Here is a 288,358-nt window from a genome sequence, read left to right as displayed (position 1 = left end):
GAGTAGGCCCAGTGGGGCTGCACGGGGGGCGGCTGGGGGTCCTGCCGGGGGGGATGTCTCGGAGGAGGCAGGGGGGTCCTCCGGGGACGACCTGGCCCTCTCTTCGGGGCCCTCGGCCCGCTTACCTCCTCAGGGTGGGGGGATGGTGGCGTCTTCCAGGCTGTACGGCTCCTCTGATGAGGAGGCTTTTGCTACCCCCCTTCCCCCTTTCCTTACGGCGCCTGCTGGTGGCTTGCCAAGTTTCGGCCCCCTGGTGGCGGTTTCTGGTACTGCAGGCACTGTTCCAGGACCTCTTATCTCACCCCCTTCCTCTACACAGGCTGTGTCTGGTGTGCTGCTGCAGGATGCTTCGCCGCTGCTGGGACCAGGACTTCAGGGACCTTCTCGCAACACGGCTTCAGCTACGGCGCCGCAGGAGGTCTGCCGGTCGCTTGGTGGTGAGTTGTCTTCTCATTCTGTGGGCCTCTTGGGTGCCGGGGTGGAGGGTCGCTCGGACTCTTCCATGGGTGTTTTTCTTTCCGGTCTGCGAGGTTTTTTGGATGCGTGGGAGCGCGGCGGGGGTGCTGGTCCGTCGGGGCTGGATAGTCAGGTTCGGTCCGTGTGGGAGCAGCCTGGGGGTGGCGCGGGGTCTTTAGGTTCGGTTTCCCTTTCTGCGCCTGCTGTGGCGGGGTCTGTTGGTGCCGGGACGTCTGGCCCGGTGGCCCCCGGGACTCCAGTGGCGGTGGCCCCGCCGGCGGGCGGGGCTGCTGCGGTAATTGGCTCGGCGCCGGTGGTGGATGCAGCGTTGGGGGTGGCGGACGTGGCTCGTGGGGCGGCCTACATGTGTTGGTCGGGCCCGCTTGGGCTGCATTTGAAACAGGAGACTAAAGAAAAGATTTGGAAAGGGGAATTTTTGGAGATTTTCTCCCTTCTGCCGCTGGAGGAGGCACCTCCCCCTGCGGTGGAGGAGAAGGATAAGGAAAAGGAGAAGGAAAAGGAGAAGTATCGGTATCGGCGGATTCCAAAGACCTTTGGGAATTGGATCCGCGCCTTTTCTATTTTGGCTAGTGTGATAGGCGAAAAGTGCCCTGAGAAATGTTCGGCACTTTTTGCGTATCAGGATCTCATGTGGAGTGCGTGTCGGACTTATGGGGGTCTGGGCTGGTGGCGGTACGATGAGCAGTTCCGCCAGCGCTTGGCGGTCCGGCCGTCTATCGGTTGGGATCAGATGGATATTGGTCTGTGGCTGGCCATTATGACTCGGCCGGCCACGCACCAGGGTGGTTTCTCGTCGTTTCTTGGGGGGGCCGGGGGGGTATCTGGTGCCACGCCCTCTCCGGCCGGTCAGCGGCGGCCGGGGTGCTGTTACCAGTTTAATGACGGGCAGTGTAAGTTTGGAGCGTCCTGTAAGTTCAAGCATGAGTGCTCCGGCTGTGGCGGAGCCCATCCCCATTCCCGCTGCTTCAAGCGGGCTAAGGGGGGCGAGCGCGCCGATGTGGGATCGAAGGGCGACGACGCCAGTGGACGTCGCCGCGATGCGCCCGTGGCTAAGCCGTTATAGGGACCGGCGGGCTGCTGACATTTTGTTGCGGGGGTTTTCGGAGGGGTTTTGGATTCCCTTTGTGGATGCCCCTGGTTCGGTTAATTTTCGGAATTTGCGCTCTGTTGCGGAGTTTCCTGATGTTGTTAGGGACAAGTTGCGTAAGGAGGTTGAGTTAGGGCGCATGGCGGGCCCTTTCGCCGTGCGGCCTTTGGCGAATTTGCGGGTGTCCCCGCTCGGGGTGGTTCCTAAGAAGGATCCTGGTAAGTTTCGTTTGATTCATCACTTGTCGTACCCCCGTGGTAGTTCGGTTAATGATGGCATTTCGGCTGAAATGGTTCGGGTTGTTTACGCGTCGTTTGATAAGGCGGTTGACATGGTACGGGCGGCGGGTCGTGGCGCCCTGTTGGCGAAGACGGATATTGAGGCGGCGTTTCGCCTTCTCCCGGTTCACCCGGCGTGCCATCATTTGTTGGGTTGTCAGTTCGAGGGTTGTTTTTACGTTGATATGTGCCTCCCAATGGGTTGTTCTATCTCCTGCTCCTATTTCGAATGTTTTAGCACGTTTTTGGAGTGGGTTGTTCGGGAGGAGGCGGGTTTGGCTTCCATCCTGCATTATCTGGATGATTTCTTGTGTATCGGGTCGGGGGATTCCGGGGATTGTCTTCGTCTCCTTCGCACTGTGCAGTCCGTGATGTGTCGCTTTGGAGTCCCCCTTGCGGCCGACAAGACGGAGGGTCCTTCGACCTGTCTGAGTTTCCTTGGAATCGAGATCGATTCTGTGGCGATGGAGTGCCGCTTGCCTGTTGATAAGCTGGTCGACTTGAAGGGGTTTGTTGCCAGGGTGCGGGGGATGAGTAAGGTTCAGCTTTGTCAGTTGCAATCGCTGTTGGGGAAGTTGAACTTCGCTTGTCGCATTTTGCCGATGGGTCGGGTTTTTAGCCGGCGGCTGGCCGCGGCGACGGCGGGTGTTGTTCGGCCCCGCCATTTTATTCGGCTCACTCGTCCGCTGCGGGACGACTTGGCTGTCTGGGGGTCCTTTTTGGATACCTACAATGGTCGGTCGTATTGGCAGGCACCCCAGGTTTCTAATTCCCAGTTGCATCTTTACACGGATGCGGCTGGGTCGGTGGGTTTCGGGGCTATCCTGGGTGTGCACTGGTGTGCTGAGGAATGGCCGGTCTCTTGGAGGGAGTCGGGGCTCACCCGGAACTTGGCGTTCCTGGAGCTTTTTCCCATTTTGGTGGCGGTGGAGGTATGGGGTGATGTTCTCCGTGATCGGCGGGTTCTGTTTCATTGTGACAACTTGGGGGTTGTTCAGGCTATCAATACTTTGACGGCTTCCTCTCCTCCGGTAGTTCGCCTTTTGCGTCGGCTGGTGTTGCGGTGTTTGGGTCTGAATGTGACCTGTAGGGCAGTGCATATACCCGGTGTCAAAAACGTGACGGCTGATGCTCTTTCTCGCTTTCAGTGGGCGGAGTTTCGAGCTACGGCACCGTTCGCAGACGAAGAGGGGGTCCCGTGTCCAGTGGACCTGTGGTCCCTTGGGTTGGACGAGTGACGGAGTGGATTCGAAATTCGGTTTCCCGGTCCACCTGGGGGAGGTATGGTAAGGTGTGGGACGAGTGGGCGGCCTTTGAGGATGGCTGTGGGGGTTTTCCGACTCACGCTGCTCGGGTTCGTGGCTTGCTTTCCCTCCTGTGTCAGTGGGACTCGACCGGGGTGTCCCCGTCTGCGGCTTCTGCTCGCCTGTCGGGTCTTGGTTTTTTGTGTAGGTTGATGGGCATCGCCGATTTTACTAAGGATTTCCTTGTTCGCCAGGCCTTACGGGGATGGCGAAAGGGGGTTGTTGCGAGGGATACTCGGAGGCCGGTTTCGGCTGAGTTGCTGGTTCGGTTGTGTGGGGTGTTGGGTTCTGTTTGCGTTTCGGACTACGAGGTTCGGTTGTTCAGGGCGGCTTTTAGCTTAGCCTTTTTCGGGGCTATGCGGATAGGGGAGTTGGTTAGCCCTAGTAAGCGTGTGCCTGGCGGTGTTTTGGCAGAGGATGTGGAATTGGGGGTTGGTGGTCTGAGCTTTCGCATTCGCCGCTCAAAGACGGATGTCCTGGGTAGGGGGTCTTGGGTTCGTTTGGGTGCCATTGCGGGCTCCCCTATTTGCCCGGTGTCGTCAGTTCGTGAGTTTCTCTTGGTACGCCCGGCGGTGGGGGGTCCGCTGTTGTTGCATCAGGACGGGTCTTTTTTGTCCCATTTCCAGTTTGTCAGCGTTTTTCGGAAGTCTCTGTCGGTCTTGGGTGTTCCTGCCGCGTCTTTTGGGGGTCATTCCTTTCGGATTGGTGCAGCCACGGAGGCTACCCGGGTTGGTTTGCCTGATTCCTCTGTGCAACGTATTGGGCGCTGGCGATCGGGTCGTTTTAGGTCGTATGTTCGTTTGGATATGCCTGTTTAATGTTCTCTGTTTTTTGTAGGTGTGGTTCTCCCTCAAGTCTGGCTCGTTGGACATTCCTTCATCTTCTGGGCCAGGAGGCGGGCGGCAGTTCGTCCGAACGGGGAGCAGTTGGGGTTCTCTCCTCTTGCGGTTGAGGTTCGGTGGTTCGGCAAGCGGGGGATGCGGTGGGATCATCTCCTCCCTGAGCTGGTCCGGTTGTCTCGGTTGTTGGGTCCTCCCTCGGTTCTGGTGCTTCACCTCGGGGGGAATGATCTTGGGGTAGTCCCGGTCAGGTCTCTGGGGGATACGGTTCTTCGGGACCTTGCTAGGATTCTTGTTTTGTTTCCTGATGTCCGCTTGGTCTGGTCCGAGGTGGTGTCTCGGAATTTTTGGCGGGTGGCGACTAACCAGCGGGCTCTGGAGCGGTCGCGGGTTAAGTTTAATCGTTGGATTTCCCAGTTTGTGGCTAGCGTTGATGGCGTGTCGGTTCGGCATCGGGTGTTTGAGAGGGACGCGGCTAATTTGTTTCGGAGTGATGGCGTTCATTTGAATGACATCGGTTTGGATCTTTTTAATTTGGCTCTGCAGGAGGCTATCGGTCAGGCCATGGCGTGTGCTGGTGGGGGCCCCCGCTGATTTAAGGGGTTAAACAGCGGGGTTAGTGGCGGTTTGTGTGTCCTTGCCGGTCTGGTTTTGGTAAGTGATGGAGTTTGGATGCTGGTGTAATGGAAGGCTCAATCCTCCCCTAACCTCTGGTGTTTTATTGGACGTGCCCACCGAGCTTGTTGGACGGCTGGTGGTTAGCATTGGTGGTGGGACAGCGAAAGGTAGCTGTCAATTTGGTTTGGACGAGGGGGGAGGTGAGTACCTGTGGTCTGGATTGTGCAGTGTGAGAGGCCGGCAAGGACGAGGTTAATTCGGTTCCTGTGTTGGTTATGATTTGAATATGTTATGGTAATGTGTTATGTATATTTTGTATATTTGTATTTATTGGTTATTGTTTATCATTCTTATTGGTTTATGGTGTTTTGGGCCAACACAGTGTTTTATGGTTTTATAATAAAATTGTGCTGTGGCCTGCTTTATCCAATTTCGGTCTCCGTGTCGTTATTTGGTGGGTTAAACTGGTATGGGGTTACAATGCACAATACACACTACCTACATACAAGAAATGGTAGAGTGTAAAACAACGTGCGAAGTTAAACATGCATGGGAAAGTGTCTTCACAGCAGGGAAAATAGGCAGACTAGACGGGCCGAATGAAAATATGCAGATGGATGGGTGTGTGTCAAACGTTTTCAGTGCTGGAGTGCAAACATTTCATTTCACATAAGCTGATCATCTATAGAACCTTTATTACAAATAATAGATGACGTGGAGGACAACAGAACAGCTGCTGCATGTACACATTATAGTTTAGAAATATAATATTCCAAGCACATCTACTTTGTATATGTGCCCAATAGGGCCACAAAGATTTATATATAATTAATCTGACAGCGGCCAATTCGCAACATAGCTGTTGAAGTTTCCTGAGCTCAAGTTCTGGATTATAATGGACCGTTCACCACTGCCATTGAGGGCCTTCTTAAACTTGCATTAGGTATGATAGTGGTCCTACCTAATAACCTTTCTCACTATGTCATGTTTTTCTTTATCTTTCCTTTCCCTCTCTCATCTTTATTTATCCCCCTTCTCTTTGACCCCCCTTCTCATTATCTCATCTTTCTCTTTATTTTTTCCCCTTCTCTTCGATCCCTTCTCATTTTATCTCTCCCCCTTTTCTTTTGACACACACTCAACACTGACCTGCAGAGAAACATACCCATATACTCAAATTAACACAACCAGACACACACATACATAAAAACATACACAAAACACATGCTCACACACAAACATACCCAGACACACACTAACGTACCCAGGCAAACACATGTGCATACCCTATTGCCATGTTGCCCCTTCTCCAGGTCCTCCATTGTGCTGAGTGCTGTCCAGCAGAATCTCAAAAGAAGCAGTGAGACTGAGGTGTGAACAGACCCTGCTTTCCTTTTATTTATGGATCTCCCTCTGAACGGTCCTGCTTTTCCATCAAGCAGTGGACTGGACTTCCACTCCCATGAAGATCTGCGCTCTAGGCCGGCACCTACCTTGCCTATAGGTAGCACTGGGCCTGGGCTAGGGTGCAGCACAATAAAGGCACAATATAATTTGGGGCTGGCTGATTTTTATTTTCCGTCTGGTCTTAACATCAATGGTCTATTTTGTAACTCATTTAATTGTATACTCTTCCTAAAGGTCAACAGTGCAAAAATAGAACAGCACATAGAAACAAATAAATTACTTGATCAATAAAATGTAAACACTTTTTATTTACTGGATAGATCATTTGTTCTGTGGTGAATTGATGATTTACTATTCACATTTGGATGTTTTTAAAATTTGTTTAAAAAAACAACATTTTTACTACACTGTAGACTGGTTTATGAGAACACCACTTATCACAGACTTTTGCATGTGATGTCCACTTTGCCCAGTGAACATACTCCATATGCACTATCCAGCCCTGTCCAAAACATATTTAAGCAAAAGATGCAATATGCAATGTATGTGCTAAGAAAGGATCCAGTCTTCATGTAAATGTTACCTAAAATCCATGTTTCTCTGGATACTCTGTAGCTATATATTTATATTTCATTGCAGATAAAAAGGCATTAAAAAAAGATGGAACCTTCAGGTATTGTCTCAAAACCTGTAAATCAGAGGCTTACCCGACGCAACTCTTTACAGTCCCACCCCATCCTTTTTTGTGCTCTACAGGCCGACTTTGTCCTGTGCTACAGTGCTATCTAGATGCGTTAGTGTCATAACTGTAAATAGTAACTTTCAAAGTCCTACACCAACATCAGGATCTCCGCAAATACGGATTTTAACCCCTCAAAAAAAAGATTTTGTTTATTAACCAGAGAACTTAAGAGATGTTTCAGTAACTTTGCCTTAGGAGTTTGTTTCCCGCTTACGTTTTGCACAAAGTATGTAGTACCATTGATGCCCCCAAGCAATTTGTTAACATATTCATGTCAGCCAGATATTGGAAACCATGGATGAGGAAACACAATGATCTAATTTAACTGCTTCCATGCCCGCCTGTACTCCTAAAGAGAAATCGGTAATCAACATAATGTGATCTAGTTGACAGTCACCACTGGGAAAAATTTCAGGTCATATAGCTGGGTAAATCTGACCTGATTAACAGAAGTCACCGTAGGTAAAAGTTTAATATGCAATTGCTATACCTAATATGGCTTACTGGCAATCTTCAAATAATAGTAAACTGTGCTTAACAGGTGGGTTACCCCTGGGAGTCTTTCACTGAAGTATTGATTTAGTGCAGCTCTTACCTTCTATGTGTTTAACTAAGATAAATACCAAATTGTATTTGACTGTAATTGCGAACATTTTGTTAAAATCACATATTGGTTTGAGCCCTGGAGCAAATTTTCAATTAAAGTTATACCTAACTCTCTTAAGCGCAGAAAAACCTATGTTAGAAAAATTGGTTAGTTGGTATAAAACGGGTCATTTATTACAGTAATATCAGCTGCAGGTTGGATGTGTTTCTTAATGGGGAATAAAAACATTTGTGGTTATAATATTGAGCGTTTTGGGTGAAGCACACTTTGAATTCTACTGTTTTTAGCTAACTATAGTTATACATCCTCCATACTGGTTTCTTCTTCCAGTTAGAAGAAGACAATACATTGTCTCTGATGTTGACACATTTCTTCAAGCAATTTATTCTACAATGTGTGACAAAATGCCTAGCCGACCCAACATGGGGTATCCTTTTAAACAAACATTAACTTACATATTTACTAAATACACTTTAGAAACTGTCTATTAGATGTCAATTAAATGTGTTGAGACTTGAGCTGTTGTGAAGGTGGCCAAGTTGGAAAAAATAGGTGTTTCCTGAATCCTTGATACATTGTGTGATTCCCAAATCCAAAATGGATTCATAGTTCCATGGTCCAAACATCCCCTCCCTGTTGCCATGGTGCATGGTAAATTTAAAATATGTATGTTCTCTACTATACCCTACTGCAAAGTAACCAGCGAGAGGTCTAGCCGAAACAGGCATTTATTTGCCACGTCAGAGCCTGAGGCTGGACTGTGAATAACAAAGATTGTGTTCAAAATGCATTAGAAGGGTCACATAGCATTCATTGCAGAACATTGCACGCCAGGATACTGATAAATATAGAATCAACAAGTATCATTAGCCATTAAACTGACACAGGAACAAAAAAGATGACTGTAAACAAATGTAACATCAATTTATCATTCGTTACATTTTATCTTCATATACTGTATATTTTTCCTTATATTGGATGAGTTGCTGGAGGAAATACAGAAAGTCACACAAAAATCATTTTGGCATGTGCAGTAAATTATGCTTCCAGTTATTTTTGAAAAGCCTCTAAAAAAAACAGATCCTGATTACATTAGAACAAGATGTGTTTGCTGTTAATCAAAGAACTGAATCTTGTTTGATTTTAATTATTACCTCATCTACTCCCCAATTAAACAGTGCAGGTGCTCTGTTTAAGTGGAATGCTGCAGTTGTGCTTAGTATCCTGCATTGATTAATATCTCATTTCCATGAATCAAGCCTAGAGCTAATCAAACTTTAATATGATCGTTTTTTTTATGGTTTGATTAGTGACACTATCATCGCTTCAAAAAAATAGGACACAACAAAAAGTGTCTTAGGCTTTTAGTAACATGCTTTTTGCTATTATAGAGCATATAGTTATCCACGGAGATTCAATCAACTCAGCACAAATAACTAACAAAGAAAAAAACTTAATTCATACTACATTAAGATGATAGCATCATAATAAAGAAACTCCAATAGCAGTATTACATATGACTGCTATCATCTTCATACACTTTTCTTATTGGTGTTCTTCAAATACAATAGATCTATGTTAAAAAATAGCCCTTTAAAGCACTTGTTGGATACAACCTGATAAAAACATTAAGACACCAGGAGCATATTGGGGACACAGTTAAAGAGACACTTAAGCCATCGTATATGCTGTAGTGTTTATTAGAGGTCCGTTTCAAATTTTGTGGTGTCCCCCTTACAAGCTCTGTGGAATCACCCCATAGGCATTTCCCATTCCTCACACGTGATATACCTACCAACAGTTAGCAAGAAGCCAATCAATGCAGCAAAACCTCTGTCCAAGGAGGTAACAAGGAGCTTCTCCCTAAGCTAAATAGTCTTCTTCTTCTTATTATTATTATTATTATTATTTGTTTTTATAGATTAGATAAATACATACAAATGTACTTTTGTGTGCGTTCATTCTGCAAGGACAGTCACCATGACAGTTGAGTGTCCCTTTAAATGGTGAGGAAAAATGAAATGTCCATAAAGAAATTGACAGTCTGGAGAAAGAAATCAAATTAATTTTTAGGTACTAAAATAGAAAATGGTTTGCTAGATAAAGGTTATCGGGAGGCACTAAAGGATCTCGATATGTGTAGCTTGGAGAGAAGAGAGAGGGGTGATGTGATAAAAACGTGTAAAACTTAAAGGAGTTTAACAAATTACAGGAGGGAAATGGATTTCAAAGGGAATAATATTTCAGAGGTTTAGACGTGTAAGGAAGTTTTACTTTACTGAGAGAGTGGTAGATAAGTGGAAAAACCTCTCACCTAATACAGTATATTAGACTAATACAGTGAGGGAACATAAACACGCATGGGATAGGCATACAGCTATCATCAATTTACGATGAGATCAAGGACAAACAATCTCTGTATGCAGCAATGAAGCCATAAGAGTACTGAATTGTTGTTTAAAAGATGCACTTTAAACAACATTTAATACATTCCTTGTAATAGTGTGCTTTACCTCTTTCATCTGTGATTAGATTCTCATGTCCCTTTAAACATGTTCAAGTATCTTTTGTCTCTTTTTTTTTTTGTCAACCAAAGTTTTTAGATGGCAAATGAAAATCCCATTCATTTTGTGCTGCTGCCTGCTTGGCACAGTAGGAATGGCTGCGATGTACAATAACATAGCCATCTGTTGTCATTAATGAGACAGGTTTGACTACTGTTTCTATAAGCCATCACTTCGGCAATATCGCTTACTTTCTGACTGGAAATGTTGCTGGCTTGGGACCACATCGAGAATCATTACGGCATATTACAGAAAACACACAACTGTGAAAGGCCCCTAGACATGCGCTTCTACTGACTTGACTTTTAAACAGATTGTGCTGTTTCTAAAGCCATCAGTTTGTTGAACAGGCTTCTCTAATGTCCCAATAACTGTTTACAGTTATCTTCATCAACATGGGAAATGCTCATTTTTTAATACGGATACGGGGGGGATAATGTTTACTTTGCTAAAAACATTAAAGACATTTTGAAGTCATGTTTGACAATATTTTAGAAAATGTTTTTCAGTTTTAAGACGCACGTCTGCTTCCAAGATGTAGATCCATGTGTTCTGTTAACGACAGTCTATTTGTCCCTAAATGGTTATGCATGCTAATGAAAGATATCTAATTTTAGGTAGGTACAAATTTATCAGTATGCTTTGTAAACAGATTATTTAAAGTTCCAAATCTACAAAATCTATTGACCTAGGCTTCACTGAGTCCATTGTTGGTAAACTTTACTGTTGGCGTGGACCTAAACGATGTATTAGTAGCTTAATGACAAGTTTACATTAAGAATTGTGATTGCATTAATTCAAGTCATTGCTGTTATGTTAATATTTCATGAAAGATAACCTGCTCCAGTACGTCGTGGGCAGCATTCAAATTAAGAAAAAGTCCCACTGCGTCAGCCCTTACTGCTTTTACATATAAAAGGGGAAATATTAGTTGAAAAAATAGCAGTAGCATAAGATTATTTCCTTATGTGGGCCCAAACTAGTTTATTTGCAAAAAGTTTTTTTTGTGCAATTTTTATTTTTTTTATTTTAGCGCTAAAGGCTTTTTAATAGTTTCTTGAGGGTTCTTTATAATAATATAGTATAGTGTTTAAACTAGAAGTGATGTAAAGGGACTTTAAGCCCTTCCCTATGATGCTGACGCTCACGCAGTGCATTCCTTAAAGAAAAATGGCTGGAGAATGACACAAAACACAAAATCTACCCAAAGCTAATACCTTGGGAAAAATGTTTTTTCATGATATAATCGAATCAATGCCGTATCCAATGTAACTTGCATTATGGATGTTTCCACAACAGACTGTTACACAATACATCACAAAATAAAGGAATTCATTGAAACCACATTCAACCAATATATGTCAAAGTTTAAACATAATACAAATGATGTGGCTCCAGGACTACATATGTAACATATTTATTGTGGTCTGAATAAATGACAGGGTACTTTATTTTCACATAGTGTTCATTCAAATAAACATGGCAGTGTAATTCCAAGAATAGCAATCTGTACATTTTAGCATAAATGTCTGTTTTACATTTAGGAATGATCATTGTATTTTAGAATGTGGGTTAAGCCGTCATGAAGCTCATAATAAAATGTTTACGAATATTTTGGCAATCGCAGTTTCTCTTGTAACATGCAACAGTTTTACCCGATATCGGGATTCACCTGCAATACTTCTCAAATATTTATATACTTTGCTATACTTTCAGTCTTTTAAAAGTGGTAATGCACCAATTACAAGATCTATCCCAAAATATAATTAGTTAGGGGGACTGGATGTGGGGAAGAATGCTTCATAGCTCAAGATGTCTCCCCTTAACTCAATGGGTAAGAAGACGGAGAATCTTATTATGTGGGGCACATGGATCCCTGATGATAAAAGGCATGAAAATGGTACACGTTACAAAAATAAAGAAAACATTGAATGCAATGATATGAGCAAGTAATACATATACATTTTTAACATATGTAAAAAAAAATATTAGGCGAGTACATGAAAAAATTGAGGAAAAGATATGCCTCTGATTGAGGCATAATTTTATTGCAAGACAGCTTAATATGATGGGCTTAGACATAAAATATCCCATTGATGGGTATGCCACAATAATGTGCAGAGAGTAGGTGGGGGGTGGGGGGGTCAAAATGCCTAGCGCAAGCACAGGAATATGATTGGCAACTGTTAGGTCCCTCTCCCATGTCTAAAGTTATACATCTTTAAGCACATGCCTAATCTGTCTTTGTGATGAATGGCGTATGGAAAGGAGACACGATAGATGGGATAGTATTTTTTTCCGCATTCTGGTGCAATTAAAGTTACTCTTTTCATCCGAGGAAAAAAAACAGGTTTGCAGAAACATTAGCGTTTGGGATATTACTACCAAATATGTGTTATAGTAGACATCAAATATGATGACTTTCAAAACACAGTGTGTCTTACACATTTACACATTCTGTGTTACCAATCTAATCGCAGTGTATTGCTAAATGTGAAATCAATGATCACACTCAGACTAATTCGGGCAGAGTTGTGGTGCTTTTCCTCTTCTGTTCCTGCTGTTGGTAATTGTGCAGCTCAGCTTTCTATAATAATAACCCATCTGGCTACCTCTAACTTTGCCAGAAATATTATTGTTGAGCAGGAGGAAATGTTTGGGAGTTTCCATATTTATAAAGGACACAGATTAAGTAGGAGATGTAATAAATGTAAGCATAATCACACCAAATGAGTTAGCGCTATATTTAGTCCAGTGGAACTAAATCTATTTTGGGGTTATGCCTGCTAAAGTTTGTATTGCTTTTTGAATTTTACATTCGCATTCGGGTTATCTAATGTGACCTGCTATCACTGTTAACAAAACATTTGAGCATTTCTTCATCACTTATTTTTCCCAGGATATAAACTCACAGAAGTGAATTAGTTGATCAGTAACCCCATATACTTTGGGGCAGCACTGTTAGTCAACAATATGTGAAATATATATGTCCAGAAAAAAATGGCTAATGTGATTATTCTACCAGAGTTAGGGAAAATATCCTAAACACCAGTCACTGGTCTCTTTGGAGGGACCTTCCCTCTTTGGGACTCAAATCCCTCTGTCCCTTTTTCTTTCCCTGGTGTCCCTCTTTTATGGGATTTTAAAATGTTTGTTGATTATGAGTATATCTGAGCAAAAAGTCCAAACTCACATATTCTTTATTGCCAGCTTGCTTTTAATCTTATAAAATTAAATTAGACTCCTCTGGACCACCTGTTAACCAAGGAGGGGGAGACAAGCCCCCCCTCACTCTACAATGTGTGGTGGGGTAGGAGGTCATACAATAATAACCGAGGGGATAGAGGTAGCTTGTACAACCCTCACACCATTGTGTACCCTGTAGAATAATGGGTTAAATGTGATTAAATAAATCCATGGGAGGCAAGAAGCCAACCCATGGCCCTAGCTTTATCCCCTGTCATGTGGGATGGAGGGGACTGAAAGCATAAAATTAGCTTGTTTTAGTTAACATTTAGACAAAGGGGTTGGATCAGTGAGCTGTCTAAACCATAATTAGTGTTAACAGTGGTTCAAAACCACAACCCTCCTGCAAACTCTTTGTGAATAAAACAAAAGTCAGACTGAACTTTAGATATTTAGAGTACAAATAATGAGATGAAAACATAATCTTATTAAACATATAAGGATAATTCTAGGAAGGACATATTCTGTAGCACAAATATATTTGTTCCCAACCAATAATGTTTATTTTTCTTTGCAATTGTCAGGCTTTGTTATTATTTGTTATATGTAAGGGGAGGTTTGGGGTATTTAATTGTTGTTTCTGCCCTGTCTGGGGAGAAGAGAAGCTATATCCTCCTATGTTCTACCGCATGACAAGCAAGGAAAAGAGATTTAAGACCAATAGCTTTCCATTGTTTTTCCTATTACTGATTTTAAGCTGAGGGGCATACGTATGAATGGGTATAAATAATCTAATTTGAATTTTTTTTTCTAATGATGGATTGCATCATTGATATGCAGAATTTAAATTTATATAGATAATTATGTAATCAATTTCCCTAAGACAAAGTAGCACATACAGTAAAACAAATACATCTGGATTCATTCACTTCCTATAAAAGTAGCATAGAAGGAAGCGTGAATATTGGGTATTTGATGAAAAACAGCGAAGAACTGCACGAATATCGATGTGCCCCTACGTTATAATGAATGGAATGATCAATAATCAAGTAATTATTTGCAAAGGTTTGTTGGTAATATATTACAGCAAGTGTTACAGTAAGAGATAGATAAGATAAGTAAGACATAGCTGAGGTCTCCTGACACTGTGCACAATGTTTTATCAGTGTCTTTTACTACAAGGTGTTGCAATGTCAAGAATGTATAGAAATACCAGAACACAATGTATTCTCATTTATTTCAGACTTGGGATATTTTCAATCTTTCTGTTTGAGATAATAGATAAAGCTATTGTCTAGTTTAATGAAAATACATCAACAGTTATCTGCTTGTTATATAACACAAATTACACTGCATGTTATCTTCACCATAAATATATCTGTACTAAAACAAATATACATGTTTAAGGGGGGGGGGGCATTTCTAGTCTTACAATTAATGGGGATCTGTCACTTCCCCAAACCTTATATTTTACAGCTCTACAGAATAAACCATACAATGCTGTTTATAGGATAAAATAAGCAATATTTGTATATCCATTTTATGTGTATAAAGGAGAACAGCTACTTTAGCTTCCCATTTTTTGCTATTTGAATTTTATTTCATTATTTCTTCCATCGGTTAGTGTACACAGTTGTTAAGTGGATTATTGTTATCGATTGGTTTGGACCACCTGTGTACGGGGGAGGAGAGAAAAATTAAGAGAACTTCAGTACAAGAATTTTAATCAGATCACGTAGTTTTGCCATAAACAGCTAGACCTTATTAAATATATTATTTGCGTTTACCATTTCAACATCAATGAATGTCAATTTTACAGTCAAATGCTGTTTGAAGTCAAGGTAAGTTTGAGTTTGTCATTCAGAAATTCACCTGGAATTAGATATTTAGTCATGTTGACAAGCTTTTCTTTTTAAATCTTATTTTTTTTAATGTTTTGTTCTGGTAATGTCTTAGCTGTCTACCAAAAGTACCCTTACACTTACATTTCATGCTATATCCCAAGATCATCTATGAGAAGAGCTGTGAGTGTTTTCTTACAGACAGTTAAGATAATTTAATAAATGTAATTTATTTGAAATGAAACATACTTAGAATAGCATCTTAATCATGGAGATAGACCTTGTAACATTTTTTATTTGATACTACAAATCACCAGGGGCAGATCAATGATGGGCCAAAAAGAGGCAGTTGCCCCAGGGTCCTGAGGTCCAGAACCCTGGGGTCCCAACCTACAATCAGTTGCGGCAGGGTCGCAGCAGAAAATAAGGAACTGAGTTTTGGGGCTGCATTAAGTCTGTCCAGCTAAGCCTTACTCTTCTCATCCCCTCCACGCAGGGGAAAAACAATAGGGGACCCTATTTGCATAACAGAGGTCACTGAATTGCAGCAGACATGGGAGAGCTGTCAGCAAAGGTAGAGATGTGTGTAAGTATGTTAGTGCGTGTGGAACTATGTTTCGTTTCTGTTTTCTGTTTTGTTTTTGGCCCATTTATTTTCCCAGGAATTTAATTTCCTTCATTTGAAGGGCTTTTTACATTCATTGTCCCTCACCCTCATTCATTATCTCATGCTCTGTCACGCTTTCTCACAGTTTCACTCACTTTCTGTCACGCTTTCATTCATGTTCTCTTACACCCTCATTCACTCTCTTTCACGCTCCCTCTCAATGTCTCCCTACCTTCCTGGGTGACAGCTTCCGTGTCCTTGTTTCCTTGCCCTTCAGCTTCACTTCTTCTCTTGCCTTTTCTTGGTCTTGTCTCTTCTTATATTTGTATGGTGTGCTGCAGAGATAAAAATGATATATCTTTAATATATCACTTCAAAGTGAGGGATCTAAACGACACTGTTAGATGATATATACCACCTGCAACAATATATACCTAATATGTTGATCGTTTCCAAATATATGGACATGTTCAACACAATGTATATCAAAACTTGCTAACTAAAAAATCAAACGCGACCTAAGTGTTTCATGAGGCTGGCTCAATTTATGAGGGGTGTAGCGGGATTCATGGCAGTGTTCTTTTAAGGTATCCGGATTAAACAGGTTCTGTCTTCTTTCTTTGTCTGCTTCTACTTGTATCTTCTTTCTTTGTCCGCTTCTCTGTGAACCTGGCCTCCTGGTGAACTTTTGCAAAAGGGCAGAGCCCCTGTTGCCAGACTTGAGAGGCCAGAATGAAGACCTCTCGTGAACTTACGCAAAAGAGTGGAATCCAACCTTTTTTCGACACAAATATCTCAAGATTTATCTTAACTTTTCCAAGATGATGTGTGCTATTCAGTATGAAAGCAATTTTGATAATAATGAAAAGGCTCCTATGGTGCTGTAAATATTTGGATTGCCATGGCCATAAGAGCCCTTTCTAATCCTCAGCACAAACATTGTATGTTTACACTTGTAAGCCAATGTTCTTTTAAGGGAATTTTTATCATAATGAGCATCTGCATAATAATGCATGCCCCTTGAGACTAGCCGAATTTTAGGGAATTTTATCATAATTAATGAGCCAAGATCCTTACAAAAAGCTGGCAAGCTACTACAGCTCTGTTACAGAAATAATCTTTGGATGTCTTTATTTAACATGCTTAGTTGGACACATTACCAAAAGGGTGGACTTGCGGCACACCCTCTACCCTGTTCCTCCAATCTCGGGAGAACATACTACTGGAGGCTCTACTCTTTTGTGGAAGTTAATCAGTAGGTGAGAATAATGAAGACAGATTCACAGAGAAGGAAAAGTGTTTCTACACTTCTGTTCTTCCATGGATCTATTTGCATTATTCTGGCCTCTTGGTGCACTTTCCAAAAGACCAGAGTCACTGGGACAGCCTCTCCCCCGTTCTATCAATCAGGGTAGAACATGTGCCTGGAGGCTCCGCCCTTTTGTGGAGGTTCACAGTGAGGCTAGCTTCACAGAGAAGCAGACAAAGAAGACACATAGTAAAGTTGATGAAGACAGAAGAACAAGAAGAGTCAAGAGGAGAAGTTGGAAAGGAGAAAGGAGACAGGGACAAGGAAGTGTCTGGTGGGGAAGGTAGGAAGACATTGAGAGAGAATGTGAGAGAGTATGTGAGAGAGTGAGTGAGAGTAAAAAAAAACAACAATTCAAACCAAAGTTTGGAGCTCTTTGCATTTTTTTTTATTTGCTTTGTTTGGGATCCCTCATCTTTTTGCACATTTGTAATATTGAAATTGAAATTCATACAAATCTGAATGCACAAGCCTAGCGTGTGTATGTTAGTGTGTGTGCGGAAATATGTTGGTGTGTGTGCATGATGAAGTATGTTAGTGTGTGTGTAAGTATGTTATTGAGTGTGCAGAAATATGTTAGTGTGTGTGTCCAGAAGTATATTAGTTTATGTGTGTGTGCAGGGCCGGCCTTAGGGGTGTGCGACCTGTGCGACCGCACAGGGCGCCATGGTTGCAGGGGCGCCTGACCGGGACTTAGATTAAAGCATCGTTTTTTTTTTTGTTTTTTTTTTAAACTTTATTTAACATCATTGATGTTAAATAAAGTTTAAAAAAAAAAAAACGATGCTTTAATCTAAGTCCCGGTCAGGGGCGCCGAGCGGTTGCTCGTGAAGTTCTCGGCAACCGCTCGGCGCCCCTTACTCTCCGTGACTCTGTCGCGGTGCCAGCATCTCATGTTGAGCGCCGGACTATACCGGCGCTCAACATGAAATGCCAGCAGAGCGAGAAGACGGATGCCTCCCGCTCTTACCGCAGGACTCCGGCAACAAGGTAAGTGTGGGGGGGTAGTGTGAAGGGGCAGAGGGGGGGGGGGTAGTTTGAAGGGGCAGAGGGGGGGGGGTAGTTTGAAGGGGCAGAGGGGGGGTAGTTTGAAGGGGCAGAGGGGGGGGTAGTTTGAAGGGGCAGAGGGGGGGGTAGTTTGAAGGGGCAGAGGGGAGGGGTAGTTTGAGGGGGGGTAGTTTAAAGGGGCAGAGAGGGCGGGTAGTTTGAAGGGGCAGAGAGGGGGGTAGTGAGGGGGGGCGCCAGAGGAGTAGTCCGCACAGGGCGCCACAACGCCTAAGGCCGGCTCTGTGTGTGTGATTAGAAGTATGCTAATATGTAAAATAGGATAAGCGTGAAAAAAACAGAATTCAAATCTCCATGTGAACTGGATGAAAGATGTATTTATATAAATGTGTATACATAGCTAGCCCAATACACTGTGCTGCCTGGGTGCAAGGAAAATGCAGCCTCACTACAAACATTTTTTAAAATTATGCAATTAAGTTAAAATCAAACAGTATTTTTAACTCATCTCTCAATCCTTTCTCATTATTTCCCTCTTCTCAGTATGTCTTCTCTTTCTCCCAATCTCTCTCGTTTGTCATCTCTCACTATCTCTTTCATTTCCTTTTATCTCTTTTTTCTTTATCTCATCTCCTCTATCTCTAGATTGTAAACTCATTTGAGCAGGACCCTCCTCACCTGTTGTTTCTGTAAGTCAATTTGTTATGTTATATACTACTTGTTATGTCCTGTCTACCCGTTGTACAGCTCTAAGGAATTTGATGGGGCTATATAAAACAATAAATAATATTATTAATAATACCCCTCTTCTTTCTTGTTATCTGTCCTTTTGTTCATGATCTCTCCCCTTTCTTCCCTATCTCTCCCCTTATTCATTATCTTTCCCCTTTCTCGTGACCCCCCTTTTCCCCATCCCTCCTCTTTCTCATTATCTCCTCCTTTTCTCTATCTCTGCCTCTGACAAAGTGTCTCCTGGAGTATGTGTGTATGTCAGAGGCGTATCTAGGGTATGGCACCTATGGCTCGTGCCAAGGGGGTGCCAGTGAGCGGCTTTCAAACGCCGTCTTTTTTTTTTTTATGCAGAGGAGAGAGAGGGGCGCCTAGCAACCGCTCGGCACCCCTCGTTCTCCCCTGCATCAAAAAAAAAGACAGCATTTAAAAGCTGCTCGCTGGTGCCCGCTGCTTTTTTAATTTAATTCATATCTGAATCACAATGTGTGTGAACAAAAAAACACACACAAAAATTACACATTTTGACAAATGCTGGTGGTAGAATTAGTGCATGAAAAGTATTTAAAAACCACCATCTGAAATACCCTAGGATGTCTAGTTTTCAAATATATATGGCTTGATAATGGTTAATTGAATTGCCCTGCTTCAAATAAGTCCCGAATAGGACATGGTTGCAGGATGACCAAATGCCAACCTATGCATGGATGGTATTACTGTTGCTGAACACATATTTGTAACATTATTGGTATTGTTTCTTAGGAGTGATAACTACTTGGCTTGGTGATGTATTACTGTATTGACACTTGACACTATAGCATTGATTGCTGTCATATTGATTGATTGATTGCTTAACTCATTTTACACACACATATATATACACATATAAGTTAACATCCACAACTATTTTCTATCTGCTGTAGTAAGAGTTCTATATTAAAGTTTTGCTTGATCAAATTGCACTAGGAATGTTTTGACCAAGAGCCATGCACGCAAGCTGCCCTTGAACTGGTGATAAACGAGGAGTGAGTGGTCATACCTCAATGATATGGGGGTCGAGGGAAATAAGAATTATGTTTAATGTTTCATTGAATGATTTAAATGGTTACCAAACTATTGGTTGTGGATCAACATTAATTGTATATGCAATGTAATTAGTAAATACCGTATTTGCTCGATTATAAGACGACCCTGATTATAAGACGACCCCCCAAAATCTAAATATTAATTTAGGAAAAAAACAAAAAGCCTGAATATAAGACTACCCTATAGGAAAAAAAGTTTTACTAGTAAATATTAATTAATGTAAACAATATTTTCATATTTAATAAAAGCTATGATTGAGAAAAATATATATTTTTTTATTTCCTTTTATTTGCCAACCTGCCCCCCCAGTTATGCACATCTGCCCCCAGGGTTGCCACTCTGCCCCCAGAAATGCCTTATACCCCCTATTTGCCACTCTGCCCCATGATATGCCTTTTAATCCCCTATATGCCAGAGTGGCATATAGGGGGTTAAAAGGCATATCATGGGGCAGAGTGGCATATAGGGGGTTAAAAGGCATTTCTGGAGATATATATATAACTGCTAACAGCAATCACACCCCTATCAAGCCAAGGCAGCCAGTACATGCTGGAACCTAGGATGATAGGAGTGTGAGTACAGCCTCCCTATGCCATGCTACCACCACCACCCTTACACATCCATACTAACACACACTCATTCACAAACATTTAAATACTCATTCATTCCATTAATCACATATACACACACACGCTCAAACCCCCCAGCCCCCCACCCCCTTACCTGAACTGCTGATCTCTCACTCAAGACTTCTGCAGGGGCCCGCTGTGAGTGCAACTTCTCTGGCCCCGCCCCCAGAGGAAGGAGGGGGGAGGCAGAGTTTTGTGACACGCTGCTAGCTTCTTGTTCTCCTGCTGCTCGCGACCAAAGCCCGGTAAGTAGCATGGCCCCACCGGACATTTTGAGGTCTGATTAGTAGACGACCTCGATTATAAGACGAGGGGTATTTTTCAGAGCATTTGCTCTGAAAAAAACCTCGTCTTATAATCGAGCAAATACGGTAATAAACAAGTATTCGCTCAACTTAATCTGTTTAATATAAATTATCATATAGTAATTGACTATCTGTCTTTCTTTTATCCATCCATAGATCCATTCATCTGCATTTTTGCCACCACAGGCTCATTTGGAGATCAAAGCCACCAATCCTTTTAAAGAATTAGTTGCTTTATTTTGTGCCTCTTCCAGAAGAACACCAGAAGACTGTACAGTGACACAACATGTTATTATGAAATAGGAGTAATTATATACACCAAGGCTCAATAATTCTTATAATGAGCTCTGAGCAATCAGTAGGTAATTAATCAGAGATGGCACTTGAAGTGCATTAGAAGGGTGGAACTTTTAAACACGTATAAGTAATTTAGTTATATTGATAAGTGCTAATCTATGCTAGAGTATCTTACACTGTTATATTTCTATTGTTGTCACGGAACAGATAACAAAGTTATATTTTGTGGTGCATTTTCAACTGAATTTACATTATTCTTGAAACAATCCAAAAAGAAAAAGTAAACAAAGTTTTGTAACAAACGAGGGTGTTTAAGTTTTGTACTTTTTTACTGGCTACAAACAAATAGATTTATCTTTTAGCTTTATTTGGAGATAAACTGATATAGTCCAGTTGCTTGAGAAACTAATTTCCCAATCTACAGAAGTGTATTAAGGGTTAGTTAAAAGCATTTGACATCGTGGAAGAATGAAAAGCAAAATTATTATTTGAAAACAATTTTGGAACACATTGTACAAGAAGCAGAAAATTATCTCCTCTATCATATATGTATAAGTCCAATGTTTGAGATTGGAACCTTGCTGATATGGATAAGACTATTTATTAAGTCTTTGGAAAGGAATTTAGACATGTATTTGCCCTTAAATAACTTTTTAAAAAACAGATAAGAAACACTATTGAAAAGGGAAGCAGAAATGCTCTCAAAGAAGACAGTCGCAAGCAAAGTTTTCATATAGTTTCATATAGGGATTTTTTTGTACTCTTCTAAACATTCTTCAGATTCAGTAGATATAACTAGAAGTCTATAATACATAACCCGGCGCAAGGACAGCACCCAAACCAGCAAAACCACCACAAAGTAAAAAATAATGTATATATATAAACTCATAATTAAAGTAAACAGGACCAAAAAAAAATCAGAGAGTGTAAAAAGGAAGGCATGATTGACAACCAACTGTATGCCAATGAAGTGAAATGGTGTTATGATGCAGAGATCCAATGGGCAAAGCCTCTCTATACAAGACCTTAAGGTGGTCTCAAACATAAAATGGAGATTCTTCTCTGCAGAGCACATGGCAAATCAGTTAAGACATTTGGTCACCTTCCACTCCCTCCCCCAGTGCAATGTCCTTTCCCTTTTCTATCACCTTGGTCTCTAAGGATCACTGGAGAAGATGGGTTACCAGGGGAGTGTCCAGCAGAAGGAGGACTTATTGTGTTTATAAAGTCCTGCCAACTCTCTCTCTCTCTCTCTCTCTCTCTCTCTCTCTGAGTCTGCGTGGAGATGATCACATGGGAGTGGTAATTGTATCACGTGTTTACAGGCTTATCCTGCTGTTTCTTTGTTATTTCCATTCAATCAATGAATAGTTAGTTTGGTAACAGCATATACTAACTTATAGTAATTTGTATATGTATTGTTAATTTGTTTAGCCTCTCTTAATAAATATTGTTAATTGCAGAAAACAAGGAGTGTGGACTCTGACTTTACACTCGATAGTGGTTATTGATAGCATAACAGTGTAAATATATATATATTCATACAGTAAATGTTATTCAATAATTATAGTAAGATTCATAAAATACAGACACGTTTTTATATTTATAACAGAGAGGAAGATATAAACACCTTCTCAAAATTCTTCCGAGGGTAACTAGAAGTCTGCATGGCACAAGTAGAAATAAACTATGATCTGCATCCAGTGTAAGGCCTAAATTTAAACACTGCAAAATATACATAATTAGGAACAATTTTCTGTGACAGTTGTACAGTTTTTTATACCCCTCTGTTTATATTGAAAAAGAAGCATTATATAAAATTATCTTTATGCATGAGATGTTCTCTAGGGTTAGACCTTCATAATTTATAGTGAAGTGGGGTAGCTGAACCTGAAACTCTCCTACAAACTCCAAAAGTCAACTCTTTCTTTAGAGACTAGACACAAGAGTACCCAAATCACATTCCCCAATTGAGGGAGAGGGTGTGCTGTGCCAATGCTCCAAAAAGGCAGAGACACTGCACAGCCCACGACAAAAGAACAAGAAAAGGCAAGACAAGAAGCAAAGTGGTTGGTGGAGAATGTAGGGAGATACTGAGAGAAAGTGTAAGAGAGAGTCATGGTGAAAAAAACAAAACACTAAAATGCCAATAATAGGGCTGGATTAATAATTAAGTCTTGCAGATTTTGGCTTCTGCAAGAAGACCATTACGGAAAATCAAAATCATGTACTGTAAAGTCACCGAACTCCTCAAAATAGACTGCCCGTGACAGTTGGTAACATCTTGTAAAGTTCTTCATTCCACATAAATATTAGTATATGATTTTATCCCTTGCTTTTACATACAATAGACAAATAATGGCCTGGGAAGCAGAATACACATATGTTTAATAAAATAGTATTCTGTTGGATGAAGTGTAAAAAATTAGCCTATTATTCCTCATTTTCCCGGTGTCTGTTTTAAATAGTACTGTTTTGTTTTTTTATTCTTAAAAATACAGAATTCAACATCTCTAAAAATGTCAAACATTATGAAATAACAAAACAACTTTGAGGCTATCATGGCTAAAAAAGGTTCTACATTTTCAATCAACATATGAACTTGTCTCTATGTTCTCTCACTGAGCATTCCAAAGAATTATCTTGGACTTGTGTAATCATGTGGAATCATGGAGTTATGATGTGAATACAAACAAAATAAAATAAACATAAAGGGAATGCAAATACAAAGGCTCATCTTTCATCATTTTGCTCAACTCTATGTAAAGACGATGTCAATGGCCTCATTATACAGATCTTTCAAAGTAGTTTAGTCTCATGATGAGGGAGATTCAGGAGTGGTCTAGAAAGAACCAGGGATCTTCTGGTATATGCTACATGGGACCCTGGCCTTATTCCAGAGTGTTCGAAGAATTGAACAAGACCACAAGACATAAAAGACTTATGATGTCTTATGACGCGTATGATGAAACTAAGATGGGTGGTATACCATCTAAAGCAGGTTTTTATTAGACACGTGCAAGGACGTCACTGCAAGTTCAAGTGAGGTGACATCCTCTCCTTTCTTGGATGAAGATAGAAAATGAGGAGAAGAGAGAAAATAGAAAACAGAAGATGAAGAAAAAGAAAATGCGTAAGAAGATGGTCGACAGAAGTGGAAGTGATTGTCAGAGAAGGTAGCGAAACACTTCAGGGAGCGTAAAAGATAGAGAGGGAACTAGAATGAGAGAGTGAATGTGAGCCCATGAGTTTTGGATGCAAATTCAGAGCTTTTTGCTTCATATTTGTCCAATTCGTGGGGGGGGGGTCTAGTCTTGTTTTCAAGGCTTCGTTGGAATCTGCAAATTTATGAAAATTATATATATGTACTACTGTTGGGGCCATTTAGTTGTTTTCATGGAAATTTCTAGCTATGCCAACATTATTGTAAAAGGGTTTTCTAATAATCTATTTCTTTTTTGAGCTTAAACTTTGATTAGCGAACATAGCGTGTCATTGGAACACAAGAGTAATAAAGGGCCTCTGTATACTTTGAGACTATGAACCCCAGGGAGATGATTAGTTTGGCATCTGGGTACAGCTGCTATGCAGATCATACATATGGGTCCCTGGGGTGGAGCAATTGGAGAGCAGGGTGGGCCAATGCTCCGTTCCCCCATTCTGTGGAAAATCCATGCCGGCTTTTCCAAGTGGCTAGAAGTCTGCAGGATCCGGTCAGGGATTCCTATGGGGCCGGCGTCAGGCACAGGTGCTGGGCATTAAAAACCCCTGGAGCCTGATACTCAGGGAGGCTGTTGGGGGAAGAGGAAGTTTCCTTGAGCTCCCATGGGAAGGAGAGGCCCTGAAGAAGACCATCCCTGAGCCAAGTGAGGCAATACCTGTCTGGACATTTTGTGTGCTGTCTGGGGGAGGTTTCCCAGAGCCTGGCTTAGCTGGGCCTGGCTGGGAGGTTGAGATAGTGGGTAATTAGGCTGGTCAGTCTGGACCAGCACAGTTTAGTTAGAGAGAGCTAGGTTTCTCTTTTTATGATTTGATTTTAGGGTTTGATCGTTTAAAAATAACTGGTGTTCCTGACTCTGATTGCCCTAGAGGACTGTGCTTAAGACCCCTAACTGTGATGTTTATGGTCCTCATGCTACAGGGTTTGTCACAACACCTATAAAGATATTCCATTAAAAATCAGCCGTTTCCAGCTACAATAGTCATTTACAGCATTAACAGAGTCTGCACTGTATTTCTGATCAATTTGACGTTATTTTAATGGACATTTCGAACTCAACCCAGACTTTTGAATGGTAGTGTACATAGGCATTACAGTATATACTTCAAAGTTAATACATTGTTTTGTAACTTACCTGAAATCAGAGCCAATATTTTCAATTACTATTTTAATTAATAGATTAAAGCACACTTTTCATGTTAATTTCTAATTAAAAGATAAAACCATTTTCTGGATTTGAATCTCTTCATTTTCTATTATCAGGGAGTCAATTACTTTTTTTTCTAGATTTCTTTCAATTATTTCTTCTTTTGCTTTCATAGACTTGCAGCACACATTTTTATGGCTTTATGTCCTTGTTAGTTCTATATTAAATACACGGTGCCGCAATTTCCCCCCAGTAATGGACTGCTCAGTTATAACTTCTTTATAGCACTAGATAATGTACCCTGTCTTATGAAACTGAAAGGCAAAATATATTTTCAGGATCATGATGCATTTTTATTGAACTTGGAAATTATTAAATATTTTTCAGCTAATTGAATGATCAGTCCATAACAGCTGTTTGAGAATTGATTCAATTCTGTGGATCAGTCTACTCTACAAGCTATTGGAGAATCAAGCTTTGGATCCATAATAGGGTCTGATCATACCCCCACGTGGCAAGTGATGGTGGAATCTTTCCCAACATCCACCACGAGAAAATGGAGACTAAACGAAAGCCTTCTACAAAATCTAAGTTGCATTGATATTTCTACAGAACTTCTTACTTCTCGCTTAATAACACGCCAGATGTTTCTCCAGAGGCTCTTTGCCTGGCCTACAAGGCAGTAGATCAATAAATCGGCCTTGACGGAAATCCGAAATTAAATCACAAAATTCAAGTTTCAGCGCAGGCTGATGCAATTACACTATTCTAATGGTAATAAGGTGAATTACCTATTGGCTACCAGATTTGCTATTATCAAGAACTATACAATCTTAGAGATGATCCAAATATTCACCAACCTTGCCCTGCAAAGATTAATACCTTCCTGACATGACTACATACCCCTAGACTGGATCTTGATCAAACAAGCTTCCTTACAGATCCAGTGACAGAAGAAGAGCTAGCCCTGCTGATTAAATCATTAAAACCTCATAACGACCCTGGCAACTATTACAAAAAAAACGAAAAGCATCTTGTTCTTACATCTCAAAGTTCTCTTTGAACTAAATCTGAATTGTGGTTGAAGATTTTTCAGCTAATTGAATCTCTACCCCACAGAAACGTTTCAACCTTTAATGTCTGGGAACCATGGGATATATACTATTATACACCCTATAAACCAATCCCCCCATGGGTTCATGATAAGATCCTTTAGGACTCCTTGGTATTCCCAGGCCCTCAGTGACGCCGGAGTCTCCGGTGTCTTCGTTCTTTTATCCTTCTAAGATTTTTCTACATTATTTCTCTCTGTGCTTTTTCTTCTTGTTTAATTGAAGTTACTTAACATTTTTTTTCTTCACTTTTTCTTTGAATTTGCTTTTGAACACCAACTAGGTTGTAGTAGTCTGTTATTGTTTGTGATTTTGAATTTATTCTACCAACTCTAATTGTAAAGGGCTCTGGAATCTGCTGACGCTATATTAATAAATGTAATGGAACACACTCATATGCAAATGTATGTTAATGTGATATCTTGTGACAGTTTAAGATGAATTAATGTGTGATGCTTGTCTGTTTCAACAAAATCACTTTATTCAGCATTACTTGCTGTCATCTGACTATTAAAAAAATAATAAAACCGTGAAGCCTTCTTTTTTAACTTAATTTTTTATTTTTGTTGAAGATTTAAAAACAAAATGAATTGAGTCATAAATGTACACAAATATAAAAATACACTGATTGTTTTATTGTGATATTTCTACAAGATTCTATTAATCGCTATTTATAACTCACTAGTATGTTAAGAACTACCTGGGAAACATTGTAATTTTACCAAATAAAAAGTTAGACACCATTGTTTCAGCAAATATTTTTTAAAGTTTAAAACTTTTTGAAATTAGTTATTTTTTGATGATTTAATGAGTTTTGTATGGAATCTTATAGGCCTTGCTATTACATTATTAAACATATTTGTAACTTTCTAGTATAAATTTTATATTTTAGATATTCAGCAGCATATATAAATACAAATTGCTTTAAAAAAATGTAAAGCTGTTATAACCCTCATAGCAAACAATTGCAACGTTGTTACTGATTTGATTTTGTTTTATTGGTTAAGATGGTGATAGGACGCCTTTTTCAAATTCTTCACCTAAATTGCTATTAATAAATAACCCTTTAATGAATTTCCTATATCAACGTCATAAAATACATTTTAATTATCACTTTCCATTATTTGTTTAAGGAGAAAGTTAAGGACTATTTAACAAAATAATACAAAAGCAGTTAACAGAGTGTATCACAGGCCTGCGCTTCTCTGTCACTTAATTATATACACCACAAGGACGAGAACACCAGATGGGCATTAAACAATTATAACTACATCCTTCAAAGCAATAATGTGATATATTAACTTATATAACTCATATCAATAAAGGAATTAAGAAATCCATATGCTTTATTAAGATGGTGGGGCATTTACAAATAACTGAAACATTTTTAGAAAATTAATTTCATTATTTTCAGGTATGCATTGTAGTTAGAAATAAATGCGCACATAGACAGTTTTGTTATTACACATTTATGTTGCTGAAGTGGTTGTTTAACTATTTTCGGACCTTTTCATCTTAAGTAATGATAGGTAGCCAATATAATACACGTGTTCACATAAAAAGTGTCTCTGCACCATTTACAGTTTGGACATTTTGGACAGAACTGTGCATTCCCCTACAGCTGTTTACGTGCCATAAAATATTACCTGTTTTTGGCTGTAAGTCTTAAAAGCAATTGGTTTACTAAAGCAGCTCTGTATCAACATATCATGCACAATCTCCAATATTTCAGCTTTTGTTTATCCTTAAAATTAAAATGTCACAACTCATGAAGAATATGTGGTGAAATTTGGAGTATCCAGTGCTATATGTCTATGAAATAAGGGGATACATACAGACTCATGAAAAGACTAATTGCAGGAACTCTAAGGTAAACGGTACACTATATTTTTAATTTTAACTAATTGGGACACAATGAATAAATGAACAGCCCAATATACCACTTTGAGCCAGAGATGAATTGGGAAAATTGAAGTAGTCTTAAAGATTTGGTTCCAGAGATCAGGAAGCAGCAAGGACAGGAAAGGCTGGATAGGAATAACCAAAGTCAGTGGACTCTGGACAAGTTGGGACAGTGTTGTGTTTTGGATAAATAATGAATTGTTTGCACTGGAATTGGTGCAAACAATTTCCCAATAACTACTGTGTTAAAAATGGCAAGCGCAAACCGCAAATTCAAAATGTGCAAAAACATCACTTATATCTAAATGTGATCATGTGAAAAGAGAGTAAGAGATAGAACTGTGAAATTGGTGCTAAAGTTCGTTGACCATATGCTTGTTTCAAAATGGAGCTAGTGACCATGTGTTTGTTTCACGATGGAGTCATTGACCATGTGCTTGGGAGTTAAATACACAACTCAATTATACTCAAAGCACTCACCAGAAACTCTTGCAGTATGCACTTAAATTTAGAAAGATTCCCTAAAGAATTTAGGCAAAAGACACAAGTGGAGTTACTGGAACCTAATGTATTTGCAATTACCAAAAAGCAAGCAGATTTGTTTTAATGCATCTATGAGATCTGCTCCAGGAAGGCGTTTGAGCAGTGAATGACAGATGCGCACGGTATTTTGGAAGAGAGATATCTTAACAACCAATACACAAATTGACAATCTATACCTGAATACCAGCAGAGATAATAATATTTCATAAACAATAGTAAATTAACATGGTATACAATTCTAGCAGTATATGTTGGTTAATTGGGTGGTTTCCTAAAAAAATATTGTATAAAACATTGTGATACTGATATGCTTATCAGTTCCTGAGTATTCTTATGGAGACGATATAGCATGAAAAAGTTGCAGACTTGGCGTATCATCGATACACATGGCTCCATTAACGTGGTTAAAGTCAGACCCTTTAGAACGGTTCTACCTAAGTTCTACCTGGCTTTGTCTTTTATGCTATTTTCTCTATCCATAACCAGCCTACTTTCCCCAAGTAGTTTAGCCACCTATGGGTTGTCCTAGCACCCTACTGGTAGCTGCCAGTATAACAAAGCCACCACAAAGAGAAACATAAAAGGATAAGTAGAAAAGATTTTAGTGTAGATCTGTATTAACAAAGAAAAAAATGTTAAAAAACCCAACAATCCCCAAATATTGGAAATCAACAGATTTTCCAGGTTTAAGAAAGTCATATTTGTCTGCTACATGGAAAAGTTAGTCATGGCGGCGGGGTATTAATATAAACATGGATTACATGGTTACTGTGGTGGTCGTTCCTTTCCTTCCCGTCCTTCCAAGCCATTGTTGGGGCACCAAACTCTCTATCTTCCTATATATCCTCATTCCCAGTGGTTATGTCTTCCTATTTTTTTATTGATCTCCTAGGAACTAGTGGTTCCATCCACCACCCCTAACAGGGCCGGCCCTACAATGGAGCTGACTGGGGCAATTGCCCCAGGCGGCACTTTTGAAGGGGCGGCACTTTGCCGCCCCAAGCGCTTTTTTTTTGAATCGGAGGAGAGAGAGAGGGGCGCCGAGTGGTTTTCGCTTACCCGCTCGGCGCCCCTCTCTCTCTCCTCTGCGGCGAGTCTCCCTGTTCGGTCTCGGTGCCGGCTTGTAATGCTGAGTGCCGGAAGTGACTTCAAATTTCCGGCGCTCAGCATTACAAGCCGGCACCGTGGCAGAGCAGGAAGATTCGCCGCAGGACTGTTTAAAGGTAAGTACCGAGGGGGGGTAGATAATATCGTCGGCGAAGTTTAAAATGTCGCCCCCCCCCGGCGTCGGCGGGGGCGGCATTTTAAACTTCGCCCCAGGCGGCATTAAGTCTTGGGCCGGCCCTGACCCCTAAAGGCAGCACAAGACACACCTAGTTATTATTACTGTACTATTATTTTCTGTTCTCTGTTACACTGATGATACTTTAAAAAATGCTCAGGCGATATGTTACTATGTAGACAAATAGATTGTATTTGTATGTTTAATATGTTTGACCTGCAATTGAAATCTAAAACTGATATTTTCTATTGATATATTGTATCACCTCTGCCAACTGCACTTACACTCTATATTTACAAATGTACGCATTGTATTACATTTGCTGTTTTTTTTTAATGGAGAATGAGGTAAAAAAAAAGCCTGCCAACATGAGAAAATATAATACACTACAAATGAAAAACTCCATCTTAGCCCGATGGTACTCGATAGAAAAAATGGTTTCTAGCTGTATAGGAGCATGTTTAAATACTCTTGTACACCAGCTTATTCCAGTGTTCTAGATCTGAATGGCATTCTCCATTGGCTTCATTGAATGGGATACACTCGTATGAGAGTTGTTTTTCTATTTTTGTGATCCCTCATGCAAATTGTCTTTAGTGAATTTATGATTTGGGCTTTCTGCTGTTACAAACTAAAAAGTGTTGCGGACATGCAAGCACTCACAGCTTAATGAATAGACAGGTCCAACTCCCTCTAACAAAGGCATGGACCGGAGTGTTGTGGAAATGTTTAGGATTGGCTGTTGCTGGTCTGTCTGTGTGTCCAGATATCAGAAAACAAAGAAACACTTTCTATTCTATTGGTCAGTTTTTGACTAACCTTAGCAAATCTATTTTTTATTCATTTTTGTATGAATTCAAACAATGCTGTGATTAATATAACAGAAAGAAGTATGAACTGAAAAAATAATTTGCAGTTTAATGAAATGTATTTTATATAATAAAACCTGTAGCAGGAATTATAAGTATTACATAAAAAAATATCACTGTGGAGTACAGAACACAAATATTTCTAAAAACAAGTGGATTGCAGTTTTTCGGCTCTGCACATGTACTTTCAAGAGTACTATTGATCCATACTCCTTTGTGTTGTACTGCTTGGTCAGTAAATTATTTACAGTTCACTAACGTGGCCAATGACCCAGATCAGTCAAAGGACTTTGAAAGTAATACACTCCCAGTTTGCTTACAGCCTGATGAACTGTCAGAGTTGTCTAGATTCTAGATATCTGATCCAGCACTGCTCATGTGGTTCATCTTTAAAACAATTTAAGTAATCTTTTGCATTTAGACTTCTTTCTTTTACAAATGTACTTCTTTATTATTATTATTATTTTATTTTTCAAAAATATTTACGTAAAGGTTTTGTGAATTTTTATAGTAATTAACATTTCATGAGTGGATATGTCTGAAAGTGGATTTTTTCATATATTTTTGTTCATTTGGAAAAATTATTGCACAAGCATCTATGACAGCATATGTATTATATTCTTTTTTTCTTCTTGTTTTATTTTATTACACAGTCGCTGGCAGGCACGGATTGACTTAGGGGCTGATGGAGCTGCAGCTCCAGGCTCCTACCTTAAAATAGGCCCAGTCAGGACCTATGCGGCCTCATTAACGCAGGGCATAAGGGGTACCTGCCCCTTAAGCCCGCCGCAACTGCGACCGGGTCCGCCACTCTAAGGGGCCGGGAAGCCCCCACCAGGGCCGTCTTTACGGGTGTGCGGCCGCACAGGGCTTAAATTAAAACATTGGGGGTTTTTTTTTTTTACTTTTTTTAACAGCCTCCATGTTAAATAAAGTTTTTGTTAACTTTATTTAACATGGAGGATGTTAAATAAAGTTAAAAAATCCCCCCCAATGTTTTAAATTAAAATGGGCTGCTCTGGCTTAAATGCCCGGGCCTATTTTTTGTCCCAGTCCGGACCTGGTCGCTGGTAAACCAGCTTTTGCAGGGAGGAGCCTTTTTTTGCTGTTGCTGGTGTGCCTGGAAGCAGCAGAGCCTGTACAAAACAGGTTTTAACCCCTAAAATGCCACGATCATTGAAGGGGTTAACGCTGCACTGTTGCTCTTATGGAGCGATCAGGCAGTAGTGAAATGCTGCCTATAGCAGCTGGGAAAGCGATTGCGTGTTGAGCATGTAAAATTGCTCCTGTAGGAGCAATCGAAGGCTCAGAGGGGGCTCGGGGTGGCTATGCTGGTCTTCCCAAACACCTAGTGCCCCCGCGATCACCATGATTGTAGCGACATAGGGGCATTTTTTTGCATGACGTACCAGGTACATCACAGAACCAATGAGACCACTTGGCTATGACGTACCTGGTATGTCACCGGACAGAGTACTAATATTTTTTTTTCTGAGTATATTGACAGACAAAAATACATGTTTATTTGAGACCTCTAGCTTTTATCCTATAGAACATATGCAATTTACATAGGGTACACAAATGGATTTCCTGTATGGCTGGTCAGACCTTTACCTTTGTTTGCAGGAGAGTTGAAGAATTCAGCTCCTTAATATCTCAATGCATTATAAGGGACAAGACTCAGTGATGCCGTGTTAATACATAGTGATATCAGGGAGTTGAAATGTTCAGCTCAATGAACTAAATATGAAGGTGAATGAAATTTATAAAGAAACAAGTTGGAATTAGATTTAAGAACACAGTATATATCGTTATGAGATTTTTGCAAAACACAGATAATTATTTGATCAAATATTATCTTTAGAAAGCCATCTCTCTAATATGGTCAGAAGGGAAAAGCTCATACAACATTTCTAATGTTTAATGGATCATTATTACCATCATAATCTAGCAGCATTCCTTTCTACATGAGCATACAATCTGGGCTAACAACATTCTCTTATTCACAGTACAAAACATTAACTTGTTATGGTCTTCTAGCAATCAAAATTGAATTTGGGAGGATTCACAATTAAATTATAGGAAATTATCAGCTCTGCCACATTGAAACAAAAACAAGAGGACAGGTGCAGAAACTGGCAGATTGGTCTGTTACAGATATTGAAAAAATAAGAGGCACTTTTTATTGTATGATTTAGTTGCTGTCTTGAGGTTTTAGTGAATGTATTTTTAATGTTAACAAAAATTCAAATCATGCTAATACACACTTACACATACACATTTATGCTCACACACTTATACATAAATCCATACTCCCTTACCGCATTTTTTCTCTGGCTGCCTGCACACTGTGCAAGTAGCCTTGCTTTTACCTCACTGCGTTCCTGCCTCCACGGGCAAGTCCAAAATAGTTCACAAAGGATAATACGACCTTGACTCAGCCCCCCTAAGTTCTTGGTCTCATCTTAGGTTCAGGATAGCTTTATGATTATGGTATGGATGTTTGTATTTCCTCACTGTCTTAGCCTAGTAAAATAAAACTTTCTTATATTACATCTAAGCCTCTTACCTTCCAATCTCTTGTTCTAGTGCCCCCCTTAAGTAAAGTTCCCTCTTGTACTTTATTAAAGTACATCACATCTCCTCTCTCTCTCTTCTTACTCTAAGCCATACATATTGAGATCCTTTACTCTAAATCATTAATAATGGTGGAGCAACTGATACTCAGATTGACATATTCCATTCCTTTGGTAAATTTCCAGCATTTATTGTTGCATGTTTTCTATTATTTTTATAATATATAGTTTTTATAGGTTTTGTATTTCACAAAGCCTTCACTATCCAGGATTCTTTGTGGTTTTTGCGCTGTCTGATGTAAAGCTATTATCATAAATATCTAAGAGAAAAGCAGCAATTTAAAATTGAAGCACAAAAAATGTTTTACATTCAATAAAACAAAAAATATGTAAAACTTTTCTTAATATATCATTACTTACGTGAAAAGACAACATGATTAATTAGGCGTAGGAAATATGATTTGGGATAATCTGGAGTGTGACAATTCTGTTCAGACTAATAATTAGTATTGCTCATGAAATTACCTGTTTTCTGCTAGTAACCATTATATATGTTAGTATCATCACCGCTCAGCATTGTAGATTAAGATGGATCTTACCTTGTCACTTTTTACTTTTATAGCGATACATTATTCCCTTTGGTTGGTACAGTCACTGGTATCAGACCTCCATTATATATGAGGATCCTTCGAATACACAAACCTTAGTCATAATCTTTCATGTGTTCTACTTTGTCGGTTTGGCTGTCTTTATGGTTCTTCCATTTGTCACCTTAGACCTTGACCAGTCCTGCTTTTCTCAAACTCTGATGATGCTTTCCTCCCTCGCTTTGAATAAGTATGTGGTGTAGAAGAATGGGGCTTGTATTTTACCTTACAAACTTTACCCTTACAAGAAAACAACTCATTCCCTGAGCACTTGTGACTATATTTGATATTTAATTAATTCATTTTACAAGAAAGATATACCGTATTTGCTCGATTATAAGACGACCCTGATTATAAGACGACCCCCAAATCTGAATATTAATTTAGGAAAAAAAGAAAAAGCCTGAATATAAGACGACCCTATAGGTAAAAAGTTTTACCAGTAAATGTTAATTCATCTAAACTATTTTTTTTAATAAAAGCTATGATTGAGAAAAATATTTTGGTTTTATTTCCTTCTATTTTCCAACCTGCCCCCCAGTTATACACATCTGCCCCAGAAATGCCTTATACTCCCTATATGCCACTGTGCCCCATGATATGCCTTTTAACCCTCTAAATGCCACTGTGCCCCATGATATGCATTTTAACCCTATATGCCACTGTGCCCCATGATATGCCTTTTAACCCTATATGCCACTGTGCTCCATGATATGCCTTTTGAACCCCTATGTGTCACTCTGCCTCCAGAAATGCCTTATACCCCTATATGCCACTCTGGCATTAAGGGGGTTAAAAGGCATATTATGGGGCAGAGTGGCATATAGGGAGGTTTAAGGCATTTCAGGAGGCAGAGTGGCATATAGAGAGTTAAAAAGGCATTTCTGGAGGCAGAGTGGCATTAAGGGGGTTAAAAGACATTTCATATAACACTCTGCCTCCAGAAATGCCTTATGCCCCCCATTTAACACTCCCTCCCTCCTCCAAACTTACCGGTGCTTCTGACTCCCCTGTCATGTAGCCGGGGCAGCGTGTAGAGCTCTACGCGATTCGCGTAGACAACTTACGCTGCAGCCGGAAGGAGGCGTGGCTAGCAGCGGGGGTTGTCTGCGTCCATCGCGCAGACCTTTCCCTACTGTCAGAGCCGGTGCGGGGAACTCAGATGCACCGGTAAGTGGGGCGGGGGAGACAGGAGGATCCAGGTCCCCTGCAGCTGCGGGGGATCTGGATCTTAGTCGTCTCATAGTCAGACCTATTTGAGGTCTGATTATAAGACGAGGGGTATTTTTCCGAAAAATGTAATTGATTGTAATCAATTGATACAATCGTATGTGCTACAAAATGAATAAATCGACTCATTACAGACAATGTACATTTTTTTAAAAATAATAATTATAACTGATATCATGGTATACACATATGCTGTATCTAAAATACATATAAATATATATATATATATATATATATATATATATATATATATATATATATAGCGTATTGTTATGTGTAAATACTATTATAGAGATGTATTTTTTATCTTATGAAACTTAAACATATCATTTAGGAAAAAAGACATATCTGCTTTATGCTTGTATTAAAGGTCCTTTTATACTGCATTTCCTAAATGGAAGGACATCGAGCCTTAATCATAACCATATTTATGCTAGCAATTTATCATAACACACCTTTGTCGGGTGAAACCGTATCCATTATGTTTTGCTGTGTTAATGTAATTTCACATTTGCCCCGTGTAATTTCTTGTTTTTTCTTTTTTCCAACAGTTTGTAGTTTAATTGCTGCTTATGCAAGGGCTGAAGGGACACTGCAACTGCTGTGTACTTGAAAAGCTTACAAATTATGCTTGGCAAGAATAAGCATCATCTACTGGCATCTGGCCTTTTACTGGACTGGAAAATGTCATTCAAGTGATATGTCTGTTAACAGTTCTATGCTTTTAGCAGAACCTCAAGCAGAGTAGGATCAGAAATGTTAGACAGTGCCACAAGACAAATGTTGTTCATCCTGCAGAGAACAAACATCACATTTGACAGCTATTGTTTCAATGAAAGTGAATGCTCCGTAATGGTCTTTGCTTTACAAGCTAAAATGTTTTTGTTTGTTTTGGTTTCGGTAGGACTCCAGTATCTGATCCCATCATTTAAGGTCCATGATAAAAGCCCTTATAAATGTATGAATCATATATGATGTCAACCAGTAGCATTTTCAATATTCTAAAAAAAATATTCTTGGGTATAATATATAATCCTATTTTTTTATGTGAATCGGGGCTATCTATGCTTGATGATGAAATCATGTGCCCTAGTTGGATGTTTTTTTAATAAAAAAAAACCCATAAGCTACTTGAAAAAAATCACATAAAAAAACTACATTTTTTTGTTATGTAGAGGGGATCAGTTGAATGTTATTATAATTACTAGGGCTTTTAGTCAACACGGTAGGTATACTTATACCTCCCAACATTTCAAATGGCCAAACAAGGACACCTTTATTTTAGAGGTGTGGCCAGGTGCACAGTTTTACCAAGGCTTTTTTTTTACAAAAATGTGTGACCTCTATTTATATATATCATAGTTGTTGGCAAGATTTAGAATTATATAACTGCATATACATATACATAGACAGGAGCTTAAATGTTATCCAACTGCCGTTCGCATTTTGAACAAGTTTTGTGTCTTTTTGTTTATTTTATGTGTTGTTAGAAAAGAGCCATTTTACCAATTACCAATCTGGCAAAACAACCTTCATGGATCATTGGCTGCGTTATGATACTTAGCTGTCAGTACTTTGTGGCTTTTTCAGATGACATTGTTAAATTAAGTATTACAAATACTGAAAAAAAATGCTTACCATTTCAGAAATAAATATAAAGTAAATATATTATATAGCTAAGTATATAATCACAATTGTTTGTTTAAACTTGTGATTATTTTATATAACCCATATTGTACAGCACTATAATATATGTTAGTGGTATGTATATAAAATACAGCTAATAATACTGTTTGTTTAATGACTTCCATGAGAGGGCACTGCAGTACATTGATTTAATACTCAACTGCCTATTAACATAATAAAAGGAAAACATCTTTTATGAAGAAAATGTCACATTAATGAGTTATTGACCAGAATTTCTTGTACTGTATTTTGAGAAAAATGTATATTGCCTTATTAGCCTAAGAGAAAATGCAGTCCTTACTAAATGTTGATGCCTTTTATTGGGTCAACGTGGAAATTTTTTTTTTTCTAGGTATCAACTTCCGCTAAAGACTGGTATTTTGTGAAATTTTGTGACTCTTACACAGTTACAGGTATTGAATGTATATATACATAGTGTGACAGCAATAGTTTCAGTTAACAGACATTACAAATTGCACAAGATAGGTCAGTTAAAAGAACTGAATTATGTAATTGTCAAGAGGTTTTTACATTGTAATGTTGTACATCATAATGCATGACATAACAGTGTATTATTTATTCAGTATCAATCTTCCCCTATGGTGCACGAATATTAAAATTTTGTGGTTGAATAAAAATATGTCTGGAACCATGGGCATTCGCAGGATTTTTTCCAGGGGGGAAAATGTCCTCTGCACCTTTCCCCTCTCCCATTGGCTCATGAGAGAGCTTTCCTGGTGGGAGGAAAATGTTAGTTACCCATTAATAGGAAGAACTATGGTAGCTAACAGACCATCATGAACCAGCGCAGCATGAAAACTTTAGTTTACAATAGCTGGTGTGGTAAAGATTAGCAAATAACTACTCCACTCAAAATTGAAAGCTTGAAAGAGCAGGGCCCTCTTCTCCTTTTGTACCAGTTTGTTATTATGCCTGTGCCATCTTTGCCCCAAACAGCCTCCCAGTGCCATGCTTGTCCCTAGTAGCCTGTGTGTGCCATTTTTGCCCCAAACAGCCTGTGTGTGACCACCCTTTGGAAGTTGTATGAATGAGTATGCGTGAGTGAGTGAGTGAGTATTTGTGAATGAATGTGTGTGAATGAGTGAATTAATATTTGTGGATGAGTACCTGTGAATGAGTGTCTGTGAACAAATATCTGTGAATAAGGGAATGAATATGTGTGAATGAGTATATGTGAATGAGTCAATGAGTATGTGTGTGATAGCATGGATGTGTAAGTGGGAGCAAAGATGGTGTGGTATAAGTGGGCGCCATCTTTGCTCCTACTTACACGCCATGATCCTCTGCATATTCATTCACTTATTCACAGATATTAATTCACTCATTTACACACATTCATTCACAAATACTCATTCATTCACTCACTCACGCATACTCATTCACACAACTTCCATAGGGTGGTCACACCAAATATTGATTTGATTTAGAGTTTTCTTCTGTTCACTCACTTTGCATTTTGTTAAAAGCATTTTTATTAACAGCATTTTTTTTTCCATGTGCCTAAAATTTTTGTGCAGTACTGTGTCGCTGATGCCACAAAATTCACAAAAGATTAAAAAAATTTGTGTAGAGTAAGGAAATATAAGTGCGTGATATGTAAAGAAGTTCAATTGTAAGTGCAATGGATGCCATGTCTCTCTTTTGTTCCACAGATGGTAATTTATTTCAATGGATTCTTCTTACATATCTATGAGATCCCTAGAGAGGACCTCAGGCCCAGATAGTAAAATGTAAAACATATGTTTTTTCTTTTCCCAATAGCTAGCTGCTATTTAAGAAGAACTTAAAGGGGAAAGCCTCGCATTTCTTTACTACTAGTATCAGATTAAAAATATGTTTTAAAAAACTATTGTGTCATTTTCCTTTTGAAAACATCTGCATCACCTGGATTGTAAACTTGTGAGCAGGACCCCCTGTCTTGTCATATTTGCCAATTCTAGTTCTGTCATATCCTTTGAATGCATGTACTTTAAGAAGAGCTAACTAAATAAATAAAATATATTAATAATTTATGCTCAAGGAGACAAATATTTTTTCCATGGGACTTTAAAATGAACTATTGACCAAGCATGTTGTAGCATTTTTAGAATGTTAGAGGGGAAAAAATCAGGCATGTGGCGTAGATATATTTATTGTGTATCAATAAGATATATTTAAAATATTAACTCTTTGACAACAATTGACGTGCCAGGCACGTCACGGAAATACATCCCAGGCACGTCATAAGAATAAATGGGTTAAGCAAGCAATCTATGATAGATTTCTTCCTTCAAACTGTGTTGCTGTAATGCCCTGATGTCCAAAGCATTCAATAGCACAAAAACTGCAGCAGGGGCCCTGTATGATCGCTCCCCTGAGCATCAACTTGGGCCATATAAAAAAAGTTTTAAAAGAAGTTAGGAGTGATTCAGAAACGCTTCTCTTTCTCTACGAAGCTATGCGAAAATAACATGTCACAGGTTGGCAAATTGGCCCTTCTGTCAAAGTGCCGCCTGGGTCCCCTGACCCCACCGGGACCCATGTAAGGGCTCTGAGAACAGGTATTGTGTTTGCCTACATGTCGAGCTGAAATGCAAACCGCAAAAAATGACCTCCTTAAAAGTTGACCTAATGTGTGTATTATGCCACAAGCAGAAAGAAGCGGATCAGTAACCCCCTGCAGCATAAAGTAAAATCAAAACAATAAGTCAAGTAAAGAAATATTTCACTTTACCGTTAGCTGATTCTTCCCAATTGCCCCAGATAGAATAAGTTCACTGCTCTGCCCCTTCTCTCTCAGACAACAAAACTCTGGTGCCCGGATGTGAGGTTAAGACACTTCTAGGCTTGGGAGGCAGTGTATTACAAGGAAGAAAGCAGTGCACAGTGTGCATCACCGTGGGTCAGTACTTATGTTGTTTAAGTGTGCATTACTCAAGAGATTGGTAACCCCAATGCTTTCTTCAAAATGATTTTGTGATTTGTCACCAGTCAATTCTCTGTCCTGATCACTGAATTATATGACACAGTTTGTAAAAAAGAAGATTCGGCAGTCTTTTAAGCCACATTTACCTTTTTCTATGACATAAAATAATGGGTTGCCAGACTAATTTGTTAATACCATATACTTCTTAGGTGTGCTAAAAACAAGATGGTTGATACCTCCTCTGTCAATGCAATTAGAATATCGTTAAATACATCATCATGTTGCCCCAATAAATACACAAATACCTATTTAATAACGTATTTTTAAACTAAATTTCTATAACTGACCTATTTTTGTTTTACTGTGTACTTTTTTGCAATTCTTTTCCTAACCTATGTTTTTTACAGTCAGCAATTGTTAAATTGCTGATTAAGGGAGCCTCTGTCCAACCATACATTCCCATAATCACACATTTCTGTATTCTCTGCTATGTGGGGATGTGATCTTCTAGTTCACTTGGGGACATGGCAATAAAACAGAAGTTAAATTATGTAAGGCCCATTAAACTTTAATGTAGAGTTGTCAGTCTTAACTATTTTCTGACTATTGAATGTGTTGGAAACAGGATCAGCATTGCAGTTTCAAATCCTGCTGCATCGTATAGGAAACCTTTTTTCTCTTTAGATTACACAGAGAAAATATTGATTGAAGTGAGTTATAAACTGTAGGTCAACCGTTTGTACATTTCAGCTACGCCTTCATTTCAAGTGGAGAGGATGTATCACGGAGTGGAATTTAAAATCACAGCTGCCCTTGCCAACAATTAATCTTTTACTTTATTCTTTTTTCATAGTGGTCCTCTCGGATGGGGTAAATTATCTCGCAGAACACTCTATTAACATCTTTCCCTGGGGATATTCTTAGAAACAGATGTTATTTAAAGATAAACATTCTAAAACCAGTGTTACCGAGTGCAGAATAAATCTCGATATTGAGTTGGATGGTTTTCAAGCCACAAACCATTGTATTCATAAAGCTGACAAGCAAAGGTTGGCTAGTTCAGGAACATGTATATAATATATAAAGTATGTAAGGTTTTCAACGCCAGGACAGTTCAAATTAATTTTTAAATGGACACTTAAAACCAATCTCGTATAGCACACAGACATGCGTTAAATAATAAAATGGCCGTTTTAAAATTAAAGTTTTTTTTTACTGGCCTTACAGTGCAGCACTCGCAGATCCAATTCTTTTAATTACAAGAATTTGAATTTTATAAGTGATGTGGCGGTTTCTGGTGACCACCAATCATTTTATGTTGTCCATCTGCTGCATAATCTGGTAAAAGACTGAATGTTACCACATTACAGCTATCTAGATAGATTGCATGAAAATAATTTAATGTCTAACACTGCTACATAATCAAAATAAATAATCATTCAGCACTAAATGGTAGCCATGCATGAAAGTAGTTAACTTCTAATTACACTTTTAATCATTTTAAGGAGAAGGAGGGTGCTTCAGCACAAAATGAAAAAGACAGACAGAGCACAAACACTGGCTTTGCCATGTGAATGCATGATATTGTTAATATTCTTGATCACAGCAGTTTAATGCCTCTGAGAACTGTCAGGTTGTGAAGCCCATTGCAGTGGTGCATGACATGTTATTACGTCCAAGTGGGTGTTCCAGACGCCTTATTTAGGAAGTAATCCGGGTTGGACCTGCCCTTTGTGAAGAATTTTGGACCGACGTGGGGAGACGGGAACTTGCTATGTGAGCAGCCAGTAAAAAAAGCCTCAGCTGCGGGTGATCTGAGAGAGAGGGCTGAGAGAGGGTGAAGGAGGGAGTGCCAGGGTAAGGGAGAGAGTGAGTGAATATGTATATATGTAAGTAAGAATGGGAGTGTCCGTATAAGTGTGTTTCCTTGAATGTGTAAGTGTGTGTGAAGGAGTGTGTGTGTATGTATAAGTGCTTGCGAGCATGAATGTGTATGTGTAAGTGCATGTTAGCTGTGTATGTGTGTGAGAGCATGAATGTGTATGTGTAAGTGTTTATATGAGCATGAATGTGTACATGTAAGTGTGTTCGCATGAACCAGGGGTGGATCTAGAGCCTCACACTAACACACACATACACCCACACACACCCCTAGACACTCACACTAACATAGCCAGATAAAATTACACTACCACACACACTAGACATTTATACTACCACACACATAGACACACACACTACCACACACACGGACACTCACACTAACACACCTAGCTACTGACACACATCCAGGCATTCACACTAACACAACCAGGCACATTTGTAGACATGCATACACTCATGCTACCACACACGCCCAGACACTCACGCTGAAACACACGCTGACACACACACACAGAAACTCATGCTACCACACTCACGCACACATATACACTGACACTAATGCACAAAGACACTCACACTAATACACACACTAACACACCCAGACAGACACATGCACACACTAACATACCCAGACACACACACACACACTAACATACCTGGACACACACACTTACTCTCAATCACTCTCTCAGACTCTCAAACTCATTCTTGTTCACTCTCTCGTGCTCTCTGAATGTCTACCAACCTTTTCTGCCAACCGCTTCTACTTCCGTGTCTCGCAGCTCCGCTTCTGTGTCTCCTATTTTCTTGTTCTCCTCTCTTCTATCTTCTCTCTTCGCCTGCATCCTCTGATCTTCCAATCAGGAGGAGAGGACATCACAGGAAGCTATTTTGTCCGAAGTTCACGGAGGGTTATCTTAGGGCAAAATGACGGAGCTTCTGGTGATGTTCTCTACCTCGATCCTCCAATCAGGAGCATAGGATGTCACTGGAATCCTTGCCGTTTTGGTGGAAGTTAGCTGGGAGGTCATGTGTATGAGAGAGTGTGTGTTAACAAGAGTGTGTAATTGTGTATTAGTGAGTATGTGAGTAAGTGTGTGTTAGTGTAAGTCTGCATGTCTGAGTGTGTATGTGTGTTAATGTGAGCATAAGTATGTGCGCCAGTGCATATGCGAGTTACTGGGGTGGTCATAAGGGGAGATGGAGCCACCAAAAAATTGTATTTAAGGTTCTCCGGGGCATAAGAAGTGGAGGCCCTGCTAACATGAGTACAAAGTCTAAAGGAATAACTTGTGCCAATATTAACTTTCCTAATATAACGAATATGCATTTTTATTGTGTCATTAAAATCGATCACACATTTGGAAGAATTAAAGTGGACCTGTCATCTAAAGCCAAGTTAAGGTTAATCAATATGACATAAAACTATGTAGTGTATTCAGAATGTAGAAGGGCTCAGCGGTCTTTAGTGGTGCATCTAATAATACATTTACGGTACACTAACCTGTGTTAGAGTTCATTATTTCATTTTTTTAAAAAATGGATTTTCTACTCGGCCACATCCAGGACACCAAATTAGGTTTTCTGATCCTTGCATCCTAATAATTAACATAATTAATACTTCATAGAATGCTATGAAGTATGCAATAATGATTTTTGCATTATACACATATAACCTAAATGTAATTGTTCACACAATGCACAAGTTATGATTGGGCCAAGACTGGCTATAGGGCAAACTAGGCAAATGCCCTGTAGAGTGGTGCCTGATGGTGCCCTCCACAAAGCTTTATTGCCACTTGTGTGTTAGATCATGTGCTTTGGTGATTTAGTCACTGGCTTTACAGTACCCGTGCTGATTTTATGGAATAATGGAATAAGTAGGAATATTTCTTCTTAAAGGCTCATATGAACGTGAACAAAAAACTGAAAAGTACTAGGCTTTGCAAACTACTGTTATGTTTGGTGGAAGAGAGATGATGGTCTGAGACTGTTTTCTTGGCACCAGTTTGGGTAAGGTCCTTTTATATTCTAGTATGAATCTGACCCTATGCACAATGCAAGGTCCATAAATACATAGTTTGCTAAGTTTGGTGTGGAGGAACATAAGTGTGCTACATAGAGCATGTTGAACACCTTTGAGAACAATTGGAACATCAATTGCCTCAGAAATGACCTCACAAATATTTTTTTGCTGAGCAGGAACAAATTTCCACAGACACACTCTACAATCTTGCGGAAAGTCTTCCCAGAAGACTGGAGGCTGTTGTAGCCACCAAGAGGAGAAACTCATTATTAATGCATATGAGTTTGGAAAGGGATGTCCAACAAGCTTATGTAGGTGTGACGGCAAGGTGTCTTCATACTCTTGGTCATATAGAGTACAGTACGTAAAGATTTTCTATATGTACTGTCTAGTCTGATGGATTTTTGGTTATGTTGTGATATTCATAGCCATTCTAACTTTTAATCAGTTTTTTGCTTTTACGTGACTGTCTAATTTTTCTGTGATCCCTAAATATGAGTGTTACTGGCTGGGCTCAACTGTCTCACCTGGCTATGGGTGAATGAAAATGTTCCAGAATTGTAGAAAGAAAATGTAGTAATCACACAATGCAGCCTATCTATCTGTCTATCTATCTATCTATCTATCTATCTATCTATCTATCTATCTATCTATCTATCTATCCCACTTGATCTTGACCAGTCCCCTCTACAACCTTTACATGCCTCTCAGGCATTATCATATCACAGATAACATTTTAAATGCTAACTTATAGGGAGAGATTCCAGTATATAGGGCAAGATGACAAAACAAGAAGAAACAGACAAAACAAAGGCCCGCTAAATGCAAGGATGTCTAGCAACCCTAGTTAAAAGTCAACTTACTGATTTTACTTTTCATTAGGCAGGGTCAGCTCCGCTTTTCATGCTGGGGAATTGAAACTCACATGTTTAGTTGATAACCGCCACGATTATCATCAAGTGTGAATCACCAACTGTAGCAGTACATGCTGCCCCAGAGCATCTTCCTTATTTTCAGTCTGTTAACATTTGCTTTCAAGAAATAGTGCAGAATTGTAAGAGCTCAGAAGTAACAGATGTTCTGATTTAGCATGTAAGCCAATGAGCCACTCTTTCATCACTTGTTATTTGATTCTGGTCTTTAAAACAGATCAGCATTACAATCCTACATTAACAACATACTTTGAAAGCAGTAAGCTAATTACACATACGGTATGCTCCATAAATAGAATTTATTTTGTTAAATGATGTAATTAGCAAGAGTTCAACTAACCAACCAGCAAACGTTGCGTCTGCTTTTAAATTAGCACAAGCAGCAGTATGCCATGGGCAATGGATCATGGTTTTTATCAGAAAATACAAAGCAATTTATTTACTATAGGCTACATTATTGCATTCAATAAAAACTGCTCAGGTTTGCAAGATGAAAACAACATGAAGTGCTTCTTGTTAATAAAGACTATGTGAACACATGTATAATTTAATTCCTCTCCTAGCATTATTCTTTCAGACAGCAAAGGTAAGTCATTAACATTGCCTTTTTGCTTGTTTATCTAAATTTCACTGCTGCCTTCTCATAGTCGCTCCTGATACATTCTTCACTCCCTCATAATGTGAAGTCATTATTTTTTTTCAGATTTTACTAGTATTACAATACAGAGTGGTTTAAAAAATGTGTTTAAAATTCATAAAGCATATGTTGCCATTCACCTTGACTTTTGACAATAATATTCATAATGATTAAAAAACATAGGAAGAATAGGCTTGCTGCTTGGTAAGCACAGAATCAAAAGCTTTGTAAGATGTTCTGCGGCTTAGTAATGAAGATACAGTGACAAGAGCCGAGATAATGCAAGTCATTATTGAACTAACACAATAGAATTCTCTGTATTCAGCATGGAAAATAAATCATGCCATGACTTAAGAAACAGAATAAACATGGGATGGTCATAAGTTAGAACACTGGCATTTATCATTTGATTTTATTAAGTCAAAGTCTTGTTTTCGATTTGCTAAATAATCATAATAGTGAATAGAACAGTTTGCTTATGTACATATTTATTTTAAAAAAGCTCTCTTGTAGATACACAAATCATCTATCTTCTTCTGTATGTTTTTAGACAAGCGTTGACTAGCTTTTTAAAGTTCAGGGCCAGTATTATTAAAAAAAACCTAGACGAGGGCTTTGGGAAATAAAGTAATGTAACCTATGGGCTCTTCAGGATTCTTACTATAAAAAACAATTGTGGGTATAGTGATGTAGCATCTCTTAAAAGCATTCTTCAAGTGTCCCAATAGAAAAGGCTCATGTGTTTATTCTCATTTTGAACACAAGTGGCTTCCAGCAATGGATCAACCTAACCTTATCTGAATAGATCCCAAAAAAATCAGCACCACGAAGGATATCTCTACCCTAATGGTGACCACTGAATTAGAAAAAAATGTGCAAACTGTACAATCCAGACCACAGGTACTCACCTCCCCCTTGTCCAAACAAAAATGACAGCTAACTTCCGCTGTCCCACAACTAATGCTAACCACCAGCCGACCATAAGCTCGGTGGGCACGTCCAATAACATTGACAGCTAACTTCCGCTGTCCCAGAACTAATGCTAACCACCAGCCAACCATAAGCTCGGTGGGCACGTCCAATAAAAAACACCAGAGGTTAGGGGAGGATTGAGCCTTCCTTCACACCAGCATCCAAACTCCATCACTTACCAAAACGAGACCAGCAAGGACACACAAACCGCCAGCTGTGACAAAAGAAAGTTAGTACATAAAATTAGGGAGGGAGGGTGGGAAGCAGGGAAGTTTGTTGGCCGTCTCTGGAAAAGTGACAGTGACCGGGGTCACCCAGAGGGCACCCTTTATTCCCTAGTGACTCCCACCCCTACATTTACATACCCCAATCAAAAACACACATGCCCTAAGCATGCACTCACCCACACACATACATACATCCAATCCACCTCACACCAGTACATTTTCTGCACTAAACAATTGAATTAATTTGCAGTATGGCAGATGAGCAATGATTGAGCATCAATCTCCACCTCTGCTAAGTTAACTGCCAATGTTACTGACTTCCTTACAAACCAACTGTCATCCGTCTGTAACTGCTACTGACAAGTTCAAATGGTGTCAGCACACTTATATATCTACTGCTTGCCCCTTCTTGATGCTGATTGGCCAGAGTGAAAAAGGTAAGGAAAACACTCACAGGTTGTTGAAATCATCAATTACAGCCATAACCATTAATTAACCCCCCCCGTCATTGATATCTACCCTCCCACACACAGTTCTTTCTCACTTTACATCATCAGAGCAGCTTATAATGGGGCCAAAATGGTTGGCAATGGCGACGGCTAAACATGGCAAACAAATTAACCTACCATATTTAAATTGTACAATGCTATGGAATATAAAGAACAATCATAAAACCCTAACTAGAATTACCCTGTTCTGTAATAATTTGTAGAACTTAATAATCATCTGCTTCTTTGCATATTCAATATGGATATTGATAAAAATAAACACTCTCATTGCTATCTATATGGGGGGCAAGTCAAGTCAAGTGGCCCATTGTGCCACGGAATCAGCCCACCATACATGTCCATCCTTTCTTGATTTTCTAACGCATATTGATTATAAAAATACAAATATGATTCAAATGTGGTTTAACATAAGTAAATTTTATAGCAGTAAAGGATGGTAAAAAAGACCTAATGTCCCCCTGAGGATTATGGGAAGTATAGTACACAGCAGCAGGGAAATTGTAAAGGCTAATATGAGTACCCTACCAGGATCATACCTTAAAGTGGTCTGATTGGGGACAGAGCTGACACTGGGCAGCTGAAAGGGGACAGAGGTGACATGGGGGGGCTGAAAGGTTACAGAGGTGACGCTGGGAGGGGCTGATTGTGGACAGAGGTGGCACTGAGGAGCTGAATGGGAACAGCAATGACATGGGGGCTGAAAGGGGACAGAGGTGACACTGGGAGGGGCTGATTGGGGACAGAGGTGACACTGGGGAGCTTAACTTGTGAACACACACAGACACAGAGATTTCTTTTTTTGTTTAATAATTTAAAATTTAGTTTTTACCCTAATACGGCCCTTTAGCTGGCCTGACTTCCAAGCAAGCACACTAAATAAACCAAAGAATGGTAGCATGTAAGGGCAGAGACAAAATGGCTTATGTATTGGTCTATGCGGTTGCTCAGAATCACTTTTTTTTTCTCCCATACCAAATGCTAACCCCCCCCCCCCAAAAAAAAAACACAGAACCAGGTGAAGCCCTAGGGAATCGAACACAGAAACTGAAACATTCAAGTACCACACCGTAACCACTACGCTACAGAGAGTGCTCCGGAGGTTGTGAAGAAGCAATCCTTTAGTTTTTACCCTAATACAGTCCTTTAGCTGGCCTGACTTCCAAGCAAACACTAAATAAACCAAAGAATGGTAGCATGTAAGGGCAGAGACAAGATGGCTTATGTATTGGTCTATGCGGTTGCTAAGAATCACTTTTTTTTTCTCCCCTACCAAATGCAAAAAAAAAACGAACCAGGTGAAACCCTAGGGACTTGAACTCAGAAACTCAAGCGTTCAAGTCCCACACCTTAACCACTATGCTACAGAGAGCTTCTGGAGGCTGTGGAGAAGCAATCCTTTAGTTTTTACCCTAATACGATCCTTTAGCCGGCCAGACTTCCAAGCAAACACACTAAATAAACCAAAGAATGGTAGCTTGTAAGGGCACAGACAAGATGGATTATGTGTTGGTCTACGTGGCTGCTCAGAATCGCTTTTTCTCCCTTTCCAAATGCAGAAAAATTCAAAAAAAAAAGATTGAGAAAAAGATGAAAAATAAGCCATAGGGAATTGAACCCAGAATCAAAGTCTAACACCTAACCCACCGCACTACAAAGACAGAACTCAACATCTCCTGCTTGGCGTTGTGGTTAAGGTGTTGGACTTCCACCCCATTGCCCGTGAGTTCAAATACGGCCACTGCCGCCTTGTTGCCATGCCAGTAATGTCAAGCGTAAACTCTCCTTGGCAAATGTGGTGGTAATTGTTAACCATGTTGCAATAACTAAAATAAAAAAATTAGGTGCTCGTAAAGAATAATAAAGTGGCATGGAATATGATTGAAAATAAAAAAAGGCCTCTTTCTGATTGCTCAACCCTGGTCAGGTGACACCACCCACCAATCAGGAGGCTAGAGCTCAGGGGCTGCTGCTGATTGGCTGACTCAATCAGCAGCCAGCCTTGGTCAGGCACCACCAATCAGGAGTCTAGGGTGGCGGGGGCCAGCTGCTGATTGGCTGACTCCAGCAACCAATCAGAAGCTGGCCAAGGTTCCCTTCTCTCTGATTGGTCAGCCCTGGTCAGGTGACACCACCAACCAATCAGGAGGCTAGGGCGGAGGGGCAGCTGCTGATTGGCTGACTCCATCAACCAATCAGCAGCCGGCCTTGGTCAGGTGACACCACCAACCAATCAGGAGGCTAGGGCTGAGGGGCAGCTGCTGATTGGCTGACTCCATCAACCAATCAGCAGCTGGCCTTGGTCAGGTGACACCACCAACCAATCAGGAGGCTAGGGCGGAGGGGCAGCTGCTGATTGGCTGACTCCATCAACCAATCAGCAGCCGGCCTTGGTCAGGTGACACCACCAACCAATCAGGAGGCTAGGGCTGAGGGGCAGCTGCTGATTGGCTGACTCCATCAACCAATCAGCAGCTGGCACTGGTTCACCTCTCTCTGATTGGTCAGCCCTGGTCAGGTGACACCAACAACCAATCAGGAGGCTAGGGCTCAGGGGCAGCTGTTGATTGGCTGACTCCATCAACCAATCAGCAGCTGGCCCTGGTCAGGTGACACCACCAACCAATCAGGAGGCTAGGGCTGAGGGGCAGCTGCTGATTGGCTGACTCCATCAACCAATCAGCAGCCGGCACTGGTTCACCTCTCTCTGATTGGTCAGGTGACACCACCAACCAATCAGGAGGCTAGGGCTGAGGGGCAGCTGTTGATTGGCTGACTCCATCAACCAATCAGCAGCTGGCCCTGGTCAGGTGACACCACCAACCAATCAGGAGGCTAGGGCTGAGGGGCAGCTGCTGATTGGCTGACTCCATCAACCAATCAGCAGCCGGCACTGGTTCACCTCTCTCTGATTGGTCAGCCTTGGTCAGGTGACACCACCAACCAATCAGGAGGCTAGGGCTGAGGGGCAGCTGCTGATTGGCTGACTCCATCAACCAATCAGCAGCCGGCCCTGGTCAGGTGACACAACCAATCAGGAGGCTAGGGCGGAGGGGCAGCTGCTGATTGGCTGACTCCATCAACCAATCAGCAGCTGGCCTTGGTCAGGTGACACCACCAACCAATCAGGAGGCTAGGGCGGAGGGGCAGCTGCTGATTGGCTGACTCCAGCAACCAATCAGTAGCCGGCCAAGTTTCCCTTCTCTCTGATTGGTCAGCCCTGGTCAGGTGTCACCACCCACCAATCAGGAAGCTAGGGTTTAAGGCCAGCTACTGACTGATGTCTTGGTTCATCAGGCGAGAGAATGGAAATCAACGTAACACCCGGGCAGCAAAAGTGGCAGAGGCTAAAACAGTGGGGGAGCTTAAACATGCACGGGGCAGGCACAAAGCCATCCCCACTCTAAGACGAGATATCAAGGACTTGATTAAGGTCAGAGTCTTTACATCAGGAAAAATGGGCAGACTAGATGGGCCAAATGGTTCTTATGGAATCCAAGTTTTAAACAACAAGGGTAAGGGACCTGACAAATTTTAGGTTGGCAGTGCATTTAGCTGTAACATGGCCACTGAGATCAGACGGTTCAGGGAAGAAAGAATGGGTCAGGGGAAAAATGTTACTAAATTGGCAATGCTATGTTAAATAAGGAGGGGAGAATGGGCAAGGGGGGGTCAGTATGGGTTGTTAAAAGTAATGCTTGGCGAAACAAGTGGCAAAGGGGAGTATCTTCCTTATAACTTCCAGGCGGGGAGGTATTGCAGGGCTGAACCAGACTGGGTGACAGAATTTTTATGGGGTGTCACAACACTTACGCAAATAAGCAGAGAGAGAAGCATGCAAAAGGGGAATGAAACAGGGAGGCAAAGAAGCAGTTTTAGCAAGGGAACAAGAGGAAGAGGAGGGACTATGAGCAGCAGAACTGTTTGATGGGAGGAAGGGACAAAAGGGTGACACGGAGAGAGAGCTGCACAGACGGTGTTGGTACTTAATCAATAAAAATAAACCTACATGTTCATACACACTGGTTGAAAGGATCATTTGCAAATGCTTGCACAACTACGGTCCATCTCATGTTAGTATTATCAGCTGCAAGGGATCACGGCATGTCTTAGAATGTCAGGTCTTCTCATCATTGCCACGGTCTCTGCCACATCTATGGGGAATCATCAGAGTCCACCACTGTCCCTCGTAAAGCAGAAAAATAAAACAAGTTAATGAGCCACCTTAAAAGGTTGCGCACACTATTGAGGCAAGCAATATATTGGCACTTGCTCTTGCTTTTTTACTTGGTAAACACAAAAGCAATAAAACCATTTTCAAAATGCTAGAGAGGAAAAATTTTCACAAATTATTTTGTATCTAACATTTCACACCTGAGTTATTGGTACCCATTGATTAAAAAAAAAAAAGAGGACAATGACGACAACTAAAAAAAGGGAGACAGAAACAGGTGGTTAAAAAGATAGGGGTATTGTGCTAAAGAAGACGTAAGAAAGGCGTCCGGCTGTGCGCGTCAACAGTACCCGAATTTTATATTTTAATTTTATTTAATTATTGCATTTTCAGTTCAAAAACTGAAAGTATGGAATCATTTTGGGGATAACTTTAGAAAGAAGATACACTAAAGGAGAAGCTTTACCTATTTTTCTTGTATATGAGATCTCCACCAAATCTTGTGTTGGACAATGACACTAAATGCTTATCTTACAACCTTGTGATAAGCAGGTCCTCATCACCAAAAGGCACCTTGGGTCTAATGAGTATATCTAGGGGAAAGGATTTTATTACAATCACCACCAAAAACAATCAGCTCATAATTACATTTTCTAAAAAAGAAAAAATATATACAGGATCCATGTGACTGACCAGAACGGACATGGAGAGACTAAGGATGGACACAGAAAAAGGGGATAGTGGAATTCTCCAATGGAAATCCCCTGGTAAAGGGATGTGAGATGAAGATGGTGCACTCACAGCCAGAAATGATCATGGCATGGCAGAAAATGGCACAGCTACATGGAATCTGCTGGCGCTATACAGATAAATGTACTCACAAGGGGAAGGCAAAAATATTAGGATAAAGAACATTTGGCCAAGGAACTAAAAGCAGAGTGGAAACAAACTGTTGAGGGAGACTTCTCAATTTAATAGAAGCAAGCAGGAGAGAGCAGAATGGGACATTCCGTACGGAGAGGGGGGAAATTCATAATAATAAAATATTAAAATGCTAAATGAGGCATAGACAAACTATTCAACATGGAAATCTTTGCCTTATTTCAAAAATGACAAGAAAACTCGGATAAAATGATATGAATGTGTTATTCATAATTGCAACATTGTTAATTATATGTGCCCATGCTGTTCTGGGGCAACACACGCTCCATATTCACATGGTTTCATTTCTAAAGGTAAGTCCACATGTAAAGAAGCAACACAATTATCTGAGAAAACTGAGCGCTAGATGAGTTACAGTGAAAGGAAATGTTCCACTTACCATTCTAGACAGGGGCGTAACTAGAAACCTCAGGGCCCCAGTGCGAGAATCTGTTAAGGGCCCCCACCCCCAACCCATCTATCCTTTTCTCACGATCTACCCTCTCCCTCCCTACCCCCTTCTCACGATCTACCCTCTCCTTCCCTACCCCCCCTTCTCAAGATCTACCCTCTCCCTCCCTACCCCCCCATCTCACGATCTACCCACTCCCTCCCTACCCCCTTCTCACGATCTACCCACTCCCTCCCTACCCCCCCTTCTCACGAACTACCCACTCCCTCCCAACCCCCCCCTTTGTAGGTCACTTACCGTCAACTCCTGTGTTGGGAGCGTGAGGCGTTTGTCTCGGGTGCCGGCGCTTCACTGCTGAGCGCCGGCATATGAGCGCCGGTGCTTCACTGCTGAGCGCCGGCATATGAGCGCCGAGACAAACGCCTCTCGCTCCCAACACTGCACTCTGGGCAGCGCTGAGGCAGGCGGCAGCGGTGGCGGCAGCGGTGGCGGCAGGAGCGGCGGGGAGCGGAGGCATCCTGGAGTTCTGTCAGTCAGGGGGGCCCAAGAGTTGCCGAGCGGTCGTTTTCAGCAACCGCTCGGCACCCCTTGGGCGCCCCTGACTGGCAGAACTCTAGGGCCCGGTCGTAGTCGCGACCCCTGCGACCCCGGTAGTTCCGCCACTGATTGTAGATATGAATAATGCAGGCTCGGGATCAGGAAAGACTAAGGAATCTTGATATGTATAGTTTTGGAGAAAATACTTTAAATCCTTAAAGGCATTTAACAAATCACATGAGGGATGTTGGTATCAAAAGAGGAGAAATGGTTAAACAAGGTCATAATCTGAAACTAGGGAGTCAGAGGCTTAGATGTAATGTAAAGAAGTTTTACTCCAAGAGTGGTAGAAAAATGTAACAGCCTCCCAGTAGAAGTGGTAGAGGCTAATAAAATGAGGGAATGTAATGTGATGGCATAAAAACCAACATGAGGCCTAGGACCGATTGAGGCCTCACATTACGAAAAGAAAATTTTGGTGAGCTTTTGTGCAGGAAGAGTTTGGCTAACCTGTACAATGGAGAGTTCAATCACCTTCAACATTGCACAAGCCCGTTGACTCTTGTGTTATACTCTGCCAGCTCAGCAGACTCCTGGAGAAGGCGGCCAGTCTGACACTATGGCAATTGCCATATTAAATTTTTTAAAAAAACTATTAAAGTAGCACCGGCGGCATCAGCACCCTGCATGGAGTCCCAGGTAAGCAATCCAGGTTGAAACGCAAAAAGTTCTCATGTACAGTAATGTCCCCTGGGCTTCTCTAGTTTAAGTATTTTGGGCTACAAGAACTCTTTTTTCATGTAGAGACTACAGTGAGCCATTGGAACACTAGTTTACTGAGTCAACTTGTTCCCCAGGATGAATTATGCCAGTCCTCCCCTGTTGGTATGTTACTTTCTTACGTTTAATTAGAATTATTGTTTAACTAAATATTTTTATGGTCAACTGATCCACATGCTTAACATCAAGATCACGAATTGTGTTTATATAGCACAACATCCTATCTCTTCATTTCGTGCTGAATAGAAATTTGCCACCTGTTTGTTACTGATTCAAAATAACTTTGTCACAATATGTAGGGTAAAAGTAATTTACTTTTCTGTCAAAAAGCAAATTAACTATGATGCTGCTGTCATCAACGTCAGCTACAAAATACTTCTCTATAGAATTATATGACGCATAATATGTGCTATTTTTGAAATAGCTTTTTATTCTTCCAAAAGAAATGTTGGTAATATTGAGCTGTTCATTTCAAATGTAATTAAATGTATGAAGAAATGCATGAGTGGTTAACCAAAGGAAAGTAAAATATGCATCATCATTTTATTGCATTTATAATTACAGATGTGGTCGCATCCAAATTGTTCTGATTTAAATATGAATCTCAGTCTCTGATCACTCAGGGATAGCCTAGCATTTGTCCTGCAGCATGTTTACATTGTGTGTGCTAAATATTGTTTGTATATTTAGTTAGAAGAGCAGCAAAGCATTTTCTATTAGTACAATCAGGGCTAATTAATTTTATCTCCGCATCCAAATCATATCTGAAAAGGATGAATAATAATCTGTGTAGGCTTACATTTGTTTCACATACCCTTTTACAAGTTCAAAGGAAGCCTCTTGGGTTCTTGAATGAAGCAGCTTAATCCTGGTGGTCACACTTGAAGGGGTACATTACTGTTATGGAGCCCAGGATTTCCTATGTCATTTCAGACCAAGACTCCCACAGAAGACGTTATGAGTTTACACTCAATATTTTGTAATATTATTGACTAATTTCTACTGATGTTGCCGTAAAGTATAATTTTCTGAAACCTAGCAGTGATATATTTTCTATTTATCTTCACGAACAATAACTAATATAAAACTTCGGTTGGTGCTTCACTTGATCTTGTAATAATAAATTCTCTATTTATTATATTATCTCTAAATCTCTATTAATATACCTATCTTCATTCAACTGATCCTCTGTTATTTTCTCATCTTTTAACTTAACCCCTTAAGGACAATGGGCGGTCCCTAAACCCATTGAAAACAATGCATTTTGAGCCCGTACATGTATGGGCTTTGTCATTAAGGGGTTAACTGCCACAATGATCTACACAAAATAACCAACCATAAAATGAATGGACTAATAAATTGTCTCATTCATATTTGTGGCTCTAGGGATATTCTTTAATGTGAGCTTTTAACTGCGCTCATCTAATTTCCCCCAGCAACAGATTAATTTACTCCAGTCTAGTGACTACAATATAAAACAACTTAAGACAAATAAATAAACACAGTTTCTTACTGTTTTAACTGCTTTTTCGTGACGGGACCATGTTAAATTATTTTTTTATCTAAATGTAATATTCCTCATTCTATGCCAACTGCAACGTAACAGCAATTTATGCGAGAGCTGTATATTTTTTTTGTTTACCCGCTTTGACATGCAGAGTATGATGAAAGCCATAATCTTATTCATGAACAACAGTATTTTATCTGATGTATATTTACATGTAAATTTGGTCAGTGACAGTTAACGTATAATGTTGCTATAATAATGTCAATATTAAAATTTTTCAAATGACATATTAGTATATCAATTTATTTCTTGCGCACTTTCTTTTGCCTTGATTGTCACGTCGCTGACAGCCAGCCATCTTCTGCGTGGTCCCCTTGGGACTGCCAGTGACATGTAGAAGACACAGCTAGAGGTGGGGCAGGCTAGGCGCCGCATTTAAGAATCCAAAACTGCTATGCAGAAGCATACTAGTGTGGTCCTGCTATACATTGTTTCTGTATTGTTTCCTGAACTTTAGTTTTTATTTCCTCGCTTATCTGACTGACCACTCGTGTACAGAGCTTGACTACATCTGACTACTTATTTAGCGTAGCAAACCCTGCATTGGCTACTATCTGCTCCGCATAAGCGTTCTGGCTCTGGCAACTGTCCTGGCATCTGGATGCAGTATTATCTATAGGAATACAGCAAATTCAGCAGTGCTTTTCTACCCATTCTCAGTACCTATATATACCTGCCTACACCTAAGCCTCTTTGCTGTTGGGGTCATCAATGTCCCTGTTTGCCTATCTTGGGGCTCAATCCTTTGCTAAGTGTTTCTGGGTGAAGAACTCTTGTGGTGAGGGCTCCTGGGTCACGGCAGCCGTGGCATTGACTACATGAATACGTATTTACCATTCTAAATAGAATAGATTATTAGTGTATGGGAGTAAGTATTGGAGCTTGTGTCAACTGGTGAAAGCTTTAAACTGCGCAGTATAAGCCGTGATGTGGTAAACTGTTAAAGGAGAAAGTTCCAGCTTTTCCCCAGGGAAAGCTAACACATACTGTATGAAGAAAACAGCTTTCTATGTTATTATTATGTAATATTCTGTATTTTAGTACTGGGACCGAGGGAAGGGGTGGTACTTTATAGTTTATATGGATACTTTTCAGCATTGAGACAGCCATATTGTTTATTAACTAATTTACTGATCCAATCAGGGTTTTAATTTGTTTTCAAATACCGGCATATACATATATACAAATATATACAAATCCAGGCTGTCAGTCAATAGTTTTGCAATTATGTTATGTTATGTTATTTTTTAGGAAATGTGCACATCTTTCAAAATAGCCCAGAAATGTGAGACTACTTCGGATAGGTGAATTCAGAATCTTCAACAATATTATTAAACCAAAAAATATTTCAATTTCATAGCAGTCCAGCTTTCACTGTGCTTTAACTGTTGTATCAGGAATATTCTTTCTTTGAGTCCCCGCTGTTTGAAAATGTCCCTTTCTTAAACTGATTCCATTGACAACATGACACCTTATGGGAACCAAAGAATTTGATAACCTTCCAGATGGTTTTTCAGTGTAGTCTGTAAAGTGAAATACTCCGGCTTATGATGTCAGTTCTTTCTGCATGATTTATATAGTTGACAAACAGATTGATTTCTTAGAGATATATTTACCTAAGTATGATTCTGAAATGCTTATTTATCTTCAGTCACTTCCTGATAAGTGAGCCCAAATAGCATGGCTTGGTTCTCATATATTGTGTGCTGTTGTGCAATTATTTCCCTATGTCATTTTAAAGATACATTTTTGCAGCCAAGCTTTAAAAAATATAATAATTTACTGAAACGACCTATATCTTACATACCTTTCAAATCGAATTAACCCTCAGAGACCCAAATGCCATTGTCCCTATTTCCACCCATAATGTACAAATGTTCTAGAAGCTCAGAATGTTCCATGAGTATGAGTCTATGGTATAGAAAAAAAAATAGAAATTAAACTGTGTAGTTAAAATACATTGTTAATTTTTTTTTTCTTACTCCTTACTGAATTATGTAATTAGGCGCACTGTGCCTTTTAAAGATTTTTATGGCGGCTGTGCTGGCTTGGCACATCCTCCATAGCGTAAAAAGGATGGCTGGGGAGATCACAACCTGGCTCATTGAGCAGCAACACACCACAGAGCCTGATCACCCAAGGCGGCAGAGGACCTGCTTCCAAGAATACAGCCTATTTTATAGATACTGTTTAACCCATTTTTTATATGTTTACTATCATTGCATATCGCATACCGTAAACATATTCTTGTTACATGTCTAGCATGAAACCATAAACATATTTTGGACATTATAATTTTTAACATCTTACGTGCTCTGTCACTTGTGTATCCTGTGCCTTTTTTGCTGTAGACTTTTTTATGGCACTCCAGAGCTTTATTAACCCTTCTCATCTGCACTCCTGGAGGATCAGTGATTGATAAATTACATGCATGCTTCCATCTGCCAAATACAACAGGCCACGCTACAGTCTACACTTACGGCAGCTGCTTACAGGATTAGTTTGGCTGCCCAAGCGGACTTAAAGGTAGAGGGACACGCTATCAGGCATTAACCAGGTGAGCCTCGTGGCCAGGTTAGGCCTGCTGTATATTAATAAGATTTCAACTGTGCACAGTGAGAAAATATAATATTAAATCCAAAGGTCTGTGGAGTGTCTAGATGCTGTTCTAAGACTCACTCAGGGTTAGTACTAATTATAACTTCACCTGAAATGTCTTTGATTAACTATTCTGCCATTTAATCTCTTCTGAATAAAGCCTTTAGACTGTGGCTGCATCTTTATATAACCCAAGAACATTTAACTTGATGGTTTACTGCTTTTAAATGCAGCAATTCAGTGAATTGCAGTAAATGTCATATTTTCTATAAGCCGCTTAAAGTTTCCAGACAGGGAACAGGGATTTGCTGCTTTTTCAAATGATCTTTTGGTCAGAGCATTTATACGTGTGAAAGAAAGTAGGAGATATTGATCACACCTGGAACGGATAGTTAGAAAAAAAAAGCCTAAGAAAAATATAACCTTCACTTCTCATAAGGAATAACCTCAGTATAATGTATTGACTGCAAATGCCCATTAATTAATCGAAACAGTTAGCCAATTCTAACATACCAAATATATTTATTTTTCTTTGCTACATATGAAAACACACTAATACATAAACTGAACAGTGCCACATGGGCAGGATATTGATTCTCTAATGTATAATGTTCAGGATTTATCTTTAATTAAATCTGAAAATGGAACGATAAGAAAAAAGGGATGGAACAAAAGATCAGACTTATTGAATGAGAAAGTGAAGAAACGCAAAGTCATCGATAAGCGCAAACCTTACATTTCATTCATATACTTCATTTGCGTCAGAGTACCCTCAGATTTTCTCAAGGCAAAGGTATCAAAAGTAAAGCTGGCAGAGACATCAATTTATTTTCAGTGATGCAGTCCAAATGATCCATTCCTATCCCTTTCTGCTAGGCTTTTAAGTGAGTAGACTAACAAGGCTAACACCTTTAACAATTATTTTTGGTACTTTAGGGTAGGACTTCATGTAATCATGTATACAAATGCATCTTGAATTTCCTTAAAAAAACATTAGCTAAATAACATCAATCCTACACATTCTTCACTCTCTTCTGGTGTCTCAAACCACTATACAGTAAGATAAATGAGAGAACTCTAGTCCAAACTGTGGTAGGGTCACAAGGGTTGATGGGGTTTTTGCTTTCATTTTCAGACAGTCTCATGGATAGTAACTGCAAATAGTGTAATACAGTCCAATGTAAAACATTATCCCATATACCATTCTGCTTATATGTCTAAAAAAGTGTTATATATCTACTCTCTGTAATTGTGTATGGTTGTCACGAGTCTTACAGTTGGCATAATAGAACTTCCCCATCTATGGTTGTTTCCCCAATTTGTAAGTCCTTCTTGGTGACAGTGACTAGAATATAAAGTAAGTTATGCTGATTTCAGCTTAAATAGAATGGGATATGTTGGGCAGGACCAATGACATTATGCTTGGCATGTGTGACAACTTAGCATTCAACCATATTTTTTAGTGAGGCTGCCTTGTCAACAACCTTCTTAATTATCATTTTCTGAGTAGGGTCACAAACAACTACTTTCAAAGTGAATGACCTAAACCTACATATGTGATGAAGCTGGGCCTAGATCAAATATTGCCAAGACTCTAATCTGTGGCTAGCACTTTTTGGAGCAGTGGTTGGTTGGTAACGGACATCTCTATAACTACACCCTAACAACTGCCCTTGAGGATGTAGCCCCAGGTACTACTCGCTCTTCACAATGTGCATGTCTCCAACCCTTTCACACAACTGTAACCCAACACCTTTGACATTTTTCCTGCACTGCTGAACATAGTTGCGGAAGTCTCAGTCCATGTCTGACTTTCTCTGCTATGAATTAATGTTGCGTTCCTACTACTCTGCTCTCAACCTTGCCTCATAACCCAAAAGGCCTCTTTGGTGCTTTCAATTCCATTCTTTGACCTATCACAACTACCCCTTCCTCTAACCTTAATGCCTCTGACTTTGCTACATAATTCAAAAATAAAATTGAAACTATCAGACAGCCTGCCCTCGCCCTCCTTCTGACTATGCGCCTTCCAACCCACTGACCTCTTCTTCCTTTGCTACAATAAAGCAATTCTCTTCTGTCACTGAGGAGGAGGTACATGCTCTTCTAATTCGGTATGTGGTGACTTTAACTTAAGGTTACATCTCGTTCTAGTTGGAGGTTCATAATAGCTACTCTAGGAATTTTCTTTGCAAAATATGCCAATTGCTGCAATACGTGATTAGATCATTCACCACTCCTGACCACTCTTCTGGAAAAAGTTGCTTTTATATGATTAAATGATTCTGTTATGCAGGAGAAACTTAGGACACAATTCAGAAACTTAGGACACAAATCAATTCTGTATTGACCGTTGCCTCTTTAAGGCTCCTGTGCAGTCTTTGGAGTAGCCACAAATCCAGTCACAGTGAACTACCTTTGTCTGTGTTAGTCTTCTTCACACTTGCAGGGCCAGGCTTGTTTGGGCATTCCTATTCCACAATATACAGAAATAAATTGAACAGCCAGCGCTCTAGGGATTGGAAGCTCCACACACTTATGTAAGTAAAACAATCTTCTTTATTTGAACAATACTAAAAGTAGGCACAGTGGGGGAAAAAAGACTTCAGTTTAATGCAGCCGCCTTACATGTTTTGTGCTGACTGCACTTCATCATAGGTGAGTGTCCATATTACCCAATACACCTTACACGGTGAATACAATTGGTTACATTAATCCTTGCTATACCAGCAATCCTGAATTGTATTAATTACAGTAACCCTTGATATACCTGTAAGGGTTTAGTGGTGCACACCAATAAAAATACACAAAGTGTGGGACAATATATTTAAACTACAATCACTCTAAACTGTATAAGTTAATTATAACAGTCACTGTAAACTATATACTGTATATTTGCTAGAGAGACTTCTCATTCTGTGCTTAACCCTTTAAGTCTCCTTGTATCTAAAGTAAAAATCCAATATGTTTCCCTTCTAGTTAACATATTATATGGCCGCCTCTTTCTACTATTTTGATTTTTTTTCAATTTCTCGAAGCCTAAACTCTTCCACATTGCTAAAATTGTCTATTAATTGGAGACTTTTCATCTGTTTTTCCTACACATTGTGTAAAACACTTCATACAAGTAATTAAATACACGGCATGTGTTGTATTTTAATAAAATAACCTATGGGAAATTCTTTTTGTGGATCCAGCCAGGACAAAATCACAGCATCGCCCACCACACTTCCTGTACAAAGCAACCATGCCTCACTTTGTTTTTGTCTTCTTGTGGAAGGATCTCAATGATCTACCTTTTCTTTTCACACATCTGATACCCAAGTATTTTATTAAGTATCATTAGATTTCAAAATTTTTAAATGCTGTCTAACATGTTCTATTTTATTTGTTACCTTTTTTTTCTTTGATAGCAAAGTTCTCCTATCTAACTTTCTAGCCAATTCATAGCCTTTAGAAATAGTTGTATTGGTATATCCTCTTTTAAGGAGCTTCATCCTTTGGCCTCCTCCCTATGAAAAATGTGTTTAGGATGACTGGATTGGGCCTGTAAAATCATATTACTTTTCCTATGATTTTTTTGTATTCTAATTCCAAATCCATATATATATATAATATTTGATATATAAAAGTGAATGGTAAATTGAAATAATTGTTATGTAAATATTTTTAAAAAAACTCTTCTGCCTGTGAAGGATCCACTTGTGGTATAACCAGCAGGTCATCTATATACCGTCTGTACCAGACCACCTTGTCTCTAAAAGGACTCCTTTCTCCAAAGATGTATTGCTGCTCCCACCACCCCATAAATAGGTTCACATAGGAGGAAGCAAAACAAACACCCATGGCTGTTCCGCATTGGTGGAGATAGAAAAAGTCATTACACTAAATTAAAAAATAATTATAGTTCAACAAAAAATATCTATGCCATCCAAAATAGGAGGAGAATAGGGGAGAATAGGCACATTCATGAGATTCCTCTATGATAAAGTAATTATATACTTGATAAAATGGTTGGGTATAATTCACATCACTTTAATAAACCACAAGAAACGTTGTCATCCATAGATAATTTTTGACTGCCGTCTATATCAAAACACCATACCCTCTTGTTCCTATCCAACTGGCATGTGTATTTTTTGAATACGTACCCAGTGTTAGAAATTGTCTGTTTCTCTTTCCCTCCTCCTCCTTTTATAGCATTTGTCTAATGCCTTCTCATTTATTGCTATCAACCCTAGCTGTTCCCAAAACCACTGGGTTTTTTTATCTCCCTTTGTTCTCAATGTCAACAAATCTTCTACTAAAGACTAACTGCCCAAAGGGTATAAACTCAAATGCTTGTGTTTTGTTCCTCTTTGACCTCTCCCAGTGTGAACCTAACTGCCTTTTGTAAAACAAGCATGCAATAGAGATTCCCTAGAGACGTTTGTTCTATGCTTCTCTCTAATAGGTTTCTTGCCACGAGAGGTTTAGAAAGATTTCCACTGCCTACGTTATTTCTACTAATAGAGAATGTTGCAGTGTTTCTAAAAATGAAATACAAACTTATATATTATATACCATTGTGGTTTTTTTTTGGGGGGGGGGGTTTAATTGAAATCGTGTTTGTGAATTTTAATATCCTGTATTTTTTCCATCTCAAATAATGTATCATTTGTAACATTTTTATGGGATTTATAAACTTAAAATTAGATGCAAGCTTTACTCTGGCAAAAGCAATATTATGCATGGGTGACTTTTGGCACAGGCATGTTAAAAATCTCGTTATTAAACTGACAGGGAGCCTGATTGAACTTTCAGTGCAATCATAGCCCATGTCATGGAATATAACAGCGGGTAATGAATATTTGGTATTTCGATACACAACAGGATGACATGTTTTGGAAGATGGTCATAACAAAAGCATGTGCTAAATGGTAACCTGCAAATTATATGGAGTGTCCAGAACCAAAGACAAAATGTGTGTGAAGCTTTTCTTTCATTGTGTGTAATTAAGGTAAATAATTGAAATATGGTGGTCATGTTTTAGATTTACAACCATACAATAATAATATGATTGTTATTGTTTCTGTGAGTACTACTTATGGATGACTACCTATTGGTTAACCTTTTTTTTACTATATAGCTTTAATATGGTGGAAATGATTACAATGAGTACCGCAGCAGAGGAAGAGGTAAGATGTGGTTGCAATTAAATGGAAAATATAAAGATGCAGACGATACAAGTAACTGTTGGCAGGACAACATGCCGTAATGAGAAGAGGTCTTAGAATGCCAAAAACTATAAAGTATTAATCAAGCAGTATTAGGGGCCCAAGAATATTCCAAGAGTGGGACTGTCTACAGCCATGTTCTTCAACTGCCATATACAAGACTCTAGTATTGTTGAATTGAGAATATGTTTGGGAAATCAGACATTTTTCATAGATTTTTGCTATTCTTTTCTAAAAATTGTCTTGTACCATTAAGTTGTTTATTACAACAGGATTACGTTGTGGATCATATTCCTCCATTATGTTCAAATATTTTACTAACTTTTGCAAAGATTCGGAACCCGTGGCAAAAGTGGGTAGCAGCCATGCAGTGAAAGTTTTATGGTTAGAAAAAAACAGGAGACCTGATATTGACTGGTTTACCTGTTAGACCTCTCGGTCTAACCTTCTCTTTCGTTCTTCATTTTTGTTTCTTCTTTCTCTCGTCCTTCACTTTTTTTCCTGTTTCCAAATCAGAGATGCCTTAACATTTGTGGTTCATTGTAATATATGAGATAATGTACAATGTATAGCAGAAAATCGGTAGTTGAAACTAATGTCTTGAAATAAAAAGTAATTGATAAAAAAACAAATACTGTACTTTTTTTTATCAAAATGTATTCAGCTCTATCCTCATCCATTGTTTTAAGTATAACGCCTTGTAACTTGAAATGGTTCTGTGTACCACTTACAGAAAAACTGCTAGTCTTCTGATGTAATGGAATGAACATAAATATTACTGGCAACGCTACTAGGTATTTTACAATAATTCAAGTAGACAGACCCTAAGGACAACTTAGCAACATAGCACTGTAGGCCTTTTCTATTAATATACTGTAACAATGCAAATGGTTGCATACTGTAAAAAAATCTAATATGATTAGACAGTAAACAGCAACAAGATTAGCTTGTTCTATTGATAAAGTTTTGCAGTTTCCATGTGTACTTGACCTCCCTTGGCTTTTAGCTCCAGTAAAAGGGACTAAATGAGTTAAAATGTTTTATAAGATAATATATTTAGAGGGTGTTTTATTCACAGTAACCCATTTGTTGTGTCTATTGGTATCGTATAGAATTTGTATATAGAGTTCACAAAACAAATATACAAAATTGGTGTTAAACAATACTTTCACTCATTTCCGGGTTTTCACCTCAAAATAATGTCAGGTGATCACTCTGAGTTTGTCCAATATTGTAGTATAATACATGCAAAAGGAACACCTTTTTACTATAGCACTACTGTAATTTTCATTTAACATTCAAAATGGCATTTACCTCCCCCCGCCAGTTGGAACTAGTAAAGGCTAATACAGTAAGGGAATTTAAACATGTATGGGACTGGCATATGGAATCTAACAAAAGAGCAAGTAATGATTAAGGTCTGAGTAGTAACATTTGGAAAATTAGCCAGGCTAAATGAGCTTGAGTGGTTCTTATATGCGCTCAAATTCTTTGTTTCTAGGTTCCATGTTTCTTTCTCACATGACCTACCCTGAAACTCACAACTCCATCCATTCAATACACATAAAACAAAAGGAATAAATACATTTTTTTTTAAATGAAATAGTAGCTCCTATGACTCCCTATTAACCAAGATGTTTTTCCCTTTTTCCCCACTCTGTACATATTGGGCAATTAATTCATACTCATGAGGTATGGTGCCCAATTATAACCCTCTCACCCTATCCTTCTCAGTCAAATGGTGTCAGGTCCACAAGCAGGAGCCTCACTTAACTCGCCAGTTCCCACTGCAGACACAAGGTTGTTACCTCATGGCAGCAGGGTCTCTTTGGCGAAGCTGCATTATCTTCAGGGAAGCATGCCTACTTCCCGCTAGCATAGGAGAGTGCCTAGCTGTATCTCTTCCCCTTCAGCAGCAAGGTCTCTCTAGGTTTTTGACCCCAGTAGCATTATAAAGAGCTTTTAGACTTAAATGGCAGTGCTCGGTTGTTCTGTTGCCTCTCCTATAGTGAGCTTTTTCTTGAGCTATGCTTTAGTGGCTATTTTGCCCCATTACTCAGACTTGACTTTGGCTCATGTTTGACCTGTGAACCCTGCCTACCAACCTTTACCTGTCTACCGTGTACAAGCCTTGCTGCCTGCCTACTGATCTTGGCCTGTCCACCATGTATGAACCATGCTGCCTAACTACCGAGCTTGGTCTTCTGTGTATGAACCTGACTGCCTTACCAATGGACCTTGGGGTATTCCTATTTTGGCCCTTGTGCTACCGCTGCTCTCTATCAGTCTAATATCAGTGTCTGTGGTCAGTGGTGTTCTACAAGTAGTGCCTCCCTGTCCACTAGCCTACCAAACTCTGATAGAGGGTTAAATATGGTACAAAATATCCCCTCACCCCTGATTCCATTTCTAGGATGATGGTTAAAATAGAATATCTGCCATTTGGGGGCATCCTTTCCCCACCTTTTTGTGCTCTCTTTTTGCATTTTTGAAAGTGATATCAACCATATGGAAGTGAATTTAAATGCCTCTCGGTAAGAAATAAGTGTATACGTGTGTAACACCTAATTAGTGACATTACATTTAGTGTAGGTATAGGAGCTTCTTTTTAATGGTGTAGTCCATGTGTTGGCATTTTAAGGATGAATCCATGATCACTATTTGGGGATTAGTCAGCAAGTTCAAATGCGAATCATACATTTTGAGCCACCATTAATACCATTTAAAATTTGGAAGGGTAATTAAATCAAGCCAGTTGCGTTTTCTGTTTTCAAATTATGTTAATCAATTTATTTATTTATATCAGCTCCCCAGCTGTTAAATAATGATAGAAGCAAGACTTGTGTATTTGGATTAGTACAAACTAATCTGACTACACAGGTTTACTTCCCTTGTTAGATTCAGCTGAAACTAAAGTTCATCTACCCAGCATACTGCAAATGTCAAGTAGTATAGTACAGAAAATTCACTGGGGTGAGATGCTGTGGAACTATAGTTAATTTTATTGATTTACTGGGACCGCAGCAGAAGGTTTGTTTTCCTTTTTTATGAAATAATCAATTAATTTATTTTAGGGCATTTTTCAATTTAAAGATTAATTTAGGAGCCAATGCTTTAAATAGTTTTTCCTACTGCCTATTAAGCTCTGTTTTAGTAATACACTTATGCAACCAGCAAACTACAAAAATTGAATATATATATATTTGTGACAAAATTTGTCTGTACTGTACTGTACTGTTATATACCGGATATTTAATTTTTCAGTATTTGTAGCTCTGTCATCTATGTGGCACCCCTCATACACTTTAAAATGAAAAGCCTATTTAATCAGTTATATACACTTAAATTAATAACATTCACTTAACAGATCATAAGGCTTTATGGAAAAACAAAAATACAGGTCCAAAGTGACCACTTGAAAAGTAAGTGGGTTTACATTCTCTGCTTTTGATTCTCTATTTCTCAAAAATTGAGCAATTACTTCATCAAAGCTATATTCATGTTCACTATATAATGAGCCAGACATTGATGGTGGTACAGCATAACTCCCATCACTATATACTGAGCCAGATATTGCTGGTGGTATACAATAACTCCCGTCTCACTCACACACCTACATGCTTTATTACATTCTCGCTCTGACTGAAACTGACAGGAGAGAGGCAAGGGGGGGGTTTGTAGTGTACACAGTGCATGTTATAGAAGCTGCCCTGAACTATAATATAATTCTTGCTTGTCTGTAGAGGTAAATTAATGCAGAGCTTTCCTTACAGGCACTGATATATTAGTTTGATAATATTTGCTCCCCTGGCCTATAAAATGTATATTTAGCTTCAATATCCACAATTATGTAAAGATGTGCCCATCTGGCAGGAAAGTGTACCTGGATTTTTTCCTTTTTCTTTCTTTTTTTTGCAGAGAAATAAATGACAGCAGACCAGACCCACTCAGTCATTAAAATGGTTAACTATAGCCTTTTCTTTTGCTGTATATATAACCTTTTGCATCCCGGCCTTGATTGTTTCCTGGGGACGTTGCATTTGCTAATACTTAATAAGCAGCACCTTAGCATGTTGAACCATAACCATATTTTCTGGGAACATTGGCAAATTGCCAATTAGAGTCTGTTTGACATCTTCTAATTGACTGGCAACATCCCAGAAAATGTTTGAGAGGGTGGGATGACTCAGCTACAGTAGGCAAATGAAAGAACAAATCTTAACAAAGTTTCTGAGGTCTGGCAATTCGTTTTTGTTTGTTTCATTGGGATCCCTCCTCATTATCAGAGATCCGTAATTAATTAAATAATAATACATTTTGTATGACTACGAATGCACATGTCAGATGCTGCTGTAAGTGAAATGTGAGTTGAGAAGGTGGCAGGGACCTCCTCATTTAAAATATCCCTCCAAATTTAATTTCCGATTGAATTTCATCAGAATCGAACAGCCGGGAAATTAATTGTTTTTGCTTGCAGTGCAGTCTAATAGAAACTAGTTTAATAGAAACTATTTTTTTTATTTTTTTGAAAATGTTGAGTGTCACATTGGGTTAAACTATGAAAGGGGTATATTACAATATTGAGCAATAAGTAGAAATTTAAAAAATTAAAGAAAAAAATAATTGTATGGGAACAAAAGGCAACAGTCTTTTCAAAAATGTGTTTTTCTACAATATATTAATCAGCATGAAAGTTATAAAATATTGTTTGTTTTTAAATACTATCTTTTTAAAAATAAGTATATGTTGATGCACTAAACAAATACCGGCTTTCATTATAGTAATATTATAAAAAGAAATTAGAGGTCATGCACAAAAAGAATAAAATTGGCACAATGTGGAGAGTAGCATGAAATGGACTCAATCACTGCCACGAAATGGCAATGTTCTCCACTGCGGGTTCTTTGATGATATATAGCATAAAGTAGCTTAGAATGCTAGCAATGTTAATGAAGTTGAGGACAATGCGTTACGGGTCTAGTAATTAATGAGACATTATCTAATATGATTTATCTTAGTACATTGTTTCTCATTTCCCATGTATACTGTTGCTTTATATTTTGTATTACTAAGCATATTTCTTCTATTCTCAGCATTTTCAAAAGAGCATTAACAAATACATGTAGCACCATTCAGTTTAGATATATCGTTTCCTTGTTTTTTGGCAGTGGTTGCTTAGACTGGTATAGAATACAAAACCAAATTATTGTGAAAAGTACAATTGTCAGATTTTCATGTGGGTAATTGCCATTGTAACAAGCACTGCTACTGATCTTTGTTGCATAAAAAATACGTTAGCTCATATTGCCCAGTTTCAGTGGAACTATCTGAAAACATGGTCCTGTGGGTTTAATAAGGGGACCCAGGACTGAACATACTAGGTATACCTAGATCCTTAAAAATCTGATATTGTTATTTTTATCAACCCTAGAAATGCTTCCATTTTTATATTCAATTATACTACATATGACAAGTCTGTGTTTGTAGACATGTATGTGCGTGAGCCTGCTGACGGGAGACCTAAAACACCGGCTCAGATGTTTGCAGTGTGTTGTCAGGTTAATTTTTAGGAACCTTAGAACTCTCTGTGTTTGACCATGGGTTTCTCAAGTCTATGGGTCAATTTCTTCTTTCTGAGGGCAAGGTTGTTTGTTGGGCCATACCCATTCCCTGACTATCCTCTTCCCACTCTCCAACCACAAAGGGATGTCTAGGGATGGCCCTGTCCCTACATGCTAGTTGTGCCATTTTGAAAGACATCTCCCATTATATCCTGGAGGTAAATTATAGCTCCAAACCCATTTCAGTGACTTACAATCAAACTGCATTGTGCTTTAAGTCATTTTAATATATGAATATAGGTATGTTAAAAGCCATAGTATTGACTGATTAACTTTACTGAAGTCAAAGTATCAAACAGAAAAAAACTAAATTACACTTTTAGATTATTTGGTTTTAAAAAAAAATTAGCTCAAGAAGCACGTGGGTCTTCTAGAAGGAGAAATCTGTAGATGTCTTAATTCACAGTAAATCAATCGATATTTCGATTCACGGCAATTCATATTTGCTGTTTTATTAATGAATAAACACCCTTTATCTCAAAAGGTAACAATAATAGCAATGTTCCAATAAAGGTGTCTTATGTGTAAGCAAAGATGGACAGCAAATCTGATGGATTTATTGCGCAATACAGCTCTGGCTAAGAGCGTGTCAGATACAATAAAAACACACCAGTAGTTTTATATTTTTCTGGAACAAGGAAAGTAATAATGAAAAACACTTTATAAAACAATTAATATTTAAAGTAAAAAAGGTCCCAGTGGTTAAACAAAATAGTGTAGGTGTTATAGTCCCACCACAAGAATGGACAATCAATTTGTCATTGGTCTACATTTTTCATGAATTCTAGGTGTACTAAATTTGTTGCTTTTCTTATCGAATAGTATAATAAAAATGTACAGATTTATATTTTTCCTTACATGTTGAGAACATGTAAAAATGTGATTATTAAGTGATATATGGGTCGGAATCCCACTACTAAATTGTCTCCATATTTATATCGCTTCCATTTTGATTTGCAAGAGATTGTTATTTATTTGTGGCTACTGTGCTCCCAGTGGGCAAAGTTTCATTTCAGAATTTATTATTAATTTACTGCTGACAGGTGCATAGTGAATATGATTCTCTTGAGATTTTCTACTAATATTTCTTCTGGGCATGAAACCATTGCACGCAAATCAAAGCTAATCAAAATGATCATAAGGTGATTTTTGCTCTGTTTTTTATACTCTTATTATGTTTCATGTGCAGCATAAAAACTGGCCAACTGGAAAATAATAATTTCACAGGCCAAACCATCACATCTTTAGGATTTTCTAAGCCAACTGGATGCTAAGTATTAAGATCAATGGACCTTGTCATGTGTTCAAAATAAAAACGGGCAATTTATTCTTTTCAGAGAACAAATTCAACTAATGCCAAGTAACTAGCTTAAATAAAAAATGTAATGTACCAGCCAGTAAACCCAAAGTACCAAGTTTTATTTAGCATAATCAACTGTTCTTGTTATTTTTTTACATACAAATCTATCTATTTTTTTACAGCTATCCATCCATTCATCAATCTATTTAATTTATCTACCGAGTGTTAAAACATGCCATTACACCTTCCCTGTTTTTTACACCTCGCCATTGCATCTCCTTTGTGTTTTACACCTCACCATTACAACTCCCTTGTGACATTTTCCCACCTTGTCAGATGCTTTGCCCCTATCATAACCCTTGCCCCAGCCTCCTGTCTAATCCCTGGCCCATGTCATATACCCCTTCCCGCTCTTATATCCCCCTGTCATTTATCCGCAGCGTTTTAACATATTCCAGATCCCCTTTCCCCCATACGCTTTTTCCCAGTCATTTGTCATATTGTCCCCACAACCTCTGTATTATCCCCCACAGACCCTTTATTGTCCCCACAGCCCCTATATTGTAATCTGTTTTCTATGATGAGATATAACAGAAATGTTTAACTACATAAAGGAAATCAACACGATAAGGGAGTATAGTATATTTAAAGGAATAAAAAACTATCACAACAAGAGGACATTGTCTTAAATTACAGGGGAAACAAATAAACAACCAAACAGGCTTCTTACCCGCTTGATGTAAGTTAGTAAGAGTCGGCAAATTCAGAAAAGAGTGATGTTTATGTTATAAATAGGCCTAGCTAGAACAAGTCTGGCCTAGCTCGTGTGGGGTAGATAGTTGAGAGCCAGAGCAGAGCCTGTTTTTGGTCTGGTTGCGGAGGCAAGTATTATTATTATTATTATTTTTATACAGCGCCATCAAATTCCGTAGCGCTGTACAATGGGTAGACAGGACATAACAAGTAGTATGTAACATAACAATTTGACTTACAGAAACAACAGGTGAGGATGGCCCTGCTCAAAGGAGCTTACAATCTAGAGGAGATTGGCTCATGTATAGCTCAGTTACACACTATGCTATCGGCATAGTTTTTTGGTTTTTTTTAATAATGATACTGCTTTCTATCTTATGCCCAACCATAAAATACTTTTTTTATGTAGTTTATTCTATCAAATACACCAAGTATTTTCTTAAATATGCTGGCAAAATAGTTATATTCCAAAGATGATTTAGATTGCATTTTAGATTTCAGTACTAAAGTATGAAAGGGAAATTAACTCTCAATGAAAGTCTAACTCAGACGCCTCATTTAAAGTAATTTTAAATCACTAAAGAATTCACAGTCATAAGGCCCTTTATTTCATTTGTAATTGAACTAATCCTAATTATATTACAAATGCTCATATTGTAGTCCTTCAGTTTTGCATATTCATCCCATGATATATAATGCAACACTAGGTCAGCCTTTATTTTTGTTGCTTTACTTAATGTTAAGCCTGTTGACGTTAATGTAATTTCTATCAGTGGAGGAAATAAATTGTAATAAACAAATTAAATACTAATAAAATTCACCATCTTTTTATTAAAAGCTCCTCTTCTGTCCTACCATTTCAACAACCCCAAGAAATATACTTTGTTCCAATGAGAACATTCTATTTGCCATGTAATACATTTACAATCTAATTTTTTTGTTTTTTCTTTTGTTTTGAATATAAGAGCAAGATTAAAAATTGTACAATGAAATCCCTCCAGCAGTTCTCTGGTTTTTGTATTTAATGCGCAGAATGTAAATATACCAAATTTAAGTAACTGAGCAGAATCTGTCAGAAAGGAATACTGAACAGCTCTAAATAAGGCCGAAACTAAACCAGCAGATCTTACATAAGTTCTGTGCTAAGCCTACAACTCTTTATTTCTGGGAATTAAACCACATCGTTATCCTAGGTAAATGTATTTGTATTCTTATATGCAGGTTCTCGTAGTAAACATGAATATACTCAAATTCTTTATACAACTTGTCATATAGGAATATTTTAACTACAACACAAAAAATAGCAAAATAAATTTAGTTTGGTAAAACTGAAGAATTCCTCCAATTTTTTTGGTTTCTTTGTGATATTAACTTTTTTTTACGTGGACCTGTTGCCCAGAAACTTTCTATTGCTCTTTTTTTAATTTCTTTTTTTGAGTCTTCAGTTTTTCTTTTCTGGGGTTGCATTTCCTGAAGATACACAACTCCTTTCTTCCCTCGGGTTATAGAGCTCACCTATGATCTCTGGGCCAATGCCCTCCATTTCCCATTATAAGTAGCTTTTGTTTCTCTGAATTTATTGTACTTACATGCCTGCTCAAATAACTATTAATAAAAAAAACTATTAGAAATTATGATTCCGTCCCATTTTCTCTATTTTATCTCATTAGAAAATTGGGCTTAGTACATCTGGGTTTTTTATTTTTTATTTTAATATTTGTATATGTATTTTCAATACTCTTCAGTTTAAAATACATTGGTAATCTACATCCACATTAAATTTCATAAATACTGTATCAGCAGAACAAAAAAACTGCTGACGAAATGAATAATTACACAGACATATATTACAATAACAACCATTTAGCTGATTAGCCACATAGGGGCTATGACAAAAACATTATCTTGACAAAAATATCATGTTCTACCCTACATGAATCAATAATTTAAATGTTCCCATTGACAAAAGCAGATCTAACATTATCTCTTGTTAGCTGCCACTGCTGTCACAGTTAGTTAGTGTAATAAAATTACTACTTTGCATCTCTAGAAGAAAGCATGCAGATTATGAATGACGTTACAGACCTGGTTCGCGTGGGTGCAAATGCAGGCGATTTGATTGAAGAAGTAGAACCTAGTATGTAGAACCTATGAGTTCCCGTCAAGCAGAAGGATGGGTCAGCATGTTGAGTATAGATCATCTGAAAAAACAGGCACTGGAAGATACACAAAAGTAAGATGTACGTATACCAAGTCATAGTTATTTTTTTTAATAGGGGCCAATTTCCTCCCTTCAATCAAATATTTACACCAAGATGTGCGTATCAGAGGAGCAGAAACAAGTTAACCCCCCTCCCTCATTGCAATGTCATAGAAGCAAATGCAATTACAACACACCCTGAATTTCCAGATTATACCCCAGTTTATAAATCGTTAGCGTTGTTAAGAATATCCTTTACTTTTATCTTTAGGATTTCAAAATGCTTTTTCGGACTTAGATTCACAGAATTTAGGAAACCCCATTCCGTTTCTTCCTTTTGCCTTAAGCATACAATAAAATCCACCGCAGAACTGTGTGTTCTATTGAGGGACCCAACCATTGCCTTAAAAAGTAAACAATTTCTCTGTTCTAACCTGAATATTTCAGAACAGTAAACCCACACAATTAAATCGCCGTGACAAAATACAGGAAATTGTTTTTCTGTTTATTGCGGCCCATATATCTGACTTTGAATGGCCAAATCGAATCCTCACATGGATTAGAATTATATTAGCTAAAAGTTAACAGCTGTTTCACATGCATTAGACTAGATAAGGCTACCATGCAATCTGTGCAAACTACATTAAAAGCCACCAAATTAAACTGATTGTGTTACTACTACATTTATATGACCAGGAAACAAAATAACACACAAACAAACCTAATACTTTTAACAACTGCTAAGCAAAACTCTTAGCAGATGGACCATTACGGGCCATGAGCCTATACAAAATTAATATCACGATCAAAGGAAATCTAAGAATTACTAATCCTCAAGAAGTGAATCGTAATCCCCGTACAGAAAGCTAAATATTTAAGGATTTAGTGTGACTTTGGAAAGAGTACATCTCTGAATATCAATGTGCTCAGCATGCAATGAATTGAAATTTAGCAGAAGACATTTTTACTTAAATATTGGAAAATTAAACCAGCTGTCAGTAATCAGCTTTATATTTATACTTAATGTATACACTGTACATATCAGAGAGAAACTGTTGAAAGGCACTTGAGAGCTTTCTTTGATCACAAACACATATCTATGATTGCAGACTGACATGCACACTTGAAAATAATGAGACTGTGGTTTCCATTAAGTACTAAGGCAGCACAGTTTTACAATTACTGGTTTATAACCATGTAGGCATCAAGTATACCAGATGAGGACATTCATGTTTGCACTCAGTGGTGTGTTCTGGCATAGGTGGACTAGGACCAGCGCAGCAGGTCCAGAGGAGCGGCAGGTCCAGGACTACAGCCACTACACAATGGGTAGGTTAAAAGAGATCTCCAAAACGTTCCCATTATCACTATGGAGGGCTGCGTATAACCTTAATAATTTAGCTTTATCTTTTGACAGGGTCCCCATTTGGTCACAAACATTATGTAACAGCCTCATGGATCGCTCCCAACTGCTTATGTATGTTATTTTATGAAAAGGATAAATCCACCAACCATTAACTGAGCCTATACCTATGCATGGAAGAAGAACAACTGGAGTTGGTTTAGCTGCTGAAATATAGCAGATATGTTTATCACAAACTATAGGTAACTATAGAACCATATTACCTTAGAAGAAGAAATGAAATATCCATTTCGTATTTTTTTATATTGCCAATACAGTTACCCAGTGCTATATCTTTAGTAATTAAATACAAAGGATGTTTCCATCAGTGTATGGGACAACTCTCACTAGAAATTTCAAATCTCCTTGCCAGACTAGATTTCCCATGGGTCCCATGTATTTGTCTGTTTTTACTTTTTGAGAGTTTAAGTAGAACTTCTTCCTTTGTAAAAACACATTTTATGTCTCTTTTCTAACTGAGTCCCCTTCCTCCTCTGTAAAAAATTAACAAAAGTATTTGTATAGGAAAAAATTAGCTTTGTTTATATTACCCCTTTTATTACCCCTTTTATTTGTGACAAATTCAAAATACTACCAACAATCCCTGTAAAGAATTTTAATGTCTGTGCTTTTGGCTAAGCCTGCTACTTGTTTTTTTTCAGTCATCAGGGAGATCAAAGTCTCCCATAATGATAACTCTTAGCTTTCACAGACATCTTGGTTATTTCATAAACTCATCTGCTTGTCCAAGCGGTGAATAAAAATAGATATACATTGCAGAAAAAATGGACAGAAAATAGTAATCCTCTCAGCGCCCCATGGCATCAGTTTATAAAATGGTTACTGGTTGCACAACTATATCTATATGTACTTTCCTGCTTCGCATCGTTCACCGATTTTAATGGGCTCCATTGACTTGAACAGGTCCGTAGACTACTTACCCTAATTTTAAACACTCATTAAAAACCCACCTATTTAAACAACCATACAAGCTACCCTCCCAATACCCTCAACCTAATGAAGCCACACATCATGCCCCCCTGGAAGATCAACATATTTCTACATATCCCACTCACTACAATCAAATCACTCACATCCAAACAGTCCCCTCCTACCTCCTAATGTCATTGTCAATTTTAACTTGCCTTTGTTAAATAGTTTCACTATCCCCTATATTAACAGCACTATGGAATCTGCTGGCACTATATAAAGAAATGTTATGTAATTTAATGGGAGGAGCGCTAATTCATTTTATATATGTTAATATTTGTATATATTTTTGGTTCTTATTAAATTTTTTTGCTGAATTGGGGGCCTGTGTGTTAACTTCCTTCCCCCATCCAACTTCTGTCTGCTTCTCACAAGCAACTTGCAAGTTAAGTAATCTGCAAATGTCTTGATTTTATTAATTCACACCAACTCGACTCTTCTACAGTAAACTGTATGCACGCTGAAAGTGTTTTTTTTTGTGAATGCAAATATATGCATATTATTTTTAGGACTAGAAATGAATTATTAATATATCATTAGAAAGCTTTTATTTCAGCTTACAATGAGGAGTATACTGAGGAGAGGGCTGACTAATTGACATCGACCAGTTTATGAAATCCCCTAATATCGTGTAAATTAGGTGATTTGAATATCATTTATGATGGATGATAGTGAAGACAGGTAGGGATAGGGTTATTAATGCAAATATTGTAGAAACTGTTGAACCAAACAAAACATTTTCCTTTATGCTCTGCTGACTAACGTACGGTTATTTTTAGGTTACTGTTCCACACACCTGCAAGGCAGCATTGTTTCAAGCTACAAACCATACACTATTTGAGCTATGTTGTATAATAATATGTAAATGTATGCAAGGAACATACAAGAGGGAAGTGGTGGATGCAGTAAGTACTATGTGTATTTGTGTGTGTATGTGTATATGTATGTCTGTATATGTATAAAGTGTATAGATAGATAGATAGATAGATAGATAGATAGATAGATAGATAGATAGATAGATAGATAGATAGATAGATAGATAGAATGGACAAAAGTATTGGGACACCTGAGCATTACACCAACAGGGACTTCTATGACATTGCATTCTAAATACATAGACATTAATACATAGTTGCTCCTTTGCAGTTGACAGCTTCTACTCTTCTGGGATTTTGGAATGTTTCTAAGGACATTTTTTCCCATTCACCCAGTAGAGCATTTGTGAGGCCAGGCACTGATGTTGGACGAGAAGGCCTGTCTCACAATCTCCATTCCAGTTCATTGCTAAGGTCAGATCGAAAAAAAGGGACAGGGCAAGATATATTAGGGCGGGAGGAAAGAATAGAACAGAAAGAAAAAGACAGTAGGTTGCTAAAGCCAGGAAATCCAGAGACGAGAGTCCATGGCCCAACGCTCCTTAATCTGGCCTTGGTTCCAAATCTCATTGTTATCATGACTATTCCTTCCCATTAAGTTGCTTGTCTCTGATGATATACTTGCTCTCCTTTGGTGGAAGGTGACTGGCTCAAGCAATGTTTGTAAGGATGGAGTGGTGGGAAAGGCAAATGTTTCAAGACAGGAAACTAATTGTTGAGGTGGTTTTGCCATGCTTTGCCACTGATTGCAGCTTCCTTTGGTAAAACAGTTCATTGCTTTAAATATACTCACACTGACTGAAAAACAATGCTGTGAATAGTTTTATTCTATACAGACTTAATGCATGTTTTATTTTATCTACTTTTTTCCCAACAAATAAAATATATACAGAATATTTAAAATTCTATGTGTACATTTTCTTTAGGAAAGATACTCAGTGTTCTGATTACAAAATAAATGCACTGCATGTTATAGCTCTAGTATAAATATTATTTTTTCATTAAACATAATTAGCATTTTTATCTCTGCATCAGCATTGCATATATTTTAACTCATCTCAAGTGTATTGAATAAGATTTAAAAAAAGAAGAGTTTTCTACAGAATTAACTTAGGTTGCCGGTCATGCCAATGCAAGCGATAAACACATACGAGAGAAGAACTGCAGCCTGATTTAGAATACACAGACAACTCTTGCCAATAATCACTAGCCACATAAATAATACAGGGCTGAATGCCAAGAGCCAAGCTTTAATTACTGATTAAAGTCACAAAAACATATACAATTGAATCAGCAATATGCTTACTAAAATTGCTTTGCTAAAGATTAAACCAGGGCCTTGGAGGTCAGAAAATAGAATGAAATGAAACCCTCCGCAGCTATAATCCCTATGTAGTGTTGGAGCGGTACAGTGGTGCCAAGCAAGATCCCAGCTGGCCTCGCCCTCTGGTTACATATCTCACACCTCAGCACTTGTTGGGTCATGCCTCGCCAGTTTTTAACCTTGAATCCAATCCAAACCCACAATGCCCCTGTGTTGGTCCATCAGGCACCGTATTTAGATCTTATAAGATCTCATTAGAACAAGTTTACAATTTATCATTGTATGCTAATCTTTTGATTCACACTCATCCACAAACTCATAACATTTTGGTGTGCAGGAAACCTCATCTATGTAACAATGTGCCAGGGTGCAGTGCATCCAATACATGTACGTCAGAGTGCCCCAGGGCATCCTGTTGTGCTGAGCTTTTGTTGAACAAGATCAACCATGACATCTTGGTGGAAGAAAAGTGTACCATTTGACTGTTCTTTTTCTGTTCTGAGTTACAAGCATATCTGGGAACATTCTGGGTTTGACCAGCAGTGTCTGGGTCAGTTCCTTCTTTCTGAAAGAGGGAAACCACATTTGGTCACACTCCCCAGTGCTGTATTCTGTCTACTGGAACAACTACATACGAGACGTCTGCGCTAACCACCTCATTGAACTACCAAAAAAAAAAGATTGGAGGCGAAGGATTAATTGTCAAAATCGACGAAAGCTTGTTCACTAAGCGTAATAACAATGTCAGCCAAGTGTTTCCTCAGCAGTGGGTTTTCAGAGGAATTTGTAGGGAGACCCACAAGTGCTTCTTGGTCGAAGTTACTGATCGCAGTGCAGCAACCTTAATGACGGCAATTTGGAAAATATCGAAACGGGCTCTATTATTTACTCAGATAGTACAAGACCGGGGAATTGGAAAAGGACAGATTTGAGCATTTTAAAGTCAACCATCACTACAACTTCATTGATCCGCATACAGGCGTTTACACACAGAGCGTCGAGCAAATATGGGGATCGGCTAAATAACGCAACAAACAACATGGCTTCGAATAACAGGAAAGTACCCTTTATTTGCATTTGAAGCAGGAGAAATCCTAAAAAGAGTAAATCCAAATACACTGCCTTGCTGTCAACAAGAAGACAAGCGTGGAGAATGTTGCTGGACAGATCTAGAACCTTAACAACACAAAAACAATATATTATAAATTTGGTAAAAAATGTTATACACAAAACTGTAGTCTCTTAAGAAAGTTGCTAATATGACTAGGGCAAGTTGACACTGAGGCATGGGTTAACACAATAAATGGCAGCAGTTCTATTTAGTTTAAGATGTGATCTTCTAATGTAAAACAGAAGAAAATAAATATCATATTCAAAGAAGAAAGTACATATTTTAAATTGGAGTAATTAATTAAATTATAGCACCATTTATAAAACATCAAATTAAATCAGTTTTTATGTGCAGCTTTGTATGAACAAAATGTCAGATTAAATACATTTCAACAAGGCTGAAAAATACCCTAGGTATTCTGTGTGCGTTTAAGTATTCATCATTAAATAAATTGTGCAATGTAACAGAAGCATTAAGAAGCATGAGCTTCGTGGAAAGTAATTTAACATTTTTCATAAACTAATCTTTGCAATGTCAAAGCATTAAACAATAAATAATAGAGTTCTTTCATGTAAGATATCTTGTGTTGTGAATTAATTGGCCTAAATCTACCTATATGGATTAGGACGTCATGGTTATCTACTTGTTGTCTAATCTAGTCTCGATCCATAGAGCGTTTGATGTAATATCCTTAAAATGGTAGGAGAGGATGAAGCCATCCTTCATCCTCGGGTAACCGTCCATAAAGGAAATGGTCAACGGTGTACATATATGCAGGTTTCTGGATGTTACTCATTCACTACTATTATACATGTAAATAATGGAGGATGTGAGAAAACAATAGGTATTTAATTTCAATCTGTGAAAACAGTGTAGCGTTCCGGGTATGAAACATCGATGTCAGACCTTTGGGATGCAAATAGACCTTATAGCCTTGTTTGGCAATTGCATTGCTATGGAAACATGTAAGGGACTCCCACAGGATGTCATAATCAATAATAATTCTCATGAACCATTAAGGGTACTTTAATTCATTGAGTTGTGCCTTAAGTGGAACCAGAATCTCCCAAGAATGCGTGACTTTATTCCTCCACAATGCGTAATAAAATATCTAGAATTATCTTTATGCATTAAACTTGCATTGTGGGGGTCAGCTCAGCCATAGATGCAGGAGAAACTCACCCATGTCTAACTTTTATAATGCATGGAGAAATCAATGAGCTGAAATGGTTTCTCTCATTTAAACTTACTTGCAATTTATGGTTTTTTTATGGAATAAATTCAATATCATGATAGGGCAGCCGACATTTCAAAATACAAAATCCTGATTCCCACATAAACATGTAGACTACATTTAAATAATCTTATCAAAAAAACATCTAAATCCTGTTTGAACACTATGGTTTTACTATGCGGTACAGTTTAAATGTTTACTAATCTGTGAATATTTTTTTTCTACCTTGACGGATTAAATTGTTTATCTAAAATGCTGCAGGATAAAATAGTTTATCTAGCTTACGTGATACCTTCATTGGCATGTTGACTGTTCCACCCTTTCTGATTTCATGCATATGTGCTTAATAACGAAAGGAGCATTTGTTTATATATTCTCAGTTTCAGCGTCTTCTTGGGGCATGTTCTTTGATTTACATCAAAACAATGACTTTCCAAAGGTCTGACTTTGATTTGTGCATCTTGATTTTTGTAGCAGCCTGTAAATTTGGGTTGGGAAGAGCCACAATGTTTATCCAGGTTCTTGCCAGATATACATTATACAAAATGATGGCTTTTGGACAACATTGAAAAAACCTTCATGAATTACCAGTAAGTGTCTGTCCCAGCGCCAATGGATATGTTGCACTGTTCAACCTTGGTATACCAATCACATAGAGTGCATTCTTGGACTAGACTCAACTTGTAGCTGTGACAGCCACCAGAAAGCAAGAAAACATGAAACTACCATTAAGTCAATACAAGTGAGCCAAGAAAACAATAAATTCTGCAGAGCATTATCACTTCTGATTTTTTTTCCCCAGCCCAAGCCCCTACCTTTTCTAAAACAACTGACCAGTCACCCTACCTGGGAAGCCTCCGGGTGAAGCACTGCATTCTCGGGTCTCTGACTCTTCTGATTCTCCAGGACAGGGGGCATTTAGCCATCTTCACTCCCTGCATAATTCCTTTCCCGCTCCAAAATCTTGCCAGGTGCTACTCACACCACACCTGTCATGTAGCTAGCCCCCCAAAAACCCACTCTTTAGAAGAAATTCACTTGTATGCCAATAATGCTTTTCCTCTCAACAATCATGGAGGCAGTGCACTAACCATTGTGTGTATCCTGTTCAGGGGTGTGTAACTATATATATATTTCACTTAGAAGCCAAAGCAGTCCACATTTCTTGCTTGAATCTGTCATTTACTGGCAGGAAAATGTTCCCATTGAAATAACTTTGGTCTTCTTAGACCACCTGAACTTTTGCGTGCAATGCCGATAGTGGGGTGGGGGGTGCATGGAAAGATAGCAAATGCATAGAAGGGATTTACATTTGCATGCAAAAATGACAGCATACCTGGGAACGGGTGGTCCCTCAGAAGTCGGTGGGCAGACCCGCTGACCCCAGTGGGTGTTCCCGCTGATGTCAGCAGCAAACACCCCATTTAAGGGGCAAATGGGCGGGGAGCGAGGCATGTCAAGACCCCACTTCTATGACCCGGAGGATTCGGGTATGGAGTTGGAGAAGCGGTACTTCACCGGGAGATCTCCGGGTCAAACTCGGAGAGTTCCCAGGTGTGGGTGACAGCAATCATATACATATCCAGCACTTATGGCTGCAATGTGCCTTTAATTTTTTATTTTTTTTTGTATTTTATATATAGTAAATGATTGGGTCATAATTATGCAGTTTTTCTTATTTCTGCTTACTATAGTTTTTTGTGCACAGCTGTGATCGGTAAAATATTCTGACTGTAGCAGTGATAGGTGCTTGTGTCTTAAATAATATTACCCATACCATACACAGGATGTAAATTCACAGCCAAATCATTAATTTTTATTTTATATTTCCATGAAACCAGAACAAAAATGACAAAAAAGAATTAAAACCATTTGTAAAATTTGACTGATAAGAGCAGAAAATTAACATAAAAGATTACAGAGTAAAGCCATTTTATCAAAGCTAATTCTTCCGATCCTTACTAAACCTCATTCATTTAGCATTGTTATAATCTATTAATTTATCTAGAATCCCATTGAAAAAAAGAGCTTAACCCCTTAACCTTCTGCCTTGGTAATATAATTAGCTAATTTAATTAATCTTCCAACTCAAATCTGAGCTGCATCCCATTTTAGTTTGCAATTGTCAAATTTTATCCTATTGTTCTTCCTTTTTTTCTATGATTAAAACATGCAGCTTTGGCATTCAGTTTCTGTCTTCAGCATACAGTCTCTTAAGCCATTCCATTAAACTTTATAAGGTTGTACACAGATAATTTAACTGCTAAAACAAAAAGCACTAGGTAACCTGACTCTGGGATGTTACATGTGATTGCAGCGTAATCCAGTTGCGTATTTAACTTTGGTGCTGCCTTAGGCCTAACCCAAGGTATCACTTTGGGTCTCTAGGGCGGCACCAGAAAACTCTGGGTCGTGGGAGCGGCACCACACTCCCCGCTCAACGTCAGTGGGAACTCCCACTGACATCAATGGGAATGCCCTCAGCGTCAGCAAGACCAACCAACAATAGGAGGACCATCCACCGATATCAACTGGACCACCCCTCCGCCATGGGCCATAAAGTTCCCAGGTATGCTCATCATATGCCAGCACTCCGTGTTTTTATATACATGACCCATTCAAGCCTCCCGCTTAAGTGTCAGGGCATTTTTTTTTCTAAAAAGAGAAAATATTCTTTGAGATACTAGTTAAATAACCTGACAAGGCCAAAAAAAAAAAGGTAATACAGTTATAGGTTTGGTTTTGAGCGCTAACTTTATTTATTATTATTTTATTTTAAAATTTGCCTATTTCGCAAGTCGCTGCTGGGAGTAAGCACAGACGTAATGTATTCCCCCTTTATCACAGATATTTTGTTTGGAAGCCCAACCATTTTGTCTTGGTTTAATGATACTGTATATAAGTTAAGACTCTCCTCTAATGGGATGCTTCGACATGGAACATGAGCTTATGCACCTTGGCCAAAATACACTACTAAAGCCTTATGTTTATTGAAAGTTTACATTTGTAGGTTTGTTTTTGACCGCTGGCAATTTGTTCTTTGTTCTTCAATTTGGCTATTTTTCATCTCAGAAAATAGGGAATGTAACTATTGCAAAACAAAAAAATGGTGTGGCCCACTATATAAAAAGAAATGTGTCCCCAACCATAGCAGGGTTTTGATTAAATATTTATTCATACAGTTCTTTAAAATTTTTAATTGTTTTTGTGTTTTGTTTCATTTTGGAAAATGGATTAACCGTAACTCTGATCTTCACTGCCTTTGCATCACACAATCTCCTGAACTGAGATCTCCCTGCCAATGATAACTACTGGGCAACAATTTATTATTATTATTTTTGTGTGGAGAGGGTTGACTCACAAGTCACCATTCAAAGCCCAGGGGATGTGAGGTGAAACAAAGTTGGAAGCATAACATGGTCCAAAATGTCTTGGTATGCTGAAGAGGACATTTTGCAAAATGCTATGCTTTCCAACTTCCAACAGCCCTGACATCAACCCCATCGAACACCTTTGGGATGAACTGGAACAGAGATTCTGAGCCAGGCCTTCTCATTCAAGATCAGTACCTAACCTTATAAATGCTCTACTGGATGAATGGGCAAATATTCCCACAGAAACACTCCAAAATCTTGTGGAAAGCCTTCCCAGAACAGTGGAAGCTGTTATAACTGTAAGGAGGAATCAACTACATATTAATGTATATGTATTTAGAATGCAATGTCATAAAAGTATCTCTAGTGTCCGAATACTTGTGTCCGTATAGTATATATATCTGAAAAAGTATTCAACAAGAAACTATTGAATGCATTGAATGGCTCATTACCTTTTTAATGTGGTAAAAAGCCTTTATTCATTCCATTGTTAGGGTTAGGTAGCATCAGGACACATGATGGACTTTTCAGGAAATGCCCAAGAGGCAAAATTGACTACAAGCCTTGTCACAGACACCAGTGCCCCACGGACACTTTGCATATCCATCTAGTCCGAGTGGCCAATTCGTTCATCCAACAAATCTTTCCTATTTCCCATTGATTCTTCATGCTTCTATTCATTCTATTTGTTTGTCTTCTTTTAAAGTTGTATTGTCCCCTGATGATTTTTCTGCAGATTACCTCAAGGCTTTGTTCTACAACATCTGTTGTTTCACTTTCCACACCATTAAATGTAACATTTTTAATCAATCTTGATGACATCAAACAAACTTAGAAATTCAGACCACTTCAAACAGCAGATTGGTATGATTAAAGATTGATAGATAGATAGATAGATAGATAGATAGATAGATAGATTAGTACAATGTTCATTTAATGGCCATTAAAATAGTTGCTTGATATTTTATACATTTAAAGCACATAAATGGTTTTCAATATTTAAAACATTTTCTCTGAAATATTTTTAATGTATTGCAAATTACAGGAATAAATAATAATGCATATACAGTATAACAGGGTGTGCATCATTTCCCTATACTATGGCTTCTCACTTTTAGCCCTCAATTACCATTTTTTTGTCGCATGTATTTTTGGGAGATACTTGGGGATTGTGAGAAACAGAATATAACCGTGTACAGAATATATCCCTGAATTTTATTCATTCAAGGTTTATAAACTGTAACACCTTCAGAGCTAGATTCTTGTTCTTGCCAAAGTTCAGAATGGGACAGATTATTTTAATTATAGGATAATAAAAGCTACATTGCTGTATCTCAATATAATGTTTATTCATCAGTTATGTCTACATATGCTAAATCCTGTCATGCTGGAAAATGTGGATGAGAAGTGAGCAGTAGAGCAATTACATTCATATTATTGGGTTGGGTTTATATGCGAGTCTCAAGTAAATGGCATGCAGTACTTATTTTTGATGACTGAGCAAATGGAAAATATCATTGTAGTGAGAAGACAGTAAGAAGGTGTCTTTATTAATATGGTTTGTGAACCTGAACAAGAGCATTACTTTTTTCTAGTCTATTTGTGTTGCTAAAAGCATTTATTTCCATCTGTAATTCAGCATAGATGTAGTAGGACAATAAGGTCTGTAATATAACTTCCATTTACTATATAATATATCCAAAAATATAAACATTTTATATAAATCTAGTCCATTTAGTTGGTCATATAACCATAAATTGAGCTAAATTAAAAACATTTCTTCAGTGGTCCAGCAGACACGGTGCAATGCATTACTCATACAACAAATCTAACATGTAAACTGTAAAAAAGAATGTAGTATTTTATCATCCATTTGATGATTGATTGTTCTATGAGCTTCACAGTATGTAAATATGTCCTACTACTTAGATCATTCCACTAATTATTTTTTCATGAAAATGAATGTATTCTGCCATTGAGATTATTCATATGAACCAAAGGCTGGTCTTCGTGCCATGCAACTCAGGGATCTGCCTGGGGCACTTGCAACATGGAGAAGGCTTTCTGGCTAGTTCTGCTGGCTGCCAGGGTGGAAAGTATGCCTACCCAATATATGGGGATGGATATGAGGTCTATGCCTTATCTTGCATTCAGAATATAAAAAAGACATGTCCTTTGTGGCAAGGGCAGGTAGGCATGAGCAAAGCCAGGAGCAACAAACACAAGTCAACCAAGGAGCACCAAGCAGAACCCAAGACATAATTAATTCATGCTTGATCTGGATGACTCACACAAAGATCTAACGATGGAGGGAAAAAATGTTAACCTTCATCTTTTGTACCTCCCTACTGCTAATGCAATATATTATCTAGCAGGTTCTAGGTTGCATACCTTAGAAATCTTTAAAGACAGTAGTAGTTGTGACTTGACAAACTAGTGTTTGTCTAAAAACATCTGCATCCTATATGCAATCACCTAATCTGACCACTTGTGATCTTTCCCAATAAATTCCTAGGCCTCACTCAGCTTGCTTGAAAATCTAGCTGCAGTCTCCTCATCTCAAGTGGACTCTCCTTAAGTTTATCTAATAAATCCATCCCTGGAGTTCATGACTTCTTACAACTACTCGTCTATATTAATCTCCACAATATCTCCCTCTCTTACATGTATGATATTATCATTGAAACTGATCCACATCTGAACCTTACATCTCTTACCTTAACCCCTTGTCCTTTACCTGGTATGCTTCTATCCTCCATAACCTGCTGATTTCAAAGGGTTAACTTTGGCCCCTTTTTGCTAGCTTAATTGCAATTGTTAAGACAAGATGTGAAATGGGTGAATCTGCATCCTATATAATATCACCTTATTTGATCACATGTGAGGTTTCCCTATGAATTCCTAGGCCTCACTTAGAAACTAGCTTGCTTGGCAATGTAGCTCCTGTAGCCTCTCCCCAATGATCAGATAAGAGTAACACTGAAAGAAAACCGCAGGGAGTGCAATCGATAGGAAATCCACCTAATCTCTTGTCACAATGACCCTAATCATTTCTATGAACCTTCACATGTTTTTACTCTTGTTTTCTTTCCCCCTACTTCTAAAACATATTTTACCTTGTTTTCCCTTGACAACCTTTTCACAGTCCATATCTCTCCCACCCTTTTGCCATCACCCTACCTTATATGTGCCTTATATACCCTACATATGTGCAAGCAGAGAAAAGAAAATTGTTGGTGCACTAAGCATCAGCAGATCATCCAAACATTATCAACTCATCCCCATCCTAGCAGTTGTCTCCTACTGTTTCACTTCCCCCTCAACCACTGACTAGATTGTAAGCTCACAAGAGTAGGGCCCTCTTCTCCCTTTGTACCAGTTTGATATTGTTAAAATATTCCCTTGATTGTAACAGCACTACAGAATCTGCTGGCACTATATATATATATATATATATATATATATATATATATATATATATATATAGGCATTTTCAGCATTTTTCTTTTCCAGTATGGATCATTGTGGTAATAATAATAGAATACTGAATGTTAGTGAGGCTAGTACCTAGAGATTCAGTGTTCTTCTGGGTTTCTCAGGTTGAAACATTTTTGATCAATACAAGTAGCTTTTTTCTTTGTTATGTGTGTGTATGTGTGTTTTAAATGCAATTATATGCCTATGATAACAAGGACTGGATAAAACTTTTTTTCTATATACTTGAGTGTCTTAAATTTGAGGTAGCTTTTACGCCATGGGAACACTCCTTTTGCACTTGCAAATATGTATGAGCTAAAGCGCGTTAGCTTGCACATTTGGAAGTAAGAGGACAATACTTAAGCTACTAGATTCAAATTGCTAAATTTAATCAAGACTGGTTAATCTGTAAACGTATGGGCCTATAAAATAGTGTTGGACTCCATAAAGCTTGTTATTCCTCAATAAAAAGGTCGATGATCCAGTAACAATTCAATAATTTTGCATCTGCCATTAGATTAGAAGTTACACGTTTGCATTTGGATACTTGGTATGGGTCACCAGCAGCTCACACATAACTAGATCCAATTGAGTGCCAATATGCATCAATAAGTCAGGTCACAGTCTGATCTTTACTGGGTTTTTCTATTCATATTGATGGCAAAAAAATCTAATTATAATTGGCTACTACTTAATAGATTTTGAATTCAATTGCTGGTGAAGTCTCTGCTACCTCAAAAATCCATCCATAAATTAACCCCTTAATGACAAAGTGCATTGTTTTTAATGGGTTTTGGGACCGCCCATTGTCCTTAAGGGGATAATATGTGTCCCTTAAAATAACATACAACTAAGTAATTCATTGTAATTCTAACAGTGTTCTAAAATCTAAGTATTTATAATACATTCCCCTTTGTTCTTTTGGTAGGACATCATGTAATGAGTCGCGGTCTACGTAGCATAAAGTGAAGGAAACATATTGCAAACACGGTTGGTATTCCTCCTAGCTTCCCATAACAGGGTTGATAATAAAAGAAGAAATATATTCTATTGTTTGTTCATCACCAGAACAGTGGAGACCCTTCGTCAGCATTTTGACATGATAAATTACCCGAACCTTGTTACTTTTTTTCTACTGCTGCACTGTATTGTTCATGATTCATTATTGATTTATTACAATATTGCTTAATGATGCTTACTTATCAAGGAGAATGTCTCCTACCCACTGTTCGTAGCTGCGTGACATTTTAAAGGATTAATAATGTCTGTTTTGTTTGTAGGCAGAGAACACAATTTCCTTTGTATTGGTTCTATGTTTTCTGCACAATACTGGCTATAAAAAATAAATTGCTTTAAATTAAACTCATACCTGCATGTATTATTGTGGCAGTCGAAATGGTTTTAGATGAGTGTTGGTTTTAAAAGGGCAATAATGGTACATAATAGTGACCCTTCCAACATGAAATGCCATGGCTATATACCTGCTGTCTCTGAGTTCCATTAAATGTGTTTTTGAAAGCTATATATAGTACACTAGCTTTTAGTTCAATAGCATTTTCCTCCATATATAACCTTAAAAATATTTCAAGCTTATTTTAATCGTTGTCAGTTCCACAAAGTATTGGAATGCTAGGTTTGTGTTTGGCATTTCAGATGGAGAACATAGTCGTGAATCTACTACTATCTTAAGTCCTTAAGTGTAAATTGACAAAAATACAAAAAAAATTGATATACAAAAGATTTAAAACATTTGTTGATGGAAAACATGCTGAGATTGAGTAAAGATTTGGGCACAATTTAGGTGTTTATGTTCCAGCGCTAAGTGATGAGGCTATTAATCAGTTGAACCTCTTTTAAACAACAGAAAAGGTTGTTTAGGTGAGTGTTTCCTCTGTTGTGAGTAAAGCTGACACTTTTTTCTATGGTAGCAATAATTTTGCTCAGAATTGCAGGTTTATATCGAAACATAGAATCTGAGAACCATTTGGCCCGTCTAGTCTGCCCATTTTTCCTGAAGTAAATGCCTCAATTTTAATCAGTCTGTCGTCTCATCTTAGATTCTGGATAGCAATATATATATATTTCATTCATGATTTAAATCCCTCACTGTATTAGCCTCTTCTGCTGGTAGGCTGTGAAAACGCCTTTACATTACATCTTAGCCTCTGACCTCTAGTTTTAGATTAGGACCTCTTGTCGTCGCCTCCTTTCCAGTATGTATAGTATGTAAAGCTCTCTTGCCAGTACATATAATGATTGGTTATTAAGCTTTTATATTATGCAAAGTAATGTTTTGTGTAATCATTACAAACCAATGCAACATTTCTTGTGGAACACCAATAAGATAACTCATAGCCTGTGTGTTCTGCTGACTGCATTGCTTTCTTTCTTAGCCATGGATTAGTACCGTTGGCATGTGCATCAGATATGTCAGATTGCCCTCTGGGCTCGTGTATAATCTGGAACTAATTCAGAGTACAGGACTAAAAATGACCCAAGTTTTAAACCACGCTGTGACTTCCTACTAATATGTATTGTAAACATAGTCAAGTGTTTCACAATACATTGGCAATGTAAGAACATTTAGCACGAAATTTAAAAAATATAATAAATGATAATTTGCATGGAAGCTAATGCGTTTTCCTGCAAGTGAATTTGTGCATGCATGCTTTAGTTATTGGAGTTTAGCTTCTCCCTGAAGCCTAGGAGTATAAGCAGAAATCACACTCACACAGAAGCACACTCATTGAAGTCTACGTGAGACTCGCAAGTGAGATCGCAAATCACATTTACAACTTGCAGGTTGAAGTCAATGTTGATACTTGTCAAGTATTTTTCATGCGATTGTAAATGCAACTCGGTTATAGTAAATATATGTGTTGGACATTTAAACGTATGAGAGTTTACCGCTGCTAGATGCATGACTGGCAACTCGCATACACTCACCCTTAAAATATACCCTGACTGTGCTTGAATGCTTTATATCAAAATATCTTTGCTATCATCAAATTATCTGTTTAAAAATCTAAAAAAATGTTTTCCAAATCAAACTATTTTTATTGTCTTTGTTTTTTTTTGTACTCCAAAGGGCTATTTAATATTATGCCTAATGCCTTTGTAACCCTGCCTTCCTGCTTTGCTCCTGGGTTGTACAGCATATAATTGTCATAAAACTGCCTGGTTCAAATAAAGCAATATTAATAGAAGTGTGTTTGGCAATAAAGGCAAATTAAGTCTCACCACTTTATGTATCTCCTACTGTCTGATGATACTGTCTCTTAATGTGATATTTTGTCAAGCAGCATGTAAAGTGTAGTGTTGCCTGGGATTCAGACCCCACAAATAGATTTAATTTCTTGCAGGCATCATTTGCCTTCAGTGCCTATCTAAACAGATGGATAACAGTTTCTCTTCAACCATAAAAAACACAGAACCCAGGGAGGAGGTAAATGAATAATGAGCTAAATAATCTTGCTGGCTACTTCAGTTTAGAAGGCTCGTGAAGCATGGACAGTTACTGTGTGAGGTTAGGATGTATGTGGCTTGTAGAAATAAAACACAATGGTAATTAACCCCTTAATGACAAAGACCGTACATGTACGAGCTCAAAATGCATTGTTTTCAATGGGTTTAGGGAACGCCCATTGTCCTTAAGGGGTTAAATAACTCATGTTAACATTTAATTTTTTTGGCCAGTATTTCATTTTCAGTTTTGTTTTGCATTTATATATGGCAGATGCCACTGTTGTTTCAAGGCACTGGTGGGTTGTAGACAGAGTTTTTAATTGTGTGTCCCATCCTTGTTAAAGCAGATCCTACAAATCTCACACCATACACTTTGGAACACTAAATCAACCTTTGAAAGGTGTTTACTGATCAAAATATACATTTATTCGAAATCCAACTTCCTATTATTTATCATTTTTTAAGTTGTTGATTGGTTCTTTCAGCATTTGTAAGGTCGGGGCAGAAGAAGGGGATAACATCATGACACATGATTAATTGAAATGCTAATTATGCCAGGTTATACAGGAAATCTTAGGTTCTATAAAGTGAAATTGAAACTAAACATCTGCAGACTAATTAATTACTCATGAAAAATGTAAAACAGAAACTGTAGGTAGCTTTAATAAATTAATTTAGTTGTAGTAAAGCTGTGGTGAAAGTTCCCGTTAATCTTTTCCTTTACAACATATCAACTAGGGAACAACAAAACATTAATAAAACAAACTAAAATGAAAAAATATATACTTTTGAAAAGCATTTAAACTAATAAAGGGAAAACAAAACCACATTGATTCTCTTCATTTGACCCTCTTTAATCTGGATTACACTCTAATGAGACTGTTCCTACCAAAAGTGACCAACAATTCCAAATCCAAGCATCCTTCTGGACCTTTCTTCTGCTTTTTGACACAATGGACCACTCTTTTTCTTCAAAGCCTTCACAATCTTGGTTTTTGTGACACTTTTCTTTCATGGTTCTCCACAAGACTCTGGTCTAGGACCCCTCCTTTTACACTGCCTACCTTGGCAAACTGACCAAATACTTTGCTTTAAAGTACTTCCTTTATGCCGATGGTGCATCTCTTCTTCACTCTTTTATTGCATCACTGCTTGCATTGTCTATTACCGATGTCTTTATAATTCATAAACCTCAAACTCTCTAAAACAAAACTTGTATCTTCTCTCCATGCAACATTAAAATTGCGTTAATATTTCCTTTAACAGTGCATCCCTACCCCACTTACGTTCTACCTCTTTTTACAATTGACTCTGACCATGATCATTCAAGCTACGCATTCTGTTGCCTATATCTTTAAAACAGGGGCATAACTTCTGTGTGAAAATTACCCCGAGCCCTCCAACATGTCCCACAGCACCATCTTTGCCCCAAAACAGCTTCTAAGTACCTCCTTTGCCCCCACACAGGTTTTCTGTGCCATCATTGCCCTTTGCCCCCCTCCAACATAGACTCTGGCACACATATGTAAACACACTTACACAAATTTACACATGCTAACACACACTTACTCATACTCAGTCACACACGTACACACTCATTCTACCACACACAATCCCTCTCACACGACTCATGCTAACACATACTCCATCTTATACCACTTACACATCTATGCTCACACACAAACACTTACACATACAAACATATATATCCCTTCCCTACCAAACCCCCTTACCATCCCTGCAGATTTTTGTTCGGCTGCTTGCACAGTTCCGGTTGCTCACACACTGTGTGGTTTCACCGCACGGTCACATGACATCGCTGGGTTCCTGTCTATCTGTGCTGGTTGAAAATTGTTTAGGAAGGATGCCTGTATACCTCAAGATTTAGTTTCAAATCCTGACTTTCACCTGCAAAGTTTTTCATAGTGGTTCCCGATTCCAACATTTCCTCTCCTATTTTAATTTACACACCTATCTCTCATGCTCATGTACAAGCCTTGTCCTACTCTCCACTCAAAAATCTCTTACAACCCACCCTTTAAAGGAGGTTTACCGACTAATTAGCGCCTCTCCTATCATCCACCACTGCCTCACCTTTCCTAGACCCACTCCTGTCGGGGATCTCTCACCATACATTTTTACTCTTCAGTCAGTCCTTACGTATAAAATAATAACATTTATTTAAACAATGTTCATATTATGATACAGTTTACGTGGGCGATTTTTCCTAAAAAAGATTGTAAGATCATTTGAGTGGGGCACTCCTCACCTTTAGTTTATGCAAGCCCACATTGTTATGTTATGCAGTACCTTTTATGTTTTGTTTACCCAAATATGAATTCCAATTCTGATTCTTATTAGCACAAACTGAGCACAAAGGAAGCCATATATTAATAGGTGTATTTTAAATATTTAATTAGTAATTGACAAGGATATAATTTAGAATTACACGAACAAGTGTAATGGTTCCAAGTCTGCAGTGCTGAGATCACAGTGAAGGTTTTATAGATTATATATATATATATATATATATATATATATAGATATTGTCATGAATACAGATTGAGTAACCAAATACAGATTGAGTCATCATTTAGAAATCCGTGCTGATAAGGAAATATCCCTAATATTGACATGTGTCCTAAAGCTAGGACAGTGGTTACAAAAATACAGGATTTTATCAAGGTTTTAATGACAAGTTTCACTTCCAGTCACCACAAATCTAATAGATTTAAAATGACAATTCAGTGTCCCAGGAGGCCCCCTGAACAGCAATGCATATGGAAATACTTTGTAAGTACTTTTATATAAAATGTTAAAAGTAGAAAAATAAATAAATAAAAAATGTTGATTTAGTACATGACTTAGTACTTGGTGGCAAAACCCTTGTTGGCAATCACAGAGGTTGCCAAGGCAACAAAGGAGTGGCTCAAGAAGAGGCACATTAAGGTCCTGGAGTGGCCTAGCCAGTCTCCAGACCTTAATCCCATAGAAAATCTGTGGAGGGAGATGAAGGTTCGAGTTGCCAAACGTCGGCCTTGAAACCTTAATTACTTGGAGAAGATCTGCAAAGAGGAATTGTGTGCAAACCTGGTGACCAACTACAAGAAATATCTAACCTCTGTGATTGCCAACAAGGGTTTTGCCACCAAGTACTAAGCCATGTTTTGCAAAGGGGTCAAATACTTATTTCACTGAGTAAAATGCAAATCAATGTATCACTTATTTGAAATGCATTATTCTGGATTTTTTGTTATTCTGTCTCTCACTGTTCAAATAAACCTACCAATAAAATTATAGACTGATTATGTTTTTGTCAGTGGGCAAACGTACAAAATCAGCTGGGGATCAAATTATTTTTTCCTTCATTGTATGTCAAAGTTTGGTGGAAGAGGGATAATGGTATGGGGCTGTTGTTTAGGGGTTGGCCTAGGCCTCTTCATTTTAGTAAAGGGGAATATTAATGCTTCAGCATACCAAGACATTTTGGACAATGCTATGCTTCCAACTTTATGGGAAAAGTTTGAGGAAGGCCGTTTTCTATTCCAGCACTACTGTGTCCCACTACACAAAGCAAGGTCCGTAAATATATAAATATGAGAACTAATGTTCATAAATGAAATTGTGAATATTTTTCAATAACATAGGTGACAATGTCACATATAATTTCTTGATAAATCCTTGCTACCAAGCCACTCCTTTATTCATACTTTTTAAAGGAAACTTCAAATGTTGGTTGGTGTACCACTCTTTATCATATTTAACTCCTAACAACAATCATACATATGTGCTCTGGAAATAGTTATGCATAGCTTTTGTTGCTTTTTCCAGGCATAACATGGTTATTTAGAGTCCGGACAATTAGCTATAACTTCATTGATCTCAAAAAAAGCAGGAAATTATTATCTTGTGATTGGCTATTTTAAAATGATTGAATAAACGCCAAGATCGCCTATGTACAGTACACAGTTTAATAGCTTTTCCTGGAGTTTAAAATGCTTATTGGCTCAGATCATTAATCCTAGACTGCATATATGCAAGCACTTTATATTAATGGTTGGGTAATTTGAAACAATAAATCAGTTGTGTAGACATCGATGTCAAGAAAAATGACAACCGCTATTAGTGAGGAAATATGAAACAACTACTCAGATAAATGCATGGGACAATGAAGTAGCTCTGAGCTTTATGTTGCATGCAAGATGTCATACATTGCATTAATAACTTACCATTGTAAGCATCTGTTTTTCTTAAAAAAATATGAAATGATTGGAGGGGGGGGGGAATTAACCAAAGATATAGGAAGTGAGGTATGAGGAACCTTGGTTCTTTTCCTAGAGAGCCAAAAGATATTGCATGATATTATGTATAGATTTTGGTTCCTACAATTATGGAAGTGCCTTTCAAGAAAAATAAGCTCTTTGGGCACCTTCTAATTCTAGAATCCTTAGAAATACGCTATCAAAATAGAGTGACAGCAGGTTGATGTCTTATTCGATAACCTTTATATTATAAAGATAGAGAGATAATTAACTAATAGCAGATTGCACAGGAAAACCCTTAAAACAATTTAAAATACAGTAAACTGGTGTAATAATAATAATCCCTTCAATCCATGATTCATAGTTTGCCTTTAAAAATGGTTGAAACATTCCAGATAAATGCCACTTTGAAATTAGTTTTGGTTGGGACCTTCAAGCCTCACATATTTTTTTTTATTTTGGTGTGAAATCTTCGTATTTATATTAAGATATAAATGAAACGGTAAACACTTCTTTCTATAATATTCTAGAATACTATATATATATATATGCTATGTTTTAAATTATGTCTTACATAGACTGTGTAGTTATCGTCTGTTTTATGGAAATCCTACTTTCAGTGTCCTCTGAATAGCCATCAACCTATAATGAAACATTTCTAATGCCCTGGTTTGCAGACCGTGGAACATTTGACATTTTCATCACCAAAAATAAATAGACAAATAACATTGTCAATGACAGTACATCTCTTTAATAAGACCATAACTACTTTTACAAGCATTGTTAATAAAAAACCTTTTAACTAGAGCTAGTTTCCGACAGCATGGTGTGATCATCAAAATGCTTTCTTCTCACTTTGTCCTTTTTTCTTTTTCCTAGCTTTTTTTTTTAAGAAAAGCAAAAAAACAACATGTTAAACTGTTGTCTCTCTGTCTAGCTACTATTAAATTACTTTGTAATTCATTTTATATTATTTTATTGCATTTCTTTTGTGTTTAAGAGGTAGTATGTTTCCCATATAATACCATAAATAAATTAACATGTTAAAAAGATAAATTAACATGTTAAAAAGATAACAGGCACGAGAAATGCACACATCTAACCAAAGATACAAAATAAAATGGCAATTAATAAAAGCTAATACAAATATTTCAAGAAAAGTATCTTAAAAATTGCTGAATCATAAAGAAAACTTTCTTGTATGCTTTGTTGATTAATATTAACCCCTTAAGGACAATGGGCAGTCCCTAAACCCATTGAAAACAATGCATTTTGAGCCCGTACATGTACGGGCTTTGTCATTAAGGGGTTAAAACTCACCATTAAATCACAAATAACACATTCTGTTACTCAAGTCATCTTAACACATTTTCTATATTTTGTTTCCTTGTACATGGTTTAAACTGCCCTGCACTTTCAATGGGCTTAAGTCCTTAGGTACCATTGTCCCATAATTAAACATTTTATTATCTAAATGGAGCTGAATATCATGGGGATGTTTTGAATTCAGTTGGATTGCTACCTGTTGATTAACCCTTGCACAATGAGATCCAAATGAGAGAACATTAAATCATAAGGATCATGTCTCTTAGCAACCTAAACAAAACAAAAAAATAGATGTTTTTCTAAAATGGGCACTCTACAGAAATCATCAGAACATGAATCATTAGAAATTATGCGTTTCAATATTAACTGACAGATATGTTGTTTTTTTAACTCAATAGAGAAGACATGCTTATGATATAATGTAATATTTTCTTTGTTCCTGTTCATAAAAGGGACAATCTTGGGACAAGTTTTAATTTTGACAAGGCTAATCAAATGTATGTTCACATATAGAATATTTCAGGTTACCAGTCTTCACTATGCTCTTCTGATACCAGGTAATTTTCCTTTTTAATATTTTATGGTGAATCTTTCTTTTTCAAACCCTGGATATAATCCCTTTTCTTTTTCCTTTTTCCAGAAGCAAGTGTGTATGTCTTTTTTGATACCCTTTGAATATATGCATGTAAGAAGCATTGCTGCATTCACTATTGGTGCTAGCTGTCACGTACAAGTAGTTTGGAGACACCGTGGTCAGGTAGGACTCCAGGACAGAACAGTTCAGACAAGCCGAGGTCAGGATTCCAGAGAACAGGATAGCCGGTATACGTAGCCGAGGTCAGGATTAAGGAGATCAGGATAAACGATAAACAAGCCGAGGTCAGGATACAGGATAACAACGTAGTCAGGCAAGCCGAGGTCAAACACAGGAATCAAGCAGGTAAACGCTATCTGGGTGCTAGCACAAGGCATAGACGACCATCAGAAGGCAAGGTGAAACTGGTCTGAGGGGTTTAAATGGAGAACCGCGGAGGAAGTCAGAATCTCCCATCAGCCCCTCATGACATCACTTCCGGTGTCTGTGACTCGCGGCCATCTTGTGGATGGCGTAATCTCCCTTCTTAAATTCCCGCAGTATGCGAGTTCGCCACTAGAGGTCGCGCCCGCGCAGCAGCAGGATGCCGTGTACCAGGAGGTCTGCCTCTCCTGCGGGGCACTTCAGAGGAAGGCAGTGGAAGCGGCCTTGCGGTGGAGGGGGGTCTCCCTCTCCCTCGTGGCGGCTGCTGCGGAGGTGGCCGTGCGGTGGAGGGGGGGTCTCCCTCTCCTTCGTGGTGGCTGCTGTGGAGGTGACCGTGCAGTGGAGGGAGGTCTCCCTCTTCCTCGTGGAGCCTGCTGCGGAGGTGGCCGTGCGATGGAGGGGGGTCTCCCTCTCCTTCGTGGTGGCTTCTGCGGAGGTGGCCGTGCGGTGGAGGGGGGTCTCCCTCTCCTGCGTGGCAGCTGCTGCAGCAACATGGGGGCCGAGGGCAGGTGAATAACACTAGCTAAATAAAATATATTATGATTATTATTAAATATTATCATTATTATTGTGATTGTCTCTTTGCATTGTGAGATCAAGCAGGTAACCAAAAATGTAACCTGCACAGGAGGCAACATGTCACCGGATGCCATCCTATAAAAGGTTTCTTAGTCTGGGCATATAGATCATTTTTATTTTTTATCCATAGCGATACTTGAAATGCATGGTTTGGACAATAATTCTCTATTTCCTTATTAAGTGTTGAGCTAAAGTTTGACAAAAACTGCTACAGCAGGAATTCTAGTATTTTCTCTATGCACCATTAAGTAGTTTAATAATTTAATGATTTCTCAGCAAAATGACAAGTTTGTCCTAAGTTTGATATACAGCACTGCTAAATCCATTAACATACATTGACTTTCAATAAACCTAAGCAATTTAATACCTTTGGGCTGTAAGAACATAGTGTTTTCTGTGTTTGTTATTTCATGCAGTTCTATAGAACTGTGTGACACAATCCTCATTGATCTCCCTTTACCTGATATTTTTGTACTGTGCTTATTATACATATTCTAACAGGGACATTATTATGTCATTTTTATAAGTGTGTTCTGAACTTGGTTTACTGTATCAGTGACTGATACATGTTAACATATTAAGATAATGGCCAAAAAAACAACACGAAAAAGAAGAATGTTCTCTGAGTCTCTGACTTGATAATTCAATCAGTCATCAGTTCAGGGGAGGGCTGGAACCTTCTGGCCTGGGGGTAGGTAAAGTTGAGTGGCTCCATCGTCCCCTTGCCTCCCCCCCAGGTAGTTAATATTCACATTGACACATATATTTACACACACACTGTCACACTAAGAAACAAATCCAACTTACATTAACACACACTGTAACACACACTTACATATATGTTAACATGCTAACAATTACACACTCATGCTTACACGCTCTCCCAATAACATGCATTTACACATACACACTCATGCTAGCACACAGACACATTCATGGTTTACATACTTCCTCAAACACAAACAAACATTCATGCTAACACAATCCCTCTAACACACCTACACACATACATACTCATACTAAGCCATACACTTACACACTCATGCTGAAACATAAACCCTCTCTCACTCACTCCCTTACCTTCATTCTCACCCCCTCTTACACCCTTACTTTGCTTCATTGTAGCACACTGCCTCGATGTAGCACACTCTGGATTGTGGCATTACTGAGTGCCATATGCAAGGAATTTGGAGGCTATATAGTGACCTCACGTATGACACTGTAGACCCCACTCCCTGCTGGATTATGTTGTCAAGAGGCAGGATATTTGCCACACTTACCTCATTGTCAGCCCAGCCCTGTTACCATTATATACATCAGGAATGCACATAACACGACCTTAAGCACCCCAAACCAAGCGTATTTTCAGGATGCCCCTGAAACATACAGCAAGCATATCTCCCTATAAAGGGAGATGACTCTGTACAGGAAGCAGGAAGTAAGAGGTTGGGCTGCTGTGACCTGGGACAGAAAAAGGGAAGGAGATCTTGATGTAGAGTAAACACAATAGAAAAAGTTACCGCTGAAGTTCATCCCTGAGTATTTGCATTTCATGAATACATTACAGCTACTTTCTTATTACCATTCCGCTGTTACACGTGCCTTTCAAATAAATCACACCTTCTTTTAACATAGGTTCATGCTTGTTTTTGTTACACACGTATTTTCTAATTTGTTTTAATCTATATGACACTTTATCATGACAGCAGTAATCTGTAACCTTCTGACCTTTGCAAGACTGTGTATTTATATTAGATTGAGGCTATTAAAAAGGTCTTATTTCACACTTTTGTTTTAACTATTTTAAACCTTGGTTTTAATAACGTCATTCCAAGGGTGATTTATGTCACTTCTTCCTTAGATCAGTTTATTTGTATTATGTAGTGTTGAAATGACATATGTGCCTTGTACTTACTTTAACTGCATTATGATATATGAAATAGATTTTTTCATTAATTGTATATGATTTTTTTTTCTAAATGAGAGATCAGATTTCTGTTTTTCTTGTGTTGGAGTCATTAGTTATAAAGCATGATTATTTTAAGATATATGTTTATTATTATAGGGTGATATCTGTGTTCCATTAAAGGTACTGTTCCGTCTACTCATTTAACACATTTGTAACTAAATGGAGTAGTAAAAACAAGGCAGATTAGCAAAACCATTCCCAGAAATAATTGTTTTATTATGTAAAGGCAGATAACACATAGTTGTCATGTGAAGCAACTTCCATAGCATACTGTATTCAGTGATGTGTGTCCATTTTAGTGAAGTGCTGATATATGATGTAATCAGTGTGGACGATAGCCACTACGGTAGACCGCCGGGAATCTGGGGTGTTTGCATTGGCTTGACCTTACATGAATATATTGCTGATGTTTCTCTGGTACTAACTTTATTAATACTTACAGATTAGTACTTCTGCCATTTATGCATACAGATACCTGGGAACATCCCAGGGCAGGCTATCTGGAGCACTCCCTCATGCAAAGGCATGGCTTTGGGAAGAGGGGCAGAGGTAGCCAAATTAGGTATAGCTAGCCATGTAATGGGCAAGGCTAGCCTCTGATAGCCCCAGAAAACACTAAATTAGTGTTAGGTGTGGTAGAGAAATAGGTGGGTAGTGCGCATGGCTAAACATGGCTCCCCAGCTCTAGAGTAGGGGGAAGAGCAGTTTCCTTGAAAGAGTAGTTTATATGTTAACAGCTGAGTTTTAGCTAGAATGCAGTAAAACATGTGAGAACACATCTAGGATCATTCCAAAGCTTCTAAGCAGCTAAGCATGATTTTAATTGGAATTTGATGGCTTTAGAAAAGTAAACACTTAAAACATGTTTACCCTAGTACACATTGTATGGCAGATTATCATATCTATCTTGAGGGTTGAGGCATTATGGGCACTAACGTAATATATCTCCTACTTCCTGTTTTTGCCAGATTTTGCAAGATTTAAAAAGTTGTTCTTTTATAATCCAATCAGGGTTCCTCTGGTATATATCATCTCAGCATAAATGACAGCAAATGTAACTACAATTTTTCTTGCAAATAACTTTAAAGCTGCCATATAATGTTTTAGAAATGTAACCAAACATAAGCAGTTATGCATTGTGTATTCATCAGCGTTAATTTTTTATGACAGAAACACAAACTTATTCATGGCATTGGAGGAGTCGGAACGGTTATGTTTCCTCAGATAAATAATATTATATTTCATAGGAAGATTAGGCTGTGCTGTGAAATGATCATTTCAAACACTCCTTTCTAACAATGAGGTATTATTTCACCCATATAGTCTCTTTTCAGTGTAATAAAGACAGCATTTAGTATTTGAAATAAACATTTTTTTCTATCATATTCTCACTCTCTCAAACACCTTTTCTATATTTCTCTCTGCATTAATCTTATGTAATGGCATTTCCATTTGCAAATATGTACTATATACAGTTATGCAACAAAGTGCAGTATTTTTCTCTGTCTAAAGGTTATTAAATCACCAAAACCTAATATTGGATAACAGGGAACCCTAGTGAAGAAACAATACAAATGTGTTTGTTCACTAAGAAGTCATCTCACTGTTTTTCTAAATGAACCTGAAGCACACCATCTCCAAGAAGGAGCTTCTGGTTATTCCCCATCTAAAATATCTATTAATTCCTGATTTCCCCACCACTATTGAGAATGCCTCAATTTGCCCAAAAGTTTGTTGCACACTTAACGCAACTCTCTCCTTAGTACTGCAAAATATCGACAAAATTTGTCCCTTCCTGAAACTATGTCTGGATAATAACGCTCTATTAACAGGCTCCCCGCCCCGTCTTCCACCTTTCACCACTCCATTCCATCCTGAATACCTCCGACACATCTTATCTCATCTGTTGTCACATTGTGCCAGTCCCTCCATTGGCCCCCGTGCCTTTCAGAAGTCAATTACAGTTCCTGATGCTGACCTTAACAACACTGCACGGCCAGTTATCTCCAATACTCTCCTAACCGCCCTCTTTATTTGTACATAAACCATTTGGACCCTCAAAATCTACAAGCCACTGACTTTCCCCTCTTTCCATTTCATTCCAGCTTAACTTCCTAATAGATTTTTAAGAGCAGAGTCCTCTTCTCCTTCTGTACTAGTATGTCCTAACTTAATCTTAATAATCTTATTATCAAATTGTATATTGTCAGTTCTACAGCTATATAGAACTGATCCACTATTACAAAAACACTATTGGTGCTCTACAAATAAATGTAATGAAATGTATTAAGGGTTAACTTGACTCTACTCACACTAAGTTCTATATTTACCAATGTAAAGATTGTTTGCAAGTACACATGAGTGCATGTTGTGCATGTTGTGCGTGTTGGGGTGGGAGGGGGGCTGTTGGATCATGCTAGTAACCTGCAATTTGTATAAGGTAATAAAAACATTCCTCTAATCCCACTTTCCCCTTAAAAATATATTTTTTGGCAAAAATAATAATAATAATTTAAAGGCAGTGTCCACTCAAGTGAATGAAAAGTTGATGAAATTCTAGGTAGTATTTTGTAAATATCTATGGTCCTTCAGGATCTCAATGAGCAGTTGGAGAAGCTCATGCCATAATTTAAGAAAACCTTTCACATTTGTGCTAAGGAATGCTGTTTACTTTTCTCTGGACAAAGTGCCCTTTATTTATCAGAGACATTTTGTGGTCCTATTAATGCACAAGTTCAAGTTTGTTTTTTTGAGAGTTAGCTGTGTATTTCAGAAAGCTTCTTCACAGTGGAATGATTATTTTTTGCAACCTGTTAGCGGTTGTAAAGTCTTCTCTGTACTTCAAAATGAGATTTGTGAGATGAATTCTAACATGCTTTTACTAGCATAAACACAAGGTTGTTTAAGGCAACACTAAAATAAAAAGATCTTTATCAAAAAAGAGAGTAGTAAGAGATTAGTAGATTAAAATAAAAACGAAATGTACTTATCTGCTCCATGACTACTAATATAAATAATAAGTGGGATTTATTTAGTTTTGGATTTGAGCTCTATTTATCAATGCTACATACTGTATGTCTTATACATCTCTTTCATGTGCAATTGCAGTCTTGAAATCCTTACATAGAAACACAGAAATAAAACATATAGATTTATCAACTTTTGTAGAGGATTTTAGCACCCATAAAGTAAAATACTCCTATGATTTTAATCCAAAATGATGAATGCATGGATATTTTTATTTTTATAGGGCTAACAGAGATACTTTGGGATTTACAGTTTACAATATATAGTGATAGCATCAGATGCATAAATGTTTGGACAGTGTTTTTTCCCCATAATTTTGGCTCTGTATGCCATCACAATGGATTTAAAATGACGCCATCAAGATGATTAAAGTGATTAAAGTGCAGACTTGCAGCTTTAATTGGAGGGTATTAACATCCAAATTGGGTGAATGGTTCAGGAATTGCAGCACTTGTTACATGCTCCTTTTTCAAAGGATCAAAAGTAATTGAACAAGTGACCGAGAAGCTGTTTCATGGCCAGGTGTGGGATGTTCCCTCAATTTTAATACTCATAAACAATTAAGCAGTAAAAATGTATGGCGTTGACTCAAAATGTGGAATTGGAATTTGAAAGCTGTTTCTGTGAACTCTCAAAGTAGAAACATAGAAAGTGATAGCAAATAAGAAGCATTCAGCCTATCTGGTCTGCCCAACCTGGTCTTATCTTATAGCTAGCTTAGCTTTATGCCTATCCCATGCTTGCTTAAACTCCTTCACTGTGTTAACCTCCACCACTTAAATGGAAAGTTATTCCATGCATCCACTACCATTACCTGATATTTCTTTTCCTGATTACTTTTAAACCTTTGCCGCTGACAATTTAAGGCTATGTCTTCTTGTTGAGGTAGTTTTTCTTCTTTGAAATAAACTCTCTTCATTTATCATGTTGATTCCCTGTTAAAGTATTTCAATGTTTCTATCATATCCCCCCTGTCACGTCTTTCTTCCAGGCTATATGTTAAGATCCCTTAACCTTTCCTGGTAAGCTCTATTCTATAATCTATGAACCATTTTAGTAGCCCTTTTCTAAATTCTCTCCAAAGTATCTGTATCTATCTGGTGATACGGTCTCCAGTACTGTACACAATACTCTAAGTGAGGTCTCACCAGTGCTCTGTACAACGGCATGAACACTTCCCTTTTTCCACTGCTAATACCTCTCGCTATACAACTGAGCATTCTGCTCTATTGTATTGTCTACCTTTAAGTCCTTTGAAATTATTACCCCTAAATCCTCAGATGTTAAGGTTTGGACACTAGTAAATATTCTATACTCTGCCTTTGGGTTTTTATGCCCTAGGTGCATTATCTTACGTGTATCCACATTAAGCGCCAGTTGCCACAGCTCTGATCGCTAAGCAAAGATAATGGGTCCAAGTACACAGCTCTTTACATTTATCCACATTAAAGGCCAGTTGCCAGACCATTTTTCCAGTTTACCTAAATCATTTTCCATTTGGCTTATTCCTCCAGGAACATCAACCCTGTTTTTGCGTCGTCATCAAAAAGACCTTACCATCAAGACTTTCTGCAATATCACTACTAAAAATATTAAAGAGAATGGGTCCAAGTACCGATCCCTGAGGTACCCCCTGGTAACAAGACCTTGCTCCGAATATACTCCATTGACTACAACCCTCTATCTGTTATCTGTCACTCAGCCATTGCCTAATCCATTCAACAATATTAGGATCTAAAGAGAGATGGCAGTTTTTTCATAAGTCTTCTATGTGGGACAGTGTCAAAACCATTACTGAAACCTAGATACGCAATGTCTTCTGCTCCATGTTGATCACTTATTTTAGTTACCCAATCAAAAACTCAATAAGATTAGTTTTCCTCCCTATGTGCCCTTCTTGTGAATGGGCACATTATTTGCTAATTTTACATTTCCTGGGACATTTCCCATTAACAATTTTTGGTTCAATTAACCCATTAATGGTTTTGCTGGCACACCACTAAGCTCTTTGGGTGTATCTCATCAGGCACCATCAACTTATTTGTTTTTTACCTTAGACAGTTTAAGTAGAACCTCTTCCTTGATAAACTCATATGTATTAAATGTCTTTTTTCCTAACTTTTTCTTTCATTTTATCTGTAAAAACTGAACAAATATATTCAATGAGGCAGTCAGCTAGTCCTTTATCCTCTCCTACATACTGTACCTCCCTTCTTTTGTTTTTAATCTAACTAATCTTAGTTTTACTTTCCTTTTCTCATTTATATATCTGAAAAACGTTGGGTCGCCCTTTTTTTTACTGACTGGGAAATTTCCTCTTCTGAGTGTGTTTTGGCAGCTCTTATAACTTGCTTTGCCACTGTCTGCCTAAGCTTAAAGATCTGTCTGTCCTTCTCACTGTGGGTCTAAAGAGTTGTAAATGCAAGTAGTGAAGGATATCATCATGCTGAAAAAAAATCATACCCATAAGAGAGATAGCAGAAACATTCTGCGTGCCTAAATCAACAATTTGGTATTTTCTATAAAAGAAGGAATCTACTAGTGAGCTAATCCACACCAAAAAGCCTGCAAGATATGTGTATTTGAGTATAAGAAGGTATGTATGAGAGAAAAGACTAGACATCAAGAAGCTCAGAGGCAAGTGGCAAGAGTGATGTAGGGGTTAGTTTGAGAGAATGTGGGATCTAATATACTCTTCTTGAGATTGAAAGATACTTTTACATTTTAGAAACTAAAAATACTTGCTAGCAGATAATGAAGGATTAAGAAGGTGGGAAGATATGGTTTTTGTGAGCAAATTTAGTTATTCTAAAAACTGTGAAGCGTACAGTTCTTCTTTGAATGCTATCATATCCTGCACTCCTATTTTCCACTGTTATCTACAAAGCAGAGAAAGTATAACTGTTATTGATGGGAAAAGGAAAGGAAGACATGGACATCAGTGGATCAAAGGAATTCTGACACCCTAGGTCTTCTGTTCACTGGCACAGTAATACATCAAGTTAAGTAAATACCTTTTCACTTGAAACATTGCTATTATAAAAAAACACCTTGAATATTGTGCAGGTGAGAATTTGCCAAAACGCAAACGACACTCATTGTTCCCAAACATTTCAAATATGATGGATAGTTTAGGATTATAGTTGGTGTTACTGAGTCAAATATTATAATTAGCAGGTAACATTTACTTTTTTTAATCTAGCAACTCCTTTTCAATAGAATGTAATTGTGTTGCAATGTTAAGGCAAATGTAACTGTGCCCCAATTGAACTTTTCTGTAGAATTTAACCCTGTAGTGGCACAGAAACCACATGGTAACATATTTTGTTCTTTTCAAATATCTTACACAACTAAGTGTGTGATATATAACTCAGTGTGGGCATTCTCTAGCGCTGCAGAGGAACCTCAGCACACCTTTGAACCTTTGCATTCTTTTGTTAGGTCTCTCTCTGCTAAGTCAAATACTGTACATTTCATAGTTTTCTTCCAAGATTTTTTTTTTTTTTTTTTGCAATGAAAGAAGAAAAAATCTGTTGACGATGATCTTGTTGCTTCATAGACTCCCTGCTCTGCCACGGTGCGCACTGCTTTACTGCTGAGCGCCGGAAATGACGTCATTTTCCGGCGCTCAGCATTACAAGGCGGCACCGAAACCAAGCTAGAGGGCTCGCAGAGGAGAGAGAGGGGCACCGAGCGGGTAAGCGAAAACCACTTGGCGTCCATCTCTCTCCTCCGTTTAAAAAAAACTAAAACAAAAAAAAAATGCTTGCCCCACTCTGCTCCATGGTAGGGCTGGCCCTGATTGCCACTCCAATTGCACATCGGGTCTTAGTGTGTGTCTGTTGACAGGCGTACAGGCGGTCATAAAAACATAACGGCATTCATCCGTTCACCACATATACATCACTTAGCAGCAGCTGGCCTTATACTGTGAGGGCCGATTACTCATTGCCAGTCCAGCCCTGGTTGGAATAATATGAGGAGGTTCAGTGAGAAAGTAAAGGAAAACTCTCGTACTCCCCTGAACATCTCCTTAAAGCTAGAGATTAAATAACAGACCACAACCTTAATTCTTTAAGGAGATAAACACTGTTTCCTACAATCAGGGAACTACATTTTATATGTGTGTAAATATATATATATATACAAACATTTTCTGTTCATTTGAAGACTTTGCTATTTGAGTTGATAGGATAATGGGCAAACTGAAGACGGAATTCTTTCCTGCTGCTCTATTTCACCTTTCTTTGAGTTGTGTCTCATATCATGTCAGATTGCTTTTTTTATGGATGTGAAATGATGGAAACCAGAACTGATGTAAAGTGATTCAAAGAAGATGAATGTGATAGACATGTGGACTGCCAGTTATTAACTCACTAAAATACATTTAATCTTTTTTTTCTAAACGACCCAGGTGTCAACAAGCCTTTTTTATGTGCTTGAAGATAATAATTGACAGGTTGTATATACTGTTCTTTTAAACACATTTTACCAGCTGATAATAAGACCTTATGTTGCTAGTATTTTCAATAGAAATATTTACTATACTACCGGCATTTGAAATAATTATGCATACAGATAAGTAATGAATCACTACAGGAAGATAAGTAAATGTTTTCTATGATCTCAAAACAGACACGCTAATACTTAGACATATTTTTACACAGCATGGATTTCAAGCAAGAAGAAAGCGTGAATTGTTCCACGCAATTTATCTACTTTTATTATCAATTTTAAAGATAGAAAGTAATTTCATTAGGCAGACATCAACATTATCGTTGCTGGATTTTCTGATCTCTATCTTTAGCCTTTGTCCTAAACAAAAATGCAAAACCAGCACTTATTGTGATAACATTGTGTTTTGTATTGTTGTTTCTATAAAAGTAGACAATCTTCTTGACAGTATGGCTTTAGGTTTTAGGGGATCCACTCACAACAAGTGATTTTGTAATACACAGTTAAATCGGGACAGTGGCCAGGGCAAACATAAGACATGAACATGGGACCTTTGGCAGCTACTCATAGGGAATATGAAGATATATGCATTGTCATCACTATAGCCTAAGAAATCAGTGAAGAGGCTAAACCTGGGCCTGAGCCCAGTTTATTCAATAGATACACAGCAGGCCTACAAGAGGAACACACCGAGTACACTTAATACAATAAACCTCTCCAACAGTCCACATATCCAGAACTTTTTTTGTCATCAGCAATGATTTTTGTATTTATAATATGCCGTGAATAGTTCTTTTTTTTAATAATATTGAGTAAAAACTGTTTCTGCATACTTGTAAGAAAACATGTCTCTGAGGAGTCGAAAATTCCATTCTTTGGAGCATAAACACAAAGGAACCAACACAGCTGTATCTTTTCACACAGTCCTTATTCATAATAGAGTTAAGACGCTAAAGGAATTCAAGATGTTATGGTTTTTAGAGAAATAAATTCTTCTTAGTGTTGCATACTTGTAAAAATGAAGAATAAACGATGTTACTGGCTCATTTCAAATTTATAATTTATAATATATATATATATTCAAAGTGGTCGCTGCACCAACAATAATCCTTTAATCAGTGGAACACGGAAAAACTGTTGTGCTAAAGTTTTATTAAATCAGTTCATCAGTTTGTAATATGCTATTGTTTTTCTTGTAAAAAAAAGTTGCTGGTTATAAGAAGCGCACAATTTTAAAAAGTAAACCTTTAGGAGACATGTAACCTTTTAGCATTTATCTGGAATATAAAACACACGTTAAATCTTATATTCAAGAAAAATATAGTAATAAAAGATTTCAATACAAATGTTGTGGAACTCATCCATATTTATATGTCTTGGCATAGCCATAGGCACCTGTTTAGTATAAAGTATAGGCTCATACATGCCTTTACTGTGCAAGTTAACTTAACTCTCCTGCTGCTTGAGGGACTTTCATATGTTAAATGTAAGTTGCTGGAAACAACCGATTGTTTCTTCTGCTGCACAAAGTGACCAAATTATCAAAATCAATTTTAAATAAAATATTATTATTAGGAATAATAAGATAAGTGCTATGTAAATGGTAAATAAATAAAATATAATAATTATAATAATAATTATAAGTAAATAACAAACAGCTACAAAGAATAATTTTCTCATTTATAATTCTGGTCTGCAAAAATTGGCAAGGTGCACTTGGTTTATTCTTTTACGTTTAACATGACTACACGCACCCAAACCTCCTACTGAAGCTGGGCCTTTCGAAAATGCCTCAAAATGGTTCTTAGCTTACCCTTAAACATTTAGGCATCCACTTCCTTGCTCTGGACATAGAAGGAGCCACTACATGGGACAAATTAGGCTGACAAACACAATTTACATTTATATAAAAACATTCCTAACAACCGCTGCTATCTTTCTGCTTTTGCTAGCTCTTGAAGCAATAACCATCCTTATGGATGCCCCCCCCCCAATCCATGTTGGTGACTGAGCTCTGTCTGGTTTCTATATTAATTATATACTTATATAAGTTCACAAAAAACAAATCTTCACTATTTCCAGTATTATAATAAAATAATCTTACCTACTTCAGTCCCTTCCTGATGTTGTGGTTTCCCTAAATAAACTAGCAAAAACTGCGAATGCATGGACAATCAGCCTTTTCTCAGCAGGCTGGGTTCAGTAATTGAACCCAGTGGGCATCCAACCTGCTTTCAGCAAGTAACCATTTTAAATGTCAGAGAAAGGAGTGTCGCTGGGGGTTATGTAGCCCTAACTCAGCATCCTTTAAGAGAAAGCGTACGCCTATGACTTTCGGAGTATCATGAGAGAACATGGGTTGCGGGTGTCTGTAAAAAATCCTGGAAATTATACTTTTCTAAAAAAATTTACATTAATATTACATTAATTAAAATTATTAAAGTGTAGGTGCAGCTTTTATAGCTAGTATATAATGGGCCTTTGATGTATAAATATGGCACTAAATTGAAAATGCTGAAGAGAAATTGACCACTGACATATTATTCAGACCTCTATACCTTTTCTCAGAAATGATACATAGTTGTGCGTATCAGTTTCAAATTTCTCATAATTCCTCTTTCTGGGACACCAAACTGTTTTCGGACTAAAACATCAACCTATCAACAAGTTCCAACATATTCATTGTTCCTGGAAATGTCCACATGCATGGTCATAGCAGAAGGTGTGTAATTATTATTTTACATTATAATGTATTAGTATGCCGACAATGTATGTAGTGTTTCCTGTAACTTAGTATACGATGGCCTAACATTGCAAAGAAATAAACTGCTTGCAAGTACCTAGATGTAACTATAACAACAATTATTATTTTTGTTTAATGAACTAGGGTTATAATAATAATTCAATTCTTGAAGCATTATTATCGAGAAAACATCGGTCATGTTTCAGATTAAAAACACTTAATGTGCATTCATATTATTGAGATTAATGAAGTTTGTAATTCAACACCAAAGGCTGCGTTCTGTTTTTGCCAGTGTCCATAATATAGACTAAAAAATCCTAACAAAGACACTTCAGGATTTTGGAGTTGATTGATTTGATCCAGCTGCTTCCATATCTGCAGGAAACTCTTGTCTTGGGTTCCCTAGCCACCATGAAATTCCAGTTTAACGTTGTGTTTTATGATGCCATTCCATATGTACTTTCAGACTCTGCCTTTAGCATGTTTCGCACTTGACAGATGTTTTATCATAATTTAAGTTGTGAGGAAAATGTAAAGGATCTGTTTCAGGATGTGAAATGTAGTTATCGGTTTTTAGATACGGTAGAACAATAAGCTGGGTTTTCTGTAGCTCATTTCTAAAGGAAAAGGACAGTCCAGACGTAGCTGGGAAAAAAAAAACATGCGTTTGTATCATGATATCACATACAGCAGGTGTTTTTAAAAACATATTTGACATGGTGTTTGGCTGTACATTGCCATAGAAATGGCTGTAAGGGTAACTATGGGACTCAATTGCCCCATGCTACAGGTGGCCAGTCCAGGCCTGCTTATGGCCATTTACTTTTGGGGAAGTGGGAGTAGTAAGATTGTAGTTAGCAGCCACATTGACATCCATCCACTCATTTAAAGTTATACACCCAGGGCCGGCCCAAGGCATAATGCCGCCTGGGGCAAAGTTTAAAGCGCTGCCCCCCCCATTATCTACCCTTCCTCTCCCTCCCTCCCTATTATCTACCCTACGTCTCCCTCCCTATTATCTACCCTTCCTCTCCCTCTCCTGCGGCGAGTCTCCCTGCTCGGTCTCGGTGCCGGCTTGTAATGATGAGAGCGCCGGAAATGACGTCATCTTCCGGCACTCAGCATTACAAGCCGGCACGGAGACCGAGCTAGAGGGCTCGCAGAGGAGAGAGAGGGGCGCCGAGCTGGTAAGCGAAAACCACTCGGCTCCCCTCTCTCACCTCCACTTTAAAAAAAAAAAAGGGGGGCTTGGGGCGGCCCCTTCAGAAGTGCCGCCTGGAGCAATTGCCCCACTCTGCTCCATGCTAGGACCGGCCCTGTTTACACCCCTATTCTAGATGAACCAATGCAAGTTACACATAAAATATTTGACTAGTTTTGTCATAACCATTATTTATTTATGATGTTAAACATTTTTTGCGTTCTGTTTGATTTACTGCATTAATATGGCTAATGCGTTGAAACCATAGACTATGAAAACAGTTATAGGATGTGTTGATGTCACAGCAAGATATAATACCTATGGGAACTCATCAGCTCCTACCACATAGCAATGTCCCTGCAGCAGAGTGATATTCTATTTTCTTAGGGGAAAGAAAGTTAACTGGAAAAAGAGTCTTAACTATTATTACAATATTTAAATGAACTGCTGCTTTTGCTACAGAACCGGTTATTCTGCCAAGGAACTTCATGCATAAAAAATAAAATATAAGATATGCATATCCATAGTAATAATGTGGTTTTGTATACGTTCAATGCTTTTGGCCAAACTGCTACAAATTAAATCTTAATAGACAAGGTGAGACTGGCTTGGCCCTAAATATATCCTTGATCAATAGAAGGGATGAAATATCCCAAATTCTTCTGCTCCATTTCATTTTAACAGATATGTTGCAGCTGCAGTTTTTACTGATCTTTATCAAGAAATGCCATTGCAAGACAGAGAGGATTTATATATATGTTGTTTTTATTATACGACAGTATGTACAGTATTTACTGACATGCCATGATTTTGTGCATGCAGCCATTGCAAAGAACATTTTACCCCAAACTGGAAAATTCTTCTTCCAGTCCTTAAAGTGGATATTGACATTATAAATTCTTTATAAACATAGTTAAAGAACAATGAACAGGAGAGGAGGCTGCTTGGCTATCTGCTTCTTTATCAAGTTATTTCTACAGGGCTTTAAAACTAGCCCGTCTATGTTTGTTCTGTTTTATATTAATAAACATCCTACATTTAACTTGACATTCCTACCCTCATGTGAGCCCTAAATTATGTCCAGGCCATTATTTATAGGCTGATGGTGTTGTCCAGTACATACAAACCTTTCCTTCACTATCGCCACTCTTCAACATCAGCCTACAAACTGAAGTATCAACATACAGTCAACTGATTGTGTTTTATAATTTGCTAATGTTTGTTTTTATAATTCATATAGGGTGCCCCATTGAATTGCCACATCCCTATCTACCCATACATGCAAACTTTCCAGGCTGGTGGACCTGGAGCTCTTCCCTTCCTGGAAAGACAGCGCTAGGATTACACAGGGGTTTGGCTAGCCCCAAGTACCCCAAGAGAGGTCAGAGTGTAGGCATGACGAAGCAAGGAGAAAATATCAACCATACCTACCCAGAAACTGGGGCCAAACAATTATCAGTGATACCTTTTGAGGCAAACCTAAATAGTTCCCATTAATGCATATGGCCTTCTGTATTGTGGATATTCTTTGCAACAACCGGAATGTTCTATGAAATACTTCACTTTTCTCTCTCTAATAAAGCAGTTAGCACTTTTATAATCTTGATTTTCATTGAAGACAATCATCCATATTAGAGGTTGAGTTGGTTGTGAAGTTAGGTAGATTTTGTCGTTTTTGACTGCTAACCTTGAAAGTCTGTGACGGCATGGCTTGCTGTGTATTCCTTAGAAACTCAAGGCATTTAGTCAGTTGAGTCAATGCGACAGTTCACATAAGTGAATACATGAGCTGGCCTGAGGACACTACTCAACTATCCACTCAGTTCTTAATACTCCTATGCCTATAAGAATATGTTTTTTCTCTAAGCAATCCGTGTATGAAATTTGACTAATAATTAGAGTTTGCAGCATCCCTTTGGCCTTAGAGAGTTTGTCTTTTGTCTAAATTGTGTGAGTTTGCAGCTGCAAGCTCATATTTTAGCCAACTCGCAAACACTTGATTTTCACTGTTCACCCTTCTGGCACCTCAAGGGTGCCCCAAATTGAGAGGTTGGAGGGAGAGGAACTAACCTGAAACTTTGATGCACTCTTAATAAACTCACATAACAGTCAATATGCAAGTTGTTCTGTAAGTGTTAGCATGTGAGGGTCCAACTCAATCAGTCTGTTAACTTTACTGTAAATTTACTCACATTTGATAATAGATGATCTGATTTGAACTTGAATATAGTTTAGCCCATTTGTTTGCCTCTGTTTCCTATGCTGTTATCAGTACTACTTTTGAAGTAACCTCAACATGAGCGAACCAAAAATCATTAATTGCAGTATATAAAATTCTTCAGTTCCCTTAGTTTTGAATGACCATTTGGAATACTTGTCAGTCTGTGATATATTGTTGAAGGCAATCAATTTGAAATGAATGTCACTCATTGCAATGCGCATGTGACATTTCCTTTTCAGTTGATTATTACTGCAAAAGACAATGTAGGAATAGAATGTTAGCTGACAGTGACAGATTTTTTGCCATTGTTAGCGTTGAATGTAACATATTACTGTCAGTGCAGTGTATGTGACATATCATAGACTCCTTCTAGAAACCGTTGATTTTAATTCAAGCCAGTTACAATTTATTACCAAAGTACTGTCCAAACGTCAAACTGTCAGAAAAGGACGTATTGTTATTGTGGTGATTTCAATATGATTTTACTGATTAATCATATCATATCTTATCTATCATTGATGTGATTCCAAGGGTTTGGCCAACTATCTGAAAATCCTAAACTCTCAAGGCAAAGAAGGCTCAAAGATACTCCACAAATTTTCGCTCTTTGATTCCTGGAGAAATGCCCATCCTTTGGACAGACCATACACTCTGCAGTCCATCACAGCTTTTCGGGAATTTAACTGATTGTACAGGATCAAACTACTCTGCAGGCAGTTTAAGAAACACTCATTGGTGGGATGTCATGGCGGGACCATACCCTTGTGTGGTTGATGGTGGAGGAATCTTTTGTGGGATCTACTCTGGGAAGATAGTGACTGAATGAAGCTTCCTACATAATGAAGCAATTTGCATGAATATCGCTACAGAACTATCCTCTTTTTTCCTCACTCAAAAATGCACCAGATCTGTCCCAGAAACTCTTTGCTTAGCTCACAACATGAAAATTAGAGGCCAGTTTATTCAAATAAAATTGCAAAGAAAAAAAGCAGCAGCACAGAAATTAGTGGACCTTACAGCACAACTACATACGCCGGAACTCCTCAACAAATCCAAGTGGCCGAAAAATACATACCAACAAATTCAACTACTCAAGAATGCCATCCACAACATTCAAGTTCATGGTACTAAGTTGGGGCTTTTCAGACTGAAACAACACTAGGTAATAGGGTGGATTTCTTGTAGCTGGCCAAAGTGAGAGAGCTGGCCAGGCAGAATGTTACTAACTACCTTCAAATCCCTTCAGGGGTGAAAATATATAACTCTAAGGACATTGGAAACAGATTTGCAGAGTATTCCCAAAAGTTATACAATTTGTAGCTTTGACTAACATTGACTAACCTGGCCTAGCGGAGAGCAATACCTTTCTTACATTGTTTTCTGACAGACTAGATCAGGATCAAATGAGTGGCCTCACCAGCCCAGTGACTGAGAAAGAGTTGGCCTTGCAGATCAAACCATTGAAACCTCATAAAGCCCCTGGCCCTGATGACTCAGGCACTGTAAGGCTTGAGACAATAAAAGCACGTGAAAAAAAACATGTGAAAAAAATGTAAGTAAAAAAAAGTTATCACTATAGTATTATGGTACTAAAATGCAGAAAGGAATTTAATGCAAAAAAATTTAAGTCATCCATTGCCAGTAAAAGAAGCAGTTCATCAAAACAGCTTGCATTTTTATATATAGTTCAAATAATAAATGTTTTTCCGTACTGGAAGACAAATAAGCAAGATAAAGTCTCCTGGCAGAAAGACTATGCAGTTCTGTTCACTAACAGCCAAATACTTTTGGCTGCAGAAAATGCTTATAAACCTGTGTTTTTAGTCATATGCCCACAATGTCAGACTATTAGAGGGACCTAGAGAGGTGTAACTAATTCTTAAATATAACTGGTGTTACATTACTTTTGCCATAAACTCACTACCATGACAATTGCAATAATTTGCAGCTCACTAATTTAATGCCAGAAAGAACCAAAGGGAAGACCCAGGGCATTGTAATTAATTTTACATTAAAGGGAACTGCCAAGTTAACGGCTTTTAGTGTAAAATGTGTTTATTAATACTACAGTGTCTGGGTTTTTTGGTTTCAAGAGACCATGCTATGTTTGGGAAGCCGAGAGGATGCTGCCCGCTTTCACTAAGGGGAAACGGAAAACTATACTGTTTACAAATATAACAAAAAAGTATGTATTGTTGCAGAAGAACCAGGCCAGAATAATGTAGACAGATCCAGTGACATAGACAAGCGTTTCTACATTTCTCTGTCTCTGTGGAGCAGTCTGCATTATTCTGGCCTCTTGGAGAATTTCCAGAAAAGGGAGGAGCCACAGTGGTCAGCCTCTCTCTCAATCCTCCAATCACGGGACAGGTTAAAGGAGCAGATAGCAGAGAGAAGCAGACCAAGAAAGAAGACAGACAAAAGAATACAGAAGAAAAAGAAGCAGAGTTGCGGAAAAGAAGACTGGGACAAGGAAGTGGTTGGCAGTAACATTGAGAGAGAGTGTGCAAGAGAATGTGAGAGAGAATGAGAGTTCTCTGCTTCATTTTCATTTTTAGACATTCATATGAATTAACGCAATTGGCAAATTTAGTTAAGATAAAAATTCCTATGAATCCAAATGTACAAGTCTAAAATCTATTTTCTATGTTACCTCTGCTAAAGTTATTTAACATGTTATATGTTGTTATGAGATTGTCTGTGATACTTTTTTTGACATGGCACAGATGAATATCTTTTAATCAAAACATCAGTACAGAGAAGTAAGTTGGGTTACCTGATAAATTTTACCTGATTTTAGAAATAGTCCTGACTAATTAAACCAGAGGACTTTGGAGCCTACAATGTATCTAAAGCAGGTCTGCACAACTCCAGACATCGATAGGCCCCACTTTTGGATATCCCAGCTTGACCACAGATATCTTCATTAAACATTCACTAAAATAATGTGTCTTCAGACAGGGATACACAGAATTCCTGGCCTGTTGGTGGCCCTCAAGGACTGTAGTGGTGCAGCCCTGATCCAGAGAGAGGTGCTACTTTAAAGTATAGATAGTGCACTCCTAATAGAATCTAATCCTATTAACTAGCTGCGAACCATGTAAGTGACTGCATAACCAACTTCACAACTATTGGCTACAGACTTGATTATGGTTCTGTCACCTCTCATTTGCCCAATGTCAATTATACTGGCTACGCAATCAATTTAACAGATAAAAATACTGTATGCACTCACAAGTGTACGTGATGCTTCAAAGTGAAAGAAAAAATCCTCTATGGACCCGTCTGTCCGCTTGAATATGTGGACAAAACACAACACCAAACAAACATGGGATGGTATCTTTCAGGGAGGGAGTACCATAAGGTGGTGGATGCACTTACTCTTATGTAGAGAGTGTCCAGCGTTGGATTCTCCAGAGGGTGGCTCCTGATCGATTCCTCCTTTACGTTTGTCTGCAGTCTCGTGTTGGTCCCAGAAAATATAGTGTTGATATCGGAATTTACCGTAAGTAGGTGGCCAACCAAGTAGTTAATTAACGGAAAATTTATTTGAGGGCAAAGCCCTATACAAAAAAATACCAAATGGACTACAAGTACATGTAATGGTGGTCAGTCCCTGCAGCGGGAGTTCGAGACCAAACTTCGGACCAGGTGTGTCTCATTACTATGGAAGACACATCCTTGAACAAACAGGGAAATTAAACCCATGCAAATTTAGGTGAGTTGGTACCTGGTGGTTTAACAATTCATAGCCGTCATTAACATTGTGTATTGGTTCTCTGTCTTGCCGTTTAAATTATATAATTTTAGGTGAGCTTTATCAGATTAATCAACTAGAAAGGCAATACTGTAATCACTGTAAACAGGCGAAACCCTCTAGAGAGAAATATAGCACACATAAAAATGAAGATTTTGTTTCATGTGAGCTCATGCAAATAATATCCAGGTATCTTACAACTCATCAGATCACAGGATGAAGGAGGTGATTTTAATCTCTTATAATGATTCAGGAAAACATTCAACATAAAAAATCTAATTAGTCCTTTGAACTTAAATGATTAATTAAAATTACATTTTAATTATGATTACATGTTCTAAACAGAGCTTATAAGGAAGAAAGTCAGCAAACTCTAATACTCCTTAGTCTCAATACAAAAAAACAAAATGCACCAAAATTCAGGTATATTTATTTAGACCTGAAAAAAAATTTAATTCAATAATCATATATTGCCAATTTAAGATGCAAGATTTATCACATTTTACACAGATGTGTAAAGCTATACTAAACTAAAAGCTGTATCTAAATTGAGACACTCTAATAGACAAGAATATAAAGTGGCAGATCTTAGGGGGTATTTGCATACAAAAAGGTATGAGAATAACTTAAGCAAGAATGGACAGTACCTGCCCTACAGTGTTTTAGCTCATTGGTGCCATTACAGAGGAAATAATCTTCATCGACATATCCATCTGATTTTGCCAACATGGACAATCCAGGAACAAAATGTGAACCAAATATCCTCTGCACAAGGACTCCAACAACCCCAGAAACACATTTTGGCCTTTATAGGCTGAATCGGTGGGATGCAGATATTAATAGATTTGTGCATTCAAATTCATACAAATTTTAATTTCAATGAAATTTGCCAGTAAATTCTTACGAATCTCCGAAAACTAGGAGGGACCCCCAACAACACAAACGAAAACAAAGCAAACAGCTCTCAATTTTTCATTTGAATCTCTATAGTTCATGCTGTCTCCTATTTGTATACATTTTCATTCTCTCACACTCTCATTCAATCTCTCTCATGCTCTCTCTAAATGTTTCCCTACCTTCTTTGCCAGCCGTTTCCGTGTTCCTGACTCCTTGCTGCGCAACTCCACTTCTGTTCTTGCTCTTCTGTCTTCTTTCTTCTGTCTTCTTGTTTTCGTCCACTCCTCCTTGTGTCTTCATTCTTCGTCTGCTGCAGAATAATGCAGATAAATTAGCGGAGAAAGAGAGGTGCACTTTCTTGTTCTTCTGTCTTCTGTCTTCTTGTTTTCATCCTCTGCTCCTTGTGTCTTCTTTCTTCATCTGCTGCAGAATAATTCAAATTGATTAGTTGAGAAAGAGAGGTGCTCAGAGAATCTATCTTCATTATTCTGTGCTTCCGGTGAATTTCCACAAACTGGCTGAGATTCTGGGCACACTTTATCTTCTGAATGGTGCATCTACAAGGGAAAAATCAGTTTGATCCTGCCTACATGAACAGTCCAGAACCAAAATGCGAGACAAATTTCCTTTGCACAAGAGAACCAACAACTCCACAAATACCTCCATATCTAAAAGGGTAGCCCGAAATTAAAAAAAGGGACAGTCTACTGCCTCAAACTGCCTTACCAATGATGAATGCGTATTAAAGTACTTTGGAAGTACAATTGTGTTTTTGTTACCTGCACCCATCCCACAAAAAACCCTACTGATCTGCTATTATTATGATTATTTATTGTTTTATATAGCGCCATCAAAATCTGTAGCGCTGTACAATGGGTATAGCATACTGCCTAATATTAATTCTGAGATTTGCGCCTCTTTTTGCTGAAATCAACCAGGTAAACAGGAGATATATTTAGCCGAATCAAGGGGCTTATGTTAGCAGGAGTGTACTTTTAATAAATTACATACTCAAGGAAAGCAGAACATCTCTTGGTTAGTATCATGTGATCACATATGAAAATCAACATGATGGTATAAAATAAAAATGAACAGAGAAGGAATTGGTGGTTTAAGTATTGTATATCAGATGGCTAACTAGGATCTGTGCAAAAATATTTAAAATGCTTATTTTTAGCTGTAACTCCTGTTATATATTGCTGCTAATATTGCTCATATTTTATCAGAATTACTTGCATCACAGGGAATCTGATTTCATAAATTGCCTTACAGAGCTTACATATTAAAATAATGTGAAGGCATATAGTTCTATTACATGCTTCATTGAGAGATGCATGTTTTCATTATTGAATGTTGGCTTTTTCCACCTTATATCAGGGTAATATATTTCTTTAATTACAATTTTGCTATTTCATATTTGAAATTAAATTGCAAATATCTTGACAAGTCACCCATATGTTCTCTGTTAAGGCCCCATAACAAGCATGATTCTCTATCCTGCTGAAATATTAGAAATGATCATTATAAAAAAACCATAAAATAATGTCAATAATACACTTTCAAATTAAAATACAAGTTACACTACTTTTGTATGTATAGTAAACAAGCAACTTTATCATCTCATTCTTCAATTTACTAAAGTTGGAATTGGGAGTGGAGTGGGGCATGTCAGAATGAGTTTTCCGGTGGCCACCCAGAGACCCAGAGAAGTAATTCTTCCCGGTGAGTTCCCAGGTATGCTTATGCTCTACACCAAGAACCCAAAACTAAACTAGTAAAAAAGTGCATTTTATTTCCCCTTTAATTTCTCCCTGAAGCTGTCATACTCTGGACCAATAATTATACTAATGTCTATATTCTTGGTGCTACATTCAGTACAATTCCTGGAATTCTATATGTTTCTATATACATATATGGCATATACATTAGAAACATTCCTGTAGCTAAATTTCCAAAAAACTGAACTGTTGCCTACATGGTTGGCTTAAAATTATTACCTTATATTAGGTAGGGGAGGTAAATCAATCAATAACTTAGGGATAAAAGAGGGATATCATGAGAGAAGGATCATAAGATGACTGTTACGACTGTATTATTATGAGCTCAGCAATATTATCCTGATACATTTTCGGTGACATTAGAGCACTACGGATACAATATTGGAGTGTGTGTTGGCTTTTTGCTTATTTCACGTCATCTATATAGTTTATTAACTGTATTGCTCACCTTACACCTAAAATAATGCTGATTTTTGCTGGAACCTTTGAGTAGTACCTTTGTTCTTTTTTATGGTGTATCTATAAGTTGGGTTCCTATTAATATATATGTATTGTTTTTTTATTCTGCAAACACAATTTTGTTTATTTTCGTGTATTGGACATTACAACATAAGATTATGTAGAAGCAATAAAGACTAAGGTAAATTGTTTTGTACCCCCTTATATCTTACAAGTTTTTGTCATCGATAATAAGGACTATATACTAATGTTGATCAAAATTATGAGTGTTAAACAATAGCTAGTGGAGTTTAAGGGTAGGAGGAGTTGTGTGTAAAAACACCAAGCATTTTCTATCTATCGTAAATTCCACCCAAATGTTATTTTTGTAATTTCATCCAATGTGTTTACCTTGATAATCTAGATGTCGTTTTTCAGAACTTTACATTTATGTGTTTTTTCTTTTCTCTGGTCATTTTCTGACCTCTCTCTTAAGTCGCAGTCTTGTTCGATGCTATCTGCCTCTATGCACAACAGCATAATATAGAAACTAATCTTCGGGGAATAAGAAATAATTGCTCTGATTTCTCGTCATTGTCTTAGCTCACGTTTGAGTGCCTCTGAAGGAGTTTGACAAATGCTCTACACATGAGCTGAAGCATTCACAGCATGCCGGTTTTCTGGGAAATAGTATTTAGAGCATGCTGTTATTACTCCAGAGAGTCTTGATTCTGTAGACATGGACACATTGCTCACAATAGGAAAGAGATATTCCACCTAAACTATCTTAAACTCCATAACCTTCACACATAAAGGTTATAGCATGATTACTATACTATAACATACTGTACTATACTACTGTAATAAAATACTATATACTATACCAAATGTAACAAGCTAGATTCTTAGACTCTAATGTGGTTGTTTGTGTGTCTATTTAACGGAAATGTATAAAGATGTTTAATATGGCAGGGCCATAATGAGGAGGGGGTACGAACGGTACAGTCAGGCATGACTGGGCTTGACCGCAGTAAATATGCAGACATCCCAATTCTCCCAGCAGTTCCAGAAGTCTCCCTCATTTTAATAGGGACTCCCTGACTCAACAGACATCCCCAGAAATAGAGCGAGCGCGAGAGAGAGTACATTATGACCATTGCGTGCTCACTCTCAAAAACATCTGTGCTCAGGAGTGCCTGTGCTCTGGTGCTCCACTGTGGCGCATCTTGATTCGTCTCTCTTTGTGCTAATTAACCTATCGAGAAAACTGATTAGTTAGCACAAGAGAAATCAATCAGGATGTGCTCTGTGTCACTCGCTCTACCAGTGTCTCCATAGCTCATCAACCACAGAAGATGACCAGTGCACAGGTACCGGGGGATGAAGGACAAAACACATGTTTGGTGGCGGGGGTCAGTGTCCGGTGAAGCCACCTCCCTGAAATCTGCATATGTTAGTTTGTGTAAGGGTTTTACTGTGTGTGTATATGTTATTATTATTATTATTATTATCTTTTATTTATATAGCGCCAACAGTTCACGCAGCGCTTAAACATATGTTAGTATGTTAGTGTGTGTGCATAAGTATGTTACTATGTGTGTATGTGTAGGAGGCGTTTGTCCATATGTTTTGCAGGGGGCCCTGCATTTTATGTTTACGGAACCACACTCTTACCCACGTCCTGGGCGTGACGGCCATCATGGGAACACGCCCGCAGTATGTAGTACAGCATTTCCCTATGCTGCCATACTCGGGTTGCTGTAAGTAGTTGTGGCCTGGCTCCTACCTCCATACAGAGTATTACCAATGCTATGATATGCATCAATTAAAGAGATCCCCTCCAGGTGGGAGATACCTATCCTGATACCACTATATAACCACATCTATTTTCCTTCCTTCCTTAGCTATTAAGCTTCAGTGCACTTGTTGTTCCTGACATCCTGTTTGCCATTATACAAATAGTCTGTGCTTTGACCCCCAGCTTATTTCCTTGATCAAGAACCTTAGCTGCCACTCCCGACCTCTGCTTTCATTTTGACTACGCCTTTTCCCTCATCCGCTTGTATTATGCTTTTTGGAATTATTCCCTTGTGCACCCCGTGTCACCACAGTTGTTCCCAATTCCAACTGCTTAGAGCAGTGTCTCTGTTTGTGCATGTGTGTAGCTATCTCTTTTGCTTCTGGACTCCATCACCTGCAGTAAGAAACTTTGATGTTGAGTGAGAGTGTGAGAATGAGTGACAGTGTGAAGGCAATGAAAGCAAAATACAAACAAAAAAATAATTTTTCCTTTGCTTCGTCGGGGGTCACTCCTCGTTTTTGGACATTTGTGTGGCAAATTTAGTTGAAATAACATTTTGTATGAATCCGAATACACAAGTCTAATATAAACTCATAAATATATTTTGTCTATCAGCTAAAGAATCAATCTATAACAAGCAAATACTTTGGAAAGTGCTTTCAAAGCACATACTATACTAAAACAGGAAAATGGATATAGCTGCCTAAGTACGAGAGGGAATGAAGTTTATTTGAAGGTAATGCCTTTCATTGGTCCAATACGGAAAAGAAATGTAGGGTGATATAAGTTGTCTGGGCCCCAGATATCTCTTCTTGAAAGAAAAAACATTTTATCTGAAAAAGAAACCTCCACAGTTTGGAAAGCTAATATGACCCTAGATTTTTTTTTGTATGTTGGCCAAATAAAAGGTAAAACCTTCAACTGAAGACTCCACACTGAAAATGTCAAATAAATCAAATAATGTTGCAGTCAGTTGTTTATTGCAGACCTTTTCTTAAACCTAAAGTTGTATTGATTTTACTGTTGGTAAAATGTTTTGCAGATACCATGGCATTCATTTGTAGTTACTATTATGATTGGAAAAGCTGGAATTCTGGAAGCAATATTGGAGACATCTGTATGCTATCTATGTAATCTATAGATATCTGGGTAATTTTGCCCCTTAACATAGATGACATATGGGGGTCTGGAATGCTAAATGTTGCCAGTGCTGGCCTGTGGTCACTAAATTGTACTTAATTTCGTAGAACAACCTAATCAGGCACAGGACAGGAGATTGAGATGAAACAGGTAATCACAGGGCACACATATGTATTCCATTTATCCATGGCTATTTTCCTCCTAAGTGTTAATAGAAACATAGATCAGATGAAAGCGCCTTTAGCCCGGGAGCAACCGCCAGTAGAGAATGGAACCAATAGCAAAATATAGTCACAACATTTCTATACGTGTCGCCTCAGTAGAGTTTAGCATTTTAAATGTGCCTGAAATAAACCAAATATATTGTAGACGTCATAACAAAGCAATAAAAACTGCATATTTAGGATGCAGCAATATATCATGCTTTACTTTCTTTCTGCATGTTAATTGTTTAACATTTGTTAACTAATTAAAATAGGACCCATAAATAAACGCTACTACAAATCAAGGTATAATAGGGATGCCGATATGGAATGTTACACCTCATTGTAAAGCTGCTAAACCTGCTAGATTAATTTTGATAATTTAGAATTTTCATTTTAAATCTGTAAAAAAGGTATTGTTATGGAAATCTAGGTCTTCTTTTAAAAACCTAAAAATCTATGTTGTACATTTTTTGGAAAAGCATTTTACTTAAATTACTCAATATAAAAGCCATTTACTGTCCCTGACTGCTCCACTAAAGAAAAATGGACATAAAAGAGCTGCATGACCAGTTTAATATTTAAAACCAAAAGACAAAAAAACATCGTCTCAGTGGTCTGGTTGAAATAGTCAGTCAGTGGCAGGAAAGTGGTCTCACTGAAACAATAGGAGCGTAATCTGTCATATGCACATGGTTTTAATAGAGATGGCTCGTGATAAGCATTTCAGGTATATAAAATACCCAAGAGACAGACAAAGGAGCAAATACATATATTTATATATGCATATATACAGTGAAGGAAAAAAATATTTGATCCTCTGCTGATTTTGTACATTTGCCCACTGACAAAGACATAATCAGTCTATAATTTTAATGGTAGGTTTATTTGAACAGTGAGAGACAGAATAACGACAAAAACATCCAGAATAAGATACCTACATTTTCATGCACAACATTTTCCATTGGTTAATCACTCTGTTCTAAGATGCTTTTGATAAAATTTGGTCATTTGGTTTCCCAAGGTCAGCTCTCTGTGCACACACATATAGCGGGTCACAAAATGATCAATGCATTTCTGCTTTTAATGTCTCTATTATTTAAAGGCTTGTGCTTGTCTAGGAAGAAATAGATAATTGCAAACCTGGTTTCAGTACTCGTTTTTTGTCTGGTCCACATTTTACTGAAAAGTACCTCAATTCTCTTCCATTGTATCATTAATTTAAAACTGCCAGTCTCTACTACCTCAGCAAATGGTGCATGGCTCTGCACATTAACGTACTGGATGATTCTGCCATAACTGATATAAGCACACCATATTTTGCATGAACCATCGTGGCTCATCTTTGACAGACAGCATGTGTTTGCTCTAGTGTATATATATATATATATATATATATATATATACACACACGTATATATACCTATATATATATATATATATATATATATAGCATATGATCAGATTTATTTTTAATGTGAGGCCCAAGTTTACACATAAGGGCACATAACAGCTGTCTCTGAAGGTTTGTGCAACCAATGGCACAGACCTTTCTGAGAGTGCTTCATCTCTTGTAGATGCATCATATGCCGGTGTTGAGGTCTAGAATATGACATCAAAAAGTCCCACAGCAGGAGGCATGCAGACTGCAAAAGAGCAAGAGTTTGTGGAAGGGTCGTGGTGGTTTTTGCACAGACTTCCAGCCCTCACTGAATTGTTCTTATTTGCCATCAAATTCTAACACATCACATTGGCAAAAATGAGGAGCTTTCCATTCTGACAGGTTGAATGAGCTCAATACATGCAGTTCTCCAAATAGATTTGGAGCAAGGTCATGGGTAGATGTTTGCCCTGGCCTTGATTACATATAGTCCAAAAAAAGTCATTATTTTGCCGTGTTGTTGAGACCCTCCTTCCTATTTTAATATCTTTGTTCATTCCCTAGATAGGACTTGGAGCCTTTAGTTGACTTTGATTTCATCTGAAATAAAACATGTTCGAGGTCCTGAAAGCTTACACAACACTATATATTTTTATGCATTGCCCCAATAAAACGTATCATTTTCGATTAAACACATCATTTTCCTTTGGATTTATATGGCTTTGCCCATTGTTCTAAAATATTAGCTGGGAGACTATAGGCGACCTTTTTTTTGGGGGGGGGCCAGAAAATATAGTGAGAAAAGTCACAATAAAGCAAACAGGGTGTAGAGTTTTAAGCGTTTACAGCTCCATTAAATTCACATTAACTACAGAATGTTACCAATAAATTAATATACGTTGAAAAAACTATTTCTGACCTAAGTGCATATTTCCTTTTTTTGTGTTTTTCTCAGAGTGTAACCTTTTGACTGCAACTTAAGCATTCTCACAATTAATTATCATGGGAGTTGCGAAAGCTATGGTAATAAAACCTCAGTGACTGTGTGAGAGATGGAAAAGTTATAATTTAATATATAAAATCTAATTTTAAATGAGTATTGAACCTCTTCAGATTTCAAAGCATTATTACAGTATCATGTAATAGTCTTGTCATGTGTATGACTTTTGACATTAAATGTCTTCAGCAATCTCACCTTGTTACTGAGTTTGGCTGTTCCTGTTTTATTACTCCTACACAGCTGTTTCTGTTTCAGTTAACAATTGGGATTCAAATTACTCATCATACCTAGAAGAACTGATACTGTTTTGAAGGCAAAGGGTTGCACCATATATTCATTTAATTTAGATTGTTCTTCTGTTCACCTGAAAGAATAGCATCCCAAATCATGTATACACACACAAAACAAAGCAAGGAATTAGTTCTTGCCCAATAAATCCTGTAAATCCGATAAATCTTAGCTATCAATATTGTATAGTCAGTCACGTTATATGGATATATATTGATTAGCCTGTCACCAAGTGAGTATGTAGCCCTACTAGGAAAGAACTGCCTACCATGGACCTGAATTGGTGGTAGTACGTGTTTTGTGAAGACGCTACTTCAGAGCCTTCTGTGTTCATCAGTGGTGTCCAAAAACTTTAAGAACCACTTAGACTCGCCTACGAAGCTCTCTATGGACATCAGTGGTGTCCAAAAACTTTAAGAACCACTTAGACTCGCCTACGAAGCTCTCTATGGACATCAATAGTGTTCAAAAACTTTAAATCCCACTTAGACTTTTGTACAGAGCGCCCTATTCATATTGAGATTGCCTGTGCTGTGGGAGGTGCGCTAGCCAGAAGTCTATCCAGAACTTCAATTAATGGTCTTTGTAGAAGTTCATATAATGGAAGAGATCCAGTGTATGGACTTCTACAAAGACCATTAATTGAAGTTCTGGCTAGACTTCTGGCTAGCGCACCTCCCTCAGCACAGGCAATCTATTAATAGTGTCCATAGAGGGTTCTGAAGGGGAGTCTCAGTAGGCTTACAAATAATGTAGTATCACCAACTTTGTACCATGCTAGAAAAAAACAGTCATCAAAATTTGTCAGAAAAACTTAAAACATCATGATACTTTGTACCTGTGTATGACAAGCACTCCATCTCTAACCACATTAAGAAGGGAAAGATACACATTATATGTGAGATTTTACAATAGGCGTTTTGAATGCAAAATTCACAGTGGGTCCAATGGACTCCATTGTTTAGATGCATTTCTAATAGATGTGTATTCAAATATTAATTTTAGACTAGCGCAACCACAGTTTCTCTCATCTTGGTTCTTTTGTTTGCCTAATCAACATAAAATGTTCTTACATTGCATGACCTTTCTACAAAATATTTATAATTCACATAAATGAGAACTAATGGAATATTTAGCCTTGATTTTTTTAACATAAATCACAGGAATGACATTAGTAATTATTGAAGGAGAAAATTATTCATTTTGTTGACATCATAATTTTATGGTACATTGTTATTGGAATAATTCTGCTCTCTAATAATATTATCTGAAAAATCAATGGCATAAGTATTGATCCAGAACCATCATCATATATTGTTCAGTTTGCCTGTTACATCCATCCAATTTTACAAGTGAACGTCTTATGACTTTTGATGATATTTTTTTCATCATCGGTCATTTAAACTGACTTTTCAATGGCGTGTTATTGTACCTAAAAACAATAACATGTCGTTCAAGAATTTTATTCTGTAAAAAATGAATAGAAAATTATATTGCTAGGAAATATAAAAACGTTGTACTGTTGGAATTGTAATCCCCTTTTGAAATTAACTTTCTGCCTATGTAAATGGATTAATAACTAGAAGAAAAGGAGAACCGGAATATCCATGTTAGAGGACTGCATCCAAAAAACTTGCGGGCGCAGGCGGTCTTGCTGGGGTTGCGGGCGGGAGCGGGCGGTCAGGCACTGTACCTGCGGGTCCCGGTAATCCCGCGCAGTCCCGCAAGGCTGCCTTCTCGCTGCTCCCTTACAGTGTCTCTTCTCTTGCTCTGCCCAGGAACAAAACGGAGTCACGTGATGTGACATCACTTCCCGTGACTTCGCCTTGTTCCTGGGCGGAGCAAGAGAAGAGACGCTGTGAGGGAGCAGCGAGAAGGCAGCCTTGCAGGACTGCGCGGGAACTCTGCAGTTCAGGTAAGGAGGTGGACGTGATTGGCCACAAATGTGGCGGGAGCGGGCGTGATTGGCCACAAATGTGGAAGGAGCGTGTGGGAGTGGAACACCAACATTGCGGGAGCAGGCAAAAAATCAACGGGAGAGGGCGGGAGTGGGATTAAAAAAGCCATCCCGCGCAGGGCTCTAATCCATGTTTGTTAAGTATTTAAGTATCCATCCTCTTACAAAGAAAAATGGTTCCCCCTCCTGTAAACCATATGTCATGTTTCAAAAATGTAAAATGATTTGTAGGTAGCCATCAGGAGGGTCACTTGTGAAAATGGGTAAAAAAGGAGTGACTACCAAAGGGCTAGCTACTGTCTGTGAGAACTTCAATATGCATTCTTCATCAACTAAAAAGAAAAACCCCAACACTTTCCCGAGGTAGAAACTGCAGATCTACAGTTGCCTTCTTCCTCCCTCGTTCTACAATTCTTCATTCCTTCAAGCAGCCCTGCCAAAAATGTGCCACTTTACGCAATAGTAACAACATATTTTGAATACTTTCTTTTCTATCTGCCATTCATGCTCTTCTCATATATAAATTAGTATTAAAGTGCCTTCTGACCCTGCCGTAAATAATTAGTGCACTTCATAAAAGCGGAAAGGCATTTGCTAAAAAACTTTATATCAATTCGGATACAGAACTGTTTTGGTTAGCATTCAAATTTTAACTTTTTTTTCTGTCCATTTTGTATTTCGTAGTGTATATTTGTACTTCATCTGGTTTCCACAGAGGAAATAAAGTAAATGTTAAGCCGTGCAAGTTTGTGTCTCTTAACAACTTATTATTATAGAAAGCATATTACTATGTCATTTTCGCTAGGGATATTCCCAGTGGCTGATCCAAAATACATTTGGAATAATCTGTTGAAGAACTGTAATATTAAGTCTAGCCTGGCAGCATGAATGTAACATTAGCTACTGTTAAATGCATTCGGTTTACTGAAAGGGCAAATCTGAGCACTGGTACTTGGTTTAATAAATAACTACATGAGTGATGTTAGGATTGAAATGCCATACACCCGGCAGTTGTTCACAGGCTAAATTGAACATTCAAGTCCTGAACCATTAAAACAATACTCATTATAGAAAAATCATTGTTCAGGGTAGCACTGAGCACAGAGTGTTGCTACGCACTAACACAATAAGTCATTTATGTGAGTCGGCGCCATACAGCTTCCTTACAATGAATATGGCTCCATGAGCCGGGATGCAATCTATCTGGGCTTTTGCCAGATATCAAGCTTTTTCATGCTTGTCAAAAGGAGAGCAAGCCAGACCTTTACTGGTCCCTGACATTCCTGAATATTTTCTCAAATGCATCTTTTGTAAATATATAAGAAATATAGCCGTCAATATTTTAAGAAACATAATATCCATGCTTTATGTATATGATTCCAACATGTTACATATAAATTAAGTATAAACTGTATTTGGCAAGATGAAAACATATGCTTAATAGAGTCTACCCAGAAACATGTTTAGTTGGAGAAACAAGTGGAACTTAAATCACACAATCTCATCAGATATCAAATAAGGCTATTTTTAAGGGAAAAATACAATTGATGTACTTAAGATTTTCATGTGAAATAAATGCCTTTAATGTAACGTGAAGCAAAACACTGAAATACAAAAATAAAATTTACATTTAGAATTTAAAGGGTTTTAGGACCAACATACCCTGGGGACAGAAGACTCAATCAGGGGATGCGACTGCTCTCTAGTATTCAAAACTCGAATGGTAGAACTCACAAAGGTACGTGCGTTTCTTATAATGAATAATAACCTTCTGTACTTTTACATATATGCAACCTCCTTTCTGGAGCCACAACAGGTATTACACAGGTTTATACACTCATAGTGTACCTTGAATAGTGAATAAAGCCTAGGGGCCCCAATTTAGTTTACTGAATAAAACCCAAATGGAATTTTAATTTAGTTCTGCTGAGAAATGACATTCCTCCGAGAAATGAAACATGCCAAAAAAGAAAATATAATATACACAAGGGCTAAATATACTCTCCTTGCACTAGTAAACCGACTCTATGTGGGAAGTCACAGGTGCCTCGGATTTCATTATCTACTGAACTAGGATCCTATAGATGGTGTGTTACTTTAGATGCCATTCGCCATTAGTCTCCTAAGGTGCTACCATACAGTGGGGATGATATAAGTATTATTTATGTATTAGTTGAAATTTTATTTTTTTCATTTGGATGCCGTTGCCGTCAGTGTTTACTTTGGACGTATCTGTTTGCATGCTGCTAATGCAATGTCTATTAATCCTTGTTGACCTTGCTTGCTGACTTGTGGAGAATTAGAATCATTCACAGAAAAAGGCTTGTGGCTGGTAACTTGCACCCATATGGTTTATTGGCACTAGAGGTGGACATTAATGTGCACATTAATCTTATGAGTGTACATAAATAAAAAATACCCTTTTTGACCACGGAGTTGCGCTGTGTATTCCACATCTGGGAAAATCCAGGTCCCCAGAGAGATCTAGACCATGAATTGTTTTTCCTTTTCTCAAGATAGTTTTGAAGGTATTCTGCTCTCTTATTGCATGCATAACCTTTCATGAGACTAATATTTTCTTTACGTCACTTTCTAGAAGATTTGTCAAGGTGCATGAACACTTCTCTGCATTAGAAAAACATCTGCCAATAAACCGTCCATGCACAGGGTTCATTCATTAATGTGGGAGTTTGAGGTTGTCCTCTTACTAACCTCATTATGCAGTATGATGGGTCAACTCGTCAACTTGTGAGCTTCTCTTGCAAGGAAAGCTATGCTCACCATGGGTGATGTATAGTTATACTTTCAAAAATTCTCAGTGCTTTTACTAGCATTATACACAATGATGTATATTTACGTTGGGCGCAGTTCTAGACCCTCAGCCACCCGCTTCACCCCTGCAGAGTGCCAGGATATAATGTTATCCCGGCACTCTATGACATGCAGCATCTTTTAAAGCAGTCGTCGGAGCATGTGCTGGTTTGGGAAGATCAGAGATCTCCTTTGTAAATGCCTATTGAGTAGGGCAAACTGGGGGGCCTGATCACCTAAGAGGGGAAACAGGATTATAACATACAGTGAGCGAAAGCACAACTCTTTGCAAACTACCACTCAAGTGAATAAATCCAACAGTGATAAAATATACAGTCCTAAGCATGTCCAAGGGACACAGGCCAATGTTCTGGCTCCTGAACAGTTAAACATTTTTCTCATGTTTGTGAAATCCTCCGACACAAATTTCTTGATAGCCATTTCCAATATAGGAGAGTCCAGTAGATGAGATAGCTGCAAAACTAATGAAAAGCATCATGCAACTGACAGGAAGATTAATTAAGTTCCACTAGCCGTATTCACATGCAGCCGCGTTAAGTTCCTTTGGGTACAGCGTCTGTTAAATGGTATTTATCCTGACAAATATTGCCGCTTTCTACAAATGACATTTTTTGGAGTCAAGGGTAAAAAATACATATTATAGTTTATTTAGTGTGAAAGTTTCAAACCAACACTGAACGACAACCGCAACAAAGGTAATTGCAAAGAAAATAAAATATTATCAAAACTGAAAGGCTGTGGCAAGAAGTATACAAAATAAGAAACTATAAATAAATTGGGACCATCTGACTTATTTTCCACAGTGACACACAGAAATCAGAAACATACATTGTTATCCAGTATATCTAATATTTTTGACTGGCTGTACAGAAATAGAGGTAAGAAAATATGAGTACTCTGAATATATGCTTCGCAAAAATATCCTAATCTGTCATTCCGCTGTATATCAGAGAGCTGTAAAAATGTATTCTGGTTTAGCATAGGCCATTTTTTTTTATACACATATATATCTAAACATTGCTTTATGTTGTTTGATGTATTCTTAAAAAATATATATTTTTATTTATCATATTACATTACAGCTAACATTTTTTCCCATTTTTAACGGCGTACGGGAATAATATTAAAAGTTATAATCATTTTGAAAGTTATTCTATAAAGTGAACATCCTTCTGTGAGTTCTTTTTTTTCCTGTCAATCCAATGCAATAACATTGCATTTCTTCAGTACAAAGTTGGCAGATGTTTGTGGCTTCCTTGTAAAGTGCATTGATGTGCTTCATTGTAAATGTTGTGGGGACGATGCTGTCGGTAACATATTTCCTATTGTAAGTCAGAACCTTGCTGAATTAAAAATGAATAAAATGTTCCATTTTCTGTTACATAATTAGCTACATATTTAGTCGCTAAAAGATCTTGAGCTACTTGAGTGCTAAGCACATATGTATACTTAACGAACATTCACAGGAAGAACTGAAAACATTATGATGATGAACTTTGTAAAATTTACATGGAAATGGAATAGGAAATGTACACTTTATTCTTTATGTCATGTATTATATTTAATATCCCCAGAAGGTAGTCCATTATCTTGGTTTTATCCCCCTTATAACAGGTTTTAGTATTGTTTTTTTTTTGTTCTTATTGTTTAGTGGGAAGATATTATATTTGATTAACAGACGCAAATAAGCTGTACCTTTTATTAAAATGAACACCTTTGCCCTTGATATTTTTAATTTTTGTCTTGTGTATGGAAACCTTGGCTTAAAGGTAACATTATTCGTCTCTGACGAATAATCAGCAGCATAAACAAATACTTTGCATTGTATAAATTATTGTAATATTTTCATGATCCCTGAGACAACCTATGTGGAGACATAAATTGGGATTGATTCACTAAGGGAGTTGGCAGGGGACTTGTGATTTTGACTCACTATTCATTACAAAGTGCCCTTGCTGGCACGTTTATCCTGTATTAAGAAGATCTGAGCTGACCCTGAATAATATAGTTCAATTATTAAGGTGACTTTTGAAAAAGCCGATTTAAATATAGATGATAGAGGACCCGGGCATATCTTCTTGCAGTAGAAGTTCACTCTGGGTTGGATGTCTGGAATGTATAAGGAAGTTGGTGTTTGGTCTCTCCTGCTAACTTTTGTAAATGAATGTAATTAAATACAGGGCTCTGTAATGGTGCTGTCATAGCCTGTGAAAATAAGTTAGAAAAAGGTAAACACACTAACATAGATTTCTATAAATAAAATAAGTATTTTGCGTATAAGTTTTAGCATAATTAAAAAAAGGAACCCCTTTCTATAAGTGTGAATTGTGATTGACATGTGCTATGTGTCTAATATACATGTATGTACAGTCACATCTCTTAGATAACTTTAGTAAGGTGGGTCGGGCTTTGAAGAAGAATTTTGTTCCCTTTTATTATTTTATTCCAACTTAAAGGGTTAAGCATGGCTGATCTGCTTTAATTATTAAATAAGGAATTATGTTACACGAAACAGGAAGTCATTTTGTACACTTATTCCCAGAGGCATATTTACCTTGGGTGCTGGCCTAGGCCTTACCTTTTATTTCCGTAGGTACAAATTGTTATGTGATGCACTAGTTGCTATGTCCTGTTTACCCATTGTATGGGGCTGCGTTATATAATATGATATAATCATAGTTTCTTGGGTTAATGAAAAGTCTTTCTAAATGTTTTCTCTCAAGCTCCCTGAAAAGAGAGACCTACCTCTGACCAACTTGAAAAAATATTAATTATCCCTACAGTTTTATTTTTATAATTGTGTCCTTACTTATTAAACATAGCTTGTGTATTTTCTAAACTGAATTGTGTAAGAAAACAATTTATATTTCAAAATATAATTAAGCCCACTAAGGGATGTCAGAAAAAGAATGATGTGTGGTATTTGCTTTTATTTTATACTTATGAAATTGTAGGTCAGCCCAGAACAGAACATTATCCACAGCCCTCTTGGAAATGAAATTTCAATGTTCTATATTATATATGTTGTGCAGGAAGCTTTCAAAATAAAGGTAACTGATGGATTTGAGTCTACTTTTACCAAAGTAATGTCATTTTCATGGGAAGATAGAAAGAAAATGGTTTATATGTATAGTTTGGTTTATGTACTACTGTTTTTAGAAATAGGGTAGAAAAACTGAAGCAATGTAAAATATGTGAAGTAGAAACAAACAAGAACTACAGCAAAGACATATGGAACCCTTATTTTTCATGAAAAAAAGTCATGTATTTATCCAAACCTGAGTTCCAGATATAACTGGGCCTTTTTATTAATATTAATGTTGCATTAATGTTATTAATTTTCTTTTTTTTTGTATTGTTCCATATCTCCCAAGCATTCCAGCTGTCGAGTACCCAATAAAACTGCCAAAAATGCATCATTATTCTTTAACTAGTGGTAGGGTGTTTGGGTTGTTGGCAAACCAAAAAGTGGGACAACATGCACATCATTGAAATCACCCTCCTATTGGTTGCAGTCTCAGAAGTCAGAATGTTGGCAGATATGCTGTTTTATTATAGAATGACATATCTTTGTGGTCTATTCACAAAGTTATGTCATGTTGGCAGCCGCGTGTAGTAGCTCAGTCCAACTTGACTGAGTTTGCTGAAAATAAGCAATTCGTTTGTTCACTCATGTGAACTCAATTGCCAGCTCGACAACAGTTAAAGTCATTATGACTGCCAACTCAAAGTATGTTGCTATGAAAAACAGAGCCAGAAATTCAACTTGAGTTAAAAAATGGGCTTCAACTCGATTTCTTAGGTGTTGGCAAGCTGTCCCAATTTAACATACTATCAAACTTGATCACTGACTCATACAATCAACTCAACAGACTCAACAGCAACTAAACAGTGGTTGAACTTAATTTGACAGATGTCAAGTTCAACTCGACAGCAACACAACCCAACTTGGCTTACAATTTACCGTCTGACAGTTCTTGAATTGTGAAAAAAATGTCTGCATGTTTATAAGGTTAAGTGATATCCAATGGTTTAGAGTCACCAGTATAAGTCAACTCACGGCTCAAAGCTTAGTCATTTTGCTGACCTTAATTATCGGACAAAATCAAGAAACAAAACACATTGCTGAGTCTTCTGTGAAGCATAAAATAATATTTCAGCCAATTGAAAAATACAAAGATCTTGGTGCGCCAACTACCCTTCCCTGAAAGTGATCTCTAACATACCCCTTCTGTTATGGGGCAGTCCTTTCACTTAAATCCAAAGCCCTGTGTGTTTTAAATGTTCAGTGCTTTGAAAAAGTATTTGCCCTCTTCCCGATTTCTTCTACTTTTGCATATTTGTCATTTTTAAATATTTCAGATAAAAAAATATCAGAAAAAGTAAACACACAATGCAGTGCTGAGATGATGATTTCATGTATAGAAGGAAAAAAGCTATCTAGCCCTACCTGGCCCAATGACTCCCTTAGTTACTAAATTAACCAATCAACCAAATGGATTAAATTTCACTAGACACACCCCGGCATGATTACTGTCAGCCCTGTTGTATTTAAACATTAATTAAATAGTGAAGTAGGGTAAAAGGTCTCAAAAAAGCAGCACATGATGCTGTGATCTAAGGAAATTGAGGATCAAATGAGAAACAAAGTCATTAACATCTATCACTCTAGAAAACATCACAAAACCATTTCTAAGGCTCTGGGTGAGAACCATTAGCTACCAATAGAGAAAACTTCTAACAGTGGTGAACCTTCCCTCCTCCAGTGTTCACAATTCTACAAACTTTTAGGGTGCGGCCTATAATTGGGTGCGGCCTATAATCGAGCCAATACAGTGTATAGAGATGGGCATCCATATTTTCACTTACCCTTCTCTATGCTCTCACTGCCTCATGCTTGCTGGTTGGCTGTCTCTAGGAGGCACCGGCAACCCCCGCGACTACTTGTTCTGGTCAAATTCAACAGAGGGTCTACTGTATCTCAAATTGCTGAAAAAGTTAATTCCGTTTCTGAAAGAAAGGGTTTCAGAACACACAGTGCATCGCAGTTTGTTGTTTATGGGGCAGACAAGTCAGAGTGTCCATGCTGATCCCTGTCCACTGCCGAAAGTGCCTAAAATGGGCTTGTAAGCATAATAACTGGGCAAAAGAGCAATGGAAGAAGGTGGCCTGGTCTGATGAATCATGTGTGAGCCACTTATCTGGAGAACACTTGGCACCAGGATTCAGATACCACAGCACATCTTCAGAGATCTAGTAGAGTCCATGCCTCCACGGTCAGGGTTGTAAGGGCTGATCGGTCTGCATCCCTCCATTCCTGCCATCCTTTTCCTACGTTTTTGTCTTATATTCCTCCATTCCTGACATCTCTTTCCCGTTTTATGTCCTATAAAATGTGGAAATTAACACTAAATGCAGATTCTAAAAATAAATATATAGCTTATGATCATGTGTGTGATGGTGGTAGATTCAATAGTGTTAACAAAAAATATTAGAAATTGCTATACTCAAATTTAGCATTTATTTTCATTTTAATAAATTAAATAATCTACACAAGGATTTGTGTTTTGTGTTTGTTCCTACCCCATTTTAGCACATATTAATCATACTTTTGCATCAATATAAAAATAGCCTGTCCTGTGGTGTGTGTGGGAGCTACCATCTTGTTTTAAATGGCTCACCCTAGGGAGCATTATTATTTGCGACAATTGCTTTACAATCTACAATTGTCTACTCACTAAAGAGCTACACTGACTTAGTATAATCAAAATAATATTAGGACTAATTATTTAGACCTAAATCTATGAAAAAGCTCTTTCGCATACCTCCAGGTTTGATCTAAAGACTCTGGGTGTAGCCCTGCATGCCCACCCCCCATCCATTTCCTATCCTACTCCCCACCTGACTGGGGTAAGCCATGCCCCAGCACAGCTAGCCCTGTCTCTGCGCATGGCTAGCGCCACCTCCCTATATAGATCACTTTGCCCCTAGAGAAGCGCCTCTTTCAGGGGAAAGAGCTCTGGGTAGCCTTCCCTGAAAAGTTCCCAGATATGCCCTTTAGTGACCTGTACAGTTGACATGTGCATTCGGATTCGTACTAATTGAAAATTTACAGAATTTTGGTAAATTTGATGATTCGTACAAAGCCTTGAAAACAAGGCCAGAGCCCCCATGGACAAAAATGAAACAAAAAGCTCAGAAGTTTTATCCGAAATTCGTGGGTCCACATACACTCTCATTCTCATTCACTCTCTCTCACCCTCGCTAAATGTTTTTCTAACTTCTCTGCTTTCCGCTTCCACATCAACTTCTTGTTCATCTTTTATCTTCTCCCTTCTCTTCTCCGTTTTAAATCGTCATCACCATCTCTGCGGATATAACCGGCAGGAACTTCCACCAAAATGGTGGCGCATGCGGTGAAGTGCCGTCATTTTGCCCTCACTTGACATTTTTGGCCCATTTGCACATGCCTAGTTTAGAGTAGAACTCACAACACGAAATTACATGATCATCCTTAATTAACATAGCACATAGCAAAAGATCTTTAAAATTTGCTCTTACCTCTCCCAATGCATAGTACATCTATCCTCGTGAATGCATCGGGAGAATATGCGCTGAGCTTTCAGCCATAATAATTGAAAAAAGCATGGCAGCTGTTCAGATTTTTTTATGAAGGCAACTATTATGAGTTATGAATTCAAATTTGCATAGAAATGAATGAGCAGCAAAAAAAGTAGAGGTGGCCTGTATACTATGCCATTTAAATATTTTATCTCAACTGTTCTCACCTTGTAGAAAAAAAAAATTGTGGATGTTGGAGATATAAGGATGATATACTTTTACAAAGACAATTAGTTTGTAATTTGATTTCATTATAATCTAAAAGATAGAAAGATTGGGTTTGTTCCCAATAATATATCAGCCTGGAGCTCCTAAGCAACTACAGCCACCTTTCTAGAAGATAGGAAAATGACCAGGGTATCCACTTGTCTAAAATCTCATCTTCTTAGATAAGAAAAATCTACATGATTGGGGCTACTTGTAAAACAAAGCTAAAGCAAATTAAGAAAATACAAGCAACACAAGAACCCAGCCTAAACTTTAGCTCAATTTGTTGCAGGTGAAGTAAGCTGGCTGATCAGGAACTCTTCTCCAAACTGAGCTAAATGAGTTTATGATCTAATAAAGGCTACCTCCTAACAAAGAGGACAGAAAAAAACTACTTAGAGGACCTGTACTGACCTAAGTCCAACATGTGCTCTCTTTCTAGCTAGTTGAGTGCAGATTGCTTGAGAGTATAGACTGTCTATCTATCCTGAAGTCACCTCCTCACAACACTGTGTGTTCAGATTCCTTGGAATGACTTACTGTTTACCTGTTTACCGAATCACCTCAGCAACAGCTACCCATAAAGAGACCAATCTTGAGGCATGGCCATTGTATATGGCCATAATCGCCTCTAGCCCCTAGGCACCTCTGGCACCCTAGTAGGGGAACATTTGATGAACTCCCACCGGTACTCTGTACCACCTGCTTAGAATCTTTTAGGAAGCTTCCTGGATTTTAGAACACTTTGGGAATAATGCTTACTCTGTGTTTAGTTACAAGAGTGTTAAATTCGCCAGCACAGATGTGACAGCACCTTTAATAGATACTTTCTATGTAGCGTATGGTATTATTTTCTAAATTTACGATACCTTTTTAGAACTAAAAAGCTAACATTGTAACTGCCTAAAAGGGCATGAATAGCACACAGTTACAAAAAATAAAATACACACCTTACTATACATGTTTACGTTTCTGTAAGGATGCCAGGTATATTTTAAGTAGTAGCTTTGAACAACAAAGAAAACATTATATGACTGTTACAGATAGTCCATTGTTTATTTTTCATTTAGAATAGAAACATTTTCAAAGAATGTACAGTACATGATTTATTAAAAAGGAATGATTACATAATCATACCAGTGCAGAAAAGTATGGAAGCCAGCCGCTTCATAACGCTTTCACTTTTCACATTTTGCTATAATAGCTACTTGTCTGGGGAAAATGTAATTACAGTCAAATTTTAGGACTGTGAATGGTGGCTTAACTCTTCGAGTGCTAGAATGATGCGATATACACAGTACACACACCTCTTCTGAATAGGATCCTAACAAACTCTGGGGTTAATTTTCCGCTTATTTAAGCTTTTCTTTTAGCTGTAATTCCGAATAACAATAAAGGGGCATATTAAAACTGGATATATAATTTCAATGCTGTCATGTAATTTCTATGCAGCACAGCAAAGGCTGGATAAATGTGGTAACTCTATAGACATACCTGGAAACTCTCCGGGTTTGACCTGGAGAACTCAGGTAGAAGCTCCGGTTCTCTCGGGTCAACACCCAAATCGTCCAGGTTGCGGGAGCGGGGTCTTGACAGGCTCCACTCCCTGCCCATTTCCCATATATATATGGGGGTGTTTCCCGCGATGTTAGAGGTTCCATTAAGGCAACTAATTAATTGCTCAAGAGAAGACCTTTGACCTACATATGTGGTTTGGTATTTGACCTGCTTACTACATGACAAGCCCCAGGCACTCTCTACACCTCATAGTAACACTCAGGGCCTCACTGTGTATAACGAGGTGGCCCTGGAACTGGTGGCCGCCTATTGATGTAGGTGCCTCTGGCTGTTGGATTTGACACAGCCGTACGTTTCATTTTATGCTTATGTAGTGTGTAGATGGTCATATAAAGCCAGGAGCAGCACTCTGCAGCACCTCATCTACTGCTGGAGTGGAAGATGGGGTGAGTGTGGGACACTGTCGGCCAATGCCTGGTTTGCCAGATGGCCGACCAGAGCCTACTAACACTCATGGCTAGCTAGCCCTGCCCACCCCCAGCTCCGTATTGGAAGTTCCTTGGTAACTGAATTGGTGTTGTATGGGACCAGTAAACTCTTGGTATATGTTTTCATGTTAATTATTATTACTGACTCATAGTTTAGTAAATTTCCCTCCTGAACCAACTCCTTGGCTTCGTATATAGACAGTAGCAACAAAATATAGTAAGATCACCTATGTATTTTAATACCAAAAAAACAATGTTACTCTACATTTTTACATATGGCCTGATATTCAATAATCATAGGAAATGTGTGTTCACAGGTATACTACATTCATAGTTACATACATAGCACATAAGGTTGAAAAAAAGACCCAAGTACACCAAGTTCAACCCTTCTACCTAATCTTCCTACTCTTGATAAAAAAGAAGGTAAAGAAAAACCCTAATTAAGCTACTTTTAATTTTGCCATCAGGGGGGGAAATTCCTTCTTGACTCCAAAAGGATTTCTCCTTGGATCAAGAAGCTCTAAAATATTAATTCATTTATATTTTAATTTATAATTAATAGCCTTGTATGTCATACCTTTCTAAAAATATATCCAGACCCCTTTTGAAGGCATCTAATGTATTTGATAACACCACCTCCCTTGGCAGTGAATTCCATACCTTTATTGTCCTTACTGTAAAGAATCCTTTTTTTGTCGTCTATGAAACCTGAGCTCTTCCAGTCTCAGAGGGTGACCTCTTGTTGTTTGTATATTTCTGTTAATGAACAGGTTACTGAAGAGCTCTTTATATTGACCCTTCATATATTTATATAATGTTATCATATCCCCTCTGAGATGATATTTTTCCAGTGTAGATAATTTTAACTAATTACCGTATTTGCTCGATTATAAGACGAGGTTTTTTCCAGAGCAAATGCTCTGAAAAATACCCCTCGTCTTATAATCAGGGTCGTCTTATAATCAGACCTCAAATAGGTCTGATTATGAGACTAAGATCCAGGTCCCCCGCAGCGATGCAGAGGACCTGGATCCTCCTGTGTTAACCCCCTCCCCCCCACTTACCGGTGCTTCTTAGTCCCCGGTGCTTAGTCCGGGCTGCGTGTAGAGCTCTACACGATACAATCGCGTAGAGCTCTACACGCTTCCCGGACTAAGCACTGGGGACCCAGATGCAGGGGACCTGGATCCTCCTGTGTTAACCCCCGACCCAACTTACCGGTGCATCTGAGTCCCCGGTGCTTAGTCCGGGCTGCGTGTAGAGCTCTACACGATACAATCGCGTAGAGCTCTACACGCTGCCCGGACTAAGCACTGGGATCTCAGAAGCACCGGTAAGCTGGAGGGGAGGGGGGCATAACACAGGAGGATGCAGGGGACCTGCATCCTCCTGTGTTATGCCCCCTCCAACTTACCGGTGCTTCTGAGTCCTCGGTGCTTAGTCCGGGCAGCGTGTAGAGCTCTACGCGATTCGCGTGGAGCTCTACATGCTGCCCGGACTAAGCACCTGGGGCTCAGATGCAGGGGACCTGGACCCTCCTGTGTTATGCGCCCCCCCCAACTCAGAAGCACCGGTAAGTTTGGAGGAGGGAGGGGGAGTGTTAAATGGGGGGTGTAGGGCATTTCTGGAGGCAGAGTGCTCTTTGAAATGCCTTTTAACCCCTTTAATGCCACTCTGCCTCCTGAAATGCCTTAAACCTCCCTTCCCCATAATATGCCTTTTAACCCTCTAAGTGCCAGATAGGGTTAAAAGGCATATAGGGTTAAAAGGCATATCATGGGGCACAGTGGCATATAGGGTGAAAAGGCATATCATGGGGCACAGTGGCATTTAGAGGGTTAAAAGGCATATCATGGGGCACAGTGGCATATAGGGGGTATAAGGCACTTCTGGGGCAGATGTGCATAACTGGGGGGCAGGTTGGAAAATAGAAGGAAATAAAACCAAAATATTTTTCTCAAGCATACCTTTTATTAAAAAAGTGTTTAAATGAATTAACATTTACTGGTAAAACTTTTTTCCTATAGGGTCGTCTTATATTCAGGCTTTTTCTTTTTTTCCTAAATTAATATTAAGATTTGGGGGTCGTCTTATAATCAGGGTCGTCTTATAATCGAGCAAATACGGTACTTAAGTGTTTATTAAATTTTGTTTCTGTGCATGATGCTACTTTTTATAGTATGTTACGACTTCCTGCTTGGAAAATTAGTATTGTAATGCAATCTTCACTGAGAGATTATGGTTAACATACAGAGATTTGTATGAAATTCCCTGCTTGCGCTTAGTCATGGATCACATGGGTGCAATATCAGAGCCGAAAACATATCAGTCCTATTAACCGCAAAACAGAACATGGATAGATGTTTTTTGTACTGGATTCAATTATGGTTTTATTTCAGGCGTAACATTTCATTTTTTAATAGATAATGCGTTTCTTTTGTCTGGAAGAAAACAGTAACTGTCAAACGTCAAATATGCTACCTGGAAGAGCCATGAATGAAATACCAACAATATTCACAACATGTGAATGCGCTCAACGCGTTCTTTATTTACTATCCACTGGGGCATGAAGTTGGGGAATTAAGAAAATTAAAGTCTTCGATACTTGAATTTTTTTTTTTATTCCAGCAGATGATGCTACAATTTCAAAGAAGAGTGCAAAGATGTTGTACTAGGTATGACAGTTTGATAATGGTGCTGACACTGACAGGCAGGAGACATAATAACAATGTTCTCTGTACAATATATTGCATTTTTTAAGTAATTAGAAAACATAGGTTCAGGGATCTGTCCGTTAACGTTCAACACAATTGTAAGGGTGAAGGTCTGGGGTGAAATACAAACAGGGGACAGATGTCGTAATTAGGGGATTGTCCTCTGAACAAAAGGAAACCTTATTTTACTTCCCTTCTGCACGCCGCTTTTTGTCTTCTTAAATTAAACACAATTTGCTGAGGCAGGGGAAAGTGAAGTGAGATTATTATATCTCACGCACCACACTAAAATCATATATTGTGTATTCACGGAAGCAGGAGTTTTATGTCACTACTTGCATTATGAACTATGAAGGGCCAACAAACTTCTTTTTCAAGAAGAACAGAGCTTTCCCTGTATAATACATAGTTAATCTTTAAGATGCAAAGACACCCAATATAACACTGCTACTTTACTTTACCCTAGCGGCCGCTGTAGGGCAGCATTTTCTGGGTCTACTGCGCATGCACTCGCACAGAACCCTTTTGGCAAACATCTGGCACAATGGCGTGCTTGTTTGAAAACCAGTCTAATGTGCATTCCACTGAAGACATGCAGAGCTTCACACATTCTGTAGAGCGTGGCAGGTGGCAGGGGGACTGATAACATTCACTGAAAGGAAACAAAATTGATATGGATTCACTTGCAATGATGTCACATGAGTGTATTGTTCGAGTATGCATACATCACTGTATTACCACATATGTTTTTATAAAAATAGTGGAAGAAAGTAGAGCAATCGCCATGGACATCCCATTGGTTCCCATTGGCAATGCTCCTTATTTAAAAATGTTTCCAAAACGTCTCTTTATAAATATAACTCAATGTTGCTGATTGTAACCACATATATCTGCCGTATGTACCGCCATCAAACATATTACCGTCATGGTGGCCTGCTACCCATAACAATATAAGGCTGTTTCTATTATATTGCTACTATTATTTGTCTAGTGCCCTCCTGCTGGTGGAACCCTGAACAGCAACTCAGACTGCACACCGTGATGACAATGGCTTGTTTACTGGAGCCTTTCTACCTGTCGTCTAACAAGTGACATGCTCTTGTAAAGCATGTAAAGAACAGAACTGTACAATAAATAGATTTATTAAAATATTCCGCAGCCTGCTTAAATAAAGAGACACAATCAATATGCCAATCCTTAAATGCGTTGTTATTATTATTATTCTTTATTGTTTTATATAGGGCCATCATATTCCGCAGCATCAATCACTGTTTTATTTGATATCCTTGTATGTGCTGATATCAGCTCCTTGTAACCTTTATCTAATCAACTTTTTCCTTGAGCGCAATTTCCCAGTTGATCACCAGTCCATTAAGCAGCATAGCAGCATTTAAACTGATCTTGAGTAGGAGAGAAGGGGGGGGGGATGTATTTCTGGAAAGAGAAGAGAAACAGGTTGATAAGGCAGTTATTTTCCTTTTCCTAAAGCAATGCTTTTTTTTTTATCAGAACAGGATATTACCACACCTCTAAAAAGGAGCCCTGTGAAGGCAAGGAAAAGCCTGTCTGTAGTACTCTTAAAACTGATGTCACATGCACAGCAAGGACATCGCAAGGAGGAGTCAGATTACAGTAAGAATGGGCAGTGCAGGCAGAGGGAATGCTAGATCAGACAGGGGATTCTATGGAGGGATAAGGCTGCCTGTTCTGTAACAGCAACTCATCCTGAGCCTGGAGAACCGCTGATCACTATTGCAATGCTGGGAACATTTCCACCTATGGTAGAATGAACGAGATCTCCCTGATCTGCATGTCAAGCGTGTGCTGGAGCTGATGCAGGATAGATTATAGTGGGGGGATTGTGACTGGAATGAGAAACATAATGTATTTCGGTAAGTGTTGCTTTTTTTTGTGTGTGTGTGTGACTATGCTTCAACGTACATGTGCCCAATGCAACACCCCTGGATGTGTGTGCATGGTGTGTGCTCCGATCTGCGATCCCTGCATGTGGATGCTCAATTCATTTACAAGGGAAGCCTGTGCGAATGAACTTGTGCTTAGGTTACATGTTCTATCAGAACTAAAACACATCGGAAAGTTCTAAACAAAGTTAACTCTTTAGCAACCGTGAGAGAAGGTGTATCAAGGTGGAGGGATCTTGTCTATGTGTACGTTACATTGTACTAGTGCATAGATACCAAAAAAAATAAAGGGAATTTCCCCCCTCTAATATTTACTGGTATGCTGGGAGGGAGAAGGAACTCTGTGCTTTGCAGATGTCTGTTTATTTTATTATTTTTTTTCTTGGCAACAAACCTGCTCATAAATATTAGTTGTCATAAGCCTATAGATGGCTCACATCTTTGAGATGATGTGTTTTTCTTTATTGTGCTGTAAACGACCCCAAGTTTAGCAGTACCTGCTTTTTTACCATGTAAACATGTATGGGGGGTGTATAGTGTTACAATGTAATAAACATTACTTTACATGTAATATATATATATATATATATATATATATATATATATATTCATATATATATATTTATATGTATAAATATATATATATATATATATGTATAAATATATATATTTATACATACATTAAAATAGTTGTCAACTTTTATAACTATAGTTAAATAATGTTTGTTAGATATATAAGACAGAATTGAACAAACAAATATTATTTCTAAATCAAAGCTGGACTTGACTTTGTAGCTAATAAACTTTCAAGAGAAATATATATATATATATATTGGCAAGTGACATTTCAGAACAGAAACATTATAGTAATTATTTAATAGTTATTTTTGTACTGTGTAGTAAAACAGATTTGTTTGGTGAAAATGTTATATTGGCAATCAGTACATTACATCTGGCTTGCATGTATGTATTTTAAACATTGGATTTGGTCTGTTAAGGGGACAGCCATGTATGTAAATAAATGATGTGCTCATTCATTTTGCCCATTTTATCCCTCCAAATGTCATTTTGATGTCATGATGCATTCCATGCTGGGTCTCAAAAGGTTAACACTGAGAATACTGGCAGCGTTGAACTGTTTGGAGAGACTGATAGACTATAATACGATGAAAATGTTACCATATTGTATGTTTAAACAACAGGCAGTTGTACGCTTAGCATGCAGCATGTCGACAGTCATTTTCAAAATGAATTATACAAGGGGCAAACTGTCCATGAAAAAGGCAAGTTCATAGCAGAACAGGCGATGGGAATGATGATGGAATGCAGAGTTTTTCAGATGATACAAGCAGTCGAGCCAGGCTTTCATAAATCCCTTTTCCGCCAGGCAATATCATATGAAATATGTTTACGTGGAATACTAGTGCGCATCAAGCAATTGGAAAAGTAACTCCACATGTAATATATTTGCCTTGTAAGTGTTCTCAAATGGACAGCTGCAGCTATACACAATCTATATGGTGAGACATACACACCACTTAACAAGGGTAGACCAGGAAAAACCAATGCGAGACAATAAATCTCTGTGGAATTTTGGGTGTTCCACCTCATCTTAGAGGAATCTTATCTGTCAAAATATTATTTATCATTATTTGTACGTCAATACGAGTTAATTCCTAGTTCAAGCTGCTAAGTACTAGAAACATGCTTAGCCACTGCCTTGTACATATTGGCAAGTGACATTTCGGAATAAAAACCCGATCATTTGCATGGCAACACGATGCACTTCTTTGAAATCGTCTATACAATAAGAATTTGTTATTTCCATTTCGGTGTGAAAGCTTCTGAAGGGCAAATGAAGGATAGATTGAAGCATTAAAACTCTTGCCGTTTGTGTCCTCTGCTCTGCTTGGAAATTTTACATCCGCTAAATAGTAGAATAATTAGCTTTCGCACTTTAGAATCACATTAAAGTTCCCAATAATTATTACGGTATATTGTCAAAAACCTGTGCTTACTTATTACATCAATGGAAAGAAAAACTAATTAAAATTTAGTAATGATGGGTTTAATTTTTATTTATTTCTTTGGATTCAAATGGTTATTTAGAGTCTATGCCAACATGTTGTGAAAAAATGATGTCATAGTTTTTTTTTCTTCTATTTTTACCTTACTTTTTGAGCCATGTGTTGAGTAGATTAACTTAAGAGTCTGTATTCAGATTTTTTTTATTGCACGAAAGCTTGTACACAGATATACTTCATTGGTTTTCCTTCAACTGTACGTCCAAGGGAAGGTTAGAGTTTTTAATATACCCTGGTGTGCCGTTAACCATGGTAAATTTATGAGAAGCCATTATAGACAATGAGGACCACGGGGCATGGATCAGAAATTCCTTTATACTGACAGCTCTGGTACACAGTGGGTTAAAGTAAAGCTTTGGGCATGTTGCACGCTTATTTTGCAATCCTAATTATATAAAGGTTAACATAGTTGGATGTTGAATCATAATCAGCGGGATGACCCACATAAAAGACGCAAACAAACAGGTTGTCTTATAGAAAGGCAACGCTACTTTCTTCCTTGTGGTTTATACTCCCTAAGGTGTTGTTATACCAAATGTGGTCACTATGAAAATCCACTTATTTAAATCACATTTTACTTCGTTGAAGAGTTAACCCCTTTCCGCAATGGGAATATTATTTATGGTTTCCCTGTGAACATATTTCATTCGAATCGGACTCGTCAAATGTCGAAAGTTTGGGTTGAAGTATGGATAATGATTCCTAAAAGGCCGCAGTGATTATGTTTAATTTTTTTAAAGAAAAAAAAAATGCTTTCTGGATGATGTGTGCCTGGTGTTTGTTAAAGAACAAGCTTGGCTTTCAAGCTTGTGCGATGATCACTGTGTTTTTGATTCAAATGGGTCGAAAGTGACATTATCCCGAGTGTGTTACACAGCTGAGCTGTTGAAAGTCAAATCAAACTGAACTCTGACGGTGGCAAATATCGATAGCTTGCGGAAGGTCATCTATGCAAAGATATAAAGCCAAAGGTAAACACTGGAGCAAACATTATTGTGAGCCAATGGAAGAGATTGGGTTATTGCAAATCTATAAAATAATAAATCTCTTAACCCATTAAGTGTCAGACAAGCGGCAAATGATATGCTTACCACTGGAGCTGCTTAGAAATCTTGATTAAAAAATTGGATCGTTCTAAAGGGAAGATGCAGTACTTAAAACTTAAGTTTTTACCTGTTTTGTTTAGATTTTTTTATCATATTGTTGAATACATCGTCCTGTAAGTCCGCTGTTTGCTAGGGTTGTACAGCATAAGACTTACATCTATGATGGGAACCAGTTATAAGAGGGGTTGTTACTGGAAAAAAATATATTCTAGGGTTATAGGCTGAAATCCATGATATGGAATCCACCATTATTCTATAAAATAAAAACTGTTTCTAACTGTGTTAGTGAAGGGGGAATTAGCTGCATGTTTTAAACTTAGGACAATGTGGTAAGTTCAAAATTTAGAAGCCAGGCTTTCCAAAACAGTTATAATCGCAATTTTATTCAATTCAGTACTTTTTTTGCTGGTTGTTTACTTGTTTTCTGTTGGCATTTTTAGAAAACAAACTGCACACACTGACATAAACTTTCTGCATCTGTACAACAGACAGCTGAAATAAAAAAGCAAAGAACTTTATGGCTGATAAGCATAACCGGGTACTTTTTGGCTCTGTCTACCCAGAGCCCCTCCCTTGCGGGATGTGGGTAGGAGGTCACACGGACTCGGTAGGCGGTCCCACCAATGTTTTTAAAGGGGAAGTGGGCGGGGAGTAGGACGACCCGGAGTTTCCTCTTAGTGACCTGCAGACCCGGAGAAGCAGCGTTTCACCCAGAGTCTTTGAGGGTACCCCGGAGAGTTTCCAGGCCTTAGACCTTAATGACACTGTGGGCTCGTCTTAGATTCAGGATAGCTTTATGCCTATCACATGCATGTTTATATTCCCTGACGGTATTAGCCACAACACTCAGTTTGGCTTACCAGAGAAGTTAATTTCCCTTGCAATATGCAATAAGCGTCTAACACCTCATACCGTCGTGTAAATATATGTCATGCCACATCATTAGAGCAGGCAATCAAATAGGTCCCATACTTTATATTATTTTGTCCCTCGTATATCCACAAAAACACTGTTAATGGTAAATAAATGTCAAAAACAATAAAAAAGATCAATAAACAAAAAAGCAAATAATCTAATAAAACACTAATGGAAATGTAAAGTATTTGGGAGAGTATTATATTTCCTTCTCACAATAGCTGAATCCGCAGTGTGAAACACAAAACACGGGCATGGAACTGCTATTATGCACACACTCTAATCTAGATAAAAACACAGATACAATACCGTATTCAGCCCTAAATGCATCAGTATATGAGATGTTAAGCAAGCTTCCATAGAGGACATCGTATCCACTGTCACTAATGGTAATGCAAATAGCCTAGTTAGTAGAGGTGTGTGAGCCGGTAACAAGCAAGACATGATCTGATCCAGAGATGTGTACAAACTGAGCCAAATGTCTGTTGGCAGACAGAAGTCTGCGCATGCGATATCAAGAACGCCAAAAGAGCAGTTTGCCAGAGAGGGAGATTGTGCTTAATGCCAGTTCTAGCTTGCTTATGGCTTGTGCTCTTCCCATACACTAAAGTAAAGACCTCTGAGGTTTTAAAAGGTTCATTCAGTTCCACTGTATGAAATCGCTATAATATCGCTCTCCATAGGTTATCTTGCCCTGGATAGGTGCAGTAATATCCATTTTTGTGTTATTATACTATAGATATCAAATAGTATTTTCAACAAATCTACAACAGTGTGGAAGTATTAAGCAAGAAAATAAGTAGCACGTAATGTATCAGACGTATATATGGCATAGTTAAGTAGTTATTTAATATTAAAGGAGAAATGACACCCCCTATGTGTTCCTGCCTGTTAAGAAAACACCCTATTTGGGAGCCAAATTCATCTGTCCTACTTTATCCTATTACTGAAGCATCCAGTATTGTAAATCTAAGTGCACCTATAAGAAAGTAATTTGTTTCCCGGTCTAGGTCCATGGTGTTTTTAATTTCTTTACTTTCTGTTAAACGGTGTGCTTCCCTTTAACCATTGTACCAACAAACTCTTAAATTAGGCCAGTTAATGTCTCAGGTGGACTAGAATTGATGTAACAACCTACGTAGGAACTTTAAGTGGATCTTTCACTTTTCCCAAGTCCTTCATGTTAAAATTCTATACACTATGGAATGATGTTTATGTATTAAAATAATATATATGTGTATTCAAAAGTCACCTTGTTTTAGAGACATGTGATGGGCATGGTATCTTAATTCACTGTCCTTGGGTTATGTATGACATATTATCATACCGGGGCTAACTAAAGCTCTACTTCTTGGGGATCACCTAGGCCTGGCATCATATCTTGAGACTCTTTGGAACCTATGGAGGCTGTTCTGGCTTGTTACAGACTCAGTAGTGTTGATGGGCCAGTTGGGGAGATCAGAGGTCTCCCTGGTATCCAGTCCATTGAGCAGCAGTGTACCTGAGGGCTGATCTGCCCCCGGCTTTGCGACTTAAGGTTACCAGCTCCTTGGATGTGCCCAGAAGTAGTCCTGTTTAAGTCATTAAAGCACCAGCAAGTTGTAAGTATGGTAGAAAAACAACAGTATTCAGATAACATACATGTGATTGTAATTCCCTACTCGTATTGATCTCCAATAAAACTAAAGAATGCCTCAATCTATTTACATAAAGTGAAATGTGCTGTTAATTGGACTCGGCCATGCACTTAACATGAAAATAGGGCTGGAGCGTTCCCTTTAAGGCAGCTTTTATGAAGGTGCCTGCCTCATGAAGACTCTGGTCTCAGTTTCCCCAAGGTAAATGTTTAAACCAAATATCTCTAAAACAGTTATACTGATTGACAAACAAAATGCACAAGCTACAGCTTGTTCTAATAAATTTACTTATGCTAAAAGCTTTCACCATGACAGTTCCAACTCAAAACATTTCGATTTTTCAAAAGTCTTTTGTTTTTTTCTTAAAATCATCTTAAAACTGGTTTAGTTTTTAATAATTAAAAATGATTCATTATTTATTAGATAAACATTAATAAAATCTACCTGTCATATAAATATATCTCTGCAATCATCTGGTAAAAATGACATGCAATAATCCCAATACATTTTGGCAAAACTGATTTTTTCATTGCCGTAGACGCAAATTTTACGATTTGTACGAGGGATATGTACAGATGTAACACGGATCCTTTTAGTTTTGGACTGCTAATGTTTTCTAATACAGCAACTCACTTTAATCTCAGAAAATGGTATCAATGGTGCATGAACGACGTAACCAGATCAATATTTTAATTTAAAAAATATGTAAAAAATCCATACGGCTAGCAGCCAATGGAATCAATACACACCCTATTATGCCTTGTGAGTTACCTGCATTAAAAGAATTTAGAAGATACAGGATTCTATGAGAATATAAGACTAACTATGAACAACAAATAACTTTTTTTTATCCTGTTGCATACACTGGGTAGTTCTGTAGCAATTAAAAAACCTATTTAAATAACATTTAGCAGGAGAGCTGAAAACCAGATTGTGTACTTTCTAGCTGTTATATATATGCAGCCAATATAAAATATATACATTACAGATAGTGGTATAATAATAGCACAAATTCACCTAAAATCTCTATTTATGCATTTTACATTAACCATCTCCTGATCCAAAAATATAACATATTGCTTTAATTTTTGTTTAATGATGTATGGTTACAAATCTTTATGGAGCATTAAAATGTTTTCTTTTTTATATATAAAAATTTCCATAAGGTCGATTAATATATTTTGTTATTTTATATATAAATATATTAAATCATCTATAAAATATAAATGTCTATATATGTCTATTTGTATTAAGTTATATGATGTTATTTGTTCCTTTAGAATATGTTTTCTTGGGTAATGTCTTACTTCTTAATTCTTGAAAATTGATTAAATGCAGTTTTAATATGTTTTATGACTGTAGTATCCTGTAGTCATCTTGTAGTCAAAGTCATTTATTCAAGTAATAGAAATGATATCATTTGGTAAATGTAGCATGTTTTCAAGGTAGGCTTGTCAATTAATATAAACCATTAGAATAGTCAATATGGAGTTGACATTGTTTAACTGGTATTGTTTTCCCACATATTTACTATTCAGTTTTATTATATAGGAGCTCATCATGAAATTTCTTTCTGGGCACCATAGACATTCTTGTGTGCCATGGTAATGTGAAATTTCTTTCAAGTGACTGCTTGCCGTTCGGTTCTACAAATAGCCATAGGGATAACAGAATATGACACAACTAGATATTTGTAAATTGCTAGATTCATCTGAATTTTTTTTGTATGCGCTGTCTATGCAGTCTCTTTTGGTTTGTGTTAATATGCGTTAAATGTTTTCAGGAGGTGGGTTCTAGGTTTGGCTGTAGGCCATGATTTTTCGGTACCACAAAAAACCTACAGCCTACAAAGAGTCTGAATCTGTGGTAATTACTAAAAAATACTGAATAAACTTCAGACGTTTTCGTAAAACAATATTCCCTTAACAGATCCCAAATAGGCCCAGATGCCAGGGTGCTCAGTCCAGCTTTTGAAACAAGAAGTCCATTCAGGTCCAAATTCTAAATGTGAGGCAGAAACCGTGAAACCCAATGGTATATTACTTTTTTCCTCTACTATTAGCTTCTCGCCACATAATCACTATTTTTAAATACAATCGGATATATTCTAAGGATGTTGCTAATCTTTCTGATCAGACTGAGTGGGAAGTAAGCAACATAATCAATAGGTGAGGAGGCAGAAACCAAACCCTCATGTGGCACAGTGACAGTCAATACTGCAAATTGTATTTAAATGGAAAAACTGAATGTCTTTCAGCAATACTTTACACCTTTCATATCAATTTTAGGACATACCTTATAGACCATATTAGTTAAACAACTTTAACATTAGCATATATAGCATATGACATTGATACGAGTACTCTTTATAATTTAAAATGTATTTTTCAAATGCCATATGTCCTCCCCTAAAAAAATTAACAGTTATAATGACTAGGTGGCACTATTGCTTCTCTTTAAATTTCCATAGCTTTATGCAATTAAGTTGTACCAAAGAAACATTGTATTAAATGGAATACTTTTTAAAAAAATATATTTTTTCAATAGAAGCAAAAGATGCTTCCCTTATTTGAACTAAATAAATAGTTATTTTTTTGCACCTCGGTACTTCTAAATAGAAATGAATCGTGTAAGAAACTACCAAACATGTTATCGGGCTCCAAGTCATTTGTTTTGTAATGCGCTAACAAGTTATTTTCCATTGAGGTAATTCCACTGAACTTTCAGACAAAATTGCTGACAAAAATATGACACAAAAAGCATTAAAAAGCTGTGCTGAGTCTGCTTCAATTCTGTCTAGTAGGTGTTTTTCTTTATTGTGTCCTGGAAAAAATAGTGGTCACCCTAAATTGACAAGATTTGCACCTTACCTTCCCAGCACCCAAAACAGGTGATGGTTATTATGTTTTGTTAATATTTTTTTAAACATTGCATAATGTGAACTATGGGATGTGTAAAATGAAAGGAGTTCTTGCTGCACAGACCTCCATTGCAACTCCTGAATGGCCACCTCATGATGCTGAGGTCCACGAGGTGGCTCTTCGAGCAGGCTGAGTGGGTGCCGGCTATGCCTCCTCCTGATTTCGGCGCCTGAAATATTGAGTGGTATGCATAACGTGCTATTATGTAGCAGGCATTTAATATTTTATGTGTTTTTATTTGTTATTGTTAACATTATTCATAAATGGTACAAAACAGAAAAAAATATTCCTAGACATGTCCCTAAAAACATGGCAGTCTGTAAATCATCCAGTTGGCATTGATGGTCACATGCTGAAGCATGTTCCTTTCACACATCACTTCATTTTTCACTTTGGCTGTAAGCAGTCTGACAAAATAAACCAACTGTGAAGTGATTTGACAAGGTTCATTTAATTTCATATTTTAAATAAATGATCGGTGTGACTTTATAGGTTGATTAATATTTTTTAAGGTTCTTTTGAGCAAAGAAGCATACATTTACAGTTTTCTAAAGAGTGCATGCTTGGGCTGCCTTGTTATGAGACTCTGTAGTGTAAGTGTGAGGATGTGTATGTATATGTTTATGTGAATGTGTAACTAGAGCTTTTGGCGCCTGGACAGGGGTAATAGCTACAGCCTGACATCACACACATTTTGGGAAGCAAAGGGTGCACAGGGACATTGCTGAGAGCGGCTCAACGCACACCTTAACTTCCTTGTGGGGCTTGGGGCAGATGCTCTATTTGGCCCATGGAAGGAACAGCCCAGAGAACATGTCTGTGGTCACATCTATAGCCATTGAAACATGGTTGTGGTCACATTGGCAGCCAAAGCAAAACCAATCCTTTGAGAAGCATTTATCTAGTGTGCCCTGTGATATAAAGCTTATAAATAAGAGTTCTGCGTGCTGAAGACCTTGATAGAGAACTACAAGGATCTAACTATAGACTAGATCTGTTGCTTACAAAACATGTTAAGTGAATTTAATACAAATATTTGTGGATTGTGCTGTTGTTTTTTTCCCATCATTGTAATTATCAAGGAAATACACATTTGAAAATAATGGGATCATCTTATACCAGGAAGGTTAAGCTCAGTTGCGTTTGGTTGTAATACCTGCAAAACTAATATTAGTTTTTTAAACCACCTCCCATATTGAAGCAGCTCTGTCTCGTCACCCAGTTTCACATTTACAGTGTTTTATACACTAAAGAAACTCATGTTACAATATTTACAGTTTTAAAAAACAACATATAAGTATTAAAAAGGACCCCTATGCGTATACCATTGACAATTATCTTAACTTGATTGTTGAATGCCATTTTATTCCCACCACCCCATTATAAGGATGCTTAATGCTGATTGGTTCAGGCAGATTTTGTAAGAGTGGGTGAGGAGAAGTAAGAGAACTTGAGGACATGAAATGAATTCAATATTGCTGGCCCTGCTACCCTGAGACTCAGCGGGTTACAGTTTAAAATAATTACCTCCAAAATAATTACACTGAATTCCAAACAAAGACTGCAAGCTATTGATAAATTTGATTTTTTTTATACTAAAATTGTCACAAAGACGGTAGATATGTATATAAAAAGTTTAAATGGGCATGCCAGTATTTTACCTATTAATGTCTGCATTGGGGCGCTTAGCCTCCCCCCGATGTAGTCCTTTCTGCTTGCTCACACTAATCTTTCTGGGCTTATGGAGTCATAAAGCATTTTAACGAGGAAGATAAACTTTTATTCGCAGCCATTATTATGTAGCACTGCACTCCCTGCTGAAACTAAAATGGCATGGGGTATATTACCACTAGAGAAATGAAAAGAAAAAAAGCACGGATTTGTTCATGAAAAAAAAAACCAACTCTTTTGCAGAATAAAATGCAACAAAATCCAACTGCAAGCTATTAACAACCAGATTGCCAGTTAATATTGGTATCTGAGTCATTCGGGCTTGTAGGCAGACTTTGATGTCCGCAATGTAGCCACGTCAGCTGAATTTTGTGGGCATTTCTGTTTGGAGTTGCTGTTTGTTTTAGATTTTAGAAATCAGTCCAGTTTAATAGAACTATTATATGTGAACAACACATTCCACATAATCTCCAGCGCTATTCCTCATATCTATGTACAACAGATTGGTTAGATTTTTTTTCTACATTTTAGAATGATTTAGATTTTTTCTCCATTTAAGAATGATTATAATACTTTTTTTTGCTCTGGATGAGAGCTGTCATCTTACTGCCAGATCGCATGTTTATAATAGTGGCCCTGCCACGCAAATTTGGTGATAATAGGTTTACAAAGCAACTGCAAAGCTTTAAATATATTATCACACACCGAGTCCACAAAGCATATTGCATATTCCTACCTGAGCTGACAGTAGGATTACAATAAAGCAATGTTTTCCAGCTGTGATCTCACATCTGCCTCCACCATAGGCATAGCCCCGCGATTGAATGCTAATTTTCTTCCAGTTCCTATGACCCTTTATTCATCACTGAGTGATCTTAGGGATTGGAGTTCAATTTGCATGAAATTCCCTAGTTATAGCTTTGGTGGAGGCAGATTTCGTAGCTGGAAGCTATAAATCTACATAACTTAAAACCTGGAACATGGAAATAAAATAATGGTAACAAAAGAAATGGTAAGAATTGCTTGATTCGGTTATGGCTTCATCTCAGGTATGATAGTCCATTGTGATTCAACAGATGAATCAACTGCAGTCCATTGCTGAAGGACTTATAATTTCTTTGTTCGGTTTCCTTAACGCACACATTAGTTGTACTGGATAAACTCTACTGTCTTTCTGCAGAGATGTTTCATCACAAAGGCATCTTGTGAACTCTCAAGAAGTCCCGTACGACCAGGCCTATAGAATAGGGCCATAGATTAATACAAATGCTAAATGCTCTGAAGAACCTTCTAAGATTGAACTCTAATAACAAATGCGTCCTTTGTGATATATGTTATGAAACTTAGAACTGACCTACAGAAATCTGGCACTATTGATTGGAAAGTACTTTTCTGTTTCAAAAAAGAACATCTTGTCACTGTGAACAAAGGGCAATCTTACCAACCATTTTACTGATTTGTTATGTTGCTTGATTTCGCAATATTACTTGAAAAATATACATTTAGAATTAGATCTAAGTAGTATTTGATCATTTCCATACTGCAGATGTCTGAAACACAGAGTCATTTTGGAGCTGGTGTATAAAATGAATTTAAAGTTGTATTATGAATTATGCTCTGCAAACAACATGTTCAGCCCGGATTTGTAAACTGCTTATTGCCTATTTTAATGTATTTTGTGGTCGTTAAATGAACAGTATTTAGCTAAGACAGAAGTAGGTATAGAGTGCCAAGTTTGTTCTAGCCAGGATATTAAATAAAACTAAATAAAAAGATATAACACAATATTTTGGAAAGCATAGTCTTATTAGGCTCATGCAGCAGTTATAGGGACATGTTGTTATGTATTGTATTTTTTAGATTGTGATGTCTATCGTGGCATGGTTCCCCACACTTTGTAGCCATCATCCCAAAGATGCTTTTAATTCCTGGGACTTTTGTTTGATGTTTCATTTTCCAAATAGCTTCAATATGTTTTAGTGAATTGACTGACGTCGTTTAAAACACGGATTGAATAAGAATAAGACATGTATGTACATAAGGGAAGGAGAAAACATGTGTTTTAGTATAGGTAAAAATAAATAGATAGAAATAGATGGAAAACAATTATCTACTTTCCTAATATATGATATCTCACCATTGAGGTCAAACAATGCAATATCAGTATAGAGGATACTTGGAAAAGGAAGGAGGTATATTTGTTATATATAATGTTACATGTACTATATAGTGCATGTGTTCCTCAACTACTCCTACAAGCGCATATTTGAAGGATCTTTTCAAAAGTGCACATACAGAACAATTGCCTTTCAACTGAAATCTCTGAACTAATATTTAAGTAACAATGGTCAATGATTTTGTGTGGAAGAAGAAAAAGGAATTACCTACAAGAAACTCGAATTCAAACATTTGAAACATACTAGTTAGGTACCAACTGAGGCACCTATTAGAAGAGAACAAGGGAAAAAATATATAGGGCCATATATAAATATATGCAGTGCCAATATAAAGAACTCTTCAGTGACCTGTTCATTAACAGAAATGAACAAGGAAGAAAAGGTCACCCTCTGAAACTGGAAGAGCGGAGATTTCATAGACGACTCTTTACAGTAAGGACAATAAAGGTATGGAATTCACTGCCAAGGGAGGTGGTGTTATCAAATACATTAGATGCCTTCAAAAGGGGTCTGGATATTTTTTAGAAAGGCATGACATACAGGGATATTAATAGAATTAATATTTTAGAGCTTCTTGATCCAAGGAGAAATCCGATTGCCTTTTGGACTCGAGAAGGATTTTTTCCCCCTGATGGCAAAATTCGAAGTAGCTTAATTTTGGATCAAGAGTAGGAAGGTTAGGTAGAAGGGTTGAACTTGATGGACTTAGATCTTTTTTCAACCTTATGTACTATGTAACTATGTAACCCCGGGCATCACCCCGAGCCGTCCCACCGCAGTCAGCATCCTGAATGCAGTAAGAGGTACACATTACACAGCGCGTTTAAGACATGGCGCTCCTGAATATCAAATGATGTATCACGACATGCAATTTTTCAGTTCTTTAATATTATTTATTAATAAGTATAGAACATACATCATATCAAATCCAGCCATTGCAGATTTACCTGGTACTACAAATGACAACATGCTGACCTTAATGGTATTTTTATAGCCTTTTTTACTAGTATGTATAATACAAATAATTGGAAAATACATTAAAGATTTAATTAAAGATAGTGGATTTTCTATTTTTTAAAAAGGTGATATTTGATATATTGATATGTTATTTGCTGAAATGGCACCATGAGTCACTGACAACATTCACAAATAATTGTGAATTATTTTTTTATGCATTGATCACCAGGTTTATGCTTTTTACAGTGTATTTTTTACGTTTTAGAAGCAATCTTCCCTTCCATTCACTCCGCATTCACTGAAAGATCTTTGTATTTCGGAGTCATTACATACTTGTAAGTAGCTGGACAAATTTGTTTTCGTGAAAGACTTGCTTTAGTGGCATTTAATTTGTTACAATTGTGACTATTCCGTGGCGAGAGCAACACGGCGAGTCATTGTTTTTCCATGATTACGGTTAGGTATTACTGCTAGAAATAGCAAAATAGGGGCTTCAGCGGCAGGGGGTATGTGATATTGCTTTCTCGGGAATCAATGCATTTGGTGCTTTCTGTTGCTGCTTTTGTCCTAGCACCTCTCATTTATCTAAGAAACAACATAATGTTTATTGGAGGAAATAAAAGGAAAATGTAGTTAGGAAACTAAAAGAAATAATTCAAAGACCGTGCCTAAATAATGAGTTACTCATATTACTAATGAAAAATTATTTAGTGCACACTTGCATACATACCGATGTTTCATTAGCTAGAGAAAGCTTAAAATGCTACTGTTGGCAGAAGGTATTAGTCAATAGAGCATAAAAATCTGCTAATATGTTGTGTTGACTTTTCTTAGACATCATACACCATTTTTAAAAACAATTTTAATAAAGTATTTCAACTACCCAGGTCCAGATTGGTTATCTGGTACACCAGTCAAATGTCTTGATGAGCCGATGGCAGTATAAAAAATTAACATGTGGCGGATCCAACCGGAGGCCATGTGTGTAAGTCATTTGGTGCCCATTGGCTTTACAGTAACAGATACAGATTGGCATAAAATAATCTGATATATGAGAGGTTCATTACCATAAATGTAACCAATATCACAATATATATCCACTTTCTCTGTATAACTCTGTTGTTTTAAATTTGAACCTGCACTATGATATGTATTGACCATTTTAACTCAATAAAAAACAACTCTAAAGTAAGAAAATATAGTCTATAGTTTACCTAAAAATTGCATATGGTAGCCAAGAGTCACATTTAAAATATATATATATTTATTGAATGATGTATCAGAATTTCCTCTACGCATTTGCTCTTTTCCCCTGCTCGTCAGCTATTCTCTGGCTTATGTGAGGGTTCAGGGGGTCTAATGAGAACCCACGAGCACATCCACAGAAAGAGCTCCCACTGTTTCAACGCAATGCTTAAAGAAGCCAAAACTGGCGGGAAAAGCCCACAGGGGCGAGTATGGGGCTCTACAGCTTCAGTATTTTCACCAGGTAAATATATATTTACTTGCTGGGGCTCTATGGGGTATTAGACTGCCCATTTAATCAGTAAATATCCCCATGCTATATTATCCTATGGCTACATTTTTATTTTTAGAACATTAAATGTCCCGGAGAATAATATTTTGTTAATTAAAGACAACAATTGTGATTTGGATGTTGGAAAGTAAGATGTTTCATGTAATAAAAATAACACACACAAATCATTAAAGAGCTTTGAGAAGCTGCCTAACCATCTGCTAAATTGCACCAGGGAACTGATTGTAGCCATCCTCGGAGATACAGAACTGTTATTTCAGCGTTTATAATTGTAAAACTCCTTTTTATTGAAACACATTATCTGCCAGGACACCTTGCTCACCCGCAAAAATGTGCAAACAATTTGGGAAAACAGCCAATAACCCATTATATGTACATTTCAATGCACTCATTCGATACCGCTTATTTCTATAGCCAATTCTATTTTTACTCTATTTAACCCCTTAATGACAAAGCCCGTACATGTACGGGCTCAAAATGCATTGTTTTCAATGGGTTTTGAGACCGCCCATTGTCCTTAAGGGGTTAAAAATGTAATACAATGACAAGAAAGCAAACTTCTTTGTAAACGGTTGCCGATGACATTTTATATATAAGATTGATTTTTTTTATGTTTATTGATGTAAGTTATCCTTTTTTTTTAAACAATAATGGAAAGCACAATTTCTTTATAATGCAGTATTGTAATGGCTGTGTGTATTATGTTGGCAGCGATTCTCTCTAAATATGTTAGGTTATAAACATAACCATTAAGCATTGCAATATGGTGTCTTCATATCAGGAGATGGGGTGCGGGAGATGAGAGTAATATGTGCACAGTATAGATAAAATCATGAAAAGGTCAGAACAGTTTTCTAACGGCAGAACATTTGATGCGTCTTTGTCTTTTCTTTTAAATAGTGAAAAAAAGAACCATTTAACCGTTGTGCTAAAATGGATAGGTAAAGAATATAACGTCATTATATTTACTTGCAGTCACTGAAATGAGGAGTTAAGAATATTACTATATTGTTTAAGAAGCAATAATAGCCTGTGTTGCGCAAGCTCAGTGTCATTAGCCTCTTAACTGACAACGCCATCTTCACTGAATAGAGAATAGACTGCTTTAAATAATTGTAAACCCACACATAGAAATATATTTGCGTTATTCTGTTATTAAATGCTAACATTAGGACAATAATTGCTTGGTTTTTACAGTGTCTAAATTCTTTAACGTTCCCTTAAAGAATGTATGAGATTCCTAAATCTTTCATCTATGATGCATGTGTTGTATGGGTCTTGAATTCTGAAGATATGTCCAAGAAGGTAAAGAAATGGTAATGTTCAACCTTTATAAGGCAGTGTCCTTCATGCTTTTTTTTTGCAAGATTAGTCTCTGTAGATGAGGTTATGGTTTGAGATCAGCCACAATTTCTATTATATAGAAGTAGACAAGGCTGAGAACTGATCTAAAATAGTTTTTCATCTGATATCTACAGAACGCATAACAATAAGTAATACAACGTGGTCAATGGAAAATTAAATGTAGGTCATAATATGAAGTACCCTGTTTTTCGATGTGTAAAATGTTATTGTTTACTGCTTATTTACATGATACCTAGGGAAAAATACACTAAAAACATCCAAAATATTACACTACATTCTTTTCAGGAATTATTCAATTGTAACTCCTGTAATGGTAAATCACTTCTGATTACGATTTTATTTTATCTAAATCCCATGTGGCAAACCATGTCGACTTGTGTCAATGGTGGGAGTTCATGTGTTTCATTGGAACCTAGAGGCACCATAGTGTACAGTACATGGGCTGACTACAAGGGTAATAGAGATTCCCCCACCTGGCCGTGGATCTATGGCACGCTGGGGAGCCTGATCGCTCAATAGAGTCTAGACCGGAATTCTCAATGAACTATGCTGGGCCAGTTCAGTCCTTTTGGCAGAAGAACTTTGGTGGATTTTGCCTAATAATTTAAAAAAACGTTTACACAATCCTTTCTTTAAAATCCTGCTTTGGTGAATACACTCCTCTATCCCAGCCAATTCCATCAAAAGAACTCCGTAATTTTCATCCTGTGACCATTCCCTGGCCAACCCCATCTTCATTAAATAAGATTGCAAAAAACATTTTGAGTGAATCAATTGCGTTTTAGAAATAAGCAGCTATTAATTACTTTGTAAAACATTATGTCAATAGACTAATAAAAAACACAATTCATATTATCCTGGAAGTTATTTACCTAGTACCTAGTACTACACCTTTTGGCCGGGCCATAGGGTTAAATATTGGGAAGTGTCTGTATAATTAAGGAGAGTTAATCATGTATTTGGGCTAATTCTAAAATCGAAAACTAGTCAGTTCCTTGCTATAGCACCTTGAAGTTACCTTATATGTTGGACCCTGAACAAATGCCAACAAACCTCTTATTTAGGTTCCCCATGAAAAATATAGATTGCTAATTTGGTGGGAATCCAGGAATCTCAGCCTTTTAATTGAAATAATTCTCATTTTGACAGTATTTCAACTGTAAAAGAACATGCTGAATTGCTGTAATTGAATTTGTGCTAATTTGTGACCTGTTAAGTGATCGGATCGCTGTGTGCAGTTTTTTTTTTTTTTAATACAAAATTAGCTCCAAATTGTAGTATTTATCCGGTAACTTAAGAGACCGGCACAAATAATTTGATATAACGCGAATGTATAAAGTGTTCATCATTTAACATTTGTAGTATGAAATGTGGAATGGCTACAGCTTACCATTTCAGTGCATCATCTCTACCGTTAATAATCTAATTTTAAGTGCCTTGCAAAAAGGATAATAACATCAAAGAACAGGGTTTTCCTCTTAGAAATCTAGCCCATGTATGAATCACTAAATTTGATGTAATTATAGACAGAGGGGAAAGCAGAAAATGGCATCATATTCAACCAAGCTTTTAATACATGAGGGTTAAGGAAGCCAGAAAAAAATCCAGGGTTATTTCAAGGTTAACTGGAAGATGTGTGGCTACTATTTTTTTATTTATTTATTTTTTAGAACATCTCTGCTCGTTCATCAAAAAATACCTAAAGTGACCCAGAAAGCCATTCTTGTCCTAATTATGAACTCATTACAATGCACCAGAAGTGCTATTGGACATACATGTTATATGTGTAGCATGTGGAATAACACCGCCTATCTAAGACGAGTTTGGGAATATTTAAATATTCAGTCCACTAGGGACCTGTCAATTGAAACAATGGGAGAAACAGTGTATCAACTTTATAAAGAGCAAGCGTGTAGTAAAACACAAGTGTTACTTAGCTTATCATAGCTTCCTGCGGTATCTGGAGGGGTCGTAAATGGAGCCTGGATCCATATGTAGATAAAATCAGAAGGTTTCTGGAAATCTCTTTCCCAAAAAATGTGTAATCTTTAAAAAAGGTATATAGAACAGCAGGTCTCCACAAGAAGGATAGATCTTAAAGATTTATTGTATCCATTCAAAAGTTCCTGAAAACCATCCATACACAAACATGGCCATGCCACTCCAATAATTCCATTTGGTTTTAGCAATTTTGATTTGATTTAGATTTGTTTCTGTTCACCCACTTTACATTTTGTTAAATGAGAAATAGAAATGTCTATTTTTTAAAGCATTCTTGCTTTACAACTTTTGCACAGTATAATATATATAGCGTAAATATATTTAAAAATATTTATAAATAAAAGATAATATATATATATATATGTAAATATATATATATATATATATATATATATATGTGTGTACATATATAAAAAACGTACATTTAAACTTACATATATACACACAAAAATGAAATTTCTTGTAACTGTCATTTTTGTATTACCGTTTTCCTGTTCAATGCACATGAAATTGCTTGAATTTAAGAATGACTGGTTTGATTAAGGTCATGGATTATTCAAAATCCAGTTCCTACATTGTTATTTCAGAAACGCCTTTAAGACACAGACATGTTCGGTAATGTCCAACTTTGCCGGCACATAATCACTCAAAAATGGCAGGAAATTGGAAGCAATATTTGTTTTTAGTATCTGACTGTATTGCAAGATAAAGCTTGCAGGGGAAATAAATCATTCGGCACATATTTGCATAATTCCCCACAATATATTACACTGTAAATGAAATGGTATTATTTGTGAACACAAATAGAAGAATGGTAAACATGTATGGATTGTTGTAGAATTAGAATGCATGTCTTATATTGCCATGTTTTCTAAAGAAATCCTTTTATTATTTCTGTTCCTAGGGTCATTCATCCACATCGAAATGACCCTTTCTTGCTATCAAAAGTGGGATTTACCAGACATTAGCTATATTTCTTGGATGCTCTGCAGTGGAATATTTAGGCGTTGCTAGGTTCTGTGGATAGGGTGGCAATTTTCCCACAAACTTGTTCCAGAATATGGATTAACCGGTAACTTCCCCCAAAGTAAAAACCCCACAAATTGTAGACTACCTTAAAATGTTCCATCTGGTTTTCACAAATGAAAAAGAAGTGGTTTTAGGTGATGACACCACAATTTGTTAAGGTAGTTAAAATGTCCGGCAGCTAAATCAAATTGTAGCTATCTCTAAACTGCTTTTGGGTGGTTTCATTGCCTTTGTATGTCATTTGTGTGTGTTGTTTGTGTTTTTCTGCTTATTCATTTCTATTGTGCCTCATTGTGTATGTTTTCTGTGTTTTTCCATGTGCCCTAGGGCTTTTTTCTTTCAAAGTGTAAAACATAAGATGGGGTTTACTTGATGGGGCATTGTACCATTTACGTAAGCATAAATGTCCAAAAAACTGCTATCTGCTGTACTAAAAATGTTAATGCAAAATATAGGAAACTATATTATATATAGGAAACTTTCTATATTGATTAAGGTCAAGTATTTTCAGTAACAAGATCACTTTATTGTAACAGAATAAAAAAAAATCCATTCTCCAGCTGCCTAAATATGCACTGTGTTGGCAGGTGGCATATCCAACGATAGAACATTGCAGCAACAGACATATATGGTACAACAGAAGTCACAAATTTGGATAGACCAATTACTTGGATAGTGTTACCCAGCATGTGTTATAATTTGTAGTGACTGGTCTAGTGTTAGCCCAAAATGCCCAATTGACTAAACCTATTGATAGGCAATGGAGATAGGCCTGCACATGAACAAAGGCACATTAATGCTATTTATAAAAGATGATTCGGATGCAGTGGCTTTATCAATATATCAGCATGGACCTATAATTGGTTGCATTGATCCATTTTTACATTTTGCATAAGGTTTATAAATATGCCTTATATCGTCTAAACAATCATATAGATGGAGCACTACACATAGCCTCTTAAGCGCCAGATAGGTGGATAATGCATTTCATTTGCCTTAAGCTATCAAGGTTTATACAGGAATGTCTAAAGGTAAAATGAGAGCGTAATACATTAAGCTGAGCTTTCTTTTATACATGGCATTACTAGAGTGTGAGGAGAGCAAACATAGGATAGATTAGTCTTCCTTGAAGAAATGTGCTTTCATTGTCAATGTGCAAACACACAAGGTTTGAATTGGACGGTTCAAAGAAATGACTTAGAAGGTAAGGGCTGTAGGATTTTAAGAGGCTGTACATGCAGAAATCATGATTGAATAAACTCAAAGAACTCCAGATTAAATGGAAAACAGATATGAGATATAGATGTAAAAGCAATACATAACTTTAAAGATGAAGTCAAGAAAAGGTTGAAAGAGGATAAGCAAAATAAGTTTTACATTTTAAAAAAGAAAGTTTTGGTAGAAATATTTTTGTTACAGAATAAGAGTTATTGAAATTGCAGTTTTCATCATATGGAAAATATGGTGGGAAAATGTGGCCTTTATTTTTTTTTAATCCAATATATATATATACATATATTTAGCATCTGTATTTTAATATATATTATAATACATTTTAAAATATGTATACTAGAAAATGGCACCCAGCAAATTTAGTAGCCAATTATTTTTGACATCTATAATAATTTAGGAGAAAGGTATAGTTAAAATGATACCGTTTATTGGCTAACTGAGAGTTTAATTGCGAGCTTTCGAGACCAAGTTGTTAGGTACCTTCCTCATTAATTCATTTACTAATAATTTAGTAAATGAATCCGTTATTCTATGTTCCCACTACATCTACTTTTAAGAATATATCCAAATTAAACTCTCTGAACTCCTATACCAGTACCCAACCATCCTACCTCCAAGCCCCTTCTCGCTTGCAGGATGAAGCCTCCATCACATCTTTCACCGTTTTCTTGCACTTGTGTGCATAGCCTGACTCCACTGTAATATAACATAATGCTGTATTTTCAGAAGATGGGGTAAGAGAAGTCTCATCTTCTCAGCATGAAGGAGTAGCTTGGGGAGATCTTCTGTTCTTCCCTACAAGATAACAGCTGAACAAGATTCCCAGAGCCATGGGCAGCCACCTAGGGCATCCGATCCTTTATTGTGGATGCATATAATCATTGCTATTTAGCAGCATTAATCTTTTTGTCTCTTCTTAAAGACACCATATGGTCAACTTATTTATCAGCAATTAGAACTGATAGAGGCAAAACACATGCTGTTGTATTCATAACAGCAGACAATAAATAACATACGTGTGCACTCCTGCTGGATACATATTGCTGTGTACTACCCTTTCACAGAGTGTTGCCATGTGCTACAACATACTAAGGGTGAAGATTTGTGCCCAGCATGCAAGCTCCCTTTAATTTTTTTCGAAAACTTCTAAAGTTTCTAAACTCTTTAATAGTTCCTTCATTCTCATTCCATACAACATGATGATATAAGGAGCAGCGCAACTCCTTCAATTAATTTGTGAATTGCCGGTGCTATCATATATTTGATCCAGGTTGCATAAGGTAATTACTGTATATGACTCAAGCAACTGGGAAATGAGCCCAAGAAAGAATCCTTGATCATTTTCTTGAATTACATTTCATGTTGCATCAGGTACAGTTTCAACTTATCAAAGCTATGTGTAGACATTAATCCATTAAAAATGTCAGTTATATATATTGATGAACACGGCATTTGGCAATGAATTTGATAAAACATTTACAGAATAGAGGACTCTTCTTGACCTAAATCTTGTATATTTTGATGAAAAAAAATAAAAACCTCCAGTAGGGTGACCACATTTTGTAAATGTGATTAATGGGCAGAGGTTCTGCTTAATAGGAGCATATATGTTATAAAAATAAAAAAAAAATAAAAAAATTCTATGTGAACAGCATTGTACAAATAATTCAACAGATTTTCAGGCCTAATTTTTTCTGACTTGGCCTAGGGTAGCATGTCAAGGGGAGGTAGCCCTTCTGTCACAAACCTGGGGAAGGACTGCTCTTTTTCACGATTATTCTTCCTGGTGCAACATTTTACCCAGCACCTCAAAGCGCGTCCCCAAATGCCCTGATGTTTCAGTCTTGCTAGTTATTACCTTAAAAGAGAATACTGCATGTAGGGAAACAGCATTAATCCTGGTGTGTTTGAACGTGACTATTGATGGTAAAGTCTAAAACCTAGTCTGTTAAGTCATTCCTTGGTTGTATTCAGTGTTGTGACCATCGCAATGGCATTACTTAGGTCTGCAGAATTTAAGATGGTCTTAGTTAATACTAGTAGATCGCTAGTGATCCACGCAGAGAAGTCTGTTATTGAGTGGGTGAGATTTCGAGATAGGAGAGGCATGCAGTGTGTGGGACTGCGGGGAGAGTTGAAAGTCTTCCCCCGCTTGGAGATTAAGACACTACTATAAAAATGCTGAAGTGCTGTCATACCTGAAGCAAATTTCCCTATGATATAAATAATATGTTTTATCATATTATTATTATCACGTTATGTGTACACGCCATTTGATAACAATTTGCATGATTTAAATTATTCCAAATGGAAATAAATACAAATCTATAGCCTGTAGATTACTCCACTTATTATATGATTATACTTATTAAAGCTCCTGCTGTAAGTACATCTGTTAACACTTCATACTTAGAAATATACATACATATACATTACTCTGTAGGTTTTTGAGACTTCTAGTAAGCTAAAAATGGGTTATTTATTTGATTTTGTCAATGTGTATCTCGGAGAAGCATACAATTGTATTTCTCTCAAATGTGTTTAGAATAGCAGAGAATTTTATTGAATAATTTTGAAAGACATGGGGCATGCATGAAGAGTACTACTGAGGCTTGTGCCAGCAATACACAAACCTCCATGGTGTAAATCAGCCAGTTACAAAGGAGATCTTTGATCTTCCCAACCAATTTGTTTAATAATCTGAACACCAGGGGGCCGATTGCCCTGTAGGGGGCCACCCGCTGTCCCGGGCCAGCTGCCTTAGGCCTAGGCCAGAATACACAGCTGTTTCTAAGACTCGTGTTAACCAATGCCAGCTAACCACAAAGTACAACTACAGATGTTCCATGGTGGCCCGTATGTAGTTCCAGAATTAGAAATCGAATTGTTTTGAAGTGCAGCTCATTGTTTCATTTATGTGTTGATTTGTTTGGTTGGTAGCAATTTTAAGTTCATTACACACAGTACTGATTTGGCCAGGGTAGCTCTTACAGTGGAACGAACATCACACAGACCTGTGTGATTGGCACCTTGTGTAAAAACTACATGTACAGAAATGAATGCTGTGCTTGAATATAGTGGCACAATTTTGATGGCAATCCAGTGGACAGGGGAGGACTAACACCTTCTGGCTCAGAGGTCAGGTAAAGCCAAGTGACCCCATCTGCCCCTTGCCCCCCCACCCAGTAACTAACACACACACTAGAACCCATACACATACAGTATATGACATATGACATAACATGACCCTGCCATGTTTTAAGGACTTTGGACCAGCCTACCCTTGCCATTGAATAACCAAGAGACTGAACTGACAGGCTAAAATTATGTTTTCATGGACTGAGATACCAGCCGTTTTGAACTGTGCTAGCTGCATTTCTATTTGATGCCATTGGTTATATAATAGAGAGATATATTTCAATAAAGAGATTTTTTTCAGAATAAAATGAAAATAATTTCACTGCTAGAAAGCGACCCATACAAACATTATTAGACTCAAAAATCATATTTAAGATTTTGGGTACATTGTGCTACAAATAATTTCACATTTATGATAGAGCTGTTCTCAACTAACAAAAACTGTCTTTCTACATAACTGCAGCAAGAAATTATTTCACAGCACAAAATGTGACTTTAATAGTTTTATTGTTGTAATAACTTCCAAACTATGCATTTTATATAGATGCACAGATAACATTTTTAGCTTGGATACTTACCAAGTGTTCCAACATGTGAGGATCATGAAATTACCTTTTTTACACGGCTGTTTTGAGGTCTTATTACCTTTGACCATGTAATGTAGGATTTTGATCTTTGTGATATGCTTGTGGAAAGACATTGGCCCATCTATCAGGACTGACCTGTGCAAATATGAGCTGTTATTTCAAAATATTTGGCTGTAGCAGAAGGCAGTTTGTTCATTGACCAGCTGGAGAGCAGTAAAAGAATGAGTGTTTGCAGGCAAAAGTATGGTGGTGGTTCCTTGCAAGTTTGGGGCTGCATTTCTTCAAATGGAGTTGGTGATTTGGTCAGAATTAATAGTCTCATCAATGCTGAGAAGTACCGGCAGAAATGTATCCATAATGCAATAGCATCAGGGAGGCATCTCATTGGCCTTAAAATGATTCAGTTGCATGACAATGACACCAAACATGCAGCCAAAGTAATTAACTATCTTTAGTGTAAAGATGAACAAAGGGTCCTGAAAGTGATTGTATGGCCCCCACGGACTCATCAAGTCTGCCTGGGATAACATGAAGAGATAGAAGCAACTGAGGCTGCTTAAGTCCACAGAAGAAATGTGGCTAGTTCTCCAAACTGTTTGGAACAACCCACACGTCGCGCTGCTTTAAAAACTGTGCAGGTGTACCTAGAAGAAGGCAAAGGGTGATTAGACCAAATATTGATTTGATTGAGATGTTTCTCCTGTTCACTCACTTTGCATTGTGTTTAATGATGTGCTAATAGCGTGTCTTACGTTACATTATTTTTTCACACCTGCCAAAAACGTTTGCACAGTACTGTATAAATACTGATAATGTATGCTACTTTCCCCGCCAGCCCCTGAAGTCACCTCCATGGCCATTCTCCTACAGTAATTATCCCTCTCTTAAGGATATGTGATGATAGGTACAGTCCCCCATAATGTAAATGATCAGGGGTCTCCATTTTAACCAGCCCTTTGAAGAGTGGCAAATCTGGGAGCCCCATCACAAAATAGAGATTACTGCCCCCTGGACCTGAGCTGAGCTAGTCAGACTACACCAGAATACACTAAAGTATCGCCCAAGAGATGTTTGTGTTTTTTTTTTTATATTTTTTGACCTCTGCCAGCACTTTGATAAAACTGTATGAAGGTCATAGAGTGCGGGAAATGTGTATATTGAGCTACTCTTCAATTTTGCTGAATTGCTGAACGTGAGAATGTTTTCTGTGCAAGTGACACAATCCATTACTCAAAAAATATGTCACTTCAGACCTGGCAGATATTTTTTTAATGCAATTACTAGGCACACAAAAATAAGGGGCAAAATATGTCATGTTTGATCCACATTTGCCTTGCAATGTCACATTTCATACTGGTTACTTCATAACATGGCCAGTTAAATATTATCTCCTTCAAGGGCAAAACTAGGTCAGATGAAATGAATCACTTCAGTTTCACCAAAGGGGGAAAATAATATCAGTCACATCAGAAATTAGGATCAAAATAAATTCTTTTGCTACCATGGACACTCGAAGAAGACCAGATGCATTTTATTCTATTTAACGGCGACCTCCAACTAACTTCTAAAGATTCTGATAATAAAAAGTATATTGCATGAGATATTTCTGAGTAAGACTGCTTTCTTATCTCTAATTTCTTTATTGATAGGTGGCACTTGCCAGAGTCCAGCCCTTTCTGCGCTGATTCGTCCACCACTTCCAACTTTGCACCCGCCTTTGGATATTAAACAGTTCCTTCCGTTTGCTTGGGACAATGCAGGGGCCATCAATCTCTTCCCAAACTTCACAGTGGTAAGTAACACTTCAGTCTAATCTGATACTCCTCTGCGGAGTCCCATAACTATATGGGACTTTTCTGAAGCGGATATGTTTTTTTCCGCTATTCCTTAAGAAAAATGGAAATTATAGTATTTTGTACTGATCAAGTGTTTGGTGTTCTCATTAAATATAAAAAAACAATCTACCATAGTATGAATTAACAACTTAATCTAGACTAAACCTAGTGGTGCTGCCAGACTGCTCCTTATTAAAATAAATATGTGAGTTCCTGGGCCAAATTAAATTCTTTGCAGAGGTAGCCAAAATGATCCTTTGATGTGCTGGTTGTGTCAAGTGATAGCTATTGCTGATAAAGGAAATGTCCCAAATCCTGATGTCCTTGATTGATATTGATGCATATTCAAACATGTACTCCATTGATTAGAAAAAGAATAATATTTATACAATGTGTCTGTAAACCAGCTAGCAAATGCATATACTAAAATATACAGATATCTGAAGTTTTGTTAAGTTCAAATTAGTAGAATAAGAAAATTTGTGAAAAACTGGAGACAGATATTCAGTCTATAGTCTTCTGTCCTTGATGGTTATATTTTCCATTTTGGGTTGGTGAGCAGATATTGTGGTGTTTCTGGGAGTAGGCTTAATGGGTTGGTTAACTATTATATTACCTCTTCACCAAAAGACACTAAGGCTTGGTAGTGAATTCTCAAACCTGACCTATTTGGAGAAGACCTGGAAAGTCCGCTGGTTGCCAGTTTGCAACACAAATCTAGTCTAAGTTTCCTTCCTCTGCACTCGCACTTGTTCTCTCTTAAATCAAACCACCCTCAGTGCTTTAATAAACTCTCCATTGTTCGATTCCCTTCCTTATCCAAAACAACCGTCTAAAAACCTTTGCCATCGGTCTCCCTTCCCAAATGACACAAGTCTCCACTACATTCTAGTCTCTCGCAAGCACTCAACACCTCAATGGTCCTGACATCTGCTGAGTCCTTTTCCCAATTAACAATAGTTACCAAGCCTCATTCCACCTGATTTTGTCATCTTGCCATTGCTGCTTTGTGATATCTAATCACAATCATGTGTAATTACTAATTGAGTACTCTTGATAAGGATGTTTTAATATATAAATAAACATTTAGAAGCCAAGTAAAGTCATGTTATTATTTGCGAATAACTTCCTCTTAACAAGCTTTAAATAGAATGAGACTTGAACACTGTACTTTTTTATTTTATGAAATGTTATAATTATCCAAAGCTAATGTTTTATTTTGACTTCTTGCCTATTCTGCTTCAAAGTCATGATTACCAACTACACGCTTCAACCTCACTGCTATAATTATCTATTTGCAATTAGCACTTATGATTTATTTGTCAATATGTAAATAGTGCCATTTGAAATGTTTTAGAAGTAAAACCGTATAATAAAAAAGTGTCAGACTTACAGTGACACATAACATTTACATGCTGCAGATGGTAAGTTAAAGGGATAATATACTAGTCCATGTTCCTCTGCATTGTATGTATGTTAACATGCATTCTTCAACCTATATGGAAAACATGCAACTTTAGGAGAAGCTGCAGCTTCAAAGTCAGGGGTAGGGAAAGTGGCAGATGAATAGGGGGGATAAAAGAACAATTTAAAACACTGCGTTAAAGGGGATATGATAGATGAAGTGTCCCTTAAATATATGATTATATTTTGGTTTCGACTGGCAAAGTTCAAAGAAAAGATTAATGAAATGCTAGACTAAGAGTTTATTGTCTAAAATGTGAGGATCAAAAGCTTTAATGCAATATAAGAAGCTATGTCTTCACTGAGAAGGCTGTTTATAAGTGGAATAGCAGTGGGCATAATACTATCCTTAACCCCTTAAGGACAATGGGCGGTCCCTAAACCCATTGAAAACAATGCATTTTGAGCCCGTACATTAAGGGGTTAACATAAGACATGACCAAGAATGTGTACGTATATTGTGTTAGGTGTCTCCGATGCTTCAGAGCAGTCAACTGCTGAGCAAAGGGTCTAGTATGACATTTAGTTTTAATATTTGATAATTCATAGAAAATATATCTATTCCAGTGTTAACAATAACTGTGACATTTCTAGTATGATGCTCTTCAACTCTCAATTGAACTATTAATAAATGATCACTAATACGAAATGACTGCTGAACAAGAATTTACAGAGCCGAATGTGTATTAGAAGAAAATTCACAGAAAGTATATCCAGGCAGGATTTATTTGTTGACATGTTTAGGCTTAGTAATATCAGAATGGCATTAATATTTCTTGGAGCGTGTTGGCTTCCATAATGGAAGCCCAACCAATGGAATTGTGTAATAGCAGCACTGTTGCACAATGTGCTTTATCTGAACTTTCTATCCACTGTACTAATTTTGGAACAATTTAGCGGTATGAATAATTGCTGAATTTCCATTGAATTCAGTGGATGATTTCCTACGGGAATGACTTGGTATGAAAGAACCACTTCAAATCATCATGGTTATTTTTCGAGCACACATAGCTAAATAAATATTCAAATGCATTCTTTAAAAAGTTATATATAATTAAGATAATGTAGTCTGCTAGTCTCTCATAATGTCAAATTTTCTTTGGAATGCATTTGCATGTAATTATCACATACAATGAAACATATTTAAACAAAGCCAAGCAAATGAAAGAACACATTTTTGTTTCATATTGCTTGCTTTAGAAAATTCTCATTTGTCAATAAAATAGTTGCTTTGCAAATACTTAGCAGTTTATGGCAATCGGCTGGTCTGATAGGGATTTTAAGCGGCAGCTTTATTTATTGGGAATGTCTTAGCTGCAATCAAAGCATTTGGATAATGTTATCCCAGAAGTACCCCTCATAAAAAAAACTCATATGCATTTGCATAACTCAGACGTGACTTCAATTATAGGCAGACTAAAAATTAAATAAAACGTAGTGTTTATTCAGCGTTACGGTTTATCGGATAGTGAGGCAAAATCACAAAAAGTTGTATAGTACAACAAACTTCTTAATATCGTCTTAGAAAAAACACTTTGTGGACACCCGGGAGACATTTCTCAATGGATATCTGACAATATAACGGCTTTAAACGGAATATGTTGGTCCTCCCCACGACCATTACCTTCCCGAGTGTCTGGTAACCATCAAATGTTGTTAGGAACATGTTTCAACATTGTTTCAACGGTATAATATTACACAATGTAATATCTTCTTAAATAGAATTAGCCATCCTGTACATGTAAGTAATTACATCAGCTCAATACCAATAAAATAACCTTACCAAAATAAAGTTCAAGTCAAACCATTTGAAGACTTGATCCCTGAAGTATCTCTCACAAAAAACGTGTGTGTTAGTCAAGCTGTTATGCTTAGGAAGTATTATTTTAGTCATTTTAGAAAACAATGGATGTGGTAGATCTAAAGAGATCCAGGGAGATCATTTCCAGCCATTCCCAGCTATAACCCATGGATTATTTTCTCCACTCATGGTGGAGGCACCATATCTCTGTTCCATGATGCAAAATATATATTGTATGCTTAACCTAAAAAGTACTAATAAACACTTGGGAGGTAAACAGTTTATACTTAATTACTTGACTTGCATGCAGGGCCGGCCCTATAATGGGGCAGACTGGGGCAATTGCCCCAGGCGGCACTTTAGAAGGGGTGGCACTTTGCCGCCCCAAGCGCTTTTTTTTTTTTTTTTTTTTTGAAGCGGAGGAGAGAGAGAGGGGGGGCACCGAGTGGTTTTCGCTTACCCGCTCGGCGCCCCTCTCTCTCTCTCTCCTCTGCGGCGAGTCTCCCTGTTCGGTCCCGGTGCCGGCTTGTAATGCAGAGCGCCGGAAGTGACGTCAATTTCCGGCGCTCAGCATTACAAGCCGGCACCGTGGCAGAGCAAGGAGACTCGCCGCAGGACTGTTTAAAGGTAAGTACCGGGGGGATCGTAGATTATGGCGTCGGCGAAGTTTAAAATGCCGCCCCCCCCGGCGTCGGCGGGGGGGGCGGCGTTTTAAACTTCGCCCCAGGCGGCTTTAAGTCTTCGGCCGGCCCTGCTTGCATGATTGCAAAAATTAAAATATTTGAGGCTAATTCTAAAACACCTTAAAGAAACACAATAATTTCTCTCTCTAAAAAAAAAGCTTGCCTTCAAAAAGTAATCTTGAACTCCAATTAAGCATAAGCAAGTTCACATGTACCATTTTCTTGAAGGTGTTATCTTTATACAGAGTATAATTATACTTTATATTTATCTGATACACTGTCTGTCCTCTCATATCCATGATCTTCCGTTTCATGAAGCTAGTTCTCATGATTTAGAAGTCGTTGTAGATCAGAACACATCACACACAATGCACAACATAATCTCATAAATATTTGTGAACCAAATGGTATTAGACGCTGTGCATTGTCATGAAAATAACACAATGTGCCTTTGTTTGCAACAAAACTCTGGCATCACATATTGCACTTTTGAAATCATCTCAGACTAGTACTGTCCCTTAGTGTCTAAAGTCCTGCTAGGAAAGGTGACACTCAGTTATGGTGAACGCTGGATTTACTAGTGGTGAGTCATACTGTGAACACAACAACTAAGCAACACCCATGCAAAAACTTCATGTTTCACTGCTCCTCTGCTTCAAATAACAAAAAAGTATTTTTTGTACCCTATAAGGCACCCTAATGAAAAAAAATGGAAGTTACACCTTGAAGTCTACAACCTTCTTAGGAGAAAAGTATAGTAAAAATTATACCATTTAATAGCGAGCTTTCAAGACCAAATTGTTAGGTCCCTTCCTCAGGCAGTCCTTCTTCTCATGCACCCTTAAAAAGACTGCCTGAAGGAATTAACAACGAATAGTAACAACATTACCCACAACAATCCTCCCAACCCCGTTCCCCACTAGCAGGCATCCAAACTGAATAATAGATAAAAACCCTAAATTACAAGCATATATCACAGGTTACACACCCAAAGGCCAGTCTTGGCTTCCACATAACCAACATAGAACCTGACCAGCACCCAAATTACACACATAGGATGTGCCATCTTTATCCCCAAACAGCCAAGCATGAGTCAACTTTGTCCCCAAACAGCCGGCCCTGTGCCACCTTTGTCCCATAAACACACTACCTGTGCCATCTTTGTCCTATAAACACTCTGCCTGTGTCATCTTGGTCCCCAAGGCTTAAACACCCTGCTTGTGCCATATTTGCCTTTCCACAAATCAATTATACATCTATGATACACACAAACACTTTTACAGTCACTCACCTTTTCTCTTACTCATTCACACAATTCATCCACACATTAATTCATTCTTGTCCTTCGCCGTGGGACCCCTACAGCAGCGGGCCCTGGGCAAATGTCCCCTTTGCCTACTGCTTAAAGCGGCCCTGCACAGTTATCAGTTTTAAGGCCTTCCATATTTTAGTAGTGGGTTTTAGGCTGCCACATTACATAAATATATATTGTGAAATTTAAATATGTATTCTGAAAAACCCTTTCCATTCAATCCTCGATACTATTTACTTAATCAGGTCTAATGTTCCAAAAATAAATAAATAAAATACTGTAGTCCCACTCGTCTTCCTACTTTAATATTCTACAGTATTTTTGAAGGCTACCTTGTGGCTGATGCCAATCATATCTGAATTCTTCCTGTAAATTAGTTTTTATGTATTCATGGAGAATATTTCAACGCGTCCATTATCCTTTCCAGGAAGAAATCATTCTAATCATTTTAGTTCCATTGTGCTCACCATCGCCCTGCTTTTATAAGAACTGGTATGAAATTACACATTATATTTTCTGTGCATTGTCATGGGAATGTCAATTGTATATCAATCATTTGTATCTTTCACCCCAGAGTCATACACGTTTTACATGTCATCATTTCATTCCCTTATATAGAATCTTCTACACAGGAGAGCACATAAGAAGAAAATGTGGGTTTCGGTAAGAGAATAACATCATGATCAAAGTAGCTACCCAATGGTTTAGAGGATTGTCTCATCCTTTATGAATGTGCCTACAATAAATGGGAAGCTTCGTTCATGGGGAGTGAGTGGTCAGATCAGCAGGCTCAAAAATGTTAAAATGATTAAATAAATATATATATTTGGGATTGCTGCCCCAAAACAGTGATAAACGAATGGACCAAGTAGCCTACTATGACTTTCTCCTACCATGCCATCAAAACTATAAAAATAAAAAAATCTATAGTTAGATTTGTCTGGCACAATCAGCCACCCCCTTACCAGCCAATCACAAATCAAAAATAAAATAGAAATAGGCTGATGGCCATCTGTGAATTACATCTTCCATAGTCCTCAGCCATGATGAAGATGTGGGTTATAGTCCACAAAAGCAGGTGCACCAGATAAATAAAAGCCTGGCATACAGGGGAGCACTGGGGGAGCTGGTAAAGCCAAGTGGTCCCATTTGCCCCTTGACCCCCCCTGGTAACTCACATGTGCTCTGGCACACATATTTACACACACTTTCACATTTACACAAACCTTACACACTACACACATACACATTCATGCTTACGCACAAACACTTGCATGCTTTTACCACGATTTTACCATATTTTTTCTATGGTACATGATATTCATGCCTCCCTGGACTTGTCCAAATTGTTCAAAAATGGCTGGTCTGGCCTGGAAACATTTGGACCACCCTGGGGAGGTAATTTTCCTCTGCCCCCCGGGCCAGTCCTCCCCTGTGTTTGTATAATGTGTTGTACCATTTAACCTTTTATTTTCTATGTGCCAAGCCTGCCTTATGCTGTGTGCCACTGTGAGCCTGTCATGTGGTGTGTGCTGTACATTCCAAGAATCATACCATAATCTATATATATATATATATATATATATATATATATATATATATACCATAATCTATACATGTGGGGTATTTCTATAATCTGGATGGGTAGCTGAGTACAGTTCGGTGATATTTTGTACGCTTGCACATAGCCAGCGAAAGCGTTTTTGATTTACAAACAAAAATAGAAATGGATAATTTTAGCAAAGACTGGATGCCAAATTGGCTGTATAACAAGAGCCCAAAACGCAATTTGAGCCCAAAATCTCCCTTGGTTGTCTGTTTTCCAGAAATATGTACTATGTGGGTTACCTATGGTTGTATTAGTTTATGATTATCCTTATAAACTGTGAAAATAATGAAAGAAAGGTGAATGTAGTTGAATTCGAAACAGCAATGTATGTCTTTGAATATTTGCCCTATAATTGCCACAAATTTTTAGACAAAAAGTACTTACCAAATTTAAGACACTTAAATTAAGGTATTTTGGGGTAGCATTTGTGTGGGGACAGTAAAAATGAAAAGGCAATCACAGCTAAATAAAAACATAGCCTAACCTAGGTTTTTCTTCATACATTATTACATTTGGATATACTGTAGATTCTGGGTTTATAAAATGTTCATGGCTATTTTTTTATATTTTATTATTGATTGTAAAAGAATTGACCACCACCTTTTTATACCTCTATAGCAATATTGTATAAGAAACACGCTGCCTGACCTCCCCTTCTGTTGGCACTGGCTTAGCAGTCTTTTATCCTGGCTTCATCCAGTGGCACAAGAAGGCATTGTGTGTTCAATGCTAAACCAGTGGCAGTGGACTGGGGCCATATGAATGCCACTAAACTTGTGGCCAAGTCACCAAGGAGAATTTGTCACTGAAAAGCATTGGGGGGAATAGGTTTGGTTCATAGTTCCCTTGGACATTTATGCCTGATTGCCCTTTTAAAGGAAAAAAAATGTTTTTCTTTCAGGATTAAATGCAGTGCTATGTACGGCAATGCAGTTTAGTATTGAACAAAAGCTTGGACTTTTAGTCTGTTTGTCCAATAAGATATCATTATGCTTAGACCTGGAGACTGTCATTGCCACCTGTGATATTTTGGCTAACGTATCCTTCCCAATAACCACACCAAGCATATTCCCTATGGAAGAATATGCTCCTCATTACGTTGGTTTTGTATTTTAGTTTATAGCTCAATAATACATAAAGTCTACAAACAGATCTTGCAAGATTACCTTAAGGAGAACTAACTTCAGATCAAATTACACAATTTTTAACTGTTGATGAGACACTGGTTATTTGTGGAACGTCTACGGTTGGAACGCTGTGCGAATAATATTTGTCCATAAATGTTTTGCTTGAACCAGTCAACTTACATCTTTGTATCTTGGATACAAATTCAGAAAAAATAGCAATTTTGCTTCCACTGCATAAAGTAATGTTGTTTATTGTTGTTTATATTTAAACACATAAAGGCATTCAACAAAGTAGGATAAGCGCTGCATAAATTGTTGGCGCTATATAAATAAAAGATAATAATGATAATGATAAAGAGGGATGTACTGTATACCTCAAAGGAGGAAAAATGTTAGGACAATAGGTCATACTCTTAAACTAGAGGAACAGAGGTTTAGGTGTAAATACATTCAGAGAGGGCACATAAGAACAATCACAAAAGTAGTCGAAACCAACACAGTGAGGGAATTTAAACATTCATGGGATAGACATAAGACTATACAGAATATCGGACCAACTACCAAATACGATTTGACGTTTTTGCAGGGGAAAAAATGATCAGACTAAATGGACTAAATGCACCAAATCTGCAATCAAATTCTGTGTTTCTATGCTTACATTCATGTTCAATGCATAGTTCAAGGAACTGACTTGTCAAGCGTTTTTGACATGACACTTCCTTCTATGATTAAACTTCAGTCCCTGCAGCCTTCCTGAACACTCCAGAGTTTCTCTGAGAAACTGGAATGTAGGCTCTTAGAGACACGTTGTGCATAACATAATAACGATCAGTCAAGGATCATAAATCCTGTTTCATGTAGATCTCTTTGTTGATGATCTCACCATGGCTATGTCATTAATATTATAAAAAATGTTTTAGCCTTGTTATTAAAAAAGTTCAGTATATTCATGTGTTGTGGATATTGTATTACATTCATACATTAAAAGGACACTCCAGCTATCATATGCACTCTAATGCTGTGTGGCCCCTATAAGTTCTCACATGGTCCCCTTTGCAATTGCATGGGGAACTCTATGCAATTCTGCCATATGCATTTGCCCTGCTTTGCACACACCCCTCGCCATTTGGCTTGCAGGAGATGTGTTCAGTCAAACGCATAACCTTCCAGGTGATATACTTATTACCAGTTAGCTCCAGGACTGGCTCAGCAAGGGTTGTGAAGGAGTCTAATCATGATCCACTCATGTGCATGCATAGAAAGCATTTCCAATGATTTCAATGGGATCACTTTCCTGCCACAGATTGGCAGCTTCAAGCAGCCAATCAGTGGCTTAAAACAGGAGGAGGCATTGCACTCTTGAGTTATAGCGTCTCCTAAAAGTAAGTAACTTTTCTTGGCATTGCAACCTTTCCGTAGAGGAGCTTCAGTGAGACTTCCCTGGGTCTGATGACCTGAGAAACCTGGCATGTTCTCCTTCAACAAGAGATAAGCGGGTATAGAATGGTAATGGTGGATTATTTGTCACATTTTGCCTCAGTGCACTACTAAGTACATTTAGACAATCCACTTAGTTGCTTTTTGTGTTTCTTTTTTTATTTAGCTTTAGGCATAAACTTCAAATTATTATCAGTGTTCCACTGAAATTTAGTTATCATAGAGCATAGTTTGAAATGATTGCAAAACAATTTACAAGAAATGCTGATGCGATTCTTAGCAAATCTTGACATTTTTTGCTGCTGTCAATGAAGAGGAAAATGGTCCAATCTGATTTTCTGCTTACAAAGCACTAATGAATATAACCCATCTGCTGTGATAGAGGTTAAGCTGAATGGTAGAAGTGAGTGCAGCCAATTGTTGTTTGTCTCCTATTGGCTGAACACAGTGTTCTAATTTAGAACACTAGTATAGAATGTTCAGCACTTGCATACTGATATACTAAAGTTATTATAATTGAAAAGACTGTTAACAGTCCTACTTATAAGTTAATTTTATACAGAGATGTGACTTCCAACATAATGACTACTTTGCACTAAAAAAAGTTAACAAAGGATGGAATAATAACTATTCTTTGTGTTATTTTTCTATGGACAATACAACAATATCCATGATAAATGTTTCATGAGCTTTATCCCCAATTGGCATTATAAACTATGATGCAATCTTTTATATACAGTATAGGGATAAGTATTGCAATAGAATATTTCACTGTGTGGGGAAAATGAGAGGCTAATTTACACAAAACAGCACAAAAACATTCCTTTGAGATTTATATCAATAAGATATAATTTATTAAACCAGATCAATCCAAGTATTAAGAGACAAATGCAGCTCCTTATTCATGGAAGGAGGATGGTCACATACTGGAGGTTATATATAGAGGGGTCACAGTTCCAAAAATGTGGAAGATTGCGCAAAATTCCATTTTATCAAATGTACAAATTAGTGACATTTGTAAAATTTATAAGACAAAAAAAACATAAAAAATTAACCACTATATCCAAAGTGGTGGTATGACATCCACAATAGCTTTAAATAAATGTTATTTATTGATTTTATATGATTTTGCTGCAAGTGTGATTCTTAGGCATTAGGCATATCACACAAAATGCAAAATAAATTGAAAATGAGTTATTTGGTTATAATTAAATACAAAAGTTAAAGGCAACTGACTATGGAGTATAGAATGTAAAATGCTTAAATACAGGAAATCTGTCGCTAACATTAAATAATAATTTGGAAATATGTAATATCTACACCATCAATATCATTGATATTATATAATATTAATCTTGACCCCCCATTTTAAATATTGATATTGACAGGAATATTTTCTTATGCACTAATGACTTCAACATGGCAAAATACGTTCTCCACTTCTGAATAACCAACAAGCTGCTATTATCATCTGTTATTTATATACCACCAACAATTTGTGCGGCGCTTCATACAATACATATATTCAAGGGGAACAGTCTTTAACAAAGTTTATGTTATAATGTAGCAATCTTAGATTTAACCTGTCACAAGTTCTCTCCCAGGAACAATAAAACCTGACTTCTGATGACAAAGTCTTCTAGCAAAGAAGTTCTATCTGGTTTTGGAATAACTATGTAGAAATGCTTAAAAGATTGCCTGATTGACCATCACTCTGAAGCTTGAGGTTCGTGGTGGAATTTGTTCCACAGCCTGACATGATTTTTCTACAATAGCCTTCTTCAATATTTTATACAGCTACTTAAATTTGAAAAGTACTTGGAATGATTATCATGGTTGACCCAATGATGCTGAATTGTCCAATTCCAGCCGACAATTGGACAGTTGTACACGACACTTGTACGTAATCTATGAAGCCAACAAAACAGTTGGCTGGCACAGAACTGATTACACACTTGATTCTTCTTTAAAATATTTTGGTAATTAGCAATATTAAAGGTTCTTGACTTGCAAAATCCCCAAACTTCTTATACCTCAAATAATAGTTTTTTTTTAACTTACAAGGTGAAAACCACATACACTTTTTAGACTAAAAGAAAGATTCTTGAACATTTAGTTCTGGGTGACATGGAAAATCAGAAGTGATGCTGAAGACTGTGAAATTCTATGAGTAAGCTTAAATCACATCAAAAGTAGGCTGAGCACACAAGATCACAGCTGGAACTAAATTACTTTGCAAAATGTTATTTCTTTTTTTTTACTTGAAAAGGATTTTTTTAGTAAAATGGAAATATAGCTTCAAAAATGAGTTCACAAATAACTTATTTGGCCTCAGAGTGGACCAATCAGTACATTTGTCTTAACACATAAAAATGTTATATTTATTGAATTGTGATAGGTATATAGACAGAGTCTCCCCATACCAAATCCCACTTGGTCATGGCTTTAAAATTGTGGTAATATTGGCACCCATATTTTGACATCCATTTAGAAAAGCCTAAATTTGGGTAGGGTAACAATACGCCCATTTAGATTTTCCTCAGGGGCTTTACCATTATCTTTAATATGTTTTTAAAAGAAAGTGAATCATTTAGCAGATAGTCCTTGTGACAATGTTATGTAATATAATTATTGGAGAATCCATCTGTGCCATGTTAGAGCTCGATTTCCTCTAAAGGTGCCTGCAACAGCTCCACTTGATCTGCCGGGAGCCTAGGAAAGTGTACAAGCTGAGCAAGTATGTATCAATAAGTTAATTTGTGAATTGATGAGTCACATTATCATCTCTAAGATTATATAGATTTGCATAATAATTTATAACTTGATCAGCTATCTGTCTGGGCTCAATAATGTTTTCCTCTCTTGAGTCAGCTTTATTGACCTTCTCATAGTATGTTTGTTTATGCCAACAGAGCCTGTATTCTGTTTATTGTAATTATATCTTCCGTAAAGCAGATTTACTTTTCTGCGGTTAATCTAGAATCATTTCTGAAGGTTGAGATTTACTTAATAACTCAAAAGTTTGCAAATTAGATATTCAGGTATGTCTCTCTAGTTGTTGTGCCCTCTAATTGTAGCTTTGTATGCTTTCCAAAGTACATCTGGGGAAATGAGGGGTCAGAATTGAGAGAAAAATATTTGTTATATGATCTCCCACATATTCTCTGTGTGACTCAGCTAAGACACGGTAATTTCACTGCCATGTTCCTTTTCCCAGGAAAGAATATTGCTCAGCAAGCTTCAATGCGAACATGGTCCGACCACTTTATGTTAACAAGTTAGCTTTGTAAGGCTCTGGGGAGCAGCAGTTTATCAATGAAAAGAATCTGTTCTGGAGTATGTTTTGGGAGGTGAAGAGAAACATATGTAATCTCACTCTCCAGGATGGATAACTCTCCAAATGTCAAACAGTTGGTACTCATGTAGCCAATTGCTTAGCCTTAGACTTTTTTCCATATGGTTTTCAACTGAGGGTCCAAAGTTGAATTAAGGCCCCGGCATATTAAGTGCCCTTCTGTAAATCTTTCCACGCTTGCCAGTAGCTGGTACTAGGTAACTAAAATGTAAAGTAAGTAAAACGTAAGGTATGTCAAATGAGACAATGGTATATTTACATTATTGATAACCCATTTCAGCAATATGTATCTTCCCTTTGTGTCTATTTAACGTCTAAGGTGAGAAAATTAACTTTAACTAGAAACTTGAAATCTATTAAATAGCTCAGGTACTTTTAATTTAGCGAAATGTGGAGCACAGTTTGCCCACTGGCCTTCTATTAAGACGAAACATTGCCTATGTGGAGTGTTAAAGACGGGGATAATTTTTATTTCAGCCGTTGCACCTTTGATACCATGTTGATCTCAAGCTTGGCTGGGCTTCTTATTTCCCCTGTCTACAGAGCTACTAGGCAACTTTAGCAAGTAAAAGTTGAGCCTGACAATAAAAAACATATTACGATGAAAAAACAATAACATAAAGGTAAGCACTGTTATAGTCAATAGAACCAACCCAAACAACCGTGACCTGACTAGACCAGGGCATTTGAGCTCTCACAACAGCCTAGATGGGCTGACAGCTGCCTGAGTTTCAGTGAAACTGACATACTCAACCCACTCGTGGAACAGTGGTCTGCCTTTTGATGCCTGGCTCTTGAACTAAAAATGGATCTTGTCAGGGGAGAATAGAAAAGAAGTACCCCCCCCCCACACACAGTGTTACATATAAACATAATCCTTATTTGACAGATGAGATATTGGTCGTATATACAAGAACATAACTTGTAATAGCCTGAGTAACGGTTAATCACCTGAGATCAAGGCATTTATTAAGAAAGTAATGGACTTATGTTTATATTCAAAAGTATAATGTAAATTAAGCTCATTAATATTGACATACATCGTAAACATATCAATCTGTTCACTATTCCCAGATCAAATTAATAATAAATCATCAGCAACTAAAATAAACAATATATTCCTTAAATTACTTTTTAGCATGATAAATGTAATGCTCCTGGCAACAAGCCATCTACCACAATGGGCTTAAGTAAAGGTCCATGAACTCCGAGAGGCCCTCCCCAAGGCTATTTACCAGCTAAACTCAGACTATAGGTGAACATTACACTATGATGGGTGAGAACATTAAAAGGAATCCTTTAGATAAAGGTTTTAAAGATGACTACATTTTTCAGACAAATGTAACCAGTTATGGCCTAACTGAGAGGACAGAAATAATCAATTTTTGTATGCCAACAAGATGTAGCCCAGCCCCAACCAAACTAAACTATAAACCCTTTTCCCTGTAGCGCCCCTAGACACAGAAATTCATATTGCTCTTATTTGAGTATGGCCTTCTCAATATCTGAATTGTTTTCCAGGATTTGGTTGTCTTCAGGGGACAGACCTTGCAATAATTTGAGACTTTACATGTTGTATAGTTTGAGTGCCATGCCATAAACATATTATTTTCATTGTAAAAGAACATATTTCACACTCCATATTTTTTTCAATTCAACCCCCCCCAAAAACTTTGCAAAAAAACCCCAACTCCTACCACTCCATATAGAATTTGCGTCACAAGCGCAGGGGCTTGCTCACTAACTTGTGCGTCAGACTTGTGATTTTAGTGATCTTGTGATTTGTTGGTATGTGCTCCATATATGCCATGGTTTCGAGGTGGAGATCTATCCCACTGCTCAATATTCTCATCTTTATCCTAGGAATCTAAACTTAGAGTTACTGTGCTTTAGGTCTGGGGAAAACAACAACAACAAAAAATCCATGAAAGATTGGATTACTTGATTACATTTAGTAATGCATTATTCATCTACATTCAGTTCATTTTAAGCAGTTTTGGGTTAAGTGGATATAAAATAAATACCGAGGGGTTTTTTTTTCACCTTGTTACCACCATCAATTTTCCTCTTGAGAAAATAGAAAACTGTATAAGCTTCAAGCTATCTTTGTTTCTTGGTGACAAGGTTTTCTGTTAATAGTTCATCCCCAAAGGGCTTTGTTCATTACAAGAAAAAACTTGCATTGAATTGCAGTGATGTGAGGACAGAAAAGCATGTTTGATCTAGCAGTTTAAAGTTTAAATACAGTGACTTTTCACTTGATTTTGCGCTGAAAGTGAACGGTTATATTGAAATAAAACAAGAATAAAATAAACAATAACAACCTAATTTAATATAAACTTGTTTTTCGTAAATGTAAATTCAAGATGAACGAGAATGTGTTAAACATGGAAACAGAACTTGACAGCAGAAAAGAGCCGTTTGGCCCACCATGTTAATGCTGAAATGTTTAAGGCCACCTATTCAATATTATATGGTATAAAATAAGTCACTTATTTAATTAGGTTTTTACCTCACAGGGAAATACATAATAATTTTTATTACGCTACTACATGTTACTGTTTTAGTATACTGGACTGGTAGACCTAATCATCCATGGGAAATTAGATAGGCTATCTGGAGCTCTTCTTCTTCTGGGGGATGGCAGGGCTAATCTGTGTGGCCCCTGTGAGCAGCCCCAGACAGCCTGAAGTAGGCAGGAAGTTAATGTGAAGCAAAGCAACCTGGAGACCCAGGGAAGCAACACCCCGGGACTCTGGGTAAAATCCAGGGAGTTCCCAGGTATCCATATCATTATAATATTTTTGGGAGAAAGTTACTGATCTGCTTTAAGGAGGATGTATATCCTCCACAGCTGTCAGCATTATTAATAAACCTATTAAAACTACTTATAGTCTGGGTTTTTGGGGTCATGGAGTCTGAATTCAGTGAAGGAAAAAACAGAACCAAACCTCAGCTTTCTAAGGCTGCCAGAATCAGCTTCATCAAAATAGGGTTCATATAATAATGGGGAACCAATAACCCTGCAGATCCTGATGATCTGCCCCTGCAGTCTTTAGCCAGACAAGACACTTGAGGCCTAAAAGCCCCCTAAGCCCCCTAGCAACGCCTCTGGGATGGGCTCATTTCTTCTTGAAGTAGCGTTTGGGCGAGTGGGGGCAGCTTTTTATGCTGCCCCCTGTAAAAGTGCTACCTAGGCCTAGTTATCCTAGGCCAAGATACCACACTGATTTTGGCTGATTAATACACTACATATCTAACCTGAAATTAAATATAAACCATGAGGTGAAGAGAAATAGCACTGAACGTTTTAATGAAGTACGTTAAGGCAAGCTTTTTAAAATTGTCCTTGAGGACCACTGGCATCACACTGTAGCCAAACATTAACCAACAATGAAGCAAATTACATATGGACAGAATTTGATTTAATAGCATAAAAAGCCAGGTCTGGCAATGGGCCCTGGAGAACATCTCGAAAACTATACAAGTATAGAAGATTAAATTATAGATCTGGAGGCTCCAAAGAGCTGACATCAGTCTTTGTTAAACTTAACAGAGTCAGCAGAATCCAAAGCCATTAAATGTAAAAATAAGCTAAGTGTTTTATGTTTTGCTGTAATAATGGCAGCAATAGTTACAATGTAATTAATAAGGGCGCACTTATTGAAAGGCTGTGATTGATGCCAATAATACATCTGTACATTCCCGGAATTCATATTGGTTCCTAGAATTTGTAACGTGTTTAAAAATGAAAATGAATATCTCTCTTTCTCTCCCCCCCCTCTCTCTATATACATATATAATGTCAAATAATTGAATTTTATTTTTAAAATACATTAAATGTTCAAATATTGATTTCCTTGGATTGATATACAGGCTTGGATACTTCGGACATACTCACCTTTCTACACAGACTGAAACAATTAACATCTAGAACCTTGTACCGATAACTTTAAATTGGGGGTGAAATCAGTAGCTATTTAGGGTCACGATCTTTCTAGTCTACAAGCAATTGGACAATTAACCTTGTGCATCGCAGAGCAAAATGTCAAGTTGATATCTTTAGTGTGTGACTGTGTTTTTATGTGGGTTCAAAGATCATTTAAACACATGAAATGCTTTAGAAAGTGAGGCAAAAGTTTGAAATTAGTTACAACCAGGACTGGACTGGGACTAAAAATCGTTCCTGCCGCTTCACGTTGAGCAGTCCACCTCTTGGGATCCCTGCATGTAGCAGGGCTGGATAAGAAAGTTCTAATCAAATTCTGATACAGACCTCTTGATCCATCAGTCCACAATGATACTTAAGTTTGACACTGAGTACTGGGATATTACGTCATAACTCCGAGCTCAGCGCCCAGTGCCTACGCACATTGTAAGGGAAATGTGACAGAGAGGGCTGTGCCAATGAAGGCGCAACTACTCACTAGACCACTTGGAAAAGAGGACCTCCACTCCTCATAATACATCTCACCTTAAGAAAGATGAGGGAGTACAGACATAGTTTCTGGAGGGAGCCTAAAACCATTCTGGTTACTGACATTGCCATGTAGCGTTGCTACATGTAATTTCCAATACATATACATCAGAATGCAATTTCCCCTTGTAGTTTGTGGGTGGACTATGTTGCAATAGAACTTAAATACATGTACAGAATTATCTGGAACTGTCTTCAAATATAATTATGTCCATTCGGCAGGACTCTTTTCCTTCAATCCCATGAAAAAGAAATGCACACAAAATGTGTTTTTAATTATGTATTACGCAAGAGTGTTAATGTAGAGCAATTATTATTTCACTAAAAACTTTCATCAGAATTGTTCTTTACAAATATCTCCCACTGTGTGTTCAAGCAACCTCTGTCATAATGAATTTTAATTGCATATAGTATGGCACCTTTGCAAAACAAACTTTTCATTTCGAAATGAGTTTTGTTACCTGACAGTTCCAAAGCACTGCATGAACCATAGTCAAGTTGAAGCCTATTTTGCATATGTGTTCATATCTTTCAATAGTTTTTTTTTTTTTTTAAACTATTCATTCTGGTTACTTTCAAAAGAGTACTTAAAGCTAACTTTGGAAATCGAATATGAAATGAACTTTTTCTATTCAAAAATATATCACCATTTAGATAAGAGAAGACACTATAAGTACTTTTTGTATAGCAAATTCACAATTTTAAAGCCGTTTTTTTGGCAAATTGTATCTCTTATTATTATTAAAATGCAGAAGGCATAGCGTATATAATTCCATACAAGTTGTGCAATTTGCTAGGAGATGCTCATATATAAAAGGCATTTTTCTCTTATGAAAATTGTTTATTATTATTTAAATTGGACATTTTCTGTTGATTGGCACAATGGAAAGCAGCAAGGTTATATATATATACATATGTAATGTATATATTATCAAATTCTAGAATATAGTTCCACAGTAATTCATTATTCATGTCTTAACTTTTCAGGACCAAGCTAAAGCAGTAGGGAGCATTTTAGCTGTTTTTTTTTTTACTTTAAAATTCTAAGGACATGTTAGAATAATTTATACCTTATGGAAAAGGGAAAAGTTCATATTTCTGTTAAGTATATGTACTTTGCAAGTAGGTACATTTTTGTTGGAAATCTAAAGTTGTATAAAGCTATGATAATATTTTGATGTTAATGCCATTATATGTAAAGAGGTGCTGATAAACATGTTAACCTACTTTTCAGGTTTGATTTATTACACATCTGGTCTTTTGCTTAGTTTGGGGTTATACCAAGGCAGGCAATGCATTTTGATCTTAAAAAGTAAAGTGGATTTTGTCTACAATAACCATTTGTTGTTGTATTGAGTATGGGGTTTACTGCCAAGGGAAGTCGGCTAGTAGAATTTCATGTAGTGGGATGCACTGTTTCGGGTTTGGGCCACTTCCACCAGAATCATGATCATATACAGCATATAAACCTATTATTTTAACTATAGCATTATAGAAGAGGATACAAGGGATAATTTACTGTACAGGTAAAAAAAAAATATTACCCTGCCCGGAGAAAAAAACACTTAAATACTATAAGCGATGAGGAGGGACATTTATTTCAAGGGAGGAGAACTATTAGAACAAGAGCTCATAATGTAAAAAGGGAGGTTTAAAAAACCTCTGAGGAAGTCATATGTTACCCAAAGGGCGGAAGATAAATAGAACAGCCTCCCATCAGAAGTTGTAGAGGCCAATACAGTTATAGAATTTAAACATACATGGGGTAGGCATAAAGCAATCCTGAATCTGACATGACTAAGGACTGATTAAGGTCTGAGTCTTTGCATCACAAAAAGTAGACAGACTAGATGCGCCAAATGGTTCTTTTCTGCTATCACTTTCTATGTTCCTATGTTTCACTTCCACTTCAACTGACTAGATTGTAAGCTCACAAGAGGGGCCCAGTTCGCACAGGTCGCACACCCCTAAGGCCGGCCCTGCTTGCACACACTCTAACATGTCAACCTAACTCCCTTAACATCTCAAACTCTCTTCCTACTTGCCTTCCCCCTTTCCTGTTCTTACTCCTTTACACTTTCTCATTCTTTGCATGTCTTCCTCCATTCCTTACACTCTCTCTCTTTCAATGCCTCTCTCCCCATCCCTTACTCTCTTTTCCCTCCTCCTAGCCTTTCTCTGTCCTTCAACTCACCCCATTATCTTCTTGGTAACTTTCGTCTTGTTGTTTGTACATTGTATGCAAGCAGAGCTTTCTCCAAGGGGTCATGCAACATTGTGTTACTTGACCCCACCAGATTCAGTATCAGTGCGGCGCTTGTCGAAATTTATGGCAACATTTCTCATCTGGCTGGGTGTCACAACTGCAGGTGCAAAGATACAGACAATTGGTCAGGACCCAACATGTCTGCTGCAGCCTGAGTCCACTTTTTGAGTGCTATTGGCACAAGACTGTGACAACAACTGGCAGATGGCAGAGGTCTGAGAAATAAACAGGGTAGCCATAAGAATGATCTCCCATGCTCAGGCTGCTGGCACCAATCCCGAGATTCCTGACACTGGGTTATTTCAGAGTTCTTTGTAAAAACTATATTGGTGAGTGTTAATATGCGAGTTTCTCATCATTAAGCATTGAGATTCTCTCTTGTTATTAAGGCAGGATATATTTAAGAGAATATATGGCAGATTTTTTTTGGTAAATATGAAAATATATTATGCGTTCTATGGAAATATACACACACCGATTCCAAAACAGCTATGCCTTAACCAGCTTGGCACAGTTATTAGATAACCAATTGGGCACTTAAAAATATCTTTAAAAATGACACATGAAGGATTATTTCCAAAATGTTTTTATATATCAAAAGTACAATAAAGGTTTTGATATATAAAAAATGGTTTTTGAATGTGTCCACAGCATCTTCCTGCCCACGAGAAAACGTATCATGTAACTATGTGAAGTGAAACTGTCATAAAGGAAGTGTTTTGCAAGAAACAGACACCTGTTGTAAAGGACATATCTATTTTTCTCTGGCCATTAAGCAAACCTCGGTAGGGTAATAACCCTGTATGCTCCAGATGTACTAGATTTCATTCCAGCTTTTCAAGTTCCTTTTAGATTCTTGCCAATAATTTTACCACCTGTGGACAATCTCTGGGATTGAAATTCACTGGTATACTGAATAATACATTAAATTGCTATCTTTAATGCTAGTTAGGCAATACACATTACCAGTGTATCTTAAGAAAAATGGTCAATAACATAAAGAAAATACTAGTGTATCGTATCGTATCGTATCTAGTTGTGTTACAGGTGCTGTTCCACTTAGAAAAACATTTTAATGTACAAATATAGAATAAACAGTTTAGATTTTGCTTTCAAAATTGTTACAAGGACAGTGCTCCTAAGTGTGACATGTGTAAACATACAATATTTATATTGTTTTATTATTTTTTGAGTAAAAGTTAGTATCATTTTTTTCATTTAAGATTCAAGAAGCTTGTATAGGGTACACAGTGTAATGACAGGAATTGAGATTTAACCCTAATGAAATTCTCTAAGGCTAATCAAATAACACTTCTAAAAAGAAAATTACATTAAATGCAATCTACCACCAAAATATTTTAGCAATTTATTTAGCACTCTTACTGAGCGGAGTACCAGCAGCCAATCACATGTATTCCATATGACTATTCTATATTAGCATAAATGTGACTTTCAGATACTATTCCCTCTGATTTCAATGTTAGCTCAGCTCCCCGTGACTTCAATGGGAGTGCTCCAGAGTATGTGCAGAATATGTATTAAAGTATTTTTACTCCTTTACACTTCATGGTTTCAAAAGAGGCAGCAGGGAAGGGGAAATGACACAGCTCCAATAAGATAAGAATTCATTTGGATATAGATGCAAGCAGATGGGTTTAATTTACCTTGGAGATCTAAAAAATACCATATTTTGTGGTGAATACATCCCAGAGATTTTTTTTATAGATTTGTAACTTGAACAAATGTGTATTATTTAGAAATTAAATATCAGATAATATCAGAATACACAAGAAATAAAGTATGTTTTATATTTTTCTGGTTTATTTAGCCCCCTTTGTTGTCCCTTTCGAAGAGGTTTTCTTTCCTTTCGAAGAGGTTTCCTTTCCTGTACTGTCCGGTTTTAATTTTTTTTAATGAGTGCTATTTGCTTTTTATTTTTGCGCTTAAATTTCCAACATATTTGTTTTCTTTTATATTTTTTATATTATTTAGATTAACTTTTTTTATTTCGTGCTACTACACATTGATATCATTATCTGTAAGCACAAATGAACAACTTGGGGAGTATAATTTTTTTGCACTTCTATTTACCAAAGTGTAAGTGATTGTGAGTTGGTAAACAAATTTAGTTTTCTGCAGCAAAATCACTAAAATAAATTTATATTTACACAAAAAACACAACAAATGCAAATGTATGTGAGCTGAAAAAAGCAGGTCACTCGCAAATTCATTAACCTCTATATTTCTTCGAGTTGTAGTTCTCATTGAACCTACATGCCCTCACCTGCAACACACACAATTTAAAGTCACAAACAACTTGGATATTAGTGAATATGTGTTCTATTTTGCAAATGTTAGCATGTAGCGGCCTGCAAACTCAGTCAAGTGAGGTCAGTCAGATTAATCTTTTCAGTGACTAGACCTGTATAGCACTATTTAATGTTTAAAGTAAATCAATACTGTTGAAGGACCTCCTGGGTTTAACTAGCAGTCCTTCTTAGAGTCGGGGTCTAGATTTTTTGAATAGGATTGTTTTTCTTTATCTTGTCTAAAAAGTAAAATGTTTTTATTAACTATAAAAGCTTACAGTTGGGCCATAGTAAGTCTCTAACATGGCAGGTTGTAAGAAATTTCAAACAACCCAGAGTTTCCAAGTGAAGCCCTGACCTAAGGTCATATTTCTCTATCTCTGGGCAGTGGAGAGACAATTTGGCCACGTCCACTCCCTGCCAACTTTCAACTCCTACTTCCTGCCCACTTAAGGTAGCCCTGTCCATATGCATAACTAGCCCTGCCCTATGGATGGCTAGTCCAACCTCCACATGTAGCAAACCCTGCCCTCTCATGAAGCCACTCCCCAAGAACAAGGAGAACTCTGGGTGGCCCATACTGGTAAATTCCCTTGTATGTAGACACAAGTCACATTCATACTGCAGTCCAACATATTGTGGTTTGCAATAGTGAGTCACTATTGCTGCTTTTGTATTTCAGATGTGTGTTTTCTCTCTCCCATATGAGCGAGGTGTATTTGAAAGGTCTCAGTTTAAATCATCTTCCGCCATTTATAAAACTGCTATAGGGCAACTTAAAATGTTTTCCTGCTTTAGTTGTTTACTTGCCTATTTTATATTAATCTTCCTCCTCTCTCTTCTCCCATTTAATGATACTTTTTATATCAATATTATTTTGGTTCAGATCTATTTTAATGAATTAACTTGCTTTCTTTGTTCTGAATCACATTTAGTGGAAGCAGATGCATACATTGGTGTCCTCTATGTTTTGTATATGTTTTTGATCAGTGATCTCAGATCTAAAAGAATGTTTTGTTGGAATTTATGATCCTATTTTTGCATAAACTAAGCATAGAAATCTGCCCTGACACTTGAAGGCCTGGGGGCGAGAAATCACATTACTTCGACTGGGTAGACTATTTCTGTGTATTATAGAGAGGTGCTTATAGTACGTAAAAGGCACAAAGGTCACCAACACCAATGGCATTGCCCGATGGGCCATATGGCTGCTCCGTTAATGCTTTTTGATACTGGAAAAAAGGGATACATAATTTTTTACCTTTATCTGTAACTGTACTTATTATATTGTGTAACAAAATACATTCTTAAACTAGGTTTTCCATACATGCGCATACTATTATATATTCCAACAAATACTAGTACACTGAATATTGTTACCTTTTTTTTGTATCTCACAAGGCCAACATTTCCGACTTCCCCTGATCTCAGTTTTTGCAATAAACAGTATATTTATTGTATAAATATGCTGTCTTCTGTGTTATCTAAGTAATATAAAAGGGTATAAAAGGGATCTGCAGTCTTGCTGTCACATCACATGTTTACATCTGATGTTTGCACTAAGATATTTGTGATAATGACTACAGAGAAACTGACAGCTGTAACGAGCCTCTAGTGCTAGAGGCTCATAAACACTTTTACAAACAAGGCACAGAATACTCGGGAAATATGTTTGAGGTTACCTCTTGGACCTCTGTAGGATTCAAGTGCAATCATCACTGACTAATCATGGAATTTGATGAGTGCTTCCCATAGCCATTGCCTTAGCTGAAGGGCATAACAAGATAGTGCTACACCAGGAATGACAGGTGGGGTACTACCGTTACCAGCATAAAGGATCTTTGTTATACATTTTGTCTCGGGACACCTTTGGGTGGGCTCAGCCGGGTGTACACGGTCAGCAGCAAAAACAACCTTACAATGCTAGAATTGTTAGGAGGCCAAGTTGGGGCTGCAACAGCAAAGGCTTCCTTTGGTTTTTCTCCCCCCTGGGGTGGTCAGTGGAGATCAGAGGATCTCCTTAACCGGGCAACTTTCCTTATTGCTTGCAAAACAGGACAAAGGGGGAGCTACCCTGTACAGCAGGACAGTGCCTGAAAAACTGGAGTATTGTATACAAACTGGGACTGTTGGGAGGTTTGCTTTCTGGAGAGACTTGTATTATTAAAGTAGATTCCCTGACATAGATGGATTAGAACAGTGTTTTACAATCTATTTAACTCTGTCATCACTGTCTAAAGTTAATCCCTAGCCGCACCACTGGTGAATGTAAAAGTTGGAATTTATAAATTGCAATAAATTAAGGCCAAAACATTAAATAAAACCGCAGATAATAGATCATTTTAGGTGCTGGATTCAATTATGGTTTAACCTTAGATGTGACGATTCCCCTTTAACAATAAAATTGCTGTACACAACATTACTGTTTATATCACCGGTACTCCAAGTTTATGGTCCATAGCTCATAGCACCCAGTAAGGTCAATGTAATTTAACTGCTTGTTCATCTCATCTCCGTATATTAGGTAAAGTGGGTATTTAATTTAAATGGCACGCGTGTTACTATTAATTTGATGCTGCGTGAAACAAATGGTTGGCATTAAAGATTTTAGTGATTGGACAAAGAGAGAGTTCATGTTACCAGCTGCCATATTTACGGCGGTTACAGCTGTAAAGATCGTGGCCTGCTTGACTAGCCCGTAATGACATCTAGTGCAACGTTTCTGCAGATTCTAGCACATGCATTTAAACAGCTTTTTCTTTACCTCTTCTTTACAGAAATATGTTAATCAGTAACCAATAGATATATAGATTGCCAGGGACAGTCCATTAATCCAATTTACCTCTAGAGTGTAGAGCTGAGTTTCTAGTAACGCTGCATTCAGCGTGGATTATAAATGTAATTTTTTGCATCATTAACTTGCCTGATTAATCTGAGCCAGTAAAAGCCAAATTAGAGAAAAGCAGGGTTTGCAGTAATTCCTAAGTGCTCTGTAGTTTTTCTTGAAAGTGTGGTCCAGTGGTTGAGCTGAAAAGAAAATAAATGTTGCTTTTTCCTTATTCCTACATTAGCAGACAAGTAATTGCTTATTTGGCTAAAATATGAAATATGCCCAAAATGTCTTCCTGGTGCTTTCTTTTTGATAAGTGCAATTACGTTATATTTGCATAGTAACTGAATGTTGTTAGCACCATGTGAATGCATCTTGTAATGTATTAAAGTGAGTGCTTTATAACGTTTGTGCCTTCTAAGAGCTTAATGCTTTTAAAGGCTTTATGCCTTTTTTTTTAAATCAGTCATTTAAAAATCCTGCATGAAAAGGTTATTCTAAGTACGGTATGATGTACAGGTCACGCAGAATAACAGATATTTTGATGCAATATCACAGTTTCGGAAATAGATAAAAGTGGATAATAATACCAATAACAATAATGCTACTAATACCAATGCAATGTAGCATACAATTAAATGAGTATTATGTTATATATATATATAGTATAGAAATTCTCTGATTCTGGTAGCCAAATGGGAGCACTTGGGAAGTATAGGCTTTGGTACAGAGATCAGGCATAGAGGAGAAGCCAAAAAATATACACATTAAGCACATTACTTCCAACAACAAAAATTTACACTGTGGATTAAGACCCTCATACAGCATGATGTTCATGTAAAATCCTGTAAGGGGTCCAACATAGCTTGTTAATGAACCGAGGGCAGCTGAGATAAATGTTGTAATTTCAATATTTTATTATCATAAAAAAAGTATTTTTAAGACCGTTATATTGATTGATGCAATGAGCTACTGTATTATAAATTGTCCATATTTTCTGCATTAGAAACTAATATGGTGGTACATGGGGTAAATCAGAAGCAAAAACAGATTCACTGTGCTTCTATTTAATGCGACATATTTTTAGCCCAGGAAATAGTGATGATAATTTAGGTTAACATAATGTTAAAACCACGGGATTTAGATAGCGGATGTTAGATACAATTAAATGCAAATCATATTCTGATAAGCTACAAGTAGACCCTGTTTCAAACCTTTTTTTTCTTTCTCTCGTGCTTAAAGGCTTAATTTTAAATGTTGATTTTGAATTTAATTTGCATTTCATTATGTTAGAGGACTGTCAGCTGAAGGGGATAAACAAAAATAGGAGTTTATGTAACATTTGTATACCCGTGGAATGGTGTATAGTGTAGCAGCAGTGCTGAATTTCAACACAGTCACATAAGGTTGACAACCTGTTTTTGTCAAGCAGTTAAAGGAGATCAACACATTCCCTATTAAACCACCAAGTTACCCAAAGACACATTTGATATACACTGGCCTATCTTGGTCTGACCGGTACGAGCTTGCCAGAAAGAACTTAATAGAACCCATAAAGTATCTAAAAAGCCACCCGAGGAAGCCGATTGGTGAAACTCGTTGTGCTGAATACGCCCATTGAGGAAGTGGACACAGAGGAATCCTGTGAGAACCAACACAGCATTATTCCGGTCCTTTCCACGGGAGCGTTAAAGTATTCTTATATAAGAAACTCCATTCCCTCTTTTCTGGAAAACCAATATTAAAATATTCCTGCATAGAAAAGAGGCTAAAGTAAATGTGATAATATAAACTGTAGTATACAAGATCAATATCAATAGCTGTATGTATTCTATACAAATAATATTCATTAAAATCGTCTAGATGTTTGGAGTGTCATTCTTTATTGGAAGATCAACGCTGTAATGAAATGATGCCTCTTTGTAGATAGGTATTTAAGTTAATAGAAGAAGACCTTCATCCCTAATCATTAAACTGGTGTGATCTTAATGGAAGAAAGTTGATTATCTGATAAAGGATAGCAAGGAAAAAGTAAGTCATCCAGTAATATTAGTAATTTAAATGAAATATGATGTGTAGCTGTGAATGCCATTAGGATGATAGAATTACAACTAGGAGACTGAAATTAGATTTACCAGATCTACTTTTTTCTGCAGTCAGGTTGTATTTTTTTGGTGTATATACAATTAGTTCTCACACACATCATATAAAGGTATGAATACCTGGGTAAAAAGTTTTTTTTGAAACAAAAAAAATCTGCTGAAACAGATTTCGTCAGATTTCTCATTTGTTATCATTTAACAAAATATAAAGTGAGTGAACAGAAGAAAAACCTTAACCAAGTCAATATTTGGTGTGACCACCCTTTGCCTTCAAAACAGGGACTTTGTAGGCATATAGATAGGTGTACAATTAAACAATTATGCCAAAAATTTGCGAAGGATCATCAATTTAATATGTAGGTTGAAACACAATTGTTAACAGAAACAGCTGTGCAGGAGGAATACAATTGGATGAGGAAGAGCCATACTCACTAACAAGATGAGGTTAATGTCAAATGTGACACCAATGCTGAGCACAGCTACAAGACACAGGGCAGATATACTACATCAGCAAAGTCTCTCCTAGTCAGAAATTTCCAGCCAGATGGGGGTTTCCAGATGTTCTGTCCATGCTCTTTTGAAGACGCACCAAGTAACGGACAATGTTGAGATGCAATAGTCAGCAAATGAATGACACATCATACCTGGGAACTTCTCCACTCCAGCTACCCAGAGCCTTCCCTTGCGGGGCGCAACCAGGACTGCCCACTGACATTGGTGGGCGGTCACGCTGATGTTGGTGGGTGTTGCAAATTGGAGGGGTGCGTCAAGGCCCCAGACCCGGAGGATTCGGGTGTTGACCCGGAGAACCGTTGAAGCAATGCTTGACCCAGAGATCTCCGGGTCAAACCCGGAGAGTCCCAAGGTATGCACATGATTCTTACTTTCCTTCCCAATCAGAAGATGTCCAACAGTTCCCTCAGAGAAGTCTGGGGTCCAGAAAAATGGTATTAGGTGCTCTGGATTGATGGGTCAAAATTTTAAATATGTGACTGTAGCAAAAGGAAGTTTTTGCCGAAGGGCAGGAGAGCATTGCAAGAATGAGTGTTTGCAGGCAAGAGTGAAACATGGTAGAGGTAGAGTTGTGGATTTGGCCCAAACTCAGTGGGTAGTATATTCCATACAAGAATGTAGGCTGGGAAACTGCCACCCTTTCCCCGGGCCAGCCCACCTCTGATGTGCAAATTAAAACGTGATTAAATTGTTGAATATTGAGTTATATGTAAGGCAGTGGGAATACATGTCCCGTCTATTAAATACTTGATTCGTTGTGAGCCTCTTCCTTTCTTGGCTTAAGAGGGCCTTCTCCATTTGGTGAGGCATGGTTGAGGGTAAGGTTTGGTGTGAGTGTTAACTGTAAACCTCCACTAAAGTGGTTTAGACATCAATAACATTTATATAAACCTACAGTATGTAGCAGCTTATTTCTGCAGGTGTAATAGTTTAGATTTGTTTCTATGTAAATAGAAAGAATACTTAAAGAATGTACTTATGATGTATTTCATGAAGTGCAATAATGGTCCTACATGTATTGTGTATACTAAACTGTGATCAAAGGTGTATTAAAGTTGACTCAAACCAATTGAAGCTGTATGCCTTTTAAGTTGATATAAAACAATACATAAAAATAATATTTAAAAATTTTACTCAAAATTCTGTTCCACTTAGAACATTGCTTCGACTATTTATTATTAAAAATCACATAAAAACAACAAAGAAACTTGTTTTTTATGAACCAATATGTGTCTGCTTATGTGTCACATGACAAGTGTTACAAGCCAATATTAGTCTAATTACTTGATTAATGTGTACTTCTAATGCTGCGCTTATTTAAGTGTTCAGCAGAGTAGGTGGACTAGTTGAATAGTATTTTATTTCTTTTGGGTCGTAAAGGCCAGTAACATTCTCATATGTATCATCTGGCAGATAAGTTCAAGTGAATATAATTCTATGTTAAACCTGGGTAATTCAAAAATAAACAAATAAAGAACTCACGAAACATCTGTGTACAGCAATGAAATTATTGCATGAGTCGTGATGTAAAAGATATTTCCTGGAATCATTTCTAAGCGTTTAAAAATATTTTCATACTGACGAACCCAAATACCCAGCTTGTTTTCACTGTGTTCTTGGAAATTTTACAGTTTTTTTAAGCTTTGCTGTTTCATAATATTAATAGCATTCTGAGACAATACTTTCATGATCCATATTTTAGTTGAGTTGTTGCGTTCCTTTTCATCTCTCTTTGTAATGTTACTTCATGGCCCTAAATTTTGAGCTACAAATGATTCAAGCTGGGTCGAATGATGTGGAGGCAATTAGTGATTATAAATGTGTGGTTTTCCTGGCATGGCCAAAGATTTTCATATGGTTGACTATGCTTTATTTATCCATATGTGATTTTATATTGCCTGTGCCTTAAGAACAAATTATTAACACTCACATTTGAGAAAATTGCGTTTTTATTATGTATTGTTTTAAGTAATGTAAAAATAATTCTGTTCTTTGGAACTTTTCCATCTTACGCAAATAAACAAAAATTCCTAGAATCATGTACGCACTGCAGACTGATTTTGCGCTAAGATGGCCTAAGTTTACTGCCTATTCCTTGTGCTGTGTGAACGTAGTAATTAAGCCATCTATATTATTATATAAATTCCTTGAAGTAGAATTACAAAGGTATTGGCAGCATTTGCCCAGATTTAGAGTGGATTTTTTCGTTCTCTTCATCATATTTTTAATTGGTATTCAGAGACTATGCAAAGCATGTAATATTTGTTCATAAAACTAACCACAAGGAGAGACAGGTAGAGAGGAATTTAGTAGCTTGGCTAGAAAGCTTCAGGATGTCATGCTACACTTTCAGTCAAATCTTTGGGGTTTTTTTGGAATGTGAGCAGAAAACTTGAACTACAATATGTTTGAAGATTTTACAGTAGAGAAAAATGGGCAGACTAGTTATCTGCTGTCAAATGTTGTTTCTTTTTGTTATAGATTGCTATACAATGTAAACAATATTTTATTCTCTATGGACGGGATATGCATGAATGTCTATGTACTGGCGAATGTGAGTACGAATGTTTATGTGGAATTGTATGTGAGCATTAATGTCTATGTGGAGGTATATGTGTGTGAGCATGTTTGTGTATATGTGTGAGATGGAATGTGTGTTAGCATGAGTGTGTAAGGGTTTATGTGTGAGCATGAATGTGTATGTGTTGTTTTGTGTGTGAGCATGAATGTCTATATAAGAATGAGTGTACGTGTGTTAGTGAGTATGAATAAGTGTATTTGTAAGGATGTGTATGTGTGTTAGCATGTGTAAATCTGTGTAAGTATGTTTACAAATGTGTGCCAGAGTGTATGTTGGCGGAGGCAAAATGTAAGGTTGTGGGTTAGGATGATACTGATAAGCTGCTTTGGAGCAAAGGTGGCGCTCACAAAATGTTTGGGGGCTTAAGTGGTACTGTGGGACATATTGCTTGGTGAAGTTGGGAGGAAATTTTTGCACCGGAAGCCTGTGGTTTATAGTTACGCCCCTGCCACAAGCATGTGCAGCAAGGAACTTTTGTTCTTGCCGCTGATTGGCTGCCTGAAGTCAGTGGCAATACTTGTTGGGCCACAGAGGAGAAAGGCAGCAGCATGGCTGCAGCTTATAACTCAAAGTGTTTTCCTTTTTCCTTTAATATACATTCTTCTTTAGTTATTTATTATTCATATTATTCATTAATAGTATTATTCATACATTTGTGAAGATTATATGGTTATTTTATTAAACATTTAGGCAAAGTTAAGTATATAATGAAGAACCCATATCAGAGGTGTATATAAATAATATAAATCAACTTTATTGTAACATCACATAATAAGGCATTTAATAAGGCATTTATACTGATGCTTATACTTATTTCTAAGCAGATGGCCCATACTTATTAGTACTTGAAATGTGCTGGGTACTATATATATATAGAATAATTATAGAAAAATGTATCGGTAATAAGCCTTTATTTTTCATTTTGTATGCCGGAGCAACAAAGCTTGTTTGTAAGCACTAGTTTTATCTTTAAATTTACTTGTCAAAATTGATATATTTAATCAACATGGATTACTAGAGATCTTACTGGTTTATCCTGATTTAAATTCTTTGAACTATGCTATTATGTATTCCTAGACAACAAAATGATTCTTTTATTTGTAATCCTTTGCTAGAAATCATTTTGATAAATAGCTTAGAGTTTTACACATGATCAAGAAAGCCAATTATTTTCTTAAATAAAAAGTCAAATAAAGTATTTTTTTTTCCAACTAGAGATTTAAAAAATTTCTGCAAGATAGAAGCTTAGTTCTTTAGTCAATTTGAATGAGAATGGTATTCACTGGTAAATATTTAATGATACTGTATGTGTGATTAGTATTTAGCCCAAGTTTCACACAAAATTGTTTTTCTTTTTTAAGTTTTAGGAATGCGAGTTTGTACAGTGTGCTTGTGCAAATTTAGCAACAAAACGTACAGGGATTATAATTGTATCTTCTTGTTCTGCATTTTCAATGGCATAGATAATTACATATCTCCTTATTAGACCATTAATACAGAAATAGGTTTGAAGAGTTTAGAAAAAATTAGGTCATCTTGGAACTAGAACTCGGTGTGGATGACCTGCTTGCAATCCCAGTAGTTATGTTACTATGGCACAGGCTCAGTTGGCATGGAAGTTTACCTGTGGTGGTAGCCCCTCTGCTGCATTATCAGGGGCAGATAATCTCGTTGAGCGATCAGGCTCACTGGTATTCCAATACTCTATAGGCTGGTTGGAGAGAACCAAGATCTCCCTTATAGCAATATCAGCACATATCAGCTAATGGCTCGGTTCCTTTGTGTCCTCGTGAGGCAGAGCCCCAGTACATGACATCATGTACCAGCGCTTGGGAGTCAATGCATTCTGCCTGAAGTAGGACCTTGGGGGCAGCTAAGGGAGCTGTCCTAGGGTAGTAACCCACTTAAGCACACCACTTGTATGAAGGTAGTGTGTGCAGTGCTCTAACACCCAACCACCACTATAACCCCACCAAATAAAGACCAGGAGACCAAACTGGATAAAAACAGGCCACAGCTCACTTTATTAAAAACAAAGCTCGGTGGGCACGTCCATAAACACATCAGAGGTCAGAGGAAGATTGAGCCAGACTCGCCTTCCTTCACACCAGTATCCAAACTCTGTAGCTTACAAAAACCAGACCGGCAAGGACACAGTACCCGCCTGCTGTGACAAAAGAAAAGAAAGTTAGTATATACAATAGGGAGGGCGGGTAGGAAGCAGGTAAGTGCTGCCAGCTGTTGCACCAAAAGTGACACTGACCGGGGTCACCCAAAGGGCACCCTATATCCCCTAGGGACTCCTGCCCCCCACATTTACTTACCTCAATCACAAAGAACTCATCCACACTCATACATGCTTCCTGTCCATTTAGCTATGCTAATTCCCAGGGGCCTAGATAGGCACAGTATAAGACTCTGATCAAATGTTATGTTACTGAAATTGATAGCGAATACATAGTTGGTATGCATGCCTGCAGCTATCTAGGCGGTATTGGTGATTAGGTGCAACAGGTGATGGCATCTGTGCATCTTATTGTACATTACAGCATGCATTATATTCATTACTGGTAATGGAATATGAGTAAATTTCATGGCATACAGATATAATCTGCAAATATTGTACTAAAGTAACATTTCATGGGTATGTCTGCAAGTCTGACTAGGACACTAAAGATATAATTAAAATTACACTAAATAAATTGCAGTCCTATAATGTGACACTTTGGGGGTCCTAAATATGTATCTTTGGAGAGATCAAGTAGTTTATGTAGCTACATGTGGTGCAGTTCTTTGATGTAAGATAAAATGATAAAGAAGAGTTTATTAGCATCCATAACAAGTACTGGTGAAGATTAAACTGTTCCTGTTAACTCTGCAAGATTTATTAAATCCAGTAGATTAGTTATAAAGGTGCGGTCACGCCATATTTTTCCATATTAGATTAATTTAGTGCTGTCCTATGCATGCCATAAACATGGTGACCTTACCGACAATGTAGAGCACTGATGCCAGGATGGTCTTAGGTTCCTGATGGACCAACTGTGCAATGTAATGGGAGAGTGGATTGGTTTAACAATTCCATTAAATATTAAAAATAAATAAACAAAATATGCCTTGATGATTCAGAGCTAAAAGAAAACTTTGATTTATTGTTTATATTAGATATAGCCCTTATTTATGAGTTGTTATGTACAATAAAATTGAGTTTTGGAATAAAACATTGGCTGATGCATTTCCTCTATGTTAAGATATGCATCCCTATTACTTTAGCTGACAGTTACCAAGGGTAATATATATACAGATCTGAGTCTTGTTAACAACCATGAATAAAACAAAATAGGGTTAAATAACAAGCATAACTATTTCAATTTTCAAGTGCCCTGCAGGCCGCATTGGCACGCAAGATGTTAATTCTTACATACCGATGCAACCTGCAGTGCACTACAAAATTGAAATAATAAATAAGAGAAGGTGTTTGACACGGCTTGGCTTCTGCTCATCCTCCTCACATGACCAGCCAGGCCGAGCTATACATTAAACTGAAGTCAACGATGCCCAGCTAAATAAAGTAACTTCTGCATCATGGACAAGTAGATCCAGTATCATCTTAAAATTGGGACCACAGGGCATTGGAGATGGTTGCACATTTTAATGTGGTTATGAGAAGAGCAATTTAATTAATTCAGTGTAAATGTGCTGTAAATGACACACCATGAAACATATGTATGATGTTCCTGAGATCTCCACCTTCTGATAAGTGGAATCATAAGGGACTGGCAGATTAAAAATGGTGCCATGTAGATAGAAAGAGGTGTGATGGAGGTAGATCCAGGTCTGTAACATAGCCTGGTGTGAAAATTGCCCGGGGGACCCCATCTTCACCAAGCAACATGTCTCACAGTGCCACCTTTGCCCTAAACAGCTTGTGAGTGCCACCTTTGTCCCAAACAGCTTGTGAGTGACTTTGCCCCAAGCACCTTATCAGTGCCATCCTAACCCCCAAACAGCCTGCATGTGCCATCTTTGCCCCAGTTTGTCAGTGCCTCCATTGCCCTCAACCACTTGGCTGTGCCATCATTGCCCCACTCCTCCAACATACACTTTGGCACAAATATGTAAACACGCTTACACAAATTGCACATGCTAACACAACTTACGTATACTCACTAACACACATGTACACATTAACACCCACTCCACTCATGCTAACACACACACTCCATCTCACACCACTTACATATACATAGGCATCCATGCTCACATACACTAATACTTAGACATCCATGTTTATATAAACTTAATCATAGATATTCATGCTCATGTACACTTATACATAGGCACCCATGCTCACGCACACTTACTCATAGACATTCATGCTCACATACACTTATACATAGACATCCATTCTCCCATACATACAAACATACATAACTCCTCCTACCTGCACTCGTTTGCCTCTCACCTCTTCTGCATTTCTCTGTCCGGCTGCTCGCAGTGTGGCTATGTGGGCAACCTTAAGTTTCACTGTGGGGTCGCCTGACGTAACTTGAACCCAATATGTTCCTGTACCAGACTGGACCGGGCTGCAAGGGCCCTTCCTAAACTATTTTGAATCTGTATTAGGAGACAGGAACAAGTGGTCACAGGAGCTGCCCTGGGCCCCTTAAAGGCACAAACCCCCGTCGCAGTTGTGACCACTGCCAACTCTGTAGTTGCGCCACGGGGTAGATCTTTTCACTGTTCCCTAAACACAGGGAGCAAATAGACTGCCCAAGAAGCCTAAACCCCAGCTTGCGTCTTTTGGCCTTGGCCAAATCCTTTAGACTAAATAGTTACAAGGCAAATATATAAAGCTACGTAGTAATAAATACCCACTGGGAAATTAGACTACAGACTAGTAACAAAAAAGTCTAACTTGCGTAAACATTGTCTGGATATTGTGATAATGGTGCTGTCACTTTTAATTGTAACGATTCACAGATCACTTCAGAGTGATGTGCAGTTTATAGCTATTTGCTTCTGTATCTTATTAATATGTAACGAGTAAAATAAAAATTCATAGATTTAATGAGATGCTCTGTCTCTGCCACACTCTCAGTTGCCACTTTCCCAAGAGTGTTATTGTAATGAAGTAATTAACCTCAATTTTAAAAATAGAATGTTCTTTTTCAGATACAGTACCTTCCTCATGCTTAGTTACCTAATGTCTTTTGAAAAATGCACTTCATTTTGCTGTAGCAACCCACAGGAGAATACTCCTCTTTCATTGTGCTATTTTAAAATAATGCGGTGTCTTTCCATGAAGAATTCGAATACTTCTTAAAATTGTAATCGTGACCTTCATGATGTGTCCCTTTTTTTTTTTATTTACCACATAGAGTATATTGCTTTTCATTGTGTCCAAAATGTTAGCTGCTTCCTTTGTTATAGTCCCTAAAAAGATATTTCAAATCAGTCTCTTCAGGGAAATTAAGCCTCCTGGGGTTTGGTTCTTTTCATGTTTCCCTTAGAATTTGGAAGATTTTTACAATAACATGATTTATGTACTTGTAGCTAATTCTGAGATTTGGGATGTTACCAAGGTTCTTACAAAGGGGTTCACAAGGACAACTAACGGCGGTTTGGGGACTCAAGTAATCCCTATAACTTGAATCACTTAAAAAAGTTGCCACTGTCCAAAAAATGACAATAAAGTATTTCTTACAGAAAAATAAGTATTTACTGGGTAGTTTATTAAAGCATTGGTTGTCCACCCTAAAATGATAGTTAACAAATACCAAGCATGGTTAAAAATCTAATTAATGATAGTTCTTGAACCATATCAAAATAGAAAACAATCTTGCTACAACTTCTGATGAAAGGCTGTTCCATTACATACAATTTTTAGGACCTCTCTACATATAATTAAGAGTTCTCATGTGTGTCTTTCATGAATGTGAACCCATGGAGTGTAGCTCCACTGAACTCCACTGAAATAGTTATTGCTGCCTTCTTTTGTTTTTTCTACTTTTATATTTGGAATTAGAAATGAAAGGTAAACTAGTTTTTAATTTTACATATAGCCTATTTCACTGTTCTTAAGAACAACAAAATATCTTAAGCCTGTTTGGGATTTTTTTTCTTTTTTTTGGTTTATGAATGTGAAAGAATGAAATGTTGCTTTCATGAGGCTAGATAAGTTAAACACTGTGTTTAACTTATCAAAGTACAGTGTAGGAAGAAGTGCAAGCTGGTGTCGCTAGATTAATATAGAGGTGGGAAGATGCACAAGACTTATCTTTTTATTAGATATGGACGCTATTCAATACGTCAGTGATAAATCATTCTTTTAAGGTGTTTCTATCTGCAGTGTAAGAAAGCAGTAGAAAAGCCACTCCTCATACTGATCTTCAAGTCCTCCCTAAATGTCCACTTTATTAGGTTGGGCACTGTGGTTGCCACTGTTTGATTGGACATATATAAAATATAGGCTCATATTGCTGAAAAACAGAATGGAGAATGTAACTGCTCTTGGAATGATGGTTCCTGCATGACATGTACTTTGTTTCTGATTTATTTCTGTGTGGATATACATGCTACATACTGCTGACCAGCATGGCAAACCCAATGAGCACAGGTGAACCAGTCCAGTTATACCTGGACACCTGTGTCACTAAAAAGGCTTGTGAAAGTCAATAGGACCTATGCGATATTTGAAGAAACATAGAATTTGATATAAGATGAGAACCACTTGGCCAATGTAGTCTGAAATGTCCACCACAAAGCCTGCTGCTGTCTACCATTCTAGTCAAAGATTGAGAGACACTGCAGCAGAATGACAGAACATATATATACAGGCACGCTGAGCTATAATATAACAAGAAACTGTTTTGTTGCAAACTTTTTCATAGAACAGTTTGTTCTGTTGCTCTTGCAGAAATACACAATTTGTAAAACTATACATTTTTTCATGTAAATGACAACATAAAATAAATGATAAAATGAATATGGGAAAAGCTTCGTTTTTCATGTGAAAAGTTTGACTTTCCTTCATGATCATCATTAATAAAGCACTTATTCTGTATAGCTGCATTACTCGGTGTGTATACTTAATAGTGTTATGTTCTATATTAATGCAGTGCCATATGTGGAACTCAATGAGCATCTGGGATTTCCAGTATTATATGTGTGATCTAGAGCATTGAGGAAGTCTGCAGTTCAAATAAAGAATATTATGCAATAGTCAACAAAAACAAGCATCGCAGAAACAAAGAACTTTGCAGCAGATAAGCTCTTCTGGCATGCTTGTTCTTCCTGCTGTGAAAACCTTAAACCCAACAGGTCCTAGGTCTTGCCTTGTAGTCAGTGCATTAACCTAATTCTAGTTAGAAGAATGCCCTTCTTAAGGAGGGACAGTTCTGTTTTGTGTTACTCAACTCAGTCTGCCTCCTATCCTGGTGTTCTTCCTTTCTAGGAGCTCAGAATGTTTTCTTGGTATGAGTGTCTTGTAGTGTTTTATAGCCCTTAAGAACTTAAAGTCAAGTCAATGAGAGTCTTGAAAGCCTTCTCACTGATTATACTATGGGTTTTGCATGTCCAACTAAACTTTATCTCTTGCCAGTTCACATAGCCATATCAATGAGGTTATTTTTTATGTACACCTACAAATTTACCCCCATTTTCATAAATACACCAATTTTTTCTAAGGGACTTCTGAAATGTATATCTGGACCTGTTGGAAGGTGCTTAAAACACATTTTGTGTAAGAATGTACTTGCAGTGTTGGTGGGACACTGAGAAAGCTCCCGTACCCATGTTTTGGTGCATACATACCCATGTACCTTTTGATTTTGCCTTTTTGACAAAAAAATTAACCTAGACTACTTCACGGATATAAAAAATAATTTAACAAGTATAATTGTTGTTTACATCTTAATGTATACTAGACCTATCAAACCTATTAAACCCATGCAGGATGTTCGTGGATTAAACCAAAGCAAATACAGATGTAGCCTTTGTTAGTTTGTTTCGGATAGTTTATATTGACTTGTATATAATTTTTGTAGCTCCGTCAGAAATGAAAATATCATTTAAATTTATGTTTAAGCTTCATGATACTTTACAGACGTTTTTAAACATACCATATTGTCTACAGACACATTTAAGAATTAAAAGTTTTCTTGGCAGCAGTAAAAAGTTTACTGGCACATATTTTTAAGTCAGTGTAATTTATTTTTGAACTTTTTCTTTGAAACATCAGGAAATAATACCCACAATTAATGTGTAACTTAAACCCAGTCTCATTGTACAGGATGAACAAAAATTAAATGCAGATGCATTTCGCTATCTGTTTTATGTCTTAATGAAAAGATTATTTATTCAAAATAATTTAATGTTAAAAAACTGCAGAGAAAATATGGCCTTCCTCTTGGTCTTCCACACCTTGTATATAGTCATTGATCTGTCAGTAAGACTGATTAGGTACAGTTGAAGTGAAAAAAATATATCTAAAAGATAAGTATTTAAATTGATTTGTATGACGGATCAGAGCGTTCAGCATATTGGGATTTTGAAAGATGGAGCTGGAGTTCAACAGGCCATATGGATTACTAAAAGGTGGGGGAGTGTTGCCAGAGAAACACTGAGAAAAAGTAAAAAGCAAAAACAAATAGCTATGGCCTATAAACATGAATTTCTTGAAAAATACAGTTGTACAAGAATACTTCCTAGTTCACTCCAAAAATATGGGAATTTGCTAGGTATGCACCATTGGATCCATTCTTCTCTTTGTTCACATAGGAACCGAGGTGGGCAGACCCTGGTTATGAGAGGCAGAGACAGCTGAAGTTGTATGTGAGGCCATCTGTTGGTAGGAATAAGAGATAGGGATGAGGCACAACCAGAACCTTGTTGGAAAAGGCATTTACCCTCCAGTTAAGTTCAGAAGACTACCTACGTGAAATTGGTGGCCTACAGGGATTGCCCAGATATGCTTACAGATAGATAATTTTTTGACATTATCTGATTTATGTGGTCATTAACACTTTTGTCTGCCATGGCTGGAGAGTTCACATGCTTAGGCCACTATAGATTACCAATAACTAATAGTATAGTGGAGAAATATTGGGTTAAATACAGCTACAATTTTGCCAGTACCAAAGGGACTGACAGCAGGAACTACTTAGTAGTTGTGAAGGGCCACATCACATGCAAGGATTCTGAGCTCTTATGCTCTAAAGCCATAACTGATAATACTCTTAGTCTAACCTGGACACTCCAGGTGAAGCCCTACTTTTTGGGGCTCCAGGCCAGTTTATTCTTTCTCCTTTCTTGTTTGGAGATTCTTACTCCTGGTCACTTTTAACGTTCAACATCTACTGTTCATCCGCTAAAAGGTAATCTGTGGGTAGGCCAAGCCCCAACAGAGAGCCCTCCTAGTAGCCAACCTGAGGGTTTTTAAACTATATATACAAATTCTACTTATTCTTTACAATGCTAAACCCGCTGTTATTTTTGTCTTATTTGTCTTTTTATTGTGGATTTTCTTTGTCAAATGCACACTGTGGGGTAGCACTTACTAAGGTTTATTTATTTTCTGGAACACTTATGTATGGTCACATCAGCATATATTTTGTTGGCAATGAACAATAGAGAATGTACTTTTTTGCTTTAATAGATTCAATGGAACAATGAGCATAGCTTTCAAAAGCTCTGATTACGTTTTCATCTTGGAAACACAATTGAAATTAGTTTGCATTAAAAAAGTTGCAGATATAGTGTTTTCTTCTCCTAATGTCTAAATCATACAGATTTATTGTACTTTGCTGGCTTTCATTTTTAAGAACAATCTTAAGCAATCATACTGCACTTATAATAACAACTTAGTATTTCACTGTAGCATGTAAATATTGTTCAGCAATTAAACCTATCAAGGCATTTTTATATTGAAAATGGGAGGTACACCCCTAATATATGTGTGTCTTAATTAAGATGATACCCAACACAGATTAAGAACTTTATAACTGCTGAATAAAAACACCTGTTTAAGATTAAAACCTTTGGTTACATCACATGACTATATTGCAACGCCAATCGCTGCTAACAAACTGCTAACTCACCTAAAAGGCAACTTTTCCTTTCGTTATTAATTAGTTTATATGCAATGTAATGGATTACAAGTTCTGTCAATATTGCCCATACCTCCAAGGGCCCAGGTTTTTATAGGACATTCTTCTTTTTAGGTGCTGTCCTGCGTAGCTGCCATATTTGTCCCATGTTTGCACCTACACTCGTTGCATCAAATTACCAATAATTTATATTCTTCTCTCTCTAGACCATTTTATTTCTTTGTGATTTCTTTGCTTGACGTTCCCTTCTTTCTATCAGCAGTTCCTTAAATTGAAGCTTCTGTTTAATTACATTTCATCAACTCCCACACAAGTCAATGCCTCCGTTAAAGTCTCATTTGTCATGATCAAATTAATGTTGATCTCTACATTATAATAAGATAGGGCACATACAGAGCAGTTCATTTTGGTGCTTTCAGTTTTTCTTTGTTTACCTGCTTTAAATTATATACCAAATGCACTTACGCATAATCATGTTGTCTGTGTTTCCCTTGATGCTCATTGAGGCAGGAAAAACTGTCTCTCACATTTTGCATTTATAGGATAGCTTTTATATCTCTTATGACGGTACACTGCCGCACGAGCAATATTTGCTTTTCATATCGTAAATGGCTCTAAACTATATTTCCTTACTGTGAAAAGTTAATATAAATAATCTGCTTATCAGTATTTTATGTATTTTTGATTTTTAAGAAATCATACTGATGACCTGAAACAGAGGAAGACAATATTTGTGGCTTTTGCTACGTGTCTCACATTTTGTGATACCTGTTTGCTGGTTAATAAATTATTCATAGAACGAGCTATGTTGTAATAAGGTAAAATAAGGACGTTTGACTTTACTGAAAGAGTGGTAGATAGATGGAACAATCTTTCAAGAGTGATAGAGCCTGTTACGGTGGGGGGATTTAAACATTCACGTGTTGGGCATATGGGTTTGGATTTGTACATCAGGTAAAATGGGCAGACTAGATGGGCCAAATAGCTCTTACTTGCCGTCAAATTCTATGTTTATAGAACTGCAGAGGTCTTACCTTTTATAAAATAACCAACACATTCTTTGTTTAATACCTAGACAGGGTTACCATTCCTTTGGATAATGGTAGTCTTCAAGAACACCTTATAGCAGTTTCTAAAAATCAATAAACGGTCACACAGGTTGAGAATTATGTAGTGTGTTTCTCTCGTAAGACACATAATCTGTCTTTTGAGTTTGGCTATTTAGAAAGTAGACTTTCGATGCACTATGGTCCTTTCCGGGATGAGTTATTGTCTCCAGTCTATCACACTAGATAATAAACTGTTTCTTCCCAAGCACAAATCACTCACTTCTTAAAAGCCGTGAATATATTACTTGGATACCCGTGAAATAATGGCAGTGCTGGAAGATCAGTTGATAAATTAGATACCTTCTTCTTTATATTTGTCCCAGCTTTATTTGTTTCCTTTCGTTAACTCTGACATATTTGAAATACTTTTCTGGCTATTGTGTATTTTTAGCACTTGCTGTTCTGTAGTTGTAAAGAGAAACTGTCATAATGGATGTTTCAGGCACTTGTTAAGTTTCATGATCTGTTCTATTTTTTTTTCTGGGCTAAAGTGGAACAATTATTCAGACTTTCCTTGGTTCCCATTATAAATAATACCTCCTTACGACAAGATCATATCTTAGTTGTGATGCATTCTCAGATCTGTGGCTCACATACACAGGTCTTTTATTAAATGATGTCATTAAGTGACTCAGTCATTTTTCCAAAATCCTATATTTCACAATTTAATCACCTCATGCATATACCATGGGTATAATATCCCGTTCACATGATCAGCATGATTATCTATATAATTTAAGTTGTTTTCTTCCCTTATCGTTAAGTTGTTGATTAATATTGATTGGTTCATGCAGCCTTTTTAAGAGTGGGATCAGGAGAAGGAATTAGAATATATCATTGTAATAAAATATTTGGGAAATATGGAAATGTGCAGTTCACTGACACTGTTGATTATTTGCAACAGATGATCTGGCAAAATATTTGAAGGAAGCAATTAAAAAAGAATCAGTAAGTATATCCAAATGGTTACATAGGACACAAAGTAAGAACTGGCTGTAATTGTTAAAATTGATTGCATTAAATATTTTCAATGATCTAAAAGCACTATTGGTCGATTGCAATTTATTTTCAATTAAATCCTTTGGCTTTAACCTGTCTAACCTTCACATAAGGAATGAGCAAACTTTTGGATCTCAACCATAATCTATACTATACATATAACCAGTGTGCAGTATATATATATATATATATATATATATATATATAGATATAGATATATTCTGGAAATGTGTTCTTGTTCGCTTCTGCAACAGAAATAATAAAGCAAATCTAGGTCCATTTCAAGCATAATTTATTTAATTTATGTTACGCTATGTGGATCACTTTGTGTCGATAATGCAAAATGATTTTTTATTTGATTCCCTTAAACACACAATACAGTCTAAATATAACGATACAAATAACCGTTTAATTATTTTATCCGGCTACAGTAGGGATGTTTAGTCTCAAAGAGATGACTCTAAATGGCTTATTGTTCTTATGCTTATTCTGCCTGTGGCCAGAAGTTATCCTTGTGGTGCATTTTCTCAAATATGCTGCTTGTATTGGACAACAATGTCTTGTCTAGTAGTGACCTCCAAGGACTTCCTATAAATGGGAGAGGTAATCTCTTAAATAGTAGTTATCCATTTGTTATAAGTGACACATCAATGTATTGCTGAATGCAAAGTACCGTGAATCACTGTGATTTACATTTCGGAATATTTTTGAGGTATTGTGACCATCTTGTAACTGCAGTTCAAATCACCACATCAACACTGCGGTTGTCACCACATCACACTCTTAAAAATCAGAGTCTCTGGGATCTTAACCACAATATTGAACACTCAGGGCTGTTTGGCTAATCAGATTTGACTAAAGCTTTAATGTTTGATGTTCCAATGAAATGTTTGCTTACATTTCCAAAACATGATACTTTCGATGATCAAAGTCAGAATTCCAGAAGTTGGGACCGCCCATTGTCCTTAATGGGTTAAAATCTTGCAAAACATAGCGTTTTTTTACTATTGATTCCTTATATCGTACGCATGACTGTTCAGAAGACTGAAAAATGCTGCTTGTGCATTTGGCTCCCATCTAGGCATCCAATACCAGTTTAGATAACTCATGTAATAGACTTTGTTAACCTTGTCCCTTGAGCAACCAGCAATTAACTGCAATAATTAGGCGCTCAAATGTACTAAACCATTTTTAATGCTAAAGGCAGTACAGTCTAGTTATCATGAGTAGTCTATTATGTATACCATCCAAGAAAGAATCTATACTCCACTGTTCTAAATGCTGTTAAAGATAACAGAAACAAATGCATTCATTTACACTTAGGGGGGTAGATTGAAATGTCTAGAATTAGACACAGGAAAATCATCTGTTCTTCATAGGAAATGTAGCTGCAAAATCTCAATGATGTACTCATGAATTGCAAAGACATACATTAGATTTCCGTCAATTGAACAAGAAACAGGGAATCCAAGTATGGGGGAATGGGCAGATATTCAGTAATATAAATAGATAAACAAGAACCTGTGTCTTATATATAGATTTCTAATAAAGCATAGCTTTATTAAAATAACAATAATGATGAGTTTCTTGTAAAAAAAAAAAATAATGAATGTAATGTGAATAGAAACAGAATTCATTTTATTATTAAAATATATTATTCGGCTTCTAAATACATTATTCAATTACATAAATAGCTTTTTATAGTTATTGTAAAGGCTCACCCTAAGCCACAACTCACACCATATCCCTAATTCAAATGTTAGGAGGTATACAATGGTGGGACAATCTACATATCTATAATGTACAATACATTTGTTATAGGTTATTTAGTGAGATTTTGTGCATTTGCAATTGTTAAATGTGTAATGAGATTAGTCTGGTGCCAATGTTGTCTAAATAATCCTATACCGTTGAGTTATGTGTTAATTAATTGTGTTTGTCAATTTCCCCTCCCCTTGTAAAGTGTCCATATAATCTATGCCCAGTCCCATAGAGTGAGGAGTGTGGCGGTGAGCAGCCTGGAATATTTCCTTTTTCTCTCTTGCATTCTGGCAGGGGTGTTGTCTATGGTTGTACGGTCACCCTTACTCTGAGAGCCAGCGCAGCTACCCATCTTGTAGCTGGCTTTCGCTTTGAGGAAGAGATGACCAGGGATGTCCTGCTAGACCCTCTGATTCCTTACAGAGTTGTTAAAGGTTTCATCTAATTGACAAAGGTTGACAATGCTTGCTCAAAAGGTATTTCAAATATTCATAAACATTTAAGTTAGAATAACATTTGAACTGCTCTTAAGTTTTTGCAACTGCATTTGACTTTAAGTTGTGAAGGTTGTGGTCAAGTTCATGTAACTTGAAACTCACAAATAAGCAAAGATTATTTTGAACCTTATTAGGCACGATAACAATAAAAAAAGGTAAAGAACTTTGAGTCTCCGAACCCCATATTAACCAGTGGACACCAGCATGTGCCCATGCTCTGCCACATTCATGTGTGGTTGGTTGAGATATACAGTACATGTTTGCACAGGGTTATATCTGCCCATCCCAAATGCAGTGGAATGGGTATAAATGGAAAATAATGGGATGTACATTTTCCAGGACTGCACACTGACGTCAGCGGGCGGTCCTGTGATGTTGGTGGGCGGTCCCACTGCCATCAGGTGGGTGGTCCCATAGCGGTCAATGGGCAGTCCCGCTGACATCAATGGGCGGTCCTGCTGACATTAATGGGAGTTCCTACTGATGTCGGGAGGGGGGGTTTCCTGCTGGTCAAACCCGGAGAGTTCCCAGGTATGCTTAGTCTACTACCAGCCAACTTGTGGCCTTGTTTCTGCTCCCTTATTATAAAAATTACATTTTATGTTGCCCCTCACAGCACTCAAGATACTGGGCTTGTTTTAGAGTAGCCTTATAATCTACCTGTTTGTGACTTTTACTAATTCCTGAGATAAGGTACTAAAAAAAACTTGTGTTTGGCAATAAAACTCAAGAAGAACATAATGTAAAAATGGAAAATCACATTGACCTAAGTATTAAACCCAACAAAGTGGTTCAATTCACTAAAAAGTAGAGTAATCAGGCAGGTAGAGGGTAACTCTTTTGAGGTGACTTCAGTTTTATGCACTCCCATTCAACTCACATATTAATTAATAAAAAATATTTCATAGAAATGTGATGGGGTGAGGGTGGCAGAGGTATGCTCTATGACCCCAGGCAATTTTTAAGTCCCTGGCAAACAGAATGGTCTATTCACTAAAGGGAAAGTTGTGGTTTCAACTCTCTCATTTCACTATGAAGTGCCAACACTAGCAAGTTTCTCCAGCACAATGGTCTCAGCTGGCCCTGTAGAATGCATTATTCAATGTGTAGAAAGACATTGAAGAAATCTAACTGATTAAACTACACGTTATACACTGCCAGCCAAGCTCTTCATGTAGCAGATGCTCACTGGACATGACCTTTTATAATGTACAGTGAAGTCAATTAGTACCTGCTGACCACCCTTGGTTAATAAGAAGTCAATATGGTTAATAGGTTAATATGTTTGGCAGTCGGCTTAACCTCTTGAGAAGCCAAGGTAAAATGTGCTTGTTGGAACATATTTGGTTAGTGAATCCCAAGACATGCTGCAGCTTTTCAATTCGGTACTGTGCTGTTGAGTTATGTCGAGTTATGTGTATGTAAAGTGGAAATGTGCGTTGACGGTAATTAATACAAAAGCATAGTTAAAATATAAAATGTAGTCATTTAGTCAAACTTGTTCAAGTTTGCTGCTGCAAACCTGCCACAACTGCAAATTTGCATTCAGTTTATCTTTAGGGAATGGAAGCGAACAGCGCAAACATCCCTACATCGTCTAACACTGTGGATCATTTGGATTTTAGGAATGAATTCCTAGGAGGAATACACTTTGTTGTTACCAAATTTGTCAAATCCAAATGACAAGTCCACTTGGGGCAGCTAAGTGAATAATCAAAACTTAGTGACAATATTCAATTCAATAAGCTATTATATACATTTAGAAGTGTTTAGGTTAAATGACCATTGAGAACGCAGCCTTAAAATTGGCATGGTGCGTCTTTATAGGTGTTTAATTTTGATGTTTTTCAGCTGAGAAAGCATCTGTGTAATTGAAAATTATGTCAAGATTGCATATTTCTCAAATGACACATAATGTAGTAATAGATTCCCAAATTTAATAGAGCTTCTCTAGAAGTCTGTTCATTGCCCTACTTACATTTACAATGGCAAACTTTGTAGTTTATTTGCTAAGGAACATATGTAAAAGCATACTTTTTAATCAAATTGTATTCCCTTATGATCGCGTTAATGCAGTAAAGTACATGAGAGTCCAGCAGCATCCACACTTTGATTTTAGCAGATGCTAACTTTATATCCATAGAATGCGAGTATCTCCCACCACTTGCATATTATATATTGCATACATTATAGTTAAAACACAGATCTTATAGTAGTAGTGTAGCCTTTCACTGATATTGGCAGAAGGAAATAAAAATCAAATTTCTTTTTGCATATTACCTAATACATAATAGGTTTTTGGGGTTCACATCAAACCAAAATATGTAGGTAAATAAGCTACATTTCTTTTCATTATGTCAGGCCATAGTCTCCCAGTTGTGCCTTGCTTTAATTAAATGTGAATTTTAGATTATCCAAATACTAATTTCCCAGTGAACGGGAATTTTAAAAGTTTATTTTTCCCCTCTGATTTGTGCATAGGGAAATGCAATTATTTTAACGTAGACATTTTTATTTACTGCCATTTTCCCCAAGTTAAATGTATTGTTGTTCTACACCGAGCACTTGCTTAATATACTGGATTAGGTAGCAGCTGGAATGTACAAATCATACTGTAAAATAATTATCAGTATGTGGTTTATAATACTACAGTCTTTTCATTAAATATATTGATCGTTTTACATCCTTAAAGCATTTTTATTTTGATTTCATATTTTATAGATTCTAGCTAAGAAGTTGTTCTTTCATGGTCCTGTATTCTCTTCATACTCATACCATACCATACTCTTCTCACTCTTACACTTTGATAACTGTCTGAGAATAAATGTTTCATGTACTGTCTGTGGACTCAAGATCCTCTAGAGTTTTTATTAATTGGTCGGGTACACAGGTGGTCTGGCTCATACTATCTTGGGTCTGCGAAAGAAAAACACTAATTTTCTTCCCACTGTGAGCTTTGGTAAGCAGTGCAGTATAACCGATGATTTATTTGAAGGTTCTGATTAGTATATAGATAAACTGAGTTGCTGAGTTGCTGCAGGGGACCTGGATCCTCTCTGGCAGCCGGCGATGCGCACAGACAACCCCTGCTGCTTCCCAGCACTTTCAGAGGAAGTGCCGGCCAGCAGCAGCAGAGGTTGTCTGCGCACATCGCGCCGATGTTCACCAGCTCCCAGAGAGGAGGATCCTGCGCAGCGCTACAGGGGACCTCTGCTGTTGCCTTCCGGTGCTCAGTTATAGAAGCCGCGACAGAAATGCTGGGTAGCAGCGGAGATTGTCTACGCACATCATGCAAACGTCCACCGGCTGCCCCAACTAGACACCAGGAAGTCTGAAGTACGGGGCACAAGTCTGTGGATGCAGTGGATGGGGGAAAGAGTGGTAAATAGGGGGTTATAAGGCAAATCTGGGGCCAGAGTGGCATATCAGGGATGCAGAGTGGCATGTAGGGAATATAAGGCATATCAGGGAGGCAGAGTGGCATATCAGGGAGGCAGAGTGGCAAGCCAGTGGGCAGATGTGCAAAACTAGGGCAGGTTGGCAAATAAAAGGAAATAAAAACAAGAAATGCATTTTTCTCAATCATAGTTTTTATTAAATATGAAAAAATTGTTTACATGTGAATTAATATTTACTAGTAACTTTTTTCTTATAGGATAGTCTTATAGTCTTACAGGATAGTCTTATATTCAGGCTTTTTCTTTTTTTCCTAAATCAAATTTTGGGGGGTTGTCTTATAATCAGGGTTGTCTTTATTATCGAGCAAATACAGTAAAAATAAACAAATAAAAAATGTATAAAAACAAGAGTCAGGGCTTTCAGCGTCTTCTTTATGACTTGTTGTATACTAAATTCCGTGGTATTGCTAGCTCCTCCTCTTTGCGTTCCTACACTTTATGCTATTATGTCAACGCGTTTCACCTCCAGGGCTTCATGGGTGCCTGGTTTCTTCGCTAGGTTTTATATTGTTTTAACTCTCGTGTGAGGAAACAAATGGAATTGCATCTTGTATTTGATGCTCCTCTATAATCTAGTCTAGGCTTGAATGATTTGTAGCATTTCAGACCGAGTGTTAAAAACGGGATAATACAGCAAGTTTGCATAAAATTATTAGCGAATGAATATTGGTATATATGTGGTACATCTTTTAACACATAGAAAAACAAATTATACTATTTAGATTTCAAAATCTGCTTAATGCACTTCCTTTGGGTAAACATAAAATCATCACTCTCAAGAGTTAACTTTACTAATGTAGTTTCTTGTCTGTGTATGGTAGTAGTTATAAAATATTAAAGAAAGGTATCCTTTTATCGGTTATTGACTGAACAAATGGAATCCAGTTGTAAGAAAAAGGAAGCCTATGGTTGAATAAACAGAAGTAAGTTGGCTGAGGCATATTAAAATGAAGATTGTGCTACCAACAAGATATATATTTTGTTGAATTATATTTTGGCTATACAACGTGAATTAGAAATATGACCGGTATAATGTAGAAATACTTTTTCTGCTCAAGGAATATGAAGTAAAAGCTAATGTGCTACATGATGCGTGAAAAAATTACCATTAAATTATTCCTGATCCCAGTCCTCACTAGCTATAACTCCTCGAGCAACAAACACCGAAGCAATGATAACAGATCAGTTCAATTATTGCCATTGTTTTATTTTTCAGGCAACCTGTCATATTCTTTGAACATGGCCCTTGGCTTTAAATCTGTGTAGGAATAAAAGCTAATTATGGGTAACTGGTATGCAGTTCACAAATTAACATCTTTAATATAATGTACAGAGGCCATGATGTCCCTCCTCACATTTCAGACAAAAAGAAAACGTCTTTATTGTGATTTAGGACAAGGTATAATTATTAAAAAATAATCCTGTGTACTGTAAGTATATATCTTAAATATGCAATATTGCAATCGTTTTCTGCTTCAATGGTCCATTCAACAGGCTCATTACATCGGTTGCTATGGTGATAAGCCCCCTTTCCAAACTTTGAACCAAGTCAGGTCCACTTTTTCATCAGCCAGTAAAAATTTTAAATAACTGTCTTTTCTTAAAGAAGTAGTTACGATCCCCTGTACTAATTTAGGTACAAATCACATGGCTCACTCCAGGAGCAGCAAGTGACGGTCACCAGCATTGTGGAGTGGCTGTTCGTGAAAAGGTTTGTGGGTGGCCAGGCTTCCTCAATGCTTACTTTGAGGGTGGCTGGTCCTTCCTCAAAACAGGTGTTCAGATTTGGGGTATGTTTTAAGAATAATCCCCATTGTGTTTCTACTATGAGCCTTGGCAGTTTATTTCAGCAGAACCACCCAATTTCAATGCATCATACAATGAATCTTAACTCAGCAGGGTACTTTGGCATTAGCGTTCCCAATTCATACACCAGATTCAATGTGTGAAGGGTATGTTTTTATACAGACCTACAGCTCGCAGAATTCATAGGCGTCAGGTTTTAAATGGCTTAAGTGGCAGAAAAGCTTAGCACCTCGCACATTGCCAAGGTCAATACATAAATCATGCCAAGAAACTCAAATCCAGCAAGCTGAGCCTCCGTGGCAAATGGGAGGCTAACACCCACAAGATGTTCTAGACTGCTCCAAAATGTTAAAAAGGGAGCCAGAATACCTAAAACTTAATGAATAAATTGTCGCTGTTTTTTATCTGTAATCTAAGCCAGTAAATAGTTTAATTTATTTGCATATATAGTTAAATACCCTATTTGGATATAGATATATAGATATATATATATATAAATGGGTGAACAGTCATCTTCTACAAGCAACACTATTTGCTGGTTTAGTTTGCAGAAAACTAACAAAAAAAAACACAAAAAATGTGAATGCCTGCATAATTCATTTATTTTTCTTAGTTTCCCTGACAACAGTTACAAAAAACAAGGTTCTCGTTAGAAATGTCATTTCTTACCTCAGGTTTAATTTTCCATTACTTAAAATGTAAAAAAATTACAGAATGCTCACCTACACTCTGCATAATTTCCCGCCTAATTATCCACAGTACCCGTTAAATCAACAGCATCCATGTAATTTATTCTATATATATGTACATATATATTCCTCAAACCACAATGAAACTGCTCACTCACTATGCGCCAAAATCAGTTATATAGGCATTTCCACGTTGTTTCTAAACTGGCCGATACATTAATAAATGCTTTGGCTGTGGCCAGTGGCCACTATAGTGCCAGGAGCACATTGAAAACATTCAGGACACCCACTACATGAAATGCCACAAAGTGTTCCCCCCACATAACATCCACGTTACTTACAGATTGTATGTCAATTGATATCGCTTGAAGAAAAGAAGAGAAAGGTGAGATGTGATAGAAACATTTAAATACGTAAGGGATTTAACAAAGTACAGGAGGGACTTTTAATTCAAAGGAAGAGAAACGTTTGTCTAAGGGATCATAGTCTAAAACTGGAGGGTTCGAGGTTTAGGTGTAACAAAGTTTTACTTTACAGAGTGGTAGATAAATGGAACTACCTCAACAGTCAGAGAGGCGGATACAGTGAGGGAATTTAAACCTGCATGGGATAGATGCTACTTTTCTTCAGGCTAATGCAGAGGCCAACTCTCATGTGGTTTCCTCCAGGAATGCACTATTACGTTACTTGTTAAACACACCAAACCCAAGGTAAAGACAAGGTTCATAAACAAAAAATGTACTTATCCTGAAATAAGCATATCAACTATAAAAATAATCTAATACATATGTTTACTGAATCAGATGTTATCAGTAAATAGTTGCCAATGCAAACATGCAACACGAGATGTGTACACACTAAAACTTGGTACGTTGACAAAAGTTGTTGAAATTGTATGAAGTTTTCCAGCTCAACTTTTCTTTTGCCCCACTTCTTTTCTTAAAGGTGAGTTTATTTACTCTTCTTCTTTCCTGATATTTACCTAGCATGTTCTAGACCACCATTCTTTACTATTGGCCAGTTAACTAACTTAAATGACATAGGAATTCTTACCATGTAGCAAGTGAAGTGAGATCACAATAATTGTAATTTTAAACACATTAAAAAAAACCTTACAGTTTATCAGGTGGCTATAGTTGGAAACCTGGGATTACATTGTAGAACCTGAACATATTTTTTTATTTTTACAAGAAGGTCTTCAAATCAAAAATGTGTCATGGAAAGTAACAATAATCACCTGTTAATGGTTGATCATCACCAGCCCCCAAAAATGTCAGTATTTCAATGACTCACTTCTCTAATTCTCCGTACTGATGAAACTTTAAACAGTGAAAAGACTTAAACACTTCTCTACAACTCATATAATTTTAATGTGCCATGTGTTGTACGAGCTTTAAACCAAGCTCTCATGGCAAATATTCATACCGTTGCTTGGTAATTCTTACCTAATATTAATTTAACATTTATTTAGCTTAATATATAACTTAAATTGTACTAAAATTTTACTACATGAATGTATTAAAGTGGTCAACACATTTAACCCCACTGCACAATTGATTGGAATGGAAAGGGTTAATGTAGGGCTTACAGTGATGTAACAAAGTATAGGATTATTTGTTTCACAGTAAAAAAAAATGTCTGCCTGTATGTTTAGTATATGGAAAAAATACCACAGCTGCTAAACAACTGAACCAACAGACAATGATAAATTAAGTCAAATCAGCTGCCAGAATGGCAAATGCTCATTATTGTGCACCCCCTTCTAAAAAAAATCCTTTAACAAATGCTGTGTAACCCTTTATGCATCTGATGGCAAGTACTGTTACAACACAAAGGGTATTTTAGAAGGGATATAGGATGGGGACATATACAAAGGTGCATTGTAAATGAAAATATTAGTTTATTTATTTATTATTTAGACGTTTTTTCATGAAGTTTATATGGAAAACATTATCTTCAATGAAATTGAATATTTTCTTTGTTTAAACAACGCTGTGCAAATATTTAAAGTAAATATACTGTATATACTATTCTCTTTAGGGCCATTAAGTATATACCCAGGGCTCATTTTATAACAAACACTACCAACTTATCGAATATGATATCCTATGCACTCTTAGAGCTGATGCATGCTAAGCACGGGTGAATTTCTGGCTTGCATTAAAGCACACCGATTCTCTTCAACTGCAAGCATACTCCTTCCTGTACACATTTTAAATACCTCATTATTATGTACTTATTATTTTATATTGATTTATTTACCGCTGTCAAATCCTGCAGCTCTAATGCATGTTACCCACCATTTATCATCTTCTTCATTTGTGTCTCCAATTTCTCTCCATATCATCTGCACCAAAGCAGAAAGTTCTTGCAGAATCCAAAATAACTCTGCTTAACCTCATATCTCCACTTACCTACACGTTCTCTGCCAACTTTTCTCTACTCACAACATTTCTCCACAACTGCCCTATGGACATGGACATAAGCCTACTAATATTCTCCAACTAAATGGGTACACACACTTCTATTAGTGAGATGCAGAATATCCAATCTTGAGATGTTTAGAATGGAAACTAGTAGTCCCTACAGAATCTTTAAGTATTGGTATGCCCTTGGAACATCTTATAATTGTTACAGTAGCCTTCTAGTAGAAGTGGGGAAGTAGTTAGTAAGTAGTGAGTATACCAGTAGAGAAATCCATAAAGATGCACATAGAAATAGCTTAAAAACAGGTCAGATCTGTGTAGGCTACTTGGTCAACTAATTCTTATGGGCCATTCCATTTGGCGTTTTTGTGGGTCCCATTAATTCTTGTTTTAGCCCCATTTGTAATGCATTGTAAGTAATTCCTACAGATCTTTTTTGCCAATTGATCAGAAACCACTTAAAAAGGAGAAATCGTGAACAATTTATTATCTTAAAATGATGCCATTGTGTAAGATAGGTCATGTAAGATGTGAGTTTTCTTTTCAAATAGCGTAGAGTTCCTTTTTGAATTGTGCCTGAATAAATGATGAATTGTTAGCGAGACACAATGTCTTTTAATTCACCAATCACACAGACAATATGACATAGCATAATATTAGTACAGATGATTATATAACTATCACTTTGCATCACAGCCAAAAAGGGTAATCAACTTACTGCTTATACTTGCTTTAAAACAATTTACATTCATTTGCGCACAAGACTGATAGATTACATTTTGATTACAGTTTGGAAATAATGAATATGGATTCAATTGATGTGAGGTTCATTGTGCGCATGATTAATGGTGTTTTCATGTACTATTCACACATATCTGTATTTTTCTCCTATTCACCTGCCATTTTATGAAGAAGAAGAAGAAAAAAACATTTATAGAACATACTAAAACATGAAGGGGAACTACAGACATTATACAGAGTGTACATTTGTTTTCAGTGTAACAGTGTGATTCTACTGTTATATTAAATTACAATATTAATGCAGTATATGTTGCATTAGCTTAAGTCATGAAAACCAATTATATAATAAAGTATTGTTATAGCAGTGTTGTTGATCTGGGGTGGAGGTTGGTATCTAGTATAATTTGGATATATATCAATTCTGGTGCAACATAGCAGGTATGGCACCATCAAATAGAACATTACATTTGTCATTTACTGGACTTTCTATAAACATAGGCCTTTTTGGCTTTTAAATATTGTGTAAAACAGGGTCTGACTGGGGATGACTAAACAACCATGGCACTTTAAGGCCAGCGGCGACACTGCATAACCCAATTCCCATACACGATTCCAATAAGTATGGGGCACTATTGGCCGGGAGCCCATTTTCTTGGTGTGCCAGATGGCCAGTCCGGGCCTGGTATGAAATATATGTAAGTGGCCTGCTTGTTACTTATTAATTATATTAAACTGTTTGAATCAACCAACAGATACACATATAATGGATTTTATTACAAAGTAACATAAGTATTACTGTGATCCTACATTATAATGGTTGTATGGTTGGTATGAATTGTATGGTCTTTCTACTCTATTCTCACATGGAGCTAACTGATAACTGTCAACCTAAACTGTTCCTTAATTTGCCTGAGTAAGAAATCCAACTTTTTGGAACTGAATGCAACATTAAAGACAACATCCCTGGTGTTGTTGAGTGCCTAACTCTCAAGAAACAGTTGTTTAATCAGAAAAAAGGCATCGTTCATATTATTTGAGATCACAATTCTCATATGATACAAAAGTGGCCAAAAAATGTTTTTTAAAATCATCTGTGTTGAGAGGAAAGAATGATCTGTTGATAAATCTGCAAAAGGTTTATTTATGTAACATACTAGTGCATTTAACATATTTCCAACAAGGAACTGCACCTATCCCTAATGGCAAGTAATTGGTATCCCTGTGTCCTTTCAATAGCATTATTTTGTATATATTTTATTTTAAATGCATCGTTTTTACATAGGTGTAGAAATGTTTTTCTTGATTTACATTGCTTAATATTATATCAGTAAAAAATGTAATTCTAGAAACAGACTTTATTTTTAAATAAAAATAAAACAGCCTTTTATTCTACAATGTAATCCATAAAACTTTGCTGCTTATTCTCAAAACATTACAATATAAGAACTAACTATTTTAAACACAATTGAAATACTTTTGTTTATTTTTTAAAAATTAAAATACACCTTTTGTCTAAAAAAATTCTGATATTATTTGAAATGGTTTATCAACTGATATAATATTTTAATAACATCATAATTGGTGTATTCAGGTCTGGGGTTGTACGTCTGTGATCACCTTCGTCTTGAAACCATGAAATTAAAAAAAAAATGACAAAACTGTGACACATAGAACATATGAGTCACTAAAGAATACAATTTTGGAATGTTGTAGAATCCCAGTTTACTTGATTCCTTAGCTGAAAAGATATATTTACAGTGTATATGCTGTACTATAACCCCTATAATCCCCGTAAAGCTTTTGATTTAGAACACTACATTTGCAATGGTCTGCTGGCGCATGTTTATTTTTGATCTAGTGCTGAGGCTGTGTGATAAAATCAGATACTGTTTTGAAGCAGATTATTAAAATAGCAATATAGCATATGGCTAACTGAACAGCTAAGTTATGTGAATTCTCGGCAAGTATGAATATATGAAAGACACAATAAAGTAGAACATTAGACTTGTGAACTCTGCTGTGGGAAATCTGTTTAACAGCATTTGAAGTAGGCAAAACACTGTGAAAAACATCTGGCATCACCCTAGGCATTCTCCCGACACACGCTATTCTTCTGCATTCATAGAGTCTGGACTAGCAATGTACAACTGCGTTCATTTTTAGGATATAAAAACAGCATTTCTCTTTATAATTTCTATTGTGTTTGCTACAGTCTATTATTATATATTTATATTTATATAAATATAAATAATTTTGCTGTATCACTAATATGTGTGTAGTGTTTGCTGTATTAATTAAACTAAAGAATGTTACAGAAATAGGAGGTTACTCTGCACTAAGACATGTCATGCAGAAATGTAAATGCAATAGTTGTATGAACGTTTAGTCTCTTTGCAGGGGTATTCATGGTACTTTGCGGATCATTTAAGTAAATTGTGCTGTCATTGAGAAGCACTGAAACACACTTGTTCACTCTCCTGGCAGATGCCTCCTGACATTAGCCTGAGAGCAACTCCTGATATCTATTAGGACAGCAGGCTAACAGACTGCCAGTACATTTACCACTTTCAGGGGCAGCAGATTATCACTGGTGGGAAACATCATTTCATATAGTTTCAGTAGGTCTTCCTGAAACATTTCACAGAAATATAGTCAATATTTTGCCTATAATTCACATTAAAATAGAATTTATAGGAAATTAGTGTTCAAGAGCTCAGGGCTCAAGGTTGAAGCAATGGGGCATCTGTGGTGTTGATGCACCTTCAGTGTAATCAATAAAGCAATGCCCATTTTGTTGCCAGGAAAATGTTAGAATTCTAGCTTGGATGATTAGTTACTAATGCAACACATTGCAATGCAAATGACAAGAAACATTTTTATATAACATGCTATCTGATCATCAAGTTGTTATAGAGCAACATCACATTTCTGTTGCTCAAGTATAAAGTTCTTCTAACTTGGGGTTGGCACCTCATACTAGGTCTTGTCGTTAACAGAAATCTTGCATGAAGTATATCCAAAAAGTTTGAGAATGGGTTACATTTGCTTTAGCTTTAAACATTTTTTATAGTTCTATGGCATTATTGACACATAGATTGCTTTGAGAAACAGAACTTTGCACAACTCTTACGGTTATTTACATTTAGGACCAGAGCCGGCCTTAGGCGTTGTGGCGCCCTGTGCGGACTACTCCTCTGGCGCCCCCCCTCACTACCCCCCCTCTCTGCCCCCCCTCTCTGCCCCCCCTCACTACCCCCCCTCACTACCCCCCCTCTGCCCCTTCAAACTACCCGCCCTCTCTGCCCCTTTAAACTACCCCCCCTCAAACTACCCCTCCCCTCTGCCCCTTCAAACTACCCCCCCTCTGCCCCTTCAAACTACCCCCCCCCTCTGCCCCTTCAAACTACCCCCCCCACTTACCTTGTTGCCGGAGTCCTGCGGTAAGAGCGGGAGGCATCCGTCTTCTCGCTCTGCCGGCATTTCATGTTGAGCGCCGGTATAGTCCGGCGCTCAACATGAGATGCTGGCACCGCGACGGAGTCACGGAGAGTAAGGGGCGCCGAGCGGTTGCCGAGAACTTCACGAGCAACCGCTCGGCGCCCCTGACCGGGACTTAGATTAAAGCATCGTTTTGTTTTTTTTAAACTTTATTTAACATCAATGATGTTAAATAAAGTTTAAAAAAAAAACCAAAAAAAAAAACCGATGCTTTAATCTAAGTCCCGGTCAGGCGCCCCTGCAACCATGGCACCCTGTGCGGTCGCACACCCCTAAGGCCGGCCCTGTTTAGGACATCCTGTACTTATTGTGTATTTGTTGTGGACTAATCAATGGTTGAATTATATAATGTATTGTATGCTTTTAGCTAGTTATACAGCTGACCACCAGCTAGCCACCATGCCATTAACAAATGGAAAGCTTCTTTATAAAGAAATAATCAGGTTACATGCAATAATGCACAAATGCTGACAAATATTACGTCAATGACCTTAAATAAATTCTGATATATTTTGCCATAGCACATTTTCTTTTGTACAAAGAGGAATTCTAGTGGCAAAATGTTCAGCAATCAACGGGATGCAACTTGTTACTGCACTTTATATAAAAAATGCATATCCAAGATTGTATGTGCTGTATCTTATTGAAGCACATTACTATTTAAAGGACACGCTTTATTGACAACTTTGTAGTCAAGAATTATGACTTAAAATGTCATCAATGGTTGTTGAATCTTCTTTTGCAAGAATACAGGTTGTGTAGATCTCCTTTTTGTTGTGTTATGAGTGAGGAATATTATCCCTTTTTTCTCCATTGTAGAGCCAGACTGCTGCCCACTACAAAGGCACTAAACATGCTAAGAAGCTGAAAGCTCTGGATTCCATGAAAAATAAGCAGAAATCATATGCTTCTAAGGACAACACAAAGACCATCTACAGTTCTACCCCTACTACTACCACCTTGAACTGCAATCCCGAAAAAACAGGTTAAAAAGAAAATCTTTCTTATGTTTGTTTGTCGTGTGTTCTCTTGTTTAATTGTCTTTCTGGTTATTTGCCAGTCACATTGATTTAGTTGTGATTTATCATTCTTACTGTATTGATTTCTACCTTCTTTTCAATATACGTTTGAGACTAAGACAATTAACTGCCATGCAACTTCAAGTTCTTCATTCTGTAAGGCTAGAAAACAAATTAAATTATTACGTTTCTCTTTTTTTTGTATTGAAAAACTTGTCCAACCAGTTAAAGTTTAAATTTTTCAGTCTGATATATAATGACATTGTTCCAAATGAAAAAGGTTTCTCATGAAGTAAAAACTAAATAATTAATGTTCATGAATGTGTTGTAATGGAAGGAATATTATATTTGTAGACATTCTTTACTCGTTGTAGTAACACTAACTGTACTTGGCTAGATAAATATTCATTTTTAGCTAATACATGTCCTTTATCAGACCAAGATGTTCTGTTGTAAAAAGTACTATAAACACATCCGGACACGTTTTTTATAGGAAGGTGAAATAAAATGGTATAAAACAGCCGTTGAGGAGTTACTGTTAATGCACATTGTGCAAAAGTGACATTAATAACTGATACAGAATAAACATGTTACAAAATGTCATTCTATTTTCAAAAGTAAATATCATTTTCATGATAGGAAACTTAATGTAAGCATGGGGAAAGGGTTTGGCAAATAGACGATAAAGAACATGCCCTGTGAAAAGGACACCAGGACAGCGTAAGAAGAGAACAGGGTAGTGTGATTGAAGGTGAAGTAGTGATAAAGCAGTAACTGAGCTGTACTGCTCGCAACTGTCACCTCGTCTCCTTAGAGGCCACGCAAGTCCATTTCTTGCCAGATCTGTTAAATTAAATAAATAATAAAACAGTTAATAATTCATGAAAAATAAAATAGGGCTCTCCAGCACCCCTTATAACCAAGAGAAATGTGTGAGACTATCAAACCCCCTTCTCCCTATACCCCAGCACACAGAGGTAATCATCCTCCTCCTGTCGGTCAATAGGGTTTCCTAGGAACCCCCCATTTTTTAATTAACTTAAATTGCATATATTGCAGTAAGGCGTTTAATGTTAATTTTGTAAATTTCAGGTGAGGACATGAGTTTGTATTTAAAAGTATGCCCTCACTTGAAAGTGGTAAATACCCTTGTAGGCAAATTAGTGAATATGTGAGTTTCTTTGTGCCTTATAGCATGGGAGGGCAGGGGTTGTCAGTCCCACATTGCGTCCATCATATTCTCAATTTATATATATGCTTGTCAGAAGTCCACATGAAGTGAAGGGCTGTGGAGAGCATACTTCATATAATGTAGACAGCGTAGTGCCACCTAGAACATGGTGGTCTTCTGCACTAGGGTACTACTGCACCTTCAGGTATCAGTATTTTTATTCATTGATTACTGTAGCAACATGAAGAAACAGGGGATGAGATATCATATATATTTTATCAGCTGAAGCTAGTTGAAGGAACCCTTTTTTGACTACAGAACCATGCCCAAACTATTAGAAAAAGGGTTTAAAAAATGAAGTGGAGATTAGAATATTTAAAAATGCTCCCTTAATCCTAGCAAAAGGGACACTAGTTCCCTGCCAATCCTTAACTCACGAAATGTATGTCTGGATTCTTTATACGATAATTAAATTAATGTTTAAAGATCATTATTGTCACAATTAATTCAGTTGCAACATGGGATTAAATTAATTATTTCCTCCAGTTGTGTGCTCTTCTGTCTCCTTTGTCAAGAACTGGCTTGCATTTTTTCTATTTTTCTGATTAGGCAATATGTTCTTGAATTGGCCCTAGAAAGAGTGATTTATTTCACGGCTTCTTTCACATGAGCTAATATATCTAACTATCCCAAACTATCCTTGTGGCAATTGATGAGGAACGGCGATGCTATTGCTCACTTCATTGACCAATTAGAGTCTGGAAGGGTAGGCTAGCCAGAACTCTCCCTCATTTAGGAGAGTGACTCATTAAGGGGTTGGGGCTAGCAGTTAGTTGAGGCAGGGCTAGCCATGTGCAAGATGGGGATAGCCACAGACAGCGTTAAGTAGGCAAAAATAGGTAAGGCTGCTCCCCTACCCAGAAAAAGAGAAAGGTGACTCAGGGAACAAGCTAAGCTGTGTTTTACCCGAAGACTCCAGGTCAAGTTGTTAAAGTTCCCAGGTATGTTTGCATTCGCGTTTTTGTTACTAGTTTATTCGTATTGACCTAAAAGATTTATTTCTAACATACTATTAGAAGTACAAGAAAGACAAACATGCAAAATTGTTCTCAGGCACATGGAAAAGTGTAAACAAATAAATAAACTACATAAATATAACACAAAATTTAGAAAAATGCAAATGGGCTTGCAGTTATGGTAATAAAAGGGTGGCTGCATAAACATATTCAAAAAAAATGTCATAAATGTTTATACAGGGGCAAAAGAAATAGGTTCCATGAAAGGATCCATGCCCTCCAGTAAATTTTAGCATTCATTATGTCCTTTAAAATCAGCAATCTATCACACTACAGATAAAAGGAACAAACACCCCAGCAGGATTATCAGAAGCTCAGCGTTTACATTTTTTTGCTCAACCATGCAACAATCACAAGCCTAATTGGATGGCTTTATAAGTCATAAACAGAAAATGAATCTGACCAAAGCAATTCTGAGACAACATGCCATGCGAATACACTATCATCTTTTTATTGAAATGTTAAATTTAACTTCCCATTATGTCCAATAATGTATAACAAAGAATAGCTTTTTTTTTTATAATGCACATCTTAAATGAAAGATGGAGGTCTTTGGAACTATCGCATGTAGGCCTATTTCTGAAATGTATGTTCTTTAGTTTAAAGCTTATGCAAATATATAATGTGCTGCTCATCTTCTTTTTTTCCCTCCAAAAAAACAAAAATCCATTCGTCAAAGTATCCTCAAATACTGTATAGCCTGCCAAGACAATGAGCTACATATTTTTCTTACTAAGTATTTTACTAAGCCTTATATATTATTATTATTTATTGTTTTATATAGCGCCATCAAATTCCGTAGCGCTGTACAATGGGTAGACAGGACATAACAAGTAGTATGTAACATAACAGTTTGACTTACAGAGACAACAGGTGAGGAGGGCCCTGCTCAAACGAGCTTACAATCTAGAGGTTAGGATCTATATTATGACAGATAATTCATCAAAAGTCAAGGGGGGCATACTGTTTTGAGTTCAATCAACTTCTAGTCTAGCTCCATCCTTCTTCCACCTAGTTGTACTAATTTTCCTCCCTAATTTAGCCATCTTTCTCCTTTTATGACTTGCTATAACTTCTGCATGATTAGGTTTGCCTCACCATAACCCAGGTTTAACCCTCTAAAGCTCCCATTGAGAAGTTGAGGGCTCTGAGAATGTACGCTCATTGAAGTATATTTATATTTTTATTTATTTTTAAAATGTTAATGAATTAAAACATTTCCTCATGCTGTATTTTTCCCACAATTTTTTCCACAATGTTCTTTCTACATTTTCATCAGATTGTTGCCTGCCTTATCACTTATTGAATGAACAAGGTGTTAGTATATATATAATGATTTTAATTCACTACTCAGTAATGTTGGGTTGTCAGAAACCATGCTTATAGCCATTGAAATACAGTATCCAGCTTAGAAAGCCATATAAAAGTGGTCAGTAATGTTTCATTTTCTATTGATATGTAACATTTGCATCAAAAAGCCATCAATTCATCAGCGCCAGTGCAATAATATAAAATTGGTAGTGAACAGCAATTTTGCTGTCTTTCTGCTGAAATCGTGCGCATGGCTCATTGTTATACGCTTGACAGTTCAAGCAAGAAGAAATAAGCATGTTCCCTGGCTTAAAAGCCCAACGTATAAAATTATAAAGCAGGTGTTTTTGCCTTCAAAACAGCTTGTACTTCCTGAAAAGCTTCACAAACTCACAAATGCAAACAGGACCTCTTCTTTCTATGTGGTTTCCTTAATCCATTTCCTTTTCCAAATAAAACACATGAATATTGTGGGTTAAAAAAGGCAAATCATATCTATTCAAATTATTTGCAGATGCCCTGTTTAGTTCACCCTAGTACCAAGACACACTACCCTTGTTCTTTTGAATCAATTCTGTCATTTTTTTTTAATGCAGGCAACTACAATTTTTCCTCAGCTACTGGCTTCAGGACGGATTTTGAAATGTGTGAAATTGTGAAATGCGGAAACTGATAATTCTTCCTTTATACAAAGATGATGATTAAAGTAATACCTGGTATAATGGAAAGAAGTGAACGATTTACAGTACTATAAACCTTTCCGAACAGGCTTCTTCCACAGTAATTTGCTGTTGCCATGGAAACATGCCATTTAGAAACAATTCTTTTTTTTTTATTCCACATACCACTCAAAATGTAAATGCTGCAGCCTGAGAATGACTAAACCACACTAATCTAATATTGACAGCATATACTTACACCGTCCTGATAGTCTTGAGACTTTGATGTACAGTTGTTGCTTTCAGACACACCTGAATATTTGACTAAAGGGACTAATGCATGAATGATAGGAAACTTCTGATCTAGAACTTCTTCTAGAGCTAGAGTTGAAATAAAGAGATATGTCCCTGATCCCAGATCCACCTCTTTATATCACAGGAAATGATAGGCCAGTGGGCATGTGGGTCTGCATTCTAAAGAGCGAGGTAGTGAAAGTGGCAGATGACATGTATGGCATGGCCCTGTAACAAGGTGAAATCATGTGGGGGGAGGGACAACATTCATTGTGGGTAGGGGAGAAAGTTGGTGTTCCATGCATGCTTGCACTGACCCATGGAAGGAAGATTCAATTACAGTATCAAAGTGTGAATATGCTGCAGATTTGTATACTGCGGAGATTGCCCAGGATCCTATCAGTGTAAATTCTGTGGAAGAATTATGGGGGGATTTACACTGTCTAAAACTGTGAGCTGGTTTTGCAGCTAAGGGTCTAAATGTCATCACTCTCTGCCAGTTAAAGGGTTTTCCTGTCTCTCCCCACTTTTGGTCTTCTTCCACTCTTTCTATCTTCTCCTCTTTCTTTCTTTTGCCTTCCCTCTCTTCTTTCTCTTTCAATAGTTTTTTTTTCTCTCTGCACCTCTTTCTCCGTTATTACAATTTCATCTTTTTACTCTCTATCCACTCTCTCCTTTCCTTTCCCTCTTTTTACTTTTCTCCCCGCCTAAATCTTTTTTCTATCTGGTCTCCTTTTTTCTCTCTTCACTGACACCTTTTTCTCTACCTTTCACCTTTCATTTTTCTCTCCATTTCTTTCACTGTAATTCTCTCTTATGTCTTTTTTAATCTTCTATCTCTCCTTTTTTCTCTCACCTTTTTGTTCTACTAAACCAAACATCATATCTGTCACTAGTACAACCATGCTCTTAGTTAGACGCCTTACCATGCCCCAGCCACATCCTCAGATGTGGCCTCTCAAAGAGTATGAAGTAATTGGCTTGGCAAAAGGTGAAAAGCTTGAAATCTATTTTTGAAAATGCAAGAGCTCTCAGTCCCCTTTTCTATTTATATCTTTTGCCCTTTTCCAGGCTCATTTTCCATACCTATCATTTTTCATTATGTTCCACTTTATGTAACACCCCAAAGACTTACCATCTTTCAAGAACAAAATATAAACAGCTGAATCTTAATGTTAAAGTCCTCCATAACTTTGCGCTTGTATCTCACATTGTTTTTTCACCTCTGAAAGCCTGTTCTAAGGCTGCTTTACACATCCTGAAAGCACGACCACTGTTCTTTCTGGTGCCATTATCAAATTTTCCCTGTAAACTCATCTTTTGAAAGAAAGTATACAATCCTAGGGATTTACTAGTCCCAAGCCTCCTATACCAATGACATCAACTGTCTATCTGATTCAGTCTTCTCCTAATGGGAAGGCCTTCTATATAGCTCTCTCTTTTTGTCTTGTTTCAGCTGATTAACTTGCAGTCAAAGCTGTCACAACCAGTTGTAATGGTGTATCTGTTGTGTCATATTGTTATACTGTTTAAATTCTATATTTAGTTTGGCATATTTTTTGGCATTGCTTACCCAACTTTAAATAAAAATGTAATCATAACTACACTGCAGTTTTAAGATTGCGCTATGATTTACAAATGGCAAATTCCTTAGAATTCTACTGAATCTGATTTAGTGTAATTTGGCATGTCAAGACAAAGCTTATGGTAATTTCATACTTTTATTTTTTAAATTAGCATTTCATTATTTGACCTTATGCACAATGTAATTGATTAATGTATCCTGAATTTAACCCATTGCTTGGCATAAGAATACCAGCTTTAATAATACATTAACATGCTGATATAATTTGTTTCACTTATATCTGACTGTAACATTAATATTCCTTACAGAAGTTCTCTTCTAACGTTTCTCATTTTGACATTAATGGCTTAGCTGTGTCAAACGCTTTATAATGTTCTCAGATTCAAGATAAGATTATGACACCTGCGGCATCTTAAACAAAAAAATATTTGCTAGGAAAAGGGATTTTATAACATTTGTGTACCAAATAAGCAACCTAATGTAAACTCACTGAAAGCACCACTCAACAGTGTAATTAGAGCAAAAAGTTGGATGGACATCAAATATCTATTAAAATATGTTTAAAATATGTTTTAAAAGTTGTTCATCCCCATTGATGACATAACACCTAGTATTTCTATAGCACCTTTCTCCCAGTGGGCTTTTAGCCAGAATTAATCGACTCAGCAGCCCAATGAGTGATACTGAATATGAGGTTCATTCGTTCAAGCTGTACACTTATGAATTATTAACAGCTCGATAAAACATTATTCATTGATAGCTGTGTGTTTTAAATATAACTGGCTGTTAGAAAAATAAATTTACCAATACTGAATCCAGAGGCTTAGAACTATCAGAATTATCTTGAATGGAAGTTACACTGAGTATCTGGAGATTCAAGACATTTAAGGAGTTATTAAATAAGGTGAAGCTAACTCAGGACATTTAATAAAAAAAGATACAGTTTAAAAATTATTTCTGTAACCAAAAGGAAAGTATTGTGGAAGGTGGATTTATAGCTATGTCATAGATCTGTATACCATAGTTCAATTTTTGCAGTTGAACATAATTTTATCTTTCTATCAATCTATCTATCTATCTATCTATCTATCTATCTATCTATCTATCTATCTATCGATCATCTATCTATCTACTGAAATATAAGTATCATTTTCTTACTGGCACTAGAAAACATGACATACAGTGCCTGTAAATTATCAGACAGTCCATACAGATCATTTGCAGAATAACCTGTTCTTGTCTTCACATTCAGTCTGAATTTCACATTGAAACATTGACCAAATAAGTCTCATGCTTACTTTCTTATACAAATAAAATGTCCATGATTGTCTAAATAATCTACTTATGATATAAAACATATGTATTATACTATACAGTTCAAGATAAAGTTATAATTGACAGGTTTGTTGTAGCCTTGGAGGCTCCTGGGCAGTTCCAAATTCTTCAAACAGTCATGGAGTCGGCAGTCCAGTGAGGTCACATAATGCAAGGTTACATGACACCATATTAATAGCACCCAACTGGTATTCTGCTGGCCAATCAGTGAAAATGAAATTCGAGACTAGTGTTAATAATTTGATAGCAGTGACACAAGTGATATTTTTTTTTATCAAGAATGGCATTAGATCTGTACAATATATTAATATGTTTTAAGGCAAAAAGTGTTCTAAGAGCAAAGAGCCAAACATAATACTAATGGGAATGGGCTAAGTGCTAGAAGTATACATTTTCTATATTTCCCCCAAAAATAAACTTTTCTTGTAAAATGTTATCTTACTCTTGAGGTACCTATTAATACAAAATAACACCTCTTAAGGGAAAAAGAAAAATGAACATATGAGGTGTTGTTTAAACTCACTGAGGGCTTACTAGTTACATGTTGGGAGTTCTATTGGAAAGTTATAGTTCAGTTAGACAGCAATTCTCAACTATACGTTCCAGTGAACATAAAGTTGAGAATTGGTCTTATTTATGGCTCTTACAGAGGATATGATTTTCTTTTCAATGCATTTGTTACTGTTAACCACTTGTTTATTTATTAACAAAATTAAATGTGAGAATACAAGTTAGGTAAATAAAATTGCGTAGCATAGATAGTTTGCTTTATATCGTGTAGGAAAACCACTTATGGTTATTCTAACATACTTCTTTGCTGACTGCCAAGGGGAAAAGAGCCTTATTCACATATAAATATACTATAAATATATCTCCTTGGGTGAGCATAATCTACAGAGTAAATATTCTTTGCAGAAAACAAGAACATATATTTTTCTTAAGTTATCAAAAAATCATTGTTGTAATGGGGAACGTTTACATAGGAAGTACTGTAGCTGTAAATTTATTATTATTTTATCAATCTTTACTATTCTGCACTATCCTGTTAGTAAGCATAAAAAACCTTTTTATTCAACAGGGTACACTTGTGACATAGATCCAGAAATACAGAATTGCTTATTTTAGGTTCTAGGGGGAAAAGCAGTAAGTAGGAGTTATGGAGACCCAGAGCACCTGAACATTTGTATTACATTTTGATATGTAGCTGCAGATATGGATTGCATCACATAGTCATGGCCCAAGAGATTTGGGCTGAAAATAAGCATTGATGATTTTGCAGATGATTGCTGGATGACCCCTGAAAAGTTAGGTGATTTTATTTTCTCATGGGTTGCACCCTTTGAACACCAAGGAGGTGGACAGTCACTTTTCACCTTTGTGGCACCCAAAGGGTGTTTGGATAAACCTGATCACCCCTACCTAGCTGGAGGATGGTGGATGCTGCTTTATGTTTTATGCTTTATGTATTTGATTTTTATGTATTTATTTTCCATGGGGTGGAGTCTATGCCTTACCAAACAGTTTTAAGACTTGTATCATTTCTAAAGGAAGCCATGCCCAATGGCAAAATCTACATCGAGGCAGACAGAACTGCACGCTTTCTCTGCAAATCAAACAATGCCTTCCTGCGGGTTTGGCTTTATTAGTCCAGCATCTTCAGCAGCACGAGCACAGCAATCCTCGCACGAGATAGCAGCAGACCCCCTTAGCTGGGAGACACAGATCAGCTGCAGCCGGTTTCACATATTATATTACAGAAGTTTAGTGCTTCAGTGGAGGATCCACTTTTATGCACTGTGGGTATTCCCCACTGAGACAGCGTTTTTAGATCCAACAGCCTTTCATTTGAAACAGTGTACCCTATAGCTTCGTGCTTACAGGCATTAGTAATATTACTCACTTTTCAAAGAATACACTGTTGTTAATCACCAGTCCTTGGATGATTACACTTTGGGCAGCATATGATCATATATATTTTAATTGTTCCTTCATTATTTTAGTGCTATAACAATAAAAAGTTACCATTTACTTTTAATTAATAGCTTATTTTTTACATTCAGTTACTGTATCTAATAAGGTCATAACAGCGAGATTTAAGAATCACTTAATTTATTGAACCCACATCCCACAAGGAACAGGATGGGATGCGAGGGGAGGCACAGCTTGTTTGAAGACACTGTTTTATAGAAGTAAATTTGGTCATATCTGGATGTCTTCTTTGCACTACAATCAGTATGGCTGTTGTGTGGGCAAGGGCAATGATGCTTTGATGGGTTAGATATATACTGCAGTTCTGTTGCAAAGTACGAAGTGTGGAACAAGAGGAATGTTTCCATTGGTTCGCATTTTAGTATGTTTCTCCAGAATACATTTAACTTCTATATGTCCCTGTGCCAAAAACATCTACAATTGTCCTGTATATGCTTTTTTTTCATGTGTTTTTGAAAGAATGGCTGGTACATTGACATCTGAATAAAGGCATGGATCAGATATATTGTATTTTCACTTATAAAATAAGTATAATTCAAGTGCAATACACTTAAAATCAGGCTACTTATCTAGGGCTCCTTTTTTATCTCCAAAACTGGGACATAACCCATCACGTGCTGCCTCTCCTCTACAGTCTCATTAAATATCTTCACTTCAGTACCCAGAGCTTCGATGATTCATTTCCATCATTCTCTTGAGTCCTCTGGAGTCACTGCAATGCTACTAGATCAGGAAACCACATTAAGTTCCACTTATCTTTAAGTCGCTTACCGCATTCTTTTAAAGTTGTGGTCTACGTTTGTATACACAAAAAGTCTTAGATGCAAGCTATATGATCCCCAAAATATAAAATAAATCTCAGTGTGTGCTCTGTATGTCAAAGGAACTACCTTACTGGAGCTTGTGACATTCTGTTTCACTGTGCCACAGGTACCCAAGAGGAACGCATATGATACTTGAAACTGGTATTTACTCAAAGAGGAGTTTGCAGAAGAGTTGCAGTTTCAGATCATTATATTACATTTTATTTGTAGAGTACCAGAATATTCTGTAGGGCTTTTACAATAAAGGAGTGTGAAAACACACATTAAGACATTGAATATTGGTCCAGAAGGAGAAGAATTAATTGCACTATACAGGGCCGGATAATTCTATTCACAGGAGAAACTTACTAGGGGTGACCCTTCATGAGGCGTATGTTTACATGTAATATTTTATTAAATCCAATCCATTCATTTGCAGATCCAATGACTCTATATGTAAATGTGTCCATAAATTAAATACGTAGTTCTAGTAGATTAGGAGAAAATGTCCAAAATGTCTGAAATATAAATATATAGGTCAACTACTTCCGTTTCATGTGCGCCAGCTTTGCTTTGGGGACAGTGATTCTCCGTTGTTATTTTTGCTCTGACCTCATTAGTAATTGCTCCAAGGTAACTCGTGTAACGTATGTTCCACATAGTATTATATAAAGGACATTTGTTATCCAAAATGCACGATGTGAATGAAGGTCATTTTCTACCTCAGTGTGGAAAAAGGGACATTTGTAACAAATTGCGCTACTGCCAGGTCTGCCCATAGGGCTGGTTCTTTAGAAGAAAACAATACAATCATTATGCTTGCAAGTGTCAGGTTGGTTATCTATTCTGCAAAATGAATATTTGTATAAAATGTATTTAGCAACAGAACTTTTTTCTAGCGATTTATTTTCCTGTTTCTTAGATTTTTGCTAGACAACTGCTGTGTATTTTTCCTACTTCTAATAATATTGTCATTAGGTTCTAAATTTAAATAGATACTAAACCTAGACTGGTAATAAATAGACCTAGTGGTACTCAAAATGAAGAACATGAGAAATGTGTTGTTCACAGAAACACATTTTCATAATTATTATTTTTTTAAAAAGTAAAAAAATTATTAAAATAAAATTAAAAGATAAAAGTGGTATAAATATAAAAAGGTACTGCTTGGTTAATGCCTGGTTGATTAAAAATATTTCAGTAAAAAATTGTGTAGTATATGTAATTTTATGTAGGATATTACTGTACCCAGAGAGTTTTAAACAACATAAAAAGAAAGAAGTACTTTAATATAATTTCATAGTACTTTATTATAATAGTGATGCTAAATGATTGGCTATGGTATAGTCTCGGAGAGGTGTGACTGTCTTTTGTTAAAAAAAGACACCCTTACCTGTCTGAGACTATATATAGATATATTGAACACTGTGTAAACCGAAAAATAAAAGTTAAACATATGGTTAGAATAGCGTTTTATGATGGGAAATACTGGTCATGAATGAGTTAAAGAAAATATTTAACAAATAAGCTGGTCAGTAGCATATTATGTGACACAATTATGCTGTATATCAAGGAAAGTACACCAAAACTCATTATGGAACAATAATAAATCACATTTATGACTAACAAGCTCTTTTAGGTTACCTTTTTATCTTATCAATTGGTCTGAAAACAATATTACTGAGATTACATCCCCAGTTAGTTGTAACTGGAGCTGCTTTAATAGCATAATGTTAAAGCAGAAAAGAGAAGAATGTGATTTATACTTGAAAGAACCAATAAAAAAACATGGTTGGAGATGTTGGTGTTTGAAAAAAGGTATTACCACTTTTTATTGTAAGCCATTACGTTGTGGCAGGTTTGTATATTATTGGGAAGATAGGATTAAACCGGTACTTTCAAATGCCTGCTTGTAAAGTATAATTGTGTATTCGCTAATTAATATATCAGGTATCCAGCGAACATAATTTCTGTTTTTTTTTTTGTTTTTGTTAATTTTAGCAAATATGGGGTTGTTTACTGGCTTACTGCTTGAGGCTTGGAGCAGTACGAGTAGCACATATAACATAACTTACATTGTGTGCGTCTCATACTGCGCCAAGCCTCATGCAGCAAGCCAGTAACCAACCTCATGCTAATGAGTTTCCATTAATAATGAAACAGCTTTCATATAGTGGATACAGTGGATATAGAGGCAAAAGGGTAATCATTGTTAGCCTTATTTTTATATACCTAACAAGAGTCCCTTGTAGGGATGGTATCACTGAATAGAATAGAATTCCTGGCTGGTTTATGTAGATAAGTGTTTAATAATGCCTCTGCTACCCCCATGATAGAAAATTCTAATTCTGTCCAATCAGTCTGTCTATGATAAGGGTATGGTTTGTTTCTTCAGAACTCCTCGTCCCAAATTATTCTTATATTCATTGCTTGCCCAAAATAATACATAAAACATCCGTGATTTTGGATAAGAATGTCCACATCTTGATTAACAGATCATAATAGGCTTCAACTTTATTGATTTTTATAAAGTACAATACCATACCATTACACATTATTCACTTAAATTAAATACATATTCAATATGCCACTTTATAAGCCCCCTGAGTCTTCTACAAACTGCCTTATTCCCAAATGACTGCCACAAACATCCACACATTGGCTGTGACCTTTCGCAAAACTCCCAAATACCTTACAAATTACCTTCTTTAGCTTGCTCGCTCCTCCAGACAACCTCCACACAACAGTAACAGCTGCCAAAAAACTCCCAAATTTTAAGCTGTGATACATTACCTACTAAATGTAACAGATAGGGAAAGTTACTGTCCCTGCAACCACACAGAGTAATAACACTTTGTCAGGTGATTCTGTTCTTGTCCTGTCTCTTAAACTTTGGAATGCCCCAATCTGCACCTAGAGTTGTCTTTTTTTTTTTAACTATTGACCATTCCATCTATCCTACCCATTTCTTTTTTTACATTTTAATACATTTAACCGTACATGGCCCTGATCTGTTAGTCTCACCTGAATAATATCTAGACTGATTCCTGTGCCCTTTCCTCAGAGACTGGAAAATGAAAGAATATAAGAACCCTCACCTAACATGTCAATAAGAAACGGAAGATGAATGGGATCTGCATTGTAGGAAATAAGCTCCTTTTCAGAAGCAGCAAATGTATTTGGATCTAAGTCTCGAGTGAAATGATAAGAGTGGTTGTAGGCCTTCTCCAAAGAACCATACATTAAATAGCATAGATCTATACTCTTCTGGAAGTATTGCAGAGAGCCTGGATATGGGTTTTCTGGTGATTCACATATGTGTATGGATCTCTAGATCAGTAGGGCACAGAGCTCTATCCTTACCATCCTGAACCCCGCAGAAAACCCCCTTACAGAAGATAGTTACCAGATGGGGCCAGAATTGAATAGAGGTGCATGCAAAGAAGGGTGATCACGGGGAATTTAAGCTGTGTTTTCATCCCTGGGATCATGTATTTTAAACTTTTTTTTTCACTTTAATCTTTAGAATACTCTGCCAGCGTAATGCCAGCGATATCAACCAGTACAACTGTTGAAATTCGGAAAATCAGTGTTATGACAACAGAGACTGCTTCAAAGGTTGACAAGAAAATCACTCTGGTCACAAGCAGCAGCATATGTCCTGGTGAAACAGAAGAGGAAAAAGCAAAGCGATTACTATACTGCTCACTATGCAAGGTTGCCGTCAACTCTGCCTCACAGCTGGAGGCACATAACAGTGGTAAGCTGCTACAATTCCCATACTGTTTTTGCTATGAATTAATTAGGATTCTTTGAGTGACAAGTAAAGAGCGACTAAAAAGCAAATAAAACGGAAAAAATAAAAACAAAACACTCAGAATCAACATATTATTCATTTTTGAACATGTTCACTAAGAAGATAAATGGGCAGTTGATTTAAGGCTTAATAATTTCCAACTTGCAAGCAAATTGCTTGTAAATATGCCATTTTTGCCACACGCTTACATATATTCTCACATTTTAGTGAATATGCCTCAACCTTCATTTGTATGTCTATATTTTACATCCGGTAATATATATATATTTATGAGTATTGTTCTGTCATTACGTATTATGACTGCTATAATGTCAAATATATTGCAAGGAATAATAGCGTGAAAAATATATGTATGTCTCAACTTGTCATATCGGTTAGTTGTGTAATGTATTGATCTTGTCAAGTGTTTTCTTTTTTTAATACGGGTTAACTATTCTTACATCCATAAACCATTACTTGATGGTACATTTCTTTAGTGCATGCACCAATAGCATATTCTGCTTTTGTAATATTTGCAGATCTTTCTTTATTGACAAAAACCAGCATGTTATCTTTTCTCAAATGAGAAACACCGTTCCTTTCACCATTTCATAAACACAAGTACTTGGACAGTGTTATCACACACATCATTAATAACTCTACATTCGGCTAGAGGCCTATTTAAGGAGAAATTGGCTTGCTTCTCTTGCCAAAAGTATTTCTTCTTGTCAAGCCAAAATTGACTGCCTCAGTGAAAGAATGAATGCAAGGAGGTCATTTCTCTTATATAGTTTTTTTATGAAAATCTTTTTCATTCTATTTGAACATTTGAACATCCCCGTCCAAATTAGCATAATTGTAAAGGTGGAGTGGCATTAATAGAATTGCTAGAAATCCATTATTTTTTTGATTGAAGGAATTGTGGATTTTATATCGTTTTTAGTACTTAATTGAGGTTTAGTCATGAAGTCATAAAGCAACAAATGTTTCAATTCCAATTAAGCTGAAAATCAGACAAAAAAGTTGACTTTTTTAAAATATTTTTTTGACTATTTACAGTTTTAACTAACAAAAGAGTCTCAAATCTTAGCTCAATTGTGCCATTCAGCATATCATATTAACTTATCTCGCCTATAAAAGGAGTCTAAAAACTTAAAATGCAAGGCAGATTCCCTAGGCAGAAGGAAATCAACAAACCTAGACTTACCTCTTCATGATCCATCTATGATGTGCCTTACTTAATGTGCCTAGAGGGCATACCAGAAAGCTCCCCACGTTTCTCCGAACTTCTGGGTGTCAGTTTGCCGTTTCTCAGCAAAGGCAATGCCCACTCTGATCTCTCTGATGCTCTCTCTCATGCTCTCTCTCAATGTCTACCTTCTCCGCTTCTTGGCATGCCTCTTCTTGTTCTTCTTTCTTTGTCCACTTCTCCCCGCTCCATTAAAAAGAATATTGCAGACGGATTCGCAGAGAGAGAGAGAACAGTTTATATTTCTCGAACCCATCTGCAATATTCTGGCCTCTTGGAGTACTTCCGTAAGAAGGCAGAGCCACGGAGTGTACCACTGGACAACCTCTCCCCCTTTCTTCCAATAGGAAGAGAGGGTGTGCATGGAGGCTCCGCCTTTTGAGGAAACGCTTCAGGAGGCCTGGTTAATAGAGGTGATACCAGGGTGAAGCAGATGATAAGGAAAGATGACAGAAGAGCAAAAAGAGGCAAGAGAAGAAGTGGAGCTACACAAAATGAAAATCCAGAGCTCTCTGCTTTGTTCTCATTGTTATTTTTGTACATTAGAAAAAATTAACTATATTGGTAGATTTCGTTAAATTTAAAATAAAAATCATACGAATCCAAATCTGCAATTATTTTCCTTCCTCTTACTCTACCCATACAAAGGCTGACTGAACAACAACCAGGAACTTAACAACAGGGGAAAGATCACCTTAATGGGAGGAATAGCTATGCAGATTCTGAGAACAGGTTAAGATACCAAGGGATACACATGAAGTGACTATTTAATACACATGTATTGCTCGGTGTGATCTGTAAGCACCATTACCTATGTTTATTTTGCATGTAGATCTGTAAGTGCTTGATATTAGGACACGTGATAGAAACTGCTTTAAAACAACTTGATTCCTTTAGAATAGGAACCTTGTATTGTGAGAAATAATTGTCTGGATTTTTTTTTCTCGCACACCTGCAGGGACAAAGCACAAAACGATGGTTGAGGCTCGAAATGGAAGTGGTACCATAAAAGCCTTTCCCCGAGCAGGAATAAAAGGCAGAGTGCCTATAAACAAGGGAAGCACAGGCCTGCAAAACAAAACATTTCACTGTGAAATATGTGACGTTCATGTCAACTCTGAAACACAGCTTAAACAGGTAAAGAGGGACATCATTCAAAATAATACATTTGCTGGACTATTCTTTTGGCTCCTATCTTCCCAATATTAATCCATTTTTTTTTTTATAAAATAGAGCTATGAAGTTTCATAAATATCATGCAGCCCAATGGTATAGCAAATGTACAGTTTGTCTACTCTTTAAGGAAATTTGGTGATGTTTTTATTATGTTTATTTTACTCAATTTTCCCTGTTTTTGCAAAACACTACACATAATTAATAATTTAATAAATGACAAATACTACAGTTGAAGGTGACATTTTATTTTTAATAAACCAGGCAGATATCCTAGGGGTGTTTAGCTGGTAGGGCTTCATACTTACCAATACCGCTGCTCCAGTGGCAGATTCAGCGGCCACTTACTGGATATGTGTGAGTTTAAAAATGCAACATACAACCATGCAAATCCGTCCTGGGGCTACACGCATGTTGTTTTGCAGCCGTTCACCATAAAGTACTACAGCCACCTAGTTATCACCAGCCCGGCCCTGGTTAGAGATTTATCTGGGATCCTGGGCTTTATTTTATGCGAGTCTGCATCCTATTGATAGCAGATTATATAACTTAGGTATTTACATAAGATATTTATTCACCAAATTTACTTTCTTACTGCATTTACTGTCTCTGTAAAGATTGTTGTGACTTTTGGGCTGTAGAACACTGTACAATGTAGAACACTTATACCCAGTGGACATTGTTATCGCCTAGAATAGAGGGACATTGGGGAGAAACGACAAACAGTTGGGTTGAGGTTACAAAGACTTACTTCCCTCCTAAAGAGAGACACTTGGGAGGTATGGTCTAGAGATTTGTCTAACAACAAAGCGTTACGCAGCAAATTGTGGTTTATTTAAAAGAAGAAGTTATAAAAACACAGATGATCGCTTTTTAAATTTAAATATGATTATACAAAAAGTTGATAGATTCTATTTAACTGCAAATATGAGCATTCACATGAATACAAACTACTACTTGTAATAATAATAATTTGCATATATAGTGTTTTGGTGGCTGGATAAGAAAAAGGAAATAAAAACATTAAAGAGAAACATTGTAAAATAATATAGCATAACAATGAAACAAAAAAAAAGAGATTTAACTATTTGAGTGCTGGGTTTAGCCCCCCCCTTTAGACAACCTCATAAACAGCTTCTACTTTTTTCAGGACAAGATAAATTACTAATAGTTACTGGGAGCTGTAGTTCCAGATTTTTAAATCAGGCACTGTGTACCCCCACGTAAGGATCCCCTAAAAAGGTCCATGACCCCACTGTCTGGAAAACTGGGCCGGTTGAGTATCTATGGCATTGTGGCCTCTAATCATGTTTTGTTCTAATGTTCAAATCGCAGAAAACATACAGGTACACCAACCAAGCTGTACGTTTATACCAAACCATTTTATTTTATTTGCATTTGAGGTAAATGCTCTGATCCAAAGGAGAAAAAAATTAAAGGCAAACTGTAATTTACTTCACAGGAAATGTGAAAATAGCTCTGTTATTTACTGCCATAAAACCAACGAACCACGTTATATATTTTTTGTGTTGGCAGTTTAACATTTAATAATCGCAGATATTTGTGGCCTATTTACTCCTGAGTGCCATTGTAAATGGAGTTGCACTTTTCGCAAAAATGATTTAGTTCATATATTTAATAGAGTTTTCTGATTATTAGTTTCCAATTACTCAAACTGAAGTGGTGTTTGTGTGGTTGTTCCAATTAGTGTGTGGGCTTTAATAAATCATACTGTTACTGCCAAAGTAAACTATATGAAAATACTAAAACCAAGTGAAATGTAAGGAAGAAAACTGAAAATATAGGTGATACAAGGGCATTTCTAACATTTACAAATATAATGCTTTTAGCACATTTTTTCAGCATTTTCATTTTGCACTACAAGAACATGTACAAAAACCTCAACAAATGGATTAGATTTTTTTAAATTTAAAGCTAGTAACATTTAGAATGTTTTACCCACGGTGCCCACCACCCTTTGATTTAAAAAAAAATACACAAAAATATTCTGCTTAAATGGATATCAAACAATTGTAAACACAACAAAGGTTTATCAAAACCAAATTGTGAAATATAGGTGTGGCACAATTATTGGTATCTCTATGAAATCATATGAAGTATTTGAAGGATATTCCCATGATTCTTTACATTTTTAGTATACCTGAGTAACTAGGGACAGGAAATTGTTCAAAGATGACTTCCTGTTTCACAGGGGTATAAATATCAGGTAACACATAGGCCAAATTCCCTTAGTCATTCATCGTTAGTAAGACCAAGGGATTTAGCTGTGAGGTGCGGCAAAATGTTGTTGAGCTTCACAAAATGAAAGTACCCATTTCCACCATCAGGGCAATAATTAAGAAGTGCCAGTCAACTGGAAATGTTGTGTATCAACCTGGCAGGGGACGTGTGTCTATCTTGTCTCAACGCACTGTGAAGAGAATGGCTCAGGTGACTAAAAAATCTCCGAGGATCAAAAAAGTTTCAATAAAAACATCTCTACTCAACCATCTTCAGTATGCCAGATACTCTCATGGGGTCTCTGTTCCTAATCACACACCCTGTGATCAGGAAAGAACAGGGCTGCAGAGCTGTGTTTCATGGTCAGTCTGTGATCATCAGGCAGGTAGACCAGAGTGAGGAGAAACAAAGTAACAGAAATATTAGGACACACCTATATATATATATATATATATATATATATATATATATATATATATATATATATATATATATATATATAATTATAATTATCTGCCATCAAATATAATTATATGCTGTTTTCTCATTGTACATCCTTTGGAATATAATGGCACTATATAACACAATAATAACAATAAGTATATATTTATATATGTAAGGTTTACATACATTTATAAATGCCATAACATAGGGTTTTTTGTATAAAACTATAAAATGTAGGGTTTGGGAAAAGTGGCAGACCTCTTGTAATTTACTGTGTAAGATAAAGTGGCAGCAGCATGTAGGCCAGTAGTGAAATAGTCTTTTTATAGTTCTATATTTTTTTTTAAAATAAACCAGTATCAGGAAAATTATATATCAAAAGCACTATAAACTTAAAATGGTTTTGACTTCCATAGCTACAAGGATTGCAAAGAAAAGTTAATGCATCTGATAAAACATATATTTCTTCAATGTTCCCTTTGTAAAGATTCAATAGAGACAACTACAATTCAGTCTTTGTAGAGTATGTGTTTTCCTTTTTGTTTGGTTGACCTAGAAGAAAAAGTTATGTTAAAACAATTTTTTTGTGTACAACGACTTAATTTTAAAAGTTTTTTTTAATCTTTTCTCTAAAGAAGAGAAACGACACACATAAAACCTATACACAATCCTTATATTTGGTGAACCTGACTTCTTAGGCTCAGTAAACTTGTGATCAGCAATGTGTTTATGTAGGGTCTGACTCAGGGAAACGCAGAGTCACCAAGGGACTCACCATTGTGGTTGCCATTGTCACTGCTGAGTAGACTTGTGCAAATGGACCAAAAAATGATTCAGACAAATAGTTTTCTATTTTCATTTCATTTCCTGCCCTTTTGGTTTGGACTTTTTTTTTACATTCAAAAACGAAATTCATGTCACTCACCAGGATTCATGCTCTTTCACACTCTCGTTCACATTCTCTCACACTCTCATTCTCTCACGCTCTCTCTGAATGTCTCCCTACCTTCTATGCCGACCACTTCTGTGTCCCTAACTCCTTGCCCCACAACTCCCATTTTTCCCTTACATTTTAATGTTTTTCTATCTTATTTATTCTGTCTTCGACAGCTGCTCTTTGTTTCTTCTTTCTTTATCCGCTTCTCTGTGGACATGTCCTCCTAGTGAACTTCCTCAAAAGGGCGGAGGCTCTAGGCACACCATCTCCCCCGATTGGCAGAGCGGGGGAGAGGCTGTCCCTGTGGCTCTACCCTTTTGTGGAAGTGCACAGAGAGGACAGAATAATGCAGATCGATTCGCGGCGAAAGGGAGGTGCAGAAACACTTCTCTTTCTCAGCGAATTTGTCTTCATTATTCTGGCCATCTGGAAGTTCACCAGGAGGTCATGGCCACAGAGATATGGATGAAGAAAGAAGAAATAAAGAAAAAGGAATGCTCTGACAGGGGTAGTAACAAAGTCCCTGTAATTGGAGTCAGTAGGAAATAGGTTATTTTACAATTGGAACCTTTTCTCCTCATTGGCAGCCGAGGCACTAAGCATTGATAAATAGGGTATCTGCACATATTCAATCACATCGTAATAAATTGTCTCTTTATGGGAACGTCACCAGTTAACTATTAAATGCTTGCCTCACCAGGATGGTTTCTGCTGGTTTTTGGTATAACACAATAAAAACAATGACTTCAAAACTAGGTAATAAACCTTTAAACCAACGTGAATTCTAAATGACGCTCAAAAAATTTAAACAAGCCTTCAGGTTTAAATTAATGAAGATAAGTGATTTTTAGATTCTAATGTTTTAGTGAGGGGTGATTAAACTTCTGTTTTGCAAGGGGTTATGTAGGAGTTGTCAGTGGCTATAAGGTCTATCATAAGAAAAGTGGAATTGTAGTGTCTAAAATTTCCACTGGATCTTTCAACTGATATTTTAGACTTTCAGTACATGCAGACTGTGTTTTTGTTTTTCACTGTGTCATTATTATGTATAAAATCAAATAAAGATACTATATTAAAAAAAAATCCCACACTTAGATTCAAAGTAACCATTGTTAAATACAATATAGTCTCCCTGTGGGCCAGCGGCCCCATCAGTGACCATGTCAGCTCCGTGGCAAAAAAAATAAAGTGTGGGTGCCAGGTGGAGACAAAGCGAACAGAAGAAAAAAAAAGAAAACCCTGTCAGTATTGCTGAGTTTGTCTCTGTGCACTTCCGCAAATGGGTGGAGCCTCAGGGGCAGCCTCTTCCTCATTCCACCAATAGAGGGAGAGAACGGAGTGAGAATAGAGGAGCTCCGCCCTTTTGCAGAAGTTCATCAAGAGGCTATGTCCATGTAGAAGCAGACAAAGAAAGAATACACAAGGTACAGCAGCAGTCAAAAAAAGAAGACAGAAGAATAAGAAGATGCAAGAGAAGAAAGGTGGCTGCAGGGCAAAGAGACAGGGAAAGTTGAGAGGCATTCAGAGAGAGCATGAGATAGTGAATGTGATTGTGTTAGTGTCAACTCGTTACTATAATGGTGTAATAAAGTGCTATGGGAAACATGGATTTTAGTTCTTGATTAGACTGTTCCTTTCAAAAACAGCACTAGTCTTAATTATAAAAGCCTTAATGCAATAGTGTGTTACGTGTATTTTCCGATATATGATGTGATTGGTAAAGGGTACTATGTACTATGTACTTTGCCAGCATTGTACATGCTTATTTTCTGTTATAACAGCAACACCATTGTAATAATGTTTACTACTACGTATACTATGTCAATTACACAAATATATATATATATATATAATTACAATAGTTTGTGATATAATGTTTTTTTATTAATTTGTTATAGCACATCAGTAGTAGAAGACACAAGGACAGAGCAGCTGGGAAGCCACCCAAACCGAAGTACAGCCCCTACAGTAAAATTCAAAAGACAACTGCTCCTCTTGGGGTAAGTGAATTGTAATATAACAATATTGTTATGTAAACCTGTAAACTGTATGGAACAGTTGTATAAAAAACCACTTGTGGCTCAGCTATTGTTACTCCTAGACACTTCTATTTCACAATATTTGTACTTACAGTACAATGGACCAGGGCAAATCTAACAAGGCAAAAGGACCTCTGCCAAAAGTGGCATCCTATGAGAGTACCATGTCACCGAGCTCTTTACTATAAGCCATTCTACTGCCATCATGCAGATCCAGAGAACAGGACTTCAGTTCATACACACAAATTGGGTCTTAATTCTAGGATATGATAGGCTCAGTTTTCCCGTCCATTACATTTTAAGAATTATTAGATGCCACAATATCTTGTGGTCATTTTCTCAGTTAGTAAACTGTACTATTAGGTAAATCAATTCCTTGGTCATCGGTACAAAAGATGATAGAAACTGCAATGACTAGTATGGTCCATAAATTAGAAGCAGGTAAAAGCTTACTGTATGGCACTCACACACAGCATAGATTATCTATGAACTTAAGTGATAGTGAAGCCTCATAACAAATGAACTATGTGTTTAAGTGCAGTATTTGTTCATTAACAAATTGCTTCTGCTAAATGATGAATTAACCAGAGGTTTGCATCATCCAACAGATAGTTCACAACATCTTAGTCATGGTTGTGGCAAAATGTATTTTGATATATATATATATAAATTGTACAGTAGCAAAAGTATTAGCAGACGTACACTGCACATATTTATAGTAGCAGAAATTCTACAATAGACAGATATAATGGTAGCAGGAAAACAAATGATCTCACCTTTCATTAATGTGTTCGGCTAAACATTGGCATTAAAATAGCTGTAAGGGTCCCCAAACCTAAGAGAAGCTGGTGGGTGCTCCTTTTTTGTCACCACCCAGCTTTGATTGTTCATTGACAAAGATTATGCTTTCACTGTCTAATTAACACCTCCTAGGTGAACTATTCATTCTATTGCATCTTAGTATTCAATGGAATACTATGTAATATACTAAATTGACTCGCCCCATACTAAACAAACACATTTAAATATTCATTAAGTAAAGAAATGGAAACAAAAAAATCTTTACAATATTGTACACAAGCTGTTTACAGCTGTATTAATGTAACTAAAATGCGTCCCATTTGTGCAATTATTAATAAAACACATGTTATTATGACTTTAAAAGAGCAAAGAGGCAGCTCAGTAGCTGTGGCTAAACTACAACTCCCAGGATTCTCTGCCTGAATTAGACTTGGCAAGGTCTCATCATGGGAACCATAGTTTAATAAACATTGAAGCGGAAGTGATGCCTGTATGATACAATAATCAAATAACTTCATACCCACCAAATGTCCTGGGTATGATGCGACTTTCCCAATGTATGATCTATATCCACCAGCCCCCTTTTTATGTCTCCAGTGTCCTGATGTGTTATACACATGCTAGCAGAATAATGCAGTGTCAGCATAAAAATGGGGACGCTTCTTGGTCTTCTCTAAATGATATTTTACCCTTTAGGCAGTTATTAAGTAGGCTTGGTTTTCGCATTAACAAACCCTTTGATAGAAATAATTATCTTTAAAGAACATCTTTTCAACATTCACAATCATCCCATGGAAATAGCTGTAGCTATTAAAACATACTGCATACAAGAATGGATTTTAGTTCTCCAGGGTGTTACACTGTAAAATTGAGATAAGCACTCTGTAAAGACAATTTTCTCTTATCTAAATATAACATGTCTGCTAAAACAGTTTTCCATGCTATTTTACTTAATACACTGTAACACTTAAAAAAAAAATCACTTTTCTTGGCTAATATAATAAATCTGATGTGCTTAGTGTTTTAGAAACAAAGCTTACTCCTTTCTATCTTTCTATCCAGGGAATCTGTATTTCAATTCTTACTAACTGCTTATTTCGGAGGGGAGTCCTTCTTCTTCTTCGCCTTCTTCCAAATTGCTCATTAATCTCAGAGAACAGAGGGAGTTTATCAAAGTCTGATTCCAACTCTGTGCTATGAAACAAGGTTACATATATCAATAGAAAGATCCACTTTCAGTGTCTACGAGGCAGGCATATAATCAGAATAACCTGAAAGTCTAATTGGTGTACAACTTTAAAAAGTTCAGCTACTACCCAGAGGATTTGTTAAGTTATTTTCTTGATTGAAACGTTCTCACTTATGGGTAGTTATACGAAAGAGACCTGAAGAAGTAATGTACTGTGCACACAATCAACTCCCTGTCAAATTAAATAGCCAATAAACTTTATTTTTCACACTTAAAAAAAATGAAACCTTACTAAGGTTTGACATTCATTAGTTTTTGAGTAAAAATACTGCATTACTTACATTACCTCTAACCATTTCCTGATGCCTGCTTTCTCCCAGTGAAGGCAATGGCAGTCTCCTGAGAGTGAAGATCCAACAACATGTTATGGACAGGTCCGTCTCAGAGAGAGAAAGCAGGTGGCAGGAAGGGACTGGAGGTCTATTTTGTAAGACCTTTATATAGAAAGAAACATTTCCTTACTATATGGTTTTGTTACAAGGAGAATGAAAATAAAGAGTTGCATGTCTCCATTGTCTCATTTTCCCCAGATCATGGATGTTACTGTTATGCACACTAGTTAAGGCTATGTAACAATGTTTACTGATTAATAAAAAGCACCCTCATATGTATATCATAGAACAGCCATCTTAACATCCCATTCCCAGGATCTGCACGATTATTTTTCCTCATCTATTGCCCACTGTTACGTAGCTGATTGATGTTGATTGAATGTTTGGTAAGGTTGGGGAGAAAAGAATTAGGAGAATAACGTCCTGTCACATGCCAAGCCTCATGTTCCTAAATACTGACAAGAAAATGAAAGCCCGTGAATAGCCAAGTTCATCTCCCAGGTCCCCTAATATCCCTAATAAATGCACAACACCAAGTATTTGGACCGAGAATGCCACAGTTTTTAAACAGAAAAAAATAGAACAACAATACCCAATATGAATGGATAAGCACAAAAAAACATTATTTGCATAAACATAAACGAAAACCATATCATAGCCTTCCCTGGCTATGTATCAACTATGTAATCCCCTGGAGAGATAAAGCCAATGTAAGACCCAGCAAAACCAGACACTCCACCTTGTAAACCCCTAGCCGCCAGACACCATCTCAGAGGGCCCACCATTTCCAGACCTACCGATTATTGCCACCAGCTGGCTAGCTGTTATAGGGACATCACCCTTAACTCCAGAACAAGTCTCAAAATCAGGTTAGAGCTCTCACCACTTACCAATTATAAGGGTGGCTGGGCGCTAGTCTTCTGTGCTGTCTTCCGCAAAGCCACCTAATCACCAGCCCCCTCCAAGACAGTTATACCCTTTTGTAAGATCAGGTAACCTTTAGATGACCTGGCTAGCTTCCTCTAGGCCCACTACCTGGAAAGGTTAACCCTTCATGGCTGTGCTCTCTAGCCCTGCCATGCTGCTCTTCTGCCTAGATGTCTCCAGGGCTGCCTCATGTATTGTATGCTACTATATGAAAAATGATATTAAAATATACCTTTTTGTATTTGCAGATAAAATTAGCATTTACGAAACAACGACTAAAGCCATTGAGTCCACGGATACTACCCAATCCACTGGCAGCTGCTGCGGCAGCTGCAGCTGTCGCTGTTAGCTCGCCATTCAGCCTCAGAGCTGCACCAACGACAACCCTATTTCAGACTCCAACACTTCCTCCAGCATTTCTTCGACCTGCACCTGGGCCAATACGGACCACCCACACACCTGTTTTGTTTGCCCCTTATTGAACTTTAAACGGGCTCATAGTACTGCAATAATGTTTTTTTTTCAAACAAAAAAAACAACAAAAATGAATGAACTATGCAGTGTTTATTTATAGTTTGATAAATATGTCAAGCCAGGACATTTCATAAATGAAAAAAATGAATTTAAGGAAGAAAGACTGTATTTTCTTAAATGAAATTTCATTCCTTAATGAGCAGCTTTTCTGTTGCCGTGACCTGTAGATAACAGTCCATTTCCTTGTCAATGTCTTTCCTGCTTTCTTATAACAACTTTCCATTTTGTTAAGGGCATTATTAAATTCTAATGTACATAAAAGGACTCATTCTGTTGTGTAAAGAAGAAACACTGTGAATAGCCATCATACCAATCATGCAAAGTCCCCAATTATTCAATACTGTGGATGTCTTGTAAAACATTTGTGCTATGCCTTCCCTACGTTAACGTTTTAACCAAGAAGGAAAGAGAAACAACATGCTGTCTTACAATCGTAAGCATTTCACAGAAAATAATGAAATATTGTCGTTAAGATATTTGTGGTTAAAAAGTCCATTTCTGTCCTCAATAAGAAGTGTATCGCATCTTTTTTTAAAAATCAAGGGGGGGGATTATTGTTCGTTCTAGTCTTAAAAATACTGCTGTATTATGGAATGTTTTAAAGTGGATGAAATACAGTATGTATGACGTGTGCCATATATAAGATAATGTGCTGTTTAAAATGTTTTATGTACATTACATTGTTTTCTGTGTTATTGCCCTACGTTCTCTTGTTACTTGGTCTTGCTGCAAAGAAAAAAATGTTTATACCAAACCTAAAAAAAAAATGCCAAATTAAAGTTAATATGAGGTTTTAGTAAGATCTTTTTTGGGTAGGTCATACAAGGTCACCTGCCAACAAGACAATATAAATTTTATATATATTGTGTGGCTGAATTTTTTTTTGCTCTAGCATTTGCCCACAAGCTTAGCAATTAAGTATAAGCAATCGATGTACATTATGAGGTACTTTAACATTAATGCACACTATACTATAAAGTAATGTTAAGAAAGCAAGAAATATCAAAGCAAAGATGCCCCTTAATTACTATGTATAGGTCAAAATAAAAAAATACTACCAGAAAGATTGCTAGATCGGAAATAAAATTATAGACCCCCCCCACATATATATATATATATATATATATATATATGCATAAAAGCATTATGCTGACTATGTCACACTATTAACAATGTCAATAAAGACCAAATGATCTCTAAATCTTCTGAAACAGTTCAGGTTTATATGTGTAGCCAAGTGGTCAATCCCTAGAAAATGGCACGATCAGGTACAAATTATTAATATGTTGAAGAATCTCTCTCTTTATGGAAAATTTCAGTACTATGTAGATGGACCTTATCCTTAAAATGATGATTTTAAAATAAATAGATTCTATGTAATAACAAGATTATCTTGTAGAAGAAATAAAATGTGTCATTGCTACTTCATAACTTTATTATCTCTGTACATCTGTTGCTCAAGATGTTATTTCTTCTATTTTTTTATACATCTGTTTAATTAGTTATATATCTTCATACTGCAATCTACCACCGGCTCCACCAAAATCACAAACAATTAAATATAGAAATATTATGAAATACTGTTTCAAATACTAGATCTTTTCATTTTATTTGCTATGGTATTTTGACATGCTGCTTAACTGTATTTCCTATTTTTTTTTACAAATACTTTTTATTTTATGGCTATTGGCAAAACAAGATAAAACAATTCAAATTGATAAATCAGAATTGTTTTTAGGGCTTATAGATTTGATCATTAAAAAATAAGATTAGAAATGGACTAGAGCTAAACGTTTAGAATGTGTATAAAAATAACCAGTATAAAATATTAAAACCCATTGATTTATGTGCCATAAAATCAGCCTTAATCGTTGTGTTTCATTTCATTTAGAGCCATCAGTCAGCATTCAATGTTCCCTAATTGGTCACTAATATCCACATAAGGATATGTGTGACGTTTTGACTAGGCAGTTGGGAAACATGTTGATGCTCTTCAACTGCAGCTCATCCCAGTCTGTTCCTAACAGGAATTGGGTTGTTATATTGGCCTGGCGCTGCTAAAGCTCACTAAGAGCTACCAAGAGTTTGAACTGTTATATAATTAGTGAATCTGAAAACATTTAGGCCCGTCAAGTTAAACCAGTGCCAGCCACTCTACTATAAACACCCTATGTGACATTAAACATAGGCATTGCCTCATTCGACTAGGTTTTACAGATTAAATCCAGAGCTGACATAACACTCCATGGAGCCCCTAATCAAGGTACCAAACTGGAGCCCTCTTCCAATCGGTTTACATCCAAAGCAATTTATTCCTACCACACAAGACCTCAACGTTTAAGCTTCTATTACCAAGATGGGCTGGAGTCTGTAAACTCATTCACAAAGCCTGCTTGAGTGACACAGCAAGCATGGACACAGATACTATTTTACTTTAAGGATATTTACAATTGTGGCCAAAAGAGGCAAAACTAGCACACTGAAATGATTAGATATGCTTCTAAGTTGCCTTCTGATTTATATTGCTTGCTTTACATATAATATATAGACAGACTGAACTGTAAAATTGGAGACTTGAGAGAGCGAAAGATCTGATTTATTTTGAACTTTTGTTTTTATTTTAAATTTATACTTTTGTAGAATTTTGAACCGAATATGTTACACAGACTTATGTTTAAGTTATGTAACACAAGGTGGTAGAAATGCGTAGTTAGCATTTCATGTCTTATTAGTAAATGTGCTTACAGCGATGAAATATTGGCATTTCTGTAATATCTGAATTTGAAGAGCACGCGGCTATGTGGTACTGTTTCTCAAGTTAGTTCCAAATGATTTCCTTTAGGCTAATCCTGAATTAACATTTGGGACTAGTTTAGTAATTAATCCTCTAATTAACCTATGCTGAAAAGGGTCAGTTCTAAATCCTGTCCTGATTATCTGCATCTGAGATTTTTTTTTCATTTGTATGCGCGAAATTAAATAGGGATGAATCATTCTATAAGAGTGTGTCCTGATACGTGTGCACTTGCAATGTCATGCATTTCTATAACAGTAACTAAGTACAGGCAATCCTTAAGGTTATGTTCCTGACCTAGGGTCGGATGCAATATTTTAATACAGAAGTACTAAGCATGCAATGTTTTCTCTATATATTCAATGTTTATTATGGTTTTCTACACATACATGTCATATCCAGTGCAAGGATTCCACATAAGTGGGATGCACTGATTTCCAGTTGGTGGGATTTTGCAGCATTAAGTATGTGGATGGCCAGTATTTTTTTTATTTGGATATTGGCATGGTCATGTGGTACAACTGGACTGCAACAGATCTGTCTCTTATGTTGGAAAATATACCACTGAGGTCCATTGCGACTCTGTTCCGTCTTGTCAGCTATTAATTGAGCATTTTTGTATCAAAATATGTATCTTTTGCCAGTGTTCTGACTTAAGTACAATAATGACTTCTCTTCCCTATAATAGTGCGTAATACGGTTCTCTGCACATTCGTAACTCATTGATAGTTTAAGCATACAATGTTTAATTAGCTATATTAAAGCCATAAAGAATATTTCATCCAAAAAAGAGGATGGCATAGACATGTTTGGTAAAAAACATGATAATTAAAAGGTGTATGTATGTTGTGATACATCATGATGTAACATACAATCTAAAATAGAGGCAAAATACGTTGATAAAAAATGAAGAATTGCATGTTCGGTTACAGCGAGTAAACACAGTGGAGTATTCTGGCCTAGGGTGGTAAGCCAAGGTAGCAGCAGCCCTTCTGCTGCATAACAGGAAGCCAATCGCCCTGGACTACTCAAATTAGAGAAAAAGTAAATTTAGCCAAAAACGTATAATACACAAATTAGAAAAATTGTAACGTATTATCTCTGAAAGCTATACGTTGAAGACTAGGGCAGAGAGGCAGAACTGATTATAGTTAATCAGACTAAAATGGTCACAGTGCTTATACAAAAATAATAATGGTAACAAGAAGACATACAAATAGTGAATACACAACCGTATTCAAATAAATAAGGATTAAACACAGAAGACTTAAGTGATAGCAAAGTGAAATAATCTGTGGGACTCTCCAGATGTTGACAAAGTCACTTGACAAAATTAACTGAAGAAATTCCAGGAAATTCATTGTTTCCCTCAGATTACCATTTTTATAGGAATGATTTTAATTTGTCTCCAGAAGTCTGCCCATTTGGTGCTTCATGGGAGGTGAGTGTGTAGCCCAGGCTCTGTACGGCACAGTTCATAAATTAGGCCATAAAACAGCAACTATTGAATGATATTTTAAAATGTCATATTTTGTTGTTATGGTAACTTGTGCATTCATAACTCTGGTTGTTGGTGTGCCCCACGTTAGGACCAACGTATAGATACCAGATTCCTGATACACCAGTATTTGCATAACATGTGTAGGAAGTGAAGTTGAGGGGTTCTATTCACGAACTGGAGAGTTTACAGGAACGTTGTTTCATCTCCAGGACTTCAGAATGGATTATGGAGGTCCAACCTCAGTGGGCTTATCCTCCAGGGCAGAGCTTAAATGGCCCTATTTATTGCATAGATAAATCAGTAAGATTTCTTTGAGGTCTCCTCACTCAATGAATCATGCATTATGCAGGGCCAGCTAAGACTTTCTGGGTAAAAATGTAAATTAATGTTGACCCTTCAATGAATTTAGGACCCAAAAATCCAAAAGCAAAACAGACCATATGGTACTTTGTCGATGACAACATTAGGAAAAATCGACTTGGGAGTTAGTATTTCAAAATACTTAAAGGTAAGCCAGCAGTCTAGTGGGCAGACCTCAGAGTACTGCGCCCAGCTCTGGAGAATACTGTGTCCCGAAATTCATTCAGATGCAGGATCACTAAAATAGTAAATGATCTTACTAACAAAACATACTAATATTTAAAAATGCTTAAAAAAACCCTTAAGGAAATGCTTAAGGAAAACATTTTTTGACATGACATGATGCGCCAGAACTAACTGGCATGGTTTATAGCTGTAGGTGGAAGACTGAAAGGGTAATGTGGGAAAATGTTGGAGGATTCTAGCGTAAAGTTAGTAGACACCTGGAGTAAATTTCCAATGGAAGAAGCACAGACAAACACAGTTAATTAATTCAAGAAAGCTTGCGATGTGCATAAAGCTGTGTGAAATAATAAATAACTAAAAAGTGACTATCCATCTACTATTGTCACTATGTATCTATGTTCCATTGACAGGGATTCTAGTTTAAATAGTTTGCAGTCTTTCCTTGTCCACTATACTTGTGTGGCTCATTTGCTCTACACCATATATCAGTGCATGGATCTGCGTTATGTCACACAAATCTTGTTGCTGACTACTGCAAGCATGAAATGTTGATTATCACTTAAGGGAGGTCAAGATCAAAGTGACCTGGTACCTTTTCTTTTTCTACAAAGCACTGGACTGTATGCTCCATATTTTGACAGGCCTTATCCGAAATCAGGATCTTTGTCTGGTATGATAATAGATTAGAATCCTAATCTATAGATTAATAATAAATTAGAAACTCCTGATAGCAATATTATTATATAATTAAAAAAAATTATATTTATTTTACTTTCAGACAAAATGTTTCACATCTTTTCCATGTCTATTTTTAATCGTACTTGCTTTTTAGCTGTCAGAATTATCTTTATTGAAATCTTTGTCGACAATGTTAGCCAATTTCCAATCATCACGTTCTCCAATGTTTTTCTGTTTTGTAGAAACATTCTTTAGTTGACATTTTTTGTTGCTATGGAAGTTCATAAATTTACTCTAATGTTTGCCATGTCCAATTATTAGCAATAAAGCTCTCGCCCACTGTATGTGAATTCATTTATGTAACATAATTAAAAAGGAAAATTTGCCAATTTTTTTTTAAATCTTCTCTGCAAATAATAACACACTTATAGAGCACAAATCTGAATTAGATCCATGATTCTCTACCTGCTCCAAAATAAATCAAGTATAATTAAAAAATATTTTCTTTCTTGGCTAGAACAATTCCCTCAAGCACATGCTAAACTTTTAAGACTTTATTTTGTTTTAAATAACCCTTTGTTAATTCAGATTTTTGACACGTAATTTTGGCTCAATAACAAATAAGCTTCACAATGAAGTAACAGTTAACAAAGACTGTGTAAAGCTTTAACCTCTCATTAACATCCAGCATCTGTGGTTTTGATGATCAGCCATATTGAATTCCTCTACCTGTCCAATGACACAAGCTGGGCGATATACCAGGCTCGTTTTCAGAATACCCTCATTTATGGAGTAATGCTTGATGGATATGGGAATGATTAAAATATTTTTTACAATTGTGATTCTGTGCATGTCAACCCACAAAATGTTTTTAGAAGGCAGCTGGTATTGGATGTTCTCCATTTTTTTACCAAAGGGTCTGTGCTAGTGCCAGTAGCCTTATAATTGTGTTACTACAGCTTTGATACCAACCAAGTGACATGTGCATGTCTTCACTTCCTTTTTGTTTGGAAGACAGTATCATTTTATAGTAAAAGGCAGAAGGAAATCACTAACTAAGATTACCACTATTTGAGTCAATGGAAGTAGTACAGGCAAACGCAGTAAATTAATTATTTGGCTGTCCATAAACTTATTTTTAATCATAATAAGCAAAAAGTGATTCAAAAGGTTACACTATCCCTCTACTATTGGACAAAGTATTGGGGCACCTGACCATTACACTAACAGGGACTTTTATGACATTGCATTCTAAATACATAGAAATTAACATGTAGTTGTTCCGCCCTTTGCAGTTATAACAGCTTCCACTATTCTGGGATGGCTTTCCACAAGATTGTGGAGTGTTTCTGTGGGGATTTTCATCCAGTAGAGCAGTAGAGCACTGATGTTGGATGAGAAGGCCTTGCTCGCAATCTCTTTCCAGTTCATCCCAAAGGTGTTCAATAGGGTTAACGTCAGGGCTCTGTGCGGACCAGAAAATTCTTAGAGTTTTCTGTGCGGCCACACTAAATTCATTTTTATTTACTTTATTGACATTGCTTTGTACACTGGGGCACAGTCATGCCTGAATAGAAAAGGGCCTTGGTCTAAACATTTTGCATGTTGGAAGCATAGCATTGCCCAAGATGTGTTTGTATGCTGAAGCATTAAGATTTCCCTTCACTGAAATGGGCCCAACCCTATCAGCCCCCATACAATTATCCTTCCTCCACCAAACTTTACAGTTTGCACAATGCGGTCAGGCAGGTAACGTTTTCCTGGCATCCACCAAACCCAGACTCGCCCATCAGACTGCCAAACAGAGAAGCGTGACTCATCACTCCACAGAACACATTTCCACTGCAGCGGTGTGCTTTACACAATTCAATCCAATGTTTGGCATTGTACTTGGTGATGTGAGGCTTCCATGCAGCTGCCCAGCCATGGAAACCCATTCAATGAAGTTTATGCTGCACAGTTTTTGTGCTGATATTAATGTCTTTGGTCATTTGGAACTCTTCAGCTATGGAATCCACAGAGCTTTGGTGACTTTTACACACCATGTACCTCAGCACTAGGTGACCCCGCTCTTTGACTTTATGTGGTCTTCTGCTTCCTGGCTGATTTGCTGCAGTTTCTAAATGCTTCCACTTTCCAATAATACCACTTACAGTTGACCGTGGAATTTTCATGGATGAAAGTTCACTAACAGGCTTGTTGTAAAGGTAACATCCATACTTAAATTCACTGAGCTCTTCAGAATGACCCATTTTTTCACAAATGTTTGTAAATGCAGACGTTATGCAGACCATATAGTGTATGTAGCTATGTTCCATTGAACATATCTAGTTTAAATACTTTGCAGTTTTTCCTTGTGCACTATATCTGTATGGGCCATTTGCTCTTCAACATATATCAGTGCATGGATCTGAGTTATGCAACACAAATCTTGTTGCTGACTACAGCAAGCATGAAATTGATTATCACAAAACTCAAGAGAGCTTGAGATCAAAGTGACCTGGTACCTTATTTTCTACATAAAAATGTAGGAATGCTTAAGACTGCTCCTGTAGAGCCAAATCCCGTGCTCTGAACAGTGTACTATATATTGCAAATCTAAATTAGATTAATGATTTTCTACCTGCACCAAAATAAATTAAGTATAATTAAAACAATTCTTGCCTAACACAATTCTCTCAAGCACACTTTTAAAACTTAATCTAGTTTTACCTAACGATTTGTTAAAAACAGTATACTGATCCTTTATTGAAGGTAAGGTTGATATCCTAATGTCAGCTACTTTGGCCATTTTTTCTAAATATATACCAGTTTTATATTTGTCCACATATTTATTTGTATACGTATTTAAATAGATGTGGAGTGTGACAGTTTATCTTGAACCCTATACATTTTAAGAATAAAACCTGTTTTGGAGTAGGTCATGATTCATCGATGGAATATTTTTGTATTTTAATCATATGTAGCCAGCACTAAGAATACTTCTGCTCTAATTCCATTTGTAGCTATTAAAGGCTGTTGCAGATGTCAAACAAATGTTCGATGGAGCCAACTATTATAACTGGAACTCTTTGTTTTGGTTCCAAAACCATGGGAGTCAGGGTCAGCCAGATGCTACCTTAATGCAAGTGCTATACTGAGTGATCAGCACAAAATACAAAGAAAAAATGGTACTGACAGAACAATTGCAATTTTCATAAAAACCCATTAGAGGAAAATCATCACCTTACATAAACTGAAGCTAAATGAATACATTTAAAGGAATACATTGCCATTTTGATAAATCCCATTCTATTTTTCTGCTAAAGGACCACTCCACTCGTATAAGTAAAATACGAATTGCTGACCATCCCCATGTCTCTAAATCCCCCACATTGGTGCTGGACGGGTAGACAATGAAAATCAACCAAATGCCAGAAAACAAATATTCCATACTGCACTTAATGACAGTAGACTGAAATAGTGGCAACTGGTTGTGCAGGAGCATGTATATACTCTTGTGCACCAAGTGGTCAGAAGGTGCATTGCACCCTTTTGCCCGTTGTTAAAGGTGACCTTGCTCCCTTGCTTCTCTTATAGCCCTTTAACCACTAATGCCTTCATCATCCATTTATCATCAGTAAATAGTTCTCAATTGACAGTGCTCTTTTGGGCATTCAATTAATTGCACCCCCCCCATACACACATCATCCAAGTTTATATTTAAAACATATTTGAAACACGAACAATTACCTCTGCAAAGTGGTGCATTTTTTGCATTCCTATAAAACAGGTTAAAAAAGCTCTTAATTTTTAACATCTGGCAAAATGCAGATCAGCTTGAAAATATTTCAGGCCTGCTAATGGAAACACAAACATTTCAGGGCAAAACTTTCACTTATCTGTAGCCACTGCACAGATTAAAAACAGATTAGTTATTTGTAAACTCCACGGGGCAGTTTGCAATGTTTGCATTTATTTTTCAGGCAAACATCTGTCTCTTTGTGGAAAACTGTGAATACCAATTGAACACCATGTAATAAAAAGAAATTCAAAATACGTGTGATCTAAGTGCTCTGATTTCAGTGTTCTTTTTTAAACTATTTTAAGATAATCTTATAAAAGCGAAATAAATATAATGTGGTGTTTCATTGCAAAATATATGATCCAACAAAGTTAAGGGGAAAACCTATTTGTGTTGTACTTTTTAAAATAAATTCACTAATACCACAAAAACATGTTTGTGCTTTAGATATTTTCCCCTGGTAACAAAGTTAAGTATTGAACCGTGTCAGTATACTTGGAAGCTTTCCAGGGTGGGCCACCTGGAGCTCTCCCTCTTCTGATGGAGTAGCTTTGGGTAGAGGCAGGGCAAGCCTAGAGGGCAAGCTGTACATATGGCTGGGGCTGGCCCTACATTGCTTGAAGAGAGATGAGGGAAGTGGAGTGGTGGTGCTTCTGACCCATGTGAAAGAGGGGAGTTACTCAGACACCTGGGTAAGCATGACTTCAACTGGAGACTCTGGGTCAAATATGGAAAGTTCTTAGGTAGGCCTGTCAGGATCTGTCATGCCAATGGAACACCACCTTACTGAAGAGGTTGATGCCCCAGCTGAAAAGAGTCCAGTAAAAGCAGTTCTCACAAGGAAATACTCTGGAGTCGAGGGGAGTGGTGACTTAGTACAGACACAGCGAGCAATTTCCCATAACTATGCATTTAAATATAATTGCAGGCTCAAATAATACAAATGTGTAAAATTAGGCCTACCAAACACGAGTGAGCATGGTGCAAATACAGTGTATTGGCTGTAAAGCGTTCCTTGACGTGGCGGGTGAGCTTAATTATACTTTGGCCAGTTCATATAACCAAAACCTCTCATTTATATTATATTCATATATTTGTTGTCAACTTTATTAGGGTGAGAAGCGCAGACAGTTTTTGTTTTTTGCTTATAAAAAGTTTACATACTTTTCAGTAAGTACATAAAAGCAACAAAAAAAGAAACACATTTCTTGAGCCCAATCTTCACTACGACATCAGTGAAAATCCCCAGACACCTTGTTAAAGGATTTACTTGACCACAAAAACCACGGTGGTTAATGTACAAAAACAATGTAAGGAAACCTCAGTGTCTATATATTTCATCTTAAGCACATTCAAATGCATTATATCTAAAAGACCACCTCTTTTGTTCTGTAAAATATGCAAATGTGTATATAAATATAGCACTTTTTACTTAGAAAAACCCTAAACATGCAGAACCAACACATTCTTCCTCCAGCTGTAATTTCTGCAGGAACATTTAAATTTCACTGCTGGCAGGACCGAAAAAATCAGCAAAACCAAGTGAACACAAGCAGAAAACACAGCTTGCGGATAATTTTCTGCATCGTAATTTCGACATGTTTTCCTCCTTAATTTAAAGTTACGACAGCATGTGCAATGTTACAATAGTCAATTGGTGAAAATATGCCTACTAGTTTTTATTTTTTTCTGAAGGAAGAATATAAGCAGTCTATATGCAAAAATTCCCACACAGTGAAAATGGGATCTACAGTCTATCCCTAATGATAAACAGATAATATAGCAGTTTAAATATAAAAAGCATACAGTTTATAAGAGAAATAGTCCTGCTCGCGCTTGAGCACAAAATGTTCTGTTTATAGACACATTTCGCGACAGATTTTTACCTATTCTGTCAATCTCCTGATAACATCCCAAGGAAAGCCTTGGACCACTGATGGTACACAAACCAGAGCCTGACCACAACTGTTTTAAGAGCTTTCAAATTACAAATCACACCACAATAGAGATACAATATTCAATTAAAGAATGTGACACTTAATACATGATTACTAACCAGGGGTATAAAATCATGTTTTTTTGTTGTTTTTTTTTCTTTCCTGAAATACCAAAACCATCAATAGTCTACTTTTACTGCTACGTGAGAAATGTCAATGTCAAGTGAATTCCCCGTCAAGTAGACTTCCAGTGTTTCAATGAGCCCTCTGCATTGCTCAGCTTCGTTGTACATAGCCATGTAAAAAAATTTCTTTCTTGCTACCTGCTTTTTTTTATATAACACATTTAACACATTTACTGATGGTGGCATCACAGCACCATATACCCGTTGTGTGATTCTAGAACACTTTTGTTCAGCTACAGGTCAGAGGTTGTACAACGAGAATCTAGTTTAGCCCTCTGGTTGCCAATAAAACATTTGATCCTGTTTTTAGTAAATTAATGTTATATTTTCAAATTTTAATTTAAATCAATTTCAACCTAAGTTGCTAGCATAACTTGTAAGGTTATACTTTCTCTTTAATAAGACTTGTTACAATAGGAAGAAAATCCAATAAAATCTCTGTACATTCGATATAATTCCATGCCGCTATATAGAAAGCAGACAGATGTATGACTTCCGGCACAAAAATAAGTCAGGTTTAATTGTGCAAATCCATTAATTGCCCTCTCTAACATATAAGCAAATAAACCCTAGTACATAGGTCATATTATTCTTTCCTCTTAGGGTTTAATCACATTTAAACGGCACTACAGTTTGTAAGGTGTCTTTTCGGTTTCCCTGGCAACAACTTTTCAGGGCCTGCTTCGGTGTCACATGACAATCTAGTGTTTCCAGTTTAAATGGCTTTTTTTTTTTTTTACAAAATTTTGAATATGCCGATAGTCTCTGTATTTTATTCGTTTTTTTTGTGTTTTGACAATACTCTATATGAATTTAGGAAGCACAGAAAAACCATTGCACTAAAATTTACATTTTCGCTATAAAATTTCTAACAGAAACTTGTGTGTCGGGCTATGTTGGCAACGAGCAAGAACACGTTGATCATAATCTAAAAATGAATGCAATGGTGTTCTGTAGTCTATTATAGATTTTACCTGAAGGATAATATTTACACTACAGAATTACAGAAATGGGCAAGAGTCTATTTCTGCCAAATGTTACAGATGTTGCAGTTCTGTAAACTTTGTGACTGTGTTTGGCAGTAAAATGTGATGTAACACAAACCTATTGTGCTGGAAAACCAGCCATTCTCAATTCTGAAATATAGCCTGTTAGTAAAAATGGATGATATTGCCTTACATTTACGGTTTCCATGGCGGAAACGCTGCTACAGTTATGGGTGGTCTCATACACTCACACACATAAAGTACTAGTTGGGAAAGATATTTACACTGAATTCAACAGAATTGTAGCAATGTTTAAAGGGACATTCCGGTAATCGAATGCAATTTAATGCATATGGTAGCTGATTGACACCTTTAAATTATAATTGTCTCCCCTTTGCAGTTGCAAAGGGATTAAGCAAGATACCCTCTAACTGATTCCCCCTCGGATTGAGCTTTTTCGGTTTGAGAAGCCCAAAGACCACAAAGACTCTCCCGGGGAGCACAGGCAGGATAACCAGAATCAAGCTGTAATCAGGAAACCAGCGGTCAGGATAGTCATATAACAGAGCTAGAGCCGGGGAGCCAAAGAGTAGTCAGTGTCAAGCCAAGGTCACAATGGGAATAATACAACACAGGAATGCCCTAGAACAGGAACATGCTATGACTAGCACGGGTATCTGAAGGATTAGTACGCTGGCTCTACAGCCAAATTTTGCATTTGGCTTCGAATTTCAAAAGGGGTGACTTCAGATGCCAGGCTGAGGACTTGTGATGTCACTCTGTAACGTTGATATTCCTCCGAGACTGCGGGAAAACTCTAAGGACATGCAGGATAGTTATTATTATTATTATAATTATTATTATTACTAAAAATTACAATTGGATTTATACCTATAAAGCTAAGTAAAGCTAGAAAAATTAAAAGCCCTGTATTTTAGAAGTTTTCACAATTTGTCATGTCATTACTAGAACAAAGTCTTTCTATGTGCTACAATAAATTACTTCTAATTGCAGTATATTTTTTCATCTTCTTTTTCCTTCAAATCATTTTCTATTTATTATAATTACATCGCAGTAACATCTGAGTGTGTTTAAAAGCTTTTTGTGGCTTTTCTCATTAGGTTTACTGTAAAAGTCCACGACCTTTGTGACAAGTAGTTTGTTAAAAGTAAACTGAATTATACAACCAAGTGAGGACATCAGTCATTTGTGATATTTGTGACTGAAATACAATATCCAAAACAACACATAGTCATCTCAGACCTGCTCATCTGCACAGAAATTCAAACATTTGGATGACATTGCATCATGCTCCAGGGTAGAGCGTGTCAGGCACAAATGTCAAACTATATATTTGGAGATACTAAATTTAACCACTTCACACCATTTCATATGCATTTTCCCTTATTATTTTTTTGAAAGCAATGTTTTTTCTCTAAAGCCATGTCAGCTGTATCTCAATTTTTAGTAGTCATCAAACCCACAGTTATAATGATACAATATTGTTAATCATAGATTTCTGAGATTTCAGAAGATAGTCTACAACATTATAATGTTCCTCTACTGGATTTCTGATCTTGCTCAGCAAAGTGGTTCTATGAGTGCATCCAACTTCTGGAGATATGGCTCTGAGATAGGAACACTCCTCCGCATCTTGTATGAAAGCGTCTTGATTCAATTCTTCTGCGCCCAATGCCCTTCTCACATGCCCTTTATATGTTCTTCTATTTGTTCTTTGTCTAGACTTTTCCTATCTGGTTCTACCTGGGACACTATTGGTATCAGGGACTTAGAAGTACCCTTTTCTTTGCTTTCCTTTGCTATGATCTACTTGTTTCTCAAGCGTTTCAAAAAGGGAATCACTTTTTGAAACTCGCATAACCTGGTTTCTTAATAAACCTTGCTGTTGAACCATTATTGTATAGTTCTAACTATACTGCAAACATTGGGTTTTTATACCTATACCACATCCTCTGTTTTCTGAATACATGTGCTCATACATGTAGAAAGAGAAGAAAGACCTAAACCAGACATTTCGATCAATAAATTACATCATGCCACATGCAGTTCTTGTTAAAAAAAAAAACACTCTAGATTCAAAACTACAAACATACACTTAGCAAAGAACGTAACACAAAGAAACTATGTGTAAAATTTACAAGGTATTATTCAAAAGGGAAAGAAGGGTCAAAACTAGACATGTTTACAGGCTTCTTCTAAAAAGTGAAAGAAGCATTAATAACAAATGACATTCTTCATTTATATCGTAACCATGTGCACCAGCAAAACATTACTTGGCAACGAACCAAGAAATATAATTTTGGGTAACTGCTTTCAATAAAGAAAGTATACAATGACATATGATCCGTATAGCCTACCAAATAAAATAAAACGCAGAGCATTGAAAACAAACTTTCAGGATTATGTAACTTTGACAACCAGAAATATTTTAACATGGTCTGAAAATAATAAATCCTTTATACAATCAAAACAAGATTTTTTTGTTTTGTTATTTGAATCTGAATAATTATCTGGAAAACTGCAGAAGAAACCATAAATTATATGTGAAAGCAATGGTTTTGCTAAGCAATAAGAAGTGTAAAGAATTAAATATTCATTTTAATATATATTTTAAAGGTGCACAGAGCTTTTGATGCAGCCTATGGAGGCAGTGCTGAGCTGTCAAAGCCTCCATATTGTAGGCCGATTGGGGAGATCAAAGATGTTCCCTGTAACTGGACAGTTATGCAGCCTTCCATAGCCCAATGGTAGCCCGAGAGGGAAAGATGCCCCCGACTTTGTAGTAGGGGATCACCAAGGCCTAGTTATGTCACTGCTATCTCTACAACTACAAATACATAATGCAGGGCTTCATTACTATTATAACAGTCGCAGACTTACCATTGTGCCCAACTAAACTTTCTGTCACCTAGTAGTTACAGGTCATTTATTAATTTATATATGTTTTGTAATATATGCTATGAGCATTTAGGTTCAGGTTTGAGGTCACAAGACAGCTCAAAGTGAGATTTAGGTTTCATAAAAATTGAGTAAAAGGTCTGATTTTGTACAGGTCATGAAAATATTTGCAAATCCATGGAAACAAATCAGACATGTTTTTTTATATTTTTTTTTGTATTATACCTTCATTAAAATTACCCTACTTTATTTACTACATGCATGAACAAGAACCATACTTTCAACACTATGTGTTATAAAAGCCGCCAGAATGCAAAGCTTGGTCAGCAAATGCCAAATCATTACTATGTTGATGATCAGCTAACGCCTTTTTCTTTTCTCTGGTGAACAGCATCTAATACATTAGCTGATTGCTGAAAATCTAGAAAGTCTGAAAGGAAATACCATATTATGCATGTCACTACTGTGGGTTTTTTTTTAATCTATCATTTACAAGCAATGAAGCAACAAGCATATAAAAAATGTAATCATCATGAGAGATAATGTTTATCACCAGTTGTACTCCTAAAGTGCAACAAAAATTTGTATGCTGCATTCTTTCCCTATCATTTTTGGCAGCAAATAAAGAAGAAACACAAGACAGAAAGGAGAAAAATGGCAACTGAAGATGATTTGGTTCTTAAAAATAAATACAAGTGCAGCTTGCCAACATTCTAGAGTTGTTGAAAGTGACACTGTATTAAATACTGTATGTATGACTACGGTATAAGGCAGAGTAGACTTTTTCTAACAATCTTTTTCGAGGTGCTGAGAAAAGGGTCATGGTTTAATGTTTGCTTTGTCTGTTCATGTTCACTCTGCTCCCACAGATCCCATGGATAACTCAGACACAAAGTCATTTCAATAATTTTATTTTGTGCTTCCAGTGCTTGGTAGACAAAACATTCTGGATTGAAATCCAGCTCTGTGTCATTGGTCTTCTATTAACAGGTAATTGGGATCTAACCCCAGCAGGAGTTCTGCATCAGGGTAGAAAGATATTCAGCTTTTGGCATAACTACATACAGCTTGTGTATAGCTTGTGCTATGTGTCTTCTTCAAATATACTTCAAAAAGTCATGGTTTGTTTCTATTCTGAACAAAAAAATATTGGGTCTTGGACACCACATATGTGCTGTGCATACAATAATAGAACTATGAAATACGGGGCTGGTATTCAATTATTTCTGGGGCTGGTATTCAGTTATTTCCAGGGTTCCATTTTATTCCCAGTCTGGCCCTATATATAAAGGGGTTGGAATCAAACAGATATAGGGAAATAAATGGATTCTGAAGATAGTCCCCAAATACCATCTACTTGAATTTATGAACCATTCAGTCACGTTTTCTTACATTAAATGTTGTACTTAAATGGCTGCTAGGCCAGATTACTCATAAAATCGATTGGACCACATTTATAGAGGGGACCAGTAGCGTACCTAGCGGGGGGCGAGGGGGGCGGTCCGCACCGGGTGCCGCTCATCAGGGGGGTGCCAACTTGCCGGCACCCGACACCCCTCCAGAGACGGACAGTAATGTCCGCCGCTGGAGGAAAAGGCTCGAAAGGGAGCGGTATCGGAGGTCTTTAACAGACCTCCGGCTCCCTTGAGTGATTTTAAGCCGGTTCCCTTGAACCGGCTTAAAATCACTCAAGGGAGCCGGAGGTCTGTTAAAGACCTCCGATACCGCTCCCTCGCGATCCGCGCGGCAACTGCTGCTGAAGCAACACTGAAGCCGCGCCCACCGCCGTCCGTGCCCTCTGAACCGGAAGAAGACAGAAGAAGAGGAGCGAAGAGGAAGAAAAGGAGCTGACTGCTGCAAGAAGAAAAGAGGAAAGGTAGGAAATCATTCAGTGACAGTGAGAGTGGATTGGTATGTGTGGATTGGTAAATGTGGATTGGTATGCGTGGATTGGTATGTGTGGAATCTGGATTGATATGTGTGGAATCTGTGGACTGGTATGTGTGGATTGGTATGTGTGGATTGGTAAATGTGGATTGGTATGTGTGGAATCTGTGGACTGGTATGTGTGGATTGGTAAGTGTGGATTGGTATGTGTGGAATCTGTGGATTGGTATGTGTGGAATCTGTGGATTGGTAAATGTGGATTGGTAAATGTGGATTGGTATGTGTGGAATCTGTGGATTGGTATGTGTGGAATCTGGACTGGTATGTGTGGATTGGTATGTGTGGAATCTGTGGATTGGTATGTGTGGATTGGTATGTGTGGAATCTGTGGATTGGTATGTGTGGAATCTGGACTGGTTTGTGTGGATTGGTATGTGTGGAATCTGTGGATTGGTATGTGTGGATTGGTAAATGTGGATTGGTATGTGTGGAATCTGTGGATTGGTATGTGTGGAATCTGGACTGGTTTGTGTGGATTGGTATGTGTGGAATCTGTGGATTGGTATGTGTGGAATCTGTGGATTGGTATGTGTGGAATCTGGACTGGTTTGTGTGGATTGGTATGTGTGGAATCTGGATTGGTATGTGTGGATTGGTAAATGTGGATTGGTATGTGTGGAATCTGTGGATTGGTAAGTGTGGATTGGTAAATGTGTGAGAGTGATGGGTGTTATGCTGTACCATTTCCAATGTATTTTTCATTATATAATTATGCTCTAAAGTACATCATAACTCCCATCACTCTATACTGTTCCATACAGTGGCAGAGCTGGGAGGCAGGGGCCTTGCACCCCCACCGTAGGACTCCTGAAAGGTAAGTGAACTTCAAAGGGGGGGAGAGGGTAGATAGTTAGGAGGGGGTAGATAGGGAGAAGGGAGTGAGACGGGGGGATAGGGGGTAGATAGGGAGAAGGGAGTGAGAAGGGGTAGATAGGGATAAAGGAGGGTAGCAAGAATATTGAAAGAAAGAGTCAGAATGAGAGAGCGAAAATGAATGGATTAATGTGTGGATGAATTGTGTGAATGAGTGAGAGAATTAATGAATTTGTGAGAATGCATCAATGAATATGTGTAAATAATTTGTGTGAAAGAATAAATTATTGTGTGAATGAAAGTGAATTAGTGAGTGACTGTAAAAGTGTTTGTGTTAATCATAGGTGTATAGTTGATTTGTCAAAAAGGCAAAGATGGTATAACCAGGGTGTTTATGGGACAAAAATGGCACAGGCAGGGTGTTTATGGGACAAAGATGGCACAGGTAGCGTGTTTATGGGACAAAGATGGCGTACACTCGGCTGTTTGGGAACAATGCTGACTCATGCTGGGCTGTTTGGGGGCAAAGATGGCACGTCCTATGTGTGTGTAATTTGGGTGCTGGTCAGGTTCTATGTGGGCAATGTGGACGCCGTTTTTTTTGGAGGGTTATTAAAGAAAGCACTATTATATGTTCAGTAAATGTTATTTAAATGTATTTATTTTACTTATAAGTTATTAATTTATTTTTTCAGATTTTACAAATTGGTTACAAATTGGTGCAATAAATATTCTTGCCAACATAATTTTGTAGATGTCTTTACATTTGGGGGGGGGGGGTGCCACTTACAGGATCCGCCCCGGGTGCCAAATACTCTAGGTACGCCCCTGGAGGGGACACAAGGAACAGAGAGGGCATGGTTTAATGATGGATCTGTCCACCTTGTCTATACCATGTACGTTCCTATAAAATGAATACACCCCCCCAACCACCGACTAGATTGTAAGCTCACAAGAACAGGACCCTCTTCCCCTTTTGTAACAGTTTGTTTTTGTCTGTGATTTTAATTTATTTTATGGACTGTGTTGTAACAGCGCTATGGAATCTGCCGGTGCTCTTTAAATAAATGTAAATATATTTATTTAAATATATATATATATATATATATATATATATATATATATATATATATATATATATATATATATATATAGGGGTTCCAGAGGCCTCTATGCCTTGATGCAGTCCCCAGAGCTACCGGTTTCAATGTTTAATATTGGGCATAAAACTTTTTATAAAGCCTGTTGAAATGTCACAGGTAACAGTTAATCTTGCATCTTGTTCTTCACTCACAGAAACTATTTTTTTTTATAGAAGTAGCTAAAAGAAGCACATGATACATTTTTATTATCTAGGTTCTGTCATCTAGTTTGTTAGGACAAACTGTCTATGAGAAGGGCATGTGGGTGATATCCAGCAGCCATAGGAACATTGTGATCCTGCTTATGATATGCCACTTTTAATTCTTCATAATATAACAAACATAATGTCAAAACACTCAAACTTGGCCAAGCATTGCATTGTATCACTGATGTCCCAAAGCGGGTGTTATTTGACAATTAAGATTAAGCTGGACAGATAAAAAGTGGGTTCGATGTTAGAATCTGACAGTCAACAATAATCTGGTTCTGATGACAAAGTTGATCACACGTAATACTTGCCAAATTTACCTTATTTTTTACAGAAAGCTAAAAAAAGCAATGTTCTAATTGAAGTCCAAGTGCAACTAAGTTTGCACGATTTGACATGAATTGTTGTGCATATAGTTTGAACGCTTACTCATCAGGGTATGCTAAATTACTAATACTTTGTGCTAACACGTTTAAAGGAAATCTTCCACCATTTTTTATTACTATCAGATTAAAAATTGTTATTAAAAAATAATCTGCTTTCTTTTTTCATATAATGTTTTCAAGCAGCTGCATGTTAGTCTTTGTATGTAATGTCATGTAGTTCTGTTATTTTAGCCCAATCTACTGCCATAACAACTATTTTATGTCACTGATAACCTACATAACTATACACGTCACTGAGTTTTATGATTAATGTTTTTCAGATATATGATAAAGCAAAGCCCAAGTTCATCGGCGATCATCCTCAATGACATGCTGTAACGTACATCACTGGTTGTCACCTCTAGACCTGCTGTCTTAGGCCGAAATGGCTGATCTAAAATACACTACTGTGTGAAGCTTAAACCCTATAAAAAGAATTAATTTATTTTATTTGCTAAAATAATTGACTTGGGTTGGAATATGGGACAAGGGCATAATGTTCACATATGTATCTTTACTGTATCTATTTCAAGCTATAAGAAAAGCTATAAGAAAAATAAACAACTTACTTGCAAAGTACAAGAAACACAGAGGTGCATGATAATAAAAACAATCCAACATTGATTGTTTCGACTATGACTTCATTATTTTGTGCTGTATCTACTGTGACAGTGTAAACCCCAGGGAGATGCTTATTCTGGCATTTGGGTAAAGGTGCTATCCAGAATGTAAAAATGGGTCCCTGGGGTGGAGCAATTGGAGAGCAGGGTGGGCCAATGCTCCGTTCCCCCATTCTATGGAAAATCCATGCCGGCTTTTCCAAGAGGCTATAAGTCTTCAGGATCCGGTCCGGGATTTCTATGAGGCCGACATCAGGCACAGGTGCTGGGCATCAAAAACCCCTGGAGCCTGATTCTCAGAGAGACTGTTGTGGGAAGAGGAAGGTCCCTGTGCTCCCAGGGCAAGGAGAGGCCCTGAACAAGAAGACCATCCCTGAGCCAAGTGAGGCAATACCTGCCTGGACATTTTGTGTGCTGTCTGGCTGGGAGGTTGAGTTAGTGGGTGATTAGTCTGGACCAGCATAGTTTAGTTAGAGAGGGCTCCAATTGGGAGCTAGGTTTTCTTTTTATGATTTTTTTGGGGGGTTAAAATAAAGTGCTGTTTTGTTCAGAGCTGGTGTTCCCGACTCTGATTGCCCTAGAGGACTGTGCTTAGGACCCCTAAATGTAACATGTATGGCCCTCATGCTACAGGGTTTGTCACCCTACCTTATCTTGGTGTTATTTCATTTTCAAAAATTCAAAAAAGTATAGGTCATCTCTTTTTGATATCTTGTCTTAAGCAGTAGAAAACAATAGACTTGCCTGAGCAGGAAGATATTTAACTCTAATAACAAGTGAGTTTTACTATGTGGATTATTTTCTGTTAAATATTGGGGAAAATGTTTTTCTGTAGAAAAAAAATATTTTCTAAAGATAAGATAAAAAGAAATTACTATAATATCATTATCAAGCAATTTTCTTTATGGTGATCGCATGTTTCAAGTTACTTGGTTGACCCTTTCTCCATGGCTGTAAGTTGTTCCCTAAAGTGACCTCTGAGGCCATATTAAAGAAAAAATGTCAAATATTTCAAACTAACTTGGTATTTCTCCTTAAGTACCATAAAAAGGATGAATTATTAAATTCTCATCAAGCATATTCATAATATTGAATAAATAATGTACTGAAAATATTAACCGTATGAAAACTGACATTTTTACGTTGTACATAGTTCTTAATTTTCTTATTCGAATTTTGCCATGTTATTCGTGCTCAAAGTATCTAATTAGCTACTTTAGAGTATAATGCTTAGAGCAACAGTGAATTGTATGCAATCAAAGTTACGTCTTGTATAATATAATTTTATAAGTCACAGCGTGACTTTCATGACTCATAAAACAAAGATCCCAGTTTGTGTGTTGTGGGATAGATCCAGAACCCCAAGACAAGAGAAATATTTCCATTGGCAGCTTTTCTCCAAATTTGTAATATGAAGCTGTTTATTCTGTAAATGAACTAAGTACGACAACACTTTATTCAATTATGGCATGCAACACTAAATAACCGTAAAGAAAAAAAAGCTATTTTTTCACAGATAACATAGCCATTAACCTGTTTTATAATGAAACGCTTTAGTCTGTGTTTGGATACCCAGTTGCAGGCTTAATTTAAGATCAAATAAACACAGTTATTCATAAACCTTAACAGAAAATGATGAGTTCAAGTGGAAGTGTATGTGTTTGGTAATTTATCTTGACTAAACGATGCCAGAAAACTACAGTGTATTATGGAAAATCTTGGCTACTGTACAAACCCATAATCCTTACTGATTATAATATTTCACAGAAATCATGAGGAGGCTTAAGTGGTTAATGTGGTTACACACAAACCATAGGGCTTTAAATTTTGTATTATTTAAACTGCATATTGTCAAATTTTCAGGAACGACACTGGAGTGAAACTACTATTTTAGAACTGATACATATTAATATCTATATCTATCTATCTATATATTATATACATCTTTATGCATGGCTACATTATGTAAAAGTCTGTTTATGCATTTAAATCCCACATAAGTTCCCACAGACATTTCCCTTTCCTCCTTCATTTGGAAACCAGAAGGATATAGAACCGGGTCCCAGATTAAGGACATGCAGTTTTATAATAATGTAAACTATCACTTGGCTGGACCGTAAAAATGTGGACAGACTATATGAGTCAGACATATTTATCTGTTATATCAGATTTCATATTGTATGTTTATATATAAACTCAGAATATTAAAATGAACCATGAATTGAAATCCACTGGAGGAAATCAATGAAGTACAGCTCCAGTGCAGTTTTAATAATGGGTCATACTATCAACTTCCCATGGCAGGCAACCTGTATCTCTCCTCTACTGGCAGAGTGGGTGTGCATTCATGAAGTGATAGTGATAGTGACGGTGGCCAAGGCAAAAGTACGGGCAAATAGTAAGGCAAATAGAATAGTCGAGACAGTCCAGAGGATCGAGGCAGGCTGAGTAAAAGCGGTACGGTAAACAAGTGGAAAGTCGGGACCGCCAGGGTTCGTGCAGAAGTGGGGTAGCAATCCGAGTTCAAGACAGGCAGCAGTCAGTAAGCCAAAGGTCAAAGCCAGGGAAATCAAGAAACAACATGGAGGCACAGTTTGTACAACGATCAAGCACTGTTGAGTGTGAGAGGCATGCTTTTATAGTGTTCCTGGATTGGTGAGCTGGATTCTGGTGTGCAAGCACCTTCCCTTAGGCTGGTTTACACTATGAGGATGAATGGGAGAAACCTCTCCCCTAATGCTATTGACCCAGCCCCCTTCTCTGAGTCCAGTGGGGTTGACACGCCCCACTATGATTGTTCTGGAGGTTTGGCACGCCCCCTGCCTTGGTTTCCTGAGTACCGTGCTCGATATACCTGCCACGCGGGCCGTGCGAACTACGTATGCCCGGGGATGGACCCTAGAGCGATATTGCATAGTAGGCATAGAGGAGGATCCCGAGGGCCTGGACGGAGGTAAGGGACGCCTGAGCTGCAAGAGTGCTGGTCTGGGGGCCTGACAGTTTGTGTGTCTATGTTTAAGTGTATGTGAGCATGGAAGTGTATGTGTGTGTGTATGAGCATGCATGTCTAAGTGGCGTAAGGGGGAGTGTGTGTTAGAATAAGTGTGTATATGTTTATTAGCGAGTACGAGTAAGCTGTTTGTGGCAAAGATGGCACAGATAAGCTGTTTAGGAAGACTGATAAGTTGGAGCAAAGATGGCACAGGCAGGCTGTTTGGAGGCACTGATAAGCTTCTTTGGGGGTAAGGTGGCACTCACAAGCTGTTTGAGGCAAATTAGGTACGCACAAGCTGTTTGGGGTCAAAGGTAGCACTGTGGGACATGTTGTTTTGTGAAGTAGGGGGTCTGGGCAAATTTTTGTTTCTAGTTACACCCCAGGGCTAAAATGAGGTTGTCGTCTATACAGCTTTACCAAGCAATTATATGAGTTCCAGTTCAAGCTGTGTGTATATATATATATATATATATATATATATATATATATCTCACTGCTTCTCTAAAATGAGTAAAGTTGAAAACTTACAGAAAAATTAATAACCTGATTATATGTAAGTTTCTTTTTCCTCTTTTGCTATTTGGACACCAGAGTAATTGAACACATCTGTTTATCCAAAGGAAAAAAAATAAGACATCTGTGTTTCACTGGCCTGAATTTTGCATTCACATCATGTAACCTTAGAATACATTGTTCCCATGACGGGGTGGGATTTTTTTTAGTAATATGTCATATTAGTATTTTGTTTCAAATACTTTTCTGACAATTATTAGCTTAGTGAATAGATCCTTTTAAATAGAAGTCATTTTGACGCAAAATAAAAAAAAGTATAACTATATTGAAAAAAGTCCTGCTCGTTGATTTGCTAGGAAATAGTGCAGGTGCTATAGCAGCTTACATCACAATAAATAAAAACAATATACAGTCTTTTATATTTAATGATTTCATTTTCAGCCCTCTAAGTGAGGACTTGTATCAAGATCATACTGCCATCAATTATTTAAACATAAATGATTGTTTGTTTAAGCTGAGTACTCTGTTTATATTTATAGTATAATCATATTTAAATGTCAATTCATTTGCATGCATTTACAAAAGGATTAAACGGCGAGACAAAATATCTCTGCATCTAAATGAAGGGAAATAAAATGTAAAAAAAAATGCACATTGCACAACTGAAAAATGCTGTCCAAAAATGCTCCCATAAAAAGAACTCATAGATCTTTGGATTTGAAGAATAAGGTAGTGCTACATTCATTAGAATATATCTGAGATCTCCATACATACAGTTTTTTTTAGTGCAAACCTATAAAAAGGGGAATTAAAACTTGTGCACAAATATGAGGACAAGCAGGTAGAGCTAAATAATTTATTTTTAATAAAAGTTGTTTAAGGGCTTTTTTTTACCGTAGGCAATTTAAAGAAACAACTGAAAAAACTATTGATTTGTGAAAATTAGTTTCTGTTAATGTTTCATGCTGAAAAGGATTATTTTTCTGTTTGCAAATGACTTTTGACATAATCAATGTTTAAATCAATATTCAATGTTTCGATTTCACATTGCTTAGACCTTTTTCTTAGTTCCATGGTTAGTAAAAGACCTTGAAATCTTATATGACCACTATCCTATACAATATAAAACCTGGGTCTCATCAAGATGATGTTTGCATAAATGTGAGCATCTTTAATGCTTTTTATTTAAATATATCACATCTGTAAGCCATGTGTAAAAGAAAAACAGAAGAGCAGATGGATCATAAAGTAAAGTTTTTTTAATTCAACATAAATAATAGCTATAAATTATGTGGAAAAAAATAAGATTCACATGTATTTATAACGATCATTGCTACACGCAATCTTGTGATCATTTCAACTAGATGAATTTCAGTAATAAACCCTAGTAATCCGATGTGAATTATTTTGACGAAATCCCATAATGGGTAGACGTGTGTCTGTTTCTCTGGTCCCCCAATATTTTATAGGGGGAAACAAAGTTGTCAGCCTATATAAAGGTTAACCCAACTAATCTGGCTTGAAATTATAAGAAATGTGCATAGTCATTTATGTAAAAGTTGTTTGCGAGTCAAATTAAGTTCAAGTTCATGCATGTAGGAAGTTAAATTCCACTTCCAACTGCCACATCCTTGTCTATTATTTGCATATATATTTTCATAAATATATATATCTGGCACAGGGTAGGGCTGGCAACGTCTGGCCTGAGGGGCAGGCACAGCTGAGCAGCCCTTTGCCCCCTCAAGTAACATACACAATAGCATGCAAACACTTAAACACACCAACACATACTTACACATACACACTCACATTAACACATATAAACATACTCACTCTTCAACATACACTAAAATATACTCACTCCATCACACCTCACTCTATCAATCACATCTTCTACCTCATTACACCTCACACATCATCACACCTCACTACACCGCACACATCATACACTAACCTAACCTGGGGCTATTATTTATAGCAGGGTCATGTAACATTGTGGTACTTGACCCCACTGTGCTTCCACCTCTGCAACTGTTTGAAGAATCTTGGACCGCCCGGAGGGCAATTGCACTCTTGACCCTTGGACCAGCCTACCCCTGTTCTTACCCCACCCTGTGTGTTAGGGCTAATAAATTTATCCTGAGGAGGCATGGTGCCTACGGCTTCTAATTGATCCTGAGCTTTCTATGAAGAGTATATACCACTCAACACTACAAATAGCTAAAGAGGGACATGTCTGTTGTGGTTAGAGAGGCTAAGGGTCAAGCATTCAAATGTTTGTGTTTTGAGAAACAGAAACAGATATAGTAATTTACTTAAAGTACAAATCACAAATGTACTTTCATATAATAATGTATCCATATGTTTTTCTAAAAATGTTTATTTGGTATGAGAGCCTTTAATTATCTAATGAATTAGCATTTATCCTTATTGTATACATAGCTGTTCATGACTTCAGTCTCTGTTTGCTTAATTAAGCCCATAATGAGACGTATGTGTAATCACACTGTCATTCAGATAAATGGATAAAAAAGAGATATAATCTGGTTAAAAAAGAAAATAAAGACTGATCTCAGAACATTTAGCTGTATGTTTTGATAAGTGAACGTGTTACTGATGACTGCTTGAACTGCTTTCTAATCTCAAGAATAGTAGATTTATAAATCCATGTAATCAATCTGACATCATCTAATTTAAACAAAAAGCATGTATGTGACTCACAGCATTTACAGTTTACTTTTGGTTTGTGGCATACCCAGTGATTGCAGATCTTTTACATATAAAAGTAATTTTTGCCTAGGGTTGAGCCTGTAGGTACTGGGAATAGGAATAATTAGGTGGAAGACTAATGAAGGGAGTTACATAAATGAGATTACATAAATACGATCTTGCCCAATGCCTAAATATATATTATTGTTCAGTTTTTAATGAGGACAGCAAAGAGAAGGACCTCAGTTAGAAAGGACTAGCAGGGAAACACGTAAAGCATTTGTGTTTAAAGAAAAAGTTATATTTGGACTCTTCAAATTAACAGACAAATCCATGGGACCCAAAGGGATATTCCCAAAGTTATAAGGAGCTTCAGAGCATCCTGGATGTAAATGGTTTGCAAGATCAGAAACAGAATGGGTTTACTGAAGGGAGATCTTGTCAAACTAACTTTATTTATGTTATTTACTTAACTAAGGTATTTGACGCTGTCCCTCATAAAAGACATACATAAATTGCAGTTTTTGGGCTTGGATGTTAACATAATTTAATGGATAAGGCAAAGGTTGAGTGATAAGAGATACGACATTGCAGTTAATAGTTTATTTGAGACTTGTGCAAAGTCTCATTAAACGTATAGCACCACAACAGACCTGCCAAGAGAGGGCTGCCCACCAAAACCCACGGACCAGGCAAGGAGGGCAATAATCAGAAAGAGACCAAAGATAACTCTGAAGGAGCTGTAACGCTCCAGAGCAGATATTGGATTATCTCTCCACAGGATCCCTTTAAGCCTTACACTTTACAGAGTTGGGCTTTACAGAAGAGTAGCCAGAAAAAGCCATTGCTTAAAGAAAGAAATAGACAAACATGTTTGACGTTCGCCAAAAGGTATGTGGGAGACTCCCCAAACATATGGAAGAAGGTACTCTGGCCAACACCACTCATCACCCTGAGAACACCATGCCCACAGTGAAGCATGATGGTGGCAGCATCATGCTATAGGGGTTGTTTTTCATTGGTATGGTCTGGGAAACTGGTCATGAGTGAAGGAATGATGGATGGCGCTAATTACAGGGAAATTCATGAGTGAAACCTGTTTCAGTTTTCCAGAGATTTGAGACTAGGACGGAGGTTCACCTTCCAGCAGGATAACGACTCTAAGCATACTGTTAAAGTGCTTGCATGGTTGTGTTTCCTGTCCTTTCGGTTCAGATGAGATTTGTGGAGGTAGGGGTTCCATTTGGAAACTAAATTCTCTCACACTCTGTCATACTCTCTCACACTCTCACTCATTGTCTCTCACACTGTCATTCACTCCCTCTCAATGTCTGCCTACCTCCTCCACTGAACGTCCATGTCTCCTTTTCCATAGCTCTGCTTCTTTTCTTGCCTCTTCTCGTTCTTCTGTCTTCTTTCATGGTCTGCTTCTGCCTGGTATCAGGTCTGTTAACCAGGCTTCCCAAAGAACCACTGCAAAAGCGGAAGCCATTGCTCCGCCCTTCTGCAGTAGTACATCAAGATGCCACAATACAAAGACAAGAGAGAGTGTGAGAAAGCATGAGAAAGAATGAAAAAGCAACATAATGTTTTCTGTTTAATTTTTGTTTATTTAGTTGAGGTCCCTCATTGTTTTCGTATTTGTACAAATTAACAAAATTCGTACCAATCCAAATGCCCAAGTCAAATTTCAATAGCACCTCAGATCACCAAAAATGGCTAATTACATGGGCAAGGAGAATGTAAGAACATAAGATTTAAATAGATGCCTAAGGGTGAGTCCCTGGATAAAAATAAAACATTACAAGGAAGGGTGGGAAGGCACTGACACAATTGTCCGAGTGAGGGGATTCCTGGACAAATCAATGAGAGGATGTGGCAAGGAATTTGCCAAACCCAATAAAACTAAACCAAATGTTGGGGTAAGATTAGATGAAGGTGATCGGGAAACTGAATGTAAGGTCCTGACAATATGATACTTATGTAAATGAATATCATTCATATGAACAATTTTTAAGAAAATGGATATGGAAAAGGTCAATATTTTCTTGAATGGAACATTTACAAAAATTCCATAAAAAAAAGAATGAAAGTGTTTGCATTATCTGTATAAAGGGCAGTGAAAAGTATTTTGAAATGGTAACATTTTGGTGTATAAATAAATTGTGATGATTTCAAAGGTCGAGAATTTCTCATGCTGATCCATTTAATATCACAGAAAGAAGACATTTAAAACTTCACAACCCATAAAATTGATATTTATTTTATTTTTTCTCTAAGTAAAGATCACTAACATTTTAGTATAATTTCTCAACAGATGTTTTGTTCTCTCAAAGGTAAATTCAAATCTGACTAGAATTTACCATATATTCTGTAATTATGGTTATAATTAGAAATAAAAAGAAAGCCGTGAAGATAAATAATCATGAAAAAAATAATATAGGGCATTTTCATCTAGATTCAAAGCAATGTGAATTTCTAGGAAAAATATGTTATGTCATTAGGACAATTTTTTTATGTTGCTACAAAACTATATTTGGTAGTAAGTCTTGTTCAATGTCCTAAATTTCTACTTATTTCTGCCTCGGGGAATGAATGTGTCTATTTAAGTTCAAGTGTGGGATTGTTCAAGTATTTTATACCTTTATTTCGCTTCAAGTTTAAAGATTTTTTTAAGCATCAACACTTGTCTCAGTGCTTCAAAATAATTACGTCATTATGTGACTTAATTAACTGCCAATAAATACATAATAAAGAGTACACACAAATAAAAACTCATCATAAAAATATAAAATATGAACCATTAGTATAATACAAAAATGACTATATGGTGTATGAAATACCAAAAGATAAAGAATATAATCATTTAGTGGGAAATATATCAAGAAAATGTGGTAATGTCATGCATTGCTTATTTTATTGCTCTAAAATTGCACCTGATTTGAACATCTGCTAATCTAGATTGTTACAGGGCTTAATGTTCTGTGTACTTTTACTGTGACCGGCTGCCTGCTATAATATCCTTATTGAAGAAATAAGACTGGAGGCATGTCTGTGTTTAGACAAATATATTAAAACTAATCAAGAGATGGAATCCTGGAGAATGAGTGCTGATGCCTTTTGCAACAGGTAAAATTCTACTATATCAAGAAGTCACACATAGGGCTCACAATTATGCTTTCTTCCAGTTAAGGAACAGCAAAAAAAGATATATTCAACAAATTAAAACAGAAAAGTACCTACAATTACGCACAAGGCCTGTCCTCAACCAAAGGCAAGAAGCCCCTCGCTCCAGCCATAAGTCATACATTTTACATTTTCAATGCCAGATCTCTTGTTCAAATCGTCTATGCATTGTACCCAGTCAGGTACCAGACTGACTTCCACAAATTGGGGCATATTCTGGGTTGATTGCTGGGGTCTTTTGGCCCCGTCACCCCAGACACTAATACCAGACTTGAGTATATTTTCATTAATGACCACAATTAATCTGCAAATTTCCCTATATTGTCAGGTTATATGTTTTATTGGTACTATGTGATGCTGCCACAAGATAGGCAGCCTTGCATAGCATTTTTATCCCGCATGGGTTTATTTTACACATTTGGGTCTGGTACCTCATGGTGCTGCTGACATTGAAAGGCCTAAGACCCAAGTAAAATATGAAAAAGGTTGTTTATTAATCACACACAGTTTGTAAGGATTAAGTAGTAATTATCTTAATGTGTAAATATTTAACAGCCCAAGTGTAAAGCTGGATGAATATGTTCAATGAGCCTCAGCTAATTATCTGACTGAGTCAGAGCATCCCCAATACTGCAGCTCTTGTGGGGTGTTCCATATCTGCAGTGGTCAATATCAAAAGTGATCCAAGGAAGGAAATATAGTGAACCCGTGGCAGGGTCATGGGCGGCCAAGGCTCGTTGATGCATGTGGGAGGCGAAGGCTGGCCTGTGTGGTCAAATCAAACAGATGAGTTACTGTAGATCAAGTTGCTGAAACAAGTTAATGCTGGTTCTGATAGAAAGGTGTCATAACACACAGTGCATCACAGTTTGTTGTGTATTGGGCAGTGTAGCAGCAGACCGGTCAGGGTGCCCATTCTGACCCCTGTCCACTGCCGGAAGCACCTACAATGGGCACATGAGCATAAGAACTGGACCACAAAGCAATAGATGAATGTAGCCTTGTCTGATGAATCACGTTTTCTTTTACATCACGTGGATGGTTGGATGCATCCATGGAGGCCCCACCTCGCAACTTACAGGACTTAAAGGATCTGCTGCTAACGTCTTCGTGCCAGATACCACAGCACACCTTCAGAGGTCTAGTGGAGTCCATGCCTCAATGGGTCCGGGTTGGTTTGGTGGCAAAAGGGGGACCTACACAATAATAGGCAGACACAAGAAGAAACAGTGTTTCTTATTGAGAGCTTAACATTTTCCCATATTTGCTTGGTTTGTACTTCAAAGTTATTAATTCACTGAACATTTTGACAGACACAAATCCATCGAGCAGAGCCTTATTCATCCAGAAGAAGACAAAAACGTCATATTGAAGTGATTTTCAATTGTGCCTCAGAAAAATCCTAGGTACAGAAAAATCCTTGACTCCAAAACCAGATTTCTCGCTAGATCAACGATTAAATGTACTATTCAATTGTAAAGTAAAATGTCCTTATCATGTATTTTGATTATAATTACGTTAACTTTCTCATCATAATATCCATTCTATTTTTATCTGACATTTTGTAATTGGCTTGGGTGGTTTCCTTTTGAAGGACATGTTAGCCAATGTATCTCTTCCTTCCATTGACTCTTTTGGGACTCTGTATCCTGATTACTTTTTTTCAGCTCTTTCATGCATTCTCTTCACATATTGATTCTAACAATGTTTCTGCCACCTTTAGAGTTTCAAACCATTTGCCTTTCTGGTACAATTGTTTTTCCAGTTAACCGGATAGAATGGAGTAAGAGACTCTAGCGAATGAAGGAAATCCTTAACACTTGACTGATTCTGTTGCTTGAAAGGCCACATACATTGGACTGGATTAATGCCAGAGATAAATCTATCATAAGTAATTGAAGAGCAATCCTTACAGATTGCAATGGCTAAAATGAGATAAAAAAGAGATACATTGGTCTACATTGATTAACTTGGATCTCATTTTTTTTAAACTAATTTATTTCTATTACAATAGAATGAAGGTTACAATTCAGTTTCCTGTGACATCTTATTGAATCTAGTCTATTACTGGTCAGTTCCTCTATCTGGATATGTAGTCTCAGTGACCTATAGGGGACCTCCTTATTACATTAAATATTTTTCCATGAGCAACAAATCTCAGTAAATGGAATCAAAGCAAGACATTAAATTCTGTTTGGAGCTGGTCTCACCCCTTAACAAACCCAGAAGAGAGTGCTACTGGTAGCCTACCATGGCCAGTTCCCAGGTATGGTTCAATGTAGTTTAATATACCTCATTGTGATTTTTTTCCACGTTGGCTTTGGTTTTTTCCCCACAGTCATTTGTACTTTTTTGTATTATGTCTCTTATTGTATGTTATTATTTCTCATACACAGTATATATATATATATATAGTACCCAAGTCAGGTAAGTTAAAGGCACTTAAGTGTTATATGAATACCTTTTGAATGGGTTGAAGTGTTCAAGGATAATAATAGCAACAATTTTGTAAGACACATGTATATATTTTTTTCAGGGAGGGAGGGACACCATAATAAAAAAGCCAAAACACAAAGACCTTTTGTAGGGATTCGTCAATGTGTCAATCTCTTTCAGTTTTAATGATGGGAACCCTACTTTTCACAAGGTACAGAATTCTCAATAATGCAGTTTATTAAGTACTTCCATAAAGCTTAGTACTTTTTCATACGCTCTGTAAAAAATACATTTTGTAAATATTCAAAAGTTTGAATCTTATGATGAAAACTTGACAATGTTGTAGCATTTAAAAACACATTGGAAATATGTAATGTATGCTTGTGTGAAGTAATTTGTATGTGCAAGCTTAAACATTTAAGTTTAAATACTCACAGATGCTAGGGAGATTGATGAAATAATAAATGTATGTTCTAATTAAAAGGAGATGTGGTATTTCTGCTCTGAGAATAGACGAGTACATACAATACTTGATAAACACATACTACTGCTGCCATTGGAAATTGCCTAGCAAATATGTTTAATTGTAGTTTTGAGAAAACACTCCACCTTTCCTTGTAATTGTCGCATGTAAATATTGCAAATCAATATTTTTAAATATTGCTGATTCGTTTAAGAAGAATATAAGTAGATGAATTGAAACTACATATACGTATAGTGCTATTTACACAAAAAGCACGTAGCCACCCCTTCTAATGATTGAGTTTAGGTGTTTCAACCACATCCTTTGCTAAAGTGTAAAGTGAAGCACATAGGCATGCCATCTCCATAGACATAGAAAGGGCAGTATCGAAGTAATTAGTGACTTTAAAGTTGTCACCAATGCCACCAGTGGCATAACTATAGGTGTTGCAGTGATCATAGCTGCATTGGGGCCTGTGGCTCTAGAGGGTATTGGGTATTAATTGGAATGATGATTGGATCATGAGCCAGGTCTTTTCATCCAACATCAGTGCCTGACCACACAAATAGGTATAATGGTCAGGTGTCCACATACTTTTCATCATATAGTCCATTTGCCTTTTTTTTTTTTTTAAAAGTTGACTTCATGGAAGCTAAGTTTGAGGACCATCGGAGAACTTTTTCTCCCTAAAAAAATTCAACAACAGGGCAGAGATAAGTTAATGGGGAGGAATGATTGATCATGCAGAATAATCATGCAGATCTAGAAAAGAAATTTCCCCATGCTACAGATATAAGATGGGTTTTTAATATGTGCACATTGTTTGTATTATATATATATATATATATAAACCAGCAACAACAAAAGACCCTCTAATGATATTAAAATAGAGACTTCTGTGATTAAAGCTTCTGTGCTTTAATCCATGATTAAAGATATCTGAAAACCAAAATGAGGTTGGAAATGAAAATCATCAAACATCTGCTTGCAATCCAAATCAAACACATCTTACAAGCCCTTTACTTTTTACATAATGACATACAAAAAAAACAGTTACGTCAGAAAAAAGCATTTGGATAATTTATAAAAATTATTAAAAATAAACATAAAGCATAGAGATCAAAGGTGACATAAAA

The 288,358-nt window shown here is 37.2% G+C and overlaps 1 protein-coding gene across 1 annotated transcript; it reads left to right on the top strand.

The window, feature by feature from the left end:
- Positions 1 to 144,035: 144,035 nt before the first annotated feature.
- On the top strand, positions 144,036 to 255,112 carry ZNF385D (zinc finger protein 385D). Its single transcript, XM_053466004.1, has 7 exons — positions 144,036 to 144,288; positions 170,326 to 170,468; positions 228,290 to 228,455; positions 242,239 to 242,472; positions 244,716 to 244,894; positions 250,451 to 250,552; positions 254,149 to 255,112. Exons 1-7 carry the CDS (start codon positions 144,267 to 144,269, stop codon positions 254,380 to 254,382), a joined length of 1,080 nt encoding a protein of 359 aa, XP_053321979.1. The 5' UTR covers positions 144,036 to 144,266; the 3' UTR covers positions 254,383 to 255,112.
- Positions 255,113 to 288,358: the final 33,246 nt, after the last annotated feature.

This window comes from Spea bombifrons, chromosome 5 (genome assembly GCF_027358695.1).
Source record: "Spea bombifrons isolate aSpeBom1 chromosome 5, aSpeBom1.2.pri, whole genome shotgun sequence".
Lineage (NCBI taxonomy): Eukaryota > Metazoa > Chordata > Amphibia > Anura > Pelobatidae > Spea > Spea bombifrons.
The sequence above is the reverse complement of the archived record's forward strand: the minus strand, read 5'-3'. Positions and strand labels throughout refer to the sequence as shown.

Excerpts from the sequence above, each read along its gene's own strand:
- ZNF385D (XM_053466004.1), top strand. The coding sequence starts at position 144,267 with ATGAGAAACATAATGTATTTCG. Across the intron at positions 228,456-242,238 it reads CTGCAATCCCGAAAAAACAG|AATACTCTGCCAGCGTAATG; the intron begins GTTAAAAAGAAA and ends TTTAATCTTTAG. Across the intron at positions 242,473-244,715 it reads GCTGGAGGCACATAACAGTG|GGACAAAGCACAAAACGATG; the intron begins GTAAGCTGCTAC and ends GCACACCTGCAG.